The 288358-nt window shown below is 41.7% G+C and overlaps 1 pseudogene; it reads right to left on the bottom strand.

Moving 5' to 3' along the window:
* Positions 1–214487: 214487 nt before the first annotated feature.
* On the bottom strand, positions 214488–214605 carry LOC126282617 (5S ribosomal RNA; annotated as a pseudogene).
* Positions 214606–288358: the final 73753 nt, after the last annotated feature.

Raw genomic sequence — 288358 nt, 5'->3', positions numbered from 1 at the left:
TGGTTTCCATCCTCAAACTGATACGCAGGACACAATTCAGTTTTTAAGGTACAATATTTAAGTGAGACAGAGTTAGTTTAGGGTTTTCGCCGCTGATATTCCGTTAACATCAGGAAAACAGTACTTCATGATTATTGTGCTTATTTTAAGTCATTGTTTCCTCTCCTGTGACAACGTCTTCCTCTTCATCTCTGAGCAGCACTTGCAACCTACGTCGTAATTATTTGCTTGACGTATTCCAATCTCTGTCTTCCTCTACAGTTTATGCCCTCAAAAGCTTTCTCTAGCACCATGGAAGCCACTCCCTGATTTCTTAACAGATGTTCTATCATTCTGCCTCTTGTCCTTTGTCAGTGATTTCCACATATTCATCTCCTCTCCGATTCTTCGCCGAACCTCCTCATTCTTACCTAATCATTCTACCTAAATTTTAATATTCGGCTGTAGCACCACATCTCAAATGCTGCGGTTTTATTCTTTTCCTGTTTTCCCACAGTCCCCGTTTCACTACCATACAATCAGTGCAGTGCTCCACACGTATATTCTCCGAAATTCCTTCCTCAAATCAAGGTCTGTGTTCGATAATGGTGGGCTTCTCTTGGCCAGGAATGCCCTTTTTGTCAGTGCTTGTCTGCTTTTGATGTCCTCCTTGCTTCGTCCGTCATTGGTAATTTTGCTGCCTAGGTAGTATAATTCCCTAACTTCATCTACTTTGTGACCATCAATCCTGATGATACGTTTCTCGCTGTTATCGTTTCTGCTACTTCTCATTACTTTCGTCTTTCTTCTATTTACTTCTCTACTCGTTATAGTGTTCACTCCATACAACAGATTATGTAATTGTTCTTCACATTCACATTCACATGTCATCAGCGATTCGTATCATTGATATCCTTTCACCATGAATTTTAATCCCATTCCTGAAACTTTCTTTCATTTCTATCATTGCTTCTTCGATGTACAGGTTGAACAGTTCTTATTATTCTGGATATGGCTTTCTATAAAAGGAACATTGTTTAGTTACTGTAACTCGCTATAAAGTTCAATATATCTTTCTTAATTTACAGTTATTGAAGATGTTACTAAAAATTATTTCGTTATCAACACCGATGTCACAGTACACAATGTTTGTTCAAAATCAAAATTTTCCAGTGGATTTTTGTTAACACTAAAACACCAATAAGTACCACGACTAAGACAAGAACATGAGACTATTGCCAGAGAAAAAATATTTTTACTATAATGTTTGCCAGACTAGAACTATGCAAGATGTCTTTTATGTCATGAAGGTAAATTACCCTTTTGCACTGTTAATAATATAACATTATAAAATCTGCTGCTGTGCCCTGAAATCCCGAAAGCTGAAAGAAATACAAATCAATACCTAATGGCATCCTTCTCTCAATCATTACAAAAGAATGCTACACAAGCACATAATATAGCGTCACAGGCTGTTACTACTCACGGAACTCCAAAAAGACAACAGAGAAATTAATGCTCGGTCACTACTATTTATACTCGGTTTAACGCATTTACATCTTTGTTTGATATTTAATAAGGATCGTCTGTGTCAGTTTCAGTACTCGTCGACGCCGATATCATCTTTAAAAAACCTATATATAGTTATATACAAGTATAAAGCATGACACATAATGGTTTCTCTTTATTACATCAAGTTCACACAGTCATTGTCCATGCAGAAATAAAAGTATAATAATCCAGTTCAATTATTTTTTTCCTTTTTTTCTTTTACCACATATAATATGTGTTTTGCCAGGAGACGTTACAAACAGCCACGTAGTGCTCTGTATGAAAAACACTGGCTGTGCTGTGTGCAGTCTGTGGCTGGTTGGCATTGTTGTAATATTCGCTATTGTAGTGATGGGCAGTTGGATGTGAACAGCATGTAGCGTTACACAGTTGGTGGTGAGCCGCCAGCAGTGGTGGTTGTGAGGAGAGAGATGGCAGAGTTTTGAGAGTGGACGCTCTGGACATGTGTCCATCAGAGAGAGTAATTTTGTAAGACTAGATGTCATGAACTGATGTATATATACTATGACTTTTGACACTATTAAGGTAAATACATTGTTAGTTCTCTATCAAACTCTTTATATTTGCTAACTATGCCTATCAGTAGTTAGTGACTTCAGTAGTTAGAATCTTTTATTTAGCTGGCAGTATTGGCGCTCACTGTATTGCAGTAGGTCGAGTAGTGAAGATTTTTGTGAGGTAAGTGATTCACGAAAGTGGTAGGTTATTTTTAGTCAGGGCCATTATTTTGTAGGGATTATTGAAAGTCAGATTGCGTTGCGCAAAAAATATAATGTGTCAGTTTAGTGATGATCACAATAAGTAAAGAGTGAAATGTCTGGGTATGTTCAGTTTTACTCAGCTGTTTGAAAATCAAATAACGTAAGGTGTTTATCAGCACAATCATTCACAGATTATTTGAAGGGGAGGTCTCATATTGCGACCCTGCCAGGATACCTCACTGGAATCTTTTGATTTTTTCTTGTAGTTTGTGTAATTAGTGTAGCTATTGTTTATTGCTAGAGTGTAATACTAGAGAAAATTTCCTTTATAGTTGTAGTTTTTAATTGTTGTACAGTCAAACAGTTGTGGCATGCATGTAGATTTGCACCAAATATTTCGCAGCTGCACTTGCATTTAACTAGATATTATTTTCAGTCCTGTGTTAATGAGTTTTCTTAACTTTGCTCTTCAAATTGTGCTTTTCTTGTTATTGAGTGAAATATGTGATAATTATGACATGTGAATAAGGTAACACTAGGCTACAAAGTAAAATGAAAAATGGTAGTGACGATGAGCATAGCTTGTCAGCACCACCGTGTAATCAATTAACAGACATTCACAGCGGTAGTTTGGTAATTGTGGATAGGGAAATGGAGCAGGCGGCAAATAATGGTGTAGACAGTGATACAATTAGTGAACAGGGAAGCATTATCGATCGATCATTCGGCAGCAGCTCGCCTCAGGATTCCGAAATGACAGGACACGATCTTGCAAATAGTGTAGATTCAAATTTTGCCTCCTCATCGTTTTCTCAAATAAGTCAAGACACATTTTCTGCTTTTCAAAATACGAATATTGCCGGTTCAAAAACAGTGCCGAATAGCACTGAGGAACATGTTTCAGACACCAATGCATTGTTATTACAGTTAATGCTACAAATGGGACAAAGGCTACAAAAGTTAGACACAACGCTTGAACAAATTCAGAAAAACAAATGGGACAAAAGCTTCAAAAGTTAGACACAATGGAACAAAATCCTCGAAAGTTAGACTCAATGGAACAAAACCAGAGACGAACACAGCAACAATTTCAAATGTTAGACACCAGGCTTGAACAAACACGTGAAGGTTTAACTACTGAGTTTTTTAAAATCGAATCTAAATGTCATAAAGTCTGTAATAGCGTAAAAACACAATTTTTTTAGCATTTCCAACCTATTTTTTCGCGTCATGAAAATGCGTTACAGAACACGAAGCAGCCATAAAGGAACTGTAAACTATTGTTCATGAAAATCACACCTTGCAAGCAAAAGTTGACTCAGTTGCATTTACCGATTCCGTTACGCAACTTGCAAAAACTCAGGAAAACTTAAAGGACACAGTAGATACGCTTTCAACACAAATGGACACTCTGAAACTTGGTTCAGAAAAACACACTGAGGAAATCAGTTCATTATCGCAGATAGTAGCCAAACTTTCGGATCAGTTCACTAACTTATCTACAAAGGTAAATGATGAACTGAATGACACAAGACCCGTAGCCTTCACTGACACAGAGAAGTATGAACAAGTTAAGAAATTCAAACAAAATCAGAATCAAATTAATACGCAACACAAAAGAGAAATCCGGGAAGTACAAGGTCAGTTGGCACAAGTAAATCAAGAATTACATATTTCAGATTAAACTCGCGTTCCAACACCGGAATAGGGACTTAGAACCACGGAAAAGCCACGAAATAATAACACAGGACTTTTCGGAAATTATGAAAGGAATGAGCAAGGTGCACCGAATTTTGAGATGGAAACGTCGACACGACGTAACAATGACATGTATGCGATTCACCAACACGATGACATCGACTATAAGGTTTCATTACTACACGTAAATTCAAAACATTTAAGAATTCTGGCAACGACATTCATCCACAAGTGTGGCTTCATCAATTCTCTCATTGTTTCCCTCCCAAATGGTCATTGAGCACAGATTAGAATTTATGTTTGGCTACTTAGAGAATGAACCAGCTGTAAGAATGTGATCGCTCATTCACGATAGTCACAGTGAAGAAGAATTTTATCATGCCTTCCTCTCAGCATATTGGTCTCAAGCTACACAAGACCGAGTAAAACTTAGCATGGTAATAATGAAACATTTCGAACAATCTGAATTTTCCAGTTTTGTGAAATATTTTGAAGACATGTTGCACAAGAATCAGTATCTTTCAAACCCATACACACCCTCAGAACTCATCCGCATTTGCTTAATCAAATTGCCTGAACATTTACGACATATTGTACTGGCAGGACGTTTGCAAAGACCACATTGAAGCTTTTCAGGGACTGTTACGAGAATTGGAAACTGACACTGACAATGGCGGGACGCGAAAACAGCAACACAGCAATTACAGGTCACATGCGTCACAATTCCGTGACGAGAGAAATAATAACTGGACACGACAAGGCTATTCTTACAACGCAAATCGTGACCAAAACAGACACCACACGTATGGCAACCGTTGGCAGAGTATAAATAGTTACAGAGAAAGATCGAATTTCCGTAGTAATGAATATGACAGAGATAACCACAGAATCCGGCCAGAGTGGCCGAGCGGTTTTAGGCGCTACAGTCTGGAACCGCTCACCATTACGGTCGCAGGTTTGAATCCTGCCTCGGGCATGGATGTGTGTGCTATCCTTAGGTTAGTTAGGTTTCAGTAGTTCTAAGCTCTAGGGGACTGATGGTCGCAGCAGTTAAGTCCCATAGTGCTCAGAGCTATTTTTTAACCATAGAAACAGACAATATGGGAACCAAACCAATTTGTAAAATTATTTGTGGGGAGCATGGGGACTATGTAAGTAGGATGTTTAGGTTTTTATGTTGGTAACGACACGTAGCGCTCTGTATGAAAATCACTGGCTGTGCTGTGTGCAGTCTGTGGCTGGTTGGCATTGTTGTAATGTTCGCTATTGTAGTATTGAGCAGTTGGATGTGTACAGGGCGTAGCGTTGCACAGTTGGTGGTGAGCCGCTAGCAGTGGTGGCTGTGGGGAGAGAGATGGCAGAGTTTTGAGAGCGGATGATCTGGACATGTGTCCTTCAGAGACCTGAAATTTGTAAGACTGGATGTCATGCACTGATATATATATATATATATATATATATATATATATATATATATATATATATATATATATATATTATGACTTTTGAAACACTATTAAGGTAAATACATTGTTTGTTCTCTATCAAAATCTTTCATTTTGCTAACTATGCCTATCAGTAGTTAGGGACTTCAGTAGTTAGAATTTTTTATTTAGCTGGCAGTATTGGCGCTCGCTGTACTGCAGTAGTTCGAGTAACGAAGATTTTTGTAAGTGATTCATGAAAGTTATGGGTTATTGTTAGTCAGGGCCATTCTTTTGTAGGGATTATTGAAATGTCAGATTGCGTTGCGCTAAAAATATGTGTGTCAGTTTAGTGATGATCAGAATAAGTAAAGAGAGAAATGTCTGATTACGTTCACTTTTGCTCAGCTGTTTGAAAATCAAATAACGTAAGGTGTTTATCAGCACAATCATTCATAAATTTTTCTAAGGGGAGGTCTCAGTAATAATTCCTTCTCTGGTGCCTTTACCTTTCCTAAAGCCGAACTGATCGTCATCTAACATATCGTAAATCATTTTTTCCATTCTTCTGTATATTATGCTTCTCAGCATCTTGGATGTGTAAACCTTTAAGCGGATTGTGGGATAATTCTCGCCTTTGTCAATCGTTGAACTCTTCGGAATTGTGTGGATGACATTTTTCCGAAAAAAAAGACTTATACATCATACACACCAACGTGATTAGCTTTTTATTGCCACTTCGCCCAGTGATTTCAGAAATTCTGATAGAACATTACCTATCCCTTCTGCCATATTTTATATTAAGCCCTCTAAAGCACTCTTAAATTGCGATACTGGATCACCTATCTTTTCAAAACCGACTCCTGTTTTTTCTTCTATCACACTAGAGAGATCTGCTCCTTCCTAGAGACCTTCAATGTATTCTTTCCATCTCTCTGGAATTCCTGTTGCACTCTTACAGTTACTACCGTCGCTTTTAACTTCACACAGGGTTGTTTCGACTATCCTGCACTCTCAGTTAGTCCTTCACCTAAAACGATATTCTTACGCTGCTAGTACTTTCATTAATAGGATCAGAAATTAGCCAAGAACTTCATCTGAAATATACAGTGGTGTCGCTGAATCTTACACAGCAGCTGAGAAGCCCTTGGAGTCGACGGAGTTGTGGCACTGCAGAGATTAGCTGCCTTCAGCAGGACGCATGAGAAGTCTAACAGATAAGTTTTGAAAGCACAGAAGGAGGAGGCAGAAACAAAGCAATTGGGCCATTAATTGATATACAACAATTCTTTATGCCAAGTGTCTGGAGGTACAACTGTTATTTCACAGTTGTAAGACATTACAGATAATGGTTCATTCTGAGGTACGGGTAGCAAAAAGAAACTATGTAGGGAAAAAAGACTACAACGACGACAGATCCCGTTAAAAGCCGATGACATCGACGGCGATTACAATGATAACGACGACGAAGATGATGATGACTCTGTAGTTACATTGATGGTCTCGACTCCTAGTGTGGGTAGTGTAGTGTCAGAAACTCAGTTGTGACACTGGTTTTTCCGCAGCATCCGACAAAATGTATTTAAAAAAGATTTATTATGCTGAGAAGTACACGTAACCACAAAAAATTGTGTTCTGCCCATTTGTTTCCGTGTATCTGGTGACCACCGGCGGAATACCTGACGCCTCTGAAGAGCGAGAGGTGTCGAGGGCCTGGTCACAAACAGCAAATGCATTCGAGATTTTTCAAGTCAGGAAAGCTCTTACGTATTTTACTCAGAAAATCTGTTCGTTGTTGAAGCTTGGGAACCATTATTTTCTGAAAATTAACCGTTGTGTTTTCTTGTTTGCGGATGAATGTTTTTTGTTTATCCATTGATGTGATATCGTGGAGTCATGAGGTGAATTAATAGTAAAGGGTTCGTTTCAAATCGGCGACTGGTGTTGCTAAACATTATCTGAGATAACACGTCAGGTTCATGAATATTAGAACGAATCATTTCAGAAGTTGATTTTCTTACATTTTACTGATATCGTTGAATAAGCGATACGCTTACAGCTTACTTTAACTGGAAGTGATGTTTGATTTGGTGAAGAATTGGATCATATTTGAGCTCAGGCAACAGCTTTATTACTGTGAATCATGCATGTCTTTACGTATACATACTCACGTGTTGTTAAAAGGCAGATACTTGAGTTAATCTGCGGCAGTATATGTATAAGAAGTTAATCACTGTCGATACCCCTGATATTTCTAACAGCTTTTCTCTCATGTGTTCGACATCTAGTTTCTCTTAAAGTAACGAACCTGGAACAGTATTTAAAATCATTTTATAAACCAACGAAGCGATAGGAGCTTGAATAGAAACGGAGACTATGAATACGGTTTAGGTACTGCACCTTCTTGACGACGGAGATAATCTCTCTGTACAGTAGAAAATATAATCTCAACTATCGAATTTATATTCGGCAATTAAATCGAAACACCATAACAGACGTAGCGAAATGCACCCTTGACGAGTCTTATCGAGCTCTCCGGGAGACGACGCTTCCTGCGGTCTCTGACTCATAAAAAAGGATAACTCGATACTCTCTTTGGCAGCGTCTCAGACAAGCACAGTGTATTGTTCGTCGATTTGTTCTGTCACGTCCTTGCAGTACGCATCCAACTGGTTAGTCTGGCTGCAACTGGTCTGTGGAGGATTTTATCTGTTACATTTACAAATCACTGCCGTGCTTCCTTCAATTTGCCCGTGTCAGCAATGCAAATAGTCTACGTTATCGGAAAAATAAATGAGGTCGGAAGTAAGGGTACTTAATCTGTACCACTGACGATCGAAGATATCTATTTATTTATACGCCTGTCCCACAGCTAGGTTGTTTGCTGGAGAACTTAAACTTGTTCTGAGTCGACAGGATCTCGACCTTGCATCGTCTACGTCACCACCCACGCACCTTCGATGGGACTCTTGTGACGCTCAAGATGGCGAAATAGGATTCAGACCGGAAGCCTCTCTACAGTGAAAACGTTCTGTTGCTGCTACATTACTCATCCAATCTCGCTAAGAAGAAACAGTTTCCCTAAGCGCTCATACGCAGCTTTAACTTATGGTATGTTTGGGAATACTACTCCGTTACGTTGATATACTTTATGAAACAGGGCTGACGTGACTGCCAAGCAACTTCGATGGAAAGTGGAAGATTAAGTTACAGGGATATTCAGACCATCACTAGTGCTGCGATAGTTGGGAAATTTTTTGTACGTGTTCTGTGCGAAAAATTGTACCTATTGTCAGGAAGTACACTTACATCGGCTGCCAACTGCAAAATATGCTTTCATCTTCCAGTGTTTTTCTTCACCGATAGAGGTACTGAAGGTACCCTCCGCCACACACCGCGAAGTATGGATGTAGATGTAGATGTAGATGTAGAAGACATCCAACAAGCTTGGCTTGTTAGCAAACCGCCGAAAGTAACATGAAACGAACCGATCTCTCGGTCATACCTAACATTTTGACTGAAACTGATACCAGAAGTACCCCTGCCACACACAAGTCAGGTCACTTCCGGAGTACAGATGTAGCAAGAAGACGTAATACGGGATGAATGGATAATACCAACACATTCATGGCTAAATTACATAGGCCTCGGCTTATATTACTCGTAGTATGTCTGATTGGAAAGTACCCGATTCTCTGACGTGGAGGGCGGGGGGTGAGATGTCATCACTATTTTGAATAGTTTGATGTGGTCCGCCACAGTAAATCATCTCGTTTGTCACTCTTTTTACATCATTGAAGAATCCGGACCCATCGCCCTAAATTACTTGTTGAATATGAACTTCAGTTTCTCCAGGCGTCCGAAATATTCAAGCAACTTACAAGGACGCAGCTGGAGGTGACATCTTCGACCACCGTTGATATTTTGGTAGGTGAACACCCCGTAATTTTCAGGGCACAGATGCGATGGAGCGCTGTTCAAGGAATTTTCCATCCCCGGTAAGTGGTGCTACGCCGATCAAGAACCATAGTACGGTATATACGGAAGCAACACACACACGCGACACAAGCATGATTACCAAAGTCAGAGGTTATCGATAATGAATATTAATTAACAACGGGAGGGAATTAGTATTAGTTTGGTGCATACGTTCGTACGGTTTTTGTTTTGCATGACGGTATTCCGGTTATTATGGGTTAGTTGGTTGGCTGGTTTGTGGATTAAAGAGACTGGACCACGTGGTTATAAGTCAAAAGTAAACGGATTAACCAAAACTAAATGGCACGTGCTGGCTGATCGCAAGAATAAAAAAAAAAACGATGAGCCAGCCACTCTGCAACTCACTAAAAGCACAATGAAAGAGAAACACAGAAGGGGAAAAGGACGAACACGAAGTTGAACAGACAGCAGATTGTTATGCGTTTCTTTACAGATTTTGAATTTTTATTTCTAATTCACTGCTGCTCTTTGAGTTTACGTATTGTCAGTTCGTCGTTTGGAGATAGTGTGTGGGGCCTGGACGCCAGAAAATGGAGTGTCGAGTGGAGAACGCGCAACATTTCCAACAAATTCTTCGCTATGAGTTCAATAAAGGGGTGACAGCAGCTTAGGCAGACAGAAACCATGGCGGCATGTATGAGGATAATGCTACTGGGCAGAGTACGGTCGTAAAATGGTTTTCTTCTTTTAAGGAAGACGTTTTTGACATTAGTGACTCCCCACATTCAAGAAGGCCTTTGATGTTAATGAAGGTCGTTTGAACCCATTAATCCCTCGCCACTGTACTCGAAACCTGACAAATGTGATGAACTGTGAACATCCCACCATCGTGCAACATTTGCATGCAACGGAGAAGATTCGAAATCGGGTGTGTGAGTACACAAGTTAAATTCCAAATATCAGCGGGTGGCCAGAGGTGCATCACTGCTTGCTCATCATTGGCTCGTGACCACTCATCATTCCTAAATTGTATCGATATTAATGACAGGAAATGGTGGCTGTATGCTGACGTAAGTCGAACAAAGGAATGGTTGGGCCCAAACAAAGCAGAAACGCCAGTACAAAAAATTGCACTCACACACAAAAGATAATGTTATGCTTGCAGTGGAACAGCGGCGTTGTGGTGTACCAAGAATTGCTTCCGAGAGGTATAACCGTGACTACTGACGCTCACTGTCAACAAGCGAGACGTGTCGCACACGTAATCCTAGAACAACGACCAGGAACAGTGTGAAATGATAATATTCCACGATACCGCCCGTGTGCATTCTGCTAGATTGACAAAAAACACTATACAGGACTAGGGTCGAAAACTCATTCCGCACACACCTTATGCACCTAATCTTATGCCATCAGATTTTCACCTTTCTGTATAGAATAACCTTCAACGAACTTACCTTCCGGGTGAAAATGCGATCCGAACATGGCTCGACGAGTTCTTCGCCACAGAATCACGTGATGTCTACAGTCGCGGGATCGAAAACTTAGCACATTGCTGGTAGACTGTCGTAAATAGTGAAGGAGAATATATTATTTGTGACTGAAGTCTCTTGTTATGTAGATCTGCTGTGCTTGTTAAACATATGGAAAAGGTGGTACGGGATGCAGAAATACATCCATGTTAGAGGCAAGCGACCATTCAGATTTGGCACAACTTCGAAATAAACAAATGTCTCGAACGCATATTCTTTACTAAGCGTCACGCTTAATGATAGAAAATATGTACTTAAGTATGCATCTAAGTATTCCAATATACAGAAATTTCAGTTGCTATCGTACTCACATAAAAATCAAACCTCAGGACAAAGCTCATGAAAATGAGCACGCAGACAGAACACATATCATCTCATGTAGACATATCTGACAGTGCCGTAGTCTATTCGAATAAAGCCAGGGCCAAACTGAGTGCTAGGATTAAACTATCAAAGGGGTAAACGGAGGCCAGTAACTGGCACTAGCATTAACCATAGAAAGACAGTCAAAGACTACCTTTACAAATTTCTATGCCCTGCGATTAACTACATGGCAGCATCTCGTGAACAGCTTGACAAAATACAATTGCGCAACTTTTATCCAGGAGGAATTCATACCTAGAGCATGTGAAGCGTTTCGTTAGGTGACATAGTGAACAACTTTACAGAGATAATATTTAGTCAATAATCAAAACAGACAACAGTTGCAACCTATAACTGGTGTGGTACAATTTAAACATAAAAGCGATGTAGGTAATAAGTGAATTATAATCATGCAGGAATAAGTTTACAATCATCACTAATTAAAATGTTACATGAGCATCACTAAATGTGGTCAGATTACAGTAGATGAACATGTAATAAATGACATAACAGAGTTATTTAGGTGAACCCAGATTGTTTTCAACAATTTAAAATGAAATAATACAATAAAAGTCGATTTAATTCCTCAGCTTCAGTCTGAGGAGGAAATTTTGAAATGCGTAACGCTTAATAAAGAATTTTGCGACCAAGACCTTTGTATATTTAAAAGTTGTGCCAAATCTGAAAGGTCGCCTGCCTCTACACTGGATGTATTTCTCCATCAGGTAATGGAAATTGTGCCACCGTCGGACTATGACTGATGTGAAGCGGTGCTACGTCTTCAGATAGAACGCAGTGAAGGCTTTCATGAAAGTGCGATTTAATTGGAAATGTTTTTCTTACTGTATTACATCTAACTACTCACAAATTAAGTGTAAAAAGCGCTCAGTAAATTTTCGTAAACTGATATATATGCCTCAAGTGGCTCTTGTTAAAAGTGAGATTGGTGATGGATACAGGATCAAAGTAATTATGGCTCAGAAAGCATTCGAGCTTCAGTGTTATTTACAGCAGTTGATTTCTCTGGCAGACGTTTCTAAGGTCATTAACTTGTTATGTGATGCCATTGAGTATGAAACGGATGAAGTGTTTCGTAGACAGGACAGCAAACTGTCCAGATTGTGTAATTCCTACAAATATGATGGTTGCCGTAGAACGAACGTTATAAATATGCAGATCATGTAGTCAATCTTTCTAACGTTAGATACTCCTCAAATGAATTAAATATTTTGATAAAGGTCTCAAGCATAAACTCGCTCTCCTATAAATAAACAGTAAAATTTACCATGCCTGAGGTTAAAGCAGTGTGTGAGTATGCTAAGCTTTCTAAATGACAACAAGCCGAGTTGCGGTAGCAAAAAATAGGGTACTCAGAGGTTCGACAATGTAAAATGGTGCAAGATGCTCGACATTCTGAGAAAAATAGGGGTAAGCTATAGGGAGTGAGGAGTAATATACTACATGTGCAAGAACCAAGAGGGAATAATCAGAGTGGACGTCCAAGAACGATGTGCTCGGATTAAAAAGTGTGTAAGACCGTTATGTAGTCTGTTGTCCCTATTGATCAATCAGTACATCGAAGAAGCAATTATGGAAATAAAGGAAAGGTTCAGAAGTGGGCTTGAAATTCAAGATTAAAGAATATCAGTCATACCATTCGTTGCTGACATTGCCATCTTGTGTGAAAGTGATGAAGAATTACATGCTCTGCTGAAGAGACTGAACTGTCTAATGAGTATAGAATATGGATTAAGAGTAAATCAAAGAAAGACGAAAGTAATGACAAGTAGCAGAAACGAGAACAGTTAGAAACTTAACATCAGGATTGACGGTCACAAAGTAGATGAAGAAATTCTGCTACCTAGGCAGTAAAATAACCAGTGACGGCCCGAGCAAGGAAGACATCAAAACCAGACTATCACTGGCAAAAAGGGCATTCGTGGCCTAGCGAAGTCTAGTAGTACCAAACATAGGCCTCAATTTGAGGAAAAGATTGTGATAATGTACGTTTGTAACACTGCACTGACTGTATGGTAGTGAAATATGGACTGTAGCAAAACTGGAACAGAAGAGAACCGAAACATTTGAGATGTGGTGGTTATTTATTTTATTTAATCGTGTCCAAGCCATAGACAACCCACATATTACATATACACACAAATACAAATACAATTACTCATATGTATAAGTAAAACAAACCCAAAATGGGGAGTCACATTACAATATAAAGGCAAACATAGTATATATATCATATCATGTCCCGCCAAAATTCAGCGCATTTAACTGTCAATGCCGTAGCGTTTGCCAGATCGTCTTTCCTGCACACTTCCCCCATGTTGCTGCATTCCAGGAGGTGGTCCATTGTTTGGGTCTGTTCCACGTTATGTTTAGGGTATGTTTGGCGTCTCGGTTTCGAAGATGGAATAGGCAGGATAATGTTTTTGCTGCGTTCGGGGGTAGGCAGTTGGCTTCGTAGTATGGCGTTAGACCGTTGAGTGCATTCGTAAGGCTAATTTCTATGTCGTTAAATTTCCGACCATGTACGGATACTGCAAGATCATCCGCGTAAGCAAAGCTCCTAGTCCTTGGTGCAACTGGTTGATCATTCACATATATGTTGAAATGAGTGGGTGCGAGGACACTGCCTTGGGGTAGTCCATTATTCTGAGTTGATATAATTTTTATCAGCCCGAAATCATTAGTCATAGGGTACATTTTAATGAGCAGCAGTTTGCGATTTACAGTGTCGAATACGGATGAGAGGTTGACAAGTACGGCTCCAGTAATTAAACGGTTCTCGTACCCATGCTCTATAAACTGGGTAAGATTCAAGACCTGTCCAGTGCAAGTTCTCCCAGGGCGAAACCCCGCCTGTTCTGGAATTATCTGATGATCAATATTAGGCACAAGTCGATTCAGCAACATACGCTCGAACACCTTGTACAAGCAGCAAAGTAATGTTACCGGTCTGAAATTTTTTGGCTCGTCCAATGGTTTGCCGGGTTTTGAAATGGCTATGAGCTTGCCCTTTCTCCAGATTTTCGGGATGTTGTTTAGCCGGATACAGGTATTGAAAAGTAGGAGCAGCCAGTTTTTCGTGTACTCGCCAAATTTAAGGATCTGTTCATTCCTAAGGTCGTCTAGCCCTGCTGCTTTGCCAGGTTTCAGAGATTTAAGTGCGGACTCTAGCTCATCGATGGTAAATGGACGGCTGTAGCAGTTCGTGTCACTTTCGCCACTTATTGGGATGGTTTTTGCTGGAGTCTTCGTTTTCCCATTAAGAACGAGTTGGTGCGCTATTTGGTTGGCTGTTACTCTTGGTGCTTCCGTTTGCTGCTTAGGGTCATTATTTACCTTCTTAATTGTCTTCCAGGCAATCTGGCTAGAATGTTTCATGTCTACACTTTCAATTAGAGGTTGCCATTCTTCTCGGCGCTTCTCGATTAGCTGGTCGGTAAGTGCATTTGCAAGCTCAAGAGTTTTTTCAGAGAATCGGTTCTCTTCATACTTTCCCTTATATGCATCTTATAGTTGCCGGCTGTCTTTCGTTAGGCCCGGTACAAACTCTGTTCTGCAGCCCCTAGGGGTAGACTTTCTTGATACATTCTGGACGATTTATATGAACTTATCGTAGTTGCTCGGTGTTGGTTCTAGAGTTTGCAGCTTTTCGTCGATTCCAACTGCGAAACCTTCCCAGTTTGCCCTCTTGAAATTAAATCTTCGTCGAAATGGAATCCACACTGGCACCACTGCTGAAGTAACTGAGTTTGATGGGTCTATGTTGGGAGTGGAATAGGACCCAGGACGTCTTTCACGCACTCAGTTACCAAGTTCTGGCTGACGCAGACGAGGTCAGGGTTGTATCCCCTTTGCCACCTGCCGCTGTTAAAAGATGGGGAGAGTTTGGCGTCGTGTATGAGACAGAGTGATTCAGCATCTGCCCCTGTCTCCACCTTGAGTCCGTCTTCATTAGATTCATTGTACCCCCAGCGTGTATGATGACTATTGAAGTCACCCATTACAATACTGCCCGTGGGCAGGGGAATATTGCGCGGCACGTCATATTCGAATGGTGTATTTGGAGGTTTATATATAGATGTTATTGTCATATGATTAGTCACAACTCTGAGAAGTTCAATGTTGTTTTTGTCTGAAAGTTGAAATCCCTCGTAGGCTGCTCCCTGTCGTATGAAAATTGCACTTCCGTATTGATCGTCAGGCCGTTCGATTGCCAGTTTCATGCCCGCAATTTTAGGTCTATTGCTGTTTGGGCCTCGGTGCGTTTCCTGTAGGCACAGGATGTGTGACATTCGTTCGATCTGCACAAATCAGCCAGTATATCCTGTTTGGCAGGTGATAATCCCTCCACATTTATGTAGATGATAGTGAAACGTGGTCTTAAGAAGGACCGATTATGAGAGTCGTCATGCATTTTGTTCTTTCTTGTAGTGGCTTGGTGGCAGCAGAATCAGCAGGACTGCAAGTATTCCTCCCAGGGCCGCGACGTGGACGCTTCTGCTGTGGCCCCGATGTGGTGGTACAGGCAAATGATGAAAATTGGGTGGACTGATAAGGTAAAGAATGAGGAGGTTCCGCGAAGAACCGGACAGGAATATATGTAAAACACTGACAAGGAGACAGGGCAGAATAAGAGGATATGTGTTAAGAAACCAGGGAATGACTTCCATGGTACTAGAGGGAGCTGTAGAGGGCAAAAACTGTACAGGAAGACAGAGATTGGAATACATCCAGCAAACAGCTGTGGACGTGGGTTGCAAGTGCTGCTCTGAGATGAAGAGGTTGGCACAGGAGAGGAATTCGTGGCGGGCCGCATCAGACCGGTCAGGAGACTGATGACTGTAAAAAATAGTTCAGGAGACAAGGTATATGGAGTTACAGAAGATTGTTCAAGTGAATGAAGCAAATGGATATATAGCTAAAAGTATTCGTCAGTTGTTTTATTCTATACAGAAGAAGAAATTCAAGGTTGGCAAAAAATAGGATAAAAAATGTCGCTTTGTTTGTCTAACCTACGATGACTCCCTCTGTGACAAAATTACGAAAATTTTGAAGAGGCTAATATCTATGTCTCATTTAAAACGAAAGGTAATTTTAACATACGAATAAGGCACGGCGTAGTACAGTATTGTTAGTAAACCATTTACCGGTATATATAACGTGGAGATTGCGATAACAATCTATTTTTCTGTGTTAAAAGTATGGTTAAGCTTACAGTCAATATCCTCGCTAAATATCTCATTTTATGTAATTTAATCTTAAAAATCATTAAATCTCAATATTTGGTGAGGTGATCGAAAACGTTCTGTTGCTCGCTGAAGCTCTGGTGACGTGAAAGATTAGGAGTAAGACGTGTCATCACTCGTGTTACAGGGACGTTAACAGAGGTTATTAGATTTTTACGCAGTTTTTTTGCGAATACTTTGTCTATGTATCGGAAAACGGATTTGCAACTTTTAAGAGACAACAGAGAGGAATTTTGTGAGCACTCATGGAGGAAACATTAATTGTAGAACTTTTGCAAATGGGTCCGTGTCCTATATCTACATTGTCATGAAGTGCGACCCAAACCACAGTAAAATTGTTCTTGGCAAACCTTAGTGCCGATTTCCGTTATACAAGATAGTCGGCAGATATAGTGCCAAGCAGACACGCTCTGTGCTGTAACGGAGACAGCTACTTTATAGGGATGGAAAGAAGACAGGTTCGAACTCTGATAGGGTCCTATATTTTTAGAAGTTATAGACGAAATACGAAAATAGCGTTATTGAAAATTCATTGTAGCAGTTGTTTTGATGGTGGGCTTCATTATATAGCCTCACATTTAATCTGACAAATGGACAACCTGGGATAAATGCATTTACTTTGCGTACAAACAATTCCCTTTTTTGGAAAAACATTGCTAGTGGTAAAGATATCAGCGTACGCCCATAGTACAATCAGGGGTACGTCGACGTGATTTTCTATGCGGAGAGATATAAAGCATGTACAACTCGCAGGTCACACCAACGTGAGTGGAAACTAACGTCAGCGTTTGAGGCAGATTTGACTTCATCATATGTAAGATGACGAGACTTAAAAGTTTACGCAGTAAGGATCCTAGCTGGACAGCATTAAGATAAAAAAGCACTGTTTCTAATAAATTAAAATGTGTAAGATCACATTAACTATAAAATATCTTTTTGAAAGTGACGTGTGTTAACAGCTATTGCAAATGTAAGCGCATGTAAAAGGCACGGAAAACACAATAATAAGTTTTGTAACTGTGATTTGGTTTTCACACGAAAGGACTGTTTATTCATTTTACAAATACGTTCAAGTATTTCGATAGGCTGGATTGGAACCAGCGACTTACCGATACATTGTCCCGGTATTCTACAGTCGACTGCTCTAGCAACGGAGCTACTTATTTATATGGAAGGAAGCGGGTATAGCGACAACTTTTACTGAGAGTTTAATGTGGTCGAATAGCGCTGTAGTTCTTTCTAACAGTTGAAAAGCGTATATCGGAGGTAAATTAATGTAAACTTTAGAGTGAAAGGCATTTTTAATTAAGTAAGGAACCTAGGGCAGTCGACATGGTGGCATTTTGCCGGTACCGTGCAACAACTTTTTAAGCGTCTTCTCATTCTTTGGAACACTCGAAAATAATTTTCAAGAACTGTTATGGGTGTATTTGTAGAGTGTGGTACTACACATCACTTGGAATCCATTTTTCGAAACGTACGTTCCAAAACAAGGCATCACTGTGACTTAGCTTTATGGCAGTAGGAACAGCGGGCTAGTCCGCAACATCACAGGCTCCATATGACTCGAATGCAGTGGTTTAGCGCGCTTGCAAATTATTTTAATTTCATTACAGGTTTTATAAAAGAATACTGAATTCGAGAAGGAAAAAACCATGTAATCGGTATCAAATGACATAACTAACCATGTAAGACGATTTTCAGAAAACAGTAAAATACCTTATTTCTACTTTGGTAATACGGGGAGACATTTTCGTACTCGATACCGAGAGCATTCATGTCCTTGTAATTAGAGTGCTATGGGACAGCATTTAAAACCGAAGAAGCATGGCAAGTTCCAAAGTTATGGGAAAGCGCTACGACTTTATGCACCAATCCAATATCAACTCTGTCCCTCTGTTGTTTTTACAGTGGGAGAGAAGTACTTCAAATATCTAACTTTAGTAAAGACCAACGTTTTCATTCTCAAATGCTTCTTTAATATCATTTGATATTTAACATTAGTTATCGATAGCTTCCTACGCTGGTCATATTTCATTATGTGTTGCGCTAGTTGTATACGGTGTGTTGTGTGTGTACGTGTGTGTGTGTGTGTGTGTGTGTGTGTGTGTGTGTGTGTGTGTGTGTTGTTTTACTGTATATGCCGCATTTGATTGGCGTAGCTCCTCATGCCGAGGTTTTGAATTTCTCGCACAGCGCTCTCTCATTGCATTTATGCCTTGGTAGTTACGGAGTGTTCATCTGTCCAAATTTCTGCGGATGTTGAAGACGTCGTAAGGGTGCTTTTCCGTAAGGTGTTTATACATTTCTTGTATATATTAAAGTATCTGTCTTCCTCTACAGCTGTCAGTAGTGCCATGGAAGTTAGTGGCAGTTGTCTTATTAACACATGTCCCAATGTCGTGTCTTTTCATCTACTTGTCACTGCTTTTCCACATGCACCTCTCCTCGCCGGTTTTGCAGAGGACTTGCTGACTTTACATCTTATCAGCCCACCCTCTGATCAGCATCAGAACCACCACATCTCAAACGCTTCGTTTCTCTTCTTTCCCAAGCGTTCCACTGTCCATGTTTCACTTACATCCAGGGCTCTGTCACGAAGGAATACTACCGTAAATTTATTCAATTGAGGCCAATCTTACTAGTAAACTCCGGCCGGAGTGGCCGAGTGGTTCTATGCGCTTCAGTCTGGAACCGCGCGACCGATACAGTCGCAGGTTCTAATCCTGCCTCGGGCATGGATGTGTGTGGTGTCCTTAGGTTAGTTAGGTTTAAGTAGTTCTAAGTTCTAGGGGACTGATGACCACAGCAGTTGAGTCCCATAGTGCTCAGAGCCATTTGTACCATTTTTTGAACATATTTTTCCTACTACATACAGCCCGTCTATTACTGCAGATTGCAGCAACGTTGTTCATTTCTAAGCTCTTGCACTATTTTACGTGGTAGAACGGTATTTCTACGGCAACAAGTCATGTGAAAGTGTGTGGATTTTTCTTCTGTCTTGCTTCTATTAAGAAGCGTAAAGTCATATCTTCTTCTCTGGAACCTTTACCTTTTCTTAAGCCGAACTGATCGTCTTGTAACATCTTCTCAATTTTCCGTTCACACTTCATTATATTATTTTTGACACCATATTCGGTACATTTGCCTGTCACTCTGGGTGTGCGATAATTCCCGTACATAACATTCTTTCCTATTTTCGGGATTGTGTGGATGATATGTTTCCGACAGCCAAATGGCATGGATCCAGTCTCAAGGATTTTACAAACTAATTTTTATAATCCTTTGGTTGCCCAATCTGGTATTGATTGTAGTAATTCTCGTATTTTATGCGTTATTTGATTGCAAGTCTTCTAAAACTCTGACTCTAATGTTGCACCTCCTGTATCCTCCAAATCGATTCTCATTTCTTCTTCTATCTCTTCATCAGACATTTCCTCTGTCCTGTACGGGCCTTACATACAAACTACGCTTTCCACTTTTCGGCTGTCTCATCTGCATTTGGAAGTGGAATTCCTCTTGCACTCGAAGCCTTTGCTTTTAATTTTCGCAAGTTACTTCGAATATGTGCTGAAACCAATTTTCCGACGCCCTTTTATTTTTCTGTAGCTTAACATATTTCCTGAAACCTGTTCGCTTTAGCGACCCTGCTCTTCTTATTGACTTCATTCTAAAATGACACATATTAGTATATTTCTGCCTTTTTCTGGTTTATGTGCTTCCTCTGCCCCACTTCTATTTCCGTTCCATTTTTCATATGTCGCTTCCTCTCCGGCTGCACTTCCTACTGTGTTATTCATTATCGTAGTATTTACAGCCTTAGAAAACATCAAATGCTCATAGTTATTTCTCAGTAGTTCAGCATCCCATTTTTTCAACATTGACTCTACCGAACCATTCTCTGAAGCTTCAGCTTGATCTTTATCAAATGTGATCCTGGTTACGCCTAACTATTCAACGTGTGGTTTCGGGACCTACATCTCAGCGTAAAGGATTACGGCTTGAATATTTCCGAATCCTCATGCCCTCTCGTAGTATATTTATTCCTCTTGTAATTTTTGATTGCTGTATTCGTTATAGTTCGCTGAAATTTATTTCAGAACGCAATTGGCCTTCCTCGTCCCTCATTCCGACTATCGAACACTATTCTCCCTGTTGTCTATACTCTGTTCCTTTCCGTACTACTAAATTCCAGTCCCCCATGGTTATTACACTGTTATTCTCTCTTACATGCTGTTTTACGTATTCTGTGTCTTCACAAATTTTCTCTTTGTTTTCAATCTTCCGCTTATGATGTAGGTAGTATACTTGAATTGATGCTGTTGTAGTTGGTTTACTGTCAGTTCTGATGAGAATAATTCTACCACCGAAATGATCACAACAACTCACTCTCTTCCCTACCTTTCTATTCATCACGATATTACTCTTTGTTCGTCTCTTCAGAAATCCTTATCGTCTTCTCATTTAATTTCACTGGCCTCTATTATATCGTAGTTGAATCTTTACACTCCCCTTTTCAGATGTTTCAGTTTCGCTACTACGTTCACACTTCTGACATTCCACGCTCAGACTCGTAGAACGGTACCCTTATGTTGGTTATTCAGTCTTTCTCTCAGTTACTTCACCGTCAGCAGTCCCAGCCCTGCCCGCATCTCGTGGTCGTGCGGTAGCGTTCTCGCTTCCCACGCCCAGGTTCCCGGGTTCGATTCCTGATGGGGTCAGGAATTTTCTCTGCCTCGTAATGGCTGGGTGTTGTGTGATGTCCTTAGGTTAGTTAGGTTTAAGTAGTTCCATAGTGCTCAGAGCCATTTGAACCATTTTAGTCCCAGCCCAGAGATCGGCGTGCGGGACTATCGCGGGAATTTTTTACCAATGCACTTTTTTCAATTATAGACCACATGTCCAGTGAATACACACATGTCATTAATGACTCGCCCTGCCGTTTACAGTGAAGCGATGAAATTCGTGGGTGTCACTTAATATGGTGTTTAACAAGTAATGTTACACATTTTTTCTCACAGCAGTTTGGTTTTATTCAAGATTACAGTACGCCATATTATTCCCCATTATTCTGGCTACCAAACACTATTTTTCAATGTAATCTCCTTCAAATGCGACGGCCTTACACCACCTTACTGAAGGGGCCTGTATGCCCGCATGGTACCACTCTCCGATGTCAGAGCCAATGTCTTGCTGTACCAGTAACCTCCCCATCATCTGCGACGATCTGCCTAGTAACGCACAAGCTATTTCGCACTTATGGTCTTTTCGTTGATCTTTATGGTCTTCTATTAGGTGGCGAGAAATCCAGCGGTCACTCACATTTCAGTACACCACGTGGTGGACGAGTGTGTCAGCACTACCAGCAAAGATGGCCAGCTGAGCATCGAGGTGTTTGATCGTGATCAGTCGAATACCACGAATGAGAGTGTCCAGACGTTTCAACATTGAAGGAGTCACAGCTGTGCCGAGCCGGCCACAACATGGAAGAACAGACAGGTTTGCGATGATGATAGAAGCCTCCCCGACGACTCACCGTACTTTTGTTCACTGCCAGGTTTCTGGAGACGTTCTGCAAGCAAGCGCCTATGAATATCTCTGGTGCTTTTTTCAGCCAAAGAAAACTCAAGCCGAGATCTCTGCTTCGAACGCTCCTCCGTTACAGATGTCGTTTTGAAGCCTTCGTATAACGCCGAAACCTATCGAAACTGTAGAGGGGTAAGCGGAAATATCCCTTGATCTCCCACAAAAAATTACTCATTTTTTGACAGTGGGCGACGAAAGAGTTGTATAGAGTTATTTATTGATCGCCCCTCGTGATTGTTCAGAATTTATGAACTAAAAACAGATAACCTTTTTGTCATTGGCTTATAAGCTACAGAATGGTCTCCAAGCACATTACTACGTTACGTTTTTTTTTTTAATTTTTAGATTTCTAAACGACATATGTAGATGTCACCAAGGAGCCTTCTCTTCAGACAGATCTAATATTTTTTCACTAATAGCACACCAATTTACTACACAGTATTTAAACGACTCTCATGCAGAGTTTTTATTCACAAGTCATGTCGAACGACAGCGTTACTTAAGTAGGTTGCTACCAGATTGCTTCAAGAGACTCTGTTGCCCCAGATTATGGCCAGCAAAGCTTGTAACATTTGTTTACTGAAGAAACCAGTATAACCAGTAACGATACCTATAGCCAACTGCACATTCCATTTATCCGGAGCACAGCATACATTGCTGACTCTAACCCTTGTAATGGACGTGTTGCGTAATTTACGCTCTCTTTTATAACGGAACTACATTATAAAACCTGTCCCCATGAACCATGGACCTTGCCGTTGGTGGGGAGGCTTGCGTGCCTCAACGATACAGATGGCCGTACCGTAGGTGCAACCACAACGGAGGGGTAACTGTTGAGAGTCCAGACAAACGTGTGGTTCCTGAAGAGGGGCAGCAGCCTTTTCAGTAGTTGCAGGGGCCACAGTCTGGATGATTGACTGATCTGGCCTTGCAACACTAACCAAAACAGCCTTGCTGTACTGGTACTGCGAACGGCTGAAAGCAAGAGGAAACTACAGTCGTATTTTTTCCCGAGGGCATGCAGCTTTACTGTATGATTAAATGATGATGGCGTCCTCTTGGGTAAAATATTCCGGAGGTAAAATAGTCCCCCATTTGGATCTCCGGGTGGGGACTACTCAAGAGGATGTCGTTGTCAGGAGAAAGAAAACTGGCGTTCTACGGATCGGAGTGTGGAATGTCAGATCCCTTAATCGGGCAGGTAGGTTAAAAAATTTTGAAAGGGAAATGGTAGGTTAAAGTTAGATATAGTAGGAACAAGACTTCTAGTCAGGTGAATATAAGGTTATAAATACAAAATCAAAGAGGGGTAATGCAGGAGTAGGTTTAATAATGAATAAAAAAATAGGAATGGCGGGTAAGCTACTACCAACAGCATAGTGAACGCATTATTGTGGCCAAGACAGACACGAAGCCTATGCCTACTACAGTAGTACAAGTTTATATACCAACTAACTCTGCAGATGATGAAGAAATTGATGAAATGTATGATGAGATAAAAGAAATTATTCAAGTAGTGAAGGGAGACGGAAATTTAATAGTCATGGGTGACTGGAATTCGAGAGTAGAAAAAGGGAGAGAAAGAAATATACTGGGTGAATATGGATTGGGGGAGAGAAATGAAAGAGAAAACCGTGTGGTAGAATTTTTGCACAGAGCATAACTTAATCATAGATAACACTTGGTTCAAGTATCATAAAAGAAGGTTGTACACATGGAAGAATCCTGGAGATACTAGCAGGTATCAGATAGATTATATAATGGTAAGACAGAGATTTAGGAACCAGGTTTTAAACTGTAAGACATTTCCAGGGGCAGATGTGGACTCTGACCACAATATATTGGTTATGAACTGTAGATAAAAACTGAAGAAACTGCAAAAAGGTGGGAGTTCAAGGAGATGGGACCTGGATAAACTGACAACAACCACAGGTTGTACGGAGTTGTAAAGAGTTTCAGGAAGAGCATAAGGGAACAATTGACAGGAAAGGGGGAAAGAAATACAGTAGAAGAAGAATGGGTAGCTTTGAGAGATGAAGTAGCGAAGGCAGTGGAGGATCAAGTAGGTAAAAAGACGACGGCTAGTAGAAATCCTTGGGTAACAGAAGAAATATTGAATTTAATTAATGAAAGGAGAAAACATAGAAACGCAGTAAATGAAGCAGGCAAAAGGGAATACAAACGTCTCAAAAATGAGATCGACAGGAAGTGCAAAATGGCTAAGCAGGGATGGCTAGAGGACAAATATAAGGATGTAGAGGCTTATCTCACTAGGGGTAAGATAGATACTGCCTACAGGAAAATTAAAGAGACATTTGGAGAAAAGAGAACCACTTGCATGAATATCAAGAGCTCAGATGGAAACCCAGTTCTAAGCAAAGAAGGGAAAGCTGAAAGGTGGAAGGAGTATATAGAGGGTCTATACAAGGGCGGTGTGCTTGAGGACAATATAATGGAAATGGAAGAGGATGTAGATGAAGATGAAATGGGAGATACGATACTGCGTGAAGAGTTTGACAGAGCACTGAAAGACCTGAATCGAAACAAGGCCACGGGAGTAGACAACATTCCATTGGAACTACTGACGGCCTTGGGAAAGCCAGTCTTGACAAAACTCTTCCATCTGGTGAGCAAAATGTATGAGACAGGTGAAATACCCTCAGACTACAAGAAGAATATAATAATTCCAATCCCAAAGAAAGCAGGTGTTGACAGATGTGAAAATTACCGAACTATCAGTTTAATAAGTCACAGCTGCAAAATACTAACGCGAATTCTTTACAGACGAATGGAAAAACTAGTAGGAGCCGATCTCGGCGAAGATCAGTTTGGATTTCGAAGAAATGTTGGAACACGTGAAGCAATACTGACCCTACGACTTATCTCAGAAAATAGATTAAGAAAAGGCAAACCTACATTTGTAGCATTTGTAGACTTAGATAAAGCTTTTGACAATGTTGACTGGAATACTCTCTTTCAAATTCTAAAGGTGGCAGGGGTAAAATACAGGGAGCGAAAGGCTATTTTCAATTTGTACAGAAACCAGATGGCAGTTATAAGAGTCGAAGGGCATGAAAGGGAGGTAGTGGCTGGGAAGGGAGTGAGACAGGGTTGTATTCTCTCCCTGATGTAATTCAATCTGCATATCGGCACAGACCCCTGGTGTAGGGGTAGCGTCTTTGATTCATAATCGAAACGTCTTCGGTCCCGGGTTCGGTTCCTGCCACCGCCCAAATTTTGATAAATAATCAGCATTGGCGGCCGAAGACTTCCGGCATAAGAAGTCAGCCTCATTCTGGCAACGGCCTTCTCAAAGACGGCGGAGGAGCGAATAGACGTTCTGGGCACTCTTTTGTCCTAGGAGTGGGAAACTGCCCCTAAAAAGCGGAAGAATCAGCAATGATCAACGACATGAGGATGCAGAAGGCAATGGAAACCACTGCATTAAAGACACGTAACGTGTATCCACAGTACATGTGGCCTGTAGTTGAAGAAGTGTCATCATGATCTCTCCATTGGCAAAAGATTCCGGAATAGTCCCCCATTCGGATCTCCGGGAGGGGACTGCTAAGGGGGAGGTTACCATGAGAAAAAGATTGAATAATCAGCGAAAGGATAACATTCTACGAGTCGGGGCGTGGAATGTCAGAAGCTTGAACGTGGTAGGGAAATGCAAAGGCTCAATCTAGATATAGTAGGGGTCAGTTAAGTCAAGTGAAAGGAAGACAAGGATTTCTGGTCAGATGAGTATCGGGTAATATCAACAGCAGCAGAAAATGGTATAACAGGTGTAGGATTCGTTATGAATAGGAAGGTAGGGCAGAGGGTGTGTTACTGTGAACAGTTGTTCTAATCAGAATCGACAGCAGGCCAACACCGACAACGACAGTTCAGGTATACATGCAGACGTCGCAAGCTGAAGATGAACAGATAGAGAAAGTGTATGAGGATATTGAAAGGGTAATGCAGTATGTAAATGGGGACGAAAATCTAATAGTCATGGGCGACTGGAATGCAGTTGTAGGGGAAGGAGTAGAAGAAAAGGTTACAGGAGAATATGGGCTTGGGACAAGGAATGAAAGAGGAGAAAGACTAATTGAGTTTTTTAACAAGTTTCAGCTAGTAATAGCGAATACCCTGTTCAAGAATCACAAGAGGAGGAGGTATACTTGGAAAAGGCCGGGAGATACGGGAAGATTTCAATTAGATTACATCATGGTCAGACAGAGATTCCGAAATCACATACTGGATTGTAAGGTGTACCCAGGAGCAGATATAGACTCAGATCACAATATAGTAGTGATGAAGTGTAGGCTGAAGTTCAAGACATTAGTCAGGAAGAATCAATACGCAAAGAAGTGGGATACTGAAGTTCTAAGGAATAACGAGATACGTTTGAAGTTGTCTAACTCTATAGATACAGCAATAAGAAATAGCACAGTAGGCAGTACAGTTGAAGAAGAAAGGACATCTCTAAAAAGGGCCATCACAGAAATTGGGAAGGAAAACATAGGTACAAAGAAGGTAGCTGCGAAGAAACCATGGGTAACAGAAGAAATATGTGAGTTGATTGATGAAAGGAGGAAGTACAAACATGTTCCGGGAAAATCAGAAATACAGAAATACAAAACGCTGAGAAATGAAATAAATAGGAAGTCCAGGGAAGCTAAAACGAAATGGCTGCAGGAAAAATGTGAAGACATCGAAAAGGATATGATTGTCGGAAGGACAGACTCAGCATACAGGAAAGTCAAAACAACCTTTGGTGACATTAAAAGCAACGGTGGTAACATTAAGAGTGCAACGGGAATTCTACTGTTACATGCAGAGGAGACAGCAGATAGGTGGAAAGAAAACATTGAAAGCCTCTATGAGGATGAAGACTTGTTTGATGTGATAGAAGAAGAAACAGGAGTCGATTTAGAAGAGATAGGGGATCCAGTATTAGAATCGGAATTTAAAAGAGCTTTGGAGGACACGGTGAAATAAGGCAGAAGGGATAGATAACTTTCCATCAGAATTTCTAAAATCATTAGGGGATGTGGCAACAAAACGACTATTCACGTTGGTGTGTAGAATATATGAGTCTGGCGGCATACCATCTGACTTTCGGAAAAGCATCATCCACACAATTCTGAAGACGGCAAGAGCTGACAAGTGCGAGAATTATCGCACAATCAGCTTAACAGCTCATGCATCGAAGCTGCTTACAAGAATATTATACAGAAGAATGGAAAAGAAAATTGAAAATGCGCTAGGTGATGATCAGTTTGGCTTTAGGAAAAGTACAGGCACGAGAGAGGCAATTCTGACATTACCGCTAATAATGGAAGCAAGGCTAAAGAAAAATCAAGACACGTTCATAGGATTTGTCGACCTGGAAAAAGCGTTCGACAATATAAAATGGTGCAAGCTGTTCGAGATACTGAAAAAAGTAGGGGTAAGCTATAGGGAGAGACAGGTCATATACAATATGTACAACAACCAAGAGGGAATAATAAGAGTGGACGATCAAGAACGAAGTGCTCGTATTAAGAAATGAGTAAGACAAGGCTGTAGCCTTTCGCCCCTACTCTTCAATCTGTACATCGAGGAAGCAATGATGGAAATAAAAGAAAGGTTCAGGAGTGGAATTAAAATACAAGGTGAAAGGATATCAATGATATGATTCGCTGATGACATTGCTATCCTGAGTGAAAGTGAAGAATAATTAAATGATCTGCTGAACGGAATGAACAGTCTAATGAGTACACAGTATGGTTCAAGAGTAAATCGGAGAAAGACAAAGGTAATGAGGTCGAAATGAGAACATCGAGAAACTTAACATCAGGATTGATGGTCACGAAGTCAATGAAGTTAAGGAATTATGCTACCTAGGCAGTAAAATAACCAATGACAGACGGAGCAACGAAGACATCAAAAGCAGACTCGCTATGGCAAAAAAGGCATTTCTGGCCAAGCGAAGTCTACTAATATCAAATACCGGCCTTAATTTGAGGAAGAAATTTCTGAGGATGTACGTCTGGAGTACAGCACTGTATGGTATTGAAACATGGACTGTGGGAAAACCGGAACAGAAGAGAATCGAAGCATTCGAGATGTGGTGCTATAGACTAATGTTGAAAATTAGGTGTACTAATAAGGTAAGGAATGAGGAGGGTCTACGCAGAATCGGAGAGGAAAAGAGTATGTGGTAAACACTGATAAGGATTAGGGACAGGATTATAGGACATCTGCTAAGACATGAGGGAATGACTTCCATGGTACTAGAGGGAACTGTAGAGGGCAAAAACTGTACAAGAAAACAGATTGGAATACGTCAAGAAAATAATTGAGGATGTAGGTTGCAAGTGCTATTCTGAGATGAAGAGGTTAGCACAGGAAAGGAATTCGTGGCGGGCCGCATCAAACCAGTCAGTAGACTGTAACGAGGATAATGGAATGTAGTCGAATTAAGTCTGGTGATGCTAAGGGAATTAGATTAGGAAATGAGACACTTAAAGTAGTAAAGGAGTTTTGCTATTTGGGGAGCAAAATAACTGATGATGGTCGAAGTAGAGAGGATATAAAATGTAGACTGGCAATGGAAAGGAAAGCGTTTCTGAAGAAGAGAAATTTGTTAACATCGAGTATAGATTTAAGTGTCAGGAAGCCGTTTCTGAAAGTATTTGTATGGAGTGTAGCCATGTAAGGAAGTGAAACGTGGACGATAAATAGTTTAGACAAGAACAGAATAGAAGCTTTCGAAATGTGGTGCTACAGAAGAATGTTGAAGATTAGATGGGTAGAACACATAACTAATGAGGAGGTATTGAATAGAACTGGGGTGAAGAGGAGTTTGTGGCACAACTTGACAAGGAGAAGTGACCGGTTGGTAGGACATGTTCTGAGGCATCAAGGGATCAAAATTTAGCATTGGTTGACAGCGTGAAGGGTAAAAATCGTAGAGGGAGACCAAGAGATGAATACATTAAGAAGATTCATAAGGATGTAGATTGCAGTAAGTACTGGCAGATGAAGAAGCTTGCACCAGATAAGAGTAGCATGGAGAGCTGCATCAAACCAGTCTCAGGACTGAAGACAACAATAACAACAACATTATAAAAGCTGATTTGTATCTATTGTCTAACTTATAGCGGTGTATTCGTGATGGTGGCAGAAAGTCTCTCGGATTGTGGAGAAAAGGAAAAGAAACAAACTGCAGGTAGGAACACATTATCGAGACGCTGACTGAAACATATACAAGTTTTCCAGCCTGGCAGAAGAAACAGTTTTTTGGTGGTGTCGACGAGGCGGGAGGGGGGGGGGGTAGGCGAAATGCACTTATACGTTAGTAACACCTTCGGGACGTTTACAGACACGTACAGATAGCGCAAATGGCAATTCGTCGCAGAAACAATAGAACGAAATGTATGCCCGCTCTCTATCAAAATTATTTCACACGGGTGTTTTAAAACAATATTCCCACTGACAGTTTGCCATAAACCAAAAAAGAATATACATTCAGCAACTGGGTAACTGTCTTGAAAAATAGGTATCGCAAGCAATTGGTCACGCAAAACAAATTGTATTTATAAGACATGAGTTCTTTTGTAGACATTAATCTTTTGATGTTCCTGTTGTTTGTAATCGCAATTTTATGGTGTCTTTCAGGTGAATCCTTTTCGGGGAAGAATAAGCAAACTTTGAACTGAGCTGCCCCTTTCGTAACTCTTGAAAAAAGGAAACAACTCCGTACAAGACGCAGCCAGTGTTTGGTGAATTTCCTTTGCCAATAAATGTTTCACTGAAAATTTGTTTTCCTACATCGCAGTATTCCATTTTACAGGTTTGAATGAAATATATTGTTTCAAAAGTGTAAAATAATATTCTATGGATCAGATCAACGCTAGATACTGTGAGTAACATTGATATTTATTTTATGTTTGATTTAACTTAACGCTACGCGTTTCTAACAAGCTGTGCTCTGCAGTCATCGAAGTTATTAAATTTTTACGCTTCTCGTTACTAAGTCCCTACAGCTTCTAAGGACCAACAGGCAGGTCATGTTCAAGCCCTCCGAAGTATCATCAAGAGCCAGTCTCTAAGCATAAACATCTCGACAAGGTTAGTCGGTTGCCAACAGTGCGACATCAGTGTCTGTTTATGAGTGTGAGCGAGCTCAGCGAAAACGGGTAAGATAAGGGCAGACCAACCTGCGCCGTTACCCTCGTAATGTAATAAGTGCTAGGTAGGGAGCAATATTACCAATCAGGTGTTTGGCGAAACAGTTATGATACTGAAACAAGCTGATCAAACCAATACGGGCAATATGAAGACCTCTAGTCATGATGAACGAGACCTTTTCAGTCATTAAAAATGACGCTGTACACCGAAGTCGCTCCTTGAAGTAATAAATGATCCACCTGCTAGCCTAGAGGAAGCCGAATTATAGGATCGATTACCTTTGTGCCGTTTGCACTCTATTCTCTGTTTATTATGTTGCAATACCTTGAGAACCAGCATCCAGTACCGATGCCGCCTTTGATGTCTATCAACGCCGTTCAAGTCCAGGGCACCAACTGTTCCGAAACGTCATCATCGTTCGGGTCAGATGGTCTCCCGATCCACCGCACCAGCATCAACATTCAACACGATATCACAGCATCCGACTTCCCGGTCCATCTGATAGGACAATACGCACAGTGCTTGACCTGAGAGGGATAGTGGACTTCTAGGAAGACGTGTGAGCCAAATACACACGTACAGCAGTCACAGCCTCACCGCAGAAGACCAGCTGACGGGAAGCGCCTTCTAGACCAAGGAGCGAGCAAATCACCAGGCCTGCGCTCGGTGTTCTTCGGCAGCTCTGAGCCCTCCTGTGGATCCAGCAGATTTCACTCCACCGGCCGCCGCAGAATACACGGCGACCAGATGTATTCAGAGGAATAAAAGAAGTAATACATAATCTTGTTTTATTTCAGCAGACGACGCCCTACATCTTCCTCGCAGGTTCCTCGACCACCATTGTGACGAAACTGTTGGGGCTTCCAGCACGGAAGTGGATGACCCCTACTATCTGATATAGTGGCTTAACTAATTTCAGTTGAGGAATAAGTACTAGATATACAATTTTGTGCACTGTTGCGCTGTGCACATTCGGTTAGTGAAAACATTTTATCAGATAAAATGACATGTATTTCTGTATTTACACAAACGTGAAATTGAGCAGAACAGCTTCAAATGGCTTACAAGTGTGTTACGGTCAATGGGATATAATAGCAGTTGTGACTGGTAGTATTTTAGCCCAAGTAATTATTTAACAGAGTCATAGTCTCTGTACTTAACCGCTATAGACACGGCTATTTATGTGCAACACTGATGTTTGCACTGATACTCACACGATCTCCGTACCTTAATATGGCTGACGGTAATACTTATCATCTAATTACCAACAACGTACATTAGCAATATTTTGGTTTTCCCCATCTCACAGGATGCTGCATTCAGTGCTTTAGGTACCGCATCAAATGCTGCTACATGTTGCTTATGGATTATTAAAGTCCCGAAAATGATAAGTCTCTATCATTCAGAATGTTGACAGCGCAATGTGACAATATTGTGTACAACAATAGTATCACGGGATCAAATATATTTTTGCCTGAAAGCCAGAAAAAAATGAAATCATGTTCTTTTTCACATGATATTAAGAAAAAATAAATCCGTGTATCAATAATACGATAAAATAGCGAGAAGGCTATTACATGTGAAATGTAACAGTAAATTTAAATATGAAATTTGTTATAAAAAGTGAAAGATGGGATCTTATTTGGAAAACAAATAGACCATTTCTGATCAAATTGCTATTTCAAATATTTTAAGCTTTTATCTTATTACTTCACATTATACTGAAGTGAATTCCGAATACGTCTGCTTAATTCGGGATATTCTGTTACATTCATTTTATCGTTTGCTTTCAACTCTCGCCTTTTCTTTAATCAGTATTTCAAAACATTTCAAATTTTCTTCTCAATTCTTTTCTTCACACCTGCAGCATCAGTTGCTCTTAGTCTAAGTTTCTGTATCAAGTAATAGCCACCTTTCATTTATCTATGTATATTTATGTATCTGGGAAACGTGTTAAATTGTCAATTATGCGTCCTATATTTCAAAAAAAGCAAACAAATTCTTTTAATCTTAATTTGTGAATTCCTCCCTGGTGGGTTGGTTATTTACATGCTTTGTGTGTAACTTTACTCTGCATCTTAATGTGCTATGAATACCTGTAAGTCTGAAACTGTTTATTTCCGTCAGTTTCTTTGTCTCCCTTGTTGAAGACACAAATATCGTATTAAGTACACGAAGTTGCCTTAAACCGTACTTGTACAGCAGCGAAATCCTAATTCAGATTTGAGTGCAGAAGGTATTCCATTTATCTTGACCACACCCAATGACATGTTTTTCACACACAAAAAGAAGTATCATAGAGATGTTTCATAGGCACCAGGGGGACATTGACCAGAATGGCTACCTTGCTTGTAGCTTTCTTCGTTACAAATACATGAACAGTATTATCTCTATTCATATAGTACCATCTATTTTTTTTATTCGGCAATAAACTTCCTCTTTTGCATACCTATTCAAAAACCAGTCTCGTAAACGTGACATTATCAAAAATGTAACACAAAATAGACTATTACTTTCTTGCAGTAACATGCAATGGAGATGCCCGAAGTAACGTGACTGTCCACTTCAATTGATGGTAAACAAATGGAAACACAAAGACACTGCACACTGGTCATTCAGTCAACCATATACAGCTGAGGGTTTGCATGAGTACAGTGTACACCATTTAAGAGAAGGTAGAAATGCTACTCATCTGCGTTGAATGTGACAGAGCAGAACAGTAATTGCAATAATGTGTTCTTATTCACCATACATGTACACGTGGTGCAGTGTCGTAGTACTTTACCCGATTTGTTGTATACAATAATGGCAGTCCTTCACTAAAAATGGCATCATTTTTCTCATTTATTATGGTTCAAGATAGCTGCTGAGGCAGAGGAACTCTATACAGAGCGACACCTTGAAAACAAACCATTTTCCCGACTGATGTTTCCTCATTTTCTTGTGACGCTTCAGGAAACGGGAAGTTTTAACTCAAGACAAGTCAGTCGGTATAGAACTCCTAGAACGGGCCGCCGAAGTTATTTTTCTCTCTTCTGATGCAATGATTCCACACGTGAGCACACAACAGTTAGAACAGGAAACTGGTATTCCTGAAGCCACTGTACATCACATTAATACCCTTCACCAATTCCATCGTTATCATGTATAGTCGGCGACAGAATTCGTGCGCATTTCGCATCACCGTTATGCCAAACTGGCCAAACTGCACAATTGTACTGTCTGTTAACAAAACATAGCAGCAAGTGCTACCATCACACTATGTACAGTTGTGAAGTTGACGTGCAACCCGAACATTGTCAGACTGTTTCAGATAATGTTGGAGACTATATTGCTGATGATAAACTTCTATCGTTTATCTACTATAAACTAACGAAAAATGATGTTTAGAGGGCAGTGTATTAACACGAATGGATTACAACTTTTCATGATAACGTTACAAAAAAAATATAGTTTATGAAAGTAAGTATCCCAAAGTGTCACGAATTTGCAGGATAATAGGCGTCTTTGGCTTCTAAACGACCTGTGTCTGCATTCAGTTCACAGTCATACTAAATTAGTATCGTAGGAGTGCAACTAAAGTGTGCAAATATAGCAGTGTGGGTAGATACATAACAAAAGCCAGTTAACAAATCATTCACGTTGCTACTAAGTCCATACAATTCACAGAAGTAGAAAAATCAGACATTAACAAGTCTGCAGTTTAGCAAGTTTTTTATCTTTAAATCTACACGTCAATGACTGACGAAAGCGACACACCTTATGGGGGACACGTGGTCTTAGGATCTTTTTACTGATGGTCGATCCACCTGCCAGCGTCTGTTTCGCAGAAAAGTAGTAATAGTAGTAGTAGTAGTAGTAGTAGTAGTAGCTTTATTTATCCATAGATCTCTTTTTACAAGGATATAGGACATGTCAAAGTATTTACAATTTGAGATCAATTTAAAAGAAACTAATTCGTATACACATATGTTTACAGACTTCTAGTTAGAGAAAATCATTAGATTTATTCCTGTTATAGTATACTATTTTTACAAATAAGTTATTAAATAACGTAATGCCACACCGTTCACTCATATCTCACTATCAGTCACTGCACACACTATTCACACATTCATCCATAACACTTCACTCACTACACACACACACACACACACACACACACTGGTGATCTCTGGGCTATTTTCCACACACACACACTGGTGATCTCTGGGCTATTTTCTGTATTGCAGCTTCCCATTTGCTGTCCTCAAAAACTGAGTTAGCATTCCTTCACAAAGAGTGAGATGTTGAGCTCAGAAAGAGGAAGATGTGTTAGTATTGTGTTATGCATAGCTTAGGGGTAAGTATTTCTAGAAAGGAAAAAAGAAGGGAAAAAACATAAAGTGAAGGTGTTATGTAGAATATTCTATAATCATTATTATTAATATTGTTATTTATTTGTATAACATTTTTTATCAAACTCCTACTCTGTTTTATCTAAGTAATCTTTCAATGTATAAAATGTATTACATAACAGATACTTTTTAGTTGCCTTTTTAAATAAGTGTATTTTTTTATATTTCTTTAATCTCGTTTGGTAATTTATTGTACAGTTTTATTCCTTGGTAGAAAATGCTATTTTGAGTTTTATGTTTATCGTTTCTTGGAAAACGTAAGTTGTATCTATCTCTTATTGCATGGTCATGGACAGAGCAGTTTGTGCAGTAATTATCAATGTTATTTTTGATGTGTACAACTGACTGGTAAATGTATTCACATGGAGCAGTTAAAATCCCCAGTGTTTTGAACAGATCCTTACAAAGAGCTCCACTAGTTTTTGGTTATTGTTCGTATGGCACTTTTCTGGAGTTTGAAAATTGTGTTCATATTTTGTGCGTTTGTTCCCCAAAAAAGAATGCCATAGCTGAGAATTGAGTGTACATATGAATAACATGTATCTAAAAGACACTGCATATTATACGCTGGTGATAGGACTGTAAGAGTATAACATGTTGATGACATTCTGTTTGCAAGTACCTTTGTGTGTTCACATCACTTCAACTGAGAATCAATACTCATTCCTAGAAATTTTGCATTCGTTACACAGTCTATAGAGGTGCTGTCTACATTTAATTTAACACTGTCATTTTTCCTCTTCAAACTGAAATTCATGGCATTAGTTTTCTTTATATTCAATGTCACTTTATTGCTTATTGACCAATTATAAACTTCTTTGAGAGTTACATTTGCTTTCTGAGCAAGGAGTTCTCTCGTTTCTCAGTGACTATAATACTGCTGTCATCAGTGAAGAAGATTTTTTCACCATGAGTAACACTACTGGCGGTCCTAATATGCTACCTTGCGGAACCCCTATATTAATGTATTTTTATTCTGATAAGTGTTTTACTAAATGTTTGTATCTATTTGAAATATGTGTTATCTCTACTCTTTGTACCCTGTTCGTTAGGTATGATCGAAACCAGTCATTAGCTACTCCTCTTATTCCTAATGCTTCTAATTTATTTAATAGAACCTTGTGGTCGACTGTATCAAACACCTCAGACAGATCCAAAAATATGCCTGTGGCATACCCATCGTTATCAAGAGCATCAAGTACTACTTTTGTGAATTCTACTATGGCTGACTCAGTATTTTTGCCACTTCAGAAACCAAACTGTGATTCGCTTAAAATATTATATTTTTTCAGGCAATTCTTTAACCTGTCTTTCATACTTGCTTCTATTATTTTTGAGAATGCAGACAGCAGGGAAATGGGCAAGTAATTTTGTATGTCTTCAGCATTACCTTTCTTAAGCAAACGTACAACTCTTGCCTGTTTTAACTGCCCCACAAATGTCCCTGATGTGAAGGATTCATTTATTATATTTGTTATGGAGCCTTATATAATCCCTATGCATTGCTTCTGTACACGTATTGGTACTTCATCTAAGCTTACTGACTTTTTATTTTTTAGTTTTTGAATAGTTTTATTGACTTCATTCTCTGTGGTTGGAAGTAACATCATTGTACTCAGTGCAATGTTATTTACAGGTGTTATATTAGTTTTGGGGGAATTTTTGCTGTAACGTCTATGCAATACTTGAAAAATGCTCGTTTACATAGTTTTCTAAGTGTTGTGGATCATTTATTACCTTTTCCCCCTCCTTTAGCAGTATGTTATTCTGCGTTTGTTTGTCTCTCCCCGTTTCCTTTTTTATAACATCCCAAACTGCTTTGCTTTTATTCTCTGCATTATATGTTATTTGGTCGCTAAATAACTTTTTTGCAGCAATCAGCACCTTCCTATAAATCTTTTTGTATCTACGATAGAAATTTAAGAATTCTGGATCATTGCGAATCTTTTTCAAGAAACTGAGGTGTTTAAGCGTTTGGGAGGACTTCTTAGTACCTGCTGATATCCATCTGTTTTTGTGAGATGTTGATACAGACATGCATACCGTTGGAAATGCCTTTTCAAATTTCTATTCTAACAATGTGGAGAATTTAGAGAATGTCATATTCAAATTGGTTTCCTGGTACACTTCATCCCTTCTTTGTTTTTTTAGCTCTTTTGAAAAATCTTTTATTTTGAATTCTGATAGAAGTAGTTTGTAGGCTTGTAGCTTAGGTAATGATTCAATGTCCGATTTTACTGCTGTTATTTGACAGAGATGGTCTGATAGTCCGAAATCTTTTACAGATACATCACATTTTTCCCTGTCCATATTTGTGGACATATGGTGTATTACTGATGCAGTCTTTGTAGTAACCCTTGTTGTCCTATTGACGAATTGGTATATGCCAAAACTTTGAAGGATGTTTCCAGTCTCCAGAGAGATAAGAACAGAAAACTAACGCACGCTTCCCCTTGAAAGATGGGCACTTTACCTGCAGTTTAGTACACAACAGCGTGAAGCAGTACTCCTCTGTTGTACCAATGATGGCTGCGACAGATAATTCGCAAATTAAATTGCGAAGTAAGCTGCAGATTCTATTGGAAGGAACCTCCTGGAATCAAAATCATTTTTGTTTTGCATCTAAGTCATCCCTTAACTGGGAAAATTCTGAATATTTGATCGAAGTGACAAGAAATGTCGAGGGAATTTACCACGACAATTCTAAACTATTTCAAGAAGTACGTATCGACAGTCACATACAGTTGCCAAACACATTTTGCAATGTTGCCTGTTCTCAATTATACTAGTGACAAGCAGAATTCGATTCATTAGCCCAGTGTATTTCTTGAGCTGGTTGACACTGGGATAGTTCGCTCTTTGAAGATACAGAGTCGCAGGCTGCCACTGCATTACCTAGGAGCAGAAATACCTAGTATAGACCAGTTAGCATTATTCGCTTTTCTGTAACTATGATTTCAGTCTAAATTGTAATTACAAATGATAATCACATCGAATGACAGCAAACTTGAAGCACATAAGTAAAGAATAGTGGAATTATTTCGGCACTTCTTCTTTTTGTTTATCTGCCTTAAGTGAACTGTGAACTACGAAACACATTCACAGGAAGCGATTGGACGTTTCATCATTTCCAGCCGCTATTAACACTGCTATTAAATAATTTCTGCTTAATATTATATGCTTCGAAACAATTTTTCAGATGAATCCTTGAATAAATAATAACACAAATGTAAAGACAACATTAAACTGTTTGTGGATATTCGCATGTTTGGTAACCAAATTTCATACCCTATGAATAACATTTCGTTTCAAATCACAAAAGCAAACAGTGCGGAAAATTTCATTAATGACCAAAAAGTGGATACATAAAATTGATTTGGTTTCCGTATTTATCCCCTGCTGATTTCCAAGTGTAGAGCCTCCTCTTGTGGTTGTAGAACCATGTGTTTATCACTATCAGCTGCCTTTCCCTGCAGAAATCAATCAGCCATTCACCTCTATCATTTCTCTTTCTAAGACTGTGACTGCCTACTATGCTTCCCTCTTTCCCTTTTCCCACAATGGCGTTCCAGTCTCCCATTACTATTTTGCAGCATTTTTTTTATTTTCGTTTACATTAGTTAACTACAAATACAAGAACGTCCCATCCGTACTGTATCTCACAAAATGTGCTGAAACCAACGCACCCTGACCAGATTCTGACACACCCTTATAAACATCCTTGTGTGCTTCGAATCACATCTCACGCAGCTACAGTTCTGGCAGCTAACTCCATCTTCGTATGCACTGGGGTCTCGTACGTAAATGTCTTTAGATATCCCCATAGGCAATTATCAACGGCATTCACATCCGCTGACCTCGCAGATCTTGGAATAGGACCTCCTCTTCCAATCCAGCGACCAGGAAATAATGTTCTTGTACTGATCTATCGTATTGTGCTGTACGTCTCCGAATAGCCAGAGTAATGAATGGGTCTGTCACTGATTCATAGCACATTCTGTTATCGGAAAAAGGAAATACGATACAACAGAGCCACCTTATGGACTAATAAAGTAAACAAAACCTGCAACATGACCTCCCAGTAATCAGTTTCGTCCTTCTTGTTCCCTAGCAGGAAATAAAGCATGTACATGTAAATAAACAGCATAGTACGTGTAAAATTGTACACATGTTAAATGTAAATAAACTAGAAAACCGTAATGCTAGACAAAGCGGTAGATAAGTTAACTTCCATATCTCCTTAAGCTTGCTTCTCCGACTTCAGGTTCCCTATCTAAAATTGTTCTGCGGAGCATTCCCTATGTCACGTTTGTGCACTCTCTTACGGAAAAACCCTGTAAATGCCAAGACGTAGACGACAGAGCGTCCGTTATCGTACTACAAATATACTACTAGCCATTAAAATTGCTACACCAAGAATAAATGCAGATGATAAACGGCTATTCATTGGACAAATATATTATACTTGAACTGACATGTTATTACATTTTCACGCAATTTGGGTGCGTAGATCCTGAGAAATCAGTACCCAGAAGAACCACCTCTGACCGTAATAATGGCCTTGATACGCCTGGACATTGAGTCAAACAGAGCTTGGATGGCGTGTACAGGTGCAGCTACCCATGCAGCTTCCACACGATACCACAGTTCATCAAGACTAGTGACTGGCGTATTGTGACGAGCCAGTTGCTCGGCCACCATTGACCAGACGTTTTCAATTGGTTAGAGATCTGGAGAACGTGCTGTCCAGGGCAGCACTCCAACATTTTCTGTATCCAGAAAGGCCCGTACAGAACCTGCAACATGCGGTCGTGCACTATCCTGCTGAAATGTAGAGTCTCGCAGGGATCGAATGAAGGGTAGAGCCACGGGTCGTAAAACATCTAAAATGTAACGTCTACTGTTCAAAGTGCCGTCAATGCGAACAAGAGGTGACCGAGACGTGTAACCAATGGCACCCCATACCATCATGCCGGGTGATAAGCCAGTATGGCGATGACGAATATACGCTTCCAATGTGCGTTCACCGCGATGTCACCAAACACGGATGCGACTATCATGATGCTGTAAACAGGATCTGGATTCATCCGAAAAACTGACGTTTTACCATTCGTGCACCCAGGTTCGTCGTTGACTACACCATCGCAAGCGCTCCTGTCTGTGATGCAGCCTCAAGGGAAACCGCAGCCATCGTCACCGAGCTGACAGTCCATGCTGCTGCAAACGTCGTCGAACTGTTCGTGCAGAATGGTTGTTGTCTTGCAAACGTCCCCATCTGTTGACTAAGTGATCGAGACGTAGCTGCACGATTAGTTACAGCCATGCGAATAAGATGCCTGTCATCTCGACTGCTAGTGATACGACGCCGTTGAGATCCAGCACGGCTTTCCGGATTACTCTCCTGAACCCGCCGATTCCATATTCTGCTAACAGTCATTGGATCTCGACCAACGACAGGAGCAATGTAGCGATACGATCATCCGCAATCGCCATAGGCTACAATCCGACCTTCATCAAAGTCGAAAACGTGATGGTACGCATTTCTCCTCGTTACACGAGGCATCACAACAACGTTTCACCAGGCAACGCCGGTCAACTGTTGTTTGCGTATGAGAAATCGGTTGGAAACTTTCCTCATGTCAGCACGTTGTAGGGGTCGCCACCGGCGCCAACCTTGTGTGAATGCTCTGAAAAGCTAATTATTTGTATATCACAGCATCTTCTTCTTGTCGGTTAAGTTTCGCGTCTGTAGCACGTCATCTTCGTGGTGTAGCAATTTTAATGGCCAGTAGTGTACATATAGCGCTTGTTGCATGAAATGGCATGGTGTCATTATGCAAACAAACGAGACAAACCCTGAAGGCCCAGCGGTACCGACTGGCTGCCGTGTCGCCCTCACCCTTACGCGTCACCAGATGCGGATACGGAGGCCCCTGTGGTCAGCACACCACTCTTCCGTGTCGCTCAGCCTAGTAGCTGCTCAGTTTGCCTCACAAGGGCGGAATGCACCCCACTTGCCAACACCTCTCGGCAGACCCGGACGGTAACCAATCCAAGCGCTAGTCAAGTCCGACTGCGCCTAATTTTGGTGACGTCATGGGAACCTGTGCTACCACTGCGGCAAGGCGGCTAGAAGTGGTGTATAATAACTACGTAAAAGAATTAATATCTATTTAACACGCATTCAAAATCCAACATATACATGTAACTCATTTACAATACCTAGTATTCATGATCATTAAGGAAGTCAAATTTGGTTGTGGAAACAGTTGCTTGTACGAAATTTTGAACCAAAATAAAAATAGACATGATCTTAAATAGAGGAACATCATATACATATAGGATAGGAAAGGGTCTCAAGTTCGAGACTCGCTTCGGCACACGTTTTAATCTGACAGTAAGTTTAATATCGGCGCATACTCAAAAGAAATGGCTCTGAGCACTATGGGATTCAACTTCTGAGGTCATTAGTCCCATAGAACTTAGAACTACTTAAACCTAACTAAGCTAAGGACATCACACACATCCATGCCCGAGGCAGGATTCGAACCTGCGACCGTAGCAGTCACACGGTTCCGGACTGCGCGCCTAGAACCGCGAGACCACCGCGGCCGGCAATGAACACAACCTAATTGTGTTAAGCCCATGAGCTCTATATCTGAGTACTGCACAACTGACTCGTCTCACAGTTGGCCAAAGCCTCGTTCCGCTAACGTTGTTATGCAGCGAGTCGCTGACGTGCACATTCGGTCAATATCTGTGCCTGACTCTCTAACAAGCTTCACAAACAATTTGTCAGTTGAACCCTGAGCAGCGCTGACGCGTCCTGGAGAAGGATTACATTCTATGGCTCAGGCATACTACTACTCATGATAAGAAGTACGAATGAAGTATGCAGGTACTTATTACGTATAAAATGAAAAAAAATCCGCAAGGGGACTTACTTGTGAGTCAAAGATGAAATAAACTTTTACAAAGTTGACATATGAGGGGATGGACTGCCTACGTGACCGGGCCAAATATCTCACGACATAAGAGTCAAACGAAAAAACGACGAAGAACGAAACTTGTCTAGCTTCAAGGGGGAAAGCAGATGGCGCTATGGTTGGCCCACTAGATGGCACTGCCATAGGTCAAACAGATGTCAACTGCGTTTTTTTTAAAATAGAAACCCCTATTTTTATGGCATATTCGTTTAGTACGTAAAGAAATATGAATGTATGAGTGGGAGCACTGTTTTCGCTTTGTGATAGATGGCGCTGTAATAGTCACAAACATATGGCTCACGATTATACACGAACAGTTGGTAACAGATAGCTTAATGTACGTACGTTTGAACATTTTATTTCGGTTGTTCCAATCTAATACATGTACCTTTGTGAACTTATCATTTCTGAGAACGCATGCTGTTACAGCGTGATTACCTGTAAATACCACATTAATGCAGTAAATGCTCAAAATGACGACCTTCAACCTCAATGGATTTGGCAATAGGTGTAACGACATTCCTCTCAGCAGCGATTAGTTCGTCTTCCGTAATATTCGCACATGCATTGACAATGCGTTGACGCATGTTGTGAGGCGTTGTCGGTGGATCACGATAGCAAATATCATTCAACTTTGCCCACAGAAAGAAATCCAGGAACGTCAGATCCGGTGAACTTGCGGGCCATGGTATGGTGCTTCGACCGCCAATCCACCGGTCATGAAATATGCTATTCAATACCCCTTCAACCGCACCCGAGCTATGCGCCGGACACCCGTCATGTTGGAAGTACATCGCCATTCTGTCATGCAGTGAAACATCTTGTGGTAACATCGGTAGAACATTATGTAGGAAATCAGCATACATTGTAACGTTTAGATTGCCATCGATAAAATGGGATCCAATTATTCTTCTCATAATGCCGCACCATAAATTAACTCGCCAAGGTCTTTGATGTTCCGCATGTCGAAGCCATCGTGGATTTTCCGTTGCCCAATAGTGGATATTATGCCGGTTTACGTTACCGCTGTTGGTAAATGACGCTTCGTCGCTAAATGGAACCCGTGCAAAAAATCTGTCATCGTCCCGTAATTTCTGTTGTGGCCAGTGGCAGAACTGTACACGACGTTCAAAGTCGTCGCCATGCAATTCCTAGTGCACAGAAATATGATACGGGTGATGTAGCATTCTCAACAGCGCCGTTTTTAAGGTACCTGATACTCGCGCAATTTGTCTGCTACTGATGTGCGGATTAGCCGTGACAACAGCTAAAACACCTGCTGGGGCATCAGCATTTGTTGCAGGTCGTCGTTGACGTTTCACATGTGGCTGAACACTTCCTGTTTCCTTAAATAACGAAACTATCCGGCGAACGGTCCGGACACTTGTAAGATTCGTCCAGGACACTAAGCAGCATACATAGCACACGTCCGTTGGGCATTTTGATCACAATATCCATACATCAACACGGTATCGACATTTTCCGCAATTGGTAAACGGTCCATTTTAACACGGGTAATGTATCACGGAGCAAATACCGTCCGCACTGGCTGAATGTTACATGATACCATGTACTTAACGTTTGTGACTATCACAGCGCCATCTATCACAAAGCGAAAAAAGTGGTCCAACTAAAAAATTCATGTTTCTTTACGTACTACACGAATGTGTAATAAAAAATGGGGGTTCCTATTTCAAAAAACGCAGTTGATATCCGTCTGACCTATGGCAGTGCCATCTAGCGGGCCAACCATAGCGCCATCTGGTCTCCCCCTTGAAGCTAGACAAGTTTCGTTCTTTGTAGTTTTTTCGTTTGATGCTTATTTCGTGAGATATTTGGGCCGGTCACTATCAGTGGACCCCCCTGTAGTTGCTGCGACACGACAGGACACTGAAGATATTTTTTTTTCCAGGCGAGAAGTAACAGATTCGGGGGGATAGTACTGCAAATGCTTGTCAGTTTCTTGCCGCATTAACCAGTGACGATGAAACAAATTATTTTCGCGATGTGGCAGTCTACTAACGAGGCATTGCAGCCTTGCGCGTTTTTAAGGTACTGTCACACTCAATGACATACGGTTTATAACAGAAATACGTGAAAGATGTTTAAGCACCTAAGGACCGATCGAAACTTTCTAATTAAAACACAATACATGATTTAGAGGACAGTCATTTGCCAACACAAAGAAGTTCTGTGATCAAAGACCAGACCCTCCTGGTAGTGTGAATGTCGCTGTATGTGCCAGACCATTTCCTTACAACGAACACAGATATTATTTATGTCAAAGATTTTGAGACTTTTGACAGTTCGTTGTACTATAGCGTTACGGTGTAATTTTACATTACTATGCGCCAGGGATGATGTATTTGTCTTGAGATTGAGAATTCCGATACTTCAATGTCGAATTAAAATGGGCCACAATTTATAATGTTGCAGTTTTCACAATATCGAGTATACCTTGGACGCGTGGTAGTCTCGGTTTAAGACCACCTTCTACGTGGAAGCTGGGCTGTGACGCTACGAGAGGCTGTCTCACAGAGCGGTAGCTAGTGGTGTGCAGTCGACGCCGCTGTCAACCGGCCGAGGCGGTTGAGCTGCGACCGAGGCGGGGCAGCTGGCCGGACCAGCAAGGCCGTCGCCTTGTTCAATTATGCAGGCGACCAGAGGCCGTAAGCGGGCGGTCGGAAGCAATCCCAGGCGGCAGGGAGCTATCTCGTTCTCCTGCAGGACCAACCGGACAATGGCGTCTTCTTGAATTCTCTGTTCATTATCTCAACGTAAACCCAACAGGTGCATTCAGTCGTTTGCTTACCGCTTTAAACAGCTGGTCAGCATTACTAACGAGTTATTTCAACTATACCTCAGAGACATAGATCATGAGGGCTAATTGCCGGCAGAAAGCTGGATACATATTCTGGTTTGTTCTTTCCTCGTCGTGGTACCTTTCTTTTGTGAATATACGAGTATTACATGCGCCGGCGATATCTGCTGACAAGAATACCTCAAATTGCTGCGCTCTTGCTTTTGCAATTTTAAACTAGCGAACCACTCTGACCTTACACATTGTAAGTAGGCTGTTTAGGATTTTATCTTGGTAACGGCACGTAGCGCTCTGTATGAAAATCACTGACTGTGCTCGTAGAGTAAATATCTCTGGAGTGAGCATTCACATGCGCAGAACAGATTTTGTGTTGTCAACATACATTGCCGGCCTGGTCGCGTGTTCTCGGGACGTCGTGTGTTTGTCCGAGTAGCGCCCTGCATATTTCGAATGTCACTACATCCCTAGTACAGACGGATTCTTTTCGTACGTGTCGTGGATTATTTATATATGTTGTGCAGACATTTTAACAGTATCCATTTGATACCGGGAATAAACCAGCTACGTAACTTCTAAGGGCAAGTGATATTGCATTCTGCTTCTTTGCGATAGGTGTCACAGTTAAGATGCACTCGACTTTTGGTAGTTTTCGGTATGATGCGGAACTTTATAGTATTACAGAGCCTGACGTACATTTTTGCACTGATAGTCTTGCGAAAAGACTTGACAGTACGTTAGTACTTTTGCAAGTGTCCGAAAAACACCGAATTTGACAAACATTAGCGATTGTTGTTGTTGTTGTGGTCTTCAGTCCTGACACTGGTTTGATGCAGCTCTCCATGCTACTCTATCCTGTGCAAGCTTCTTCATCTCCCGGTACCTACTGCAACCTACATCCTTCTGAATCTGCTTAGTGTACTCATCTCTCGGTCTCCCTCTACGATTTTTACCCTCCACACTGCCCTCAAATGCTAAATTTGTGATCCCTTGATGCCTCAAAACATGTCCTACCAACCGATCCCTTCTTCTAGTCAAGTTGTGCCACAAACTTCTCTTCTCCCCAATCCTATTCAATACCTCCTCATTAGTTACGTGATCTATCCACCTTATCTTCAGTATTCTTCTGTAGCACCACATTTCGAAAGCTTCTATTCTCTTCTTGTCCAAACTAGTTATCGTCCATGTTTCACTTCCATACATGGCTACACTCCAAACAAATATTTTCAGAAATGACTTCCTGATACTTAAATCTATATTTGATGTTAACAAATTTCTCTTCTTCAGAAACGCTTTCCTTGCCATTGCCAGTCTACATTTTATATCCTCTCTACTTCGGCCATCATCAGTTATTTTACTTCCTAAATAGCAAAACTCCTTTACTACTTTAAGTGTCTCATTTCCTAATCTAATTCCCTCAGCATCACCCGATTTAATTGGACTACATTACATTATCATTGCCTTGTTTTGCTTTTGTTGATGTTCATCTTATATCCTCCTTTCAAGACACTGTCCATTCCGTTCAACTGCTCTTCCAAGTCCTTTGCCGTCTCTGACAGAATTACAATGTCATCGGCGAACCTCAAAGTTTTTACTTCGTCTCCATGAATTTTAATACCTACTCCAAATTTTTCTTTTGTTTCCTTTACTGCTTGCTCAATATACAGATTGAATAACATCGGGGAGAGGCTACAACCCTGTCTCACTCCTTTCCCAACCACTGCTTCCCTTTCATGCCCCTCGACTCTTATGACTGCCATCTGGTTTCTGTACAAATTGTAAATAGCCTTTCGCTCCCTGTATTTTACCCCTGCCACCTTTAGAATTTGAAAAAGAGTATTCCAGTCAACATTGTCAAAAGCTTTCTCTAAGTCTACAAATGCTAGAAACGTAGGTTTGCCTTTTCTTAATCTTTCTTCTAAGATAAGTCGTAAGGTCAGTATTGCCTCACGTGTTCCAACATTTCGACGGAATCCAAACTGATCCTCCCCGAGGTCCGCATCTACCAGTTTTTCCATTCGTCTGTAAAGAATTCGCGTTAGTATTTTGCAGCTGTGACTTATTAAACTGATAGTTCGGTAATTTTCACATCTGTCAGCACCTGCTTTCTTTGGGATTGGAATTATTATATTCTTCTTGAAGTCTGAGGGTATTTGGCCTGTCTCATACATCTTGCTCACCAGCTGGTAGAGTTTTGTCATGACTGGCTCTCCCAAGGCCGTCAGTAGTTCTAATGGAATGTTGTCTACTCCGGGGGCCTTGTTCCGACTCAGGTCTTTCAGTGCTCTGTCAAACTCTTCACGCAATATCGTATCACCCATTTCGTCTTCATCTACATCCTCTTCCATTTCCATAATATTGTCCTCAAGTACATCACCCTTGTATAAACCTTCTATATACTCCTTCCACCTTTCTGCCTTCCCTTCTTTGCTTAGAACTGGGTTGCCATCTGAGCTCTTGATATTCATACACGTGGTTCGCTTCTCTCCAAAGGTCTCTTTAATTTTCCTGTAGGCAGTATCTATCTTACCCCTAGTGAGATAAGCCTCCACATCCTTACATTTATCCTCTAGCCATCCCTGTTTAGCCATTTTGCACTTCTTGTCGATCTCATTTTTGAGACGTTTGTATTCCTTTTTGCCTGCTTCATTTACTGCATTTTTATATTTTCTCCTTTCATCAATTAAATTCAATATTTCTTCTGTTACCCAAGGATTTCTAGCAGCCCTCGTCTTTTTACCTACTTTATCCTCTGCTGCCTTCACTACTTCATCCCTCAGAGCTACCCATTCTTCTTCTACTGTATTTCTTTCCCCTATTCCTGTCAATTGTTTCCTTATGCTCTCCCTGAAACTCTGTACAACCTCTGGTTCTTTCAGTTTATCCAGGTCCCATCTCCTTAATTTCCCACATTAGCGATTATATCCCTGCAAATTCGTTCTTTTTTTCTGCTATTTCAACGTATTTATTTTCTCGTTTTTGCGACCTAAAGCACAATTTTTCTTACTGGCGACACTTTGAAGTGTTTATTTAACGCGTTTTATGTACTTGCTCCCAGTTTATTAAAAAAACAGTAGACTGAGTAAGAGGGGGGGGGGGGAGGAAAGGAGATCGGAGAATAAATGTACTGTAAAGTAAATACAGTTGGTCATCTTAACGGTCAAATCGTATAACTCCATTAAGGGAAATGGAACGCGACACAAATGAAAGAGTTTGGGGACATTCTAAACATTCACGGTGGTGTCTGATTGTACTGAAACTTCCCCTTAAAAAAATTATACACGACTGTGCTTAAACTGACACACAATATTTTTAGCGCAACCCAATCTGACTTCCAAAAATCCCTACGAAAGAATGGCCCTGACTAGCATTAACCTATACGTTTCACAAATCACTTACCTCACAAAAATCTTCGTTACTCAAGCTACTCCAATACAGCGAGCGCCACTACTGCCAGCTAAATAAAAGATTCAAACTACTGAAGGCACTAACTACTGATAGGTATAGTTAGCAAATGAAAGATTTTAATAGAGAACAAACGATGTATTTACCTTAGTAGTCATAATATATATATCACTTCATGACACCAATTCTTACAAATTTCAAAACTCCGCCATCTCTCTCCCCACGTCCACCACTGCTGGCGGCTCACCTCCAACTGCGCAACGCTACGCGCTGTTAGCATCCAGCTGCCGCTGCCCGACACTACAATGGCGAGTATTACAACAATGCCAACCAGCCACAGACTGCACACGGCACAGCCAGTGATTTTCATACAGAGCGCTACGTGGCGGCGGCGTTACCAATAAAAAAACCTAAACAGCCTACTTACATAGCCCCCATGCTCCCCACAAAAAATTTTTACAAATTGTTTTGGGCAGTGGCCAATAATGATTTGATAAAATTTTTCATAATTACTATAACAAAGATATCAAATGCACACACTTATTGATACAATGTTGGTCAGAAGCTAAAATTCTCTCACAGTCCATAAAGACAGTCCTGATCGTTCATCATAGTAAAATTGCAGTGTTTTTTTTTCAAAGTCTGAGCAATAAAAGAAATTGCACTTGGAAGTAGTGGATTTCTAAGCAGTCTTGAAGAAGTAGTGTTGTCCTTCCAACGAAAGACAGTGCTGACTCTTGACATGCAGACAGGTAATGGGCCACAGCAGAGTCAGTCGACGTTGAAGACTATCGGTAGGTAGGTCATCACAGAGCAGACCCACTGTAGTCCTGGTAGAGATTACTATTGGTGGGCCACCAGAGGTGCAGACCCACTGCAGTCCTTGTAGAAATAATGGTACCGGTGGGTCGTCAAAGGTGTAGACCCACTGTAGTCCTTGTAGAGATGGCCAGCAGCCATCTGTTTGACTGTGCAGGCGCACAATCACCATTGATGAGTCTTGCGGATAACATAGCAAGTCCATAACCCACCACTTGTCCACTCACAAAGTTTTTGGAATTGTCATTAGAACCAGCAATGCTGTTAACCAGTCCCTTACTGAACTATTAACACACGTGCAAACACTATCAGTCCCTACTTCTCACATATTGTCCATATACTATGACCAACAGAAACGTGTGCCGTGAAATGTAATTTACAAGTTACTTAATTTGATGAACTGGTGTCAATTACAATTTTATAACATAAGAATGCAATAACAAAGGTACAAAATACATCTTTAAAGAACATAACAATACAGATAACATTTGCAGTAGTATAGGATTTACAAAAGAATCGAAATAGCAAATACATCAGTGTTACAAAAATTACGACATAAGTACATACATAAAAGATCAGAATAAGTTTTGAAACATCAACTTCACACATGAGCATTAAAACAGAACAGAATAAATAATGTGTCAACATCTTTACAAAGTAAATAACATGTTATTAATGCAAATTATATTTGAGGATAACAGTATTCCTCATCATAGTGAATGTAGCTTAGTATTAGAAAAATTCTGCAACATAAGTCTTATCAGATAAACATATAAAGACAGGAAGAACATAAATACACAAGGGTACACAAACACATAGTGGGATAACACAAGGAAAGGGCAGGGTTTGTTTTACTGCAGTATTTTGCAAACAAAACTTTCTTTACTTCTCGGAGATCTCCCTTCGTTCTTCATTATTTCCAAAAAGTCCTATCTATACCTGCTTTCTGTACTTTTCTCATCCTCTTTCAAAAATAGTTTTTCTCCACTATACACTACTTTTTTTGGCCAAATCATTTTCATATAGCTTCTCAATGCTTCTCTTCCAATTCATCATAGTTAGTTTCTTATATAGTCTACCCCCTCTTAAGCTAACTTAAATCTACTGAGCTCAGATACTAAACTAACGGACGAGGCAATGCAGCAGCACAAAACAATTAACACAAACAGCAATGAATAAAAAATGCAAGTAAGCATAGCAAGCAGCAATAAATGTAATAACTTATACCTAAACATGATAAACCCACAAGCAGAAAAAATAGTACACTAAAGACAACAATGCAGATAAGGGAAAGTTATAATCACATCTTAATGACTATGTAATTAAAGTGGTGCACCACAACTTATTCTATTAAATAAATTACCAAGTACTTGAAAAGAAAATTATGTATGCAGTTCCTGTTACTAGTCCCTTCTTATTGTTCTTTCCTTTCCAAGTGCTCCTTTTTTTTAAGAATTTGGATCATAAAATTATTATTTAACAGATCTGTTGACAGAAATTTTTCACATTAGCAAATGCATTTACTTTTATTTTATAAAATCAATGATGCAACACAGCTGGAAAACAGATATCAAATGAAATAAGCAACTATGGACAAAGCATAAAAATATCATTCAATAGTCATGTGACATTTCATAAGTTAGTAGAATTCTCTCAACTCTCGTAGAAAGACGTTTGTTATAATCAGGTGTCAGATGTAAGTATCTTTCTCAGTAATGAGCGTGTCGTATTTGCGGTGCTTTCTACAAAGGAATGTCAACAGAGAGGATAATGGCCTTTTTTTGTTTTACCTGTGCCTCTGAAAGGCACACACTAATGGCTTTCTTTTGTCAGGTGGTTGTCGCGCAGCTGGGTGCACACGACGCATTACGTGCAGGTGGTCACTTAACTGTCTTAACGAAATATTTACGACACCAGTTTCCGCTACAGTGGCAGTCTCATGTAAAAAATTTCACAGGTCAAGAATTTGCGTTACACATCTGTAGAAACAAAATTCTATTAATATAACAGTGTCCAAAAATTTTTGGCGGCCTTGTGATACATTCACGCGTATACACACATTTCATAACTCTTAAAGTACGATTCTTGGTTTCCAACATCCTTTTTCACAAACCAGAGTCCCTAACCACTACTCATTATTCCTTACCTTATTACACATATCTATATTCGTCGACACTTCTTCAATATGTCATCATAACAGATACGTAGCATAACCAAATAACTCATATAGCATCAGCTTAAACATACCTCAGCAGCATAATTCACATCGTCGTCGTCATAATAACATCATAACACCACAGTCAAATTCTCAAAATCTCCGTAGCTTCCTCCAATAATTTCAAAACCTAAAAAAATTCTCTGCTCATGTCAAAAGTGTCATCTGCCTCAAACGTACTTTAAAAATCGTGATCCCATACCAAATATGTCAGTCAAAGCTCTCATAGTATCACAATGGTTCCGAAAAAATATGAACAGTTCACAAAGTACAGACAAAATACAACTTTGTAAGTGTGAAGTTATCCAACTGTGTAATTACGTAAACATCTGTTACTGATGTAGTAAAATAAATGTTTGTCTCTCCCAGTTAAATGATCAGATAGCTGTGTAATTAATGAGTTAGAGAAATATGGTACCGATGTGTAAAGTTGTATAAGCAAATACCATATTAGCTAGGGCTCCTTGTGCTTGCCATACACATGGTACACAAAGTGAGCGTGTACCCCCCTGAGGATTAATGTAATTATATCCTCAGGTGTTACAGATTACAGCAATGGAATGAAATGTATCACGGAAAACTTTCTCTGTAATTCAAATATGTTGAAAAATAAATAGTTTAATGCGTGTCCTGTAGCGCTAAATGTGCTTCTTGCTGTAAGACAATCTCTGTGGAAGTGTCGTAGTTATTGTCCTCCGAAAGCTAAGTTCTGCAGAAGTCAATGTACTTACCTCATGATAAGCGAAATTGAAAAGCTTTACATATAGATATCTTAGTTATTACGCTTATTGCCGTGATGAAGTAAGTACTGTACTGTACGTATTGTTGTGCTACAGAAAAGGCTGTCTCATTGTAGCTATACCACAAACGTTACTACTAAAACATGTTTTACTTTCCAGAAAAATTCAGAAAAACTGTGCAGATATAAAACAGATAAACTGCAAAAGCAACATTGTAAATTGTCACTCATTAGTAGCGTCGTGATAAAATCCTGTAGCTGTCACATAAACTAACCACTGTGTCATCTGGTATCTCACAGAAAGTACTTTAAATTCAGAATGTATTTTCAAGTAAACCAAACTGTTGCATTAAAATCTCATTAGAAATACTGGTAAATGTTCTAAGTATGTGAGCCTTATAGTCGTTACATAATCGTGCAACTAACAAGCAAGAATGTACACACAAAATAACACAGTGATGTCTGTTCACTATAACAATGCACTTGTAAATACTGTCTACATAAGTTCTCTAAGTTCTAGACTGGATAGTTAACTTCAAAACATTGTTGCATGTTAACAGATTCTTAGTCTGACAAAGTATACTAGTGACGTGATGTGAACAGCTTTATGGCAAAGACAAAGTTAAGAAGCAGATTATCTTTCAGTAAACGGTTTTACATGTGAAATGTGGTGTAAACCTTTACTCTTCCTAGTACGCAGAATTTCAACCTCAACGCAATTATCATGTGGTATACATCGGTTAAGAATACTGGAGTTTTTCTCAAGGTTAGGGCCTATGTTATTTTTCTCTGAGCCAGCCGGCGTACGCGGCTGCCTGCGGTGCGAGTCATTGTCTGTCTCTTTGTTGGCGCGCGCCGTTATTGGGATTAGGAGACCTAACTTCTACAAATTCACCTTGTCGAGAGGGCCCTGCTCTGTTTGATTCCCGCCAGTTCTGCTGCAATTCAGGTCTGTCGTTACGATCATATCGTGTGTCGTCATGTCGGTAGATTCCATAGTTTGTTTCTTGTCGGTCACGTGGTGGAGAATTTCTCCCTGAATCGTAGCTGCGCGCTGTACCATTGCGTATTAAGTTATTCCGTCTCCCTTGATAATAATTATTTTGGTTTCCATATTGTCTGTTTCTCTGATTGTCTCTGTGATAGTCATTACCGCGGAGAGGTGATCTTTCCCTGTAATAATTACTACTCTGCCAACGGTTGTCATACGGGTGGTGTCCGTTTTGGTCACGATTTACGTTGTACGAATAGCCTTGTCGTGTATTATTTCTGTCATCGCGGAATTGTGACAGGTGTGACCTGTAATTGTTGTGTTCCTGTTTTCGCGTTCGATTGTCAGTGTCAATTTCCAGTTCTTGTAACAGTCCCTGAAAAGCTTCAATGTCGTCTTTGCATCGTCCTGCTAAAATAATCTGTCTTAAATGTTCAGGTAATTTGATTAAGCAAATGCGGATGAGTTCTGAGGGGCTGTATGGGTTTGAAAGATACTGATTCTTATGTAACATGTCTTCAAAATATTTGACAAGACTGGAAAATTCAGATTGTTCGAAATGTTTCATCATTATGATGCTATGTTTTACTCGGTCTTGAGTGGCTTGGGACCAATATGCTGAGAGGAAGGCATGGTAAAATTCCCTTCACTGTGGCAATCGTGAATGACCGATCGCATTCTTACAGCTGGTTCATTCTCTAAATAGCCACACATAAATTCTAATCTGTGCTCTAGTGACCAGTTGTGAGGAAAACAATGAGAGAATTGATGGAGCCACGCTTGTGGATGAATGTCGTTGCCAGAATTCTTAAATGTTTTGAATTTACGTGCAGTAATGAACAGCTTATAGTCAAAATCATCGTGTCGGCGGGTCGCATATCGGTCATTATTACGTCGTTTCGGCGGTTCCATCTCAAAATTCGGTGTACTTTGCCAATTACTTTCATGATTTCCGAAATGCCCTGTGTTATTATTTTGCGGTTGTTCTGTATTGCTATGTCCCTCTTCCCATACTGGGGCGCGAGTGTCCTCTGAAATATGTAATTCTTGTATTACTTGAGCCAACTGATCTTGTACTTCCCGCATTTCTCTTTTGTACTGTGTGTTGATTTGATTTTGATTTCCTAATTTGTTCATACTCTTCAGTGTCAGTGAAGGCTACAGGTTTTGTGTCATTCAGATCATCATCTACCTTTGTAGATAAGTTAGTGAACTGACCTGAAAGTTCGGCTACTTTCTCCGATAGTGAACACATTTCCTCAGTGTGTTTTTCTGAACCAAGTTTCAGAGTGTCCATTTGTGTTGAAATCGAATCTACTGTGACCTTTAAGTTTTCCTGAGTTCTTGCAAGTTGCGTAACCGAATCGTTGGATGCAACTGAGTCAATTTTAGCTTGCAAGGTCTCATGATTTTCATGAACAATTGTTTTAAGTTCTTTTATGGCTGCTTCGTGATTCTGTAATGCATTTTCATGCCGCGAAAAAATAGGTTGGAAATGCTCACAAATTTGTGTTTTTACGTCATTACAGATTTTTTGACATTTCGATTCCATTTTATGTAATTCAGTAGTTAAATCTTCACGTGTTTGTTAAAGCATATGTTCCACTGTGTCTAACTTTTGAAGCTTTTGCTGTGTTTGTCTCTGATTTTGTTCCATTGTGTCCAACTTTTGCTGTGTTTGTCTCTGATTTTGTTCCATTGTGTCTAACTTCCGTAGATTTTGTTCCATTGTGTCTAACTTTTGAAGATTATGTTCCATTGTGTCTAACTTTTGAAGCTTTTGCTGTGTTTGTCTCTGATTTTGTTCCATTGTGTCTAACTTTTGAAGCTTTTGTCCCATTTGTTGCATTAATTGTAATAACAATGCACTGGTGTCTGAAACATGTTCCTCAGTGCTTTTCGGCAGTGCATTTGAACCGGCAATATTTCGCATTTTGAAAAACAGAAAATGTGTCTTGACTTATTTGAGAAAACGGTGAGGACGCAAAACCTGAATTTACAGTATTTGCAATATTGTGTCCTGTCATTTCGGAATCCTGAGGCGAACTGTTGCCGACCGATCGATCGATAACGCTTTCCTGTTCACTAATTGTTTCACTGCCTACACCATTATTTGCAACCCGCTCCATTTCCCTATGCACAGTTACCAAATTACTACTTTGAACATTAGTTAATTCATTACATGGTGGCGCTAACACACTGCTTTCGTCTTCACTGTCATTTCTCAGTTTACTTTGTAGCCTAGTATTACGTTTTTCACATGCCATTATTGTCACAATATTTCATACGACAACACAAAAAAACCACAATTTGAAAAGCAAAAATAAGAGAACACATTAACATATCACTGAAAATAATATCTAGTTAATTGCAAGCGCAGCTGCGAAATACTTTGTGCAAAACTACATGCATGCCACAACTGTTTTACTGTACAACAATGAAAGACTGCAACTACAAAGGAAATTCTATGATTGCGCACTAGCAATAAACAAAAGCTACACTAATCACACAAACTACAAGAAAAAAATCAGAAGCTTCCAGTGAGGTATCCTGGCAGGGTCGCCATATGAAACTTCCCCTTACAAAAATTATACACGACTGTGCTTAAACTGACACACAATATTTTTAGCGCAACGCAATCTGACTTCCAAAAATCCCTACGAAAGAATGGCCCTGACTAGCATTAACCTATATGTTTCACAAATCACTTACCTCACAAAAATCTTCGTTACTCAAGCTACTCCAATACAGCGAGCGCCACTACTGCCAGCTAAATAAAAGATTCAAACTACTGAAGGCACTAACTACTGATAGGTATAGTTAGCAAATGAAAGATTTTAATAGAGAACAAACGATGTATTTACCTTAGTAGTCATAATATATATATCACTTCATGACACCAATTCTTACAAATTTCAAAACTCCGCCATCTCTCTCCCCACGTCCACCACTGCAGGCGGCTCACCTCCAACTGCGCAACGCTACGCGCTGTTAGCATCCAGCTGCCGCTGCCCGACACTACAATGGCGAGTATTACAACAATGCCAACCAGCCACAGACTGCACACGGCACAGCCAGTGATTTTCATACAGAGCGCTACGTGGCGGCGGCGTTACCAATAAAAAAACCTAAACAGCCTACTTACAGTACTATATCGTATCACCCTACCACTTTCGCGCAACGACGCTCTGAGCGTGTTTTTTTTAGGGAATTAACTAGTTTGAACCTGGGACCTGTTGCTGGTAAGGAGACGCCAGACTACACATGACATGTAGAATTCAGAAGAGATCAGTGAGACTAGTGATGATATAACCAAATACTAAATGATCTCAGCGTCAGCTCCACTGCACTCCCTGTAAAAGAATTTTAATACTAACTAAATTTAGTGGAAAGGGTTCAAGGCTTTCCTATTTTTAGTTAGCTGGTAAAATAACGTCGAAAAGCAGTTAAAATTTACCATTGGAAGTTTTATTCTACTCACAAAACATCGTTTATAAATTTCACTATTGATAAAAGGAAATGTTTTAAAACAGGATGGTAAAAACCAACTGCGTTCAACAAAAATGTGAACGAATATTCCCTGAATGGGTTTCCAAGTTCTACAATGGAGCGAAGGATGACCTATGCCATATCACATCTATAATCTAGGTTTAAATTAAGATTCACAAAAGAGCAAACTATCAAAATGGTCTATAGTGACCCTCAATTATCTTTAATTACTTATCTAACTTGTCGTAAATTACAGTGGCTGATGTGGCTTCTCAATAACTATAAAAAAGAAAAAAAATCGCGTTTCAGATCTGTTCTTCAAGTGGCAAATGTGAACACCATGAGTTTTAAATAACGATCGACACTAGTATTACGCAAAAACAAGGGGTGTAACAGATGAGTCTTCTGCAGTTCTGAGTTAAGCCTTATGCGCTCAAAAAATGCGGCATCGCGTGCGTTCATTACCTTGTCGGTGTTTAGGCAGCGTCAGGGCGACAGCGGCCGGCGCACCAGCCATCCAGCTCGCCGTCTCGGAACCAACTCTTTCCTAACTTCTCCTTACTACAATTTACCGAAGTTGGTTTTAAAAAAAACTATCTGGCTGTGTTTTCATCTGACCAATCAGGGTCTCAATATTAACCTTAAGCTCCGCCTACAAAAATTCTGTCTATCCAATGAGAAACGTTATACTTTTCGTGGTGGGGCGACGTTTTTAAAGTTTGCAACGTAACAGAGACGCTAAAAAGTCTCACGCTATAACCTGCAGCTGGTGTGGTCCTTTTAGCGTTATCGTAAGATCTATACTGTTCTTCTGGGGGGCTCTATCTTTTAACATGGGCTGGGGGGTGGTCCTTGACGTACCTGAGACGCGAAAAAGTCTCACGCCAAAACGTGCAGGTGGTAGTGGCCCTTTTTGTGTTATCGTAAGATCTATACTGTTTTTCTGGAGGGCTCTAGCTTTTAACATGGGCTGGGGGGTGGTCCTTGACGTACCTGAGACGCAAAAAAGTCTCACGCTAAAACGTGCGGGTGGTGAGCCCTAGTGGTTAGCTGGAAGCGTGGGTGTCCGTCCCTTATCGCAGGGCCTTCTAGCTTAACACGGTTATGCTCTCGGCTTCTGTCCTCGTTTCTCCCCTCAGAACTGCATCTGCCTCACGGTGGGAAGGTACGACGTGCATTTAGGCATTCTTGTGTTAGTCTGTGGTATTCCATTTGCTCACTCGTTATTCGTATTACTTTGGTTAATTTAATTTCACGATTTATTCGGAGCTATGTGACATACTAGTAGATTTGCTTATTATGCCTGGGTTTTCATTTAAGATGTTGGATTTGCCTGACTCCTTACAACATGTTTACTAATACCTTACGCTTCTCAACCAAATGGTTAAGAAAATAAATTGAAGGCAAAATACACCAAAGAAGATGTATGTGTACTTTGAATAGCTACACTATTGTGTTTTTTATTTGGTTTGTGCAGAAAATGTATTTAAGCTGAACGCAGGTAGTAGGTGCTGTAGGAACTTAAAAATAGTTGGTGTAGCATCTATCTTCAGCCACACACGTCCAAATTTTTCTCTGTCTAAACATTCGTCTTCAAAGTGTTTTTAATATACTTTGGAATGTTTTGTGGGGACAGAATTACTCATCCTTATTTTCTGCTGCCACATCTTTACTCGTTGTTCATCCTTCGGCAAACTAAAATATAAATCACACTTAACATCGTTTCCTACTGTAACTTCATAGTAAACGAAAAGGTTTGGACACACATATTATACGAAGACAATTACAGAGCTCCACTCTATTGAATTTATCTGTCTCCCATTTTTCAAATCTATATACATAATGGACAAGTCACTGATAAATGCATGGAGGATAGTATTTGCTGAAACAACTAACCATTCCCTTTCCCGTTCCACTAGCAAATTTACGAGAGGAAGCGATTGTTTGTAAGCTTTTGTACGAGCCGTAATATCTGTCACACAGTAAAAAATCGTAGAAAAAAAGGTCTACAGAATCAAGCCTCGAAATTTTTAAACATAGTACCCATGAAAGGTTACTATCCCTCCTTTCACATATTTTTCTTTGTATCAACAACAACAGTAATTCACCATCGCCATTACACTATCAACAAACGGCGAAGACACAACAACATTATAAACTTCAAACTCTTCGGAAAGCACACGCACAGCGAAGTCCCAAAAACACGTGACAGTCCTGGTTTAATGTTGACAATATGCGCAGAACGCAATGCTCACTCCAGAGATATTTACTCTGTGCTGTGTGCAGTCTGTGGCTGGTTGGACTCATTGTTGGAATATTCGCTTGTATAAGTGTTGGGCAGTTGGATGTGAACAGTGCGTAGCGTTGCGCAGTTGGAGGTGAGCCGCCAGCAGTGGTGGATGTGGGAATAGATATGCCAGAGTTTTGTGAGCGGACGATATGGACGTGTGTGTCAGAAAGAGGAAATCTGTAAGACTGGATATCATGAACTGATACCGGTATATATACGATGACTTTTGAACATTATTAAGGTAAATGCATTCTTTGTTCTCAATCAAAATCTTTCATTTGCTAACTATGCCTATCAGTAGTTACTGCCTTCCGTTGTTAGAATCTTTTATTTAGCTGGCAGTATTGGCGCTCGCTGTATTGCAGTAGTTCGAATAACGAAGATTTTTGTGAGGTGAGTGATTCATGAAATGTATAGGTTATTGTTAATCAGGGCCATTCTTTTGTACGGATTATTGAAAACCAAATTGCGTTGCGCTAAAAATATTGTCAGTTTATTGATGATCAGAATAAGTAAAGAGAGAAATGTCTGACTACGTTCAGTTTTACTCAGCTGTCTCGCCGGCCGGAATGGCCGAGCGGTTCTAGGCGCTACAGTCTGGAACCGCGCGACCGCTACGGTCGCAGGTTCGAATCCTGCCTTGGGCATGGATGTGTGTGCTGTCCTTAGGTCAGTTAGTTTTATGTAGATCTAAGTTCTAGGGGACTGATGACCTCAGAAGTGCTCAGAGCCATTTGAATTCGCTGTCTCTGTATCAAATAACGTAGAAGAATAACAGCACAGTAATTCATGATTTATCTAAGGGGACGTTTCAGTATCTGCACGCAACGAAATTAAAATACGAACAAATCCACTCAACCCCTGACTTATGCAACTGACTATTATTTTCGTAAATTAATTACGTATTTTTTTAAAACCTGATTTTTCCGCAAGGGTGTGTGGTATTACTTTTTAATTAATAGTATATATTTTGCCTTTAAAATTATTTCCGACATTTACAGAGTCAAAGATTACATATTACATCCTGTCTTATAGTTCCATCTCTGCGTATTTATCGATGTATCTGCTTGCGTGCAGCCTCTGTTTAATTTCGCTAGTCATTTTGATGTCTAACTCTTTTGTCTAGTGTCGGCTGGTTTTTGTTTTGTTCTGTTTCCACTGTCATAAGGTACGGACGCATTGTCATGACTCTCTATACGAATCTATGTTAAAATGTACGTCAAGTGCTTTTCATTTCTAAATTTCAACCCTCCATATCACTTTGTTATTAATATTTTATGATTTATGTTTTTAAGATGATCACAGCTAGAGAAGAGGCGCCGACGACCCATTGTTAGTGGACGTATATGGCCGAATACTCCTCGTGTTCAGTCATTAATTTCAAACCCTATCGCTCCACGTCCCTGAGATCGGTGCGGCGTTCATTTCGTTTGCATTTTGCCGCAAAGAATGATTCGGCCCACCGTCCACTAACAGTGACGTAGTTGTGCGACCTACACCAGTTGGACACAGGCCCCGCTTCGTTGAAATTATTTATGGTGGTCCATGTTTTAATTTTTAGTTTATACTAGTCGCTTCACGCCGAACTCGGCACGGAGCGTTGCACTTTCATCGCGCTGCGTCATACGTATTACGGGCAACAATACGCGCGCGCGACCACCATCTAATGGCACTTTCCTCCATTTTCATTAATTTGGAATGCTAGTTTACATTTTTGCTTCCTCTTCAAGGAATAATGTTAGCTTGTGCACCAAAGCCCATTTTGATCATCAGCAGCTCACTGACATTTAATTAATAATACTCTTGCTTTTAAATCCACTAATATTATCACTACTCACATCTAGTTTTCTTTTTCTTTTCAGTCGAACTAAAACTCAGAGAGCCACGTAATGCCTTTTCAATAATAACTTCTGCTATGCTCGCTCCAGATGATAATAGCGTAAACATTACTAATTTTATCTTCAGTGGACTATTTGTATGAGCTAAAAATAAAAATTAACCTGTTTTAAAAAGCAATGATATACCCTTCAAAACGTAGAGTTACAGACTGTAGACAGTTAAAAGATAAGATGAATGTAATATTTCTATGAAAAATATTTAAGTTACCATACAAACATGTTTTAGAAAGACTAAAGATGCCACAGAATTCACGATGATGAGACGAGCTCATATCAATTTTAAGCATATTTATGTGACCTAATAATTAAAAAGTGGTAATCATTTTTAATTAAATAACTTATAAAATTTAAAATAAATGAAGCAATATCTACACATGTCCGCCCCCCGGAGCTGAGTGGTCAGGGCGACAGAATCTGAATCCTAAGGGTTCGGGTTCGATTCCCATCTGGGTCGGAGACTTTCTTCGCTCGGGGACTGAGTGTTATGGTGTCTTAATCATCATCATTTCATCCCCATTGACGAGAGGTCCTAATTACAAGACATTCATTCATGCATATCTGCATATGATCCATCATGTGAAAGCGAGCAATATCAGTAATCGCCATGATTGACAAATATTTTTTTTAAATCGTGCATGTATTAAGCAATTATTATAGAGAGCTTTACTAAACTGATCTGCAAGTAGTGCACTGATACACGAAGCAATAAAAGATCGTTACCTAACACTCTTTGCGGTTGAGCAACTATAATTTTGTTATTTAAGAAGTGTTTATAATTTTGAGTTTGAACACTTTGTATGGCGGGATGTATGTATACGTTCATGAACTTTATTCCTCACTTATACAATTTTATGTCGACATTTTAATACGACGTCGCGAAGTGACTGTATGAATTTTCTTTTTGTTCTAGTGTGACTTTCTTCAAGACTAAATGGAAATTGTTTTAAACAGCTTGACTTGTATTCTGTAGTTGTGACGTCACAAAGTGCTTAAATGAGAAAGCAAATTTGGACATATGCGGTTTCGTTTGGTCTTTAGTCAGTTGATGAGTCAAATGTGCAGCCGAGGTGCCACATGGTTCAGATTTACGTTTGTTACATTCAAAATTTCTAGTGTGTACAAGTGAATACTTAGTAGATTCACGGGTCTTGAAATAATTTCGTGAACGCGAGTGACAGACTCGGAATTCTTGGAATTATTTGCGTAGTTTTTGACGATTTGTGTCAGTAGGGAAAACTGGGAGACGGCTGGAGATTAGATTTGATGAGCATGTGGCATTACAGAGGAGAGATCATTCTGGAGAGATATGTAGTTGAAAAATCAAATTTTGTCACTCATGTTATTGATACTGGTCGTGGTGCTCCTTATCTGACTTCGCTACTGGAGCTGCTGTGTAGAGGGAATAACGGCAGATTTTTGGGTCTCATTTATCTGAGACCTCCCCATGCCACCTTGCCAAATGAATGGGTGTCAATAAGTGGCACCCAGTCCTAGGATGTTTTCAAAAGTCACGTAATTCATAAAAATAAGGGGCCTTCAGAGATCCAAAGTAGACCACTATGTACTGCTGTACGATGGTTCAATAAGTGTGAACAGAATACGTAGGTCCCGAACCAAACAATTTTTCCACTAGCCGCTGACAGTGCATGAATCAATCTAACAGTTAATAGCAAACCAAGTTTCATATGTGTTTGTAATAAAGAGCGATAAGTTATATGAGTCAATTTGTAACTTGCATGCTCTTGACATCGTAACACTGGTTCATATTTCATCATATAATTTACGTTTCGTAATGTAAGCCAGCTTGGAAGAGATAACTATGGACTTGTGTGGGATATATATACATTACGTATAAGATGGTTTTTACTACTGATTTTAGTTTTTATACAAAAACAGATGTTATTAGTATTTTAATTTCTGCCGCCTATGTGTGAAAACTTCGTTCTGACTTTAACATAGTTACTGAATTATTTTAGTACTTAGGAATGCACAGTAACTTTACGTACGTCTATTTCATTTCACATTATTTCGTAAATAATTCAAACCAAAATATAGAATACTAATACGAATAAAAAAGCACTAGTTACTAATGACGACACATTCGAAGGTTTGCTCCATTAAAATGTAAGCATCAAGCACAGTTCAACGTGTGATGGGCAAACATCTCTTAGGCGCACTACGAATGTAGTGGTGTGGACATGTTTGGAATGTGGGTCTCACGGGGAACGTGCAAGGGATAAGTCCCTGCAGTCGCGATATCCTCTGTGCCCTCGGTGGCACAGATAGATAGAGCGTCTGCCATGTAAGCAGGAGATCCCGGGTTCGAGTTCCGGTCGGGGCACACGTTTTCAACATGTCCCTAATGAAGTACATCAACGCCTGTTTGCAGCTAGGGTGTCCATTTAATTATCATTTCATTTCTAGCAAAGCTGCATGGTCATCTACGGTAACTGTTCTTTCGGGAACAGATACTATCGTCATGTACAGTTCAACGGCTCATTACGCGTAATGTCAAGTAGTAGCACTTGCGATTTTACGTACCATGAGTTATCATGATTTGGATATGTAATTTTGATGTAAAGTTAAGGTTTACAAGCTCATGTACCTGTGTTCTCGTTTTAATTCATATTTACTATCTGATTCTCATGATGCTCTTTTATTCCTGTACAGTGAAGACAAGTAGACAGTAGCTAAAATTGATACGTAGTAAACAGATTAAAATTTACGATCGATTACGGCCCTCCTCCCATATTGGATTTCATTAATACTGTCGTGAAGCAAGCTGTCTCCGACAGAAAAAAATTGGAAAGTAATTAATTATTGTTTCTCAATTTTTAATTTCATCCGAATCCACAGACCTATGTGAGACCAGCATTTCTATACGGCTGCAAACTTTATTCAATAAAAGTTCTTTGGTTTGATTTATTGCTATCTACTTTAGATTAAATGAGTATCCTCAGGAATTTTATTGAGTTATTTCGTACATTTTCAGTCTTTCACTTATCTATATAGTATAGTTATTTGGTTTTGCTATCGTGTCTATCTAATATGCCTCTAATTTGCCTCCCTTCGATTTAAAGCCTATCTAATATGCCTCTAATTTGCCTCTTTTTGATTTAAAGTTTGAAGAAACCTCCTGTAGTAAATAATTGGACTTAAAATCGACAGTGTGCTACCTACGCTCCTGACAAGGAAAGCCAAGCTAACAAAATTTTGGTCGTGCACTGTCCTTGCCAAATGCGCCACGGTAAAACCGCTCGTGCGGTGGTAAACCTTAGCGTTGTTGACGCTACGCCGACAAGACCACATTGTTTAAATTTAATGGGAAAAATGAAAACAAATTCATTTGCGTAAGTCTCGTCTGCAGCGGGATATAGTTTTGATAACAATGTACAGACCGGTAAGAGATGTTTTGAGTTGTGAAACATCATTAATGGTCAGAACAGGCATATTTTCCATGATATGCATTGGAGACTGTGCATAACACTACTTCTTCATGCTGCTACGAAACTCTGCTCTTTTACTGTGAAGCGTCCTGCGACAGTCCTATAGAAGCGTTAGTCGAATACTGTGCGGAAAATCTGTTGAATTCGGGAGTAGGTTGTGAAATATCCATAGCTATGATCAGAATGTTCACAGCTACAGACACTGGAGACACGTAGCATCAGTAGGCTCTCTTGTTGTCGCAGACTAAATGGCCCTATCTTAAAATTTATTTCTTTTAGATCGAGTTTCATAGCGAAAACGATTAGAAAGTAAAAATGAAAAACGCTCTAACAACCGGGATACTATTAGCAGACCGTGACACTAGCGCAGGTCTGCATCGAGAGGCACAACTGTTTAGTCAGTGTGGAAAAACGCAAATAAAAGTGGGTCACATGGAAAATGTGAGGCTAATATTATAGCTCTCTTCACATAATAGAGTGTCCATAATTATTTTAGGATTGACAGTTCTGCAGGAGCACGTGGAGGCACCGAACAGAGGTGCCACATCCCGTATGTAACACATGCATAATCTCAAAATTCATTCAACTCCCGCTAAGAGGCAAATTACCCACTTTACAGGTATGGGCATTGCATCAATGTGTTCTGAAATAGTGATGCTGCATTTTGATTATAGTTTTACTCCGGCAATAAATTATTAAGGCGATATAATGACAGTGTATTTTGTCACCACCTTACCCAAATATCGACACGGGTGAAACGTTTTCGTTATTAAAGTTAGGTGATTACATTATGGGAAGGGAATATATCACATTTTCATATGACAGAAAACGGAACTCAGTCGCAGGTCTCCAATGCGAGGTAATTTGAGTTAAATTTGATGCACAATGGTCCGCTCGCGCGTCATTTACTAATTGGGTACCCGTACGGTTTCGACTAGAGAAACAGATCGCTATAGATTTGTAATAAAACTTATAATTTTTTCTGATTCGCCAGCTTAACTCTGACACAACAACAAATAAGATTAAGCGTTTTCATCATGGTGGGAAAACGTAATTTAACTAGGCCTCCCTCTATTGCTTAGACTCTAGAAAGATAAAAAGTGATAAAAATAACGGGACCTCTGTATTACAGCAGTTATATTGTAAGCAGTAATGTTTATTTTGTATGACACATAGGAAATTCCTGAGATGGAGTTGCATTGGAATTAATTGCTATTAAGGAGTTATTTCAAAACTTGCGACGATATAATTTGTTATGTAAAGACGCACGCAAAAAATGTAGTTGGACAAGCCTGTGCTCCATTTGTACGTAGATAATGGAAAAACACTGCTAATATCACACGTTGCTATGACGGATTCCTGAAGTATCACTGTCAGTGTTACTATCACTGTCACTGTTACCATTTAAAGAAATTATCATCTCCTCCAATGAATTTTCAACCATAGTTTTATTCCGTCAGCCCTTTCCATGATGCTCCACGCATATTTGACGGCTTTCTTCCAAACTTCAGCGGTGACGTTGTTAGGTATCAGGCAAATCCAACACCTTACATGAAAACCCTGACATGATAAGCAAATCCAGTAGTATGTCACATAGCTCCGAATAAATCGTGACATTAAATTAACCAAAGTAATACGAGTAACGAGTGAGCAAATGGAATGCCACAGACTAACACAAGAATGCCTAAATGCATGTTGTACCTTCCCACCGCGAGGCAGACGCAGTTCCGAGGGGAGAAACGAGGACAGAAGCAGAGAGCAGAACCGTGTTAAGCTAGATAAGGGAGGGGCTGGGCATCCACGCCGTGAGCCTACCTGTACGACTACACAACCCGCACGTTTTAGCGTGAGACTGTTTCGCGTCTCAGGTACGTCAAGGACAACCCCCAGCCCATGTTAAAAGCTAGAGCCCTCCAGAAAAGCAGTATAGATCTTACGATAACACAAAAAGGGCCACTACCACCCGCAAGTTTTAGCGTAAGACTTTTTCGCGTGTCTGTTACATTAGGACAATCCTCCAGCACATGTTAAAAGATAGAGCCCCCCAGAAGAACAGTATAGATCTCACGATAACGCTCAAAGGACCACACCAGCTGCAGGTTTTAGCGTGAGACTTTTTAGCGTCTCTGTTACGTTGCAAACTTTTAAAAACATTGCCCCACCACGAAAAGTATAACGTTTCTCATTGGATAGACAGAATTTTTGTAGGTGGAGCTTAAGGTTAACATTGAGACCCTGATTGGTCAGATGAAAACATAGCCAGATAGTTTTTTTAAACTAACTTCGGTAAATTGTAGTAAGGAGAAGTTAGAAGAGAGTTAGTTCCGAGACGGCGGGCTGGATGGCTGCTGCGCCGGCCGCTGCCGCCCTGACGCTGCTTAAACATCGACAAGGTAATGAACGCACGCGATGCCGCATTTTTGAGCGCATAAGGCTTAACTCAGGACTGCAGAAGTCTCATCTGCTACAACCACTTTTTGCGTAATACTAGTGTCGATCGTTAATTAAAACTCATGGTGTTCACATTTGCCACTTGAAGAACAGATCTGAAACGTGATAATTTTTCTTTTATATAGTTATTGAGAAGCCACATCAGCCACTGTAATTTACGACAAGTTAGTTAAGTAATTAAAGATAATTGAGGGTCACTATAGACCATTTTGATAGTTTGCTCTTTTGTGAATCTTAATTTAAACCTAGATTATAGATGTGATATGGCATAGGTCATCCTTCGCTCCATTGTAGAACTTGGAAACCCATTCAGGGAATATTCGTTCACATTTTTGTTGAACGCACTTTTATCAATAGTGCAATTTACAAATGATGTTTTGTGAGTAGAATAAAATTTCCAATGGTAAACTTAACTGCTTTTTCGACGTTATTTTACCAGCTAACTAAAAATAGGAAAGCCTTGAACCCTTTCCACTAAATTTAGTTAGTATTAAGATTCTTTTACAGGGAGTGCAGTGGAGCTGACCCTGAGATAATTTCGTATTTGGTTATATTATCGCTCGCTCACTGAACTCTTCTGAATTCTACATGTCATGTGTGGTCTGGCGTCTCCTTACCAGCAACAGGTCCCAGGTTCAAACTAGTCAATTCCCTAAAAAACACGCTCAGAGCGTCGTTGCGCGAAAGTGGTAGGGAGACACGATATAGAACAATTAGACACCGCCATGAATGATTAGAACGTTCCTGACAGTTTCTCTTGCGAGTACTTCGATTGCACAGAACATAAATTTATCAACCTTCTTCGCAACGTAACCTTTAATGTTGGCTCATATTAAGTGTATTGGGTTGAAGTGGCAGTGTTAACGTGGTGGGTTAACGGCTGTATGCCCATGTTGTTTTGCCTTTTCGTCGATTTCGTATAGAGGGAATTGTTGCTTATGCAGAGAGATTTTTTCCATGAGTTTCATTTTTTTACGGTCATCATGTGAGATCCCTGTTTAAGCCATATATGTGCCAGGGTGATAAAATACGAAACAGTGTCGCGTCGTGAAATAATAGTGAAGTGTGAAATGAAAGCCAATAGAGTGCGTCCACATCAAATAAAACGTATAAAGAATAGTAGATGACAAATTTCGCTTACGATAAACTCATCAATCTCTCTGACGTAATAAATACATACAGCGCAGGTAGAGAAAAAACTAACTCTTTTTTGTCTCTCTGTAGAAGAAGGAAGTTGTGTAATAGCACCTCTGACACTTACTGCTTGTTAAACGAAAACGTATTTATTGTGAATGTATTAGTTTGTGCTTAATTTAAGAATAGAATTGTAACCTACTTTGTTCTTTTCTGAAAAGCTTCTCTCCTTCAATTATTAAGTAAATACGTAACAGTTTTCTAATGGCCATAAGCCATTGCAGAGCTTTGCTGGATCGCAGCCATAAATTTCTAGTTGTTTTATCTTTATGTAATGATTAGCAGGTTCATCTGTCTTCTTGAATATCATTACAGGAATAAAAATCAGCACAATATTTAGTCTTTTAATGATAACATAAAACATGAGTGCTCACGAATATTTTTTTTTTGCTTACGTAATAAAATGGTCTTACTTGATCTATTTTGCTTCAAGCAATCTGATACCAGAAAATGTTTTATTAAATAATTACTTTGAAGACAAATTCTGAACAGATAACCGAAGTGGAATGTTTTTCCTTCTGGATGCTTAAATAATAAGGATTACTTCATTAAAATTATTTTTCGTTAGGTGACTGTTTGTATTGGGAAATCTCTCCCGGTAATGGATGCCGGGCAGACCTACACAATTTTTTCATACTTTTAACGTCGTATACGCGAAGCTTTATCAGACATATTAGTTCGGAAGATTAATTTTAACAACGTTTCAAAATCTTTTGGTCAAATCATTAACAGCGACAAACGCAAGACAATTTTCTGCGCTTTGTCCCTGTATTCATTTCATTTTTTTTTTCAAACACTGAGCAGCTGCGGCGCGCGTGTGTGTAATAAATCATTATAGGCAAATCCATTCGCTCGACCACCGACCAAGTAAGATCAATACGATCATTCATTCTTAAACACTATATATAAAATCAATAAAAATAAAAATATACGGTAACGATTGAAGGTTACTGGAACTGGGGCCCAACGAGGGGCCAGACAACTTTCAAAAGGAAGCTTGGTTTGAATAGAACAGTCTTTCCCTTTGTAGGTCATGTTTGCATGTTGTGATTTATCTTACACTCCTGGAAATTGAAATAAGAACACCGTGAATTCATTGTCCCAGGAAGGGGAAACTTTATTGACACATTCCTGGGGTCAGATACATCACATGATCACACTGACAGAACCACAGCCACATAGACACAGGCAACAGAGTATGCACAATGTCGGCACTAGTACAGTGTATATCCACCTTTCGCAGCAATGCAGGCTGCTATTCTCCCATGGAGACGATCGTAGAGATGCTGGATGTAGTCCTGTGGAACGGCTTGCCATGCCATTTCCACCTGGCGCCTCAGTTGGACCAGCGTTCGTGCTGGACGTGCAGACCGCGTGAGACGACGCTTCATCCAGTCCCAAACATGCTCAGTGGGGGACAGATCCGGAGATCTTGCTGGCCAGGGTAGTTGACTTACACCTTCTAGAGCACGTTGGGTGGCACGGGATACATGCGGACGTGCATTGTCCTGTTGGAACAGCAAGTTCCCTTGCCGGTCTAGGAATGGTAAAACGATGGGTTCGATGACGGTTTGGATGTACCGTGCACTGTTCAGTGTCCCCTCGACGATCACCAGAGGTGTACGGCCAGTGTAGGAGATCGCTCCCCACACCATGATGCCGGGTGTTGGCCCTGTTTGCCTCGGTCGTATGCAGTCCTGATTGTGGCGCTCACCTGCACGGCGCCAAACACGCATACGACCATCATTGGCACCAAGGCAGAAGCGACTCTCATCGCTGAAGACGACACGTCTCCATTCGTCCCTCCATTCACGCTTGTCGCGACACCACTGGAGGCGGGCTGCACGATGTTGGGGCGTGAGCGGAAGACGGCCTAACGGTGTGTGGGACCGTAGCCCAGCTTCATGGAGACGGTTGCGAATGGTCCTCGCCGATACCCCAGGAGCAACAGTGTCCCTAATTTGCTGGGAAGTGGCGGTGCAGTCCCCTACGGCAATGCGTAGGATCCTACGGTCTCGGCGTGCATCCGTGCGTCGCTGCGGTCCGGTCCCAAGTCGACGGGCACGTGCACCTTCCGCCGACCACTGGCGACAACATCGATGTACTGTGGAGACCTCACGCCCCACGTGTTGAGCAATTCGGAGGTACGTCCACCCGACCTCCCGCATGCCCACTATACGCCCTCGCTCAAAGTCCGTCAATTGCACATACGGTTCACGTCCACGCTGTCGCGGCATGCTACCAGTGTTAAAGACTGCGATGGAGCTCCGTATGCCACGGCAAACTGGCTGACACTGACGGCGGCGGTGCATAAATGCTGCGCAGCTAGCGCCATTCGACGGCCAACACCGCGGTTCCTGGTGTGTCCGCTGTGTCGTGCGTGTGATCATTGCTTGTACAGCCCTCTCGCAGTGTCCGGAGCAAGTATGGTGGGTCTGACACACCGGTGTCAATGTGTTCTTTTTTCCATTTCCAGGAGTGTATATACAGGAGTACAAGTTGGTTGGTTGGTTGGTTGGTTGGGGAAGGAGGCCAGACAGCGTGGTCATCGGTCTCATCGGAGTAGGGAAGGATGGGGAAGGACGTCGGCCGTGCCCTTTCAGAGGAACCATTCCGGCATTTGCCTGGAGTGATTTAGGGAAATCACGAAAGACCTAAATCAGGATGGCCGGACGCGGCATTGTACCGTCGTCCTCCCGAATGCGATTCCAGTGTCTAACCACAGCGGCACCTCGCTCGGTAGGAGTACAAGTATTAATACTAAATGCGAATAATTTTCTTTTTCATGTGCAAATACTTACCATGTACAATGACTAGTAAATTTGGAATTGCAATATCTGGAAAGAAACCTTCTGAGAAATTACAAGATAACTGAAACTGCAGATTAAACCTGTGTGCCGGTCCGAGACTCGAACTCGGGACCTGTGCTTTTCGCGGGCAAGTGCTCTATCATCTGAGCTACCCAAGCACGACTCGCACCTACTTCTCACAGCTTTACTTCTGCCAGTATCTCGTCTTCTACCTTCCAAACATCTCACAAGATCAGCGCTGCAAAATGAAAATCTCATTCTGGAAACATCCCCCAGCCTGTGGCTAAGCCATGTCTCCCCAATATCCTTTCTTCCAGGAGTGCTAGTTCTTCTAGGTTCGCAGGAGAGCTTCTGTGAGGCAGGGCACACTCCGCTGCAGAGTGAAAATCTCATTCTGATTACAAGAAAGCTGTTGCCACTCCCTGTAACTGAGGCTACCTGTGACAGTTCTGTTTAACAAGGTAAGGACATCAATGTATCGTTTTGCGCTTTTCTTATAGGTAGTCGAGACGGGATAGTGCTGCAGGAGACCGGGATGCATTTCTTTGAATTTCGTGATTTGGCTCTGAGCACTATGGTCATCAGTCCCCTAGAACTTAGACCTAATTAAACCTAACTAACCTAAGGACAGAACACACATCCATTCCCGAGGCAGGATTCGAACCTGCGACGTAGCGGTCGCGTGGCTCCAGACTGTAGCGCCTAGAACCGCTAGACCACTCCGGCCGGCGAATTTCGTCATTTAATAAATTTTAGTGTTTCAGTGATTATGAAAGTATAGTTAGTTAAAGTATTCAGGATCATCACTATAATCTGTAAATATTTTACTGGTTTTAGTTTAGTTAACTGGTTTTACATACTCCAACAAAATGAGTATGATTCAGGTCAGCCGCGCTCAGAAGCTGGCATTCTGTCAGATGCTGAGGCAGCTGATCATGTGCATGAAATGGACAATGAAGTGGAGCATGACTCGCTTCCTTCATTGATTGTGGTAGACAATTCTCAGAATGATGAACCTGAGTCGGATGTTACTGAGGCAGGTGTGGCTGTGACTCAGTCCACTCACACTGTTCCTGCTACCACAAGTTCAGTAACAGTAAGTCCTGTAACCAGTGGAGATTGGTTAATTTAATTATTTAGAAGACTTGAATTACACGAGCAGGAACAAAAAGGGAAAGGGAAAACGCGAGCAGGAAAAAGAAAAGGGGAAGAGAAAATTGCGCTCAGAAAAAATAAAGGGAAAGAGAAAAATGCGAGCAGGAAAAAGAAAGGGAAAGAGTAGAATGAGAGAAAGAACGTTATACAAAGCAAAACAGGTGGGATAATCTAACGTCAGAACTGAATACGATTTTAGAAAACAGAGACCAGACTTTTGGTCATAAGATATACGAAGGTCTGAAGTCAGCCTGGAGGAGGCATATAAGGGACTACCAAGAAGTTCAACAATTAACATACGAGGTTAAAAAATGCCAAACCTCCACGAATTTTTTTAAATCAAGAAATGGAACAAGTAACCAGTAGATTAAGTTAAGGCAAAAGCAGCAGATAAACGAACATATGAAGGTGCACACTGACAAACTTGACAAAAATGAGAAACAGTGGCTGCATCAGAAGTATGAAGAAATAACAGCTCTCGTTAATACAGAAGTACAGTCTGCAGTGTCCAGAGTGACTATGGAAGCTGCTTTGGAAATGGTGAGTCGGCCGGCGAGCTTACAACCGAATTATGAAGCATTACACAAACTTTCAGGTAGACTTACCGGAGTGGAGGCGAGAAATGTCATGTCGCAAAGTCTGCATTGAACGAACAAGTGTTTGTGAATAGCAGCGAAGCTTACGTCACGCCACAGCATGCGCAATACGGAAATAAAGCCAGGCATAATTTACGCCTGTATCTGACTTTGAGGATTCATAAAACCATGGTTCGGGAAATGAGCCTCCTGTAGTGAAGGATCTATCAGCAGACGGGCTTGCTCGAGCATTAAATTGCAGGAAAGTTTAATAAAACATAGGCAGTTCACGAACTTCTACCACAAGAAGTGAACAATTCATCCAGTGATATTTATTGTAAGTTTTAAGTTGTTTTGCAGTAAGTATGGTCAGAGAATGAGAAATACAGTTTGTAGCCACTCACATAACAGGTGACTCCGCTCTCTGGGCCATGGAAACTGCTCGAACGTGCAGTATATGACAACAGTTTGATATTGCATTCCTTGCGAAGTTCTCGAGCCCTTGTATGAAAGAAAGGCTTCGTAAGGAAGTGTAGGATCCAGATTTAAACAACCAGAAAAGGGAACTACCCGATATTTCATAGAGAAATATGTAAATAAGACTCGGTACTGGGATCAGCCCATGTCTTTAAGAAATGTACTTAGGATTTTGAAGACATGGTTTTCCAGGTCCCTACGGGAACGGTTGGTTCATGTACCGGATACATCCTTAGAAAGATTTCTAGCAAAGCTACATTCTATCGACATGATATACGAAGGTGTAACAAAGAGAAAATGACAATAAAGGCAGCCATTCACCTGCTAAAACTAATAACAAAGGTCACTCCAATGACAACAGAAGGAGAAACGGTTATCACAATCGTGATAATCAAAGTAGTTACGAACACTAATTTGTTATTAAATGACAGAACCAAACTAATAATAATGATAATAATAACAGTGAAGAAGGTGACACGAACAACAATAATCGCAAGTGCTGAAGTGATGAACAACCCGAGGCAGGGTGAAGGTGATACAACACAACTCGCGCAGTTGGCCAGGCTGCGATTCCTGTTAGCATGGCTAGTTGCCCAGTAACAGTGATTGTGGAAACAGGTGTGACGGTGAGTACTCTGGATCTCAATTTACATAAACAGTTGTACAAGGGAAATGCAGCACAATCCTACCTGTCCAAGGATGCAAAGTCATTGGCGCTTCAGGCGCTAAGGCACAAACTGTGGAATACCAGACAGGTTGTATTAACCATATGAAATGATTTAATGAAATGCACGTTCCTGATTATCAAAGGTTTATCAGTCCCCTACGTGCTGGAGAGACAGACAATAATTGACCTCACTTCAGGTATGTACTTTTTTGACAATGAAGAACACAAGGTAGAAGTCGAACTGGTAAGAGAGGATGCCTTGTATGGCAAATACTGTCGGAGTATTAATGGAAAATAACTTGGCGCAAATATATTAAGTGTAATGGAGGCAATAACTGATAAAAATTGTTGTAAAGTAGCACACAGGGCAGCAAGCAGCGAGAGGCACAGTAAAGAGGAACAGATCCACAACAAACTGCTGGAATCTGAGTGTTTAAAAGGTTGAGCATCAAAAACAGCTGCCAGATTTACTATTAAGAGTCAAGAACGTCGTTTCAGAGAAAACTGGATCGATTAGTGGGTATTCTTACCGAATGGAACTCTATCCATATCAAACGTAATGTAATGTAACGTGCTCAGTTCTCTGGGCAAAAAGAAGCAATAACTAAGGAAATACGTAGAATGTTGGAATGAGGAATAATTGAAGTGTCTGATTTGCCCTGTACTAGTCGTCTACTAGCCATAGGCAAAGCAGATGGGAGAATTCGCTTAGTGCTAGATGCTCGAGATATCAAAAAGATAATTATACCAATAAGAACTAACCAAGAGCCTCTACAAGAACAAATACAGAACTTCCATAATGTTAAATATTTGACAAGCGTAGATACGACTTCTTCATATTGGCAAATTGCCTTGGGCAAGGAGTCTAGAAAATATACGGCTTTCTTATTTGCGGAAGGTAGTTATCAGTTCAAAGTACTTCACTGCCACCTTAACATAAGTTCCAGAATGTTTATAACTGCCTTAGACACAGTGTTAGGTTATAACCTATTAGATAGAGTTACTTTATACGTTGATGATCTTGTCATTTCTGCAAATACCCAGGAAGATCATCTTGAAATACTGACAGAAGTATTAACCAAATTTGACAATGCACGAGCTACTCCAAATATAGTGAAATCCAAGTTTGAAAGGATGAGGTTTAAATTCCTCGGACTCATATCGATTGAAGGGATAGACACAGATACAAAGAAACTAATTCCATCAAAGAGCTTACTGCTCCTAGAACAAAAAAGCAATCTCGTGTTAGCATAATTGTTTCGGCAGTTTGTGCCAGATCCTGTGTCACCCTAACATGGCTCGTGATTTTTGTATTGCAATTGTCACCTCCTCATTCGGTCTTGGGACACGTTTGTTCTAGCAGTACCAAACTGGTGGGGAAAACAGAATAAAAATAATAAGCTTGGAAAGTCCAGTACTATCTCATTGCGAAAGGGTATATATATCACAAAGGAAATAGAAGCTTTAGTCATGGCTTGGTCCTTCGCAAGTTCCACTACTATGTGTGTGGACATTGGGTGCAGGCATACTGTTACCATCAATCTGTCAGTTTCCTGCTGTCGTGTAGGTTACTCCATGCGAGATTAGAGAGATTGGCACTCGCTTTGCAGGAGTACCATCTGGATATCATGTACGTTAAAGGAAGTGGCAATGTCATGGCGGATGCATTGTCGCATTTGCCATGAGGACTACCACAGTTTGCAGAACTGATAGAACAGGTCTCCCAGTACAGAGTTCTACTAATAAAAGACCCCACACACAACTGTAAACACGTAGATATGTACAGAATCATGAAACACTTGCAACAACGCGATGGAAAAAGGCACAGTATTATGCAAAATTACCGCAAAATTAATATCAGAACAAGTTATCTGATCATTCTAAAGTGGAAAATTGAATTTTATTCCTCAGAAAAGACGGTCATAGTGACATCTAGTGTATCTATATACCAAAGGCATTTCTAGATATTATGAATAATGCATGGTCGCATTTCTGAATACAAAAATGTACCCAGAAAATCTCAATGTATTATTACTATCCGAATGTTAAAAGGAAGGTACACAATCTTAGAGGGACGTGTACACCATGTCAGAAGGCAAAACACACCAATGTCTATCTGAAAACCGAACTCCATGTTGCCAACAGAATCACTCGATCTCATATCTGCTGATGTCTGTGGGCCACTACCAACTGCCTGTGGGAGGGGGTGGGGAGAGGGTGAGGAGGCTGTCAAGAGTTTTCGAAGTATATAAAGCTGTACACTAGTAAAACAGCAACTTTCACGCCCATCATTAGCAGAATTCTAAATGAATGTGGGCAAACCTAAGCATCAAATGGGAACTGTTCTTGGAGGGCGAGACATAACCCACGTTCTGATTTCACACTTTCATCCTGGAAGTAGCCCTGTTAGGAGAAGTTTCAAAGAATTCAACAGATTTATTCGGACATATTCACCAAGACAACAGGTGCTGGGCTGATAATGCCACACATTTTGAAAAAGTTTTCAATAGGTTACCCCACTCCTCAACACGATACACTCCTAGTGAATTCATGGGGAAGGGCAGGGAAAATAATCAGTGGATAAATTCGATCCCCTGAAGTACCCTGTCTAAACCAAACAAGGACACAAAAATAACTACAGCCTTATCTAATCTCACAAATGATGCTGAGGCTACGACAGTCAAATATGATAAAAAAAACTGTACAAAGTCCAAATCTATGATGTAGGAGAACTGATGTTGTAGAAAAGTATCCAGAATACTCCACATAAAGCGACAAAACCGCATGTGGTACTTGCTTTACACTGGGCCCTTCGAAATTGCTGACATTACGATTTACGTCAGACAAATGTCAATGTCGTGCGACTAGGGCCTCCCGTTGGACAGATAGTTCGCCGGGTGCAAGTCTTTCAATTTGACGCCACTTCAGCGACTTGCGCGTCGATGGGGATGAAATGATGATGATTAGGACAACACAGCACTCAGTAACTGAGCGGAGAAAATCTCCGACCCAGCCGGGAAACGAATCCGGTTCCTGAGGATTGACATTCTGACGCGCTGACCACTCAGCTACCAGGGGCGGACGATAGACGGCAGTTACCATGTAGGTTATCCTAACACAAGGCATGTGGCGGGTTCTACCTTACTGAGCGTTTAAAACGATTTGTACAGTAATAGAAACTTAATCTTCCATGTTCTTTGTGCTCGTAACTACTACCATTAGAGTTACATTATGATATGATTTGTATTTGTTGCTATTGTACATAAGTTGCAGAATGTAGAGCATACGCTTCGTTTGCCACAGTGGTGACATGATTTAAGTGATGTGAGAAATACTGGGTAGTAATTTAACAAAAGTATTTTAATTCCATAGGGTGGCATTAAATTCAAAACAGAACGTAGACCCAAGTGATCATTCTTTTAAGTGACTTTCAGGTCACATGTTGGCCAGTGAGAAATTTGATGTGTTTCATGCAAAACCTCATGTCATAGCAAAAGTAAACTTTATTGGTGTTCTATTAGAAGCTAAGTTCATTTTAAGATCTGAGATTCTAATAGTGTACAGTTTTATGATTTCTTTTTTATGTGAACACTAATATTAAGATTTTTTTGTCAATTTGATACAAAACAACTCTATAAGACGTGAACATTCCATGTAATTTGATAAAGCAGTACACTGTACATTTGTCCACATTTGTGAAAAAACGTACAGAAGTGCATTACAGAGTGTTGGACGCACAAATTATTGAACGAAGCACAATTCAAAAGCGCGAGTATCACTTTTTATGAACGCACTGGGTCATTTGTCGTTCGTAGAAGTAGATGCCAGTGATTGTGGCATTAATAAGTCTAGAATACACAGTGGTGCCCTCAATAGCTTCTTTAACTTACTTGCAAATGAACTTGGTTCAGAGAAATTGTCTCTTTGTGAATTAAGCAAAAGCTTTACGAAAATATACGTTCAAGGAGTGGAGCGTAAAAGGAAAAGAAATAAAGAAGACGAATGAGCTAGGCTTGTAGCGACTAGTAACGTTCCTGAATTAAGAACAATTTCAGTGCCCATAAATGTAATTGTGGTACTGCATTACTGGTCAGCGTGAGAAAGCAAAGACATAAAGTAAACTCGGTGAGACCATGATAAATGCAAGTATGTAGTGACGATGTGAGCTAGGATGCACAAACAACACTGACGAACATAAGTATGTAAGTGTTGTTTCTCAAACCTCGTAGTGTGATGCATCCACAGACAAGAATCAGCCGATGCAGCTCTACTTATGGGACAGAATGTGTTAATAAACACACGCTTCAACAATGTAGACTACATACGCTGTGTGATGCAGAGCCTAGCGGGTCTTGTGTATTCACAAAATAACTGGCAGTGATCGTAGAACTGTGTTACATGACGGACAAGATGTTTGTTGTTTAGTATATTCTGCGGCCAGGCTGTGAATGCACCCAGTTGTGCGTCAATTGCGGTGAAAAACATTCATTCACCTGATGACCTGGAGAGAGAATGGACTGGCAAGAGAAACAAGAGACTGCTAAATATAACATGATAAACAATAGAACACAGTGAAACACCCGTAGTGTGTCAAACGCAATGACTTACTAACTTCTTTTGAGTGAAAACCACCTTGTTACAATTGAATGTTGATGCTGCTTGTGTTATTTTCATATACTAGATTCGATTCCGGGGCTAGGTGACCAGGTAGCTGCTCCGGTCAAGGGATCCTGCCATCGGACGAATGCGAAGTCAACAATCCGGTGCGACGAAGATAACGCCTTAAACGACGCCGGCACTTCTAAATTGATTTCTGAACGAATCATAAACTTTTTTTTGAATGTGTGCATAGTGTATGTGATGTCTCTGCCAGGGGAATCCTCGAGTCATCATGAAATAAAAAACTTCCCTCTGACAAAAGGGGACGGAACTATACGAACAGAGATTAATAAATCCGAACAGGTGAATACCAATCCCTGTTTGTTCATGTGGTTGACTGGGTCTGCATCATACTGCGCAAGCCACCTAACGGTGTGTGGCGGAGGATATTTTCGGTACCACCACCTGATCCCTCCAACCCTGTTCCCCTCGCGAATAGTGAGTGGGAAGAATGATTGTCGGTAAGCCTCTGTATTGTCTAAAATTTCTCGAATTTTCTCCTCGTCATTAACATAATGTATGTGGAAGGAAGTAATATGTTGTCCGACTCCTCCTGAAAAGGGCTTCTTCGAAATTACAATAGCAAATCTCTCCGTGATGCAGAACGCCTCTGTTGTAACATCAGTCAGTGGAATTTGGTTAGCATCTCCGTAACGCCAGCTAAACGATCCCGTGACAAACTCGCCGCTCTTCGTTGGATCTTCTCTATCTCATCAGTCCTAGCTGATAGGGAGCCCAGACAGATGACCAATACTCAATAATGGGCCGAAAAAGTGCCTTATAAGCTACCTGTTTCGTGGCTGAGTTATATTTCCTTAAGATTGTTCCGATGAATCTAGGTCTGGCGTCTCCTTTTCCGACTGTCTGTTTTATATGGTCATTCCACATAAGGTCTCTATGGATAGTTACGCCTAGATACTTTACGGCAGACGCTGTCTCCAGCTGTTTGTCATCAATAGTGTAGCTGTACAGTAGTGGATTTCTTTTCCTATGGATGCGCAATATGTTACATTTATTTACGTTCAGGGTCAACTGCCACAGCCTGCACCATTCATCAGTTCTCTGCAGGTCGTTCTGCAAATTCTTACTATCTTCTGGCGTTGCTACTTTGTACAGACAACTGCATCATCCGCGAATAACCTTAAAGAGCATCAGACGCTTTCTACTAGGTGCTCCGGATATTACCTTTACATCTGTCGATTTTGTTCCGTTAAGAGCAACGTGTTGAGCTCTATCTTGCAAGAAAGTCTTGAATCCGATCGCATGTCTACTCCTATACTTCATATATTTGTATTTTTTTCCTTAACGGCAGTGAGAGACGGTATCAAATGCCTTACTGAATGGCATCAAACTGAGCGCCGTTGTTCACTGCGCTGTGGATCTCATGGAGGAACAGAACGAGCTGTTTTGCAGGATCTCTGTTTGCAGTATCCATGTTGATTTTCATAGAGGAGATGCACGAATGATAAGCGTTGTTGTGATTGTTAGAGAAATTCATAGATACAGACTACCAGACTGGAAATAAACGACTAACAGGAATACGAGCTAAGAGAGGATACATATTAATCTTCTCTGTGTATCAAATGGAAATGAAATTTTACAGAAGTTTTTGCCAACACGCTACACTATTTAGGGTCACTTGTACAGTCGCCGGTTAGCAGTAGTTTAAGTTCTGTTCTTGGAATAGCGTGGAAAACGCGTACGAACACGTAGTAACGTCTAACCGTAGAATATGTGCTGGATAACTAAACCGATAATTCTGGTAGGGTCAGTGAAGTCAGACGGAGAATAAATTTTGACAATGGCACGGACAGTTGCAGAATTAGGATGACGAGACTGTTTATTAGAACGAGGACTTCACACAAATGAAACTGAAGAATATGACAATCCCAAATTTATGTAAGAATTTCGTACTACTACTACTTTTCGATCTACAGTTGATGTGCTCACCACAACTGGTTTCGCTGGTGGTGGATTGTCTGTAGAACACCGAGTGGGTTTATGTCGTATTGCACAGCAATTATTATTTATGGCCTCGGTTATTTCTTTTAATCGATGCCCAGTTTTTGGAAATCCATGCTCCCTGAAGCGAGGATCCAATAGTGTTGCTTCACAAGCAACTGCTTTATCTGCAAACTTTTGAAGACAGCTTTTGACAGGATTACATTTCTTTTGCTGCTGATTTCTGATGTGACTTCCTCAAAAGTAGATAGTATTTCACAAGATTTTTCAATAACTGACCAGTATTTATTGGACAGTTTTATTTGTGAACCCACACTGCAGATGGAGAGGGTGCTTTGCAAAGTCTCTTTGATTTTCAAAAGCCTGTCGGACATTTCATACGTGGAATTCCATCTTGTAGGGCAATCTCGTCTCGGTGTTAAAATAGGGAAGCCCATTTGCTTCTGAATATAATTCCTCAAGTGCTTGATCACTTCTTTTGAAAAATTCCACTACTGACTTCACTTTTGCCCTTGTGTCTGTAATTGGTTCTAGGCTTACTTCCACAATTAAATTCAGTGTATATGCAAAACAAAATACATGCCACCATCTGTACATCATCACTGCCTTCACCATATTAGGTGCATTATCTACAGTGCAAGCTACAATTTTATTGGAAATACCCCAGGTTGAAGTCACATTTTGTAATTCACTGGAAATATTTTCATCTGTATTCTTGTCATGGAATTTACAACAAGATAACAAATATGACGTCAGATTGCAGTTTTCATCAATGAAGTGAGCAGTCACTGCAATATAATTCTCATTTTTCACAGATGTCCATCCATTAGTCCTAATGCAGATGTAGGACGCAGCTTGCATTGCAGATCTAGCTTGTTATCGAACGCTTGAGAGAGTAAACTACTGGAGAGTGTTTTTCTACTGGGGGGTATATAGTGTTCATTTAATAAATACGTCATTTTTATAAACTCTACACTCTCAACTATATTAAATGGAAGATATTCTTTGACAACAAGTCTTAAGATCTGTTCGTCTATTTTGGCTCGTTAGAATGAAAGCACTGTTCTTGATGCAAATCCAGTAATCTTTGTTTGTCTACCACACCTACCCAGAACTGAACCTGTTGAGTTGCAGGGTATTTCTTGCACAGATTGTTCATCATGACACACAGACATTGAAATGGCAGACTCCTGCAGTTGGTGTGGAAACTCAACTGGCTTCGTCACTGCCCAGATTCATAAAAACTGTTTTCGAAAGAGTTTCACTTAAGTTACCTGTTGGATGCTTATGTCGCAAATGTCTGTTTCAGCGAGAAGTCGAACAACTTTTAAACGACAACACTGCCGAGCACAAATTACATATAATTTTCTCAGGGTTCATCTTCATAAAGTAAACCCACACCGGGCGTCGTATCGCCGTAGCTGAAGACAGAAGAACCAACACGAACAGAAATGGGGGTTGGACCATACTTTAGAAACAACTGATACGCTACTGGGATTCCCACATTCCGTTAGTATGAGTAATATACCCGCCCTGCTAATTTCCAGGCACACAGAAGGAATCATTATGGATAATAGGCACATTGACTATAGACTCGCAAATAACGCGACGTTTTCGAATAAATAACAAAATATAAGAGAAATACCTTCTCTTCCCCATGCTTCCCAGCCCTTCCTGTTCATCATTACACCATCAATAATCCGTCAGTCAGATTGCTTGCAAGTATACATACATCCAATTTATGTATATGCTTAAACACTGCCACTCTACGCCTTTTTTTTATTCAAACTGTTGTAGGTTTACTTGCATTTTTAATGTGATTACTGTACATGAACAAAGAAGCGTATGTTATAATAGATGTGTAATTTAACTGAATGTTTCTCTCACTTTTATTATCTTGTGTGCGTGTAGTGTGCGTTGTTCTATTGTTTGTTAGTGTTTATAAAGCAGATATTACACCAATTCGGAACAGGGCGGTCAATTAGAAATAAAGCTTTATTTTCCGAACTGTGTTGTGTGTCAATAAGATTTCGACACTCTTGAGGGTGTTTTGTGAAGTGATAAGTTAAACGTGTTTTCAGTATCTGTGCCGTGCTCGAATCTCGGCCTAGCGGAATAAAACATCACTATTTCGATACAGTTAAACCGTTCCGAGCACAAGTGGACTGAAACAGCTTTATTTTGAAACAACGATACAGTTTCTGCGCCTAGCTCGAGATCGAATTGGGTCCCGATATCCGAGACAGTGAAACATAGCCGTTTCGAAACACTGAAACAGTTCCACGCATCGATACACTGTATCGAAACATACGAACAGTGGCCAACTCTAGCCGGAAGGCATTGCCACTGCTCGTCTCTCCAAGCCTGCTTGACAACGTGACCAGAACGACCCACGAAAGTCAAGCCACGCCGCTTGACTGTATTTATGCTACGGATCTCCCTTGAAACTCGGCATCGCCATTCAGTTCTCCATGAACAGCTTACGGCCACAGAAACGTCCATAGCGAAAAACAAGTTTCTGTAAAACTGTAGGCAATGATGTTCGACTGCTTTCAAAAAGCCCTGATTCTTCAAGTGTGGTCAGTAACTTTATGAGTGTTGCATATTGTTCCCGCGATAGTAAGGACGAATCGCATCTACTGCAAACGAATCAATATTTGGTACCCGTTTATCCTACGACGCTTTTTTCCAGGGGCGTTAAGTTTACAAGGTTCTCCAGTATCCATCTTTATCGATTATTTCCTTTACAAATTCGACAACAGTGTTTTAGTTTACATTCAATGCAGCAGCAGCTATGCTACGCTATTTTGATAAGGGAGAGCAGCGGGCCACTATTAAGATTTTAATTCTCAAATTCACACAACGCGAAAACCATGTCTTGTGACTGACCTCGTTTGATGGCAATCCCCTGGCCAAGATAATGATATCGCAACTTTTCCATTTACACCGTTCTACGAACATCTCGCTGACATCGGTCAATATCACTCAACGAATAAGAGCAACAACTAATAACGATAACAGCAAATAAAATAATACACTCCTGGAAATGGAAAAAAGAACACATTGACACCGGTGTGTCAGACCCACCATACTTGCTCCGGACACTGCGAGAGGGCTGTACAAGCAATGACCACACGCACGGCACAGCGGACACACCAGGAACCGCGGTGTTGGCCGTCGAATGGCGCTAGCTGCGCAGCATTTGTGCACCGCCGCCGTCAGTGTCAGCCAGTTTGCCGTGGCATACGGAGATCCATCGCCGTCTTTAACACTGGTAGCATGCCTCGACAGCGTGGACGTGAAGCGTATGTGCAGTTGACGGACTTTGAGCGAGGGCGTATAGTGTTCATGCGGGAGGCCGGGTGGACGTTCCGCCGAATTGCTCAACACGTGGGGCGTGAGGTCTCCACAGTACATCGATGTTGTCGCCAGTGATCGGCGGAAGGTGCACGTGCCCGTCGACATGGGACGGGACCGCAGCGACACACGGATGCACGCCAAGACAGTAGGATCCTACGCAGTGCCGTAGGGGACCGCACCGCCACTTCCCAGCAAATTAGGGACACTGTTGCTCCTGGGGTATCGGCGAGGACCATTCGCAACCGTCTCCATGAAGCTGGGCTACGGTCCCGCACACCGTTAGGACGTCTTCCGCTCACGCCCCAACATCGTGCAGCCCGCCTCCAGTGGTGTCGCGACAGTCGTGAATGGAGGGACGAATGGAGACGTGTCGTCTTCAGCGATGAGAGTCGCTTCTGCCTTGGTGCCAATGATGGTCGTATGCGTGTTTGGCGCCGTGCAGGTGAGCGCCACAATCAGGACTGCATACGACCGAGGCACACAGGGCCAACACCCAGCATCATGGTGTGGGGAGCGATCTCCTACACTAGCCGTACACCTCTGGTGATCGTCGAGGGGACACTGAATAGTGCACGGTACATCCAAACCGTCATCGAACCCATCGTTCTACCATTCCTAGACCGGCAAGGGAACTTGCTGTTCCAACAGGACAATGCACGTCCGCATGTATCCCGTGCCACCCAACGTGCTCTAGAAGGTGTAAGTCAACTACCGAGGCCAGCAAGATCTCCGGATCTGACCCCCATTGAGCATGTTTGGGACTGGATGAAGCGTCGTCTCACGCGGTCTGCACGTCCAGCACGAACGCTGGTCCAACTGAGGCGCCAGGTGGAAATGGCATGGCAAGCCGTTCCACAGGACTACATCCAGCGTCTCTACGATCGTCTCCATGGGAGAATAGCACCCTGCATTGCTGCGAAAGGTGGATATACACTGTACTAGTGCCGACATTGTGCATGCTCTGCTGCCTGTGTCTATGTGCCTGTGGTTCTGTCAGTGTGATCATGTGATGTATCTGACCCCAGGAATGTGTCAATAAAGTTTCCCTTTCCTAGGACAATGAATTCACGGTGTTCTTATTTCAATTTCCAGGAGTGTAGTATAACAAACGCAAAAACTAACACACAGGCAGTCAAAGGGTGCAATGATCACAAGGAGAGAAGTCTACGTACCTGCAACCGAAGCCCACTGCGAGCAGGAAGTGTTGTGAAGTGGCGTAAAGGTTTGGCAGTTTCGGAGATTTGCTACAGCTGCAGGTAGCGTGGTATCGGTAGAGAGCGGCCTGCTCCTGCCGCGTGGGCTTGTCCCCCTGCAATTTTAGTCCTCTCTACCAATCTTAAAGTAATTTTGGACAGAATATAGCAAAAATATTTGTAGGTTCACTAGATGCTAGTCACGAGGGTGTGCAAATTTTTAGGCAAAACATTTCATCCACTTATAATTGAAACTATTATGCATACGTGGCTGTAAAATATGAACGACCCCGAAGGGCAAGAAAGAACACATATTAGTTTGTTTTAGTGACTGAAAATCTGTTAAATTCCTTCTACTAGGACACAGCACTCTAATTTAGTAATTGATGGGTAACGGTACGCATTTAATCACCCAGTGTAAACAATACTTAGAAACGATTTCATCTAGACACCTTATTAACTGTCAAAAAGCACTAGGACTCAAATTGTGGTCAATGTACAAATGTTGCGCGATAATCTATTCACTGCTGCCAAACCTAAAAGAAAAATAGCAACCATCAGAATTCGGTATGCTGTCGAGTTGTGTTAAACCAATATCTTCGTTAAATAATCGTCTTATCACAGTGCCAGTACGAGTGTGCACGTTTTTCTGCGATTTTGTTTGAGATTTCATCAACAAGTTGTTCATTCATGAGATTTCTGGTATGAGCTGCGTTGTACCCACATAGTGATCACCGTTGTTGTCTGCTACAATGTCTGCCGTCGTTAGACACATGTGGATAATGTATTTTTATTATTGGAAACAATTTTCTCCGAAACTTAATTTTGGACTCAGGAGTAGAATTTACGGAAGTTTAAGCGGCATGTGAAACAAGAATCCTACTTCTCCAGGAGAAATGATTCACCCTTAGCCTGTATATAACCATAAGGTTTCGTGGTGCTGCTCTCCCGGTTAAAAATTTGTAATACGGAATGTAAAGCTGGCGATTTATGTACGCCCAAAATGCTACTAGCAGCACTAAACTCAGTCTCCTATATTGATAATCTGAAATGTGGCGTAACGCAGTAACTAAAACCATGCCGCGCTAGCATCACTCATTGTTGTGTAGACATACACTGAAGAGCCAGAGAAACTGGAACAGCTGCCTAATATCGTGTAGGTCCTACGCGAGCACATAGAAATGCGAAACATGACATTGTATGCACTCGACTAATGTCTGAAGTAGTGCTGGAGGGAACTGACACCATGAATCCTGCAGGTCTGACCATAAGAGAACTAGGGCTGGAGATCTGTTCAGAACGGCACGTGGCAAGGCATTCCGGACATGCTCAATAATGTTCATGTCTGGGGAGTCTGGTGGCCACCGGAAGTGTTTAAACTCAGAAGATTGTTCCTGGAACCACTCTGTAGAAATTCTGGTTGCACAAGTCCGTCGGAATGCACAAGGATGGGATAGATGCAAGTGACCAGACAAGATGCTTACGTAGGTACCGCCTATCAGAGTCGTATCTTAACTTATCAGGGGTTCCATATAGATCCAACTGCATACGCCCCACACAATTACAGAGCCTCCGCCAGGTTGAACAGTCCACTGTTGACATGGAGGGTACATGAATTCATGACGTTGCCTCCATACTCGTACAAGTCTATACGCTGGATACAATTTGAAACGAGACTCGCCCGACCAGACAAAGTATCTCCAGCCATCAACAGTCCAATGTCGGTGTTGAAGTGCCCACGCGAGGTGTAAAGCTTTATGTCGTGCAGTCATCAAGGGTACACGCATGGACCTACGGCTCCGAAAGCCCATATCGATGATGTTTCGTTGAATGGTTCATACGCTGAGACTTGTTGATGGGCCAGTATTGAAATCTTCAGCAGTTTGCGGAAGGGGTGCACTTCCGTCACGTTGAAGGATTCTCTTTAGTCCTCGTTGGCACATTCTTGCAGGATCTTTCTCCGACAGCACCGATATCGGAGATTCGATGTTTTTCCAAATTCCTGATATTCACGGTACAGTCGTGAAATGGTCGTAAGCGAAAATTTCCACTTCATCGCTACCTCGGAGATGCTGTGTCCCATCGCTCGTGCTCTGACTATAACACCACATTCAAAGTCACTTAAATCTTGATAATCTGCCGTTGTAGAAGCAGTAACCCATGTAACAACTGCACCAGCCACTTTGTCTTATATAGGCGCTGCCTACCGCAGCGCCATATTCTGCATGTTTACATATCTCTGTATTTGAATACGCATGCCTATACCAGTTTCTTTGGTGCTTCGTTGTAGTTACGCTCTTATCTTTCACTGAAGTCCCGTCGAACCCAATTAGCTCGTAATAGCACGCTCCCGAATGTCTAATCCTTTTCAGAGGTCTCAAATCAAAGTTGCAGATTTATAACGAGAGAGAACGTTTGGTATATAGGCTTTTCCACACCGTTACATTTCAACCCCTAGAAAGCACGCTACTTTGACAGAAAGACCCCTGTGCAGCTTTGGATAAATGAATGGCGCCGGAGTACGAAAAGCGATTCCACAACTAATGGATTCTTCGACCTCGCGAAGAATATCCATACTGGGCTCAGCAGTTCTGCCCGCAGTATTGGTTAACACTGAATCACTGCATCTGGGGCGGATCTCTCTGCGTCACCGGTTCGACATCTTCTGCTCCTTGCTGGACTGGCGCTACGTATACTAACGAGGGACTTATACTGACCAAGAAGAAATTCTGTGGTTAAGAAGGAGTTTCACTTTAAGCAATCTCAAAACGGTAACTGCAAAATGTTATAGATACGTGCCGTATTCTGAAAGTAAGTTTCGTTTGCATATATTGTGGATCACAATGAACTTGTACGGTGCCGTACTATTTCTTGATTCTTTTGGAGCCACTGAAGTCATTGTTTCCGTTTTATGGTTCCCATGGTTTCCATTTTTTTTTTCGCTTGACTGTGGATGATAGCTAAACATTATGGATTCAAGCGGCGTTACTCATGACAGTTGCGAAGTGCATGCTATATCGTGACTCGAATGTTTTTATGCAACAGGATTTATTGCTGCTAATATTTGTACGGAATTCTGCCTAGTTTACGGGCTTGTGGTAATGAGTAAAGAAAGGTGGGACAGTGGTATCGAGGCACTAAAAGTCGACGTACAAATATCAATCATAATGAGGTCCAATGTCTAGGCCGGTGAAATCCTGCAACACGGAAACAAAAACTGCGGGCAGGTCGACGAACTAAGACTGGTGCTTTCGTTGATGAAAGTGTCGGGTCAGGCACACAATTACTTATGCGATCGCCAAGAAAGAGCTCTGACACGGTAAAGCGCACTGAAGACGGTTACTAACACACTTACTCACCTACATAAACAGCGAAAAATATCAAGTGGAAGAGAATTTTCGCACCGCTATTTACCACATGGAAGTAATTTGTTTTCTCACGTCGCATGGGGCGACGGGACGGTGATATCGTCCATAACCGAGATCGAAAAATAATCACTACAGGGGCAACATGCAGTTACGCCAAAACTGAAAAAATTCAAACAGTCTAATTATTCAATACGAAAGATGGTGGTTACCGTGCTCTCGGCCGAGCACTGCAGTTCTTTCCTTTGTTTTTTATGAACGTGGGTCCGCATCTACGGTGACCTGTAGTGTCAAAACCTCATGAGACGGAGAAGTAACATCAAAAATCGTCACCATGGATAGTCATTCTTCGCAACATCGCTTCCACCCTAACTGCGCCTACAGAGAAGTGGATTCAACACTTCCGTTCGGTATTTTTGGGCCACCACCTACAGTCCGACTTCGCAAACAGCCGATATCTTCCACTAGAGACTATCACTTGGTAGACAACGGTTTCAAGATAATGAGGAACTAAGAACCACCGTTCAGACTTGGTTCAACTCCTAGGCGCAGAACGTCTGTGGAGAGGTGGTGAAAGAGACTCAATGAAACTAAAACTAAGTATTTTCCTAATGGTCCGGCATTGTGCGCAGCATAGGGCCGAAAGCCAAGAGAGGATTTTCGGCGCCGTGAGATACAACATGCTGTCTATTCTCACAATTCAGAAACAAGAAAACCAGACAGACAGACGTCTCATGAAGCATTTCTAAGAATAAGAAGTGTCTATAATTAGGAAACTTTAAGTACAGAGATCCGCAAAATTATATTATTTTGAGTACAAATGAAAATTGTGTGAGGGTTACTTCCATTATAAAGACAGCAACACTGTTCACGTACTTGCTCAGAGACGATATTGTCTTTGTCAAATGTTTCAGCGGAGCGAAAAGGAAGACCTCGTTTAAGATACGCAATGGATTTTCGTCTCACCTCTCACAGCCAAACGAATTGTCCAACATGGGATACCAAACCGACCAGATTGAAGTATAGTTCCCAACAGTGGATTATTTGTGGGAAGGTAATCAGGGTAATGAAGATATATTTAATTATTTATTTCAAGGAAAATTACACAATGGATTCTTTTTCACATTTTCGTAGACAAACCAAAGTTCAGAAGTAGATAAACAAGGAATCCAATTGACCAGCGCGAAGCCTAATCGTACAAAATAAGGTTTAATTGCTTGGAAGTAAACTGCGTAATTAATTAGTGTTTATTTACGGAACTGAAGAGACATTTTTGTTCGAGCTTTCTTATCCAAACAAAGAATGGGAAATGGACAAATCGATTATCAATTTTACCAGCTTGAGGTCTAGTTTTGCTAAAAAAAAAAAATCCATGGAAACTCATTCGAAGCTTAAAGGTCTGTGCCAGACCGGGACTAGAAACTGAAACTACCATTCGTGAGCAAGTGCTCCACCGACTGAGGTAGCTAAGCGGATTATGGCGGAGATGGCCATCTAAGGGTCGAGAGTTTTACTCCAATTGACAAGTGTTTATTCCGCCGAAATCCTTTAGCAATCTTTAAAATTCCAAGTTAAAAGCTTATCCTTCAATTCTCAATTGACACTACATTTGTTTTCTCTTGATCCATACACTCTTATTAATAACAGATTACCCAACGACATTTTAAATATATTGTATGCCATTCTTTATGAACAAACGATGTAAATAAAAAATAAATAAGTGTCTAGTACTTCGTGAAATGATCTGTCTGAAAGCAAGAACTAAAATAAACAAAAGAAACATTTGCTGCGCCTTAAATTGTGCTCTTAATGATGTACAGCAAATTCAGTGATTGACTTAGACTCAAAGAATCTTGTAGATTAGTAGAGGACGTTCGTCAGATAGATTACGTAGACCGTGCAGTCTGCTGTTGTACTGTCTCGACACGTTTCTGTTATCTGTGCCCGAAGGTGTTAAAATTTGCAACAAATTTTTAGTATCAAATGTTTTTCGGTATATCTGGAAGGAGAATGCGTTTGGCGCAAAAAATAATATCTCTACTACAAGAGCTGCTGACATTATTATTCTGGCTCTCTCACACTTCCCGATTAGAAAAGAGGAATAAAAGTGGAACGATAAAACAGGAAGTTGTTCCAATCGAAATGCGGGTTCTACTTACTGATGATTTTTCTACCTAACTCCCTATGGGCGCTCTAACTACTAGGGGTTTTGTTTATAATTTTAAATATTTAAATACTTACATTTTTAGGCCGATGTTCGAAGTGCTGTGTATGATATCCGAGTATCATTCAAAGGCGCTCTAAATGTTTCCCTAATCTATTTTATTTCTCATTTTCACACAAATAATGTCACACTAACCATTTGACAGATATTTTTCTGACTCTTCTTTATACTTTTTAACTACAATAGAAAATACGTCGTTATTACTCATTTATTTGACTTTCTGCCTGGCAATCGAGTATAGCTTTCCTGGTCTCCATGTTTAACTTCATTCGTAGTAGAAAGACCATCGCACTCTCATCTTCCAGATTTATCCCAAGGTACAACAAATTCCATTTGTTTGCTACTACGCAATAAGCCAATTTTAGAACACAATTCACTGTTTTGAATTTGGATGTTCCGTTTCGGTTTGCTGAAAATATAACTCTAAGTTTTAATTACAATTCTCTTTCTCTGCGTTATCTGTCTCTCTAAAGTAACCTGGTAATAGTAAGGAGTTTAGTGGCAAAGTTAATGACTAACGTATGACGGAAATGAAAGGCAGACAGTTCGATCACCTTGTTTGAAGATTTGGCTATTTCTCCAGAATGAGATTTTCACTCTGCAGCGGAGTGTGCGCTGATATGAAACGTCCTGGCAGATTAAAACTGTGTGCCCGACCGAGACTCGAACTCGGGACCTTTGCCTTTCGCTCCCACTTGCCCGCGAAAGGCAAAGGTCCCGAGTTCGAGTCTCGGTCGGGCACACAGTTTTAATCTGCCAGGACGTTTCGGCTATTTCTGTTTAAACAAAAGAAGTCGGAGTCTATCGGAATGGGGCCAGACACCCGCCCCCAGGAAATTGTTTTCTACTGCCTAAAACAATACATGGCTCGAAGCCAGTGGAGGCTGATAACCACACATTTGCAGTTATCTCGTAAAATTGCATGTTTGTGGACCCGTGTTTACTGGAACTGTTTTGCTTCTATTATCGAATCCCTTCACTCGTAACAGTTTTCGTTATAAATTATGATACACGCTGTATATTTCTTCTTTTTCTTCTTCTTCTTATTCCTCTTTTTATTATCATTATTGTTATTATCGAATGCCTTCACGCGCGACAATTTTCATTATCAGTTATGATATACACTGAATTTTTCTAATTATTTGCTTTTTTCTTCAGTGAAATGCGAAGGTCAGATTTTAACCTGTAAAGACGTTTCTCTGCTGTGGCAATTCGCTGCACAGCTATAGACATTGTGACTACGTCCTGTACTAAAGTAGCGAACATAAATGATAGCTAAAGGATCTATCTGTACGCACAGAGAAGTGGTAGTTCGTATCGCAGCCTTTAGTGGTGAACTGGATAGCCTCTAGCATGCAAACCAGTTGTAAGGCCAACGACGTCAAAGAAAAAAAGGGAAAGGTGGTTACAATCACTCAAAGCTACTGACAGCTCAAGAAAGTAATATCTTGCAAAGCAGTTGCGTTACCTGGTACATAACCTCAATTAAACTTAACTTTCATGTAGTGATCTGTTTTCCAACCGGTCAGTCAGGATCTGTACGCTGAGAAGGAAGTAAAGGAAACCAACGAATTGTGTGGAAAGTCAAATAAACTCCAGGGAGAAAAAAACAGACACTTCCAGGCGGCTGATATCATTGTTATACTGTCAGAGACAGCAACGGACTTGTAACAGTGGCTGAACAGAATGAATAGCATCTTGAAAGGAGATTATTACATGAATATTAACAAAAATAAAACAAGATAATGGAATGTAGTCGAATTAATATTAGTAAATGAGACACAGAACGACAATCGGTATGCCCGCATCTCCTGGCCGTGCGGTAGCGTTCTGCTTAGCCATTTTGCATTTCCTGTCGATCTCATTTTTGAGACTTTTTTACCCCTTTTCGCCTGCTTCATTTAATGCATTTGTATATTTTCTACTGTTATCAATTGGTTCAATATCTCTTCTGTTACCCAAGGATTTCTACTAGCCCTCGCCTTTTAATCTAGTTGATCCTCTGCTGCCTTCACTATTACAGCTCTCAAAGCTACTGAATTTTTCATCTATTCTTTTCAGTCATTCCCTAAATCTCTATCTTAAACTTTCCAGATTTCATATCCTTACATACGCACCTTTTTGCAGTTTCTTCGGTTTTAATCTACAGTTCATAACCAACAGATTGTGGTTAGAGTCCACATCTGCCCATGGAAATGTCTTACAATTTAAAACCTGATTCCTAAATTTTTGTCTTACCATTACATATTCTATCTGAAACCTTCCATGATTCTTAAACCAAGTTTTAGCTGTGATTACGTTATGACCTGTGCAAAATTCTACCAGGTGGCTTCCTCTTTCATTCCTTACCCCCATTCCATATTCATCTACTACTTCTCCTTCTCTTCCTTTTCTTACTATCGAATTCTAGTCCCCCATGACTGTTAAATTTTCGTCTCCCTTCAGTGTCTCAATGATTTATTTATCTCATCATACATTTCTTCCATCTCTTCGTTGTCTGCGGAGCTAGTTGGCATATAATCCTGTGCTACTGTGTAGGCGTGGGCTTCGTGTCTATCCTGGTTACAGTAATGCGTTCACTAGCTTCCCCGCGCTCCTATGTTTTTATTTATTATTAAACCTACTCCTGCCCTACACTTATCTGATTTGTATTATTAGCCCTGTATTCACCTGACCAGTCATCATTTAACCGTGCAGTAAGCTTCATGCCCTCGGGAATATTTACTTCTATAGTTTCCCCTTGTTTTCAGCCGTTCGCAATACCATCACGTCAAGGTCGTTTTGAAGTTACAAGGCCAGATCAGTCAATCATCCAGAATGTTGCCCCTGCAACTACTGATAAGGCTGCTGCCCCTCTTCAGGAACCACACGTTTGTCTGGACTCTCAACAGATACCCCTCCATTGTGGTTGCACGTACGGTACGGCTATCTGTGTCGCTTCAGCAAGCATGCCTCCCCACCAACAGCGAGGTCCATGGTTCGTGGGGGGGTATGTACATGATTTTTTTAAATAATAGTGATCATATCATCAGCGGTATGTTGTGTGCAGTCAATGCTCGTGATGGTGTCATATTTACCTTATCTCATGTTTACAAATCGTACCTCATTAGCGTAATTATACTCTCACATATACACATAAAGGAAAATGTATCCTTCCCAGTTCACACTAATTCCCATCCATAAGTATTCTCTCTTTACACACATAACTTAGGCTCGTTTTCAGAGTGCAGATGATGTGAGAGACTTCCTTCAGCAGCTCGAAATCAATTCATTCTTGTAAAACATACAATAATTAATTCAGTTCTAATCAAAGTTTCGTCGAAATTGGGTAGTGGTGTAGGTACGTCGTTGAAGTTTCTATGCAACATAACATGTGCTTGTGTAAGCATGATCTAGTACGGTGCCTTAAGGAGTCTTAATTTCTTACGTAACTTGCCCAGATCTTTATTATCCTCATGTACAAGTGGTGAAAAAAAATTGCAACAACTTTATTTTAATACCAGGTCTGTGCTAATTGTTCACTCCAGGTACCTGTATTCACAAACTTAAAACTAAAACAATCGTGATGAAAAAAATCATTCAATCAAAACCTTACATGTATATTCTGCGCGTATTTCACTAGTCACTAAGTCTGGTCTGTGTGTCCTAGTGATTACGTAATGTGTCCACATTCACTTGCGGTGAAATCAAAATTGGCATTACCCTGACAGTTTGCTTTGCTGCCTTGTGAAAACATGCCTTACCTTGGCCAGACTTACTTTGTCTTCTCACAGAATACGTAATGTATTTGTGTGCATAAGCAAGTGAAACGTTTGATTCTGAACATGGTAAAGCTTTCTTTAAGTCTCGGTGTGCGTGAAGTCCTTTGACTTTGCCATTGTGAGGGTATGCAATTATGTAACACCCGTCGTGTGAATATATACAATGGTGTAAGTGCCGGTATACTTAATTTGCCTCTTAGTGTTTCTCTTAGCTAATAGAGATGATTTAACATGAGTTTTGAGCAAGATTTTGTCTCCAATAACCAATCTGATTTTTCACTTAATTTCCTGTCAAAATGTCCCTTCCTACGGTTGGTATCATCTGTAACGGAAACTAGCACTTGTCTCACCTTATCATCTAAACTTACTTGTTTCTTGGAACAAATGTGATAAGATTTAGCCGTTCGTTGTCCTCCTTGTTATGAATTAGATACTACGGTGTGACTGTTGTGTCGTAAATTGGTAGATTGTTCACCATCTGTTCTAAGACGTTTAAGTATTCGATCCATTCTGATTGCTTACTGGCTACATACGTTCTCATGAATCTATTTAGCTCACGGAACATTCTTTCAGTGGGATGAGATTGCGTGCTATATTTTGATATCAAAATTTGCGGGACCTGCTGCTCCCTTAAAAATTGTTTCCAAGCCTGGTAAGTAAAATTAGTTGCGTTGTGAGATAAAATGTCTTGAGGTTTCCCAACAGAAGGAATGTAATCATTTAGCATATGTATGATGATAGGCTTAGCTGCCGTAGATTTTGTGGCATATGGTTCACATATTTGAAATATACATCATATACGCCTATTATGTAGTTAGCACCACCTCAGGCAGGGGGATTCTTTGGCAGTATAGATTGTAGTACTGTTTCACAGTTATGGTTGGAAGGCTTAGCCTTCTGGCAAGTAATACAAGTTTTTAAAACTTGCTGGGCGTTGTAGTGGTACTTGAATTACGTAACCATTACGGTACCTCAACTCAACCTCTCGATACCAGCGATATTCTTCTGTGTTTCTGTTAACTACTTAACATATTTCTGAGACAAAAAAAAAAAAAAAAAATGGTTCAAATGGCTCTGAGCACTATGGGACTCAACATCTTAGGTCATAAGTCCCCTAGAACTTAGAACTACTTAAACCTAACTAACTTAAGGACATCACACACACCCATGTCCGAGGCAGGATTCGAACCTGCGACCGTAGCAGCCCCGCGGTTCCGGACTGCAGTGCCAGAACCGCACGGCCACCGCGGCCGGCCTCTGAGACAACATTCAGATTTGGTTTCATTTGTTGATACATCTATATGTTTATATTGCAATGATATTATTCTTATGTGTATTCTTTCTTTTGTCACTATGATCTTTGACGTACTTGTAACTCTGATTTTTGGGCGAATAAGCAATTATTAATTAGTTGTTAGAGAGTCGGACCTTGGAAAACTCTAGTCTTGGACGTCATGTTGGAAAGACGCATATTGTAGTCAGCTTATAAGATGTGAACTTTAACAGTGACTGTGAGGAAGATGTTTTCAAGTATGTTTTGCATTGTGAAGTCATGTTTTGTGTGTTACGTAATATTGCAACAAAAGGAATAAAAAGGAAGTGTAACTTAAATTCAGAGTGCTGATTATTTTTTTACATCACCATTGTGCTAACTTTGAAAGGTTTAATTTTCAAGAATGATTTGTGAAGCGCATCTACAAAACATTTGAATATAGCAGAATAAAACCTAGGCCTTTTTGCATCCGAGCTTGGAATCATCACCACCTAGATTTTCGACGATAGAGCCATGATTTCACAACGAGACCAGCGTAGGAAACACGAAAATATGAGTGCCTAGTTTATCCATTAGTACATGAAACAACTTTATTAACTGTGCTCTAATGACACCTGCCACACAATAACTTTGTTGTTGCCCGAAAATGCAGTATTTAGCAGCGTGAGCAACACCAAAATCATTATTAAATTTTGACCTTTGTTGTGGTAGGGTTGTTAGAGCATGTCTGGCCATATTACGAAAATATCAGTAAACATTAAACTTTTTACAGCACTCAGAGGCACCGTAGTTTCACCAATTGAAAAAGAGTGTGCCAAATTAAAATTCCTTTGCATGTTTTGGCAATACAAACAGAATGAGCCGTGTGCGGCTTGCGGTCATGCCATTTATTGCGCCGGCCGGTGTGGCTTCAGTCTGGAACCGCGTGACCGCTACGGTCGCAGGTTCGAATCCTGCCTCGGGCATGAATGTGTGTGATGTCCTTAGGTTAGTTAGGTTTAAGTAGTTCTAGGGGACTGGTGACCACAGATGTTAAGTCCCATAGTGCTCAGAGCCATTCGAACCATTTTTGAACCATTTATTGCTTGTCATCTTGTTTTGGTGGTTCTGTCGCCTCGTTTCTCTTTTAATTCGATTTACTGGCGTCACTAGATTGCTGATCTGCTTGCCCGTGAGCGGCAGTAGCAGCGCTTATCGATAAGTGCACTGTCGTGCTATCTTTGGAGCGACCGCTAGTATTTCCGGGCCGGTTAGTCGTCTCATTGGACGACGTGTATTTGGTCTTTTGACCGTTTCTGGGCCTCGTCAGTTGGTCATCTTGCCGGACGTGGGTCGGTTCCTTCCTTGTGCAGAGATGTCGGGTTCCTAATGGGCAAGTGCTCTCTTTGCATGGTTGGATCCGAGCCAGTGAGTCCGGGTTGCTGTGCCTCCGAGTTCCGAACGGACATCGAGTTGAGTCGGATTGGAGCTGCAGTGAGCTCCGGACGGCCAAGACTCGCCCAACCGTTGCCGATATAACTTGAGTGGGGACGGCCTTGGTTGGTCGTTCGGTCGGTCGTCTCATCGGGCGATGTGTATTTGGTCGCCGACCGCTTATGGGAACTCTGTGTGTGTCGACTTGTGATCGTCCTTGTTGTTCCACAGTGGTTGGTTTTAGGATTGTCGGAGTTCTTGGTGCAAGAGTTCACGTGGGGGTAGCTTGTGTGATTTCTACTGAGCAGTTATTAAAACTGTCTGCGTACTGGAATAGGCAGTCGGTCGGTTGGGACAGAGCAGCGAGTGTGTGTTTCTCCGCCGGGTTGATGCTGACCAGCAGGGCGTGTATTTCGACAGCCTTTGGTGTTTGTTTATATTTTTGAGTGGTTATTGTGCCTTGACTGTATTTAGACGCCAATTGTCAAGATGTAGTGCTGCTTGTATCTTCGTCCTCGCTTACATTTCCCGTTGTGCCGGTGGTCGGTTAAAAGGGAATTGATTAGGTTGTTGGTCGGTCCTTCAGCCGTCTCTGGGTCGGGTTGCCATCCGATTATTTAATCTTTCCTCCCCAGGGCGACCCCTAGGAACACTTCTGAGCGCAACTGTTGTGTCGTTTTTGATTGTGATTTTCCTTTGTTGCAAGTACTGTGCCTGGCCTTCAGCCGTGTATTAATTTTGTCTGTTCTATGTTCAGTATATGGCCTTCAGCCGAACCTTATGTGAAGTATTTTAAGATTAGGCATTCAGCCGTGTTTTATTTAAAATTCTTGTTTGCTCTGTATTACGCCTTCAGCTGCGTTTGTTTTAAATCTGTCGCTTTCAATCGTAGTGTGTAAATTCCCATCTGTAAAGTCTCATTTTACTTATCTTGAATTATTAAAATGGCCTTCAGCTGTAATGTGTAAATGGTTAAGGTTTGTCTTTTATTATTTTGAAAAATTGTGTGGGCCTTCAGCCGTCAAGTTATTTTAAGTTTTCTTAAGATGGTTTTTGTTTGTCTTTAAAGTTTGCCTTTTATTATGTTGAAATATTATTGGGCTTTCAGCCGAGGCATTAATTTAAATTTTCCTTTCTATTTCTTTTAGCTGAGATTTGTAAATACTTGCCTGTTAAAGAATTTTTTTTGCTGATCTGAAATATTTTAATATTTTAATTTTACTACAGTAAGGCCTTCAGCCGTTTGTCTACATCCTTGTATTTTAAAAGGAATTATTTAAACCTTATTATTAAGAAGTTACTTGAGCCCTCAGCCGTGAATTGATCAGTGTTGTTTTTAAGAAAAGACTGTGCATTGTGTTTTTGAGGAATAAAGTTGAGTGTTCTTGTGTAACTAATAATAACTAATCTTGACCCCTTTCCACAACCTTAATCTGATCCGCTCTGTCCTGCGAAAAAACAAGATTTCACACACCACAAATCGCTGTCTGAGTTCCTCCTATAAAATAACAAATCGTGATACACTTGGTAGTGTTGCCGCACAGGTACCTGAGGATTGTTGCTTAACTGAAACCTTACTTCTTTCCACCGCCGATCCTCCTCTTGCAGTTTAACCACGTCATTACAAATATTGTCCTAAACTCAGTCTCTTGTTTACCATTTCCTCGAATTCTGGTAAACCTTGAGGCAAGTCTGGCGTGGGACCTGTCGTCTCGCGGTGCGTTTTTTGGCGTGGGCCAGTCCGCGCCGGCGCACAGTAAGGCACAGAGGTTCGCACTGGGGCGTATCGCTTCCAGTCGGACGTGCCCACAGGGGAAGTGATGCGTCATATATAGCCTCTCCTTCTCAAGTGGCTCTTTCCGCCTTCAAGTGGTACCGGACGTTAAGCTCGGCATTTCTCGGGCTTGCCCGGGTGTGCCTTGCGACAAAAGGAAGAGCTGCGACCCAACCCGATGCGAAAGCGAAGGGTGCGTGGCACAGGGGGAGCTGTGTCGAGGGACGAACATCTGTCCCTTTCTGTTCGCAGGGCCCAGACCAGCAGGAGCCCTGCATGCCGGCGACTTCGTTCGTCGGCGTGGGATCGCGGCGCGAGTCGGCAAGGGCGCTTCGCCGCGCCCCTGGGTAACCGGGGCGTGTTCTGCCAAACCCAGGAGGTGGTGACATCGCCTGGGCCAGGTTAACTGGGTCCAGACCGCCGAACGTCTGGGGGACCGGCCCGCCACCTGAGTAGGAGTGGGTCCTCGGCCGAAAGGTGGAAACTCGGGCTAGTAGGCGGCGAAGGGCGAGAGGTGCATCCGCCTCTCCGGAGTGCGGGGTGCAGTTGCCGAGGAGCGTCGCGTGAAATCGCCGATGACGGAGCCATCGATGGGGACCAGTGCGCTGGCAACGGCGCGCTGAACCCGGCAGTTCGAGAGGGCCCTTGACCTTGGGGCGAGGTCGGTGGGCGAGCTGCAAGAAGTCCCCCCCCCCCCCCCCCCCCCCCATGCCAGAGGAGCCGGTCCGGGGTAAGAGACGGGCTCCCACCATTTTAATATCACTCGTAAATCATGGCGACGACAGATACGAGTGATTAGAGTGCGCCTCAACGTGCGTCTACTGCGCCTGATCCCTCTCCTCAGGACGAGCTGGGACAGGTCGAGAATGAGACATTATGCAAAGGCTTGCCAGAATAACTACGCTCATGGAGCAATCCGTAAAAAATGGCAAGATCAGCCAAGCCGGAATGTCAGCCATTAAAAATGAATTGGCAGCTTGGGCCATCGTCCATGCAAAACTAGAAGGAAGGCTAGAAGAACTAGAAAAAGAAAACAACAGACTAAGAAAGCAGCCAGTGAAAACTTGGGCGGCAGTGGCAGCGCAAGCTCCCACCAAGCCCAACACCACTAGAGAGACAATAGACAAGGTAACTAAGAGGCCAGATACGGCAGTCTTTTTGAGAACACTTCCTGGACAAGACACAAGCATAAAGAAAATACAGGAGTTATTCACGAAAACCGTGGACCCTGTGAAGGAAAAAATAAAGATAAAGAGAATCAAACCGAGTAGGAATTCAGTCATCGTAGAAGTTGCCTCGGAAGAGGATAAAGAAAAGCTGTTGAAGAACCAAAAGCTGAACTCAGTGGTGAAATGCGAGCCACCAAGAAAAAGAAATCCTCTCGTCATACTTTATGACGTGCCATCTATTATGACGAACGAAGAGCTGTCAGAGACAATCAGGGCACAAAATTTTGAGCACTTAAGCGTTGATGAATTTAATAATTGTTTCAAACTTAGATTTAAAACGAGTCCACGAGGTCGTGATGTTGTACATCATGTCGCTGAAGTGACAGCACAGATGTGGAAGGATATCACAACAATGGGCAGGATCTATGTTGGCTTCCATGCCATCAACACCAGAGACTATGTCGTGGTACCTCGTTGCCACAACTGTGGTGACCTGGACCACATTCTCAGGCTGTGCACCAGGGAGTTGGCGTGCACCAAGTGCGGAGAAAGTGGCCATAATCGCAAGGACTGTAAAGGTACACAAATCTGCATACCATGCAAAAGCAGAGGGAAGAAGTCTTGTGGAGCCGTAGGTCGGAATTGCCCAACATACAGAATGTTGGAACAAAGATTAATCTCCAGAACTGATTATGGCTGAACTCGGCATACCGAACAGGATGCCGAAGCATAAGTCCCCGAGCAAGAGGAGGAGGGACGCTATGAGGGCAAGTAAATTCAAGTTATTTCTGAGATCGCTTACGGGCGCCGGAAAAACGGAAACAACAGATATAGCCATTCAAACTGAGCCCCAAAGGGTGAACATAGCTATACAAACAGATCTCCCTATAGCAGCAGCTCCCTCCTCTGAAAGCCGGGGAGCAGAGCCGATAAAACATCAGAAACGGCAAGGGCATCCTGCGGCCATAACAGTCTCTGGAGAGAAACAGAACAAGCATGAGAAACCGATTCAAGAAAATGAAGTAACTAGCTCCAGCATAAATTCTACCGAACAGAGTACTCCAGTGGTCAGATTGCCACCTGTGGATCCTGTGAGGGTCTACCTTAATTTAGAATATACTATGCAGCTAGCAAGACTTGAACAGCCGGCTACCCTGACCACAGCCCTGAGACATGTGGTTCGTGTAGGACATGAAGAAGGAAGAAGGGTAACCTTCTCGGTGATGGAGGCTGTTGACAGAATCCAACTAAAATCAGTGAATCTCCCCACCGACTTCGGAGCCCTGCGGGACCTGCTACGAAAAGTCTTCGAAAGGAGAGGTGAGAAATTCGACTTAGACGACATTTACGAGCAGGCAGTTCTATCCAATGGAAGAATTGCATTTGACTGGTCTAAAACCTGGCCAAATGACCGTATACATACATACTTCCCTTGATGACAAAGTTTACCATAGGACAACTAAATACACATAACAGCCGACTCGTAATGCAGGAACTCCGAAGGGAGGTGGAGGAGAGGAGATTGGATGTGCTCTGTCTACAGGAGCCGTACTCCCAAGCTGGAAAGGTCGCTTTTGCTGCCGCAACATGGCAGATAATTAGTAAAGGAGAAGTCCCGAAAGCGGCGATAATAATAGCAAATAAGCTCCTGAGAGTCACCACGCTCTCTCAATTCACAACTACCCACTGCAACGTCGTGGAGTTGCAATCCCCAACTGGAATCGTCTTCATAAAAACATGTACTTTCAGTACAGTGATAATATTGAAACACACTTAGATCACCTAACGAGAGTGACCACGGAGTTGCGGGGGAGAAAGTTGATAATTACAGCTGACATAAATGCCAAATCCCCCCTGTGGTACAGTGGCACACGAGATGCAAATGGTGAGAAGGTAGAAGAATATATTATGGCAACACAACTTGTGGTGGCTAATAGGCCGGGCAATCCTCCTACCTACACGGCGGGAGGAAGACAAGGGACAAATATTGACGTAACTCTAACAACACCGAATGTTACAAACATACTCCAAAATTGGAAGGTAATAGGGAATGCCACCACAAGCGACCATAATTTAATAAATTTCACCATAGGGGATAGAGAGTGCCGCTGGGCCATGGGGTGGGAATTGCAATATAACTTTAATAGAGCAGATTGGGAGCGGCTAGCGAGGGAGTGCGACATTCCTCCTTTACCGGAAGGGGACGCACAACAAAATATAGACGTAAACGACAGAACTGACGACATAGTGACCGCCGTAACTAGAGCGGTGAGGGCTGCTGTACCAACCAGGAGGAGGGCCATGGCGGCCTCTCCGTCACCATGGACGCCTGAACTAGAGGAATTGCGTCAGTCTGTCAGAAGGCTAAGGAGGTACTACCAGCGCAGTGTCGTCTGGCAGGAGAAACAAAGATGGCAGTTGCGGTATAGGGAGGCCAAGCAACAGTTCCAAAAGGAACTACGCGAGGTCAGGATGCGGAGCTGGGAACGCTACGTGCTCAGTCAACTTGTGCTGGATCCATGGGGACTTCCCTACAAGTTAGTGAGGGAAAAGATCCGCTCTCCTATGGAGCTATCAACTGTCAGGCACGGGGGCGGGATGACGGAGTCCTGGCAGGAAACTGCTGGGGTCCTCCTCCAGTCCCTGTTGCCTGATGACTATGCAGACGGGGAAACTGAAGCACAGCGGCAACTGCGAGAGGAGGATCAAGTGCAATATAACAACGATGCAGCGGTCTACCCCTTCTCGGAAGAGGAGGTGGCGGCCCACATAAAATCTCTCAAAAGAGGGAAAGCTCCTGGGCCAGACGGCATTGTGGCGGAGGTGGTGCAATTCCTGGCCCCCCAGCTGGTTGCGCCATTAACGCATTTATATAATGAATGCCTAAGGCAACAACAGTTCCCAAGGAGATGGAAAAAGGCAAATGTTGTCATTATAAAGAAAGGACAAGATAAAGATCCAGCGGAAGTGAAGTCATACAGGCCAATTTGCCTGTTGGACTTGCTTGGTAAAATATTAGAGAAGTTGCTGGCTGACAGACTGGCGGCACACAGAGTTTTGTGCGGGATGAGCAGCAGGCAATTCGGTTTCAGGCCGGGGCGATCGGCATCTGATGCAATCGCCCTAGCAGCCGAGGTCTGCGGCTCAACCCCGCATAAATACGTGGTGGGCATCGTGGTGGACATCAGTGGCGCCTTTGACAACCTGTGGTGGCCTTCGCTCTTCTCCTGCTTGCGGGAGAAAGAGTGTCCAGGGCCGCTATATGGTTGCCTGAGGAGCTATTGCGAGGAACGAGAGGTCTGGCTATCATCCTCTAGCGAGAGAGTTAGTAAAGTGATCACGAAAGGATGTCCCCAGGGATCGGTCCTTGGACCGCTTTTTTGGGACATCCATATGGAGCCTTTATTGGACAACCTACAACAATGCGAGGATGTGCTAGAGGTGATAGCCTACACAGATAACCTCCTCCTGTTGGTCGGTGGCTGGAGCCGAGAAGACATTGAACCTAAGATAGAAATGGCCATAGACAAACTTCAACAGTGGTGCCACACCACCAAAATGACAGTCTCACCAAGTAAGTCAACTTACTTACTGCTGAAAGGACAACTAACCAGGAACCCGACAGTTAGAATCGACGGTTCACCAGTATTACGAAGACGTGACACACGATACTTAGGAGTCATCATTGATGAGAAATGGAACTTCGGGAGGCACATTGAAACCGTAACCCAAAAGGCCCTACAAATTCTAAATAATCTCATTTCCATAGGACATAAAAGATTTCACCTCCCTTCATACCTCATTAAACTATATCATAATAGTATCTTAACCTCAGTGGTGGGTTACGGCTCGGGAGTCTGGGCGCACAGACTCACGAGGGTTGTGCCCGCCATGGCAGTGAGAAGGGTGCAAAGAAGTATGATATTACGATCTGTGGGGGCTTATAGAACGTCTCCAGGGGGGGCCCTGTTAGTCATAATGGGGCTCTGCCCACTAGATATAAAGATAAGGGAGCAAGCAGCCTGGTATTGGGCAAAAAAGGGGAATCAAGGCAAAATTGAAGACATTATGGGGGTGAGGGTGGCAAATAAGAGGGAAATTATGAGAAGGGGAGAAGAATTATGGCAGGGGACTTGGGAAACGGAGGAAACCGGACGTAGAACTTTTCAGTTCATTCCGGACGTGAGGGAACGCTTGCAAATGAAGTATTTTGAGCCAACAAGGGGATTGATCCACTTTCTCACTGGACATGGACCCTACCCGACATACCTATGTCGGTTTGGGAAGAAGGCAACGCCCGCGTGCGACTGTGGCGTTCCGGAAGGTACTCCTGAACATGTGATCTACGAGTGTCCTCTCTTCAATGATGTTGCAACCACACTCCGAGACAGACTACCAAACCAAGACACATACCAACTTCTAAGACGCGAAGATACCTTTCAACTGCTTAACACTCTGGCAAATGAGGTATCACGTAAGGTGTTGATGGAATATCTGAGGGACATGAATTAAAATAAACTCAGAAATACACACCGATTTCGTCTGGATCCCTGTTCCCATACCGCCTGTGCGCGGACTGGCCGACTATCCACCATAGTTGGGATCCGACGCGTGCAGGAATAGGGGGAGGAGGGGTCAACTCTACCAAAATGGAAAGCACCGGATTTGACTTAGGATAAGCTTAGTTTGTAGGAATTAGACTAGGATATTTACGTTTAGGAAACTGCAGCGAAATAACATCTTGGCCTGCCCAGTGCCAGGGGCATGCTCTTCGGGTTTAGCTCGAAGAGCAAGGCAATTATCAGTAGGTTTATACTCTCTGCTGGCACATATGTGACGCTGCAGATGTTAGAACTTAGTAATAAGAAGTAGTATTTAATTGTAGGTATAGACAATAATATTAGTAGTGCCCATTATTGTGAAACACCTGTAGCTCACTTACAATTTAGAATTAAGAGCTGCATATTTGTAATAATCATTGTATAATAATACAGGCCCACTAATCAACTAAGGGAGTGGGTTATTATGTATAACTATCATTGTTGTGAAATAAGGATTTTTTTTATAAAAAAAACCTTGAGGCAATCATGATAAGGGAATAGCAGTTAATTTGTCTTTACCGTTCACATGAATAATTTCAAAATCGTAGACTTACAAGAACAGTGTCCACCTTGCAAGCCGATTGTGTAACAACTTACAAGTGAGTAGAGAACTTAGTGCTTTATGATCGCTGTATACCCGCAGATGCTTACACAGATAATAATGGAATTCTGATGCCCACACAATAGAGAGCCTCCAACTCTGTTGTTGAGTGCTTGCGTTCACATTCAGTAAGCGTCTTGCTAGCGAAACTGGTCACTTTCGAATCTTCGGTTCCCCCACCTTTAGTCGTCTGGAAGAGGTAGGCACCTAAACCTGAAAATTATGCATCGGTAGCGATACAAAAGATTTCGTTCACGTCTCGGTGGCCAAGAGTGTTAGAGTTTACCAAAGCATGTTTTATGTCCTCGAAGTCGGCTTGACACTGTTGTGTTCAAATCCACTGCCTGTCCTGCTTTAACAATCCTAACAAGGCGCCACTATTTAGCAATTGATTAGGTACAAAACGGCGGAAGGAAGAACACAAACGCATGAACGCTTTTAGCTGTCGTTTTGTGCAAGATGCTGGAATATTGTTCATCGCCAGTAATTTTTCTGTTGTTGTTGTTGTTGTTGTGGTCTTCAGTCCTGAGACTGGTTTGATGCAGCTCTCCATGCTACTCTATCCTGTGCAAGCTTCTTCATCTCCCAGAACCCAGTGCAACCCACATCCTTCTGAATCTGCTTAGTGTAGTCATCTCTTGGTCTCCCTCTACGATTTCTACCCTCTACGCTGCCCTCCAATACTAAATTGGTGATCCCTTGATGCCTCAGAACATGTCCTACCAGCCGATCCCGTCTTCTGGTCAAGTTGTGCCACAAACTTCTCTTCTCCCCAATCCTATTCAATACTTCCTCGTTAGTTATGTGATCTACCCATCTAATCTTCAGCATTCTTCTGCAGCACCACATTTCTAAAGCTTCTATTCTCTTCTTGTCCAAACTAGTTATCGTCCATGTTTCACTTCCATACATGGCTACACTCCATACAAATACTTTCAGAAATGACTTCCTGAGACTTAAATCTATACTCGATGTTAACAAATTTCTCTTCTTCAGAAACGCTTTCCTTGCCATTGCCAGTCTACATATTATATCCTCTCTACTTCGACCATCATCCGTTATTTTGCTCCCCAAATAGCAAAACCCCTTTACTACTTTAAGTGTCTCATTTTCTAATCTAATTCCCTCAGCATCAACCGACCTAATTCGACTACATTCCATTATCCTCGTTTTGCTTTTGTTGATGTTCATCTTATATCCTCCTTTCAAGACACTATCCATTCCGTTCTACTGCTCTTCCAAGTCCTTTGCTGTGTCTGACAGAATTACGATGTCATCGGCGAACCTCAACGTTTTTATTTCTTCTCCATGGATTTTAATACCTACTCCAAATTTTTCTTTTGTTTCCTTTACTGCTTGTTCAATATACAGATTGAATAACAACCGGGATAGACTACGACCCTGTCTCACCCCCTTCCCAACCACTGGTTCCCTTTCATGTCCCTCGATTCTTATAACTGCCATCTGGTTTCTGTACAAATTGTAAATAGCCTTTCGCTCCCTATATTTTACCCCTGCCACCTTCAGAAAGAGAGTATTCCAGTCTACATTGTCAAAAGCTTTCTCTAAGTCTACAAATGCTAGAAACGTAGGTTTGCCTTCCCTTAATCTAGCTTCTAAGATAAGTCTTAGGGTCAATATTGCCTCACGTGTTCCCACATTTCTACGGAATCCAAACTGATCTTCCCCGAGGTCGGCTTCTACTAGTTTTTTCATTTGTCTGTAAAGAATTCGTGTTAGTATTTTTCAGTATCAGGCTTTATTCCAGCAGGTGAAGTAACATGAGCAAAAATTTTATGTTTTTCCTTACAGGCTTTGATTTCTTCAAATTCGGCGCTACTCCAACTGCTGAAAAGCATTATCTTTCAGGACTGCTAGTTCTGCAAAGTTCGCAGGACAGCTTCTGTAAAGTTTGGAAGGTAGGAGACGAGATACTGGCAGAAGTAAAGCTGTGAATACCGGGCGTGAGTCGTGCTTCGGTAGCTCAGATGGTAGAGCACTTGCCCGCGAAAGGCAAAGGTCCCGGGTTCGAGTCTCGGTCGGGCACACAGTTTTAATCTGCCAGGAAGTTTCATTTTCTCTAATAGTTCTAAATACTCATCCCAGGTAGACGTTGCTATTAATATATCATCGATGTACACAGTGAGCTGGTCTACATCAAACCCTCACACTATGTCAAGTGCACTTATAAAGACTCCAGCACTGACGTTGAGCTCAAAGGGTAAAAGGCAGTACTGGTCGGACCTGCCAACAAAAATAAAGGCTTCCAGAACGAGATTTTCACTCTGCAGCGGAGTGTGCGCTGATATGAAACTTCCTGGCAGATTAAAACTGTGTGCCCGACCGAGATTCGAACTCGGGACCTTTGCCTTCCGCGGGCAAGTACTCTACCATGGTAGAGGCTTTACAAGACTTGCCTGTCCTACCATGGTAGAGCACTTGCCCGCGAAAGGCGAAGGTCCCGAGTTCGAGTCTCGGTCGGGCACACAGTTTTAATCTGCCAGGAAGTTTCAAAAATAAAGGCTGTTTGCTTTCTGCTTTCAGGTAACAGTGCGATCTGCCAGTAAGAACTTCGGAGGTCAACACTAGACAGATACTGCACACCATGAAACCGTTGTACTTACTCCTTTAAATTTTCAGGCTGGGTGGTTACTGGGACCATAATTTTGTTAATTTCCCGGGCGTTGAGAACGAGCCTCACTGTGTTATCTCCCTTTTCTAACGCGAGTAGCGGGCTGCAGTATGGTGATAACGAGGTCTCAATAAAATTCCAAGACAACATTCTTTTTATTTCTTGAGCTACCCTCTCTTTGCGGCAATGGTATGGAATATGTGTTTTTGCAAAACGTGTCATGGGGCCGAATACCCATGTTCTACTGATACGTTCTAACATCTCCGGATCTTTTATCGAACACTTGTGCATATTTGAACAATAAACTTCTAAGTTCTTCTTTCTGTTGCAGAGAAATCTCTGTACACTCTTCTACCTTATTTTCGATTTCATCATGCTTCACTTGTTGACACCACTCTTCTGTCGAACCATGTAGTGAAACGCGTTGAATTGGAATGTGTGTTCTTTTACAAGGCTTGCGTATCCTACCTGTAACCTTTATTAAATATATCACACAGTTTTGATCATTGATAAACAGATGAGATTCCCTAGATTCTAAATCAATTTTAGCAGTTTTCCCTCAGGAAATCGAGTTCGAAAATACATTATTCTGTCACCACTTCGACAACCAGGAAAATCGACTGGAATATGATCTCCTCAATCTCTACTTCGATAATGGTTTGCACTTCAATCAGCTTGGATTTGCCACCTATGGAATCTAGTGTCCTACAATTTTGTACTGGGTTGGTTGGTACGGCCTTGTGACTGTCGGTCTCTTTGAATAGAGCTTTAGTATCACACTAATCTAGAAACCAGTAAAATACTGGTTGGTATTTTTCCTACTACTGCCTGTATTCTTGTTTGAACTAAGCCATCCTCTTCGTACAAACAGAGTATTTCATTACTTGTTAACACATGGCGTATGTCGGCTTCATCTAGGTATATCAGTAAAGTGTCATACTGGTTTCTACCATCCTGCCAATTCCAGTTTCGATTTCAGTTGCCAGAATAGTCAGAATACTTCCTACCACTTTTCTTCCTCTTTCTTTTAAAGCCTTGGTTGTAGTCAGAAGGGTAATAGGAATTAAAATTGCCTCCCGAATTCGGGTTTTGCATTTGCACTGTTGAGCTCAGCCGCATTCTCGGCTTTGTTGACGCCGTATTGCGCTTGCTGCGGTGGAGACCGATTTACGCCACCGTTCCGCTACGGCCGTAGGTTCGAATCCTGCCTCGGGCATGAATGGGTGTGATGTCCTTAGGTTAGTTAGGTTTAATTAGTTCTAAGTTCTAGGCGACTGATGACCTCAGAAGTTAAGTCGCATAGTGCTCAGAGCCATTTGAACCATTTTTTACGCCACCGCTACTATACCTATTTTGGCTGTCACCGCTGTACCTCGCATCTTCATAAATCAAATATGTGGGATCTAAGATAGATAAGAAGCACTTCAAATTGCTCCCAGGTACCTGTAAAAGTTTTTCACTGATGTTAATGGGAAATTCGGCTTTCAAAATCCGTACAACATCAGTATGTGTAACTGGTTCATCCCAGAAACGTGTTTCGTTTAGATACTTTTCGAAGTATTTTCGTAAAGATCCAAAATTTGGATTGTATTGTTCAGGAGCGAACACCGATTTCCCTGTACTCAATGCGACCAGTACTCGGAAAGAAAAGCATTTTCGAATTTCTCTACTGTTTGGAAAGTTTCAGACATTTTGGTCACCCAAAGCGCACCATCGCCTTGAATGTATCCTGTAAGATATTGAATCTTTTGCTGTTCGGGCCATGCCTTGGGCAACACATTCCTGAATAGGATGTACTGACTTGCGTTCAGGGATAAACACCTGAAACTGCCAATATATTACAAGACCCTCTTCGAGCAATACAATCGCGAATGTTGGTTCTACTATTGTCTGTTGCCTGTTCACATTCTGGCGTCGTTGATTGCCATACCCCTCGCAGTTACTCGAATACATATTAACATTGGTGCTGATATAGACACTATGTGCACTGTCGTCCTTACCTGCACACGTGTTTTCAGTTTCTTCCTCTCCTTCTGGGTCTTTATATTGATCCTTAATGTCATGAAGTAGCCTGATAATTTATTTTATGTCCGACTGTGATTTTGTAACGGATGTGTTCTGTTTAGTATAAAATTGTTCCATTTTTTTATTTGCAGCTTTCTGTAATTCTGTTTCTAAAGTGCGGTTGGTATGAATATGTTTCTCCTGTAAAAATTCATCAAGCTGTCGCTCCTGTTTTTCAGTTACCTCGTCAACTTGAATGACAGCCAAAAGCTTAGTAGTGCTGTTGCTCTTACCTTACGTATTTTCTTTTGCCGGTAGGTTTCCATGGTAGTAGACATAATGTTCCAAAACTTCTTTCTTTTCCATATTTTTAGGATACATATTTATTAATTTTATTGACTGATTTCAAAAAAATGGTCCAAATGGCTCTGAGCTCTATGGGACTTAACATCTGAGGTCATCAGTCCCCTAGAACTTAGAACTGCTTAAACCTTACTAACCTAAGGACATCACACACATCCGTGCCCGAGGCAGGAGTCGAATCCGCGATCGTAGCGGTCGCGCGGTTCCAGACTGAAGCGCCTAGAACCACTCGGCCACACGGCCTGCGACTGATTTCTGTAATAATGAACAAGGTGGAAACAACGAGAAGGTAAATAAAGTACTGAATAGGAAAGGGAAATAGGCAAATAGGCAGCTATACTTCATTATTTAGAATAAAAATACGTAAAAAAAGTTAGGAAAATAGATTACATTAAACTGTAGATGAGACCATTGCTCAGTTACATGCTGTACTGTGAGATGTATCGTAACCGCCCTGTTAAATTGTTAAAAACTTATTCAGCCGATGTCGTAATTTTGAAATGAGAGTTAGTATGAATGTCGCGTAATAAATATTTCGCGTGAAGCGCCATTGCGACAGAGGCAAAAGGTCAATTGTGGAAACTAAGCCACTGATTATTAAAAGTAAGGCATACACACGACTGACTAAGAAGGCACGTCCATTCCAGAGTGAGTGGTTCAAAATAAGGATTAATACTGTAAGGGAAATGGGTCATAAATGTAGTTACGTCGGTACACAGTTGCATGCGAACGTACGATCGGAATAGAGGCATCTACGTTTTATCATACCCCGAGGTCTGGGTAAAAAGAATTGTTGTTAAAATGAATTTATTCATCTCAGAAAGAAAATTGTCGGACTTTCTAATTAAATGAAAAGGAAGATTGCAAGTTCTGAAAGTCGCGGCAGATATGACTTAAATATTGAAATTAACGTTGGTGGCCATGAAGAGAAAGAGATGAACACATTCGCATACCTGTATTGATGAGCAGTGCCGTCGTGAAGATCGTCGCCTCGATCTAAATTCTCCATATAAAATTAAAATAATAATAATGTTCCAAAGTTACAGGAGCTGGGATCCATGATATCATAAATGAGAAAATCGTATTGTTTCAGAAGTTGCTTTCAATATTTAGCACAATTTCACTTGAAATTACAGAGCACTTCGTTTATACATCTTATCACCAGTACATGAGAACAACGAAAGGTAACTATTAATAAAACAAATAAACGAGGAGCGTAAATCTTCTTTTGTCCATTAATGTTAAATACTTTTCAAATGAATCTTTGGTATGAGAGTCGAATATTTATCTATACATTTATCAACAAGAAAAATTATTTATTTTCTTTACAGTCTCCATGGTGAATGAAAATAATAGTAACGGAAATTGAGTTTCGAAGACAAAGTTGTGAAGTAACAAGTAGAGAGAAAAGAAGAAATAAAATTTTGCTATAAGATATGGGAGTTTTCAAGCATATCATAGACAGAATTTAAAACAAAAGCCCGAGATTGTATGCTCATCTTAAAAGAATGCCGAAGGAAAGACGGTATTCCAAACTAAAGCACTGGAAAGAAAGAAAGGAAGTCCCTCGCTACATTGGAATGATGGAGTGAGGCGTGTGACGCAGAGCAGAGATATGCAAGAAGTGGGCTGGCAAGATGGAATGAAACTCCGCATTCTGTAGAAAGCTCGTAGAAAGAAAATAAGGAAATTTGTGGCGCAATTTTACTAGAAGAAGAGATCAATTCTTGGGACACGTCCTCAAACGTGAAGGAATCGTCAAATTGCTAATGGGAACAAGCGTATGGAGTACAGAGACACCAAGACTTGAGCAGAGTAAGCAATACCAAATGGATGCAGGCCGCAGTAATCATGCAGAGATGAAGAAGCTTGCACTTTGAAGAGCTGCATCAAACCAGTCTGCAGACTGAAGACCATATGCAAGTCATGATATATGCAAGACTGTGACTTCATACGGAGCTGAATTTAAAAGAAATATTTCACGGGAAACAGTTCACAAAGTTGCATCCGATAACTTAATTGTTCATCCATGCGTCAGTCGTATTATCACGAACGAAGCACTCTCTATGGACAGTAGTCGACTTTGGCAGCGCAAAGAGCTATCCCATGTTCCCGGTGCCACTTTGATTAAGATGTCGCTAAGTCGCTCTATTTCTACTTACTCGACGACAACTTTCAGTTTTGTGTTTCAAGGTAAGGGTTAAGTGGAGTTTGCTCTTACGACCAGTGTTTCGTTACTAGAGTACCTTAATTCTGACATTCCACCAGTCTGCTATGATTTCACATTTCAAGAGCTTTTTATCGTTTTGTAATGGCCTCTTTTTAATGTTCTGTATTCTACTACAAGTACCTAGTTGTTACTTCGGCGATAGTTTACCTTAGAACAACGAAATTATAAATGTAAGAAGACATCTCACATAAATTTTTCTCGTTCCGCGGAATATTGATTTCTTTAAATTTCTGTTACAGATCAGACCATAGAAGTTTAAAGGTTGCCGATTTAGCTGCAATACTGCTGCGCAGTATGGGTTCCTAGTCAGCGTCACCTGATTTAATTCGACTACTTTCCATTACCCTCGTTTTGCTTTTGATGATGTTCATCTTATATCCTCCTTTCAAGACATTGTCAATTCCATTCGGCTGCTCTTCCAGGTCCTTTGCAGCCTCTGATCTATGACAGAATCACAACGTCATCGGCAAACCTCAAAGTTTTTATTTCTTCTCCATGTATTTTATTTTCTTCTTCGAATTTTTCTTTTCTTTCCCTTAGTAATTGCTCTATATAAAGGTTGAATAACATAAGGGACAGGCTACAACCGTGTCTCACTCCTTCCATACCATCGCTTCCCTTTCATTCCTTCGAATCTTATGCCAGCCATCTGGTTCCTGTACAAATTGTAAATAGCCTTTCGCTCCCTGTATTTAATCCCCGCCACCTTTAGAATTTGAAAGAGAGTATTCCAGTCAATATTATCAAAAGCTTTCTCTAAGTCTACAATTGCTAGAAACGTAGATTTGCCCTTCCTTAATCTAGCTTCTAAGATAAGTCGTAGGGTCAGTATTGCCTCACGCGTTCCAACATTTCTGTGGAATCCAAACCGATCTTCCCTGAGCTCGGCTTCTACCAGTTTTTCCCGTTTGTCTGTTAATAATTCGTGTTACTATTTTGCAGCTGTGACTTATTAAACTGATAGTTCGGTAATTTTCACATCTGTCAACACCTGCTTTCTTTGGGATTGGAATTATTGTATTCTTCTTGTAGTCTGAGGATATTTCGCCTGTCTCATACATCTTGCTCTCCAGATGGTAGAGTTTTGTCAGGGCTGGCTCTCCCAAGGCCATCAGTAGTTCTAATGGAATGTTGTCAACTCCCGGGGCCTTGTTTCGACTTAGGTCTTTCAGTGTTCTATAAAACTCTTCATGCAGTATCGTACCTCCCATTTCATCTTCATCTATGTCCTCTTCCATTTCCATAATATTGCCCTCGAGTAGATTGCCCTTGTATAGATCCTCTATATACTCCGTCCACCTTTCTGCTTTCCCTTCTTTGCTTAGGACTGGTTTCCCATCTGAGCTCTTGATATTCATACAAGTGGCTCTCTTTTCACCAAAGGCACCTTTAATTATCAGTATCTATCTTACCCCTAATGATGTACGCCTCTACATCCTTACATTTGTCCTCTAGCCATACCTGCTGAGCCTTTTTTCACTTCCTGTCGATCTCATTTTTGAGACGTTTGTATTCCTTTTTGCCTGCTTCATTTACCGCATTTGTATCTTCTCTCCTTTCGTCAATCAAATTCGGTATCTCTTCGTTACCCAAGGATTTCTACTTCCCCTCGTCTTTTTACCTCGTTGATCCTCTGCTGCCTTCAGTATTTCATCTCTCAGAGCTACCCATTCTTCTTCTGCTGTATTTCTTTCCCTCATTCCTGTCAATTGTTCCCTTATGCTCTTCCTGAAACTCTTTACAACTCTGGTTTAGTCAGTTTATCCAGGTCCCATCTTCTTAAATTAGCACCTTTTTGCAGTTTCTTCAGTTTTAATCGACACTTCATAACTAAGTCCACATCTGCCCCTGGAAATGTCTTACAATTTAAAACCTGGTACCTAAATCTCTGCCTTACCATTATATAATCTATCTTATACCTTCTAGTATCTCCAGGCTTCTTCCAGGTATACAACCTTCTTTTATGATTCTTGAACCACGTGTTAGCTATGATTAGTTACGCTTTGTGCAAAATTCTACCAGACGGCTTCCTCTTTCATTTCTTACCCCCAGTCCATATTCACCTACTATGTTTCCGTCTCTCCCTTTTCCTACTACCGAATTCCAGTCACCCATGACTATTAAATTTTCGTCTCCCTTCTCTATCTGAATAATTTCTTTTATCTCATCATACGTTTCATCAATTTCTTCATCATCTGCAGAGCTAGTTGGCATATAGACTTTGTGTCTATCTTGGCCACAACAATGCGTTCACTATGCTGTTTGTAGCAGCTTACCCGCACTCCTATTTTTTTTATTCATTATTAAGCCTACTCCTGCGTTACCCCTATTTGATTTTGTATTTATAACCCTATATTCACCTGACTAGAAGTCTTGTTCCTGCTGCCACCGAACTCCACTAATTCTCACTGCATCTAACTTTAACCTATTCATTTTCCTTTTCAAAATTTTCTAACCTACCTGCCCGATTAAGGGATCTGACATTTCACGCTCAGACCCGTAGAACGCCAATTTTCTTTCTCCTGGTAACGACGTCCTCCTGAGTAGTCCCGGAGATCTGAGTGGGGGATTATTTTACCTCCGGAATATTTTACCCAAGAGGACGCCATCATCATTTAACCATACAGTACAGCTGGATGACCACGGAAAAAATTACGGCTGTAGTTTCCCCTTGCTTTCAGCCGTTTGCATTAGCACCGCAGGAAGGCTGTTTTGGTTCATGTTACAAGGCCAGATCACCCAGACTGTTGCCCCTGCAGCTACCGAAAAGGCTACTGCCCCTCTTCAGGAGCCACATGTTTGTCTGGTCTCTCAAGAGATACCCCTCCGTTATGGTTGCACCTTTGGTATGGCTGTTACGCCAAGGCCCGCAAACCTCTCCACCAATGACAAGGTCAACGGCTCATGGAGGTGGATATTCTTCGATATTAAAATAAAAAAGGAATCTTTGATATTAAAATCAAAAAATTAAAAGCAAAAAATAGAAAAACTTGTTACTCGTGATGATAAAAAATATGGAGAATATACAATAAATATTATTGTAAAAGAACTTTATGAAGTTCACGTAAATCATTTTGAAGATCTGAATAAAATTAAGGATAGTGATTCAAAAATATGAGATGAAATATAAGTTAGAACTGTGGAAATTTTACGTGAAATAAATGAACAAATAAATAGTTTTTAACACTTGTTCATCCTTCCCAACCCTTTGACCAGAAGACGGAACCGTGGGACTGCTTCATCGCCTCGCTGCTACAAGGCTTCTCTAGCTATGAGATAACAGGTGAAAAATAGTGCCATGCTCCCCTCCTGGCCACAGGGCCTGCAGGGGTCCAATTAGTGAAACATCTGCACTCTGTAGCAGAGCCCCATGCACTTACATTGATACCCTCAAGGCAACCTGTCAGAATATTTTGATTTCCAGATCCATGTTGCAGGTGTGAGACATTAGTTTCTTAGCTATTAAAAGGTAGCATCTGAGCTGTGCTGTGCGAGGATCGCTGGTTGCATGCTCTTTACTAATGGATAGAGTCTTCAGTGTCGTGCTCACTCACTAGTTAGAGATGAGGTTTTTGCGCATGTTCACAACGAAAATTGTGATACCATCTCGTTAAACTCAAGCACCTGTCACTTTACGCACGTCTCTCAGTGATTTGTGCATATAAATAGTCGCCTCACCTCTGATCACCCAGCAGGATGTTGCTTTTATGTTCATGTCCAATCTAGCCAAGCCTACCTGCGGACCCAAATCGCCATTCCAAAAGTAGGGCGGGATGCTCCCAACAGGCCACCAGCAACAGTCTCTCCCATCACGTATGAAGCGTTTCACACAACATTTTCATACAACATCCCTGTCGTTAATGCCGTATTAGATGCGTAACACGTACGTCTTGCCGTAAAACAGGACAGAGAGTATAGAGGTGTCGCTCCTTCTGACACATAAATGAAGATTATATTCAAGTGGAAAAATATGCACAGTTCCAGGACCAGATAGAGTTCGAGGATCCTGATACAGCATACATCCAGTCCGTCCTCTCCCCCACGGTAAAGTACGTGAAATTGGGCGTTCACATGCACAGGGTGACAGTATCATTATGAAATGACACCTGCTCAGCCACAACAATAATTGAGTGGACCACGTAAGATAATGTGTGGGCATCATACTTGCATCATTTTTGTACCCCACTGAAGAGTTTCAGCAACGATAAACTTTGGTGATAGGGTTTTTTCCATGAACACGTATGACATAACGACAAAGCCGTTATGACGTGCGTCCTGTTTTCCTCTCGGTGCCTGTAATTTGCAGGTTAGGAATCTCTTTCACACCCTGGATCTATAGATGCCACACAAACAGGACAATCAGACTGCCACGGGTGCAACATTTCATTGAACGGTTCTCCACCATTTTTTCACCGACTCACACTTACCATGTCACGGCGAACCATTTAGAAGTTTTCCATAGCCCATCAGGACAGGCCCTATATAGAATTTCAAAGCCTGCAAGACGATCGATAACGGTGTTTTGTACACAGTACTCTACTAAAGATGGGCATTCCCATCGTGTTAGTTGAGAAACCGTATCGGGCATTTCATATCTGTAGGGACTTCAACGGCATCATTTGTGATCACCGACTCATATCCAGTACACAGAGTTGCAGATATGACTCGTCTCACTGGGGATAGAGAGTGTGAAGTCAAAGTATGCTCATCTGCGGCTCCCCTTCGACGCGACTCTAAGAACTTATGATGAACATTCCATTTGGATTTTTCCGACATAATGAATTATCTTTTGGCATTTCCAGTGCACCATCAATATTGCACAGATGTTTAGAAGAGTTATTCAGACAAGCCCCTAGGACTGTCAGCTACCTGGGTGATATTTTGGTGGCGGGAAAAGCTGGTGAGCACCTCACTCGTAATTTGGAAGCATATTTACTATTTTTCAAAAAGGAAATTTATATTGGAACTTTGATAAATGTGAATTCTTTTACAATCAAATGGAGTGTTCGGGGTATACAGTCAGGTGCTTCGGATATGTATCTCAAGCCAACTTATGTAGAGTCAGTCACAAAGCTACTGACTCCCAAGGACACAGCTGAAGTCACTCATGGGTCAAATCAATCACAATTGCTGCTTCGTACCCCAGGGGGCAACTGTAGTGGTACCGTTACATCAGCTCTTATAAGAAATCATACCACGGAAATAGATGGACAAATGTGGTCGAGCGTTTTGTAGTTTGAAGCGGGCTCTTCTCAGACCTACCTGCCTAATAGCATACGATCCAGCAAAGCCAACACATCTGATTATGGACCAGGGGCAGTGGTCTCGCACCTCGTGAATGGTTTGGAATTCCCAATAGATTTTCTTTCAGATCACTGAATTACGCACAGATGAATTGCAGCCAGTTCGAGAAGCAGGCCCTTGCCATCATATTCGGCTTAAACATATTCCATGATTACATCTGTGGCCGACGGACTGCAAGAAACTCCTTCCACTCCTAAATTCCTTGGCAGCTCTTCCCACCCAGACTGCTTGACACATTCAGTGCTCGAAAGTGTATCTACGAACAGGTTGAAGATATAACTTACCAATAAAGTATTTCACTCAAACGGAAAATTTTTCTGTGCGAATCAGGATGTCTCGATTATTGATTACATTATATTATACTGATTTTTTAAAAATTATTTAATTATTTTATAGAGATAATTTTATTTTATTATATTGTCTTAGTATATTTTGTATAACTGATTTTTTATCAAGTTGTGGCATCCAGCTCCAACTGACAAAACAACATGACATATCAGATCCAGCCTTTGACGAAGGCTTCAAGTCTGCTTCTATCTGTACATCGCGCCGAAGGAAACTATCAACAACGTCCATATCGATGAAAATACCTTGAAGCAGCACACAGCATAGGACCCAGTCCTCAGTTAAGTCTTCAGATGAAAGCAGTCTGAGTGGCCAGCCAAAAGGAAGCAGCAGCAGAACCCCAGACCTTCTGGGATCACTGTCATAACCTGTCTATGTCACAGAGTCATACTGTTCCAAGGAAAGTGTCGTAATCCCTGGCTCATTCCAGCAGAGGGACATGGAACTACTCCATCAGGCTTGCATAAGAATGAACATGAACAGCCGCGGGGGATTAGCCGAGCGGTCTAGGGCGCTGCAGTCATGGACTGTGCTGCTGGAGGTTCGAGTCCTCCCTCAGGCATGGGTGTGTGTGTTTGTCCTTAGGATAATTCAGGTTAAGTAGTGTGTAAACTTAGGGACTGATGACCTTAGCAGTTAAGTCCCATTAGATTTGACTCAAATTTGAACATTTTTTTAACATGAACGTCAAAACGCAAGAAACTTTTTTTTTTTAGGTTAACCCGTTCAGATGTATTTTAAACAATCTTCAGACCTCACAGCACGATGATAGACGGTGGATGTGAACGGAGCAGGCGCTACTACTCCACGAACGCTAACTTTTGTTTCAGCACTTAGCGTTTATGGAGCCGCAGCGACTGCTCTATTCACAGTAACCGTCTACAGTCATGGTGTGAAGTCTGACGATGATCTAAAACAGACGGAAACCGGCAACTTCATTAAAAAATAAAGTTCCTTACTGTTGTGACTGTTCATGTTCATTTTTAAGTAATAAACTGCTGTATTCCAAAAGAAATGTTCTCGAAAATTACTATATATTACGATAGACTAGTACCTACTACATCAATGTCTTAGAAACGTATACGTCTTTGGAGCATCTTATTGAAATTAGAATCACTTTGGAATATCATTCCACATGTTTTGCGAGTCTTTGTTCACTTCCTAGGCGAAGGGACAGCTAACAGGGATCGTCTACATCCAGTCTCGGGTTCATGCTGGTTCATGCAACAGAGCAGCCAGTCCAGATCGACTGCGTATGCCGACAAAAAAGAAAAGCGGCCGCCTATGGGCGAGCGTCTGAGTGAACCGAGATGCGAACGTGGACTTCTCAATTACAGCCGCCCGTCCAGCTGGACTGATTGGAGCGACGGCCGGTATCTTTGATGGCGAGCCGTCGGCCGGTGCCCCCGCATCTAAGGCGACGCCACTCGCCGCCGCTGCGGCCGTCCACAGACCCTAGATGGTGTGGCCTGTCGACGGCGGCGCGGCTTGTCGCCTCTGTCGCGGCGCTGACGAGATGATCGCTCCTCTCTGTTCTGCACACCCCAGTAGCCGCCATCCGGTCTGGCACCGCTCTGACGGACGGCGTACGCAGTTGGTATGACGGTGGGTACTGCACCGTCCCCGCCGTGTAACATTTCAAAGGAGCCTGTCCAGTTAACTTCCTACCCTTTTACTGACTGATAACTTGCACGGACAACAGCACTGAATAGGAATGCCCACACATCCACCTGCCATGATCATCACTTGCATATTGAGGGGGGGGGGGGGGGGGGGGGGTAGGACGTCAAACGGGCCGACTTGGAGCAGGAGAGGCACCACAGTACATTTTAATTTCCACAGTCTATACTTTTACAAGTAAATTCATAAAACTTTGTCAGCATGAGCAGGAAAGAGTCGGGATGACACTCATAGCAGTGCAAGTTCTAAAACATAACACAATAATTTTTTTACATGTGGAATTTCATCATTTTTTCGCTTACTATTGCCTGCATTTGTTGCTATAGGTATCATTTTTCTTCACATGTAAGAGAGATTCTTTGATGAATTTTGCACAGCATACAAACCATTTTTACAGGTGTATGAAACTCTAGAATTTTCCAAAATCCAAAAAAAAAACTGTGGTAAAAATTGAGGTAATTAACTACAAAATTTGTTTTTTTTCTAAACATAAAGTTTAAAACGTAACAGCTCATTCATTTTTTCATAAATTAAATAGATTCTAGAGTTTCAGACACCTGTAAGTATGGTTTGTATGCTGTGCAAAATTCATCGAACAGTCTCTCTTACTTATGAAGAAAAGTGTACCTGTAGCAACAAATGCAGCCAATAGTAAGTGAAAAAATGATGAAATTTCACATGTAACAAAAATTATTTTGTTATGTTTTTGAGCTTCTGCTGCTACGAGTGTGAATCCTGAATACTTCCTGGTCATGCTGACAAAGTTTTATGAGTTTACTTGTAAAAGTATAGACAGTGGAAATTAAAATGTCCTGTGGTGCCTCTCCTGCTAAAAGTCGGTCCGTTTGACGGCCTACCCCCCTCAAGAACAGCTTGAGTCAACCTACACGTTTTTCACATAATTGACGTCCGTTTCACATGCGACGTTCATAATTAGTTAGCTAGTTGCGTGTCTCACAGATTTCATTCACTTTAAACATTATGATGTATAACGTATCAATTGAACACATGTAGAATACCTATTCGTTTTGCAAATAAAAAAGAAGTTCTTTTTTCTCCAATCCATATGTGGCATACAGCAAACCAGTGCTTAACAGTATTGGTTAAAAACAGTCTTGGTTGCAATTTTAGTTCTTTTTTATGTTTTAAACTACGCGTTACACATTATTTAGGTATCATCAGGTTGATCTTAATTTGCTATTTCTTAGAACGATCCTTTAGACAGTGTAACCAAAGCATGCATACTACCTGAGCCCCATCTTATTCTGTTACTCGCTCCTGTGAACGGGAACCAGTTATGCAGATCTTTGAGTCACTCGCGTTCATCTAGAAAAGTTTGTACTGAGTTTAACGAAGGCGATGTTAGCCTGATGTATTCAACGATGCCCTTTGGCTACACTGTCTAAACGCTCGTTCTAAGAAATACCAAATTAAGATCAACCTGAAGATACCTAAATAAGGCGAAACGCGTAGTTGAAAAATAAAAAAAAAATTGCAGCCAAGACTATTTTTAACCAATACTAAATGAAGTTTTTTCCTGCAGCAAGAAAACGGGGTTTTTATTTATAAAATGAATATTTAAGCGTTTTCTGTCGATGATGGCAACGCAAACAAACCTGCATACTATTCAGTTTCAAAAACGAAGAAAATATATATATATTGCTATACTCTGGCCACTTACGTGTACTATTTGTATATATAATTAATTACTGCTATGAAACAATTCCTCTGTGCTGTAGACCAGGGACCGGTACAAATGGAAGAGAGTGGTTGGATCTACTCCCCAGGAACTACCACTGAGGACACGTAGGACACTGGTTACCACATTCAGTGTGCTGCCAGGTAAGACACGCGGGAGGACCAAGAAAACTTAGTATCTGCCATCTGGTGTCAACTAAACGACGAGCAATAGGCGCAAGATGTAAAGACAGTGGGAGAAACAAAGTGGGCCATCAGAAATTCATATAAACGGTTTTGTCAGTGGAGAAACGAAAGTTATTGTAATTCTCCATCAGTGAAGACGATCGAGACATCGTTGACTACGCCGCTCAATGAGACAAGGCCATGGAGAACTGCAATAGATGGCAAAATCGTCAATGGAAAGGGGGTTAGAGATGCCCGGCCGGAGACAGTCCATTATAGGGTTAATGGCGATAGCAAAGAAGACGACGTTTAGGATGGAACCTTGAGGATAAAGGTGTCCAACATGGCAGAACCCATACTTACCTTGAAAACTCGGACTTCTAAAAATTAATGAAAGAAATGGGGCCCAGGGCCGTGGACGCATCACGTGTAGACTGTACAGAGGATACCAGTCCTCCAGATGGTGTCGTAGGCTTTATCCAAATCTAAAAACACCGCCACAGCCTGGGATTTCCGAAGAAAACCATTAATGGCACGGGCAGAAAAAATGCTTCAAATGGTTCTGAGCACTATGGGACTTAACAGCTAAGATCATCAGTCCCCTAAAACCTAGAACTACTTAAACCTAACTAACCTAAGGACATCACACAAATCCATGTCCGAGGCAGGATTCGAACCTGCGACCGCAGCGGTCACGCGGTTCCAGACTGAAGCGCCTGGAACCGCTCGGCCACACCGGCTGGCGCCATGGGTAGACTAAGTGACGAGATGGTCAACTGCAACAACGGCGCGTTCGAAATCCACTCTGCGCAGTGGTTAGTAAATTGCCCCTGCTAAGCGCAAGTGAATGGAATAATGCAATTTTATATGGTACTTCTTTCAACATTCATTATTTTAGATTTTCAGTATTCAGTAACACATCCGATACATTGTATTATTACACTCATGGAAATGGAAAAAAGAACACATTGACACCGGTGTGTCAGACCCACCATACTTGCTCCGGACACTGCGAGAGGGCTGTACAAGCAATGATCACACGCACGGCACAGCGGACAAACCAGGAACCGCGGTGTTGGCCGTCGAATGGCGCTAGCTGCGCAGCATTTGTGCACCGCCGCCGTCAGTGTCAGCCAGTTTGCCGTGGCATACGGAGCTCCATCGCAGTCTTTAACACTGGTAGCATGCCGCGACAGTGTGGACGTGAACCGTATGTGCAGTTGACGGACTTTGAGCGAGGGCGTATAGTGTTCATGCGGGAGGCCGGGTGGACGTACCGCCGAATTGCTCAACACGTGGGGCATGAGGTCTCCACAGTACATCGATGTTGTCGCCAGTGGTCGGCGGAAGGTGCACGTGCCCGTCGACCTGGAACCGGACCGCAGCGACGCACGGATGCACGCCAAGACCGTAGGATCCTACGCAGTGCCGTAGGGGACCGCACCGCCACTTCCCAGCAAATTAGGGACACTGTTGCTCCTGGGGTATCGGCGAGGACCATTCGCAACCGTCTCCATGAAACTGGGCTACGGTCCCGCACACCGTTAGGCCGTCTTCCGCTCACGCCCCAACATCGTGCAGCCCGCCTCCAGTGGTGTCGCGGCAGGCGTGAATGGAGGGACGAATGGAGACGGGTCGACTTCAGCGATGAGAGTCGCTTCTGCCTTGGTGCCAATGATGGTCGTATGCGTGTTTGGCGCCGTGCAGGTGAGCGCCACAATCAGGACTGCATACGACCGAGGCACACAGGGCCAACACCCGGCATCATGGTGTGGGGAGCGATCTCCTACACTGGCTGTACACCTCTGGTAATCGTCGAGGGGACACTGAATAGTGCACGGTACATCCAAACCGTCATCGAACCCATCGTTCTACCATTCCTAGACCGGCAAGGGAACTTGCTGTTCCAACAGGACAATGCACGTCCACATGTATCCCGTGCCACCCAACGTGCTCTAGAAGGTGTAAGTCAACTACCCTGGCCAGCAAGATCTCCGGATCTGTCCCCCATTGAGCATGTTTGGGACTGGATGGAGCGTCGTCTCACGCGGTCTGCACGTCCAGCACGAACGCTGGTCCAACTGAGGCGCCAGGTGGAAATGCATGGCAAGCCGTTCCACAGGACTACATCCAGCATCTCTACGATCGTCTCCATTGGAGAATAGCAGCCTGCATTTCTGCGAAAGGTGGATATACACTGTACTAGTGCCGACATTGTGCATGCTCTGTTGCCTGTGTTTATGTGCCTGTGGTTCTGTCAGTGTGATCATGTGATGTATCTAACCCCAGGTCTTGCAGTGTACCGTAAACCAACACACACGGACTTACACTTACAGGCCACTAGTTGTCACCATCCTTCGCAACGAAGTGGCTTACTGAGGACGTTGGTTCACAGAGCACGAGCCATATCAGACTCAGACAGCTTATTCAATGAGCTATTCCATCTGCGTACCACTTTCCCACAAAATGGATACTCCGAACGGGAGATTCGCCGTGCCTTACACCCGAAGCGGGTTACCCAACGTGAGGAAGTGGAAGAAGGCGAAGAACAAAGGGGAATGGTCATCTTGACATACATCGGTGGTGTCTCTTCAAAAATAGGAAGATTATTGAAGATACATAAAGTTAAATGTGTCTTTAGTCCGCCGGAAAAACTCAGAGCTCTCTTGGGCTCATCTAAGGACAGCCTTGGCCTAAGAAGACCCGATGTTTACGAGATTCCTTGTAGCTGCGGCATGTCGTACATCGGACAAACTTGTCGCACTGTAGAAGAGAGATGTACTGAACACCGACGCTACACTCGTCTAGAGCAACCAGAAAAGTCTGCAGTGGTCAAGAATTGCCTCAGTACAGGTCATTCTATGAATTATCAACATACCAAAATTCTCGCATCGACAAGTTCGTACTGGGACAGTGTTATTAAGGAAGCAACGGAAATACGTAGCTCGACGAATCTTGTAAACAGAGACACTGGCTTTCAGCTCAGTACAGCTTGGCATCCAGCACTGACCATATTGAAGTCGCTTCGAGCTGGTCATACGACGGATGACAATTCGCCAGCAACATAAATATTCTGTTGACAACGGGAGGATAATCAAGGCGCCTACGCGGACGCGTATTTTTGCTTGCGGCTTCCGACAGAGGTCGCTGGGGCGGCCGATGGCAGCGCAGAGCAGCCGCGGCAGCCTCCGCGCATGCGCCGAAGTCTTTGGTTCTTCATCCTGTAGGTGGCGTTGCTGTCCTTCCAGCTATCGGTTGATATCGTCACTATTGGCCATCGAATTTGGCGCCTCGACACATGCGCACTTCCTGCCTAAGACTGGCATAAATAGGGGGCTCTGGTCTTGCCTTAGCAGTGTGTTCGTCGCACCTGAAGATGTCGGCCAGTTGCGCTGATGAAATATTGTGGAGTTTTCACTATGACATCCGGCGTCCCGCCTCATGTCCATCAGTAAAGTGACTGTAAGGGTGACTGTGTTGATATCCCTGTGGATCTTTTTAAGTTGGTGGTGATCTAATATGTATTGTTCCTTTGTTGAGTTTGGAAAACTTAGGCGCGTCGTGGAGCCCTTCATTCAGGGGACGTTCAGGACTGGAAAGGAAGATAATGTGCACTCGGTACATCTCAAGCGAGATGTGGAAGTGGCGTTGCCTGTGGTTATCAGCGTGCAGGGTGCAGTCCTCTGCAAGTTGTGACTCACGTCGGCACAAACGACGCCTGTTGCATGGTTTCTGAGGCGATCCTCGTTTCGTACGGGCGGCTGGCGGAGTTGGTTAAGACTGCTGGCCTCGCGCGCGACTTGCAAGCAGAGCTCAGTTTGCAGCATTGATCGGGGTCCTTTGGTTTGGAGATGAGTATAGGGTCTCAACCAAAGGCTTCGTCGATCCTGTGTCCACCTTGGCATTAGACCTGTGTTATCGTGTGGCGTTTGTGGGACTTCCTTTGATAGGTCAGGGGCGCACTTCACAAAGGTAGCAGCTACTTGGGTACCATACTGCTTGAGGAGCACATGTGCGGGCCGTTTATTGTAGGTGCTCTGGTGAACGCTCACCAGTCGATATGCAGTAAGGGAAGTCAGATGTAGTCAGAATAAAGACATTTCAACTATTATAATTATAATATAATAATATCAGCAAACTGTCGAAGTATTCTTAATAAAGTTCCCCATGTTACTACCCTCCAGGAAAGTGCTCGCGTTGAAATTATTCTTAGGACCGAGAACAGGAAAAACCCGAAGCGGAAAGTTCTGAAATATTTAGCAAGTCGTGGAATGTGATAGATTGAAGGCCATAGAAGAAATAGTGCTCGTTGCTGTTGACAAAGATATACTCTCTATTGACGTCGAAGTTGAGTGTGACAGTGCAGTTACCCGTTGATATAAGAGGCGTAGGTCAAACAAGCAAATTGTTCAATGTTTTAGCCGACCACCCTATTCTGCTATGACAGCTATAGAGTCATTCAAAGAAAGTCTGTGGTCAATAGCTCGTAAATACCCAGATCATGCAATACTAGTAGGAGGCGACTTTAGCCTACCGACTGTAGACTGGGATGTCTATGGATTCACTGCGGGATGGTACACACAGAAAATCATGATCAATCATTCTCAATACGTTTTCTGAAAACTGTCTTGAGCATCTAGCTCGGCGGCCCACGCGCAATAAAAATATCTTGGACCTTGTAGCTACAAGAACGGTGCACCTTATCGACGATGTCAGCACAGAAACGATGACTAGCGATCATGATGCCATTATAGCAACTATGATGTTCATAAATCAGCTAAGAAAGCTTAGAGAATGTTTTTTAGAGCAGATGAGCAGTTATTAGCATCTCGCTTAGATTGTGAACTGCAGTCACTTAGTTCCAGTAGGATGTAGAGGAATTATCGTTAAATCAGATTGTCAGTGGTGAACTGAAGGGGTATGTGCCTAGTAAGTGGATAAAGGATGGAAAAGATCCACCATGGCTTAATAACGAAATTCGAAGGATGTTTCTATGGTCGAAGCACGTAGCCACTACTACCGTCACGCCGTAGCAAAGGATCTGCTAGAAAGCTGCAGTAAGTTTTAATCTTATGCACATTCGCTAAAATGGTCTACGGCTTTCATTGAGTTCCTTATTGACCAGTCTGGTGTGGCAGTTAAAGATAGCAAAACGAAAACCAAAGTTTTAAATTTCACGTTCAAGAAATCGTTCACACAGGAGTATCTCACAAAGACACCGACATTTGACTATCGGACGGAGTTCCGTATGGATGATGTAGTAATAAACATCCCTGCCATAGAGAAACTACTGAAACATTTGAAAGTAAGTAAATCACCGGGCTCGGGTGTAATTCCAGTTAGATTTTACAACGAATACTCTACGGCATTGGCTCCTTACCTTGCCTGCATTTATCGTGAATCTGTAGCCCAGCACAATGTCCCAACCAACTGGAAGAAAGCGCAGGTGACTCCAGTGTATAGGAAGGGTAAAGGAACGGACCCTCAGAATTTCAGACCAATATCCTAACTTCTGTTTGTTGCAGAATCCTTGAACATTTTCTCAGTTAGAATATAATAAACTTTCTTGAGACTGAGAAGATTATGTCCACGAATAAGCATGGTTTTAGCAAGAACCGCTCGTATGAAACTCAGCTTGCCCTTTTCTCACATCATCTACTGCAAACACCTGATGAAGGTCAACCTTCAGGTTCCATATTTCCAGGTTTCCGGAAAGCTTTTGAGACGGTGCCCCATTGCAGTCTGTTAACGAAGATAGGAGCATATGAAATAAGTTCACAGATACTTGAGTCACTCGAAGACTTCTCAAGTAATAGAAACCCATATGTTGTCCTCGACGGCGAGTGATCATCAGAGACAAGAGTAGCGTCAGCTGTGTCCCAGGTGAGCATCGCTGTTGTTCTCTATGAACATAATGATTTGACCGACAGTTGGGCAACAGTCTCCTGTTGTTTGCTGATGGTGTTCTGTAAGGTGTCGAAGTTAAGAGACTGTAGGAAGGTAAAACAAGACTTACACAAAATTTCCAGTTGGTGTGATGAATGTCAGCTAGCTCTAAATGTGGAAAAATGTAAGTTAATGAGGATGAGTAGGAAGGTCCAATATGTGACGTTCGTATGTAATGACCTGCTTGATGCAGTCAGGTCGTTTAAATATCATGGCGTAACGTTGCAAACCGATATGAAATGGAACGAGAATATGACAACTGTGGTAGGTAAGTTAAATGGTCGACTTTGGTTTATTGGGTGGATTTTAGGGATTTTAGGGAAAAGTGATTTACGTATAAACAAGACCGCAAAAAAATGGTTCAAATGGCTACTGGGTGTTGTGTGGTGTCCTTAGGTTAGTTAGGTTTCAGTAGTTCTAAGTTCTAGAGGACTGATGCCCAGAGATGTTAAGTCCCATAGTTCTCAGAGCCATTCAAATGGCTCTCAGCACTATGCGACTTAACTTCTGAGGTCATCAGTCGCCTAGAACTTAGAACTAATTAAACCTAACTATGGACATCACACACATCCATGCCAGAGGCAGGATTCGAACCTGCGACCGTAGCGGTCGCTCGGTACCAGACTCTAGCGCCTAGAACCGCTCGGCACTCCGGCCGGCAACAAGACAGCATATAGGACACTGTTGAACCGATTTTGAGTAGCGGTCGAGTGTTTGGGATCCGTACCCGGTTGGACTGAAGGAAGACATCGAAGCAGTTCAGACGATGGCTGCAAAATTTGTTACCGGTACATTCGAACAATACGTAAGTGTCACGAAGATACTTCGAGAACTCGAATGGGAATCCTTGGATCGAAGATGACGTTCTTTTCCGAAAACACTATTCAGAAAATTTTAAGAACCGGCATCTGAAACTGAATGCCCAACGATTCCACTGCCACCAACATACGTTGCACGTAAGGACCACGAAGGTATGAAACGAGAAATTAGGGCTCATACGTAGACACGAAGACAGTTTTCTCTCGCTCTATTCGCGAGTGGGACAGGAGAAGGGATGACTAGTTGTGATACAGGATGCCCTCCGTCAAGCACTGTATGGCGTCAGCGGAGTTCCTTCATAGTTGTAGAATGCACCCTACGTTTACACCTCCCTTTAGACTACTTAATTCCTTCGTAGCAGACAGACAACTCATTTTGCCGGTGATAAACAAGAGTAACAGGCTATCGTACCAACATACACCTCAACATCTCCACTACTCCGCACACTCCCAAACTTCATAGTGGGTTTCTCGTACACTACTATTCCACACGCAGAAACATAACAAAGTATTGTTGAATATCCGGATTGGAAATAAATTTGCCAATACCCTAAGGACCTCTAATTTCTGTCTAATGAAAGCGATATACTACCGTAAATAATGTACCATGTCGCGCGTACCTCTGAGGACTGGACCTCTGGCCTACCCTCGACATCGTTAACCAACAATTCTTTGATTCCACGAGTTCAAGATGGCCCCTGACTTCGATTATGATCTATTCATTTTCACCAGTAAGCGCTGTATGTTAAATTTTTTTGGCATTTTGTATCACCCATGCGCTTTTGCGCGTAAAACCAAAGCCCTATAGACCTGGAGTCATTCCCCCACGGGATACCGTCACGTAAAACAAAGTATAAACGACAAATGATGCAGCATCTTATCATTAATGGCTGTATACAAATGGATGCATGCATCATGCGTACTCTCCGCTCCTAGCTAGTTTAATTTATTGAAGCTCTCGCAGTTCGACCCACTGTTAAGCTAAATCGCTTATAGACTACGAATAATAAACAGTACGGGAAAAACGTTTTCTCCACCAGTTTGTTCCAGTAGACTTGTAAATGAAATTTTACGATGTAGCTCGGAATTGCCAAACTAGTCAGCCATGGCTATTCACACAACAGTCTGAATCATAGTTGCCAGGAGTCGTATCAGTTGTTTTCAATATCGTATGACTAACTGTTTGTGGATAACTCTCGTATTTTGAACCAAAGAAGGACTCAGTATTTCAGCCTTTTCGTATTGGTGTAAATGCACCAGAATCCCAGGTCGTGACACATGTTTTGCTATTTTCAGTTAATCCAGTGTTGCCAACATATGAAACAACAGAAAACCATTCTTGGCTAATCAGGAGCACGCATTCGTCGCTTTGTGGTAGTTTCAGCACATTTATTTATTACATAGTAGGGAAACATGCTCTGACGTGAAATATATTATAGTTGTAGTGATAAATCACCATAAATATTTGTAGACTTATACCCAGAATACCTGTTTATTGATATCTGTTTTTATGGCTGGATGTTCTCCTTTTATTCTGAAAATTAAGGAAAGGTAAAGGAGAACATAACACGCGGCGAAAACCCAGCGCTTTCATTTTTCCAACTCATCTTCCAAAAAATAGCGAAATTAAGTCATATATCAGTTTATAATGGTATACACATAACAACAGCAGTATAATAACATAGTAATAATTAGTGAAATTTGGCGAATTCCGTCGTCATTATAATTTTCAAAGATGAAAGCTACTGTGTAAAATTTTTGAAATGAGCCATTCCCATGGTAAGGATACTTTAGCCATGCTTCTAGGTTATACGTCTCGGCTTTCGGCAGTTTTTGCTGAGAAGCGCATCATGCGAGGTACAGCAAGTGCTTCACATGTGAGCCGTAGATGGAAATGGATATGGAAAAATTCGATTGTACCATTGGTAAAGTTACTAGAATATGAATTAACAGAAAAAAGTTAGCACCAACATGTTGGTTACTGTAGACACGTTGGTAGACATCAATTGCTGAATAGACATACCCGCTTGCATTTAATTGGTGCAAATAAGAGTTCCTCATTTCAGGAGAAGTACAGAGAAATGTAATCCGCCAAATGCCACGATTTCTTCGCTTTTCGAGGCAATGCAGTCATAATGTCTAAGTTGCCTCACATTAGCAAAGGCAGGTAGAACTGTAATCCACAATGCGGCCTAATTTGTTTGTCCCTTAAGACAATACAAGTGATTTGCTAACATTGGTTTTCTCGTCTGTGTAATAGGAAAGTAACTTCATCCTACCTTCAATTATTGTTTTGTGGTGGTGTTACCCCACGTAAAAATGAAAATGAATCTAAGTGCAGGAACTATTCACTCAAACTATTGGTCAGTAAGATACAAAACAGTGAAACAAATATTGCAATATTGAGGTAAAATTCAGAATAACGAAAGAAATAGTCCAATAAACGTTTCATTAAATTTAACATAACACATAGTTCCTGAATAGTAGCTCTCATTTGACAGCAGACGATACGCTTTGTTTCATAAAATTCTACAGGTTTAACATATTAGGATCCTGACACTGTCAGTGTTGTAGGGGACGAGGTTCAAGCATAGTGCTGTAGGCTACTTTATGAAAACCTTTTATTTGCCGGGATCATAGGAAAGGATACATACACTACTAGTTTCTAGCAGTCAAACAGGCATCTTCGGATCACAGATTATATAGCAATGCCTACATCGACTACTGAAACAAGACGCTTTGTCACAATCATGGATACAATTATTAATTACAGTTTTTTAGTTTGAAGAAAAGGTTCACATTGCATTTCCAAGCGTTATTCCAAGTCTTTACAGTTACAGTGTTGATTTCTTGTTTCGCGATAACTCTTTTGGGACAGATCTTGCGCTTGTTTGCCGTACTTGAGCTTGTTACTGATAGTGTTATGAACTACACTAACACCTAATGGGACTGTTTTTGCTAAATGTTCAACTGTAGTATGTCGGTCTTCATGAATAATGCATTCAATGCGCATTTCAAGTCAAAAAGTTGATATTTCAACTAGCCCCACACGTTGATTCTTGTCGGTCAATGAGTTTTGACCGTTTTTAAATTGTGCTACTCACTTACAGTGAAATGCAATATTGATTTTATAAACAAAACAATTTTTATGCATCAGCTCTTCGCAGCTCGTTCCAGTGTTGCCAATCGAAAGGCATGAACGTACAAAACTCCTCCTACAGAAAATCCGACTTCGACGTCAATTTATATGATCAATTATTCTCTGTTCGGCTGCTGCCATCATCAAATTAAAGGCGACGTATTAAGTCCTTTTAGGTCATGCTGTGACGATAGGCTACGCCCGAAACCCTTAAACAACAAATTTTTAGCACTAATTAGACCATTATTAATAATTAGTTAATAAAGCACTAAAGAAAGACGTGCCCACTGTAATATCGGACTGCGGTGAATCTATGCCATTCACTCACTGCTCAGAAAGTTTGAGTAATAATTTGGTTGTTAACGAATCGTTGTAATTTAATATAAAATTATTGTCGCAGAAGAAGCTGAGTAGCGTAGTCGTCGTAGTATAGTGGTTATGATACTACGCTGTTGCATGGAGGGTCGTGAGTTCATAGTTTACCTGAACTGTGAAATTTTAATTTCTATATTCGGTTCCAGTACGTTCTAGAACTATCGACAAATGACAAGAATTATTGTACTGGAATGTCCTGTAGCTAAATATATACAATACGCGTTCAGGCTGGAGACAGTTGGCTCCGCGCTCTTGTATGTGCAAGTGCTGAATAAACCATCGTTAAGTGAAGTTAGTGTTCGTCATTCATCTACTCGCACCTTCTTCTACGTGACAATTTCTGGTTAGCCTCTTCATGTTTCATCACTGGCCATTTACACTGTCACAATTGTATGGCTAGGTGTTGCTGTGGGTCAGTGTGCGTAAACGTCGCCCAGGCTACCTTCTTTAACTTACTTTCGTGTGTGTACTTGCTTACAACGAGCACCTCATTAGAATTAGCTCTACCTTATTTTCTTCCTAACGCTGAATATAGCAGTCTATTCTATTGCTCCTGCATAATTCCTGTTTGAATATTCTGATAACGTAGAGACTACAACATAAGAGGAAGGCAATCCACTTAATTTCCTTTGCTATTAATTTATGGTGTCTCTGTTGAGTTATACACAGTTATACGTGTCGTAACTGCGGTATCCGTCTACTGGCGGGCTGCCTCTGCAGCGCCTTTGAAGTGCAAGCAGGATGAAAACTTAAAACTTTGGTTAGAGACATATGATATTTCAGACGATTCTGCTACAAAACTACACCCACTGCTATTAGTTACATGTCCAAGGTTAGTTTCAACTTGGCATAGCCTATTTCTATGCTCATCCAACTTATTTTCGAACTCTTCCACCTGATTAGTTAGCTGAAGAACATTTTATTAAGGCACACCCATTCGGTCAGACTTCATTCATACATTTGACATAGTCAAAACCGAGTTTACTGTCTAACAATTTGTGTCTGCCTCCGTTTCCACCTCTACTTTTCTGCACACTTTCTGTTATCATATCTACCCTATGTTTCCAACAGCAGCTTTTTTTCACGGAATCTGTCAAGTCACTTTTTACAGTTTCAATAGATTATTGGCAGTTATTGGAAAATTTTGCCATCCACTTTACTTTCTAACGACCTCAAATCATTTTTCCTCATTTATTTTAAAACCGCAGTATGCTTTTCAAGTTCTTCATTAAAATCATTTGCTTGCTTTAAATTTTTTTCATTAAAATCAGTAGTTTGCTTTTCAATATTCTGATCAACTGTTTCAGCTGTATTAGCATGTTGTTTGTTTCCATCTTTCACAGTACCCACCATTGCTGCCAGCATTTCTTGCATGCTTCCAGGTTCTATTTTCTACATTACTGTTTCCTGTTTACCTCGTTCCACCTGTACTATGCCAAATTTCGTATCCACATTTGACACATTTGATTCAGTAACAATCACCACCAACATTGCATCACAAAATCGATTGTTACCGATTTCACGCTAAATATCAGTTTCATGATCTATATTATCTCCACTAGTTACCTTGATTGACATACTTCAAGTAGATTCTAGTCCACTGTCCATAAATACCAAAGAAATATCGTCAAAAACCTACTCTTTTACTAAACATCTACTCCTCTTTTTTTTCTTTATTGTATTTCAATTCCCCATTGGGGCGGGCTGGCAGCAGCATATGCGCTGCTCTTCAACTGAAGGACATTGATCATACAATAGAAGACATTAAAAATAACATAAAGGAGAAAATACGGTGTACAGAGATATAAAAAGGGGGTGCATTACGAAAACAAAAGACAAAAAGGGGGCGACTGTAATACGGAGATAAAAACCATAAAAAAGTAGCAAAAAACAACACATTGGGACAATTAAAAGAACACACAAGATGAAGCATGATCGGAGCATAAAAGTATCGTTCAGAGGGCACAGCACATAACAGTCACTGACAGTAACACTATGTACAAGTCCAGCACACAATTAAAATCACAGCTCTTGACACACAGGAGAACAGCACGAAACACAACACTGACATAGCACACTGATGATGAACAAACAGAGGATCTCTTGTAAGTCTCTCCGGCGACTCGAAATGGGTTTCGTTCAAAATTACGCGTGTACCGATTCACTAGGTTTTTCATTATCTTTCACTGTAACGTCTTTCACAAAATTTCTCTCAACCACCGATTCACTGCACTATGGCTTATTAACTGTTTTCCCGGCACAGATGCACCATGTCCGGCGACGAGGTTCCAATCTGTGATTAAACCAGCGCCTACCTGGCTGGGCAGAAACCTACCGGTACTGCTATTCACACCAGGCTGCATAAAACGTAACTATTCTAAGAAGCGGGAAAAGGTTTTAATTTTGAATGAAATGTGAAAATACTGGCAAATCTTCGGTATATTCTGAAGTCAAGAATCAGACGTTCACTGCCAAGCTCGTGCTAATTCTAACACAGTCATGCACAAATCATTTCATCCACGTTAGTAAGTTTATGGTAACGCATTTCCCGAAATCCCAACAGCACGAATTGTTCTTCAATGAAAATGCTCAGTGTCTAATGCACTCAAGTTTTTGATCACCGATCTGCTCAATATGCCAAGCGGAAATATTGTCTTTTCTCGTACACAAAATTACTTACAAAATCCATACTTTCTAAAAAAAAAACACACCTGAATAAATAAGCCTTTACGTTAAGGTACTTTTGAGGCATGTGGCACCACTAAAACTGGCAAATTATAAGTTACTTCGGAACTCATATTACACACGACAGTACCATTGAAAGGCTGCTCCCTGTCTACTTAAGACTGCTGTAAGAATTCTCTATCTCCTAGAGAAAAGACGCGCGAAGAATACTCCTCTCTGATTGGTCAGTTTTCTTTAAGGCCAATAGAAAAATATTATTCTCCCGCGTCAGTTCGCTCTTTTCATGAGTAACAAATCAACAAATAACACAATTTCAACCTGTACTTTTTTCTTAAATATATATTTAAAATTCTGATATTTTATTAAAACTTTTCATTTGTATACAAATTAGCTTTCCTTTTAACAAAAACATGCTTTACATACACACATATAAAAAAGTTTTTCATCACCCCAGTTCCCAAAACTCCTGAAGATAGACGTTGACTGTGAATATTATATCACAGACACAGTCCGTTTGATTGATCAGAGATGTCACTAAACCCTCCCAAAGATGTAGACAACCATGCATGAGCAGTGTCTTTTAGACGGAGGGGTCCGACAGCCGATCAGTTCCAGTCATTCCACCAGAAGGAGGTACACGGCTCGCGTTGAACCATGCCTAGACGATCAATACCGCGGTTCGATGGCGTCCGCATTGTTACTTTGTGCCAGTCAGGGCTCTCAACAAGGAAGTGTCCAGGCGTCTCGGAGTGAACCAAAGCGCCGTTGGTGGGACACGGAGGAGATACAGAGAGACAGGTACAGTTGATGATATGCCTCAGGCCGCCCACTGCAGTGGATGACCGCTACCTATGAATTATTGCTCGGAGAAACACTGACAGCAACTTCACCATGTTGAATAACGCCTTTCGTGCAACCACAGGAAGTCGTGTTACGACTCAAGCTGTGCGGGGTAGGCTGCATGATGCATAACTTCACTCTCGAAGTCTAAGCCGAGGTCCATCTTTGCAACCACGACAATATACACCGCGGTGCAGATGAGCCCAACAACATGCCGAATGGACCGCTCAGGATTGGTATCACGTCCTCTTCACCGATGAGTGTGGCATATGCCTTCAACCAGACTATCGTCAGAGACGTTTGGACGCAATCACGTCAGGCTGAATGCCTTAGACACACTGTCCAGCGAGTGCAGCAAGGTGGAGGTTCCGTGCTGTTTTGGGGTGGCATTATTTGGAGATGACGTTCGCCACTGGTGGTCATGGAAGGCGCCGCAACGGCTGTACGATACGTAAACGTCATCATCTGCCCGATAGTGCAATCATGTCGGTAGCATATTGGCAAGGCATTCGTCTTCATGGAGGACAATTCGCGCCTCCATCGTGACCATCTTGTGAATGACATCCTACAGTATAACGACATCGCCCGACTAGAGGGGCCAGCATGTTCTCCAGACATGAAACCTATCCAACATGCCTGGGATAGATTAAAAAGGGCTGTTTATGGACGACGTGACCCACCAACCACTCTGAGGGATCTACGCCGAATCGCAATTGTGGAGTGGGACAATCTGGACCAACAGTGCATTGATGAACTTGTGGATAGTATTCCACGACGAATACAGACATGCATCAGTGCAAGAGAACGTGCTAGGGGTGTTAGAAGTACCGGTGTGTACAGCAATCTAGACCACCACCTCAAGATCTCGCTGCATGGTGGTACAAGATGCAATGTGTGGTTTTTATGAGCAATAAAAAGGTCGGAAATGGTGCTTATGTTGATCTCTATTCCAAATTTCTGTACAGGTTCTGGAACTCTCGGAAATGAAATGATGCAAAACTTTTTTTGAAGTATGTATTATGACAGAAAATTTCTCGTCATCTGCATTCAAACTATCTTAAACATTTCTCGCTGTAGTTCGGACAGCGTTTGTCAGTATAACAATGATCTACATATTCACTTTAGACCACATTCACGCATCATTCACACTACTAAAACCATGTACAAATCTATACAAACATAAATACACCAAAAAGCCTTCAAGAAATAAACAGAACAATTCACAAAAAATTCTCTTGAGCTGTTTCTTGAATGTCTCTGTTCGCTGCTGTACTCTTGTGGATGAAAATCAGAGCTACGCACTCGACTGAACCCGCTTCAGACCATTTGTCACTGCACACGCATGAGTCATTCTCTCGATAAAAAGGTTCCAGACAGGAGCGATATAAGGGCGCCACGCCTCAGTGGTATGCCAGATTTTTGTTTACTGACCGAGCAGATTGGCTCACATGTAGTACGCTCCGTGTTAACGACATTTCTGTACTGGAGCTGGATACATATTCGCAGTCTTTAACTTCTAAACACTAGATCACCTACTCTTCAGCTGTCCTTGTCTGTTCAGCCAAATGCTGTTCAACACTCTTCCTCGTTTCGAGTTCTAGGTCTTCTAAATCTTTCCGTTATTTTCTGTACATCTTCTGTCTCCTTTCACTACATTATGCTCTGTGTGGCAAGACTGCAGTTGGCTTGTTAACGTATTGACTAATTCAGGTAAGCCTTTACATGCTTGACTAAGCTGAGTAAATTCAATTTTTATTTCTTTTAGACTCTGTTCTAATTGTTTGTCATGTTCATTCCGTTTTCTCTAACATTCATTCAACTTTATCCCAAAGTGTGCTTGCAACTTAGTGACCAAAGCTTTGTCACGTCCAGCTTGTTCCAAATTACGTTCGCTATCGCCCTTTTCTAACTTTCTTAACAATTCTAGAAACGTATCTGGAATCGGAGAAAAAACTGGTGCCCTTTCAGGCTTGTCTGTTTCCAGAGTACTGTTCCGTTTTGTAGGTACAACTACGTTTTGTTCCTCTGTCATATGACTATCAGCGAACGATGTAGCATCTGCTGAAGTAGAGCTTTCCGTTTCCAGTGTTATATTGGCTGTAGTGGGTGCTAACTACCTATGTTCTTCTAAATTATAAACAGTGCTTTATTCAGACATGCCTTGGATAGTTCGTGGTTCTACTTGTTTGCCAACTTGACCACACCTAACAGTGTATAATTATATGTTTGATCAGTAATTGGACACAATATTCTTCACTCGCTAAGATACAGTAACACAATACACACATAAATAAATAACTTTTCCTTTGGGTCAAGTGAAAGCTTTCTGTCTTATAGCAGACAACACGTAATCTCCTGTACAGACACTACTAAAACCACATGAATGTAGGAGTACAAGCTCTTCCATCCATATCTTACATGTGAAATTCAGATTTTTCTCTTCCTTTCCAACAGTGAGATCTTTTTCTTTTCATTTTCGTGCGTACCTTGTACCATTTTCTGCTTTGCATATTTATCCTCACGTGATTTGCATTTAAAAAAAGTGTACAACATAATTAATATTCAGTACATATAAATACAAGTGCGATACTGAAATTTATGTACATAATTTATTCGAGCCCTCGATTATTAGGCACCAAATTTTATTGTGCCTGTACCTCGACTGAATTATGTTTTATATATTCCTTGAAAATTTTATTCTTACGGTAACTGAATATTTCTATTATTATTTGAATGAAATTGTCTCCAGGTGGCATAATATTGCAACAATTGTTAAAACAATAAAGACAATTTAGCAACGCTGCGCAAATTCTAAGCCACATACGATCGATAGCTGACGAACACATTAAAACACAGCCAAATACACCTCGTTAATTATTCATGTAAATTATTGTGCTGTAAGCTGTCACCTTGCTTTCCAACTTCCTAGATCAAATATAATGTTCAGTCTTTGTAATGAAAACCGTCCTCTTTTAGATGTAGTACAGGTCAAGGCCAGTTCGACTCAATAGCTTAAAATGACTGACAAATTCGCCATTAAGCAGCTTGCTAAGATTCAGCAGCTTTGCTAGAAGAAAAATTATTAAATTGTCTGCGCTGAGAGTAATGCTCCTCTGAAACAATAATGCGAATTTCAAATGTGCCCCGTAATTGGGAGCGGACTGCAATCCCCTAGCGACGCTGTTTTCGCTCAGCTGCCGACAATGCTATAATTCTGAAAACCGGAATTATTTGACATAGTTTTAACACTTCTATAAATAAGAATAGTATCCACTTGGCAAGGCTTCGGAAGAGAACCAGAGAGAGAGAGAGAGAGAGAGAGAGAGAGAGAGAGAGAGAAAAGGCCTTTACGTGTATAAATCGCTTGAAGGCCGCAGATAAACACTTATCGTTAAAATGATATTCGTTTTTTCTCAATACATCATTGTTTCTTTATTTTTAAAGTAATAATTTTCGCAAATGTTCGCATGAAGCTCCATCTTTACGCATTTCGTAGCAGTTTGAGGAATCGTATGATTATTCGAAAACGAAGTACTGAAAATGATGTTAGGCATAATGAGTTTGAGTACTAATCCGTAGCGACGTCCGTTAATGTAGTAAAACTGCAATTCCTGGTAAGTGCATTTGAAGTGAAAACACATTTCCGAAGTTTTAAGGAATTGCATGCATCAACTTTTTCAGATACACAAATTTAAAAGTTATTGCATTGAGATATTTTCGACGAAAAATAAGTCTGTGGCATAATAGTCTTGGGTACACTGTGGTTTGGACATAAGTTTTACATTACCCGAAAGAACGTTGTAGGAACAGCGCAGGGTACTTATCCCGACCATTATACAGGTAGGTCATCAAAGATCTCAAAATGTAAACTACCTGTTCAGAATGAATTATCATCATCATAAAAATAACGATTTTGATAAATGCACTATGCTTTTTCTAGTGTCATCAACCCACTGTTCGACAAGCCGAGGCCTCGATCTGTTCCTGTTCCTAAGAATAGTGCAAAGTACTTAAATGGGCCTCTTGCAATCCACCCTTCGGGAAACATAGACCACTTAAATCATTTCAGTTTTAATTACAGTCGTCATTACATATTTTACCCCACCCTTTTCCCTGATCCATTTGTTTGTTTTTTCTCTCACTCACAGTTGAAACTGGATATACCGTGTGGTGGTTCACGATTAGAAGGCTACAGAGGAAGTTTAATTTTCCCTAGACTTAGAGGTAACGTAAAAATAACGGATCCTCTTCATTTCAGTGGCGTATTAAAGTTTAACTTCAGCTGAAAAAGAAGCAAGCTATGTCGTGACAAACATTGTATCTCCTACGAAATAGCGCCTTTTCTAGTAAAATGAAAATGTTTCCATTCGACAACTGCAGGTTTCTTGGGTATTCACTGAAATTTAAATTAGTAGCATTTTGTCAGTATTGCATAGTATTGCATGCGTAGATACGAGTTACTTTCAGTAACTCAAGTTCTACGGTAAAGAAATTCTGTAGGAGAGACTTGCCCACGTTGGAGTATTGTGCACGCCGTGCTTTTTTTTTTTTTTTTTTTTTTTTTTTTTTTTTTTTTTTTTTTTTTTAGGAAAAGGGCACTGTAACGGTAGCAGCTGAAACACTTATCTGACGCTTAGCAATTTAGTTTAGTTGCTGTTTTTTTAATTATTCTGCAAATAAATGGACAGCAGCTGAGTGTTTTACTGTGTAGCTTCTGTTCACCAACGTATTATAAGTTTTTGTTTCTACATAAATCGTAGTGCGAATCCGTGCGCGAGGCGGCTTCCTCGTGTAATTTTGCGCCCCCTCAATCGCTACGTGATTCGTCATGTGACTACGTCTAAGTCTCATTAGTGCACAACGTATAATTTAGACCAGTGCTTTAGAGTTTACATATTTATTTCCTGCAGTAGCTTTTATGTAAGCAGAGTTTCTAGTAAAAAGTTGTTGCAGATACATCTACTTTCAGCGGTGACATTTATCATCATTAAGAGTTTTCTGATCTTGTGGTCTCAGACTAAGGTGAAAAATTTACAGAGCAGGTTTTAACGTTGTCTTACTCTCCTCGCTATATTTTGCATACACAGTCGGGCAATTTTCTCTTGGGAGCGGTCTGTCAGCACATCTCGTTCACTTTTTTTGTTTTACACACACACACACACACACACACACACACACACACACACACACACACAGTACGATGTAGCTGGCTGCGGCGAGACATCGGGGTGTTGGTGTCGAGACCTGTGGTGTCTTCGATGCCGCTGGGATCTCCTGGTGAGTTGTTGCTGCGTCTTTCGGTACGCAACATCAGAACGTTCCGTCCTCATTAGAGAGCGTGGTAAACAGTGGTGGATGCGCGTGTCACTGGGCATAAGGTGAAAGACGGAACGAGCCGCACGGCTGGCCACCAATGCCTAAGCAACAGGTACAGTGTGCTACCAAGTGGTGGTAATATGTGTGAACCAGCAGGGTCCAGCCACCAAATTTCCTTCCAATTTATGACAAATGCCGTCTACCACTTGGGTTCTGAGGCCGTCTTCGGTTCCTTCCGGCGCATCACTGTTTTAGTGCAAGCAACTGGTATCGCACGCTGGGTGCAGGCTAAGCTGACTTGTAGCACTCTAACCAGAGTCGATAGCGGTCCTCTAGTTCTGAACAGAGTGGAAGGCCTAAACCAGAAACCCAGGCCACCCTGCCTTGGTATCGAATGCGCATTTTCCTCAACCTCTGCTATCGGATGGAGAATTGAAGCGTCCTTCTTAATAGGTCAGGCGAGCACTACAAGCAGGAAATGGCTGCTAGGGTCAGCGGAGTGCGGGTGTTGTGCACATGTGTTTTATTTACCTTAGAAGAACCCTGCCCTTGGAATCAGAGACGAATTTCCTGCCAAAATCGAAGTTCCATTTGCCACAGTGTTCCTAGAAAATGGTCGTCCTCGAGGACTGTGTATAAAAAAAGATTCATATAATACTAGTAGACTGCAGGAGCACCGAAGGAAATGTCCCATAACTCTTATTGGCTGTTGAAGGTTATAATGCCCAGATGGTACCAGAAAAAGAAAGTTGGTTGAAACTGATAGTGAATGGCAACAAAAACCTATGTTCACATTGGAATATTTTTCGGAAGGATAGGTTCGTCAAAATCGTGTCAGACTATTTGGTGCAGTTAGGAACTCGATAATACCTAGAGAGGTTATCAAGGATTTCGAATACGAATTAATCGGGGTGAAGTTAAGCACCAACAAAAATACTGATCCGATGCTTTTATGGACTGCCTGGGTCATGAGGTGGTTTCTTGATTCAAAGAGAACTTGCAGAACGTCAGTAACAATTTTCCTGATCATGGGGCGTTGTAATAGGAGTGGACTCCAACTTGCCATCGACAGATTGGGGAAGTCATGCTCTCAAAACTGGTGCCAGTCCGAATTGTGCTTCGAGAAAATAATTAAAGGACCAACTCGTGAAAGTAACGTCTCAGACCTAGCAACAAACAGACCTCTCTTTTTCCAAAGGCTGCGATACCAGCTATGGCTAAGGGTTTTCCAAAGAATGTTAAGAATGGGGGTAAATAATTTTGCTTAGCAGGAGTGACAGGATAGAATTTCCAGAGTATCTGACTAATCAGCATCAAATAGTCAGCGCTACGAACGAAGATGTGGACCAAAAAATTCTTTCTGGATACTTTATCCAGAAACCTATTTCCAAATATAATATGAATTTAACATGGAATACATTACATTCTTCGTCAGCATTTGTCCCACTACTACGAATTTCATCCCAGGTCCCCTCTTTAAATTGTTCTGAGTAACATTACTTCTGGTGCCTTTAATTTCTATACGTGATATCCGCTGAGGAGTATCAATGCCGCAAGGCTCTATCTCATTTATCCTCATTGTATATCATAGTCAGAGAGAGCGTTTGTTACTGGGTATACAATTATTTTCTTGCTTTGAGCCTCTTAAAAGAAAAGATCGAATATCAAAAATAGTTCAAAAGACTCTAGGCACTATGGGACTTAACACCTGAGGTCATCAGTCCCTTAGACTTAGAACTACTTAAACTTAACAAACCTAAGGACATCACACACATCCATGCACGAGGCTTCATTCGAACCTGCGACCGTAGCAGCAGCGCAGTTCCGGGCTGAAGCGCCTAGAACCTGCTCGGCTACTGAGGCCGGCTAACCAATGTCAGATAGAGTCCTAGTGTCTCATTTTTTCCAAACGGGCAAGAAGCTCTTCTACCTTATTATTCAGTCCTCTAACATTCTGTTGAAGGAAGGTAACTTTGCGTTTCTGTGCATTCTTGAGCATTGCGTTTTGTGTTCTTCTATTATCTGATCTCCTTTCGCAACAGGGAGCTTGAATTCTGGTTTAACCTGAAAAGGTACATCTCTGATATCAGTAGCCATAGAGAACTTGCTTTGTGTGGTGGTACATCCCATGCCCTCCCTACAACCTTTCTGCAAGAAGCCCAATTATCCTATCTTTCCCTCTCTAATTCAGGTGTAGACCATGTTTATTACAACTCCCAGTTGTAAAAAGTGGCAATTCACTCATATGAGCTTTCATTTTAGTGAGTATCAGCCTTCCTAACACCGTGATCGAATGGCTCATAGCAGTGTTACGCCAAGTCAGGTCATGGCAGTGTAGGACCTCCAGACACCTGCTGCTCCTGTTTCATCGAGGTCAACCCTAATGCTGCAAATATCTTTCTTTAGTCAGGATGTTCCCTGCGCCACCAACTATGATAACCTCATCATATTTTTCACAACTTTTATACAAATTCACAGCATCCTCGGTCACCTGCCTAAGGCTAGCTCTTGCCTGCACAATACTTGTGACCTGGTATCCTGTTCCTAATTTGTTCTGTACCTTGCGGCCTACGCTCCGGTCGTGGCTGCTACGTAGCAGCCAGAATATTTCTTCTTACCTCTTTGTGGTGACCCATAAGCTCTTCCACTACTACTTGAAGGTAAGAAGTAAGACTGACTAGCTACTATATGTTCAAATATAGATGAAGAAATTAGAGACCTGTATATCTTTTGCCCAAACCTTGTTTCCATTACCTAGTTTCCCAAACCTTTTCCTCTGTTCAACCTACCGAACTCAAATTTCACGTTATCTGATTCAGCCTGAAGGAAACAGATCACTGCTTCACTGTTCAGCGATTCTCTTGTCTTTTTTGCAGAGCCTACAGTTCCACAGGGAACCTAACTAATTACAACATTCAGTTCCTCCCTACAGACTGACTAATGGAGCTACAATCTAAACAATACACGTACCACTCACTCTCGTAGTATTCTACGGCATTATCTACTCTAATTGCAACACAGATTAAGTGCCTGAAACACTTAACAGCCTTAACAACACACGAATTTTCCTCATTTACGAGCCACAAAAACAAGGCCTCCAGATGTGCGCTTTAGGTGTATGATACAACGTACAAATCACTTTGTTGCAGTATCTGTTGATTAACTTTTTCACGAAGCAATATAATCTTTAATCACTACTTATCTCGTGTATTACCCGATATTAGGCAACATTTACTGTCAGCAGAATACGCTCTACTACGCGTGATATGACTTTACGTGATAAATTACTCGTAAAACCTCAGATCACGAAATCTGCGGTTGCCCAGATGAAGGAGATATGAGGAACGGACATACTCACAAAATGTGCCGCACATAATCACTTTACACTATCAAAATTGTCGGTTTTTATTAATAACAGAAACGGAAGTACAGACGGGCATGAATGTCTGCGAGAGCCGACTGACAAAAATGCAGACTTGGAATATCTGTAAAATGACCGTAGTATTGCTGCGCATGTAGCCAAATGCAAATAGTCATGTGACGTTTGTATGACGCTATGTTTATATTTTGCAGTAAGATCAAAACTTTTATATTTACCTGTTTTCAGACATTTATTTACTAGTAACAGAAATGCAGCTACGTTGTGCTGCTGTGGTTGCAAATCAGAGTTCGTCAAAACAGAAAAAGTTTCATTTCGTGTCAAAAAAGCTCCATTTCTATTTATCATACTAATACGAATGCTTGCGCTGATTAACATCGTGACACTAGTGAAGATATGACGTCATTGTGCACATTCATGTGATTGTATGGCTGTATAAGGACGGCTGAGAAACATATTGGTGTGAAGTCAGTGTTTTGCATTTCTGAGATATCCAGCTGTCCGGCACCGTACATAATCGCTCTGTTACGGCGCACAGTGGAGAAACTTTTCAAACTTTGGAAGTTGCTGTCCTAGGTTCACTGATTTTTCTATAGTGTCAAATGCAAGACCTTCATTGTTGAAGAGGTAGGACTTACCCAACTATGTTTTTCAGCTGTCCGTATTTACGAGATAAGTGAAACGTAAACATCGCTCACGGTTCGGCCTCAGGGCTGTTCCACTGGCCGACAACTGTCCACAAGACAGCAGAAGAGCGGTCTACGATCGTGGGACATGTGATCAGCTTGTCGCCAATTCCTGCAGCCGTTATTGCTAGCAAATTATTCCTGATGATGGCGTTGCTTTATTATTCAAGTAGCTCAACATTTGGCATCGCAAGGGCTGAGTCGACTACGCAGCAGGTCTCTGCAATTAATATAAAAACATATGGGGAGCTACCGGGAATCGAACACGGGTTCTTTCCCATCAACCAGTTTTCAATTCCTTTCTTCGCCGTTTTTCCTTTTTCCTCAATAATTCTGTGCAGAAGTCGCATTAGCCTTCCAGCTCCAAGCAGTTCTTTTTTTTATGCAGAGGGTTGTAAGTCCCTTGACTCAATTCTGTTACCTACTGTGTCGGCTACGAAGACGGTCAGGTACGAGACAAGTACTAGACAAATTTGGTAGTGTGCACGTGTACTTCCACCCATCTGTTGAATGTGTATACAGGGTGAGTCACTAACTATTTCCACCTAGCACCAAAAGTATGATAGTAACTGAAACGTTCGTGGGAAAAATGTTGCATGGGATAATGGAGGCCATAATATGACGTTGTTTCTTGTTGCTACGTGGGGTCGCGTCAGAGATATGAAGATCAACTTTGTTTTTTAAATGGGTGCTATAGTTTTGTACTTATTTTCTGATAACGGCTATAGAGACGAATCCATTAATGTCTAACAGTTAGCTCTTTGAAGATCAACGAAAGTCAAAATGGTGGCATGAACGTCCATTTACAGAAGGTGTTCAAAGTGATGACCATTGATATCAACGCAGTGCTGCAATCTTCTTATTATGGATTGAGTGGTAATCCTTATCACTGACTTTTCGGAGCATACGCTCTGACAATTCTCAAATCAAATGGTTCAAATGGCTCTAAGCATTATGGGACTTAACTTCTGAGGCCATCAGTCCCCTGGAACTTAGAACTACTTAAACCTAACTAACCTAAGGACATCACACACATCCATGCCAGAGGCAGGATTCGAACCTGCGACCGTAGCGGTCTCCCGGCTCCAGACTGTAGCGCCTAGAATCGCTCGTCCAACAAGGCCGGCTGACAATTCTCCCTCATTTATCGTGCAAATACTAAATATTCGCCTAATGCGGCGTATCCATCTAACTTGCGACGAGATGTAAACACCATTCGACGGTTTTGCAATACAACACTAATTGGAACGGTAAGACTAGTATCGTCGAATCAAGCTAATGTGAATTATGTATCCCTTCGAAAAACAAGTCGATATGCTTCTCATTTGCGGAGAATGCCAACGAAATTCAGTGAGAGCTAGAGACTTACACGCTGATAGATAATCTTCAGCGTACTCACCCTGAATGTCGTACATTTAAATATGTGTTTGATAAATTGAGAACAACTGGATCCTTAGCTCATCGGAAACATATCCGTCGAAGGAAAGTTACTAACGAAGAAACGGAAATTGGTACTCTTGCCACTAGAGTTCGAGATACTTGTGTTAGTTCGCGTGAAGTCTGGCATGGGTCGGAGTAGTAGTAGCAGTCTCCACCAAGAACTCACTGGTACGGGTTGTATGCGTCGCATTGAATCCTGCCGATGGGCTCAACTTCAGATTCAGAGGGATGACACATTTATAAATTTGATTTTATCTACTGACGAGGCTACGTTCACGAACCATGGAAATGTTAGTAAAGTAAGATGCGTTACTGGGCAACTGAAAATCGATGTTGGCTTCGGCAAGTGGCACACCAAAACCGTGGTCGGTTAATGTATGGTCTGCGATCCTGGAGGGCAGAATTATAGGCCCCTATTTCATAGAAGGAAATCTTAATGGTGGGAAATACACCAAATTCCTCCAAGAAACACTAGGTCTGTTACTGAAAGAAATACCTTTAGGAACAATGAACAGAATGTGGCATCAACGCGATGGCTGTCTGGCACATTTTTTGCTGATGGTTAGAAATGAGTTGCAGAGACAATGCTCATATCGTTGGATTGAAAGCGGAGGAGATGTGTCGCAGTAGGCTCGTTCGCTAGATTTGACATCTCTGGGTTTTTTCTTGTGGGGATTCGTAAAAGACGTTGTTTATAAAGACTTTCCAACTACACTTGAAGATACGAGAGAGAGAGTTGTCAGAGCATGTGCTTCGATAATTGCCGATGTTTTAAGGAATACCACTCAATCCATGATAAGAAGATTGAAGCACTGCATTGATATCAATGGTGATCACTTCGAACATCTTCTGTAAATGGACATTCATTCCACCTTTGAGATCTTCGTTGACCTTCAAAGGCCTCACTGTTACACATCATTGGATTCGTCTCGATAGCTACTATCAGAAAATAAGTACCAAACAATAGCGTCTCATTAAAAAGAACAAAGTTGACCTTCATATCTCTGAAACGACCTCAGCTAGCAACAGAACTCCAACGTCATATTATGGTCCCCATTGTCCCTTGCAACTTTTGTCCCATAATTTTTCCAGACCCTATCATACTTTCGGAGTTATTCTTGGTGGCAATAGTTACTGACTCACCCTGTATATTACTAATCGATGACAGTATATGTTCATCTGAAAACGACGGCCTGAAAATATAGATAAAACGGGAAGTCTATAATGCCAGTTTGAAGGAAGTGGCTCAAAGAACTAGCAAGAAACAGGTAGATCTAAATCAAAGAATTCCACAGCAGCTGAATGCTACGGAAAAAATACACTTCACATTATCACAGCCTTACCTGGAAAACGGTCACAGTCATAAAATAGTCCTAGAAATGAAGCACTACGGCCGCAACAGAAACTGTGAACATCTACTGAGTGAACAAACATGCTACAGTTACTCTGCACTTCTTAATGCTCCCAAAACACCTAGAAAAAACCTGCCTTTCCACCTATTCCCTGTTTGTTAAGTTGTGCCCCCTTCTAAACAGATTTTCTCGATACTTATTTTAGCATTCTTCGATCTTGTGTGTTTTAGTCTTAGGAGCTAATTGCTTAGATGGTTGTATGTCCTTCGCTTTTTTTAAATTTTTGAACCAGTATTCTCAATAAAGTCTCAGTCTGTAATGCTAGACAATTGACTAACAACCAGAGTACCTGGTCGCATAAATTATAAATTCTCAATGAAACATCTCTTAACTATTATGTTGCAGCAAGTACCAATAGAGAGAAATTATCGTAAACAGCTTGCGGACCGATTTGTGTCATTGGTGTTTTGTGTGAGATGTAAATCATCTGTGAAAGTATAGCAGACACACTAACAACGTACTTCTTGCATATACTGTCCATTACAAGAATATCCGTTTAGCTAATACGCTGAGGAGTACTTCTCAATACGTGAGCAATCATTCTCCTTCGCCCCGACATTCAATAAATATAAAAATATAGAAATCAATGTCTTGATCACGATTCACAGGTTCATGCTGCCTTCTCTGGCGCATTCAATAGATGTCGTTCTGAATATAGTCGTTATTATTCGGATTTAGAGTGGAAACATTTGATAATTAGTATGCAGAACAGTTCATAGAGAGTGTACGGACACGGCTGCTCGTTATGTGCTCCCGGTACGAGTCGGCCGGCTCCTCGAAATGAATATCTCGACAGTGGTGCCGGCTGCAATGTTGTCGACGCAATCTGGTACCGAATATGGCGGAGCTAGAGAGAGCCCCAGCAGATATTCAGGGCACGGTCCAGCGGCTCTGTCACGATTCTGATTATGGTCTACTCCATGATTTTCAATTGGCTGGACGATCGGGTCACTAGGCGCCTTACAGGCATCCGTTTCTATCTGTAATAGGCGCATCAAATAGATTGCCTGACACATCCAAACGGCTTCTCATGTAATTCACATTCAGCGATGTACACATTCCATTATGTGTGAAGGAATACGTCGTAGCAATATAAGTACTTCCTCTGGTTCTTGCAGCATACTAAATGACTCATTACAATAATGTTTATAGCTACTGGGAGCGGATAGGACAGGAAAACAGTGTGCATAGCTGGATGGGAGACATATGCTACGTATTTTTGGTCGAAGCATTATAGACGTACTGCGTACGTAGGACGTGTTTATTTAAAGATATACCCCTTTGGTCAAATGAGGGGAGGACCTCGACCGGCTGAAAGGAATGATGAAAATATTTAGCACATGCTGCTTCTTATGAATAAAATAAGTGGCTAAGAGTAATAGAAAAGAGAAAAACCATTTTCTTAGGACCAGGATCTACAGCAACACAGTAATGGAATAAGTGAGAGATTCTTTTTCATCTGGAAAGGAAGAATACTCAGCATGGGTGAAGCAAGGACGACATTAGAGCTTTATTTTTTTTAGTGATAGTGGTCGTGAAATGAGGAAAAAATCATGAAAGTGTACACACAGAGCATAGCATTGTATTGGCAGGAATTTTTATCTTCGGAAATCCGGGGTGTGCTCCTATCGAATGTCGTCAAAAACTAAGCAGACAGCAAAAGTACGAAATTGACGTTCACAGATGTAGGTACATCTGTTTCGGGACCCAGGTATAGTTTAAAAAAACATTGGTAACATTTTTAGCATTTTTTGCTCGTTATGCGACATTTTCATTGTACGCATATGAAAATCATGTCCGCTGAAATAATCAAAAACTAACTATTTTATAATTTACACTCTATACCAAATACGTAACTTTCCCAAAGTGCTAAGATTTTTGCTTAGGCTTTACTTCGACTGTAACAGTCGAAATAGCGGCTCGGTAGGTAAATGTCCAGAATAGTAGAAGTTTTTAATCCAATACATGTCTAACAGATTGTTGCACATGGCTCCATTTGTAACACTTTGTCAAACTTTGCTGTAGATCCGGTAGATTTTTTTCTGAATTTTCTAGCAGCTAGCGAAAACTGTAATTTACCGCTCCATTTTCAATTAAAATTTGTGAATCTGGGTAGCTCAGCAATTGGTGATGATAGGTATTTATTGTTGCAGCTTCTATATTACACAAAACTATAATCACATGTGTACTGTGGCCTCAGAGTACAACACAAACATAGGTCCTATATCAAGTATCCGTAACATGTGCATGGTTAATTACGAAGTCCGAATGCTCCCTAACTTCCAGAAAATTGACAATCCTTTCATGAGTCGTGGGAAGCATGCTTCCCACTACAATGAACAAGCTCCTAGTCCCGTGGGATTCACAATTCCCACCTCTGTTCGGTACTACCACCTAGTGAACAGTATAGGGTACTACTTCCAATCGGAAGTTACCGCCGTTTTTGCTGTACCTTCGCGCAGAGACATTATATACCTGAGTGTTGCTCTGTAGAGGAGCCTTTCAGTGCTGTTTGCGTGACATTTTCTGATTTTTCCCTCAAAGCTATAGTATAAGGTAAATACTTTTGATTTACCCAAATTTATGAAGGAAAAAAAGTAAAATTGGAACGAGGAGAATTCCAGTTTGAAACAAAAGGAGCCATTTCTGCAGTAAAATGGATGAATAACCGTCCAGTCACTTTCCTGTCCTCAATTCATGATCTAAGAGAAACAGTCACGGTGAAAAGGAAAAACAAGCGTGATACTAGTACAGAGATTTCTTGTCCTGAAGTTGTGGCAGAATACAACAAAATAATGGGTGGTGTCGATAAGTTTGATCAATTACGAGAAAGGTATGCTATTGGCAGACGTTCTGTAAAATGGTGGCACAGAATATTTTATTTGCTGGCGGACGTTACTGCAGTGAACAGTTTTATCCTGTGGAAAATAAGTAAAAGAGAATGTGGACAGCAATATCAGCTCACATACAGAATCCATCTAGCCAGCAGATTCCATCTAGCCAGATAATTGATCGCTGGCTTCTCATCCCAAAAAAAGAGTGGAGAAAAATCTGTCTTTCTGGCAAAACGGGATAAAATACCTGAAGATTTTCGTCATGTGGCTGTAGGGGAGCATCAACCCATTTTAGGAGAAACCTACTGGACGTGCCGTCATTGTAGTACCAAAGCTGCGGAAAAGAGCACTTGCTGTGTTTGTACATATTGTCAAATACCACTTTGCATATACCCATGTTTCAGAAAACTTCATGGCAAGTAATTGTGAACAATCACTGTTACAAGTGAAGTAAATTTATCAAATAAATATGACATATATTGAAAAAGTTGTTTTTTGTCATTTAACTCCAAGGAAGGGCAGTGGGAAGAATACTTCCCACCTTGTTGTGTGACCTCACTTTCACAGTTGGAGCAACTTTGGTATTCTGTATGATAAATATACCTATCTGTTGACTACTATCTGCTCTCCATTCATTAAAAAAAACTGCTCAATAATTTTGCCCACGAAAGGGTTAAAGCTAGTAGGTAATTAGGTAGTCACTGAAAAGCGGTAATAGCAGTATTAAATAATATTTATTTCAGACATGTCGCAGACGTCAGTGACTGCAGACAATATTTATTTTCACTATTGTAGTTTTGGTCTTATCAAGTGTAAGTGGCATACTGGAATAGACTGATTCAGCTCATGTTATACTTTAAAAATCTTCTGTTATGTATGTATGACATCGTCGTATCTGAGGCTTTTAACAATCTTAACATAAATCTCAGTAAACCACTTTTCTTGTGCACTGTTTTCATTTCTGAAGTTTGACATGTGGTGAAGCACAGACTCTTTCTGTACTCCACTCGATAATCGTTGTACGTGACCGTGAACCACAACGATTCAAATTTAATCAATTTGTATTTAGTTTCTGATCAGCACTTCGAGCTCCTGAGAAATTAATCTAAGCATAGGTTGGTTCGGTGCACGAACGTTTCACCTTACTTACCTGTGTGACACCCAACGACTGCTTAAGTTCTCACAATCTGCTAACGGATACCACAAGTTAACCCTTTCGTTGATATGTGCGTATATACATGTCCTGCCACGCCGTTTCCCAGTTCCTATGGGAAGTGTATACGCCTGCCGTTTGGATTTCCGTACATAGCTAACCATGTCTGAAAGCGCACTGAGCCGCCAACCTCTCAATACTGCAGACGAGTTACTTTCAAATGTCGGTGAATAAAGAAGTATTATTTATCATACCGCATATGCAGCTTCTTACGTGCTACCAGCTGCAGAAAAACCTTGTTTCATTATCTCAATCGTTAATGATATATGACGATTGTTATGACCAGATGGTACGCGATGCTTAAGGATGTGATTGGGTGCGACACGCTCGACCGCCCTTCGGATGTAAAAACCAATAACTGGAGATCGAAGGGAGATATCGTTCTACTCACAATTTTAAATAAAATTTCGATTTCTTATCTACAGTCAGCGCAATACATGGCCTAAAGGCAGCCTTTGTACCAAGTTTACGCAGTGCGTTTTACCTCTATGAACTCTTTAAAATATAGAGAAATGTATTACGGCCGCACCGCAGTGATGAGATCAGTTTCCTTGAGATCACCTAAGTTAAGCGCTGTCGGTCTGGGCTGCACTTGGATGGGTGACAGTCTGGTCTGTCCAGCGCTGTTGGTAAGCTGGGTGCACTCAGCCCTTGTGAAGCAAACCGAGAGCTACTTGATTGAGAAGTAGCGGCTCCGGTCTCATAAACGGACATACGGCAGGGACAGCGGTGTGCTCACCACATGGCCTTCCATACCCGCATCCAGTGAAGCCGGTGGCCTGAGGATGACACGACTGCCGGTCGGTCCCGTTGGGCCTTCGTGGCATGTTCGGGCGGAGTTATTATGTTTTATTCCGTTTGATGCAGCGCGCTATGTATGAAACGGAATTCAGTTACCGAATAAAAATGACTGGAAAATGAGCAAAAATAAGTTTTTTCAATTAATATATTTCGAAAAAGCTGATGATAAATATTTCATATCGGCACAGGAACCAAAATGTGGCGAGCAGTACAGCAGTAACAAAACCAATTTCAGCACGAAATGAAAAGCGCTCGTCTGTAGTAGCGAATTACGATAATACTTCAGCACACTGTCTAATATTCCAACCCTGCCTACTCCGACATGGTCGCCGGCGGACCGCTATTGCGTCTGAAGCACAAATGCCCCGCGACACTGACGGACCTTGCTTGATGTGATAGTGTATGTGATTTATTCCGACACGCACTGGAGACAGTGCCACAGATTACTCCAAAGTCCTAAGTAACATAACCCGCACGTATTAATCCACGCCAATCCACCTGGTATTGGTGGTTTAATGTGGAAATAAAAAACAGTGACTGGTAGTAGCAGATGTGTTGTTTTCATTCGATGGATAAATTTCGGTTGTATCACTACTTTTGTTTTCATAGGAATGCAAGAAAAATCACGTCGTATTGAGTAAAACAGGCTCGAAAGGCGTGGTAATGTGTTAAATTAAATAAAGAGTAAACAATACGACTGGTACCAGAAAAAAATACCAAACAATTGATTCATAACAGTTGCGGTGCCAGCAGTTATTATGGCCCAGTGATGAGGAGCAGTTAATGTGGCATTGGCGGGACCAATTGAGGGGATAAATGGTTGCGGAACTTGACTAGAATATACGAAACCGTTTGTTTAGGTTGGTGCATGTAATAATTACGTAGACAAGAAAAACCTTGTTTATGATAGTGAAAGATGAATGACAACACCGAATCAGCCGAAAGACAGACAAAAAAAATGAAATTTCTTCAGCGTACATTGTTCGTAACACATAGGCATTTGCATCTGAAGAGAATTGGTAAGGTAACATTGAACCAAGTACAGGTTACGCTGATGCTAGTTCCCCGTTGATAACGTGTCGAAAATATTCTCTCGGGACGAAACTTGCATGTCGCGAAATCGTTTCGCAATCTTGGTGAAGTCTAGATATCTGGGAAGCGTTTACGCAGTTCTCATGTTCACTGGTGATATTTCCCTCACGATAGTAACACATAAATGAAACCTTCATCAAAAAGAGTCACAACACACCAAAAATTTTTTTTACAAATTAATAACGAATCAAGAAGTAAATTACAATGCAAACAACATGTCTGCCAAGCAAAAGCATGAGAAAATCCGTATTTTAATTGGATTTCGACTACGAGATACCTTGTTAGAACTAAAAAAGAGAATGCTAAGTAAGAAGCCACGAAAAGAGCATTCACGATACTTAAAGCAATTTGTATTTTTATTAATCTACAGGTGATATTTCATTATCGTCTCACCAAAATAAAATTCTGCCAGTGAGGCTGTCGACAACTATCGTAAAGTTTGAACCACATCAGGTACATTGAACGAAAGTACAAGCTGAAAAAAGCAATGAAGACGGTATCGTTTAGTAAGTTGTTAGTCACAGCTAGGTATGAATCGTATATTTTTGATCATGTTTTAAAATACAGAACTTTTTATGTAATAATTGGCTTGCTTTCGTAACCTAGTCCTGGACGAAGCGAGAACTCGCTTGTTCAGGAGGTTACGTGCATCCACATTCCAATTCAGACTAGTCGCTGTTGCTGCCTTGCAGCGCAATCGTGAGAAGTCTCGGGGAAGTTCCTTGGCGATCAGTTACGATGGCTTGCTATTAAGGACATTAAATTTAGAAGCAGGCTCTTGGCGCAAGGCTGAAAGTAAATACGTAAGCTATAATATAACCAACAAATTTAAATATGTAACTAAATGCGACCAGCCTGTACTCGTTTCTGTTCTTGGAATAAAATTTGTTGTCTGTGAAAATGACAGGAATTTTTTATTGTTCCGAGAGCATCTTATTCACCTAGAAAAATTTGCAAATAGCATAACAAATTGTTCTGCTGCTCGCCTCGATCCACAGAAGCTTATTCTTGGTTTTAGTAATGGATCTGCTAATAATTGGCCCCATTATTAATCTGGTGACTGACATCATATGAGTATCACAGCAATTACACCGTTTGATCTTTCATGTGAGTTTGTGGAGATTTGTATGATATGCGTCGAAAATAAAAGTATCGCATAGTGCAACGCTAGTGTGTCAGGAAATCGAATAGCGTCGCATAATGTCTGTGGCAGTTAACTTCTTTTAAAATTAATGTGTATAAGTTATGTACACTACTGGCCTTTAAAATTGCTACACCACGAAGATGACGTGCTACAGACGCGAAATTCCACCGACAGGAAGAAGATGCTGTGATATGCAAACGATTAGCTTTTCAGAAAATTCACACAAGGTTGGCGCCCGTGGCGACACCTACAACGTGCCGACATCAGGAAAGTTCCCAATCGATTTCTCATACACAAACAGCAGTTGACGGGCATTGCCTGGTGACACGGTGTTGTGGTGCCTCGTGTAAGGAGCAGAAATGCGTACCATCACGTTTCCGACTTTGATAAAAGTCGGATTGTAGCCTATCACGATTGCGGTTTATTGCATGGCGACATTGCTGCTCGCGTTGGTCGAGATCCAATGACTGTTACCAGAATATGGAATCGGTGTGTTCAGGCGGGTAATACGGAACGCCGTGCTGGATCCCAACGGCCTCGTATCACTAGCAGTCGAGATGACAGGCATCTTATCCGCATGGCTGTAGCGGATCGTGCAGCCACGTCTCGATCCGTGAGTCTACAGATGGGGACGTTTGTAAGACAACAACCATCTGCACGAACAGTTCGACGACGTTTGCAGCAGCATGGACTATCAACTCGGAGACCATGGCTCGTTTATCCTTGACGCTGCATCACAGACAGGAGCGCCTGCGATGGTGTACTCAACGACGAACCTGGGTGCACGAATGGCAAAACGTCATTTTTTCGGACGAATCCAGGTTCTGTTTACAGCATCGTGATGGTCGCATCCGTGTTAGGCGACATCGCGGTGAACGCACATTGGAAGTGTGTATTCGTCATCGCCATACTGGCGTATCACCCGGCGTGACGGTATGGGGTGCCACTGATTACACGTCTCGGTCACCTCTTTTCGCATTGGCGGCACTTTGAACAGTGGACGTTACATTTCAGATGTGTTACGACCCGTGGCTCTACCCTTCATTCGATTCCTGCGAAACCCTACATATCAGCAGGATAATGCACGACCGCATGTTGCAGGTCCTGTACAGGCCTTTCTGGATACAGAAAATGTTCGACTGTTGACCTGACCAGCACATTCTCCAGATCTCTCACCAATTGAAAACGTCTGGTCAATGGTGGCCGAGCAACTGGCTCGTCACAATACGCCAGTCACTACTCTTAATGAACTGTGGTATCGTGTTGAAGCTGCATGGGCAGCTGTACCTGTACACTGCATTTAAGTTCTGACTCATGCCAAGGCGTACGAAGCCCGTTATTACGGCCAGAGGTGGTTGTTCTGGTTACTGATTTCTCAGGATCTATGCACCCAAATTGCATGAAAATGTAATGGTACGTCAGTTGTGTTATAATATATTTGTCCAACGAATACCCGTTTATCATCTGCATTTCTTCTTGGTGTAGCAATTTTAATGGCCAGTAGTGTATATGTCACTGAGATCATTAGAAAGAGCGTGTTTCGTTTATTGTGCTCTGTGTGTATGTCGACTTATCTGGTGTAATTCAGTAATTTAGGGTTATTTCAAATATCCTAATTATACTTACCAAGATTAAAAGCACTCGTAATGCAATGTTATAACCATTTTTAACACTGATACATATATTTATGGGTTTATATTGAGAAGTAGCAGGATAAAAAGTTTTGAGGGTCAATGCTGATTGCTTGCTGTCTTGGTTTTTATTTTACTCATTTTCGGAAAAGACACGAATATAATTATACCTCCAGGCTATATGAGGTAGTATTATATTACGCATGATAGTTTTACATTTTATTCCAGTATGTCTGTTTAATTCATATGAAGGTGCACAGTACTTCTGTTTTCATAAGTTGTTAGTCATGAGATTTCATGTTTTTCTGTTGATGTAGAGGATAACTGATCTTTTTTAATTTAAATTTATAAATTTTCACAGTCTATGCGGCAGCTTGCAGTGTGTTTTTCACTTGAGAAATCCCTCAATCAGCCATTAGACATTTTTTTTTGTATTACTAGGAACTATCAGTCCTGGGGAACTTAGACACCACATAGTGATCTTGGAAGTCAGCAGTGAAGGTCACCGACAACTAATTTATCTATAAGGCTCAGTCTTAAATTCAATTGTTTGAATCAAGAGATAAGGAATAGTTGCAAATGGGACATTAAATTTTTATTTAAAAAATCCAAGCAGTGGAATTTAAACATCCGGTGATTTATTTATTAGAAACGTAGATTCACAGACGTTGCAGCGTGACTAAATGCTGCCGATATGATTCTAAGCGAGCAGTATTATGACACAAATTTTCTGATCAACGTTTGGATGACACAAAAAGTTTAGTGTGCGACAGGTCTCCACTTGGAAAATTACCTGCGCGTTCATTGTTGCTACCTCCGACTCTCTTTTTTTCTGGCGTGAACACAATGATGCTATCGCCTAGCTGGGTCCACAGTAGGCTTGCCGAAAGAATGTTGACGCTGCCGAGCGAAGTTGCGCAGTGGTAAGATATTGGATGCCCAATTCGTATTGACCTGCGCCTGATTTACTCTTCCGTTCACAAGATGTATGTGTTCTGTGTCGTCTGAAGTTGAATGAGGCAAATGTTTCCATTTAAGAGGACGCTGCTCCTTCATCGTTCTTCGTGTGTGAGCTGGAGCGTAAAAACTAATCTTCCTTATTTGCTTCTGTGTAGCATGAATGCTTAACTCTTAACAGAAAATCTTACAGGCTGATCGCGGAAGATGTTATTCATCTTGAAATATTTTGTGCGATGAAAAATTTCTTTCTCCAAAGTGCTTTGGTGTAACTAGTGTTCATACTTTGGTCGATCACTTTCTGAATATGACAGAGCAGCAGACAGCCGTTGGAGACTTCCTGCATTTGTTTCTTTCAGATTATTCGCCTCTGCAAAAGCCATTGTTGTAGATTCCCCGTGATACTGATTAATTGATCCAGAACGGACAGTAGCAAATGTCTCTGTTATTGATTCGTAATGAACATGCTTCGTTCATTTCCCTGATGCATTTCCACCATTGTTTCATTGTAAATGCCTTCAGGTAGCAAAGAGCTCCCAGAGTGAAAAACGTTTTTGGTTTAGAATGAATATTTTCGAAGAACTGATTCTTGAAAAGGACCATTGTCCAGGCAAACCGTTATTTATATTATTAAATGTGATTTTAGTTCTTTGGCGTATAAAGACTGTAACTTTTAACTTAAATCTTTCAATACCTTCTCGATTACGAAGTCTGGACGTGTCATTTGAGATCTGCACCACTGACAGAATATATCTAAATAATTTGCAATTGCTTATAATTCTTACTGGTGCGGATGGTTAGTATGCAGTTACTGATTGTTATTCACAGCCAAGTTTCAACTCACCCGGTAGTCTCGTCAAATCAACAGCTATTTTGCATTTCAAAACACCAGGACAAACTTTAAGCAAGGATACCGCTAAACACTGGGAGTAAGGCCTTTGATAATGCTGTTTTACTGAGTCTGAGTTTGATGTCGAATCTCTCCTACAGTGATGACCTTTACATAAAACATTCCACATTCATCTACATGGGACTGAATAATTTTTCTGATTTTTATTATAGTTCTGTACTCATTACACATATATTACCAAGAAATAATGATTAAAAATAAAGAAATAACCAAAGATAGCCATAATCTAGCAACATGAATTGGATTGACAATGCCTTTGGCAGGAGCAAACGAAATGCTGCCTTATTGAAGCAGAAATGCTTATTGTCTTCTTGTTTTGTACCACTTTCTGATGATAACATTTCCGCATATTTCAGTTAGTTTTCCAAAGCATTTAAGCAGATTACTGAACTATTGTCCCTTCCTATTTCATATTCTTCCTTCCACTTTTACCTACTTTTTTTTATTGAGGTACATATATTGTGTTTTGTATTTAATATACTGGCAGACGCTGAACGTCGGTATTATGGCCGTTTTGTTTCTGCCATACATTTTAAGGGTCTTGTAAATTTATCAGATAAGTTTCTTCATTCATAGGGTTTGTATTTTTAGAGGAAGATACAAACCTCCACACTGTACTCAGTTTTGTGAGATTTTTCTTTTACAATATTTCGTCAGTTGAGTGTTACACTGGAATTCTGCCATCTGCGCTACAAATTTACTCTCTCCTCCAATGCTTTCTTACAGACAAACTCACTATTATCTCTCAAAATTTGCCCATTGGAGACCTGCCAAAAAGGTACTGTTGTGTCTTGTCTCTGCACTGCATTCCTTCTATCCTCCTCAAAGTCGTACTGGCGGTACAACCACACATACATCATGATTTTCTTCTCTTTCTGCACTACAATCTTTCATGGCTGCCATATTGTGTCTGTGGCTATTAAGTTCCCAACAGTCAAACGAGCCAATGTGAACAAACCTGCAGCTTTCCTATTCGATTCATCGTTGTCGAGGCAGTGAACAGTCGTTGATGGAGGGAAGTGTTGACCGTCTTTGTTTCATGTAACTTCTAGCACTTCTGTAATGAGGAAAACATCCCAGCGGCAGACATTACAGTTATCTGAGTAACAAGGTGGCAAATGATTCGGTCTTCTTGAAAGAGTCTCAACCCATACCTATACGTGAGGAGTCCTAAAACACTATATTTTGGTTTCAGAAAAAAATTCCGTTGTGAAGTTGTTATCATTCGTTTTTACTTTATGAATATTGTAAAAGTAAACCGAAAATAGCTGACTGACACGAGAAGAGTAGTCTATAGCTCAAAAGTGCGTCGGCCATCAAACATACGTTAAAAATGTAGTGACCAGAGACAGATTGTTGTTACCATTTTTATTTATTTATTTATTTATTTATTGTTACGGAGATACTGCTTTCCTTCCAATACATGTGTTTTCGCGTCCCAAGACGGCGCCGCCTCTAAGTCGCTCAATCACAACATTTTATTTCCCTCACTTTGCACGACAGAAACCTGCTCGCCAGTGACCGGCTTCATAGACCTCACGGTTCCCGCCCACCGCAGAGTTACCGGCCAATCAGCGACTGGCTAATCACGTACTAGAAGCGAAAGTAGCTTCCGGAAAGACTGCGAAAGGACATCAGAAAAGAAGGTGGAAAATAAAGAACCTGCGTTCGACTTGGACAGCCAATGGCGGATTGCCCATTACCAGAGCACCCTGAGTGTCATGTTGTGTTATTTTGTGTGTGGCGCAAGACTAATGAGTGCTGGTGGGGAACATGTCAGTAACAAGTTTCGCGAGTGAGAGCGCCAGTTAGAGAATTGATTGGACGAGCAGTGGAGTTAATATTCAACAGTCGACAGCATGAAGTTTTTGAAGTTATAATTCCGTAATTTTAGTAAAAAACAAGTGTTGGGCATACCAGTATGCAGATCTATCGGAGGAGGGCCAGAGCTGACCTTATTAGTGACGAGAGGTGTGGATCAAATCATCTACAACTTCATCAGTACTCTGAGAGCGGTTCAGTTCCTCCTTTATATACGCCAACAATTAAAAACTTATCCAATGTACAACGAAAAGGTACATGTTGCGCTTAACAAGAGGAACAGAAAAACAAAACAAAAATGTGTAAGAAGAAAAAACGCTGCAGTTAAGGCTATAATAGTGAGTTTTACGAAACTTAAGTAGAGACTTAAACGAAAATTAATTGAAACCCTCAGCTGCCGACAGGTGTTATTGATATACCTCGATGGGGACAGCTGAAAATGTGTGCCCTGACCGGGACTCGAACCGGGATCTCCTGCTTAGATGGCAGACGTTTTATCCATCTGTGCTATCCAGCACACAGATTAATAGGGCGACTGCACGGACTTCTCTTGCACGCTTCCCGTGAGACCCACATTCCGAACTGTGCACAATCATTTATTCTAGAGAAACAGCACGGTCATCCATGGTATCTGTTCTTTCGGGAGCAGTTACTATCTTCATATATAGCTAAAGGCTACCATGTCATTGACCTTCGTCTGTGCGAATGCGCACAGGTTGCCCGAACCCTTACGGGAATCGTCAGCTTAGTTGGCGCAAGTAATGAGTGGATGGGCAAATATCTATTAGGTACATTACGTATGTAGATTGTGGACAGTTGGGAATGTGGGTCTCAGGGGAAGCGTGCAAGGGATACGTTCCTGCAGTCGCGTTGTTCATCTATGTCCTCGGTGGCTCAGATGGATAGAACGTCTTCCCTGTAAGCAGGAGACCCCGGGTTCGAGTCCCGGTCGGGGGCACACATTTTCAGCTGTCCACGTCGAGGTATATCAACAACACCTGTCAGCAGCTCCGGGTTTCAATTAATTATCATTTATTCTAGAGATGTTGCACGGTCACCAGTGGTATCTGTTCTTTCGAGAGCAGTTACTATCTTCATATACCTTAAATGGAGATTGTTCCGCTTGCACTGATCTAAAATGATGGGTGATAAATTACGAAAGATCTGGATTGAATTTATCGTGGTAAGAAGTCTTGGAAGTCTCTTCGGGTTTGCTGCCGGGTCCTAAAATCAACTTGACTCGATATTTCGGCGATCCAGTTGGTCGCCATCTTTAGGAGAATGCTGCTTCTGCTGATGAGTTCCGCTGATAACTGACTCCAGGCTGCAAATCGACGTCCTATATAGGCCACTGTTCAGTGCACGGTGCATGCGCCGCCCATCACGGTTGCTGCCCTCCAAGATAGGGAGGTGGCGCCGCCCTCAGAGGAACACTGCTGGCAACGATATATTGCACTCAGGACTGCACCGAGGAACGTTCAATTTTGATGAGATACAATACAGGTTGTCTCTGTTGATTAAATTATCCACCAGCCTAATTTCAATCGCCTCTTTATACAGGGTGTTACAAAAAGGTACGGCCAAACTTTCACGAAACATTCCTCACACACAAAGAAAGAAAATATGTTATGTGGACATGTGTCCGGAAACGCTTACTTTCCATGTTAGAGCTCATTTTATTACTTCTCTTCAAATCACATAAATCATGGAATGGAAACACACGGCAACAGAACGTACCAGCGTGACTTCAAACACTTTGTTACATGAAATGTTCAAAATGTCCTCCGTTAGCGAGGATACACGCATCCACCCTCCGTCGCATGGAATCCCTGATGCGCTGATGCTGCCCTGGAGAATGGCGTATTGGATCACAGCCGTCCAGAATACGAGCACGGCGTAGACAAGAGCTTTCAAATACCCCCATAAATGAAAGTCAAGAGGGTTGAGGTCAGGAGAGCGTGGAGACCATGGAGTTGGTTCGCCTCTACCAATCCATCGGTCACCGAATCTGTTGTTGAGATGCGTACGAACACTTCGACTGAAATGTGCAGGAGCTCCATCGTGCATGAACGACATGCTGTGTCGTACTTGTAAAGGCACATGTTCTAACAGTACAGGTAGAGTATCCCGTATGAAATCATGATAACGTGCTCCATTGAGAGTATTCCGTATGAAATCATGATAACGTGCTCCATTGAGCGTAGGTGGAAGAACATGGGGCCCAATCAAGACATCACCAACAATGCCTCCTCAAACGTTTACAGATGTCACCACAAGCACCGAAGTTAACATTACCTTCCATCAATTGGGCCAACTGGCGGTGAATTGAGGAAGTACAGTACATACTGACCAAAGTAAAATGAGCTCTAACATGGAAATTAAGCGTTTCCGGACACATGTCCACATAACATCTTTTCTTCATTTGTGTGTGAGGAATGTTACCTGTAAGTTTGGCCGTACCTTTTTGCAACACCCTGTAGACACTGTTCAAAAAACCGGAAATGTTGGCAACTACCACAGTTTCATCAAATTTCAGCAAACACGAAGAGACTTTCAAGTGACATAGAGAACTACCTAACGAAAGATCGATTGACGACGTAAAGAAAATGTAAGGCTATAGTGGAAGGAAGAAGCTGAATTTCGTAATGTGCGGAAATTGGTAGCAGACTTATCTCCAGCGGACGACGATAAACCGCTGATGATGACGATGGATGACGCTGACAACGATGGTGATTCTTCCAAGCACGCATGAAGCGCTGTTCGAATGTCTGTTTTCTGCAGTTGCTTTTGTTAGTCCAATTTTGTCTTTGCTATTTCTACAGGAGCCATGTGTAGTGGGCCGTAAAATATTTATAAATTCTACTCTAAAAACTGATCCTTGGGATTTATAAGAAGGTTTTTGTAAGATATGGAGCGTTTTAAAACAATAGCCTGTGAATTAGGATTTTGCACCATTTCTGTTTCATTCTTCCATCAACTGTAAAGCTGGAAGTACTTGCGCCAGCTTCCTTTGTATAACCTTGCCGTTTACTGTTTTTCCGCCGTAGCATCTATCCCGCCTATGTAAACAGTATTTCAGTCCAGACCAAGTAGGTGCTTCGTAAGTTATTTCCTTAGCAACCACCAGCAGTTTTATACTACACTACCCATAATTAAAATCTTTTCATTTATTTAAACTCAAACTGAACCGATGTGATCACTATATCTCATATTTCCACACAGCGTCGCTATCAGCTATTTGTACGAAGTGACTGACTCCAGACTGTAAGCGGCAAGGGCGCTTGCATGTTTTAATGTTAGTGGGGACAAAAAATTTCCCCATAACAAGCACGTTATTTTCTCCTATAAGTCTTTACAGTGCACTTTCGTACCTTGTCAGTGTTATAAACATATAAATATAACAGTTTATTTATCATTTGGACTTGCTGCTCTTACATTTGTGAGGTTTGCAGTTACCATTATTGGATATATTCTCCACCTATAATCCATAACACGTGAGCCAACCATGTTTCAGCACTTCTGTATAACCTCTACGTATTGGATTATAATCCCCTGGGAATAATCCATCCTTCGGAAGAAACACCACCCATCCCCCTCCCCCTCCTCTCCTCACCCCTGCCGGCCGGGGTGACCGAGCGGTTCTAGGTGCTACAGTCTGGAACCGCGCGACCGCTACGGTCGCAGGTTCGTATACTGCCTCGGGCGTGGGTGTGTGTAATGTCCTTAGGTTAGTTAGGTTTAAGTAGTTCTAAGTTCTAGGGGACTGATGATCTCAGAAGTTAAGTCCCATAGTGCTCAGAGCCTTTTTTAGTTCCTCACCCATCTAGAAACTCTCCTCGCTGATACAAACACACTTTTGATAACAAATTAATTGACTAATAAATTATATAGATCAATTAATTAAACCCTCCCCCTCTAGGAAATCCTCCCTCCAGCCCTCTCCATCCCCTTCCCCACTTGCAAATTGGTGGAAAAAAGAATAGTTGATTGGTTTTTTGGCGATAAATCGATTGCAGTGTAGGGAATATTGTTTAAACAATTTCTGGTATATAAGGTAACGTGTGGAATGTTGTTTTTTTAAACAATTTATGGGATACAAGGCAGTGTTTGGACTATAGTTTGCTTATTTATTTAAAGAATTTGTTAGGAAATTTTGTGCAGTGTATGAAATAATATTTACTTAAACACTTTGAGGGTGACAAAGCAGTATGAATACTTGAACTACAGCGGCGCATTTTTTTTTTTCGATCGCGCAAAGAATATCATCAATATAACTCACCGCACATAATTACACGGTTAAAAGTGTTTCGATATTGAAGCACGCGCCATCCACCCGCCCGCACATAGCGCCATCTCTCGCACCGCAGCAGGAGTTTGTGACAATTGCACGGAAAGGGAAGGTGTTGACATCTGCATGGAGCCGAGGAAACTGTAGGTAGTGGACGGGGTATTCCAGAAGTAGGATACAGCGGCCTGTTGCCGCTACCTGTGACGTATTCTGGGTAAGGCCAAAGCCTATTTCCTGCATTAAGTTCCCAGTCCCCGCACAAGTTGTAACGTCCCCCTAGAAAAATTATAAATGACTGTGCTGATAAGCCTCTTACGTTATTTGACTTTCAAGCAGCTGAGCAAAACTGAGCGTACTCACACATTTCTCTCTTTACTTATTCTGATCATCACTGAACTGCCACACAATCTTTTTAGCGCAACGCAATCTGACTTTCAATAATCCCTACAAAAGAATGGCCCTGACTGACAATAACCTATACCTTTCATGAATCACTTACCTCACAAAAATCTTCGTTACTCGAACTACTGCCAGCTAAATAAAGGATTCTAACTACTGAAGGCACTAACTACTGATAGACATCGTTAGCAAATGGAAGATTTTGATAGAGAACTAACAATGTATTTACCTTAATAGTGTTCATAAGTCATTATATAGTGCTGGCGGCTCATCTCCAGCTGCGCAACGCTACGCGCTGTTCACATCCAACTGCCCAACACTACAATAGCGAATATTCCAACAATGCCAACCAGCCACAGACTGCACACAGCACAGCCAGTGATTTTCATACAGAGCTCTACGTGGCGTTGCCAACATAAAAACCTAAACAGCCTACTTACAAAGTTCGTAGTGTGCGTGGCTTTATCGCAGAGTTCAGTGATGCAGCAGACCCTTGACTGGCAAGTGGTGTTCCGTGTTTTAGTGCTGAGATAATGGTGTTCACCAATACCACCAAAGGGAAACTTTTATTCATTTACAACGGTCGTTGTTGTGTAGTGGGCTATAATAACAAACAACAAGTGACTTACTGGCGTGAAAAAATTTTGTCAGTGCAAAGAATTGGTTAACAGTAGAAGGCACTAGACTTTCATCACTTACCATTGAAGAAGTAGGGCAGCTCTTCACTCGGGGCTACGACGTAGTAACATTATTATCATCACAGAAGTGCGAAGCAGTCATTACAGCTCATTAGGCGAAAATATATGGGAACTAGAAAAGATCGCACCCTTTCTGGATGAATATTCTTGGAAGAATATCATTTACTGAGGAATGACGGTAGCAATTTTTTACTTGCTGTTATTACCAAGAGACCGAATGACAGAATACTGGTGTTGCCAGCGAAAAGGGAAAAGCATGTTTCTTCTTCTTCTTTCGTTTCACCCTCTTTGGGGTAGGCTGGATCAATCATTTCTTTGTGCGTTGTTCTTTTCTTAGGGCTCAGTATTTTTTCATTCTTTCTGATATTTTCCTCTCTTCTTTCTAGGGGAAGGGTTTGGACTTTCGTGTAGATTTGTCATGGAACCTTATGTTTTCATCTTCAGTAATCAATTTTGCTGTTTGATCGATAAGCGAATTTTCTGAAATCTTTAATTCTACTAGGTCTTTCTCAGTTTCTTTAAACAAGATGGGTTTCGTTTTGCGGTTACGGAAGAAGTCAAAGATTTGTTTGGTTAATCTGTTGGAATTCATTCTGAGAAGATGACAAAACATGTATCCTCATTTTCGCATTGTATCTGAAAGTTTTTCAGTTTTCTTGTAGAGAGTTTCATTTTTGATGTATATAATCTTATTGTCTTGAAATTTTGGTCCTACGATTTTTTAAAAATTTTTCGTTCCTTTAGCTCAAGTTTCTCCATTTGGCCTTTGGAATTCATGTTTAGTGTCTCTGCTGCATACAGTGCTCCTGGCTTCATCAATGTCTTGTAATGTGTAATTTTGGACCCCCATGAAAGGGATTTATTGTTTTATGTGTTTTTTGTTAGTTGGAAGGCCAAAAGTTTATTTTTTCTGGATTCCATTGCTTTGCCTTTCTCGGAATCCCAACTAAACCGAGATATTTGAATTCTTTTACTATTTAAGTATTTTGTTCTTGAACTTTGAGATATGTACATGAGTGCTTGATGTTTGTCAGTACCTTAGTTTTTTCAAAGGAGATGTGAAGATCTACTTTAGCTGCTTGTTTCTTTAGTTTAAGGATTTGCTCCGGTGCTTCTTCCATTGTTTCAGCACACAGGGCCATATCATCTGCAAAAGCAATGCAATTTACTTTAAGGTTCTTCTTTTTGCAACCCAGTCTTATACCACTCTTAATATTTGTGTTCCATTCTCTGACTACTTTCTCAAACAGCAAATCATTTTTTGTGGGTGGAACGTTCAAGAGTTTGAGCAAGCAATTTGCATGGTTGTTTGTGCTCCACGTCAACCTTTATAGTTATTGGGAAGAAACAAAAACCATTATTTTTGTTTACGCTTTGTCGCCGAATAAAAAGTGAGAGACATATGAACGCTGTTTTTAGAGCTATTAAAACAATATCCCTGGACGCAACCCTGTATCCCTGATGATGGCTTTCGACACTACCATCGTACAAGCTGGTAACAGTTTGTTTCCTGGAACAGATGTTACTATTTTCTTCTTGTTGTTGTTGTTGTCTTCAGTCCTGAGACTGGTTTGATGCAGTTGTCCATGCTACTCTATCCTGTGCAAGCTTCTTCATCTCCCAGAACCTACTGCAACCTACATCCTTCAGAATCTGCTTAGTGTACTCATCTTTCGGTCTCCCTCTACGATTTTTACCCTCCACGCTGCCCTCCAATGCTAAATTTCTGATCCCTTGATGCCTCAAAACGTGTCCTACCAACCGATCCCTTCTTCTAGTCAAGTTGTGCCACAAACTTCTCTTCTCCCCAATCCTATTCAATACCTCCTCATTAGTTACGTGATCTATCCACCTTATCTTCAGTATTCTTCTGTAGCACCACATTTCGAAAGCTTCTATTCTCTTCTTGTCCAAACTAGTTATCGTCCATGTTTCACTTCCATACATGGCTACACTCCATACAAATACTTTCAGAAAAAACTTCCTGACACTTAAATCTATACTCGATGTTAACAAATTTCTCTTCTTCAGAAACGCTTTCCTTGCCATTGCCAGTCTACATTTCATATCCTCTCTACTTCGACCATCATCAGTTATTTTACTTCCTAAATAGCAAAACTCCTTTACTACTTTAAGTGTCTCATTTCCTAATCTAATTCCCTCAGCATCAACCGATTTAATTTGACTACATTCCATTATCCTCGTTTTGCTTTTGTTGATGTTCATCTTATATCCTCCTTTCAAGACACCGTCCATTCCGTTCAACTGCTCTTCCAAGTCCTTTGCCGTCTCTGACAGAATTACAATGTTATCGGCGAACCTCAAAGTTTTTACTTCTTCTCCATGAATTTTTATACCTACTCCGAATTTTTCTTTTGTTTCCTTTACTGCTTGCTCAAAATACAGATTGAATAACATCGGAGAGAGGCTACAACCCTGTCTCACTCCTTTCCCAACCACTGCTTCCCTTTCATGCCCCTCGACTCTAATAACTGCCATCTGGTTTCTGTACAAATTGTAAATAGCCTTTCGCTCCCTGTATTTTACCCCTGCCACATTCAGAATTTGAAAGAGAGTATTCCTGTCAACATTGTCAAAAGCTTTCTCTAAGTCTACAAATGCTAGAAACGTAGGTTTGCCTTTTCTTAATCTTTCTTCTAAGATAAGTCGTAAGGTCAGTATTGCCTCACGTGTTCCAACATTTCTACGGAATCCAAACTGATCCTCCCCGAGGTCCGCATCTACCAGTTTTTCCATTCGTCTGTAAAGAATTCTGCGTTAGTATTTTGCAGCTGTGACTTATGAAACTGATAGTTCGGTAATTTTCACATCTGTCAGCACCTGCTTTCTTTGGGATTGGAGTTATTATATTCTTCTTGAAGTCTGGGGGTATTTCGCCTGTCTCATACATCTTGCTCAGCAGCTGGTAGAGTTTTGTCATGACTGGCTCTCCCAAGGCCGTCAGTAGTTCCAATGGAATGTTGTCTACTTCCGGGGCCTTGTTTCGACTCAGGTCTTTCAGTGCTCTGTCAAACTCTTCACACAGTATCGTATCTCCCATTTCATCTAAATCTTCATCTACATCCTCTTCCATTTCCATAATATTGTCCTCAAGTGCATCGCCCTTGTATAAACCTTCTATATACTCCTTCCACCTTTCTGCCTTCCCTTCTTTGCTTAGAACTGGGTTGCCATCTGAGCTCTTGATATTCATACACGTGGTTCTCTTCTCTCCAAAGGTCTCTTTAATTTTCCTGTAGGCAGTATCTATCTTACCCCTAGTGAGATAAACTTCTACATCCTTACATTTGTCCTCTAGCCATCCCTGCTTAGCCATTTTGCACTTCCTGTCGATCTCATTTTTGAGACGTTTGTATTCCTTTTTGCCTGCTTCATTTACTGCATTTTTATATTTTCTCCTTTCATCAATTAAATTCAATATTTCTTATGTTACCCAAGGATTTCTAGCAGCCCTCGTCTTTTTACCTACTTTATCCTCTGTTGCCTTCACTACTTCTCCCTCAGAGCTACCCATTCTTCTTCTAATGTATTTCTTTCCCCTATTCCTGTCAATTGTTCCCTTTATGCTCTCCCTGAAACTCTGTACAACATCTGGTTCTTTCAGTTTATTCAGGTCCCATCTCCTTAATTTCCCACATTTTTGCAGTTTCTTCAGTTTTAATCTACAGGTCATAACCAATAGATTGTGGTCAGAGTCCACATCTGCCCCTGGAAATGTCTTACAACTTAAAACCTGGTTCCTAAATCTCTGTCTTACCATTATATAATCTATCTGATACCTTTTAGTATCTCCAGGGTTCTTCCATGTATACAACCTTCTTTCATGATCCTTAAACCAAGTGTTAGCTATGATTAAGTTGTGCTCTGTGCAAAATTCTACTAGGCGGTTTCCTCTTTCATTTCTTAGCCCCAATCCATATTCACCTACTATGTTTCCTTCTCTCCCTTTTCCTACACTCGAATTCCAGTCACCCATTACTATTAAATTTTCGTCTTCCTTTACTATCTGAATAATTTCTTTTATTTCATCGTACATTTCTTCAATTTCTTCGTCATCTGCAGAGCTAGTTGGCATATAAACTTGTACTACTGTAGTAGGTGTGGGCTTCGTATCTATCTTGGCCACATTAATGCGTTCACTATGCTGTTTGTAGTAGCTTACCCGCATTCCTATTTTCCTATTCATTATTAAACCTACTCCTGCATTACCCCTATTTGATTTTGTATTTATAACCCTGTAGTCACCTGACCAGAAGTCTTGTTCCTCCTGCCATCGAACTTCACTAATTCCCACTATATCTAACTTAAACCTATCCATTTCCCTTTTCAAATTTTCTAATTTACCTACCCGATTAAAGGATCTGACATTCCACGCTCCGATCCGTAGAACGCCAGTTTTCTTTCTCCTGATAACGACATCCTCTTGAGTAGTCCCCGCCCGGAGATCCGAATGGGGGACTATTTTACCTCCGGAATATTTTACTCAAGAGGACGTCATCATCATTTAATCATACAGTAAAGCTGCATGTCGTCGGGAAAAACTACGGCTGTAGTTTCCCCTTGCTTTCAGCCGTTCGCAGTACCAGCACAGCAAGGCCGTTTTGGTTAATGTTGCAAGGCCAGATCAGTCAATCATCCAGACTGTTGCCCCTGCAACTACTGAAAAGGCTGCTGCCCCTCTTCAGGAACCACACGTTTGTCTGGCCTCTCAACAGATACCCCTCCGTTGTGGTTGCACGTACGGTACGGCCATCTGTATCGCTGAGGCACGCAAGCCTCCCCACCAACGGCAAGGTCCATGGTTCATGGGGGGTACTATTTGCTATTATCTTTTTAATCAGTGTTTGTGGAAGAAACTTCACTGTTGCGGTTTCTTTCCAGTCGGTAAGGAAAACGAGGAAATACGCTGTCACATAAGAATGTGTTCTGCTCTAGCACATCTTCCCTTGGAAATGTTGGTTGATGATCGGCTGTGTAATCAGGAGAGAAAGCTGTAGTTAAGAGAGCACGCCTGAGAACCAAAAGCTTCAGTACTTTATGAGTATTTAGATAACTATTGGTTCGATAACGAATACACGCCAAGACAGATGTGGAATTGCAGTCGAAGGTGGCACGGAATTAATAAGGTCTCTAAAGGATGGAACCGAAGAATAAATATGTTAATATCAATAGTTCATCCGAATGTTTGCTCACTAGTGAAAAGACTTCGAGAAGATGTAGAGTATCATGGACACTAATTTAACAGACTGATTTTGAACTCTTACGGGAAAAGAGGTAAAATGTCAGCGATGAAGACTGATGAAACGGTTGAACAAGCTTTAAAAAAACTTCGAACTGATGGGATTTTAAAATCATTTCTGACTAGTGAGGCCTATGCATTGTTACAATGACGACTGAAACGTCAGAATCATTGAGAAATAGGTGAATATTGGAAACCAGTTTAATGTAATAATGGGCAAACTTGTAAATATTGTAAATAAACTTAACGGGGGCGGGCAGGGGTGTTTCCTGGAAACGTGACAGAGTGGGCTAAATGTCTTTTGAAATTTGTAGAATATTCCCTAATGAAGACGGATCTCAAAGACTAAGCCTTTACTAGGAAATAATCGGTGCATTCCCCATGAGAGGCTCTTAGAATCAACATCTGTCTGGACAGACACCAAACAAAAAATTTTTGCAGCGGAAATCCGGGCAAATGAAAAGCAGCTACATCAACACATTCTCCCTCGGTTAGAAGACGTGCAAACCAGCATGGAACTGTTAAATACAAAATAAATTATCGTAAAAAGTGACTAGTCGCAGTTTTCCAACCTTTCAACATATGTTAAAACTGTAGTAACACATGACTACAGCAGGCCTGTTGAGGATGCGATTAGGCGAGAAAAACCGTCACGCTCGTTCGTCGCCTGGGTTGTGAGCGGTCGCGGTAAAATGGAACATTCGGCCGTCGTTACGCACCGCATCACGACTGACTGGTAGCGGAGGAGAAGTGCAAACAGAATGCTGTCTTCAGGGGAATGACCGTAATTATGTTCGGCGTAGCCTTAGGTACGAACACACAGTTTCTACCGCGCCATGCTTAAGATAAGACTCCACCCAAAAATTTAACTTTTCTCATACTTTTCTGATAGCAACCAAATTTTAATATCATGTTTATTATGTAACGGTGTAGCAATACCCATGTTTTGAACTTCATAGCTTCATTGGTTATCGATGTTTGAATTGTTAATATGATTTAATTGTATTATTGAAAACCAATTTTTTGTACTCACAAACACAATTTTCACATGCAGTATTTATAGTATACTTACAAAACACAATTTCAATGATTCTGTGCATTCATTTTATGAGAAATATTAATAATTTGTTTTCTATGCTTATTTCCAATTTCAGCCTTAAATTTTCTTTAAGTTTTGATAAATACATGTAATGATAGAATAAAAGAATTACATATTCGATTATATTGGTTCATAGAAGTATGTGAACTTATTAAGACTACTTCCTGGAAAAATTTCATTCTCGTTGTTTAATATTTATGATAAAAACAAACTTATGATAAAATGGATTTTAACATTTTATCAAAAAATTAGTGTTGCTGCAAGAAAAATACCCATTAAAATTTATGAGCACCACAAGTTTTCCCTTCCTGCTTATATGAGGCTCCTTGTTGTAGTTTCAAGATCAGGGTAGCTTCTTTCTTGAATTTTTTGAATAAAAATTTACTCACAGACTTTTTGAGGAGGTGCAGTGATAGAGTTATCTTATTGTAAGCCACTGCCTATTTCTTGAAGATTGTTGGCTGTACGGCACATGACCTCAGTGTATTCCACCAATTTAGATTTACACAGTCAATAGGCAAAGTAATTGATTTCTATCGACAGGGTGCCAATTGTTTTGCTTCAGTTTTCCTGGTAATCTTTAAACTTGTTTTTAGTAGTTTGAACTTATGCCAAGGTGGTAGTATAGATGGTTCTGTCTGATGGTGACACAGAAGTTTATGTCTGGAACCTTTGGTGTATCACAGCCCCTTACGCAGTGAGTATTTCAAATATTTCTTAGATGTACGTTTAATTCGAATAAAACCAAGCCGCTTTGGGTTCTAACAATAAAAACTCTAACGATTTGAAATAGCCATTAACTCTTTTTGAAAAAAACTGAAGTCTTCGGTATAAGTCTCCCCTTAAAATGGAGACTAGTTGTTTTTAAAGGGATGAAAAGTAGCTTGACGGTCGGGTTAGGAACTTCAAAGTGCGGCAACGCATACGTCTCAGTGCTGGCTCCCTAGTCTATATGTTTATTGCATGCGATGGTGTCTTAATACGCTTAGTTTTCTATTAATGTCCTTCAAAACTTTGAACATGACGAAAACATTCAGTTTAAATCAACATTACAATATCTACATCTACATTCATACTCCGCAAGCCACCTGACGGTGTATGGCGTAGGGTACCATGAGTACCTCTATCGGTTTCTATAGATTTCCATCCAAAAGGTTACGGACACTTAGAAGACAAACAGCGAGAAGCTGAAACGCAGAAGTACACAAGAAAACTCCACTTTTAAGTAATATGACTGAAGGAAAAATTCATCATAAACGAGCAGAGAAACAAACGTCTCAATAATATTCCCAACGTTTTCACTATGGAAATACATTTTTGTTTTCAGAAGGAACACTCAACGAATAAATCTACAGTTAGATCAGTTTACCGTACTACTTTTCTGGTTGCAAAGGATTACGCAGGTTCACTGATTTTCGGGTTATTTTGACAGTGTGGAATGTCTGCTAGGGCTCAAAGTTACACACCTACAGCGGGACATTTGCGTGATTAGTTTCATAGCAATATTAGTCTTGTAGATTTCTGTTTTCCCAAAGTAAATTTTCACGACTTTACAAATTTGTAGCTGCGATTATTTCGATGTTTAGACTTATACGCACATACTGCTTTTCTACGAAATCCACCCACAGAAAGATCACTCTAAGACGTCAACTTAAGAGATACCAAAAGCAGTAGCAGACATTGATCCTATGGCGAAAAGGAAAATAAGTAATTCAAATAAAGATGCAACGAAATGTAAGTCTGTCAATTTAAATTTTGTCCTAATGTGACAGTCATCATAAGGCTGCGACAATCGTAAGAAATATCATCTTTCTTACTTAGCTGCCTCCCAGTTCTTTTCATCATCAAGATATTAAAAAGAGACGTTGAATTTCAATGTCAGCTCTCATCAATGTAACAGCCTTAAAAATTCACCACGAAACTCGTTAATGAGCCACCCTCAGGCGATACGTGGTTGCTCATTGCAGTGGTGTGAGATTTCACGAAAAGCTGTGGTGAACTGCTTGACTTCTTAGCATGGCTGTACCGGTAAAAAGCCAGTTAGCGCGGCAAGAGTCCCAGGCTCCGTGTAAGCGTCACTTCATGCAAATGTCGCGCCATGCAAGCGAACCAACTCCCCACAGCAGCAGCAGCTGGACGGCGCTAATCCCACAAAAATACTACGTCAGGTGGTGGCAACCCTATGAGAGTGATACCTAGGGAACCACCTCCGCTCTCTCTCATGTGACCACGTCGCATAGCGTGCAATTGCCAGGCCTGTGCGTGGCGTCAGTTGCGGTCAGACCGAACTTCAAACAAAGCAGCGTTTACCAGGTGAACCCACAGCTGTGGATGTCTTGGAAATGTTCCCACACTCTATCAGATTTATCGACTAATTAAATCAATACCCTGTGTGTGCGAGAACCTTTCTTTGCATCTTATTGATGGATACTAGGATTGGAATATTTGATGGAATTTGATCCTACAATCACCCGGTTTCCAACCTGTATTGGACGTTTTCCCCTAGCCTTCTATCAGTGTATAGTGGCACAGTTAGGTCATTTGATAGGAAGCCCATTACACTGGAGGTAGCTCAAATTTTCAAATTTCAGCTACTATGTCCTACTGTTTGCTGCGTTCTTAAACAATCTGTGGAGGGGCTGCACTGGTGTGTGTCCTCGCAGTACCACGGCCGGAAACAATAAAGTGATCTCTCGAGAATTTGATGTCGCGATGGGTTTTTTAAAGCACTATAGAATCCGTAAGTTGATACTCTCGGCTCACCAGGGTGGAGAACGAACAGGTGGAAAAGGAAGACTGAAGGACCTACAGCGTGATAAGACAGAGACAACTACAACAAATACCTCTGCAAGTCAGAGTCGACTGCAATGAATTGAGAAGCACTGAACACGACACACATATACCACGATCCAAACCGTAGTAGTAGTAGCTGCAGTGGCTAATTGTCGAAGATCACTATCAGCTGAAAATCTGACGTCGATATTGGGTTTTTGAAAGCTCCGTAGATTTCCTAAATTGGTTCTCTTCAGTATATTCGGAAGAGGAGGCGGAGGAGGAATGGTCTACTGCATGACAGAATAGAGACAACAGAAAATACCGCTGCAAGACAGAGTGGTCTGAGATGTATTGAGAAGCACTAAACATGGCACACTCAAACCACGATCCAGTCAATAACAGTGGGTGTCGTGGCTAGATGTCAGAAATAGCTAAAACATTCGTATGCCCTGTACTCTCGTGTCCCGGTGTCCACAGGCAACAAACCCATCCAGAAAGTCACGAAGCACTAGTTGCCACGGTGTATGCATGTGTATGCCAGAATGTAGCACCCACCGCCATGGAGGTCATCTGGGGATGATTAGAGTGGTAATAATTCGAATGTTATCAATAGGTCTAGCGCCAACACTTGGCCATGATTGATACTGAATCACTGAATAAATGCAACACATGCTATCGCAGAGACAGTCCAATGCATACTAAGTATTAGTTCACCAGTCACCTATCGAGAGAGCACCGCAAGCAGTACTTGCCCCTACAGCACTGGTTAAAACCGACTAGCCAGCCGCCTGCAACCTTTTATTTTACCTATAGCTCACGAGAGCTTTGAGCTGGAAATGCCCATTTCTTCCAGCCATCTTCGCCACATGTCCTGCATGGCAAATGGTATCGTTCTAGGAAACCAGCCACATGTTTATCACTATAATTACTACTAAATATTCAGATTGCAGTCCCCCTCATGAACTGAACACAGTTATTTTCTTTGTCCATGTTGGAACAATGACCACAGTAACTTTACAACTCAACATAAACTTTATACGCTGCTGGTCACAGCGAATATATCACATATCTCCTACTGAGTATACTGCTACGCTAATAGCTGAATACTGGGGATACCAAACAATACTGAGCGACAATCCACGATGGATGCAGATGCTCACTTGTTTCTCTCGCGAGTGATACCAGCGTGGCAGCATGGAGAGACGTACCAGTCTTATAATCGACCAGCTGTTAAAAACACAATCACAACAATTATGTTAGTACACCACACACAAAAGGAATGCTTGGGTCTGCAGGAACACACAAGTGCCACTAATGATATCCTTGTTAAAAACTATACATCTTTCATAGATCGAGGTCTGCTATTGCTTTCGAATGAGGTTTTCTTCCCGACAAATACCATGACAATGAATACAGACGATGATCGCACTCTGTGTATTATCAGAGCGAAAGTGTGAGTGCACATCGCCAGTGGTGCAAGCTCATAATAAAATAACCCTGATCACCGAATTTAGAAAGTGCTTCTCCTAAGGAATGAGGGATTAAACCATTTTTTGCAACTCCCTCTTGCCGCTGCTAGATATTTCCCGTGCTGACAAACAGTATTTCTAATTCATTCTATCTTGATACCATGTAGACATACCAAGGAGCTGCAGATGAGGAGCAATGATGGTTGATTGAGAATGATCGCATACAGTAAATGGTGTGCTATGTGTGGAATCACTTAAAAAATGCAACTTTAGATTGTGTCATAAGAAATGAACATAATCCTATATCGAGTACACTCACTTTTCAGATATATAGTGTCACACTTTCTTGAAGAAATGCTGTCTGTAACTTGGAATCAAGTCTCTCCGTTCAACCTCATACTTCCATTGAATCCTATGGATGTGTTGTTTTATCTTTACAGCTACTGGTGAGTCATCTTAGTGGCACTCTCATACTTCGAAGTGAGTCATCTTTTTCGAACCTGTCCTTGTAGATGTTCCTCAGTCTCTTCCCTGTACTTTTGTCCATTGATCGATAGAATTTAAATCGCAATTCAGTGGAAGTCAGAGAGCGCTGTATCAAAGACATTCTGCATCCTGTAGAGAAACGGGTGAGCTAAGGCGACAGAACCGTGCTTTGACCACTTCATGGAAATGAAAACGTTTTGTTATACCTCTGCCAACTGTGTATATCGTGTAAGACTAGCGCCAAACGAAGTTTTGTCCTGCAACAGGAGGTAGTAGAAAAGACAATATAAGTAGTTATGGTGGTGTTTCTTATGGGGAAAAATTAGAAAGCCTCCACATCACATGGGAACTGGTTGAAAATGAGGATTTTGTTATTGCATTGCTGTATTTCGCCAAACTACATACAGATACTGCAGTCTGAAAGGACATCGGCATCCCTCAGGGTACATACACGTCTGTCAGCAGTAGATTTTCTCTGTTCCCGTTATTTTGTGCTATCCAAAAGGCAACAACTTCGAACTACGAAAAGTTTGTTAACATCACCCTGTAGGGAACTCGATTAGAGCTTACTGCATCCCTCTCTTCTAATATATCAGAAACAAGAACCATCTGCATGCTGGCATCAGGCATGTGTTGTGGTCGTATTAAATATACAGGTGTTGATCCATTGGAGTAGGTGGCCAGTGTCCAAAGTCGCTTCCACTGAACAGTGTAAAGTTTCTTCACCTGTACTATAGGATGTCCATATCCCACAGGCTATCAATAATGAGATAGGATCAATGTGTAGCTCTTTCTTTTTCTGCTGCAACACATCCGAGCAGTATATCACTACAACTTTGTACACTGCCATATACTTTGATTGTCCACCACGACTTCGAGGTATGCATCATGAGCTAAACCTACATTAACGCGTTTTCATCCACTGGCTCTCATAGAAAAGTGGATATTGCATGGTGTATACTATGCTCCTCCCAAAACACAGTGGATATTGCATGGTGTATAATATGCTGCTCCCAAAACACACAGGATGATTTAAACAAAAAACACTGGATGATGTCGAAATGTATGGAAATTGGAATGGTTTGCTGAATTTTGGGGCGTTTCCAAACAGCTGCCTGAAGTTGATGACCTCTACAGTGACGGGATAGCAGATGTGTAGGTGTTTCGTTTTGAAGAGACTAAGACTATTGATTCTTTAAATTGCGTGCCTGTACACGATGACTGTTTCAGTACTGGGCATCCCCAGAATGTGTTTCTCCCATTAAGATTCTCTCCATCTCAGACAAATGGTGCCAGTCGATCATTAAGTGTACTAGTGGATGGATGGATTTAAAAAGACACTGTCATTTTATTGTAATTAGTATCACAGTTGCTAGTGTGATCAGATTTTCAAGAATTTCCATGCTGACCAATGACATGCCAATGTGCTTCCTAATTTCATCACTAAATCATCACTCCACTTCTTTGCGTATACATGTACTAGACTGTGAATGTAGATAGATGACCATGCAGCATGTCCACACATTGTTAATTCTCGAACATTTTCACCAAAGTATAGGAGACAGCGTCCTATACTGATGTAGTTAGGTTATCTACATATTTCTAGCACTTAAATCATAGTGCACAATTAACAGTTAAGATTGCCTGTCTTTCCTTATGTGGATGGGAGTCACAGGGTATTCTTGCATTCTTAGGATAAAGTTTGAATGATCTCCCCGCATTGTCTTTAACCAGCTCTCCCTACAACACTTGCCGATTTTATTAGCAGTTGGCCAGGAGTAGGACGATACTATACCCACAACGTTCCAAGTCTCATTAAGGAACAGAGAGAGCTGAGTCCTTAACTGCTGTTCAGCGTACGGCACCCATCCATACACAAACAATCTCTGCAGATGCACCCTTGTCGGGGATGTTAGCACCCCTTATCGATGTACAGTAGATATGAGAGTTTTGTGATGATATAAGAGACAGTGAAGAAGAAACATGTGGTTCATGCATGATGGAGCTCCTGACGGATGAAGTTTGAAACATTTTACGTAATTCAGCCGTCTTATCAATTCTGAAGTTTTGCTCCAGTGTTTGGTGTCCAACCAAGAAGATACTGGAAAGAGAGAAAGTTAGTGGAACACAAAAACATTCCAAAGGCTACTCGTTTCTGCACATAAACGTCCTATCATCTTAGAATGATGCGCTTAGAGATCTATTAGTCTCGTTTAATGCAACGCTGTTAATACTCCAATGCAAGAAATATGTCCAGCGCAAGATATACATTCTCCCTGCAGGTTTCTCTATAATAAACTATGGTGCCAAACTTTAGCCGACTGGTGTGGCCGAGCGGTTCTAGGCGCTTCAGACCGCTACGGTCGCAGGTTCGAATCTTGCCTCGGGCATGGATGGGTGTGATGTCCTTATGTTAGTTAGGTTTAAGTAGTTCTACGTTCTAGGGGACTGATGACCTCAGACGTTAAGTCCCATAGTGCTCAGAGCCATTTGAACCATTTGAACTAACTGTAAGGCGATAAAATAACTACCTTTCACAAAAAGGAAATATCGATTCTTTGTAACACAAATACTACGAATATTTACAGATGTGCACAACGCCTGCTGAATTCCAAGCGCGATTATTGTTCAGAAATTATGATACGTTCACAACTACCCTATAAAACAATCGTCGGCAGCCGAAAATGAATACGAAGAAACAGTGACATCTTACGAGGAAATAAACACCATGATCAGTAGCCACAGGAGATATAGCAGTCTTATTGCAGTATACCACCGCCCCTGGTAACGTTCCTCAGGCGCCCAGAAGTCATGGTGCGTTGCTAGGTATTGCTCATGTGTGGGATAATATTTCCGTTTCGCCACGTCTCTAGAATACCTCCTCTTTCCGCTATTATGGTGTGTGTATACAGCATCAGTCTACTCTCCTCCTCCAGAACAAGCAGTTTTATTGATTTTGCTCAGTATTCATTTCATGGTATTTTTCACTGGTTGTACGTATTCTTAATCAGTTGCTGTAATTTTACTAGGTTTCCGCCATGTTACACATTTCACCACACTTCCCCCAATTTTTACGTATTTCACATCAATTTTTCGCGATTATACCGGATTTTCGTTGAATTTTAACGATTTAATGTCATTTGTCAAATGTTTCGACAATTTTCCATATGTATATATGGTAATGTTACTGATATACCCATGTTTTATTTGATTTTCTACGAGAAAGTTTGCGCATCTTATGCACATCGTGATGATTTTTCCATTGCAAAGGAAGCGGAGGCGAGATGATGCCGAAAGCATAAGATCATAGAGACAGTATCATACAAGCACGGCCATCAGCCCGCTTGGTACAGAGGAATGCACAAGAAATAACTGCCACTGGTGCGAGCTGACAGTCGCAGAAGTTCTCACACCTGACACCAAGGGATATTCCTGCCGAAAGGCACCGAAACATATCTAGCTGTCTGAGGTGTAGGTGGAGGAATCCCACAATTAGTTCTGAAGTTTTCACCAAGCTGAGCATGGGCTGAAGGCTCGTAATGTGGGAACAACGAGATTTCATGCTAAGAAGGTGAGATTTCCTCTAAATAGAGCACTGTATGGTGAGTGAACTTGATGGCGGGTGTCGATAGGACACATTCATCTGGGTGGTGTCTTCAGATAGTTTTGGCCAGCTGTCATTGAACAATCTCACCATTAGATTCGAAAGTGCGATTTCGCCACTAGGAAATGTATCATTCGTTTATCTGTGAGCACAGAAACGAACCGAGGCTTCTTTGGGGGTGATTGTGGCATTACGAAGTGCTTCTTTACAACTGCACACTTGAGTCATGTCTCTGCTCCTGGCGTATAGGGAAGCAGAACTCGAATTTGGTGTCCGGCATTGTACGGAAGTAGCTTCAGCTGCAGAAGTTTACGAACTAAGTTCTGTGCTCCGTGAATTCAGGACTTTCAGCTACGCAGCACACTTAGTCAGCGCGAGCACGGACAGCACCAATCAGATTGGCACAAAAGAAGTACTGTTTCCAGTACTGAATTCGGTGATACACGCACCATGACTCAAATATAGGGAATATTTAACAACGTGTGAAGTTTCATTTGTTTGACAGCAGAGCTCTTTACTCTCAATGTCAATCTGGGTGGAGGCTTTCTTAACTTCAGTGGTAATCAGTGTCAATTACTTAGCTTCTCCATAATATAAAATGGGGTGGGACTTTGATTCAGCTCATAGATGTTTTGACAGTCTCGAATTGGAGTAATAAGTTCTACACTACTGGCCATTAAAACTGCTACACCAAGAAGAAATGCAGATGATAATCGGGTATTCATTGGACAAATATATTATACTAGAACTGATACGTAATTAAGTTTTAACACAATTCGGGTCCATAGATCCTGAGAAATCAGTCCCCAGAACAACGACCTCTGACCGTAATAACGGCCTTGATACGCCTGGGCATTGAGTCAAACAGAGCTTGGATGGCGTGTACAGGTCAAGCTGCCCATGCAGCTTCAGCACGATACCACAGTTCATCAAGAGTAGTGACTGGCGTATTGTGACGAGCCAGTTGCTCGGCCACCATTGACCAGACGTTTTCAATTGGTGACAGATCTATAAAATGTGATGGTCAGGGCAGCAGTCGAACATTTTCTGTATCCAGAAAGGCCCGTACAGGACCTGCAACATGCGGTCGTGCATTATCCTTCTGAACTGTAGGGTTTCGTAGGGATCGAATGAAGGGTAGAGGCACGGGTCGCAACACATCTGAAACATAACGTCCACTGTTCAAAGAGTCGTCAATGCGAACAAGAGGTGACCGAGACGTGTAACCAATGGCACCCCATATCGTCACGCCAGGTGATACACCAGTATGGCGATGACGAATACACGCTTTAATGTGCGTTCACCGCGATGTCGCCAAACACGGATGCGACCATCATGATACTGTAAACAGAACCTGGATTCACCCGAAAAAATGACGTTTTGCCATTCGTGCACACATGTTCGTCGTTGAGTATACCATCGCAGGCGCTCCTGTCTGTGATGCAGCGTCAAGGGTAACCGCAGCCATGGTCTCCGAGCTGATAGTCCCTGCTACTGCAAACGTCGTCGAACTGTTCGTGCAGGTGGTTGTTGTCTTGCAAACGTCCCCATCCGTTGACTCAGATCTCGAGACGTGGCTGCAAGATCCGTTACAGCCATGCGGATAAGATGCCTGTAATCTCTACTGCTAGTGATACGAGGCCGTTGGGATCCAGCACGGCGTTCCTTATTACCCTCCTGAACACACCGATTCCGTATTCTGCTAACAGTCATTGGATCTCGACCAACGCGAGCAGCAATGTTGTGATGCGATAAACCGCAATCGCGATAGGCTAGAATCCGACCTTTATCAAAGTTGGAAACGTGATGGTACGCGTTTCTCCTCCTTACACGAGGCATCACGACAATGTTTCACCAGGCAACGCCGGTCAGCTGCTGTTTGTGTATGAGAAGTCGGTTAGAAACTTTCCTGATGTTAGCACGTTGTAGGTGTCGCCAGCGGCGCCAACCTTGTGTGAATACTCTGAAAAGCTGATCATTTGCAAATCACAGCATCTTCTTCCTGTCGGTTAAATTTCGCGTCTGTAGCATATCATCATCGTGGTTAGCTATTTTAATGACCAGTAGTGTATGTCTGTATTTGTCCAGTTCCCATATGTTTTTAAACGGCGCTTTTATAACAATTATCTTATCAAGACCCAGTTCTTATATTTTTCTAGGATTAGACGCTAAGTATTGGTCCTAATTAAACTATAGTGGAGTATTATCAGAACTTGGGGGACGTAAGTACATCTTATTCCTAGTTGCAGACTGTCAGTAGCAGAGTTGATTTAAATCACTTTTTTAGGTCGGACCACACCATTAGATTAGATTAGATTAGATTAGATTAATACTTGTTCCATAGATCATGAATACGACACTTCGTAATGATGTGCAACGTGTCAGGTTAATGAAAGATGTCTGTACAAGATATTACATTACACAAAATATTGCATGACACTACTGCTTAAGTTAGTTTTTTTCCCTCCCTTAATTTATATCTAAAAATTCAGCCAATGAGTAGAAGGAGTTGTCATCTTGAAATTCTTTTAATTTATTTTTAAATGTTGGTTGACTATCTGTCAGGCTTTTGATGCTGTTTGGTGGGTGACCAAAGACTTTTGTGGCAGGATAATTTACCCCCTTCTGTGCCAAAGTCAGATTTAACCCTGGATAGTGAAGATCATCCTTTCTCCTGGTATTATAGCTATGCACACTGCTATTACTTTTGAACTGGGCTGGATTATTAACAACAAATTTCATAAGTGAATATATATACTGTGAGGTTACTGTGAGGATCCCTAGATCCTTAAATAGATGTCTGCAAGATGACCGTGGGTGGGCTCCAGCAATTATTCTGATTGCAAGCATTGCGTTTGAAAATTCTGTAAGGGCCTCAATGAAAAATGAAATGAAGAACCAGATAAAAGACCCAGATCTTCTTAGAATTAAAACTAAATGGAAAGACAAGATCAAAGCACAAACTGGTGTGCACTGTCTTTTGAAAGAAGGTGTGCACCCTGTAGGTATTTTGTGTACTTCATGACCTAATAAATAAAGTAATTTGGTACACACATCTCAGCTGTGAAAATTGTGTGCCCAGAAGTATTTCCTGAAACTGAAATGTCTGTACCACTTCAAGAATATGGATAGGCGGGTACAAAAGGTTCTGTCAATCTACAGAGACTGGCAGATAACTGAAACAACCACAATGTGAACGCAGGTGCCGTTGTATCTGATTGTGCCAACGAAATTAATGAAAACAGCTCCATCCCAACTGATGGGCACCCTGCCATACACGTCACGTGGATTTATTTATATTATGGTAGTCAGCGAGTTAACTGCGAAATATGTGACAGACAAGTAAAGCGACAAGGCAGTCTATAAACAGAGCATTGTACAAAGACTTTATTGTGCAAGTTGGATGCATCAGTAGTGGGAAAAGGCCGGCGTCACCGCACTCTGCATTGTTGCCAAATTTGTTCAATATGGTGGACCCAAGATGGCGGTTATAGATGTGCAATGTCGCAATGATGTCATGGTGGGCAGCTCAAATTTTGGCAGGAAGATAGGTCAGTTGGACTAGCCCCACTAACCTCCCCTTCCACCTCCTTCCCCTCCCCCTTCCCAAATAAAATGGTGGTAAGTTCAAATTTGGGCAGGAAAAAAAGGGCACTAACCTAAGAAAATGGGTTACCTTTACTAACCTAAGTCATCCGACCGCCACCTGTTCCTTGAATTGGTGGGAAAAGGACTCAGCCAGTGATGGGCTGCTGGAGAGGAAAGCGTGTACCTTATTTATTTCGGAACAATTTATTCAAGGATGGATGTCACGTAGTTTTTTTATTACAGTGATACAAAACACTCGCTCTGACATGCTTGGGGTCACAATACTCAACCTACACACATGCAAGATATTCGTAAATAATCGAAATAATGCAGTACACTGATGTACAGACATGAAAATAACTCGTAAATTGTCAAAATAACGCTTATAAAACTCTATGCAAACACACTTACTTACTATAAACTGTCAAAATAATGGATTCAGACAATATTGCAACAGACACGTCCACTACTCTGGAAACTGTTAAAAATAATGCATATATAATGCTCTGGCAACACGCTCACAACGCTTAAACAGCCGAAAATAATGCAGTGCACAAACACTCAGTGCACGTAAAAAACACTTTCGAACTAGTGTTAAGAAATTCGATCATGATGTATCTGCAAATTGCTCCCTAGATAGGTTCCAACTCGCGCACAGGCCAATGCCACCGACTCCAGATGCGAGCGACTACCGGAGAGACAAACGCAGGGGTGTGGGCCATTGCTCTCAGGCCACTGCCACCTGCAGACAGCAGGCGAAAGTCGCATCTGTTTTTGGGCACACAGTTAGAATTCTTTGAGTGTTATACTGATGTCACATGTCTATGTAAATAAGAGGCAAGTCTCCTTCTGGACGTGCACGTGTTCACTTAACCACAATGACTGAGGCATAGCTGTTTGCATAGTGGCTCACCCTCACAGACACAGCTAACAGGTTCTCAGTGTTATACTGACACCACATGTCTATTTAAATAACAGCCAAGTTTCTCTCTGGACACGGTATAGAAATCTGTTGCAATGCTCCCAAATATTACAGGGCGCATTCTCTCTAGCAATCCTAACAGAACAGCCGTCCCCCTTTATGAGACACCTCTGGCCGGGTATGTGTTTACCAATCGACCATACGTACCTGCCAGTCCCGTGTAAAGTGGGAGATGTTTGTGTAGCGACTCACCCATGCAGATGCAGCTAAAAGGTTCTCAGTCTTATACTGACATCACTTGTCAATGTAAATATGAGCCAAGTATATCTCTCAGAAAGAGTAAAGTGCCATAGAAATAGTTAAAGATCGCTATTCTAGGAGCTTCCATGATGTCCCAGCTTGTCTGCATGTAAATTCTGGTTCTAAAAAGACCTGTTCACGAAAATAGCCCAGAATAACACTGACTGGATTCTTCTCATGGTCCTAACAGGACAGACTGTCCATTACTTATCACTCTCTTCTCAGAGTTCGTATAGTGTTATAGAAATACTAGGACCTTTCGTGCTGTCTCAGCTTGTATGCAAGGAAATTCTTATCCTGTTCATGAAAATAGCCTTGCATTCTTCATGATGGTCATAACGAGGCATCACATGTTACCCTTCCTGGGTATCGTAATGTCCTGCTTTCAACATACGTCTCGGAAATGGTAAACTTCCCACCACTAAAAGCCTTCATGATGTATGTGCACACTTGCAGAAACACTGTTCATCATAAAATCATTCTTGTTATTTGGAGAGAGAGAGATGATTGTCGCATCCTTCCAGAAATTATGACATTCCATAAAAGCTTCTTATTGGCTGTGCATTCAAATGAAGCTCTCTCATTAGTCGCCTTGGTCTATATATAAACGAACAAATAACCTCCATTGTAATCAGTTGGCTGCTATCCGCCTTGCTGTGCATACCATCATCTCTCCATGTACGTGTTTTTTCTCCCCAAGATGAAGAGAGGTAGCAGCAGCAACGATTCAGAGTGAAGTGGCAAGAGGCGTAGAATTCTGGAGACAGGATTACTAAGTGAGTAAATAATTTGTATCTTGAGTGTAATTTTCATATGTTAAATTTGCCTCATTAATTCCGTCTCCTTGTTATAGTATAGCTCCAGGATTTTATCTTGGAGTGTGAGGAGAGACAGGAGAGGGCTGGACTGTGGCAGACTCTCAAAGTCCAGCCTCCTGTGGTGGGTTCAGAGTCAGGATTGCCATCTGAGTATAATTTTCATTGTAATTTGTTCTTGTATTGTAGTGATTTAAATTTTATTTCATACTAGTTTTTCTGTTTATATAATTTATTTTCTGTTAATCATCTTGACCGCTACGAATCTTATGTTGGGAATAATCCTACAGTCTGGCTGCTCACTGAGTTTGAAAAATTTTCACAGGAGGTTGACCAAATCGAAGGTGAAGGAATATATGTATAACAAAGCAGTTGACTGTCCTATCTGTGGGCTGCCGTTAGACAGAAAAGCGGAAACTCCTCTTAGGGACCACTGTCATCTTACGGGGAAGTTCCGTGGTGCAGCTCACAATGTGTACAATTTGATGTACCAGCTAAAAAGGCACATACCCGTTTTCTTTCATAATTTATGCGGGTATGATGCTCACTTTCTAATTGAGCACTTGGCTGATTTCAGCTTGGAGAAAGATGATCAGTGTGCAACTTGAGAGCATCGACAAATACATTTCATTCTCCAAACGAATAACACCAATAATTACGCTACGCTTCCTTAATACACTACGTTTGATGCAGGCGCCACTCAAGAAACTCGTTAAACTCTGCCTCGGGAGGATATGCATATCACTTGAGCTGCATTTCGCGACGAGTAAAAGCTTCAACTTGTAAGGTGATTTTCCCATATGAGTATGTGGATAGTATGGCGAAACAAAGAAACCAGGCTACCTGACATAACTGCATTCTCCTGCAACATTACAGGCGCTGCCGTAATGGATGCAGAGTATGAGCATGCCGTGAACGTCTGGTGGGAATCCAACATATCCACTTTAGGAGAGTATGCGCGGCTTTACATGGACACAGTCCTGCGCTTCCTTGTGGACGTTTTAGAGAAGTTCCGGAATCTATGCATGGCAACATATTCTCTGGATCCCTCCTTTTATTACATGGTTACTGGGTTGTCTTGGGACGCAGAATTATTGACCGATGCTGACATGCTTCTTTTCTTTGAACGAAGTATCTGTGGGGGACTTTGCCAATGTGTCCATAGGTACATGAAGTCAAATAACCCGTGGATGGGTGACAGGTTCAATGCATCACTTGATTCGAGTTACGTAATGTACCTGGACGTATTTAACTTATACGGGCATGCCATGCAGCAATCACTGCCAATTGGTGAGTTTCGATGGGTGCCTGAAAACGAATCCAAGGGATTAGGTGGAAAAATCAAGGGGGGTATGGCAGCTGATTCTCATGTAGGGTATGCGGTGGAGGCAGAACTCTTGTACATTATTAGTGTGCATGGCGATTTGCCACTGTGTCCAGAGCAACTAGTTACGCAAGGCGGCTCCATGCCAAAACTGATGACAACACTGGGGGATAACCGAAGATACATTATTCATTATTTTAGTCTCCAGCAGTGTCTCAGCTTGGGTATGGAGTTTGTTAGAATCACCTGCGCTACCCCCCTTCAAGCATTCCCCCTGGTTGAAAGAGTATATTGATTGTAATACGAGACAGAGAGGATCCGCGACAAGTCACTTTGAGAAACATTTTTAAAAATCAATAAATAATTCAATTTTCGGTAAAACAGTGGAGAATTTGAGGGAACGACATGAAATTTTGATTAGAACCGAATGAGATGGGCGTTATGGCGTAAGAAAAAGCATTGCCAGATCGAATTTTAAGCAGGTCACCGTAATCAATAAGAACTTTTTTGCTATGGACTGCTGTAGAGTTTATGAAACCTATTTATGTAGGGATGTGCATACTAGACCTATCCAAACTTGACGTGTACTGTTTTCATTAGGAGTTTGTTAAAACTCCTTTCGCCGATTCTAAATTACATTATATGGATACAGATAGCTTCATTAATTGGCTGAAGAACTGCAATCCATATGAAGTAATGAGGATCCACAGTAACGAATTTGACAATTCCTCATACATGGCCGATAATCCGTATGGTATTATTGCACAGAACTAGAAGGTTATCTGTCTTATGGAGGACGAAGCGAATAGATTGCTGATTGTGGAGTTTGTAGTTCTACGCTCAAGTATGTATGCGTATCGCACTTTGGATAGAGCCACCCAGATGCGAGCTAAGGGGGTGAGTCGTAAGGCATCGAGAACTCTCCCTACAGAAGATTAATTGCAGTGCCTGTACGGCAGTGTTCACGGGCTGCACCGCAGCTGCCAAATGGTACGGCAGACCAGTATTCGATCGGGAGGGCAAGAGGTGCACACTGTACTGTAGCCTAAAATCGGCCTGTCGCCTCATGACGTTGAAAGGGTCATTTTTGATGACGGGATTGAAACTCACCCATACTGAAACTACTCATTTGTAGCGAGAGAAAGGGTGGGGGACCCTGATTAAGTGAGAGAGAGAGAGAGAGAGAGAGAGAAAGAGAGAGTGTCTGCAGACTACTGGTATGACCCTTTTATCACGTGGACTAAGTAGACACACTCCTTCTTCTTCTTCAGCACTTTTATAGTAAGAAACATGAAACCTTGCACACATGTAATATGCTAGACTCATACATTTGCATTTCACTGCAGGTGTAAACTGTCATATGGGTAGAATTCCGAATTCTGGAAGTCTTTGGCATTAGTTAACTTGCAGTTGTCGAACACGGTGGAATCATTTGCTATATTCCCTCTTCTATCAGTCCGAAACGCAAGTGTGAAGAATCTAATGTCTCTAGCTTCGGTTTTAATAGCCCGTGTTTGTGTACACGCTGTCGGTAACACTGGGTACTCGAAAACCTCCCACAACCGAAATGTCAGTGATAGGAATGTACCGGAGTTCAGGACTTTCAAAAGCTTCAAACGCTCCTCGTCTGGTACACTAATGTGAGGCATTTTCCATATTATCTTGCTGATTGTCATCACTTTCTCCTCTTGAGCTCCTTTAATGTGTGAGTTATTATCCGTCTGTTCTGGTTAAATGTGGTTGAAGGGTAAGGTTTATGTGAGAAGTATTCCTGATGTATAACTCTCTCATCGTACTTTACTGGACTGCTTATATTGAGTGATGACGTCATTGCGAGGTTTCAAGCCAACTGATTTAAGACACTCATAGTTAGCTCGTGTTATCAATTTGTGTTTCGGCAGTGAAGTGACGTGCTGTGGATTGTGTACACTGGTTTTATACCGTACGCCCATCCTGCCTTAGATGTAATCGTACAATGATTTCCTCACCACGAAAGTCTAAAGCTTGATTATTCTGGTCCACAATGAGCAGCGCCAAATAGTCTACTGTCAGAGCTGTCACTGGAAGGTATATTTCATTGGCAGGAGTCTGAACAATCTTACACTCCGTTGCAACTGAGTGGAAGAATCCTTAAATAGTATGAATCAGACTGTTGTTGAGATAGGAATGCGTTGTAATGTTACACGCGACGTGGATTGTGCTGACGGGCAGTGCGTCCACAGTCTGATCTGACTTGTAAAATTTACTACAATCCTTCTTCAAAACTTGTCCTTTTGTGGAACCCAAAAAAAATGTTCAGTTGCGTGTGAATTCCTATGGGACCAAACTGCTGAGGTCATCTTTCCCTAGACTTACAGACTACTTGAACTAATTTACGCTAAAGATAGCACACACACACCCATACCCGAGGGAGGACTCGAACCTTTCACGGGAGTGGCCACCCAATTCATGACATGGCGCCTCTAAACGCTTGGCCACTCCACGCGGCTGTGAAACCGAGTAGGCGCCCTATTCAACCATTCTCGTTAAAGTAAGTCGTTGCATTTACAGTCCTTATTTCAGATTTGAGTGTACTGATGTTTGCACGTAGCTGAATACCTTTTCCAGACTGTTTTAAAACATTGTTTAAATCATGGATATCGTATGCACCTGGTTCAATTCCCATAATGATTTTTTTCCCACCGTTAATATCCAGATGCAGTTTGTAGTTAGTCTCGGTGATATTTGAGATGCTGCTGTACGACTCAAGTCCAATCAATGCAATACTCAATTCACCAATACTCAAATCAATTTGCGGGAAATAATTTGCACGTAATACGGATGATTGTTCTTTTAACGTCAAAGTGTACGACATTTCATCTGAACCACAACGGATGAAGGAATGTTTAAAGTCTGCTTCATATTATTTATAAACGTCAAAAGAAACTTGATGCATAGATGTCCGCAGATGTGTGTATTAAAGTCATGGTAGCACCAAATATTGTAGAACAAACGTCTTCTGTGAGTGAACTATCGTTTGCAGTCATTGACTGTGCAGCTGATCCCGGCGTAGGTTCGAGTCCTCCCTCGGGCATGGGTTTGTGTGTTTGTCTTTAGGATAATTTAGATTAGGTAGTGTGTAAGCTTAGGGACTGATAATTTTAGCAGTTAAGTCCCATTAGATTTCACACACATTTGAACATTTTGAAGTATCGTTGTAATTCTTCTTGCGGTTGCAGGTCACTAAGCGAGTCGAAATAGTAGTCTGTATCAGCATATCTCATAACATGTGACACCCAGTAGGTACCGAGTGGTTCTAGGCGCTTCAGCCTGGAACCAAGCTGCTGCTACAGTCGTAGGTTCGAATACTGCCTCAGGCATGGGTTTGTGTGATGTCCTTAGGTAAGTTAGGTTTAAGTAGTTCTAAGTCAAGGGGACTAATGACCTCAGATGTTAGGTCCCATAGTGCTTAGAGTCATTTGAACCATTTGAACCCAGTAGGTGCTGGGACTTCCAGCAACATCTAAATTCACAATAAGACATTCATCGGTTTTCCACATTATCTTCGGTAATGTATCCCACATAAACGCACCTCGGTATCTTGGAATGTTGAATTTTCTTATACATCGCTGTCAGGACACAGTTCGTAAGACAGCTCTGCTTCCCGCCCTTCTTTTCTTTTTGCTTAGTGCACCATGAGCAGCATTCATAACTACCTTGAAATTCAACACTCCTGGCCTATAGCAACACCTTTTCTTCTCCATATCTCCTTCGCTTTATCAGCTAAAATCCCATCTGCAATGTGACGACTTGAGACATCTTTACTTTCAGCTTATGCAATGTCATTTTCCATATACGCTTCGTCGAGTAGATTAACCCCCTTATCACCTCAAGCCAAGTGTTTCTGACGCTTTGTTCACGTCCGCAGTAGTTATACTCCAGAATGTGTAATTCCACTTGGCAGTTTGTCTAGAATACCACCGCCTCCTCTACTGTGTCTTCTCGCACACATGTTATGTTACTGCGCTGGTTGACGACTGTGCGTTCCCATTATATAGTATCAATTCAACTGTTTTGTGCTGCAGGAAAACCGAGCTATTTGACTTGTGCTCTATTTCCCCGACGTCTTATGACTCTCTCCACGAGAAACTCATCCGGTTCTGCGCTTCTCTGCGTCTCCTCTGTGTAGAAGCAGCCTGCAATTTCTTCGTTTTTTCTACCCCTCATATATAAGTTCTAGGATTCGTTCTTTGCACCTTAGTAAATATCTCTGTTGACCAGTTTGGTAGGTATGATTTCTCAAATGCTGCCTTGTGTTTCGAGGTACGTACCAAATCACCTACATTAAATTTATGTCTGTGTGGATCTAGCATTTTAATGCGATAGTACACCGTATTCACGAGTCCATTATCTCGAACCACGATTGGTCTCATTTTTATTGTGCTATGTTTGGTTCCATTTTACTGAGCAGTTGTTTCTGGGAGGTTATCTCTCCATTTGTATGAGCCGCGAAGATTAAAATGCATCCACATACCAACTCATATTGTTATGTTCAGACGCTCCACGATGTTTGCCTTCAGGTGAATGAATGTCGAGTAGTGATGTATTCCATACCGCTGAATCACGGTCTTGAAATACCTATTGTAAAACTCTCCACAGGGATCGGTTTGGAGATTCGTCCATGTCTGCAGCAAACGCTCAAACACATCCGCGACATTCCTACCCGTTTTGTTTTAGAATTCCGAGGAAAATTTGGATTATATTTGAATCCATTATTATCATGTGAATATTCCCTCATATCTACAAGATCAGCTTGCCGTAAGTCATCCAAACCTTTCATCATAACATGCCTACGAGGGTATGCTTTGCGTGTTGGTTTGTGCAGTTCTCGAACTACTGTCTCCATACTTATTAGATGATACCTCTCTCTCTCTAAGCTCGGAGCTATTGTTGTTGCTTTCACCATAAAGTATTGGTATTATAATGGTTTTATATTTCTTGTTGCTCAGGCTTTTCGTGATCTTATGTACACCAGTCATGTGCAGTATTTCACGGTACATTTCCTTATCATTAACTAAATAATTTATAGATTTTTTGGTAGGTCCTATGAAAATAAGGTTCATTAAGCAAGATGTCCTCTCAAACCGCCTACCACCATTCTCTTTTTTGTGTCATCAGTTACAGTTATAAGATGCATACCTAACATGTACGGTTGCCGCTTTCTAACGAGGAAGTTCTATCTATCTGAGCAGGGGCATGCCGGATAATGAATTCGTCAATGGCAATACCATCGTTATCGCGTGGTTTTGTTTTTGCTGAGAGCTGCCTGAGAGATTCAGTAACCGGTTTAGAGGTCTCTCTTAATGTTTGCTGTGGATCCATCCTCCATAATCTTAGCAACTCTAGTTTCTCTCGAACCACTTTCGACGCTTGAATCACTTTCTGTTTCGTTGACATCTCAGTGTATACTGATCAGACGTCTCCGTAGCGTGAGGCTTTATAATTCTTCCTCTTACTATGTGCCTGCTCCCGCTTCTCAACAAGAAGGGACTCTATATCTATTTTCCCATTAATAGGATCGACCATTTCAGTTACTTCATACCTATTTAATTAATTATCTCATTTAACGCATTGACCATTCTCAGAAGAGTCTAGTAATACGTCTCTAGTTCATTGCGCATACCTCCAACTTTGTGCACCATAGCCCGAATTTTCGCATCCATGTACAGGTGAATGTTCTATCTTTGTATTATTCTTCTCGCGCCTGTAGCACGAATCCTAGGCCTGGACATGAGGGCGAATTTGTTCATGGTACAGCGTATACTGATGTACTAACCTCTCTTACCGGGCTATATATACAGAAACTCTAGAACGTTTCGCCTGTGCCTACAATCATTCTGTCTTCTTGTCTTATCAATAACGAGAAACCCAAATTGTGAATGATTCCAGCAATCAGCTCATACTTCAGCTCATACTTTTACAAAATCAATGAATGACATTTCAGTTCCTTCAAGTGCCTGGTAAGTGGGTTTTAAATTCAGATTGTCTTGTTTGAAGACTATAATGAGTTTTTCATTATCCATAACCTACTGTATGGAGATTCTGAAATACGTGTGTCTTTGATAAAATACATCAGCACCCGTTGACGACCGAAACAGAAATATTTTCGAATTTGGTCTTGGTTCCCCCAGAAACATCGTCAAATATGAAGACGGTGTTAGGCTTTGCTTTTTCAGGTGGTGGGATATCACCACTTTCATGAATGTTGTGCATATAACACTTTTTACACTGCGCATTACCTCCTATAACAGCTGATACTTGGACTGAAACAGTGTTTCTCAGAATACACAAACATGTTCAAATAGGACTCCATCTACACGTGTCAGCAGCGTCATGAGGACATTAGTATTCAACTGGAAGGACCTGCAATAATTGCTCGTATATTATCAGGAAGGAGAATTCCATTCTTCTTCCTCTTCAGGTCTTCTTTTGCCTCTTCACAGGACCAGTCACCGACAACAAAGTCTTTGTAATGGGGATGTTTCATCGATCCTGCCATGATACTAACTACGCCAGGTATTGACGAGTAGTTGGTATATGTGGAATATACAGTTGAAGGGACAGTAATAGTATGTGTAGCCACTGTAGCTCCATTACTTAACCGACTGAGCTATGTTGTTGTTGTTGTCTTCAGTCCTGAGACTGGTTTGATGCAGCTCTCCATGCTACTCTATCCTGTGCAAGCTGCTTCATCTCCCAGTACCTACTGCAACCTACATCCTTCTGAATCTGCTTAGTGTACTCATCTCTCGGTCTCCCTCTACGATTTTTACCCTCCACGCTGCCCTCCAATGCTAAATTTGTGATCCCTTGATGCCTCAAAACATGTCCTACCAACCGATCCCTTCTTCTAGTCAAGTTCTGCCACAAACTTCTCTTCTCCCCAATCCTATTCAATACCTCCTCATTAGTTACGTGATCTATCCACCTTATCTTCAGTATTCTTCTGTAGCACCACATTTCGAAAGCTTCTATTCTCTTCTTGTCCAAACTAGTTATCGTCCATGTTTCACTTCCATACATGGCTACACTCCAAACAAATACTTTCAGAAACGACTTCCTGATACATAAATCTATATTCGATGTTAACAAATTTCTCTTCTTCAGAAACGCTTTCCTTGCCATTGCCAGTCTACATTTTATATCCTCTCTACTTCGACCATCATCAGTTATTTTACTTCCTAAATAGCAAAACTCCTTTACTACTTTAAGTGTCTCATTTCCTAATCTAATTCCCTCAGCATCACCCGATTTAATTTGACTACATTCCATTATCCTCGTTTTGCTTTTGTTAATGTTCATCTTATATCCTCCTTTCAAGACACTGTCCATTCCGTTCAACTGCTCTTCCAAGTCCTTTGCCGTCTCTGACAGAATTACAATGTCATCGGCGAACCTCAAACTTTTTACTTCGTCTCCATGAATTTTAATACCTACTCCAAATTTTTCTTTTGTTTCCTTTACTGCTTGCTCAATATACAGATTGAATAACAACGGGGAGAGGCTACAACCCTGTCTCACTCCTTTCCCAACCACTGCTTCCCTTTCATGCCCCTCGACTCTTATTACTGCCATCTGGTTTCTGTACAAATTATAAATAGCCTTTCGCTCCCTGTATTTTACCCCTGCCACCTTCAGAATTTGAAAAAGAGTATTCCAGTCAACATTGTCAAAAGCTTTCTCTAAGTCTACAAATGCTAGAAACGTAGGTTTGCCTTTTCTTAATCTTTCTTCTAAGATAAGTCGTAAGGTCAGTATTGCCTCACGTGTTCCAACATTTCTACGGAATCCAAACTGATCTTCCCCGAGGTCTGCATCTACCAGTTTTTCCATTCGTCTGTATAAATTCGCGTTAGTATTTTGCAGCCGTGGCTTATTAAACTGATAGTTCGGTAATTTTCACATCTGTCAGCACCTGCTTTCTTTGGGATTGGAATTATTATATTCTTCTTGAAGTCTGAGGGTATTTCGCCTGTCTCATACATCTTGCTCACCAGCTGGTAGAGTTTTGTCATGACTGGCTCTCCCAAGGCCGTCAGTAGTTCTAATGGAATGTTGTCTACTCCGGGGGCCTTGTTTCGACTCAGGTCTTTCAGTGCTCTGTCAAACTCTTCACGCAGTATCGTATCTCCCATTTCGTCTTCATCTACATCCTCTTCTATTTCCATAATATTGTCCTCAAGCACATCGCTCTTGTATAAACCTTCTATATACTCCTTCCACCTTTCTGCCTTCCCTTCTTTGCTTAGAACTGGGCTGCCATCTGAGCTCTTGATATTCATACACGTGGTTCTCTTCTCTCCAAAGGTCTCTTTAATTTTCCTGTAGGCAGTATCTATCTTACCCCTAGTGAGATAAGCTTCTACATCCTTACATTTGTCCTCTAGCCATCCCTGTTTAGCCATTTTGCACTTCCTGTCGATCTCATTTTTGAGACGTTTGTATTCCTTTTTGCCTGCTTCATTTACTGCATTTTTATATTTTCTCCTTTCATCAATTAAATTCAATATTTCTTCTGTTACCCAAGGATTTCTAGCAGCCCTCGTCTTTGTACCTACTTTATCCTCTGCTGCCTTCACTACTACATCCCTCAGAGCTACCCATTCTTCTTCTACTGTATTTCTTTCCCCTATTCCTGTCAATTGTTCCCTTATGCTCTCTCTGAAACTCTGTACAACCTCTGGTTCTTTCAGTTTATCCATGTCCCATCTCCTTAATTTCCCACATTTTTGCAGTTTCTTCAGTTTTAATCTACAGGTCATAACCAATAGATTGTGGTCAGAGTCCACATCTGCCCCTGGAAATGTCTTACAACTTAAAACCTGGTTCCTAAATCTCTGTCTTACCATTATATAATCTATCTGATACCTTTTAGTATCTCCAGGGTTCTTCCACGTATACAACCTTCTTTCATGATTCTTAAACCAAGTGTTAGCTGAGCTATATGGGTAATATATTATCCATAAAGATGTTTGAGGTAATCGTCTGCTGCTGCTGTTGCATCACTGTCGGTGTAGCATTGAAGATAAATGATATTAATAAGCATAATACATGGACTATAATGAGAGAGGTATGAAATAAAACTCAAATACATTTTGAGATTTTATATACATACATTATTTATTTAAATATCATACACAGGTGGAGTATTTCAAAAAAAGTCATCAGACTCTTTCTTTATCTTCTTCTTGGCACCTCTACAAAATTTCCCAAACAGTTCTTGATATGCAGTATATTCCGCGTGTATCTCCGTCAAGCCAATGGGCAGCTGACAGTACTCGGGTTTTCACGAGTGTACCTAATCTGTGTCTCTTTTGGTTCAGCGTTCATGCACTAACAAAGGAACTGCTCCAAATCATCAACATGTACACTGTGGACACGTAGCAAGTTTACAAAAAAATTGTATACAGGGTCTGTGCTCTGCAACCAACGATTCACTCTCTAGAAGGAACGCGTTACACTTCAGTTACACGATAAACCAGTCCAATCTAAAGGCCGTAAATTCGACCAAATACCTAGGAATTACTGTTACGAACAACCTAAATTGGAAAGAAAACGTAAAAATTGTTGCGGGGAAGACAATCCGAATGCTGTGTTTTATTGGCAGAACACTTAGAAAATGTAACAGATCTACTAAAGAGACTGCCTCCTCTACGCTTGTCCGTCCTCGCTACGACAAATCTGTGTTCACTAATCCCTGTATCCATTTTGGTGCCCGTTATGAACTCAGAACCATTTGTTACTAAGAGAGCAAGTGTGTTTTCAAAATCTTTTACTATTCGTGTAGACTCATGTACTTACTGATCAAAATATAATGGCGAGATGGTTCCCTGGCGCCTGACCAGCAGTGTTTCAAAACGCTATCCAGCGAAGAGTGTCCTGTCGACACCCACGAACAAGCCAGTCGCCTCACCGTGCAGTGCTCAGTTTCGAGCAAAGCCTGCCCTGTTATGGTCAATTTTCGTTGTAGCCAATCAACGAGCCTATTAGGAGTCACGAAGCTATTAACCAACCACCTTGAGCTCATGTTCACTTCGGCAGAAACTTCTAGAATCAATTGTGACCCCTCCTTTGTCTAAAATTCAGCAAATCAGATACATTTCTGTGTAACTCCGCATGAATATGCTTCGGCGTCTGGCGTAAGAACTTCTGTTACCGTTAGCTCGCATCTGTTGGATGCAACTCTCGTCCAATCCTCTGTGCTTGTATGACGCTATCTTTACGACCGTAAACTCATCTCTGCCTCCTTAACAATAACAGAGCCACTGCGATAAGCCCCTTTCTAGCTTTTTCTCGACGAGCAGCAGAGCGACGGCCATAATCCCTCCTGCCTGCAGCCCTTTTTCCCTGTCACCCTCAGAGACTGCGAATGCACACGTCTGTCTTGTTGTCAGAGCCTGTGCGGATATTTCAGTCAAAGCTTGTACCTCTTCAGAAATGTTACTTCGTGGCTCCCCAGTATCAACCTATAAATCGTTAACGACTTGATAACTCCACATAAAATTCGATCCCGTACTATATAAATTAAATAAAACGTATCAAAATTTATTTTTCTATTTTGGCAAAACCTTGCTGCCTTACATAACCTATCCGTTACTGATTAATTTTCTGCTACGATCATACAAAAGCTGTGATGCTGCAGGTTCAAACAGAAAAATGACTTCACTGGACATAATTTCATGAGCGTCGACGTATCATAAGTTGTGCCAATCCCTTTTCATACCTGTTTGCTTTGAGACTGTGTAGTCTAACAAATTAGCGTCTGGTCATTTATTTATTCACTTGTCAGTACGTCTTTCAGGAGAATCCTCGGATCTGTATGTTGTGGGGCAGTCAGTGCCTGTCTGTCGTCTGGAGTGCTAGTATGTGTTAGGCCGCCAGTCTGCTCGAGTTGCTCAGGCGGTTGGATAGATCAGTTGGTCGGTCGCGCACTGGGACACGAGATGACTTGTCCGCCTTGAGCGTCGGCGCATGTGAGGTCTCCACGTGAGTCCAGTGAGACGCGCCGTATAGCGAGGGAGATCGGCGCGCCTTCCTGCATCCGTTGAAGCGGCTGGCAGCGGACGGTTCGGGAGAGCGTTTTGGGGGTGCTGCCCCAGGTCTTTGCCAGACATCGCAGTTTATTAGAAGTTAAGTGATACGCGATATGTTGCTTCATTTACTTGTTTAATTCTACTTGTTTTCTTGGACAGTCTCTCGTCCCCAGCTTGGTCGTCTGTCTCTCGTCCGCATTTGTTAGGCAGATATGTCTGTCTGTCTGTCTGTCGGTCTGCCGTACGTTAATAGCTGCCTCTGTCATGTTTGTCGGATTCGATGTTAACGAATTTATTGCTTGAACTTTAACGGCCGAATTCCTGAGATATGTTTTTATCTTGCCTATCATCTTGAGAGGCGGTATGTGTGCAAGGTAGAGTGTGTTTGTGTATTTTATGTAAGACTACAATTCATGGGTTTTTATTTAAATGGTCATTTTAGTGTATATAGTTGCCACCCTTCCACCGTAAGAGATCTTTTTCTTTTTTTTTTAATCAAGTTGCACCTTTAGTGGCAAGTTAATTTTTTTAATGTTAGTGTTTTGTACCATTTCCATCCCTCCTACGGCGTGCATAGTTCATGTGCTAGAGTGAGTTGTTAAAATTTGTAGTTTAAAGTAATCTGGTGTGTTGCAGATTTGCACCAGTGTAGTCTTTCAGAGGTTGTTGCGAGCGGTCGTGACTGCGGCCGTGTCAAAAGGCAGCGGCAAGGTTCTCAGCCCGAAAGCTCATACTGTCAATATTTGTTCTTTCTGCCTCTGAATAAAATTGTAACTTGATATTTTGAGGGTGCGTTCTGATTATAATTTTAAATCTGTTTTTAAAAAAAGGGTTTGAAGGAATAATATTTCCATTTGTTGAAAAACAATTTAATTTGTTTTCATCAGTTACCCACTGGCAACTACTTCCACGCTCACATAGTGTGATTAAATGTGTTAATGTTCTTGATGAATCGTTAGTACATAAAGTAAGTTCTTAAGAAAAGGTTTGAAAGTAAATTCACAGTTCAGTAGTACTACACAGTTTACCAAAAAAAAAAAATGGATCTGAGCACTATGGGACTCAACTGCTGTGGTCATCAGTCCCCTAGAACTTAGAACTACTTAAACCTAACTAACGTAAGGACATCACACACATCCATGCCCGAGGCAGGATTCGAACCTGCGACCGTAGCAGTAGTGCGTCTCCGGTCTGGAGCGCCTAGAACCGCACGACCACCGCGGCCGGCACAGTTTACCAGTTTTACTACACTACCTCTAAGGTTAGTTAAAATGTTTTATAACATAATCGTAAATTTGTTAAAGTCCGCTACCCATCTCACAGACGCAGCTGAATTTGATCATTCAGACAGGCTGACACAAACGTCTAAGGGCATACCACAATGTACGGATCCACGTAGAAATGTTTAGGACATTGATAAAACTTAATCTAATTATACTTAAATATCCAAGTTATTAATTAATGATGCAAACGAGTTACGTACCTTTTTTCATTGTGTTAGCTTACCATGTTGGTGAATACAACTTTTTTCTTACTTTCGTGGTTATTTTCCATTATGACTAGCTTGTTGCTTTGTACATGTCATTAATTACCTGTTGAACATTGAATAATATGAAATTGTAGGAAGCTCCTTAAATCCAACAATTACAACAGTCCCTTCATTCTTTTCTCACTACACACTTGCTACTGTTTCATCCCGGGTTGCAACATCATGAAAATAAGCTATTTCGTTTGACTATCGTCCTGTGTTTTTGTGTATAACTCCACTCGTGTACACTGTGTCAAACCCTTTCTCAGCCAGTTAATCAAAGTTCACATACATGTGAGAATTCCACTAAACCTCCCAGTCAATGTCCTCCTATGTCGCTCTGACAGGGAGGAACTACCGCAGTATTCAAGTCATCCTGACTTGACCAGGAAACACCACTTGCCTTTTCATCAACCTTTAATGAAAAATTGTCATCTTATGTTGCGCAAGAAAATACATTGGATCACTGTACATCTTGACTCTTGATGAAGATGTTGTCACATCCAAGATCTCGGTTTTCTGCCTTCGACGTGCAGTGTTCCTTTGCATGTCCCTACCTAAAATTCACCGTTCAAACGATCAGCATTTCGAACCAATAACTTTGTTGGCAGGGTAATTTCTGATTTTTCTAAATTACGAAATTATCAAATAAAACGCAATCTTCTGCCAATGTTTGGGTTATGTATTTGTGGCGTTTCGCCATGTTTTCACAGAACTTGTGGTGGTTTAGATTAATACCTTGTTCAAAAATTTTGCTAATAACCGTTCCCTTACTTCGAGCTGGTTACTACATTACAAATATACTTAATGCCTTCATTCTAACTTATCTTACTTTTATTTATCTTTGATTACAAATCCTGCATGCTACGCTTTCTATTCAATAAATTCCTTTAAATGGTGGGCACCAATCGCCTTCCCGAATACGAGGCCTTCGACTTCGACTGCATTAGTGTAGGCAACGTGGCACTCTTTCTGCGGTCTGTAGTAGGTTGTAAACATTTTGTGGCTACCCCTCTTTTGGCTGTTTGACAAATGATGTGTTTGTATGAGGACTTTCTGCCTCACATGGAACCCTTTGACTTACGATGTCTTATCAGCTCCCTCTCGGTCCGCTACTCAGGTGCCGTGGATCACTTGTTTCACTATTTCCTGATGTTTCAGTTGTCCTTGATGTGGGAAGAACACTTATTCTTCAAAAGCCTTATCGATGGAAGTCGAGTTGCGCTATGACGTACCTTATTTATTACATCCTGAAACACTTTCAAAGACAAGGCCCAACTTGTGTACTTCTCTGTGCAATATAACCTGATTAATTCCATAAATCTTTAAGTATTCGCTCACAAGCGTCCAAGCTTGGATAATACCTACTGATTTAAACTGGGTCAATTTTATGGTTGTATCCTGCCATGTTTGTGACAGGTATCCCAATCACGTCTTTGTCTGTGGTTAGCGTTATCATCATTATTAGCTGTTTTTGCATCTTGGGCCATATATAACGCTTCCTACTCTTTGTTCAGCAGTAGCACTCGACATGTCTGCATGGTTCATTAACGTGTCCTGCCATGTTGAGACAGAACTCAGTCGACATGTCCAAGCCTGCAGAGTCGAGCGTCAACATGTCGACCTCTGCTGCTGCCGGACCTGCAGCAACCTCGCCTGCCATCTTGTCAAGACCTTTGCCTCATGTGGGACCCTTTGACTTATGACGTCGGAGGACTGGTCACCAACATACAACCCATCCCAGCAGAACATCCCTATGCTAGAGCACGCACAGAGTGCAGATGCAGTGGATAATAAGACATCAAGTGTATCCCTGCTTCTCAGTTCTACATACAATTTAACTTTCAGTGGAACGAAACGTGTAAACATTGGTACAGAAGCACATCATGACTGGGGCTTGCATGTGAGAATAGGTATTGAAAATGCATCGAATTTCTCAGTTCGATTGGGACGAAACATGTAATGCAGAGCGCTACATCAATCATCAGATGACTGCAGAGTATTATCCGACTCGTACCACTTCCCTCCAGACATTCGCCTTACTGGTGTGGCACTATCTATTACAACAGTGAATGATTGTGCACTATGAGTGAAATCATGTGGCAAGTGTGTTTATCTACGGAACGCCTGAGTAATGATCTTATACGATCCGGAAATTGTGCTACGCCTTGCATTGGAGAGAGTGAATCTTTGGTTGCAGAGCACACCCCCTGCATACAATGATGTAAGCTTGCTACGAGTTCTTGTGTACATTTTGATAATTTGCAGTAGTTCCTTTGTTTTTGCATGAACGCTGAACCACAAGAGACACAGATTAGGTACATTTGTGAAACCCGTGTACTGTGAGCTGTCCATTGGCTTGAGGAAGATACATGCGGAATTTCTTGCATATCAAGAAGTTATGCTTGCGAAATTCTGTAGAGGTGCAAAGAAGAAGATAAAGAAAGAGTCTGATGACTTTATTTGACATACTGCATCCTGTGTATGATACTTAAATAAATAATGTATGTATATAAAATCTCAAAATGTGTTTGTGTTTTATTTCATACCTCACTCATTATAGTCCATGTATTATGCTTATTAATATCATTTTTTTGTCAATGCTACCCCGACAGTGATGCAGCAGCAGCAGACAATTACCTCTAACATTTCATGGGTTATATATATATATATATATATATATATATATATATATATATATATATATATATATATATATATATATATCTGGGTAGCCAACATAGCTCAGTTGGTTAAGTAATGGAGCTATAGTGGCTACACATACTATTACTGTCCCTTCAAGTGTATATTCTATATATGCCAACTACTCGTCAATACCTGGCGTAGTTAGTATCATGGCACCGTCAGTGAAACACCCTCATCACGAAAACTTTGTCGTCGGTGACTAATCCTGTGAAGAGGCAAAAGAAAACCTGAAGAGGAAGAAGAATGGAATTCTCCTTCCTGATCATATACGAGCCATTGATGCAATTCCATCCAACTGTGGTAATAACAATGTCCTCATGACGTTGATAACACGTGTAGGTGGAGTCCGATTTGAACATGTTTGTGTTTTCTCAAAAACACGGTTTCATCCCAAGTATCAGCTATTATAAGATATATTGCGCGGTGCAAAAGGTGTTATATGCACAACATTCATGAAAGTGGTGATATCCCTCTACCTGAAAAGCAAAGCCAAATACCGTCTTCATATTTAACGATGTTGCTGTGGGAAACCAAGATCAAATTCGAAAATATTTCTGTTTCGATCGTTAATGGGTGCTGATGTGTTTTATCTAAGACAGACATATTCCAGAATCCCCATACAACAGGTTAGGGATAATGCAAAACTCATTATAGTCTTCAAACAAGACAATATGAATTTAAAACCCATTTACCAGGCACTTGTAGGAACTGACATGTCGTTCATTGATTTTGTAAAGGTATGAGCTAATTGCTGAAATCATTCACAGCATGGGTTTCTCGTTATTGATGAGACAAGAAGACTGAATGATTCTAGGCACAGGCGAAACTTTCCAGAGTTTCTGCAAATATAGCCCGGTAAGAGAGGTTACTACATCAGTATACGCTGTACCATGAACAAATTCGCCCTCATGTCCAGCCCTCAACCTGAGAGACGGGTGTACACAGACAGAACATTCGCCTGTACATGGATGCGAAAAGTAGGGATATCGTGCATAAAGGTGGAGGTATGCGCAATGAACTAGAGACGTATTACCACACTCTTCTGAGACTGGTCAATGTGTTAAATGAGTTATTTAATGAAATATGTATAAAGTAAGATCAAGAAACATAGATCCACAGCAAACACTAAGAGAGACTTCTAAATCGGTTACTCAATCTCTCAAGCAGCTCTCAGCCAAAACAAAACCGCACGATAACGATGATGTTGCAATTGGCGAATTAATTATCCAGCATCCACCTGCTCAGAAAGATAGAACTTCGTCGTTAGGAGGCGGAAACCGTACATGTTAGGTATGCATCTTATAACTGTAACTGATGATACAATACAGATTGGTGATAGGAGGTTTGAGAGAACACCGGGAATAATGAATCTTATTTTCCAAAGGCCTATCAAAAAATCTATAAATTATTTAGTTAATGATAGGGAAATGTACCGTGAAATACTGCATTTGACAGATGTACATAAGATAGCTAAAAGCCTGAGCAAAACAAATATAAAACCATTACAAAACCAATACTTGATGGTGAAAACAAGAACAACAGCAGCAGCAGCGGTGATGGTGTTGACATTTAGCATAAAACAGTGAACAATCGAATCCGCAGTATATATACTAAGACCGCGCCAAAGAGCTAATTGATCGATTACGGCTACTCATGGCATCAGCTGCTGCAGGTGATGCAGCTCATTCGAATTAGGCTGTTTCAGTAATCTCCGAGCTTACAGAGAGAGAGAGAGAGAGAGAGAGAGAGGTATCATCTAATAAGTATGGAGACAGTAGTTCGAGAACCGCACAAACCAACACGCAAAGCATACCCTCGTAGGCATGTTATGATGAAAGGTTTCTATGACTTACGGCAAGCTGATCTTGTAGATATGAGGGGATATTCACATGATAATAATGGATTCAAATATAATCCAAATTTTCCTCGGAATTTTAAAACAAAACGGGTAGGAATGTTGCGGATGTGTTTGAGCGTTTGCTGCAGACATGAACGAATCTCCAAACCGATCCCTGTGGAGAGTTTTTCAAGACCGTGATTCAGCGGTATGGAATACATCACTACTCGACATTCATTCGCCTGAAGGCAAACATCGTGGAGCGTCTGGACATAACAATATGAGGTGGTATGTGGATGCATTTTAATCTTCGCGGCTGATACAAATGGAGAGATATCCTTCCAGAAACAACAGCTCAGTAAAATGGAATCAAACATAGCACAATAAAAATGAGACCAATCGTGGTTCGAGATAATGGACTCGTAGATACAATGTACTATCGCATTAAAATGCTAGGTCCACACTGACAGAAATTTAATGTAGGTGGTTTGATACGTATGTCGAAACACAAGACAGCATTTGAGAAATCATACCTACCGAACTGGTCAACGGAGATATTTTCAGTTTCAAAGATGCAAGTAACAAATCCTAGAACTTATATATTGAGGGATAGTAAAGGCGGAGAAACTGCATGCTGCTTCTACACAGAGGAGTTGCACAAAAGCTCAAAACCAGATGAGTTTCTCGTGGAGAGAAATAGAGCATAAGTCAAATGGCTTGGATTTCCTGCAACATAAAACTGTTGGATTAATGCTAACGATTTGCTATGTAATGGGAACGCACACTCCTCAACCAGGGCAGTAGCATACCATGCGTGCGAGGAGAAACATTAGAGGAGGTGGTGGTATTCTAGACAAACAGCCAGTGGAATTGCACATGCCGGGGTATAACTACTGTAGATCTGGAACAAAGCTTCAGAAACGCTTGGCAGAGGTCACAAGGGGGTGAATCTGCTCGACGAAGCATGTATGGAAAATGACATTGCATATGCTGCAAATAAAGATGTCTCAAGTCGTCACATTGCAGATGGGATTTTAGCTGATAAGGCTAAGGAGATATGGAGAAGAAAGGATATTGGTATAGGTGAGCGCATCGCAGCATTTACAGTTGATAAAACCAAGCTTGGAAAAATTAAGTTGGGTTTAGGAGTGATGAATTTCAAGCAAGTGCGTGATGGCAGCCGCAGCCATCGGAAAAGGACTATGCTTGAAACCATACAGGAAAGGACTTTGTTTATCCATAAATAAAAAAAAAGCCCATTAGCGGTCCTAACAGATCGACCACTCACAAATACTGATCTTCTTACGTTTGTTACAAGAAATTCAACATTCCAAGATTCCGAGGTGTGTTTATGTGGGATACATTACCGAAGATAATGTGGAAAACTGATGAATGTCGTATTGTGAATGTAGATGTTGCTGGAGGCCCCAGCACGTACTAAGTTCAAATGGTTCACATGGCTCTAACCACTATGGGACTTAACATCTGAGGTCATCCGTCCCCTAGACTTAGAACTACTTAAACCTAACTTACCTAAGGACATCACACAAACCCATGCCTGAGGCAGGATTCGAACCTGCGACCGTGGCAGCAGCTAGGTTCCGGACTGAGGATCCTAAAACCGCTCAGCCACAGGGGCTGGCACCTATTGGGAATCATATGTTATGAAAAATGCTGATACCATCTACTATTTCAACTCATTTGTTGACCTGCAACCACCAGAAGAATTACCACGATACTTCACTCACAGAAGACGTTTGTTCTACAATTTTCGGCGCTATCAGGGCTTTAATACACACCTCTGCGGACATCCATCCATCATGTTTCTGTTAACGTTTACAAAGAAGCAGACTATATAAGGAGGAACGTTAAACATTCCTTCATCTGTTGAGGTTCAGATGCAATGTCGTACACTTTGACGTTAAAAGAACGATCATCTGTAGTGCGTGCAGATTACTTCCCGCCAATTGATTTGAGTTTCGGTGAATGGAGTATTGCATTAATTGGACTGGAGTCATACAAGAGCATCTCAAATATCATCGAGACTAACAACAAACTGCATATGGATATTAATGGTGAAAAAGACATTGTGGAAATTGAACCGTGTGCATGATTTAAACGATGTCTTAAAACAGTCTGGAAAACGTATTCAGCTACATGCAAACATCAATACCCTAACATCTGAATTAAGGTCTGTAAATGCAATGATCCCTTGGGTATAGGTGTTTGTGTTGTCCTTAGCGTAAGTTAGTTTTTTTTTAGAGTGTAAGTCTAGGGTCCGATTACCTCAGCAGTTTGGTCCCATAGGAATTCACACACATTTGAACATTTTTTGGGTTTCACAAAAGGACAAGTTTTGAAGAAGGATTCTAGTAAATTTTACAAGTCAGATCAGACTGTGGAGATACTGCCCGTCAGCACAATCCGAGTCGAGTGTAACATTACAACGCATTCCTATCTCAACAACAGTCTGATTCATACTATTTAAGGATTCTTCCACTCAGTTGCAACGGAGTGTAAGATTGTTCAGACTCCTGCAATGAAATATACCTTCCAGAGACAGCTCTGACAGTAGACTATTTGGAGCTGTGCATTGTGGACCAGAATAATCAGTCTTTTGATTTTCGTGGTGAGGAAATCTTTGAACGATTACACCAAAGGCAGAATTGGCATACGGTATATAACCAGTGTTCGCAATCCACAGTACGTCACTTCCCTACCGAACCGCAAAGTGATAACATGTGTGAACTACGAGTTTCTTAAATCAGTTGGCCTGAAACGTCGCAATGACGTCCTCACTCAATTCAAGCAGTCCAGTAAAGTATGATGAGAGAGTTATACATCAGGAATACTTCTCACATAAACCTTACGCTTCAACCACATTTAACCAGAACAATTGGATAAAAACTCATACATTCAATGGGCTCAAGAGGAGAATGTGATCACAATCAGCAAGATAATATAGAAAATTCCACATATTGTTGCATCAGACGAGGAGCGTTTGAAGCTTTAGAAAGTCATGAATTCTGGTACATTTCTGTCACTGACATTTCCGTTGTGGGAGGTTTTCGAGTACCCAGTGTTACCGACTGCGAGCACACAAACATGGGCTATTAAAACCTTTTCAATTCATCACAATTGCGTTTCAGATTGATAGAAGATGGAATATAGCAAATGATTCCACTATGTTTGACAACTGCAAGTTAATTATGCTAAAGACATCCAGAATTCAGAATCCTACCCAAAATGACAAATTACTCCTACAGTGGAATGCTAATGTATGAGTCTAGGATATGATATGAATGCAGGGTATCATGCTTCTTACTGTGAATGTGCCCAAGAAGAAGGCGGAGAATGTCTACTCAGTCCACGGAAGTTCAAGGAGCTATTACCGATCATTGTAATCGACTGCTTGAAACTGAATGAGATAATTAAGTCTGAACCTACAGATGTGCGAACTGACTTTCAATCTTTGACAAATTTCCCAGAACATACTGCTGCATATGCTTTAGTTCTACCTGATCGTGTGATCAACTACTGGCCACTCACCGGTGTTGTGCAATGAGCTGTATAGATGAACAGATGCTGCACCATGCCTAGAACATTCCACAATGACATCTAAAGTTGTGAACATCATTGCAGACGCTCAAAGTTTCTATGATGGTGAGTGTAAACAGTTCATATCTAAAGTTGCTGCTTCGTAGCGTACATAAAAAAATGTAGTAATAATACAGACATTCGCAGCAAACTATGCGTTACTGAAGTCTTTCAAGTGTGTGACGTGTGCTAAGACACAGAAGTGTGCAAAGTGGTTAACACATTTCTACCACGGGATTCACTGGCATGATCCTGGTATACCCTATAAAGATATGGTGATGTCACTTCAATTATTCAGCCTCACAGTTTACTGCTATTCAAGACCTGGTATTCTATGTTTGTCCTTCTTTCCATCGACTCAAGAAGAAGAAGAGGAAGAAGAAGAAGATGTGTGAAAATAGTGTTGTTGTGTCTGCTTATGAAAATGTAAAATTACGTTTAAGTTGGATGATAAATAAATGAATTTTTACCTCACAACCTCTGTGTTCTTTTTTTTTTTTTCAACCTGTTTCCCGCTTACACATTGTGGTTTTCTTCAAGGACAGGAAACACAATTTTAGAATGTGTGCTATATATAATTGTAAGTGGACCCAGCCACATGCCTCCTGCTCCCATAACCCAATTATTACTGCACGATATACATGATTCCCTGCAACCATTCTATATATTTTGTTATCTTCCAACTTAAACTTTACCTCCTTAATAGCACATATCTTCAGCAAAACTAATGTCATTTATGACCTGCACAGCCTTTCTATACATATACATACACAATGCCACACAGGACAGGTTTATTGTAAATAACCACAACAAAGACATATGGTGACGAATTTTTTTTCTTCGTTTATTCAGTTCATACAAATTAAAAAAAAAAATTATGTACAATATAATTCTTGAGGTACAATGTAGTTTTGACGTAAAATACAATATTCTTGAGGTATAAATTGATTCTGCTGTTCCAACGCAGAAATACTTTTAACTTACACGCTACAACAGTAACACTCGTAGCAATATTTTTTTAAAATCTAAGCTAAAAACTAATGTGGAGATACTTTAGTTACTACAACTAAATTCCACAGCCCCAGTAGTATACCTTTTACAATAATTCTCGTGGACTGTGCACACCTAGAATTAATTTCAACAGTCCCAATAGCAAAAGGTTTTCAATAACAATTCTGATGGACTGTGAGCCATACAGGTGTATACACATACAGTTCAAAACTATTCTGACTTGGATGGCTAGCGGCAGGTGAAAAACTTAAAAGCTATTCGATTTACAAGACGCACATGGTGCGTAGATGTATATATTTATAAGCTACTAATACGTTTTGTATGAACAAATAAATAAAGATACATGTATTTTTTTGTATATGCTTTTTAACATTTTTTGTTTTTGCTTTTCTTATATTTTATTTGTTTTTATCCTTGCAGACAATCCCTCTTTCTCTCTCTCTCCCTGTCTCATTCTCTCTCCCTCTCACTTAGAGTCCCCCACCCCTTCTCTCGCAACAAGTGAGTAGTGTGAGTACGGTTGAGTTTCAATCTCATCATCACAAATGACCCTTTTATCATCATGAGGCGACAGGTCGATTTTAGGCTGCATCACAGTGTAAACCTCGAGCCGTTTCGATCCAGTAGTGGTTTGTCGTACCATTTGCGGTGGCTGCGGTGCAGCACCGTGCACACCGCCATACAGGCACTGTAAATACTCTTCCATAGGGCGAGTTCTCGATGCCATACGACTCACACCCTTAGCTCATCTCTGCGTGGCTCCTTCCGAAGTGCGATACGCATACATATTTGAGCGTAGACCTACAAACTCCACAATTGGCAATCTATTCGCTTCGTCCTTCATAAGACCGATAACCTTCTAGTTCTGTGAAATAATACCATAAGGACTATCGTGCATGTATGAGGACCTGTCGAATTCATTACTGTGGTACCTCATTACTTCATATGGACCACAGTTTTTCACCTAATAGATGAAGCTATATGTAAGCACATAAAATAATTTAGGAACTGCGAAAGAAGTTTTCGCAAACTCATAATGAAAGTGGTACATGTGGAGTTTGGATAGGTCTAGTATGCACGTCACCACATAAATAGGTTTCATAAACTCTATTGCAGTCTTCGCCATCTCCACAGCAAGAAAGTTGTTGTTGAATATGGTGACGTACTTAAAATTCGGTTTGGAAATGCAATTTCTTACGCCGTAATGCCCATCCCATTCGGTTCTAATCAAAATTTTACGTTGTTCCCTCAAATTCTCCATTGTGTTATTGAAAATTGAATTATTTCATTAATTTTTAAAAATCTTTCTCAAAGGCACATGTCGTGGAAGCTCTCTCTCTCGTATTCAAATCAATATACTCCTTCAACCAGGGGGAATGGTTGAAGGCGATAGGCCAGGTGATTCTAACCAGCTCCATACCCAAGCTGAGACACTGCTGGAGACTACAATAATGGATAATGTACCGCCGATTATCCCCCAGCGTTGTCATCAGTGTTGGCATGGAGCCGCCTTGTGGAACTAGTTGCTCTGAACACAGTGGCGAATCGCCATTCACTTCGTGCACACTAATAGGGTACGAGAGTTCTGCCTCCACCACATACCCTACATCAGAATCAGCTGCCATTACCCCCCATCATTTTTCCATCTAACCCCTTGAATCCCTTTTCAGGCACCCATCTAAACTCACCAATCGGCAGTGATTGCTACATCGCATAAGTTATTTACGTCCAGGTACATTATGTAACTCGAACGAAGGGATACGTTGAATCTGTCACCCCTATGTGGATTATCTGCCTTCTCGTGCCTATGCACACATTGGCAAAGTCCCCCACAGATCAATCACCCAAATAAAGGAAGCATGTCTGCATCGGTCAATAATTCAATGCTGCACTTCATTTTCTTGAGCACTGCGTCCCAAGACAACCCAGTAGCTGTGTAATAAAAGGTGGGATCCAGAGAAAATGTGGCCATGAATAGACTTCGGAACGTCTCTAAAACATCAGTAAGGAAGGGCACGTCAGTGTCCATGTAAAGCTGTGCATACTCTCCTAAAGTGGATCTGTTGGATTCCATCCAGACGTTCACGGCATGCTCATACTCTGCATCCATTATGGCAGCGCCTGTAATGTTGCTGGAGAATACAGTTACGTCGGGTAGCCTGGTTTCTTTGAGTTTCGCCATACTATCCACAAACTCATATGGGAAAATCCTCTTGCAAGTTGAAGCTTTTCCTCGTCAGGAAATGCTGATCGAGTGATATGCATATCCTCCTAAGGCACAGTTTCAAAGAGTTTCTTGAGTGCACCTGCATAAAACATAATGTATCAAGGAAGTGGAGCGTAATTCTTGGTGTTATTCGTTTGGAGAGTGAAATGTATTGCTCGATGCTCTCAGGTAGAACACTGATCTGATCTTTCTCCAAGCCGAAATCAGCCAAGTGCTCAACTAGAAAGTGAGCATCTTTATTAAATTATGAAAGAAAACGGATATTTGCCTTGGTAGGTCGTACTTCGAATTTCACGCTTTGTGATCTGCACCACGAACTTCCCCCTAAGATGACAGTGGTCCCTAAGAGGAGTTTCCGCTTTTCTGTCTAACGGCAACCCACAGATAAGACAGTCAACGACGTTATTGTACAGATCTTCATCCTCCTTCGATTCGGTCAGGGAACGTAATCGCTGTAAAGCTTATCAACCTCCTGTGAAAATTTTGCGAGCTCAGTGAGCAGCCAAACAGCAGGATTATCCTTGACATAAGGTTTGTAGCAGTCAAGACTGGAAACATAGGATGATACAATTTGGTACGCTGCCACATATGGCACATGTTTCTCTGTAAAGGTGCTGTGTGAGGCTGTTGGGTCACCTTCACGGCAGGTCACAGAAGCTAGATGGCATTCAAAGTCGGCGTATACTACAAACGGGCATCACTTCTGGTAGTGAGCATTCTTTAATCAGTAGATAATGAACGACAGGGAAAAATATAAGGTCCAAATGCTGGATTCTGCGGACGTTAAACCAGCACAATTTTTCATGGCAGCTTCTTCGTTCCACATACGAGACGTTGACTTCTTTTTTCTCAGGCTGCTATAGAACAACTTGAGTACAGTGATGCATGAATTAAGATATCCAAACGAACTGTTTCAGACGCCTTGATTAAATGAAACACTGATGGTCAATGAACATCTGCATTTCGGGTCCCTACATAATTATCATTGTAGATGTTGTAAGTTTGATAGCTGAGTAGGAAAATCGTACGGTAAAACGTTTGGTGCTATGGGTAATGACATGTCTGCATTCTTGAATATATGTCTAATTAATATTCTAATTAATATTTGTCAGCGCCGATGATGAGATTAAAAATTGTTTATTATAGTGCTAGATATATACAAATAAGATATGAATGCTTGTAATCTCTACTAAAGAAATCCAGAAATCCTCCAATACCATTCATATCTAGTGAAAATGCCATAACTAGAAGCAAGGCTAACGAAGGAGGCGGTGTGGATGAGATATAGACCGGAAAAATTAAGGTTCCAGTCCTAAATCCAAAGACTGACTTCTACATACTAACATATAAATTAAGGGGCAAGGTAACCCTTGTGTCACGAAAGTTGGTTGATTCATTTTGGGGAGGAGACCAAACAGCGAGGTCATTGTTCCCATCGTATTAGGAAAGGATCGGAAAGGAAATCGACAGTGTCCTTTCAGAGAAAACTCCCGGCACTTGTTTGAAGCGATTTAGGTAAATCATGGAAAACATAAATCAGAATGGCTGGACGCAGGTTTGAACCATCGTCCTCCCGAATGCGAGCCCAGTGTGCTAACCACGGCGCCACCTCGCTCGGTTGCCATGTAAGGACGTGTTTAGAACAAAAATTTATTTGTATTAAGACCAGTCGAATTTGTCCAATAGCACCTTACGTCTGATGTGTAGCTGAAAATGAACTGTAAAATATTTTTGCCCTTAACCTCTCGAACCTTTCCTCCACCTATCAACCATGGATCTTCCCACTGATGGAGTGGATTGCATTCCTCAGCTGTACAGATAGCCGCACCGCAGTTGCAACCACAACAGAGGGACATCTGTTGAGAGGCTGGAAAGACGTGTAGTTTTTGAAGAGGGTAAGCAGCCTTTTCAGTAGTTCCATGGAAGCAGCCTGGACGACTGACTGTTCTGGCCTTGAAATATCAACCAAAATACCTTGCTGTTCAGATACTGCAAATAGCTGAAAACAAGGGGAGAATCAGGCTGTAATTTTTCCCGAGAGCGTGCCGCTCTACTGTATGATTAAACGATGGTGACATCGCCTTGGGTAAAACATTCTGGAGCTGAGGTAGTTCCTCATTGCGATCTTCGGGTGGGGACTAATCAGGAGGATGTGGCCATCAGGACAAATGAAACCAGATTTCTACTTAAGGCAGCGGGGAATATTAGATTCCTTAATCGCGCAGGTAGGAAAGGAAAACGGAAAGAGATTGGTTGAATTTAGATATAATGGAAATTAGTGCAGTCCAAAGGCAGGAGGAACGTGACTTCTGGTCAAGTAAATACAGAGTTATAAATAGAAAAGCAAATAGCGGTAATGCGGGAGGAGACTCCATAATAAATAACAAAACAGGAATGCGATTAAGCTACGATGAGCAACGTAGTGAACGCGTCATCACAGCCAAAATAGACAAAACGCCAACACCCACCAACGTCGTACTAGTTTGTATGCCAGCTAGCACCGCAGATAGCGAAGGGTCTGAGGAAATGTATGACGAGATAAAAGAAATTATTCACATAGTTAAGGGAATGTAGATGAATATGCAATGGGGGAAAGGAATGGAACAGGAAGCCGTCTTGCAGAATTATGCAGAGCATAATTTAATCATCGCTAACACTTGCTTTAAGAATAATGAAAGAAGATTTTACACATGGAGGAGACCTGGAGACAACGAAAGCTTTCAGACTAATTATAAAATGATATGGCAGATATTTCATAAACAAATTTTAAACTGTAAGACATTCACAGTGAATGATGTAAACTCTGACCAAAATTTATTGGTTTACCACTAAGGAAACTGCAAAACGGTAGGGAGATGGGACCTGGATAATTAGAAAGAAACAGAATTTGTGGATAGCATTAGGCAACGACTGTCTAGAGCAGGAAAAGAAAGACAGTAGAAGACGAATTGGAAGCTTAGAGAGATGAAATAGTGAAGGAGGCAGGGGATCAGGCAGGTAAAACGACAAGGCCCAGAAGAAATCTTTGGATAACATAAGAAATTTTGAATTTACCTGATGAAAGGTAGAAGTATAAAAATGCATTAAATGAATGAGAATACAAACATCTAAGAAATGAGATTGAGAGAAGTTCAAAATGGCTAAGCAAGCAGGAATTGCTAGAAGGGAAATGTAAGGATTTAGAAGCATATTTCATTAGCTGAAAGATAAACAACGCGTAAAGGAAAATTAAAGAGGCCTTTGAATGGAAGAGAAGCAGCTCTGTGATTACCAGCAGCTCAGATGGAAAACCAGTCCTAAGCAAAGAAGGAGCATGTAAAGGGTATATACAAGGGAGATAAAGGCAATGTTATAGAAATGGAACAGGATACAGTTGAAGATGCGATGGGATACGGGAGTATGATACTTGACGGAAGACTGAAAAGCAATTGTCGACTTAGGTCCCCAGCGGTAGACGACTTTCCATCAAAGCTACTGATAGCCTTGGGAGAGCCAGTTATGATAAAAATCTTCCATATAGTATTCAAGATGTATTAGACAAACGAAATACCCCCACACTTCAAGAAGAATGTAATATTTACAATTCCAACAGGTCTGAATATTACCGAACATAAATTCAACAACGCATTTTTTTGCAAAATACTTACATAAATTCATTACAGGAGGATGGATTAGCTGTTAGAAATCGACATTGGGGAAGATGAATTTGATTCCAGAGAAGTGTACTAACACTATAGGCAACGCTGACCCTGCGATTTATCTCAGAAGATTAAGGAAAGGCCAACTTACCTTCATAGCTTTTGTAGATTTAGAGACAGCATTTGACCTCGTTGACAACCGTCTCTTTGAAAATCTGGAGGTAGCAGTAGTAAAATACTGTGGGCGAAATACTGTTTACAACTTGTACAGAAACCCGACCATAGACATAAAAATCGAACAACATAAAAGGGAAGCAGTGGATGATAAGGGGATCAGACGCGATTGTAGCCTATGCGTTTAGTTATTCAATCTGTACCGTAACCACTCCGGCTACAGGCCACAAGTGGCCCATCAGGACCATCCGACCACCATGTCATCCTTAGACGAGGATACGGATAGGAGGGGCGTGGGGTCAGCACACCACTCTCTCGGCCGGTATTATGGTATTCCTGTCCGAAGTCGCTACTATTCGGTCGAGTAGCTCCTCAATTGGCGTCACGAGGCTGAGTGCAACCCGAAAAATGGCAACAGCGCATGGCGGCCTGGATGGTCACCCATACAAGTGCCGACCACGCCCGACAGCACTTAACGTCGGTGATCTAACGGGAACCGGTGTATCCACTGCGGCAAGGCCGTTGCCAATCTGTACAGTAAGCAAGCAGCAAAAGGGACCGAGTGGGAATTAAAGTTCAGGAATAAGAAATAAAAACCTCGAGCTTCGCCGGTGGCATTGTAATTCTGTTAGAGAAAGCAAATGATTTGAAAGAGCTTTTGAGTGGATTGGAAAGTGTCTTGAAAGTTGGATATAAGATGAACGCCAGCGAAAGCTAAAAGAGTGTAATGGATGTAGTCGAATTAAATCAGGTAATGCTGAGGGAATTTGGTTAGGAAACAAGACACTTTAAGTAATCGATTAGTCCTGTTATTTGGGCAGCAAAGTAACTGATGATGAAAGAAGTAGAGTGGATATAAAATGTAGGGTGTCAATGGCAAGAAAAGTATTTCTGAGGGACAGAATTTTTTTTTAACATCGAATATAGATTTAAGTGTCAGTAACTCTTTCCTGAAAGCATTCGTATGAAGCGTAGACATGGATGGATGTCAAACATTGAAGATAAACATTGACAGAAAGAGAATAAAAGGTTTTGAAATTTGGAGCTGCAGAAGAATGCTGACGATTAGGTTGGCAGATCACGTAGTGAATTAGGAGGTACTCAACAGAATTGGGGGGAAGAGAAATTTGAGAGACTACCTTCCTAGGAGAAGTATTGCACCAAATAAGCCTTCAGACTGAAGACCACCACAACAATAAACCTGTTTATTCTAGCAAAATGCTACACTGCCACATAATTGCTTGCTGGAAGCTGTGAAAATTGGAGAGCTTAAGATCAACTGTATGGGACATGTGTTGTAACAATTAATACAACTGAACTTTTGTTTATCGGTGAAAAAAGCACAATCTTCCTAGGACAAGTATTGAACCAAATCAGTCTTCAGACTTAAGACCACTACAACAAGAAAGGTGTCTGATATGACTATTCTTCTGTGATCCTGGTCTGTCCTAAGTGTTTTTACTAACGGCAAGATATTCTCTTTCCTGCATTTTAAACACATGCACAGTAAAACAACTACAAAAACCAGTATAAACAAAACTATTCCGCAGTTCACGTTGACATTTTACGCACGTAACTGCGCTATGTGTACATGTCCAACTGAGAGGTAGAAAAATTAACATTAACACAACTGGGAATAGTAACGTTTTAAGTTGCCATGTACAATAATAAGCTGTCGGAGGTTCGTTTGGACTTCGCCTGTTTTATTTCATTCAGAAGAGCACCTGTCACTTAAAAATCAAAGTTAACCTTTACATTCCCTAAACTAAATAATGTTTCACTGGATATTGTGCTTGGAAACTACAGAAAGCTAAAGGAATAATTTGAAACAATTCACAATAAATTTTTATAGATTAAGGAAAACAGAAAACTAAATATTTAAATGCCTAAGGACGCCGTGCTGACATCAACCCTTCACATCTCATACTGCCACAAGCTTTTAGCATTTTTGTTCACACTGCTGATCTTGCATTTCGCACTTGAAAATTAGCATTACTGTTCTTCATCAAGAGAGTTACCAAACAGTGAATAAGGCAATATTATCACTGTGTGTACTGTGCAACAAACGGCCCATTGTTCTCCTTACATAAACAAACCGGCTACTAGAGTTGTAACGCTTATGTAAACAACCCATACACCTGTGTTCTTATATAACGTTTATATAATTTATCAAACCAGACGCCTACCGTCCCCCTCACGTTTCTCCTCCAGCTCCTTTAATAGTGTAGTTCATTTGGGTCATTGCTGGGCAGAATGTATTATCTAAATTACAATTAAGGTCCAAAATTGTTCTGTGTAGGTATTTAGCTAGCATAAATTATTACCAACTACAACCTCATTACTGCGATAGGTTTCTTCCTGTACTTCAAGAAATATGCACGGACGTTTGATAGACTCACTGCTGCGCTGCACTAAAAGGAATTTACCAGGTTACGTCGCCATTATCTTAAACAATATAACTTATGACGCACTATTGCGTCATTATGGTTCAAATGGTTCAAATGGCTCTGAGCGCTATGGGACTTAACATCTGTGGTCATCAGTCCCCTAGAACGTAGAACTACTTAAACCTAACTAACCTAAGGACATCACACGCATCCATGCCCGAGGCAGGATTCGAACCTGCGACTGTAGCAGTCACGCGGTTCCGGACTGAGTGCCTAGAACCGCTAGACCACGCGTCATTATGTTGGCCTTAGAAGAGACTGTAATACTCCATACTAAATAAAATTATTTTCCGTATGTGTGTATCAATATTTGTACCAACATAAATGCCAACGACTTTTTACGTAAATGCTTCAGTAATAAAAGAAAGCGCAACCTTCAAATATTTTAGTGTGCAGCTGGGAGAGGTCTAGCTGTGCGGATTTCTACTTTCAGCTGTCGCAATGAAAGCATCGTGGGCTATATCTGTATCTGATTTCGTAATACATAAGCTTATTCTGAGTTATGTAAATGTTTATTTCTTAGTAACCCGCGAGATGTTTATTGGAATATTTGGTGTATTATGTGTTCCAGTTTACAGTATTTCTGATCAGCAAAAGTGTAATTGTGTATATTAGTGCCTATTTTTCCCAATAAATGTTCCTTGTACCTCACACCGAAAGACGTTACAGTTTGTCTTATATAATAAACGGGACACGTATTAGAAGTGATTTTATACACTCTTGAATTTTGTATAGGAGGAACTGTGGACTTGAGATTGTGAATAAAATATTTTTGCATGTTATTGTTCGTGGAAAAGGTAGCCCATTAGTTCAGTGTTGAAACCAGTATATCGTTTTTTTGAGTAAGAAACATGTTTAAAATTGTAAGATCTCTACCGGCCAAGGTGTCTAAGGCTGTGCCAAAGTACAAAGACGTAAGAAGAAATTGTTAAACACGGGTATGGCTATTAATTGTAACAATCATCGCAAAGAAAACGGATTTTTGCCAAGTTACTTTAACTCGTATTTTAACATCAGATTGTGCATGAAAAGTCCTAAGATTTTTCAGTGCCTCGATCAAAAATTATTTCCTACAGAATCAGTGCTTTGTACAAGAAAAAGACATTAAACAAAGAGGACTATATTTTGTGTCTTGAGCTTACTAAAATTTTTGGCTTACGTTTTAATTTTCAAATTGATACATTTTGGAAGTTTATTAATGACGGGTTGGATAACTATAGCAAAATAACAGCAGAAAAGACTGATCTTAAGAGAAATTTACCTGTAGTAAATGCCTGTTAGTAGTTTTTAAAGTTCTGAGTATATATTTTCCAACAGAATTCTGAATAATACTGAAGTAGATTTTACAGCAGAAGAAAGTGCCAGATTGGAAAAAGGTCTTAAATACAATGTAATGCCTAACCTGACAGATAAAAATGTTGTGTAAAATACGATTGTGAATCTTAAAACTGGCTTTTGTAGCGTCAAAGTAGACGCTTCTCGTCAAACGATGGTAGCTCGTGATGTATGTAGTACTTTTGAAAAACATGCAGCTAAAAACTCCTGTCAATAAGATTGCGATAAGAGATTGACTAAAAATATTAATGTCAATTTAAAAGAAAACAATGACTTTATAACGAAGCCTGACAAAGGGAATACTGTAATCATTGCTACTAAAAACGAATTTTTTGAGGAGATAATATTTCGGAGCTAGGTGAGGATTTAGTCCTGCCATTAACAGCGCTACGCATTTGCTGAAGCCGTTTCATACAAAACAGCTTATTGATATGAATCGACAGGACCCAGAACTGCGTTCCCACTTGGGGCACATGAAAGTCATCACCCAATACATCCAATTGTGAACGGTATGAACAGTGCGTATCATGAGTTAGGAAAGTATCTTCACGAAAAAATAAAAAACTTTTTATTTTTGGAAATAATTGTTCTGACGTCAATAGTCTAAGTCTAGTCAGTAAAATCAAAGATCTGCAGTATGACCAACATACTAAACGGGGTTCATTAGAAATTACGAATCTATACGCTACCGTACCTGTTCAAACAACCACTGGCATCGTAGGAAAAACCTACGTACTTTTAAAAAAAGATATTTCCGATGAGCGAATCACTGACCTAATTCGTTTGCTAAGAATAGTAGTAAAATACAACTATTTTGTTTTGAATGGCAAGCTATACCATCAGCCTCACGGCCAGGCAATGGGTAACTCAACTGGCAGGCACCTTAACCTATATTTTCATTAATTCGCTGGAAGAGAATTCTTCAACAATTCTTCAGCTGCTGATCTGGGTATTTTGTCTCATTCTCGGTACGTAGATGACATTTTGATCATATACAATGTTTCCCGGTAGGAATTCTGCATTCGTTTGAAATTTTTAATAGTCTTCATGAGAAAATCAGATTATCTTGCAAATTAGAAAACAACGACCGTCAGCTTAATTACATGGGCCTCATTATTGCTTTTGACAACGACAGACTTTCTTTCGGTATTTTTTGAAAAGCCACTAATACAGATCAAATTGAACCCACTATTTTTGTGCACCCCCATTTCCATACAAAAGCCTTTTTCTATTCAGTCATTCATCGTGCAGTTTCTGTGCCTTTCAATCCTGACAAGTTTAATGAAGAGATGAATATAATAAAATATATTTCAGTTATCCTCGTTGGTTGACAAGATCTTCAAAGTTATAACTGAGGCTAAAGTGACCACTTTAGGCAGCAGTGGTGTGCCTGGCAGTAACGAGTAGAAAAATGTTTTCTCGAGTCCTTTTTTAGACCAAATTTCGTATGATATTGGTCTTCAAGTTAAAAAAAATATATATTCAAAGTTACCTTTTCCACGCACCATTACTTGCAAAGAAATCTCATTCGCAATGTCAAGTCCACAGTTGCTCCTGTGCACAATAAAAATTACTTGTGATATGTGTCCCGTTTATTATATAGGACAAACTGGAACGTCTTTTAGTGTCAGATACACGGAACAGTCATTGAGAAAAAGAGGCAGTAATGTACACAATTCCACTTTTGCTGATGATCTGCTAATATCCGGACACAAATCGAAGGAATTGCCATTCCACATGGAGGAAAGAAAGGTCATAGGCTTGGAGTGCTCGAAGAGCTGCAGATTTTCAAGCACATTTCTAAGAACTATGACCTCATCCGCAATGAATAGTTACCTCTACGCAACAAAAACTTTTTCAATGGTTTCAATCTACGGCTAGTGGAATTTTGATTCCTTTGTTTTTATTATATTTTCCCACCTCTGGTTCCGAAACATCATTTTCTTCGAATCTGATCGATATGTGCTATCAAAGATACCTTCATGCAAATATTTTCGGGATTATGAGGCTCTTTGTACAATTTTTCTAGACCATTTGTCCCTTAAGTGAGAGTAACTTCTGATAAGTCTAATAGATAACTCGTAGTTATATGTAATCTGCTTGACTATGTGTATTTTCAAAATACATTAAGTTCCCTTCTTTTACATTTTTTTCTTTAAATTAACCATGGGTTTTTCAATTATTTCTGTTATAATATTTAAAATGAGACCATGTCAGTGTTCGTGTCCGATAGGTGGTGCAACTTTATTGTTTTCGAGGTAGCAATGTGAGCCACTGGGCCTTTCAGGCTGATGTTCCCAGCTAGGCACAAGTGGTAAAGGCTGTACCGTTTTGTTTTATTTTTAATTTCAACACAGCGGCTCTAATTTCTGACCATTGCTTTTTTGCTATGCAATTTTACGTAAGTAACTTTTGTACGTTACGACAACCGTCATATTGGTTAATTTATTTTTTGTCATGCTTGATTTTCTACATATTATTTCACAGCGTTTATCAGAAGATTCATTCTGATAAAGACACCATTAGTAGGTATCGAAACCTAGGTCGATGGATCTAACAGTTATTATCTACCGGTTTTCTGTATAATCCTATATTGAAACTAGTATACGGTTGCTTAGGAACAGCCATGTTTAGTACTAAAATTTTCGTAATATGTGTGTCGTTCGAACGTACCAGTAACAAATCTAGCAGTCTGTCTCTGAATTGCTTCGAAGTTTTCCTTTAATGCTCATGGTGCAGATCACAAACACGCGCCCTATCATCCTACATGCGGTCTCCTTTACAAAAGAAACCACACCTACCCTAAAGTCTCCAAACACAACAAACGACCACTAGCCATCCGTGTTACATTTCTCAAATTCATTTCTTGGACTCCATGTCGCTTTGTGACGTTAAGCCAGGTAATAAAACGATGTGACTGCTAATGCTGTATTCGAACATTATGAGTTAGATCTGCCTACTCATCTGCACTAACTTATACTTTTATACATTTCAAGCTAGCTGCCATTCAGCACACCAACTAAAAATTTTGTCTAAGTCATATTACATGCCACTGTCACCCACTATGAAATCTTCCGATACACCACATCATCAGTAAACAACTGCCGATAACTGTCAACCATCTCCGCCGGTTCATATGTGTCCATACGAAATAATAGCGATTCTACACTCCTGGAAATGGAAAAAAGAACACATTGACACCGGTGTGTCAGACCCACCATACTTGCTCCGCACACTGCGAGAGGGCTGTACAAGCAATGATCGCACGCACGGCACAGCGGACACACCAGGAACCGCGGTGTTGGCCGTCGAATGGCGCTAGCTGCGCAGCATTTGTGCACCGCCGTCGTCAGTGTCAGCCAGTTTGCCGTGGCATACGGAGCTCCATCGCAGTCTTTAACACTGGTAGCATGCCGCGACAGTGTGGAGGTGAACCGTATGTGCAGTTGACAGTCTTTGAGCGAGGGCGTATAGTGGGCATGCGGGAGGCCGGAGGGACGTACCGTCGAATTGCTCAACACGTGGGGCGTGAGGTCTCCACAGTACATCGATGTTGTCGCCAGTGGTCGGCGGAAGGTGCAGGTGCCCGTCGACCTGGGACCGGACCGCAGCGACGCACGGATGCACGCCAAGACCGTAGGATCCTACGCAGTGCCGTAGGGGATCGCACCGCCACTTCCCAGCAAATTAGGGACACTGTTGCTCCTGGGGTATCGGCGAGGACCATTCGCAACCGTCTCCACGAAGCTGGGCTACGGTCCCGCACACCGTTAGGCCGTCTTCCGCTCACGCCCCAACATCGTGCAGCCCGCCTCCAGTGGTGTCGCGACAGGCGTGAATGGAGGGACGAATGGAGACGTGTCGTCTTCAGCGATGAGAGTCGCTTCTGCCTTGGTGCCAATGATGGTCGTATGCGTGTTTGGCGCCGTGCAGGTGAGCGCCACAATCAGGACTGCATACGACCGAGGCACACAGGGCCAACACCCGGCATCATGGTGTGGGAAGCGATCTCCTACACTGGCCGTACACCTCTGGTGATCGTCGAGGGGACACTGAATAGTGCACGCTACATCCAAACCGTCATCGAACCCATCGTTCTACCATTCCTAGACCGGCAAGGGAACTTGCTGTTCCAACAGGACAATGCTCGTCCGCATGTATCCCGTGCCACCCAACGTGCTCTAGAAGGTGTAAGTCAACTACCCTGGCCAGCAAGATCTCCCGATCTGTCCCCCATTGAGCATATTTGGGACTGGATGAAGCGTCGTCTCACGCGGTCTGCACGTCCAGCACGAACGCTGGTCCAACTGAGGCGCCAGGTGGAAATGGCATGGCAAGCCATTCCACAGGACTACATGCAGCATCTCTACGATCGTCTCCATGGGAGAATAGCAGCCTGCATTGTTGCGAAAGGTGGATATACACTGTACTAGTGCCGACATTGTGCATGCTCTGTTGCCTGTGTCTATGTGCCTGTGGTTCTGTCAGTGTGATCATGTGATGTATCTGACCCCAGGAATGTGTCAATAAAGTTTCCCCTTCCTGGGACAATGAATTCGCGGTCTTCTTATTTCAATTTCCAGGAGTGTACAACGGCTCCTGGAGCACTTCGGACGAAACCTTCTGTCTGATGTCCAGCCGCCGTCAAGGGCAATGGATTGGGTTCTATTACTTAAGAAGTCATCGAGTCACCCATATACCTGAGAACTTAGTCCATATGCTCGTATAAAATGGTTTTCGGAAATCTAGGGATATGGACTCTGCCTGTTGCCCTTTATCGATAGTTCGCAGTATTGCACTTGGGAAAACGGCAGTCTGAGGTTCGCACCAGCGATATCTTCTAAGACCATGCTGATTCATGGGCATAAGCATTTCGTATTTAAGGAAATTTATTTTAATCGCTCTTGTTATGTACAGGAGTCACCTGCGCTTTCTTCCAGTAGCTTATGACTTAGCGCTAGGAGAGATATTCGTCTTATAAGTGTAGTACGGTGCCAATACTGAGCGAATTGGCGCAATGATTTGTACACTGGACTTGTATTCGGGAGGACAACGGTTCAAACCCGCATCCGACGATCCTCATGTAGATTTTTTGTGATTTCCTTAAATCGCTTCAGCAAATGTCGTGGTACCTTTTGAGCGTACGGGTGATTTCCTCGTCCATCCTTCCCTAATCCGAACTTGTATTCCGTCTCCAGTGACCTCGCTGTCGACGGGCCGCTGAACACTAATCAGCTCCCCTTCCTCTAAGGAGCCACTGCAGTAGAGCACTCTTTGCAAACCCGAACTGGGATTCCATCGGGACCTGTTTTCAACTCTTTCCGTCGTTTCTCTCCACAGGGATACCTCTTACCAGATAATAGAACCCAATGCGTTGTCCTTGACGGTGGCTGGACTTCAGACAGAAGGTTTCGTTGGTTGGTTGGTTGGTTGTTTTTGGGAAGGAGACCAACAGCGAGGTCATCGGTCTCATCGGATGAGGGAAGGACGGAGAAGGAAGTCGGCCGTACCCTTTGAAAGGAATCATCCCGGCATTTGCCTGGAGCGTTTTAGGGAAATCACGGAAAACCTAAATCAGGATGGCCGGACGCTGGGTGAAGGTTTTGTCAGAAGTGCTCCAGGAGGTTCGTGCAATGCCAAACGACGTAATGTCTGTACTATTGTCCTCACTGAACCATTTCTTACACGCGAAATTTAAAATCCCGTCTTTCCTTTTGCTATCTTCTATTGCCACACTAGACTGGTCAACGAGAGACTGCATAGGAGCCTTTGGCCTACTTAGCGAATTCGCATGGGACCAGAATTTTATACGGTACTTGGCCAGAGCTTTTGCTAAGGTGTTAGTTGTTCTATACTAAGCGCATAGATATTTTTACAGACGCATTAATCTCCACGAACCTTTGCCTGACGTCATTTGAGTGTTCTTTTTTGAACCGAGAGATCAACAGCCATTGCATCCTCAGCATTTTCCAAATTTCATTGTTAAAACACGTTGGTCTTTTTTGTCCTTAATCCACTTACTAGGTCGATTTCCAATCCGTAAAAGCTCTGCTCATAATTCCTGTAAGTCCATCGTAGTGCAAATAAATTACGTAAATCATTGCCTAAGTGATATGCTACCAACTGCTTATCTACTCTTTCTAGCAGAAATAATCTCCTAGTGTTCTTGATTGCTTAATTAACTTTAGTAATCACAGGCTCAAAGACGCTGTAACGAGGTCTTGGTCACTAATACCCGTCCCTTCACTGACTGTCGATAAAGTCAGAGTTTCAAAAGTACTTCACAAGACTTCCTGTCTCTATCGCCTGCAATGACTCCACAAATGTCCCAGTCTATATACTCCACAGTTCAAGATCGTCTTCAACTAGTATTGCACGATCTGGCTGTTTATGCGCTATTGACCATAGATTTTCTTTGAAAGAGTCTTTCATTAAGGTATCGAGTGGGCGGTAAATACATCCAAGACTTAGCACAATTTCACCTATACATGTTATATGCAACCACATAATCTTACATTCGTACTCAATGTCGACCTCAACAGAGACAATATTTTGTCAACTATAGCGAATACTCCCTGTTCTATGGCGCTTAATATGTCCAACCCACGTTCCATGACTTGTTCAGTATCTGAGACCTTTCCTCTTTGGATTTCTGCCAGTTCTCGATACTAAGAATAATTTAAGCGCAAGAACCCTTCTGGAGTCCAACAAATACTTCGATAATATGTGACAGCCGAAGTTTCTTTACTCTTAGCTCGGTACGATTTCGCTATCTGCGTATCGCATGGCGAGTGTTCATCAGAGTGCTATTGCCTAGCTTTAAAAAAATGTGCATACCACAGGTTCTCTACTGCCCGAGCAAATGTTTTCTTGATGTACTTCAACCCTAACCTATTGCTGGGAGTCCTATAAGACCCATGCCAATAATGCAGGACTAGAAACAGGCAGCCAAGAATGTCATAGAGACAGTGAAGCCTCTAGTTAAGCCTTCACCCGGATCATTACCGGAAAAAGCGAGCTCTTACTTGCAACCCTCGCGCGAGGCCAGCAGTCTGTATGAACTGAGGATCGCGTCGGAAACCTTGCACCAGGTGTGGTTGGTGCCGACGCGAGACACAGCTTGCAGTCGGCTGCACCCTGCAAGCTCGATAGCCACAGGCACTGCTTCAATTAGAACTAAGGTGAGGCTCACCGGCATATGATCTGTGACGTCAAAGGGTTACGTGAAGTTGTTTAGTTGTTAAATAGACACACATTAGTCTACATCCTATCCTACTACAAATGCTGAAACTGCTCTTCCTTTTAGTCGTCCGCAGCTCGTGGTCGTGCGGTAGCGTTTTCGCTTCCCACGCCCGGGTTCGATTCCCGGTGGGGTCAGAGATTTTCTCTGCCTCGTGATGCCTGGGTGTTGTGTTATGTCCTTAGGTTAGTTAGGTTTAATTAGTTCTAAGTTCTAGGGGACTGATGACCATAGATGTTAAGTCCCATAGTGCTCAGAGCCATTTGAACCATTTCTCATTTTAATCTTAGAATAACTGGAGTAGGAGAAATTGTTTAAACACGCAAGCTGTGCATGGTCTGATCTTAGGGTAATTGGATTTTTCCAATTTCTCGGCATTTAACGCATAGGAATGGTTCTCATCTTAGAAAACATGACATCTAAATATCCTGGGATCCGCAATGTTGAATTCTGATGTCATATGGCTCAGGAAAACCCAGGAAATCTGACAGCCATGTAGGCTGCATCAGTATCTCAGAGTATGCCAGCTTAGAATTTCAACCGCCACGACCATTGCATTTCTGGAATTTTTAAATTTGCAACTAATTTCCACTTAGGACAAATGGTCCATATCCACAGGGATCTGGGAGAAATCTTTTAGACAAGTGGAGTAATTTTAATTTCCCACCAATTTTTTTTTCTAGTTTACTGCCTCTTTATACATAGGAAAATTGACCTACGTGACATGGGGGTGAAGGAGATGGACTAAATCTGGCAACTTTCCATGCTGCCATGTTCAATTATGTCTTTGGAAATGTGGCTGCAATGCTGACTCTCATCATTCTGTCACAGCCGCTCTACGGATGGGTGCTGTAAGGTCTGGTTGTGCTTTTCAAGCCTTCGGTTTATGTGTGTCAGACAACGCGCTTGTTACATATGTTACTGGTTGGCGGGGCATTGAAGTTTGGGCCTGTCGAGGTGAGATTCTCTGGGGTGGGGAGATATCTAAGGGTCTCTACAGTTCTCTGTTATGTGGACGTTATATAACAACCATCGCGTGTTTCGTGAAAGAAGTGCTATTTTAACCTAAAAAATATAGGTCTCCCTGTGAGAGCGAGAAGTATTCTCGTTTACCTGATGAAAACTGTAGTGCTATTGTGTTTGATTTCTCCTGTCGCTCTGCGTATGGGTCAGCCATTAGTTGTGTAACTGTTGATCGCATCTGACAGGCCACTGATCGCTGCCCTACTATATAAGGATGGGCTGGAAGCCTCGTATATCGCTGCCGTCTGTTAGAAATGCATGTTTATGGTCTTCACGACCTTCTCCATTTGTTTCACGAACGGACGTCACCTTCCCAGGCAGAGTCTCTCTAGCTGCTTCATCCTTGTTTTGTTTGCGTCCTGTCAACGCCTGTGGAATGCTTCAGTCCCCTCGTCTCTTTCGAACTAGCCATGCGCCCATGCGGACGTACAAGGAAGGCGCCGCCTTCCCTTCCATGCTTCTCCTGTGTGATTACCGTCAGACATTTGCAAAGAAAACAGACGGCTTCAAATTGGCGACAATTTTCACAAGAAACTAGTACTACTTTGTTCATGTAATATGCCTTTTGTCCTATAAACGCTTTCCATTTCAATCACGTAACTCTTATTAAGTAACCGCTCAACTGTTCAACTACTTTCACTGTTTTCTATACGAGAAGGGACATGGTTGCAACGGCTAGTACACTGAATATAAACTCGGAGGTGTCTGAGGAGTCTCCAGACATATAATTGCAGATTCTTTGCGGTTTCTCTCTGTCTCCTCGACTCATGTCATTGATGGTTATTTTTTTAAAAAAAAGAACTGCGTAACAACAGCATAAACCAGTTACAATATAGGTTTCCTAGATTATTACGTTATAATAATTTGTGAATTACCCACAAAATTTCATTCCATAATCAGTGTAGTATACCAATCCAGAGCTAATCTTACCCGGTATTTAGATTCGTGTTAAGCAGTAAAGACTTTCGATATATTTCCAGTGTAGTTGTTAGTATTATTTATGTGGTAGAGTCAGTCACCTACTTTATGTCTAGCGTTGGGAGTAGTTTCAAAAGACCCATTGAAAACAGCATTAACGCTTATGTACGAAATAGTGTGTGGCATTAATATGACTGGATAGTCATAACATTTTTTCCTGAAAATAGCAGTTGCGATGTTACACACTCTGTCCCGATCGAAATATTGTCCTTGTTTAAGCATCGCATTACTGAGAGGTGTATAACAAACGATGTAGTAAGCCTTTCTAGTATCCTTATTCAGCGATTATCAATAATGAATAATGTTACGGAGTTAGTTTCGATACGTAACCCTCAATATATCCTCACTGAATTATGTAAGAACTATTCCTGGTTGAGATCGATACAGCGTCTACGGCTATAGAAGAATTCGTAATAAAATTATTGCAATTGCCTTGTCTACAGATATTACACCACAGTTTTCCTTTTCCAAATATTCAGTAAACCAACGAAATAATGTTTCCAAAGCGATGAACTTCTCCTACGTATATATTCCCTTTCAATAGACAAATAAATAAATTTTACTGGATGAAGTTTCTAAAGTCAAATCGAATGGGACCTGTTTTTGTAATTTTTACGATATTCAAATTTGAACTGATTTTGTTGAAATATGAAAAGCAGCACACGAATAGTATTTTATACTGGAGAACTTACGTGGCTAAGTTGTTGTATCCAGTTTCATCTTTGTCATGCCTTTCAATAGTACGATACAAGAAGCCAAAGTTAAAACTTTATTCGCAGCGCAATTCTTTCGGTTACCTTACGTTAATTTATGCAGCATTGTTAGCCCATGTTGGCAATCAATCCCACAGTTCTAGGGGCGCATAAGACACGTCGTTTCAAATGAGTCTGGTGCTGAAGCTTTAATAGAAAATAGCATTTAAAAAAGAAGTGACGGATATAACCTATTTTGATCTCTTAACAAAAATCACCGTCTTTTCGAGGAATTTATAGATTATTGGAAAATAGCAGGTGCTTGAAATTTTGTATTTCACATTGTTTTGCTACCGAAACATGCGTATCATGGTCAGCATATATTTACTCTACGAGATATAAGACTCCAAAACTTAGATTTCTTATGTGACGCCACTGGATTCGCATTCGGACGGACGACCGTTCAATACTGCTTCCGGCCACCTGATTTAGGTTTTCCGTGATTTCCCTAAATCGCTCCAGGCAAATGCCGTGATGGTTCCTTTCAAAGGGCACGGCCGACTTCCATCCCTAATCCGATGAGACCGATGACCTCGCTGTCGGGTCTCCTTCCCCAAACAACCCAACTATTACGTGGCGCGATCCTCCACCATAATTACGTGGTGGATGATCAAACACTCTTTGTTTTCCAATTCAAATCGTGCTACTTCTAATGAGCCTAGTTTGCAGAGTTTTATAGAAACCAGCTTTGTTGCAAATTCAGGTACTGTATTTTTTACCTTTTTACTAAACCTTCAACTTGCTTAATTTAGTATTGGAAAGTGGTACTTGAATGGAACTTTATATCTGCTAACCTTGTGTTGTTAGGTTACTGCTTGCCAAGTTTCACGCGCGTAATAACTTTAGTACCAGAAATATAAGAAATCGTAGTTAGAAATTTTTTCGGGTACCGATATTTTCGGATGGTTTTACCCCCAGTTTTCCTGGATGAATATGAGTTGCGAAGTAATTTTCATTATTACTCGTAAGAGAATGTATGAAGTAGTACATAACGGCCAAATTTCATTTCTTTTAACAAAATATTGCCCGAGACAGAATAATTCGAAGTCGCTCGCTCTGCCCAAAATCGCATATGGAATCTCCACCAGTATCGCTTCGATGAACTTTAAACTTTACCAATGTTCATTGTGGAAATGTGTGAATGGTCCCATAAAAATTCAACGAAATCCGAGATAGTCGAGCAAAGAGAGTTGGCATGGAATGACGCAGTAGGCTATACAGGTTGGTCAGTAAGAATCCAAATAACTTGTAAGGATGTAGCAGGGGAGGTTGTGGATGAAAAATATTAATTAAGTAAAGAATTCAATTCGTGGCGCTGTTTGCGAGTTAACTGCCATTGAAGCTAGTGAGTCAGGCCACTGTATGCGAAAATTCAACCGGGCTGTTATATACAAGTAGTTTTAGTTCCTGTCATAGCGCACGAGACTGCTCAACCTTCGAGTTTGATCCTTACTACCGTCCCATGTCCAGTTTTTGTATCGCTCGCTTTCCCAGTTTTAGGAACAGAAACGAAGTACACGTATGGGGACACCGCATCCGGCGGGCAGCTTGAAATTTCTCGCGCAACGCCCTGATGTGCCAACTTCAGTGCTATTTAAGTCGTAAACGGCACAACGTGTAGAATTTTTATCTTAACAATTGTTTATCAACAGAAACTACACTGCAACACCTTTGCAAGCTTCTTAGACTGTTTCTGACAACCCTGCAAGTAGCTTAAAGATTGGCATAAATCTTTCACCAAGGCCAACGTTCGGTGGATTGTACTCGTAGTTTGGAAATGTCTCTGCGATGACGGGTATGTAAAATGGAAAGAGTAAATCCCAGTGCCGAATCATGGCCTGTTCTAGCTGAAGAGGCTTAAGTAGGTCGGTGCCATTCGACGTACAGATCATATGACTACATGACACTGCAGGAAGTCTCCATATTTAATCCAGTACTATAGTGCCCTTCTCTTTGCTGTAGAAGTTCAGTTCAGTGAATGAACATTTCTTCTTACTTCTAATGGGTTTTGGAGGAGGGTGGCATTGAAAAATGAAATGTCGTGTGGCTAAGGCCTCCCGTCGGGTAGACTGTTCGCCTGGTGCAAGTCTTTCCATCTGATGCCACTTCGGCGACCTGCGCGTCGATGGGGATGAAATAATGATGACTAGGACAAAACAACACTCAGTCCCTGAGCGGAGAAATTCTCCGACCCAGCCGGAATCGAACGCATTGAAAAGTAGCGATATAAAGTTAGAGCAGTATCGTCCTTCTTGTGTTTCAAACAGATGAAGTGAATAGCCTGTAATAGCTGTAGAAAATACTCTGTTAATTCTACCAATCGTATGACACAAATGTTACGAGGCGTGTTCTATAAGTACCCTTTCGCCACACCGCGGCCGCAGCGCTGTCGGCGTTCTGCGCATGCGCACTGGGTACCTACATCTGTTGTCTACGCACTGACGCCATTACAATCTGATTCTTCCTTGTTTACGTTGTGTACTGAGTGTTTAAGATGCCTCCGATAATCGTGAGTCCCGCCGACTGTGAAGTACGGGCTGTTTTAAGATTTCTTAGTGCTAAAGGCCTAAAAGCGATCGATATTCATCATGAGATCTGTGCAGTTTATGGATAAAACGTTACGAGTGATGGAATGGTAAAAAAGGGGGTGAGAGCATTTAAAGATGGCCGCCCAAATGTGCATGATGAACAACGGAGTGGGCGTCCTTCAGTTTGTTTGGTGCAAGAACTGGACAATAAGGTGAGAGAAAACAGATGCTTTACGATTTCCTCCTTGCGGGATGACTTTCCTAATGTTTGTCCTAGTGTTTTGTATGGAATTGTGCCCGAGCACTCGAATTAGCGAAAATTGTGCGCACGTTGGGTACCGAAAATGTTGACGGATGTGCACAAAACCAAATGTTTAGACAGTACTACAACGACGGTGATCATTTCTTAAGCCAAATTGCTACATGCGATGAAACATGGGTGGCCTACATCATACCAGAATCAAAGCAACAGTCCATGGAATGGCGGCATTCAGATTGACCCAGAAAAGTAAAGTTTAAACAAATAATATCTGCCCAGAAAATCATGTGCACAGTTTTTTGGGACAGAAAAGGAGTATCGCTTGTGGAATTTCTGCCTTATAATGAGACAATCAATGCAGCTGCTTACTGTAAGACATTGCTCAATCTGCGCCGTTCAGTTCAGAACAAAAGACGTGGCAAGTTGAGCAAGGGCATCGTTTTGCTGCAAGACAATGCCCGTCCGCATATGGCGAATCAGACCAAAGATCTCATCACACCTTTGCGATGGGAAACTCTAGAGCAACCTCTGTACAATCCAGACTACCATCTGATCCTGCACTTGAAGAAACACCTGGGCAGTCAGCGTCTTCAAGACGATGACGAAGTCAAAACAGTGGCGATGCAGTGGTTAACAAGTCAGGCAGCAGACTTCTTTGAGGAGGGTATTCAAAAACTGGTAGAACGTTATGACAAGTGCCTCAATATTGACAGAAATTACGTAGAAAAGTAGATTTAGGTACAGGCTTTCATGTAAAAATAAAATTACTGAGATATCTTAGCACATCTTTTTTTTTAATTTTAAAACGTTACTTACTTAAAAAAACACTCATCGTACAAACATATTTAGATGGCACCCTATATGAAATACAAAATCTTTAATTGAAAATTGTTTGATAATTTTTACAGTGGTCTGCAAATGCAAATCCATGCTGCTAAAATGTGTTTCATCTGGTTGTTACGGGGTAGCTTCAGAGGCGGCAATATTTTTAAGGAAGTTCAAATAGACCACCAGAAAGACACTTACAGGTGTTAATTTATGACTTTATTTCAGTTTTTACTTTCACCACCAACAAATAGATACATCTATCGACTTGTAATGCGGTGAAGATCCTTTACTACCAGTAGCACGCATTTACTGCGAGTTATTCCAATAATTACTAGCTTTTCTTGTCCCTTTAAGTTGCTGTTGATCATTTCATCATATAATTTATTGTAACCTAGAGTGTCGGATGAAAAAAAATATCCGGCCCCAAGTGATGGGTAACTGATCAGCAGATGTCACGAGAAGTGATCACTGGAGCATAAAAACGATGCGGAGTACTTTGCTGTCACTAGAGAAGTGATACTACCAGAATTTGTCGGTCGGTGGAGTTCATAGACTAGTTATTGGTTGTCATCTGCGTAATAATCCATCAGGTACGATGTAATTGTGAAATGGAGATGCTAGGGAACAACTGCAATTAACCCAACACCAAGAAGACCCCATACAGTGACGGACAGGGACCGGCGAGCAATTCGGTGGGCGGCTGTGAAATCAGTGAAAGAAATAACTCGTGAATTGCAGACTGCAACCTTCGGTCCTGCTAACACAATGATTGTTGAGTCGTCAGTTAAAAGAAAAGGGGTGCGTTGGTCGAGCAACCACTTAAAACAGCCATTGGTAAACGACGCTTGAGGCGGTGTAAATAGCGACACCACTGGGTAACGGATTACTGGAACGAGAGACTAGTAGTAATGAATCTTGTTACACTCTGTCGCAGTCAGGTGGAAGCGTACGCGTTTGCTGTATGCCTTGAGATCGTTACCTGCCATCATGTGTAGTTCCAAAAATGAAGCAGAGAAGATGTGGTTTTACAATATGTGGGGATTGCCAATGTTAGGTTTTGGTCCCATTGTTGCGATTAAGAAAATGCTAATGAGAAAGGTTGGTTCAAATGGCTCCGAGCACTATGGGACTTAACATGTGAGGTCATCAGTCCCCTAGAACTTAGAACTACTTAAACTTAAGGACATCACACACATCCATGCCCGAGGCAGGATTCGAACCTGCGACTGTAGCGGTCGCGCGGTTCCAGACTGAAGCGCCTAGATCCTCTCGGCCACACCGGCCGGCAAATGAGAAAGGAAATGAATTCATTTTACAGCATTTTGAACTGAGTACAGACGATGAACAGTTCGGAGGCGATGGTTGTTTGCATGAGCAAGACAATGCAATCTGTCGTAAGGTAGCATCTGCCAATCAGTAGTTTGAGGTCAATAACATTCCTCCGCAGAGTCCCGACTGGAACTGAATGGATCACCGTTCGGACGAGTTACAAATTCGATTTCACTCCAGACCCAAGCATCCCAAATCACTACTTTTCTGTTTTCGGCTCTTGAGGAGGAATGAATTGTCATTCCTCAGCATACACTTAGATACCTTATTGAAAGTAACCATAGCAGAGTTCAATCCGCTTTATGGCGAAGGGTAAACACTTTCGGTTTTAATGTCCATCTGCGAGTGTGCCAATACTTTTGAGTACATTGTGTGTTTTCTCCTGGTGGTCATTTCAGCAGTGCCGTCGACATTAAATATCCGGCTTGTTTTAAGGTACAAATTGCTGAGACTACTGCTTACAAAAACCAATGAGTGGGAAGCCAATTTCGTTTGACTGAGTAATATTCACGATTGTAAGTATCAGGAAAGAATAAGTTGCTGACATTTAAGGATTAAAATGGTAGTGCAGTGGCATCTAAACTGAGGAAGTGTGGATCCGCGTCAAAAGCTCTAATTCCAGTATTGTATTTTTTCAGTTCATATCATGTATCGAATTAAGCCTTTTGTCACATAATAGTTCACTATCTTAACAACATTATACACAGATAGGTAACGATACGGGAGGCATTCGGCCGTGACTTCGTTGAAAGGAGTGAATAAAATTCCTGTAAAAGCAGCTGAAAGTAATCGCGGATAGGCTAAATCAGAACAGCGGGTAGGGATTTAAATTAATCATTTCAGGAGTTTTGATTCCAGTGTCTTACTATCCGCGCCACAGTCTTTTTGTGTAGAGGAATTTTGCCAGAAATATATTATGTTGCCTCGTTCTTGGTTAGAAGAGAGCGGTGTCAATTTCTTAACGTAATATTGGCTTTTGTACATAGTTGTCATTGCTAATGGTAAGTATTCGTCAAACCAACTGTTCCACTGTCATGTATAAATTGTTGTTAGCTACTGTTATAAAAAAAAGAGAAAAGCATATGAGTTTAGTGAATTAGTTCCGCTGCAGGAGGAAACAGTTATCCATCATGAAGGTGAGGGAAGTCCGTTTCTTGGAGCGAAGAAGTTTTTGTACTTCTCACAGTGAGTGTTACTATCGTACAGTCAAATGATGGAGTTCGCGGGTGTGCAGTTGATATGCGACCGCTATATCTTTCTCAGGGTAATGATGCAGACGTACTTGACGGTAACGCTGGTAGATATTTTTGGAAACATATTCACAGCCATGCAGCTTGTGCGCCAGGTTAATGAACCAGAACCTCCACGGAGTTTTCCTACTAAATGAGAGGGGGCGACGTAAATTCAAATGTTTGGCGTGCCCCAGCTACATTCCTCGAAATAGTAATTCCACGAGAATTCGTTGTACTCGTCTTTAACATGGATGACAGATTGGCTTAAGACCTGTTACACGTGTTGCGTTAGCAGCGCCCGTACAAACCGGTGGGACTCGTCTGTAACTACAGGCTCGTTGCAGCTTTCCCCGACAGTGGGACACACACAGCGGCGGATTTCTTCAGAAAGAAGATCCAAGAAGCGTACATTATATTATGACATTGTAGTGTCCTCTCTAAACCAGTGATAATCCGAATGATACTGAAGTAATTATCATATGTTAGTGGTCACAGCTACTATCGCCTTATGGTATGATATCCTACTTAAATCGCCCCTGTTCTCCTAAATCGAAGTTCAGTTGCAATCACTCGACCTAGTCATCATCGTTTCTCTCAGATGAAAACTGCTTTGTGAACTGCTACCTAAAATTGTATGCGTTCTCAGTTAATTCTGACGTAATGTCAGAGACACTTTAGGCCACTACTAGAAACTGCTAGAACTTATTCACCCTTCAGCCTATCGATTTTTTAAATTTAGCTTTCCTCGTGTGTTTACGTTTGCATATTAGCTTTCTCCTCTAGAAATTAACTCCGGATTTACTGACATCCGTTGGAAGCCAGGGCAACCTCTTACTGGCGGTGACGTAGTGTCACCAACTTCCATAAGCTAATCCTACAATTAATGTTGATATGAGACAACTGCTTGTGCTAATTTTGAAACGTTTTTAGAAAAGTTGAAGCAACTGATGTATCTCAGTCGAGGCATGAAATCAAATTATCTCGAATTTGATACCTAGATTTACTTAAAAGACAATGGTTAAATCACTAGTAATCAATTACTAGTTCAATAAACATATACCAGTAAGTCTCATGTTCAAACCGACAAAAAAGATCATAGAATGTCTTAGATCGGTAAAGGATAAAAGGGACCCACTTGCAATGTCGGGAATATACCGCTTACCATGCAAATGCGGAAAAGTTTATGTCGGAATGACTGGACGATCAATCAACACCAGGATCAAAGAAATGACATTGCAGGCTGGGGCAGGTGGAGAAATCGGCCGTAGCAGAGCACGTGCTGAGTGAGACCGACCATGTAATAAAGTTCACCGACACGGAAGTCTGGCTGTAGAGAAGCACTATCACACCCGCTTGTTTAGAGAAGCTTTTAATACACAAACACGGGAACAGCGTCAATAAGAAAGAGGAAAGCCTTAAAGTAAACGGATCCTGGCTTCCCTAACTGCAGCGAACGACCGTCGCAGGTAGCAAGAGGGGAACCGCAACGGAAATGACCGCGGAGAAGCCCTCGGACCTTGGCGCTCCAGGTACATACAGTCTGCAGCCGCGAGCTCGGTTCCAGTTCACCACCGGCAATGGAGGGTGAAGCTTTGACAATACCAGCCACTCGTGCTGGCGAAACGTCAGTAAAATCATCATACGAATGTCGGCCGAAGAACCCGAGACAGAAGCAAAAGGGCAGTTTGCCAACAACTGGCCACGAAAGCCTAAACAATTTTGAGTCTCATAACACTTCAAGTTGACAAAATCCACTTTTAGTTTCCTAGTCCTCTGGTCAAACGCAATCCTTTGCTATGCATCGTTGTACAGTTACGTTTGTCAGGTGGCTTATTAAACTTACGCTACCAGAGAGAACCCCCCTCCTAAAACGAGTGATCATGAGACAATAAAACTTTATGGAAACGTTTTTAAAGACAAGCAGGAGGGAAATACACTACTGGTCATTAAAATTGCTAGACCAAGAAAAAATTCAGATGATAAACGGGTATTCATTGGACAAATATATTATACTAGAACTGACATGTGACTACATTTTCACGCTATTTGGGTGCATAGATCCTGAGAAATCAGTACCCAGAACAACCATCTCTGGCCGTGATAACGGCCTTGATACGCCTGGGCATTGAGTCAAACAGAGCTTGGATGGCGTGTACAGACAGGTACAGCTGCCCATGCAGCTTCAACACGATACCACAGTTCATCAAGAGTTCAATTGGAGAGAGATCTGGAGAATGTGCTGGCCAGGGCAGCAGTCGAACATTTTCTGTATCTATAAAGGCCCGTACAGGACCTGAAACATACGGTCGTGCATTATCCTGCTGAAATGTAGGATTTCGCAGGGATCGAATGAAGGGTAAGGCCACGGGTCGTGCCGTCAATGCGAACAAGAGGTGACCGAGACGTGTAACCAATGGCATCCCATACCATCACGCCGGATGATACGCCAATATGGCAATGACGAATACACTCTTCCAATGTGCGTTCACCACGATGTCGCCAAAAACGGATGCGACCATCATGATACTGTAAACAGAACCTGGATTCATCCGAAAAAATGACGTTTTGCCATTCGTGCACCCAGGTTCGTCGTTGAGTACACCACCGCAGGCGCTCGTGTCTGTGATGCAGCGCCAAGGGAAACTGCAACCATGGTCTCCGAGCTGATAGTCCATGCTGCCGCAAACGTCGTCCAACTGTTCATGCAGATGGTTGTTGTCTTGCAAACCTCCCGACCTGTTGACAGGGATCGAGACGTGGCTGCACGAACCGATACAGCCATACGGATAAGATTCCTGTCATCTCGACTGCTAGTGATACGAGGCCGTTGGGATCCAGCACGGTGTTCCGTATTACCCTCCTGAACCCACCGATTCCCTATTCTGCTAACAGTCATTGGATCTCGACCAACGCGAGCAGCAGTGTCGCGATACGACAACCCGCAAACGCGATAGGCTACAATTCGACCTTTATCAAAGTCGGAAACGTGATGGTACGCATTTCTTCTCCTTACACGAGGCATCACGACAACGTTTCACCAGGCAGCGCCGGTCAACTGCTGTTTGTGTATGAGAAATCGGATGGAATCTTTCCTCATGTCAGCACGTTGTAGGTGTCGCCACCGGCGCCAACCTTGTGTGAATGCTCTGAAAAACTAACCATTTGCATATCACCGCATCTTCTTCCTGTCGGTTAAATTTCGCGTCTGTAGCACGTCATCTTCGTGGTGAAGCAATTTCAATGGCCAGTAGTGTAGCTTTCCTCAGCACTCGCTCAAGTAACGAAAGTTATTATTACAAATATACAAGCCATCAGATCCAGGAGTTTGTGAGGGATGCCAACGTCATCTAGATGCACTGGATTATCCATATAATTGGCTACCACTATAGCTAAAAATGTGTTACGTAATTGGAATCAAATACGCGTCGTTATTATTTCGTAAGGCTTGTTTGACAGCACTCCAATGTGTTCAAAAGCCACCAGAATGAAGCTAATGGCCTGAGCATATCGTCGCCTCTTGGATAGCAATGGGCAGCAGTAACAGTTGTGTGGTCAGTCTTGGCACGCTATCGAGAATTGTACTTCGACAGCTAAATGTATGTGTGTGTACTCAGGATCGTACTCGCTGTATTTTTGCGGCCTAATTTGAAGTTAACAACACTGATGCAATGAGATAGCTGAGTGCATCTCACCAGTATTGTTGGTTTCATTTGACGGTAAATAAACAAATATAACGCATGAACTTCTTTGTTATTTATCACGTTAAAAAAACCTTAATCAAAATATCAAGCCATGGACCGGTAAATCACGGAACGAAACGACCAGGAGATAAAAGTAAGTGGATTTGCGATTCCTAGTAATGGAATAAGGAGAGTGCTGCCAAGGATATTTCTGCAGGCATTAGTTCTTCTAGTTACGAAGATAGGTAAACCTCACCAAAATTACGCAAATTCTGGCAAGTTCAAAGCTATCGGAACATTCTGGGTTTTGTGCCTTGTACAAAACTATATTCGATTTGAATTTTTGGCGCCGTGTTCGAAAATATCCAAATGACCTGAAATCTACACCATGTTTAAATATAATCGAACGATCTGAACATTTTACATCGTGTTTAAATCAATCTGAGTGAAATGAACTTTGTTCAATATTCAGAAGTGTCTGATCAACTTGCATTATTTATCAAAATATTTAAGCTTCACCTGAATTGCCTAAATTGGTGTCACGTTAAAGAGTACCCAAATCATACGATCAGTGCACCATATTCACCTGTAACTAGGCAGCCTGAATTATTCGTCAAAATATGCATTAAGGGATTAAGTTAAGGTATTTTCATTAAATGTCTTCAGTTGCAGTTAAGCAGCACATGTGGACATTCATAGTTCACCCTCTGCACCAAGCTTTGTGTAAGGCATAATAAAATATTTACGCAACAAAATGTCTGTCGAAATACGTAAACTTCATCAGCAAAATCACTTGCATATGCCCACATGCACGCACGGACACACATACACACACACAGACAGACACAGAGAGAGAGAGAGAGAAAGAAAGAGAAAGAGACGCCTGAATCTTGTGACATGTTCAAAACTATCCTAAGGGCCTGAATTATTTGACATACATACATAAAGATACTAGCAGCGCTGCACTATTATCATGTTAATAATACTTCAATTTCAACTTAATTTGGTAACCTGGTATCATGCCTAAAAGTATCTGAACCATCTGAAATGCGTGCAGGATTAAAAAACATCCCAACGATCTGTATTATCTATCCAAAACGCGAAGAATGTGTAAATGTTACCTATCATCTCATACGCAGCTTCAAAAATACGTACTGAGTGTAAGTTACAGTGTTTCCACATCTATATTATCTATCGAAAAATATGCAAGGGTTTTAAAACGTGCTTCATCAGTAATTTTCATCTCTCTCTTACTTTATACACCGGTAAAACACTTATGTTAAATACCGTACAGCGTCATCTCTCTATCTGTTTAATTTCAGTTTATTTTTCCTGGAGGTGACTGATCTGTGACGACCATCAGTCTTTCACTATGGAGCACAGGGTGCAATTGGTGGGTCCACTTGATGTTTGGGCGCTGAGGATGAGTGGTGGGCGAGATAAGCACAGCTCCGAGGGATTTGGAACCTTATTTTGGGCTGCACTCATATTCCCAGGACAGCCATCTTGGATTCTGATGACATCAAACACTGCATGGGATTCTAACATACAACAATGCAGGTCAGTACTTGTATGGCAGGGCCATGTCACAGAAATACTGTTCCCTGTTCAGCGATTTATTGCGTTGGCACGTCAGATGTGATAACGTGCTAGAAATTCGGAACAGATACTTATTCTTCTGATGTAGTCTGAAATATTTCAGTTGAAGTTAAGACTGTGAGTAATTTATATGAATCATGAAATTGATCAGTGGAGACTAGATTATACATCATGCCACGCATGTTACAGAAAAAATACTGTATCAAAATGTCTCCAACTAGTGCCAAAATGTCCTAGAAAATATACTTCAGCTGCATCAAAAAGCTTCCCGAACTGCAGCTTCCATCAGCATCAGTACTCTCAATGGTCTCACCGCCACATGAGCGATCCATACTTAAGAGTGCTAGTTGTCAGTCAGCGAGGGAGTCATATCATATTGGTCCAATTATTCTGTATACTCTTGACGACTACTAGACTTGGACACGGAGCGAGTGGTCGATAGTTTCTGCTGTAAATGTTAGACGTCCATTGTACAACGTAAAACAATTATAATTTGTATGAGGAAAGACTTAAAAATGTAGTGCTGGACCGAACAATAGATAACAGTCTATTTAATGATAGGATGGCTGGCGATTAACGTTGCGTCTACATCGATATCAGAGCTCCACCACTCCAACGTGTACCTACAGATAAAATCGGTATTACTTAAAAAGTAATACTGTCAACCATAAGAAGAGTGTGTGGATCGCTACAGAACCCCCCAGTACCCAGGTCTGCGAAACCTACAGCTAGGTGGAAACCTATTGCAACCCGAATTGGCTATAAGACCTACTGTTTGAGTTTATCGAATCTAGTACTACTACAGTTGCTACTACTACAACAACTGAGCGCGAGTTTATAAACTACTATAGCATATTTTCCTGTATAAGTGCTCTTACGGTTCATCAGATATGATTTAGAAATCTCTTGTGTAGATTTGATGCATATGTCAGTTGTTTATGTATATATAGACGTAGGATAGTCGCAGTCGTAATCAAGGGGCTACTCTGCTATGTGCAGACGCTTGTAAGTACTAGACTTTCAAGATACTTCTGATAAGCTGGAAACTAAAGTATTAAATAAAGCAACTACGATGATCTTGATTCTTTTAGGTTGGATGCGAACAGCTGATAACAAATTTCAATGTAAAATATCTTGTTTCTGTGGCAAAATTGAAAAAAATTGGTTGCACCACTTCTAGTTGATAGAGTCTATGAAGCAATGATGTAGGTGGATTTCAGCATTTCTTTATCACACGTTGACCATCGCGTTGGCTCGTGAAATATGTGTCGATGATTGTAGGTTTTTGCAATTACTACTAACAACGAACTCAGTAAAGCGGGAAGCATACCACAGACAATGGTTTAAACCAAATACTGTTCGAAAAACCATTTAAGTACCATCCCAAACACTCAAGAGATTTGGAGGGTATGTCATTAAGGAGTAGTACTATTTGCAGCATTTGCGTTATGATCATCATGCAGTAGATTCGTTCCTTGGGTTCGTAGCATACAGGATAAGCGAGTGAAGGAATTAGATTTCTTGAAAACATTAACAATCCGTTACACACTAGCACCAGTATTCGTTAAAAAGTTGTGTGTAACTCTGAGTTTCCTAGTTGTTGCGGATCTAGAACTGCAGCAGGTCTGGGGACACCTTAACGTGATAATTCGGTGGTGCTACTGCCGCATGTTATATGACGTACATTCAATGATTTTCTGTATGCATGTCGGCTGTCTTCATTGACAGACGCTATGGAGACGTCTGATGTGGGACACACGATGCGTTGGGAAGCCTTAGGTGTGAAATTCTGTTACATGGTTGCTGTCGTGTATCGTTCACTGTGTAGGTAATTACACTTGATTCTTCGATCTATATGTCCAAGCGTAGACAGAGATAGATTTTGGCGTGGAAATTCTGTGGTTTACGTGGAAAAGTGATACTCCAATGCAGTACTGTGCTATCGGTTATGTTTTATCATCTGGGCCTATGGACTGTTATATGGCGTTAAACCATTATCACGTTTGCATTCTGTGTCCTGCTTTCTGACATTGTGTGCATCCGTCTGAGTCAGTAGGAATGTTTTCACGTGAATTTATTTCACTCAAAAAAGACAATGCGTGGTCTACCAGTTCAAATTTTGCGCGTTTCAGTCACTTAAAACCTATCAAGATATTGCGGAGTCCATGTAACACAGAATCGTGACACTGTATTGGCTGCAAAAAGAGGTGGACTCTGATTGATTGAAAAAACTCTGGGTACACCTTAATGTGATAGGTCATTAGATATTCACTGTTCTCAAGGCAGAATTCAGTCTTGTTGTGGGTCCAGTTTTCGTTTTAAAGGCTCAAGACTAGACTTTTAAAGGGACATCACACTTCCTTAGATAGAAATTTCATCGATTTCAGTCGTTTTCTGGTGATTTTACCTTAAAAATGACATAAGATTTCAATGTCTCGTTGTATATAGATAACTCGTAGCTATTTAGAAATCCTTTGGAGGTGTCTACTGTTAAGTATGCACATTAAAAACAATAGTGAAGACGAAGTGAAGTGAGGTGGGAATTTGTGTTAAGAGGTTGAAATCATGAGTTGTTTGCTGGATGGGTAATTATATTTGATTCTTTAATATACAGGGTGATTATAACTAAAGTTAAACGTTCAAAACGTTGTAGAAATAATACCATTGGTCAGAATGACGTCAAACTGCAACGGAATGTTATCGGAGAAGGGGGATAACGTATGGAAGAAAAAGAAAAATAGGAACCTTTTTTCTGTTGCCTTTCGATAATTTTAAGCATGATAACGTACGCTTTATTTGATAATAAGATTTCGGTTACATTTCAACTGTACGGGACATGTATGCAAATTGGTGTATGATGCAGCCTGAAGATTGGCTTTTAGTGCAAAACAACTAGTGTGTAAATAAACTGACGATGAAGCGAAATTGTTATTGTTATGATCTTTTCCTTTCGGATATGCACTGCTGATTGATGACCCCTGACAATCTTCCAAGCCCCTTCCCCTCCCCTAAACCTATTGTCATGAACTGATTTCAGACTCCTTGGGAATTATCCATCCTTCTGATAAACCCGCATCCCATGACCCTGCCCCTACTCCATTCCCCCTTTTCCTTTTGACAACTGATTAATTGACTAATTAATTAAATCAATAAATTAATTCGCACTTCTCCATTGTGGAGGTCTCCCAACCCTATTCCAATGCTCCCCCACTTTTCCAGCGCCTCCTTCACCAGGAAATTGGCAGGAAAAAGACTCAGTTCGTGTGTGAGAGGAAGAATTTCGCAACATGAAAATCGAATCAATGTCAGTCTCTATTTAAACAGTTTTTGGGAGGCAGGCTCCGCCACTTACATAGAACTCCTATCTGCCCCCAGCTTGCATGATGTAAATACTGTAAGCACCAACAAATGGAAGAAAGTGCCGTATGTTAGCCACTGATTGCAGTTGACTGTTGTCCAGGAACTGGGGACGCATTTCTGCATGCAACAGAGGTCAGGTCGCTACTGAAGTCCTAGTTCCATGTGCTGCCGCCAGGTGGCAGCAAATTTCCAGTTGGATCCCACCCTTAATCTGATCAATCTGTGTTGAAATGTCAGAAATGTCAGCCTTATTGTAAGGAAAAATGTTTGGAAACTTCTTACTGCAGTGTCATAATATTTAGTGTCCTCTTGGGAAAGTACTGTCATAACGTGCTCAATTCAATTGATGTTGGTGTCAGACAGAGAGGAGTTTAATGAATATATCAGATGTAAGAAGACAGCTGGGCTGCATCCATAGCCTCCTACTGGAGGAATGGAAAGAGATGATAATGGCTGAACGTTGGGTGTAAATTTTTGAACTAAAAATGGCTATACTGCAGAGTGGGCTGAGGATGCATTTTGTAACACATAGCGAGTAGTTCCTGTGTTGGATCTGTTTATGTTTTTTGAGATGGCCTGTTCATGCATATTGCAGAAGACAACATTGTCCTATTCCACTATCCAAGACTGAATAACCAGAATAAGCAGAGGTATTCATCTTTGTGTATACACCTTGAGTGAACTGCTTCATAAAACTGTCACAGAGGGCACCTGAAATTGGTTTCATTTTCCCCCACTACTTCCGTCAGGAACCAATAGGAACACAGCGTTCACCCCCTCCACAACTGACAATTGGCAGGAGCTAGTGAGAATGTGGGAACACTATATCCGGTTACATAATTACGATGTTGGGGGACGTGAGATGGATGTGCTTTCAGTTGCAGTCAGTCAGTGAGAGAACCATAAAGTGTCAACAACAGCCGAGATCTTCATCTGCCAAGGCGTTTCAGAAGAAGCATTAAAAGTAAATAGTCATTACATGTCTGTGTTTATCTGTCTAGTTTCATTTCTTTCTTCAACGCCATGTCTTTGTCTGTGGATTCTTCTTGTTTCCTCTTGTTCAGTAGCCGCCAGCGTGTCCAGACAGGTAGCGACCTCCAGCATGTATGTAGCAGAAGCAACCATCATCGCCTTGTCGTGACCTGCAGAGATCTCCGATGTGTTAGAGGCCTGGGCAATGAGCTCTATCATGGAACCCAATCTCTGATTGTCATCTTTTGTCATTGTATTGACGCTGTGTCCTAAATCATCTGTATGCACGCTACAGACATGGAGATCGTTCACAGTGTCTTTACACTAAGCTTAAACATATGGCAGTCCACAGTTCAGTCTTTCCAGCACAGGGGATAGCACTATGCATAGGCTTAACATGTTTGTAATGGTGAAGTGTTGCAGATAAACGGATGGAACGCTAAATCCCAACATGAGTTGTTAAACAATGAAGTTATAAACAATGTCAGGCCAGCACAGTAAACGTCTGAAGACGGAGAAAACTCACAGGTCGTCTGTTGCTTCATGCAGGTTTCTATATTACACAGTTCATACCATTAAAACTCCCTAAGCCGCTCCTTAACTCTTCTCAATGCTTTTTCAATGTCTAACTCAACATGCCAGTCACTGTCCATTGATGCTTGTAGTCGCATACCAGGATTTAAGCGGTTTGAACGACTAACTTTTAAATTGTCAGTTGAAGTGGAAAGCGGTAGAGCACTGGGAGGAATCGGCCGCTTCTCATCCACCGCATCAACACTGTGTCCCTGCAGTAACGTCGAATGTTCTGGGATGGTACGTATGTTGGAGGTCAGGACTGACTCGCGCCATGCTCGACTAGCACAGTCCTTCTGAGAGTCGGGGACTGGATGGATGTCTTCATTATACAATTCAATGATTGTTATCGATGATAGAGCTCATTGCCCAGGTCTAACGTGCTGATCACGTGCACTACAGCATCCCACAGTGTTGCTGCAGCTGCTGCCTCCAACACACCGGAGGTCTCTGCAGGTCACGACAAGGCGATGATGGTTGCTTCTGCTACAGACATGCTGGAGGTCGCTACCTGTGTGGACACGCTGGCGGCCACTGAACAGAGAATAGGAAACAAGAAGAATCCACAGACAAAGAAATTGGGTTGATGAAATAAATGAACCTTGACAGAGAAACACAGACATGTAATAAGTATTTACTTTTTATGCTCCTTCTGAAACGTCTTGGCAGATGAAGATCTTGGCTGTTGTTGACACTTCATGGTTCTTTCGCTGACTGACTGCAACTGAGAGCACATCCATCTTACATCCCCCAACATCTTGATTATGTGACCGGATATAGTGTTCCCACATTCATATTAGCTCCTGCCAATTTTCAGTTGAGGAGGGGATGAATGCTGTGTTTCTGTTGGTTCCTGAGGAAAATAATGGGAGAGAAAGAAACCCATTTCAGGTGCCCTCTGTGACAGTTTTACGAAGCAGTGCAGTCAAGGTGTACACACAAAGATGAATACCTCTGCTTATTCTGGTTATCGGACATAGGATAGTGGAACAGGACATTGTTGTCTTCTGCACTATGTATTAACAGGTCATCTCAAAAAACATGAACAGCTGCAACACGGGCACTACTCGCTATGTGTTACAAAATGCATCCCAGCGTATTCTGCAGTATAGCCTTATAGAGCACTTTTAGAATCTCTTAAGATTATATCGCAATTGATACGTGGATGAAAACGGTGATGTGCTGGCCGCGATGGCCGAGAGGTTCTAGGCGCATCAGTCCGGAACCGCGCGACTGCTACGGTAGCAGGTTCGAATCCTGCCTAGGGCATGAATGTGTGTGATGTCCTTAGGTTAGTTAGGTTTAAGTAGTTCTAAGTTCTAGGTGACTGACGTTTTAACTCCCATAGTGCTCAGAGCCGTTTTTTGAAAAGGGTGGTGTGCCACTAGAAGGCCACCGCCATTCTTCGCTCCGGAGCGCCACTCTTGAACGTTACAATCACCGCCATGGTTCGTCAATGCGCGTTTCTTCACTCCCTGTTACAGGGACTGCTCGAACAGTGACGCGTCTTCTATTGCGCCCGCTGGTTCGCACTACGCCACTTCACTATCATTACCTCTCAAGTCGGAGTTCGATTGAAGAGTGACGTTCGCCAATAGTATGGATATCCGGTATAGACAGTGGTCGCTGAGGCGAGACGTGAAATGTAACAAGACTGGTTCCCAACCGTAGTTGGCCTTTTATTGACTTTCCTTTGTCACTTGGCAGTGAGGTGGACTGAATTTGTATGGTGAAGAACAACACAGACGTCCTCTGGTAGATATGCCCTCTGGATGACGAGCGGACCCACGGAACTACCATCGCATATGTGGTGTACTTTTTCCATAATTACCACACAACCGTCTCAGAAAAATAAAAATGTAAATATACATTCACTATAGGATTAAAGTATTGTGAATTGTTCAGAACCATTACACTTGGCTAGTTTTATAAATGATAAGAGTGCAGCAATCAGTCGTCCTTTTTTTTTTGCAGGTTTTATTACACAAATCCAGATTTTGGCTAGTGACTAGCCATTGTCAATGCACTACTTTTTAAACTCGATGCACGTTAGTTCCCTCTCGTTCGGGCTCCTGGGAACTATTATGCAGCGAATTTAAGAAATTGTGCATTGATAATGGCTAGACACTAGCCAAAATCTGGATTAGCGTAATAAAACCTGCAAATAAAAAAGGGGACGACTGAATGCTGTGCTCTATCATTTATAAATTACATAACAGTCGCTGAGTGCAACCACTTTCCTAATGGAAGGTAACGTGACTTGGCTAGATGTTGTGATTTCAAGTAACATCTACTGCGCCCGCTTGCACTCCTTTAGCTCACATCACAGATCACGTAACTTACCTGTCCTCATCGGAATTTAACCGCGAGGCGTCACTTATGTAGCGCCCTAGCTGTATCCATGCACGAAGCCAAAACTGTCTCAAACTTCTCCTCTGTTGGTGTGTCGGCCTCTGGCACGCGTTATCCTGCACTCTGCGCTCAAATTAGTGCTACGTTGCCTCTAAGAAGAAGCTGATCACCTGTTTCTACCGTTTATATAATCAACCACGGATGTAGACGGTTTTTGCTCTGTCGTACAGTTAAGCAAGCACACTCATCTAGTACTGGGTACTCTTTTCGTTTCTGTTACGCCTCTTTCTTTTCCCCAATTTTTGTTAATTGTGTTTTAACATGTTCCACTTGTCCGCTTCTGCTATCTGCTAAGGCTCATAGTTCAACTACCTTTTTGTAATCTGTATGATTGTTGTACCTAGATGAACGAATTTCAACTGTGTTTTTTCTGCTATACACTATTTTTAAATAGTTATTTCTGTATTAGACATTATTTGTAACATGACGACAGCAATGAATGTCCCTTATTGTTGAGTGCCCAGATAAGATTTCACCTAATAGACTTGATCTTGCCATGTTAAATAAATAAATACCTAGGAAGTAAAGAGTTAAAAAAGTAAGCCAATACCAATTTAAACTGCCCTCTAAAAGACATGAAACTGACCATCCATATTTCCAGTTAAAGGAAATGTAATGAAAAATACTACAGTTGGTCTCGATTTACAGGTAACTCTATTCTTTGTAATTCTTATTTATCCGTAAAAATTTGTCGGTCTCGGCAATATATAATTTAAAAACCTGTTATTAAAAGTTATATATTTGTAATTCATTTTTACATAATTTGCAAATAAACGTAACAAATTCCAGTGAAATAAACTGAGTTTTGCATAACTGTAATGATCATTGTTGTTTAAGAAGAAGCCCCGTAAAACTTTCCATAACTTTGTTGTATGCAAGTAACAAGGAGCGGGCGGCGCCGTGGTGGCAAGGTTCAAAGAAAAGTTTAACCAGAGCTGGCGGCGTGGAAACAAAGACACCCCTGGCACTGTTCTTTTCAATAAGAGAATTTCTTTCGTGGTAACAATCGAGAAGTTAGTAGTTGTGGGCCAACGTTAATTGTTGAACAATAGTTCTATTATTCAGTCGCTTTCGATCAGCCATGGAGAACAGAAAAAGAAAAAGTTACGCACTAGTTCAGAAAATAAAATTCCGACGAGAGATGGATCCTAATCCACACAAAACGCTAACTGAAATTGCTTCAGACATAGGAGTTACATATGCCACACCATGTACAGTCATCAGCAAAGGAAACAACCGTCAGCGAGAAGAGAGATACGTCGATCTTGAAAAGGCACCTTTTACATGATTCCAACAAAAACGGGCTGCGGCTCTACCGATCAATGGCGACATACTGAAAACGAAGACAACAGATTTAGCTAGATTCATGAACATCATTGCTGATTTCGAGGCTTCATCAGGATCGTTACAGGAATTTAAAGGTCGTCATAGAATAACAGGGGAAACAATTCCCGTCGAATCTTAAGCTGTGAACAACGCAACGATGCTGTATTTGTGGCGTTCTGTCGGGTGTCTTAGGGGATTGTCAACCTCAAAACATCTACAGTTGTGACGAAACGGGTCTATTCTACAGTCTGCTTTCTAATAAAATATAAGCCGAAAATGTGACACATGTCGTGGAGAGATGAAAAGTAAGATTTGCATGACTGAACTTCACGTGAAGAATGCAGATCGATCTGACAAAATTCCCCCAACTGTGACAGGAAACTTAAGAATTCGAGGTGTTCCAGACGTGTGAATACAAAACCTATGGAATCCGAATCCAATAAAAATTCTACAATGACCGTAATTTTAATGGAGCATAGGTTAAAAAAACTCGACATTAGGAAAAAGCATAATAACATAAGTATTGGATAGTCATATCGACGTAAAAGTTTCGCAACTATTAATGAGTCATGGTATCCATTGGTAGCCACTAACAGCGTATCGGTAAGACAGTACCACGCTGGAAAGCTATTTAATTGTAGTTTTCATTTCATTTCATTTATTGCATATTGAAGACCTGCTGCCCGAATTTTAAAGATCAGGTCATTCATTTTACCATTTTACGTATAATAGCACATAGTTCTACATAACAAGTAAAATTTATTTTGAGCAATAAAACAAAGTTAGTAACAATGAGGTACATGGGAAATTAAGTCAATTGTAAAAAACAGAGTGTCAAAATACTAAATATTACTAATGTAGAAGAAAATAGTGGAAAGAGTGGAAAGGCATGAGCTGTAAATTTTCTTTTACAGTGATGGTTCGTGTTCTTCCTATTCAAGCGAGAGGGCCTCGGCAGAAATACTGAGCCTGCCCCACATGAAGTAGCACACAAAATTATGTCTTCTTGCATTAATAAATGAAATATATGATGAGTGACTCTGTAAGTGTGCGTTTTCTTCTATTGTCTAAGAACTATTACTACTTATTACATCTTTCAAGTTCTTATGTACGGCATATCGCACTATTGTGTTACTGTATCTAGACGTAGTTCTACACTCTATATGGGTGCTGTTGTGTAGTATGTTAGTGCGCAAGATGATGTTTTCCTTGACCAGTGCCAAAGGCGGAAGGAAAGACTCGGAGCTTAAACTTCGAGCCTCGCCTCCCACTATGGCGTATTCTTTAGAAATAATGATTACGTCGTTACTTACATTAGTCATTTTTCTATACATTATTTAGTTGTTATAATATCATATTCAAAGTGCAGTTTAGTTGCATGAATCAATCACATACTATGTCTTCTTAGATAATTATTAATATATTTTAGGTGTTATACTCCTTTGTATTATGAGTCTGTGTCTACTGTTGTTGTAATGTTTGTGTCATTTCCTGTGTCTGCATCTATATCAGTGTCCTGGTGACAGTGTTGCAACGTAATGCCACGTGTTCATTAGATCCATATGCCGTATATGTGCTCATACCACTCCGACTAAGTGCCACGCGCTTCATATTTGCACCTATCGGTCCTGGATCCGCAAGCTTTAGCCTGAACCGTCCCCTGATACTGAGGAACAGGGAGATAAACTCGGCGGCCTTTGTCGGTCGTCACCCAGTCCCGCTGCCACGTGACAAGGCGCAGTTGTCTAACAGACGCTTGCCTGCTATGCTGTCCCCTATTATTTCTCGGATCTTATCGTATCTGCCCCTCTAGCCAGTATGCCGCGGCTCTGTGGCGGCTACTGATGTCAATGGGGAAAGTCCCGAGAACCACACAAAAAACATCTATTGATATGGTGGAAAGAGCACCCGACATTCTGAGTAACACGCTCCTCTGTCCTCGCCTCACTGTTTTTCTATAGGTCGCTAGACACAGATGGTGCACCCATGCACTTGCTCCAAAGCAGACTATAGCTGCCAAGAGACCTGTATGATATGTTCATAGCATTTTCAAAGGTAGTCTGTATTGTGTGGTATTTAGCCTTGCAAGTTTGTGCATCAGTTTCGTCGCTTTGTCGACTGCCAGTCTTGGGTGCACATTGAAAGTAAGTCGTTCGTCCACATGTATTCCTTAATACTGTGTTATTTGCTTTTTCTTCATGTTGAAGATTATCTACTTTAATAATTTGGTTCCTTTTCAGTACCCCTTGCAGCTATTTTGAGTTTGTTTTTGCAACTCCAGTTATTTATACTTGTGAGTACTTTTGTTGTTTTGTTTTCTATGTGACCTCGTGAGTTTGCTGACGGGTCGTTTACGTAAGATTCGCACATCCATAGTTGAAATGGAGGATAGTGGGACGTCAGCTGGTATAAATTTATATTAAAAATGAAGAAATTCCTCCAGCTGTATTTAAGGTGTCGATTTTATTTTGGCAACTAGTTTCAACGTTTTAACAACGTCATCTGCAGGCCATTACGCTTGTTGACATCAACTGCGTGCAGCTGGTACTAGAAGTCAGTGGTGAGATACGGACGTGCTCCGTGTGAAAGGTAGTTACTAGTTAGCATCTCACCACTGACTTCTGGTATCAGTCTACTGACTGGTTTGATGCGGCCCACCACGAATTCCTTTCCTGTGCTAACCCCTTCATCTCAGAGTAGCACTTGCAACCTACGTCCTCAATTATTTGCTGGACGTATTCCAATCTCTGTCTTCCTCTACAGTTTTTGCCCTCTACAGCTCCCTCTAGTACCATGGAATTCATTCCCTCATGTCTTAGCAGATGTCCTATCATCCTGTCCCTTCTCCTTATCAGTGTTTTCCAAATATTCCTTTCCTCTCCGATTCTGCGTAGAACCTCCTCATTCCTTACCTTATCAGTCCACCTAATTTTCAACATTCGTCTATAGCACCACATCTCAAATGCTTCTATTCTCTTCTGTTCCGGTTTTCCCACAGTACATGTTTCACTACCATACAATGCTGTACTCCAGACGTACATCCTCAGAAATTTCTTCCTCAAATTAAGGCCGGTATTTGGTATTAGTAGACTTCTCTTGGCCAGAAATGCCTTTTTTGCCATAGCGAGTCTGCTTTTGATGTCCTCCTTGCTCCGTCCGTCATTGGTTATTTTACTGCCTAGGTAGCAGAATTCCTTAACTTCATTGGCTTCGTGACCATCAATCCTGATGTTAAGTTTCTCGCTGTTCTCATTTCTACTACTTCTCATTACCTTCATCTTTCTCCGATTTACTCTCAAACCATACTGTGTACTCATTAGACTGTTCATTCCGTTCAGCAGATCATTTAATTCTTCTTCACTGTCACTCAGGATAGCAATGTCATCAGCGAATCGTGTCATTTATATCCTTTCACCTTGTATTTTAATTCCACTCCTGAACCTTTCTTTTATTTCCATCATTGCTTCCTCGATGTACAGATTGAAGAGCAGGGGCGAAAGGCTACAGCCTTGTCTTACTCTCTTCTTAATACGAGCACTTCGTTCTTGATCGTCCACTCTTATTATTCCCTCTTGGTTGTTGTACATATTGTATATGACCCGTCTCTCCCTGTAGCTTACCCCTACTTTTTTCAGTATCTCGAACAGCTTGTACCATTTTATATTGTCGAACGCTTTTTCCAGGTCGACAAATCCTATGAACGTGTCTTGATTTTTCTTTAGCCTTGCTTCCATTATTAGCCGTAACGTCAGAATCGCCTCTCTCGTGCCTTTACTTTTCCTAAAGCCAAACTGATCGTCACCTAGCGCATTTTCAATTTTCTTTTCCATTCTTCTGTATATTATTTTTGTAAGCAGCTTCGAGCTGTTAAGCTGATTGTGCGATAATTCTCGCACTTGTCAGCTCTTGCCGTCTTCGAAATTGTGTGGATGATGCTTTTCCGAAAATCGGATGGTATGTCGCCAGACTGATATATTCTACACACCAACGTGAATAGTCGTTTTGTTGCCACTTCCCCTAATGATTTTAGAAATTCTGATCGAATGTTATCTATCCCTTCTGCCTTATTTGACCGTAAGTCCTCCAAAGCTCTTTTAAATTCCGATTCTAATACTGGATCTCCTATCTCTTCTAAGTCGACTCCTGTTTTTTCTTCTATCACATCAGACAAATCTTCACCCTCATAGAGGCTTTCAATGTATTCTTTCCACCTATCTGCTCTCTCCTCTGCATTTAACAGTGGAATTCCCGTTGCACTCTTAATGTTACCACCGTTGCTTTTAATTTCACCAAAGGTTGTTTTGACTTTCCTGTATGCTGAGTCTGTCCTTCCGACAATCATATCTTTTTCGATGTCTTCACATTTTTCCTGCAACCATTTCGTCTTAGCTTCCCTGCACTTCCTATTTATTTCATTCCATGATGTAATCTAATTGAAATCTTCCCGTATCTCCCGGCCTTTTAAAAGTATACCTCCTCCTCTTGTGATTCTTGAACAGGGTATTCGCTATTACTAGCTGAAACTTGTTTCAGAACTCAATTAGTCTTTCTCCTCTTCCATTCCTTGTCCCAAGCCCATATTCTCCTGTAACCTTTTCTTCTACTCCTTCCTTCCTTCGTTGTTACAATGATGAAACTAGTTGCCAAAAAAAAAAAAAAAAAAAAAAAAAAAAACTTACATACAGCTGGAGGAATTTCTTCATTTTTAATATAAATATGCATAAGCGTCTACTCTGGTTACAGCTATGTCCAAAAATATTGAGCATTGCATGAATCCTTTCGTTATTTTCTTGACTACTTTCTGGTGTCCTGCTACTTGCCCTGTTGCCCTGTTTCTGCTATAACTTAGTGAAGTGTTACACAGGACTGTTGGTACTTGCATCTCTTTCGCACTAGCGAATAATACACCCCCCCCCCCCACCCCCCACCCCCCCGAAGATGATCTAAAGCACCTGCTATTTCGATCAAAGCTAGAACTGCATATTTTTCCGTTTCTCATGTTTCCATCTGGGCCGGGCGCCTTTCTATTTTTCTATCGCTACTATTACCTCTTCATGGGCAAAAGGGATGATAACACCGACATTTTCGTAAATATTGCTGCTTTGGTGGCGTAAGTCCGTATGGTGCTACCGCTCGTGTGTATCGGCGCCATCAGGGAGAAGCTTGCTCAACAGAAATTCGGCCGGTCATCTCCAGCCCTGAGTCGTTGTACCATACGCCCGTTTTAATGATGACAGGACTATTAGGGTCTTAACTCATTCGGTCTGTAACTTAAAGAACTCTCCCCACATGTTCCGTAGTTATTGTTTTACAAATTTGTCCCAGTAGTTGTGTCTTGTTTTGTTAAGTTAATTTTTGTATTTTTGTTTCGCGCCAAGGCATACTTCAAGTGTGAGTTGTCGTTCTGGAGCTGTCTCGGCACTTTTGTAGGATCTTCTTTTGTCAGGTGAGTCTTTCCGGAGTGTGGTCAACTCTGCAGACCATGGCAGTTTATGTTTCCGCCCGGCTTCGGCTCGTGGAATGGCTGCTGACTGAGCGCTTTGGTGTAAGTCTGTTGAAACGTGCGTCCTCGGCACGTGCTACCTTCGATAGCGTGCTACTGAAAATCTCCGAAAATATCTCTAATTTGCTGCCAATTTGCCCTGCTTAGAAGTAATGGCTGAGGCGAGGTCGTGTTGTGTGTATTCATGTATGTCTCTGTGTAAATGATTATGCCACTGTGGTTACTGTGTATTGCTTTGAGTTGTACTTCCCATTTTTAGTGTGAACTAGTGAGTCTTTGTTTGCTAGGAATACGTCTATATTACTGACTCCTCCAGCATTACCACAATATTTTGGTACTTGTCCCACGTGTTTAATACAAAGAGGTTGCATCCATTTACAGGGTGTTTCAAAAATGACCGGTATATTTGAAACGGCAATAAAAGCTAAACGAGCAGGGATAGAAATATACAGTTTGTTGCAATATGCTTGGGACAACAGTACATTTTCAGGCGGACAAACTTTCGAAATTACAGTAGTTACAATTTTCGACAACAGATGGCGCTGGAAGTGATGTGAAAGATATAGAAGACAACGCAGTCTGTGGGTGCGCCATTCTGTACGTCGTCTTTCTGCTGTAAGCGTGTGCTGTTCACAACGTGCAAGTGTGCTGTGGACAACATGGTTTATTCCTTAGAACAGAGGATTTTTCTGGTGTTGGAATTCCACCGCCTAGAACACAGTGTTGTTGCAACAAGACGAAGTTTTCAACGGAGATTTAATGTAACCAAAGGACCGAAAACCGATACAATAAAGGATCTGTTTGAAAAATTTCAACGGACTGGGAACGTGATGGATGAACGTGCTGGAAAGGTAGGGCGATTGCGTACGGCAACCATAGAGGGCAACGCGCACCTAGTATACAAGGTGATCCAACAGCGGCCTCGGGTTTCCGTTCGCCGTGTTGCAGCTGCGGTCCAAATCACGCCAACGTCCACGTATCGTCCCATGCGCCAGAGTTTACACCTCTATCCATACAAAATTCAAACGCGGCAACCCCTCAGCGCCGCTACCATTGCTGCACGAGAGACATTCGCTAACGATATAGTGCACAGGATTGATGACGGCGATATGGATGTGGGCAGCGTTTGGTTAACTGACGAAGCTTATTTTTACCTGGACGGCTTCGTCAATAAACAGAACTGGCGCATATGGGGAACCGAAAAGCCCCATGTTGCAGTCCCATCGTCCATGCATCCTCAAAAATTACTGGTCTGGGCCGCCATTTCTTCCAAAGAAATCATTGGCCCATTTTTCAGATCCGAAACGATTACTGCATCACACTATCTGGACATTCTTCGTGAATTTGTGGCGGTACAAACTGCCTTAGACGACACTGCGAACACCTCGTGGTTTATGCAAGATGGTGCCCGGCCACATCGCATGGCCGACGTCTTTAATTTCCTGAATGAATATTTCGATGATCGTGTGATTGCTTTGGGCTATCCGAAACATACAGGAGGCGGCGTGGATTGGCCTCCCTATTCGACAGACATGAACCCCTGTGACTTCTTTCTGTGGGGACACTTGAAAGACCAGGTGTACCGCCAGAATCCAGAAACAATTGAACAACTCATCTGCATGTGAAGCCATTCCGCCAGACACGTTGTCAAAGGTTTCGGGTAATTTCATTCAGAGACTACGCCATATTATTGCTACGCATGGTGGATATGTGGAAAATATCGTACTATAGAGTTTCCCAGACCGCAGCGCCATCTGTTGTTGACAATTGTAACTACTGTAATTTCGAAAGTTTGTCTGCCTGAAAATGTACTGTTGTCCCAAGCATATTGCTACAAACGGTGTATTTCTATCGCTGCTCGTTTAGTTTGTATTGCCGTTTCAAATATACCGGTCATTTTTGAAGCACGCTGTATGATGACAACTATTATACATCCTCTAATATCAGTTCCATCAGCATACCAGAGCATAGAGCAGGTCCTAATGTCTCTTAGTATAAGTAGTCTACTACCTATGGAAAATTGTGCAATTTCTCTGATTAGATCTGCAAACAGTTCAGTGACTGTCGTGTTTTGAATTTAATATTTACTTCCTCGTGGAATTCGTCCTTGGCGATATGTTCATTAAGGTTTATTTCATGGAGCTCTTCGAGAAAGTCCGGGTTATTCAGTGTAGTAGGCACTTCATACACTGCCAACAATGATCTTAATTTCCAAGGGTCAGGCCGGCTGCCGTAGCCGAGTGGTTCTAGGCACTTCAGTCCAGAACCGCGCTGCTGCTACGGTCGTAGGTTCGAATCCTGCCTTGGACATGGAAGTGTGTGCTTTCCTTAGGTTAGTTAGGCTTAAGTACTTCTAAGTCTAGGGGACAGATGACCTTAGATGTTAAGTCCCATAGTGCTTAGAGCCATTTGAAGCGTTTTTCCAAGTGTCCTCGCATTTGATTTAACTGTGCTGTTTTCTTAACGATTTTCTTTTTGTCTGCTTACGTTCTGCCTCCAGAATTGCTGTATTTGTAGTTGATGGATTTTTCGACCTTACTTGAGATTAATGGTTTTTGTTGTGGTATCGAGCACAGTCTTTGCACCCTGATTGCTTTCTGATTTGAAAAATAAGACATTGGTCTGCTTTGCTTTTGCTTAGACTATCAGTTCCTGCACCTTGTTTCTCGGCTTTCCAGGTGAGCTGGCGGCTGCTACTGATGCAAAAGATAGCGGGATGGAGCTGCTTTCTGATCTTCTAATTCTCCGCCATGAGGTCCAAAACTTATCCTTCGAGGCATAGAATCCTGTCCTGTGTGTTAGGTGCACCGGCAACGGCCAATTCTCTCTACCTAATGGCTCATTTTCTTTCCTTAGCTCTTCGGTTTGTGCTTCTGGCTTTGCCTGGGATATTAGAAGCACCCATATTTTGTTTTACTGAGCCACACTATGGTACAGATGTCTTCGTATCTTTTGGGTCGCTATGGATATCTACCAGAATTTCGCCGTGTAACTTTTCAGCAGCCGATGTATCCATTTTGTCGTCATCCCGGCAGGAATACTACGCGTTATTCTAATGCAAATTCTCACGATGACGTTTGAACAAGTCATGCGCAAAAGAGTGCCAATTTCATTCAACAAAATTAATACATTGTCCAACAGTTGAAGTAATGTAACTCAGATGGCTCAAATGGCTCAAGCACTATGCGACTTAACTTTTGAGGTCATCAGTCACCTAGGACTTAGAACTAATTAAACCTGACTAACCTAAGGACATCACACACATCCATGCCCGAGGCAGGATTCGAAGCTGCGAACGTAGCGGTCTCTCGGTTCCAGACAGTAGCGCCTGGAACCGCACGGCCACTCCGGCCGGCGAAGTAATGTAACTAATGTACGCCATAATTGCTTTTACTTCCACATGAATTATCCAGTTGATGGCTACCTTAATTAAATTGGTTAATATCTTCTTCGGAACCGTTTAAACAGTAGCCTAAATAAACAATGAAAAATTTGGAAATTGTAGGCGTCTCCGACGATTGATTTTATTCGCAATACAACTTCAGTTTTTTCAATTCAAAATTCGTAATAGCATTGTATGATTTTGTCTGTAGGTGGCTTTCATTGACAGGAAAAAAATGTGTTTACACTTCAGTACAGGATCGGTACTTTATTTAATGAATTACATTATTTCATAAATTATATGTTTCTCCCCTGCGCTGAGTCATTGGCGTTAACGTCGCGATAGCCCGCCGCTTAGCCATACAGAGAGCGACGGTCATCCAAAGCGGCCCGCAAACACATAGGGAAAAACAAGCTGAATACGACATAAGGAGGATATTTCCATACGAATGTCATTTGACATTGTCGGATGCTTTGGGTACTGCGTTGCGGGTAATCCCATGGGACATATCATGAAATCAGGTAACACGTTCGACGTTTTCTACACCATGTACTCAACGCAAAGGAGTCTGTTGCAAAGACACTAGTTCTAAAGGGAAATAAACATGAAAAACGCCGCAGAAGATACTTTTTCGTCAGAGGGGAAAGCTTCCATGCAGTCCATGCATATTTTATCAACACGATGAATACAGATGCTGATAATGACTGATGAATAAATGCGTAAGGTTTTATAAGGTCAATTACACATCCCTATTTTGGCAAGAAAGTACTTGTATTTTATATACACTTCAGGAAATTTTTCACTTCTAGAAGAAAATTAGGACACTTGAATGTCACGAAATAACAATTTAATGAGTGATCTAACGGTTGTGCAATAAAATAATGTAACACGTCCTTCTTCATTTCGATGATATCTCCCTGGAAACAGAAACACTCGGCGTTCTGAGCCCTTCAGCATCTAAAGAATGAAATGTGTGTCGTGAAGAAATCATTGGTAGGAACCGCCTGTAATTTCGCAAACAAGCTACACTCATGGTCCTTTACATGGTTTTCTTCCGAACCTATGCTCACAGGCGGATGTTAACTTTGTTAGATTTGGTAACAAATAGTGTGCCCACTCTCTTAACGATGACGATATGTGTTATCCGTTACTCTGAGACCACCAGAACATTGGGAGTTAGAATTTTATCAGGCCACGTTAGCATATGTCATTAGCACATGATGCACAAACATTGTTATGAGGTCCAACGACCCATGACACTGCATACTGTGTACACAAGAAAATAGGCAGTACTCATTGTGCGTTGGCTGTGGTCTGACCAGATTTTATTTGGCATGTAATAGCAACGAATACATTAATCTTCTCTTACACTCACGCCCGAAGTCTTGAGCGACTTTTTACCAGAAACTGAATTCTCTCACATCACGAGTACCAGAAAAATGTTTCACGCCAGCTAAGTGTCTTATCTACCCTGCAATAAATTGGGAGTTTTGCGTACCCTCAGTTTTGATTGGGCAGCTCTAGTTCCTCTAGCCACCAAAATAATTATTTGTTAACAGTTTACGCTATTCTTGAGTTACACTTACGTTTCCTGTGCAAAAATACATAAATTTTAAGGTAATATTCATTAATTGATAATGTGGAAATTTCGAACAGAAATCGGAGCAATTGCTGCACAGAATCACCACGTTGTAGCAGGTGAGTCATCGGAGCCTCTTGATCAAACATTTTTCAAAAACAGTTTGATAAACTCAACATCTGTAGCAGGTTTGCAGTACTAGCACCAAAAATTACTCTTGTTAAAACTGTGTCAGCGGTATTCAAAAGAAGTCACCAATGATTCACTGGATGTTGCGATCCGGTGAAACATTTTTCCAAAGAAAAATGTATCTTTCTTTGTTAGAAACTATTCACAATGTAACTGCGTTCAGAAGCGCTTAATTTATCGAACGTAGGGTTTTAGGGTTGAAGCGGATAAGAGACGTTTCCGTGCGACCAGATGATTCTTTCTGGTGGATTCCTCCTGAGGAAGTATCATGGGCTGGTAGACTTTAATGTGGACTCCGTGCACCCAACACTGCTAATGATGTCTATTAGTGAGACAGAATGAATGAAGATGGCGTTGCTAACAGACCTTCCCCATACCTTCAGTGAACACTCGGGAGATTGCATTAAAATACTCTAGCATCTTCCTCGACCATAGCAAGAACGTAGCGTCAGTGTCACTGAATCGCCATCGTCCATTCTAAAGGCTATCAATACACTCCTGGAAATTGAAATAAGAACACCGTGAATTCATTGTCCCAGGAAGGGGAAACTTTATTGACACATTCCTGGGGTCAGATACATCACATGATCACACTGACAGAACCACAGGCACATAGACACAGGCAACAGAGCATGCACAATGTCGGCACTAGTACAGTGTATATTCACCTTTCGCAGCAATGCAGGCTGCTATTCTCCCATGGAGACGATCGTAGAGATGCTGGATGTAGTCCTGTGGAACGGCTTGCCATGCCATTTCCACCTGGCGCCTCAGTTGGACCAGCGTTCGTGCTGGACGTGCAGACCGCGTGAGACGACGCTTCATCCAGTCCCAAACATGCTCAATGGGGGACAGATCCGGAGATCTTGCTGGCCAGGGTAGTTGACTTACACCTTCTAGAGCACGTTGGGTGGCACGGGATACATGCGGACGTGCATTGTCCTGTTGGAACAGCAAGTTCCCTTGCCGGTCTAGGAATGGTAGAACGATGGGTTCGATGACGGTTTGGATGTACGGTGCACTATTCAGTGTCCCCTCGACGATTACCAGAGGTGTACGGCCAGTGTAGGAGATCGCTCCCCACACCATGACGCCGGGTGTTGGCCCTGTGTGCCTCGGTCGTAAGCAGTCCTGATTGTGGCGCTCACCTGCACGGCGCCAAACACGCATACGACCATCATTGGCACCAAGGCAGAAGCGACTCTCATCGCTGAAGACGACACGTCTCCATTCGTCCCTCCATTCACACCTATCGCGACACCACTGGAGGCGGGCTGCACGATGTTGGGGCGTGAGCGGTAGACGGCCTAACGGTGTGCGGGATTGTAGCCCAGCTTCATGGAGACGGTTGCGAATGGTCCTCGCCGATACCCCAGGAGCAACAGTGTCCCTAATTTTCTGGGAAGTGGCGGTGCGGTCCTCTACGGCACTGCATAGGATCCTACGGTCTTGGCGTGCATCCGTGCGTCGCTGCGGTCCGGTCCCAGGTCGACGGGCACGTGCACCTTCCGCCGACCACTGGCGACAACATCGATGTACTGTGGAGACCTCACGCCCCACGTGTTGAGCAATTCGGCGGTACGTCCACCCGGCCTCCCGCATGCCCACTATACGCCCTCGCTCAAAGTCCGTCAACTGCACATACGGTTCACGTCCACGCTGTCGCGGCATGCTACCAGTGTTAAAGACTGCGATGGAGCTCCGTATGCCACGGCAAACTGGCTGACACTGACGGCGGCGGTGCACAAATGCTGCGCAGCTAGCGCCATTCCAGGAGTGTATTATTCATTGCCCCTACTATTCTCCAAGCTACTGGTCTTCTTTTCTTTCCTGTGACAAGTGAGCAAGATAACTTAGGTGCCTTATCTACATCAGTACTACGCGAAAGAAGTGACCGTGAGGGGCGGACGTTAATTCTGGTACAACTGACTCTTCAATTCCCTGTTGCATTGGCGAATGGCGTGTGGGAACAATGATTGTTGGAAAACCTTTGTATTAGCTCTCTGTCGCTCTGGTCATCTCACATGTATGTGGAAGAAGCAATACGTTGTACGTCTCTTCCTGGAAGGTATGCGCCCTGAATTTCAGCAGTAAACCTCTCTTGTAGCGATTACCACTTTCTAACACTCTCGCACCCACTAAGCTATCGACTGAAGAAGCTGCTCTTACTTGGACGTTATCAACACTTACCCGTCGTTGTTCCAGTGAGGTATCCCACAGACTCCTCCCCAAATCTCTCTTGTACCTTAGTCACTTAATCTTGTTAACTACACTACTGGCCATTAAAATTGCTACACCAAGGAGAAATGCAGCTGATAAACGGGTAGCATAGGACAAATATATTATACTAGAACTGGTATGTGATTACATTTTTACGCGATTTGGATGCATAGATCCTGAGAAGTCAGTACCCAAACAACCACCTCTGGCCGTAATAACGGCCTTGATACGCCTGGGCATTGAGTCAAACATAGCTTGGCTGGCGTCTACAGGTACAGCTGCCGATGCTGCTTCAACACGATACCACTCTTCATCAAGAGTAGTGACTGGCGTATTGTGACCAGCCATTTGCTCGGCCATAATTGGCCAGACGTTTTCAGTTGGTGAGAGATCTGGAGAATGTGCTGGCCAGGGCAGCAGTCGAACATTTTCTGTATCCTGGAAGGCCCGTACAGGACCTGCAACATGTGGTCGTGCATTATCCTGCTGAGATGTAGGGTATCGAATGAAGGGTGGAACCACGTGTCGTAACACATTTGAAATCTAACGTCCACTGTTCAAAGAGCCGTAAATGTGAACAAGAGGTGACCGAGACGTGTAACCAGTGGCACTCCATAGCATCGCAACGGATGATACGCCAGTATGGCGATGACGAATACACGCTTCCAATGTGCGTTCACCGCGATGCCGCCAAACATGGATGCGACCATCATGATGCTGTAAACAGAACCTGGATTCATCCGAAAAATGACGTTTTGCCATTCGTGCACCCAGGTTCGTCGTTGAGTACACCATCGCAGGCGCTCCTGCCTGTGATGCAGCGTCAAGGGTAACCGCAGCCATGGTCTCCGAGCTGATAGTCCATGCTCTTACAAACGTCGTCGAACTGCTCGTACAGATGCAAACGTCCCCATCTGTTGACTCAGGGATCGAGACGTGGCCGCACGATCCGTTACAGCCATGCGGATAAGATGCCTGTTTTTATGACTGCTAGTGATACGAGGCCGTTGGGATCCATCCAGCACGGCGTTCCGTATTACCCTCCTGAACCCACCGATTCCAAAGTCTACTAACTGTCGTTGGATCTCGACCAACGCAAGCAGCAATGTCCCGATATGATTAACCGCAATCGCGATATGCTACAATCCGACCTTTATCAAAGTCGGGAACGTGATGGTACGCATTTCTCCTCCTTACTCGAGGCATCACAACAGCGTTTCACCAGGCAACGCCGGTCAACTGCTGTTTGTGTATGAGAAATCGGTTGGAAACTTTCGTCATATCAGCAGGTTGTAGGCGTCGCCACCGGCGCCAACCTTGTGTGAATGCTCTGAAAAAGCTAATCATTTGCATATCACCGCATGTTCTTGCTGTCGGTTAAACTTCGCGTCTGTATCACGTCATCTTCGTGGTGTAGCAATTTTAATGGCCAGTAGTGTACATTGCGGTGTTAACTACATTTCGGTTTCCGAGGTTCTTATTCTACTTTTTTATGGTCCATGAAACATGTCCAGTTATTTCTGTGTTCGAGACGTGCATTTTCGGGAATTCTCCCCCAGTCCCTTGCCTCTATAGCACTAATACATTTTCGTGCCAAGTGAATTTTATTATTATGCCTCCTTTGCATCGACCGTCTTTTACCTTCATGACGATGGAATTGTCACTGTACATGAGTTAATACTCTTCGTTAGTTTCGTGATACCTGTTCAGGCTCTCCACTACTATCAATAGTTTTCTCCGTGTGTGCCTTTGCCAGAAGACCTATAGTCATGCTGTGAACCTGTATTAAAATTCATTTATGATTGTATAAAGAGTACATTGATCTCTCCTGAGAGGAATAGAAGCTGTAATGAATACAAAAAGCGGCACGCTGTCTAATTAGTTCTGAAATACTGAATAAGTAATTTTCAATTGTCTCTGTAATTTTGTCCAGTCAGCGTGTCTTTTCGCAGTTGCTTGTCACAGTATGTAGATCTCGTGAAAATCAAATGCTTACAACTAGCAAGCCTTGGACGTGATTAATTACGTCGAATAATCAGTGTAACATCTTCGCGTTTAGTAACAATTAGCACGTTCATTTATCGATTCTGAAAGTAGCCGCAGTCCACAGATCGATCTAAAAGTTGTGACGTAGCAGGAAGTGGTCGGGTTTGAAACAGCTCAGCCGATGTTCACAGAATAAGCAGTCAGCGAATATAGACAGCCGAATTCTTTATTCTACGGCCTGAAGTTGTCCACTAATTGGCTTCCAGTGTCGCACATTTCTCTATGCCAAATTGTGGACCCCATTCCGCAGGTGTGGCTCCATTCGCTACGGTCTTCACCTTGCGTGCTGCAACATAAAACATGGAGAAGATGTGAACACGTACGTAGCCCACGAGAGGCCGGCCTCAAATCGCCCCACCCATTTCCGCTGTTGGGCCGGTGCCCAATCAGTGGTTCTGCAGTTGCGGGGTTTCAGGAGACGGCGATGAGATACCAGATTAGTTCCAGACACCTGCTGCTCCCATATTTGTTTCTGCCTTATATAATTACCTGGCGTACACGTGTTTTCTCTGGTTCCCGCCCACTACTGTTCCAATATCTGTTCCTGACTTACATAAGCACTCAGCGTACAGGATTTCCTCTCACCCCAACACGTAGGAATGCTGGATTGCGAACGTACACAAGGCATCTGGATCTTTACGGGATGGCTGCTGCACGACGGTAGCAGGTTGAAATGATATCGAATGTTAAGAACTTTCGTGGAGTTTTAAAGTCATTTTTGCTCTGTTTACCTAACTAACCACTGTCGTGTCATTGCATCCCGCCACTCCAGTAATTTGCGTTATTCGTGCTTTAAGCATCTGAGGTCTCCAGTGATAGCATTTGATTCACACTGTAAGCTGATAATGTATACTCTGTAACGTCTCCTGGCAAAACACGTATTATATGTGGTAAAAAGAAAAGGAAAAAAATAATTGACCTGGATGATTATAATTTTTTTCTGCATGGACAATGATTGTGTGAACTTTATGTAATAAAGAGAAACCATTATGTGTCAGGTTTTGTACTTGTACAGCCGGCCGGGTTGGCCGAGAGGTTCTAGGCGCTACACTCTGGAACCGCGCGACCGCTACGGTCGCAGGTTCGAATCCTGCCTCGGGCATGGATGTGTGTGATGTTCTTAGGTTAGTTAGGTTTAAGTAGTTCTAGGGGACTGATGACCTTAGAAGTTAAGTCCCATAGTGCTCAGAGCCATTTAAACAATTTTATACGTATATAGAATTATGTATCGATTTTTTTTTTAGATAATATCTGTGTTGGCGAGTACTGGAACCGCCACGGACGGTCCTTATTAAATACCAAAGAAAGATGTAAATGTATTAAACCGAGTATAAATAGCAGTGACCGACCATTAATTTCTCTGTCGCCTTTCTGAAATTACGTGAGTAGGAAGAGCCTGAGGCGCTATATTGTATGCTTGTGTAGCATTCTTTTGTCAAGATTGAGATAAGGACGCCATTAGGTTCAAACGGTGCAAATGGCTCTGAGCACTATGGGACTTAACATCTATGGTCATCAGTCCCCTAGAACTTAGGCATTGATTTGTAAAGGGTTGTAAGAATTCAATCTGTCTAAATGTTTTAAATAGTTAGTTAGTGAAAACATGCATTATTATTTGCAATAAGCTTGCCTGGTATTTCATCCCATGCTTTTAAAACATTTTCAGCTATTTAAATATTATTCGTGGTACAGAGCTGCGCTACGAACTAAAGAGCCGCTGCTGCGGCGCATTCAGACTGCATGAAATGAAACCAATCATACAGTAAAAAAGCGGACAGGTAATAGTGAACTAAAAGTATTTATTTCAGATTTCGGGAGTTCAGGGCAGAACAGCAGATTTTATGATGTGTTTTACAGGTGGACGCGGGCTGCGGATGATGTTGTATTATTAACAGTGCAAAAACATAATGTACCTTCATGACATAAAAAAATTCTTGCTGTGCGTAGTTCTGGTCTGGCAAACTTTATAGTAAAAACATTTTTTCTCTGATAATAGTCTGATGTTCTCGTGTTGGTCGTGGTACGTATTGTTGTTTTAAGGTTAACAAAAATCCACTGCAAAATTTTGATGTTGAACAATCATTGCGTACTGTAACATCGGTATGGATAACGAAATAATTTTCAGTAACCTCTTCAATAACTGTAAAGTAAAAAAGATATGCTGAACTTTATAGCGAGTTACAGTAACGGAACAATGTTCCTTTTATAGAAAGCCAGATCCAGAATTATAACATAATATATTTTGTTTTGTTGAAAATTAATGATCCAAAGAAAGTCACAGCACAGCATCCTTAAAAAGTATTTCAGGGCTCTTTTCGTAGCAACATATTTTATCTCATCCATTTATCAATATATTAGCTGAAACTTCCTGGCAGATTAAAACTGTGTGCCCGACAGAGACTCGAACTCGGGACCTTTGCCTTTCGCGGGCAAGTGCTCTACCAACTGAGCTATCGAAGCACGACTCACGGCCGGTACTCACAGCTTTACTTCTGTCAGTATCCGTCTCCTACCTTCCAAACTTTACAGAAGCTCTTCTGCGAAACATGCAGAACTAGCACTCCTGAAAGAAAGGATACTGTGGAGACATGGCTTAGCCACAGCCTGGGGGATGTTTCCAGAATGAGATTTTCAATCTGCAGCGGATTGTGCGCTGATATGAAACTTCCTGGCAGATTAAAACTGTGTGCCCGACAGAGACTCGAACTCGGGACCTTTGCCTTTCGCGGGCAAGTGCTCTACCAACTGAGCTATCGAAGCACGACTCACGGCCGGTACTCACAGCTTTACTTCTGCCAGTATCCGTCTCCTACCTTCCAAACTTTACAGAAGCTCTTCTGCGAAACATGCAGAACTAGCACTCCTGAAAGAAAGGATACTGTGGAGACATGGCTTAGCCACAGCCTGGGGGATGTTTCCAGAATGAGATTTTCAATCTGCAGCGGATTGTGCGCTGATATGAAACTTCCTGGCAGATTAAAACTGTGTGCCCGACAGAGACTCGAACTCGGGACCTTTGCCTTTCGCGGGCAAGTGCTCTACCAACTGAGCTATCGAAGCACGACTCACGGCCGGTAGGAAGGTAGGAGACGGATACTGGCAGAAGTAAAGCTGTGAGTACCGGCCGTGAGTCGTGCTTCGATAGCTCAGTTGGTAGAGCACTTGCCCGCGAAAGGCAAAGGTCCCGAGTTCGAGTCTCTGTTGGGCACACAGTTTTAATCTGCCAGGAAGTTTCATATCAGCGCACAATCCGCTGCAGATTGAAAATCTCATTCGGGAATATATTAGCTGCTACGTGAGCAATAACAGAGAGCGAAATCTCTTTGACTTACCAGACACAGTATTTCTTCATCAGTACAATCTCTAGGCTGTTTATGTTGTTGCTTCATGTTTGAACACCATCTAAAGATGAAAACGTCTATTTACGATGAACTTCAGTGTTGTTTCTTCAAAACCATATTTCAGTAGTATTATTGCTGTTATGATTCTAGTGTCATTTTAATTAACACTTGATAGTTTGCTAAGTATACCTTATCTGAAACGAAATGAAAATCAAAACAGTCTACTGGCTACATCCAGCATACAAAAATGCCGTGTAATCCATTGATCCACCTGAAGATGAGGGTGTAGGCCGTCGAAAAGCCTTATGAAATAAAGTTAAAAATGATAATTACTTTAATCTACCTTTTATATCATGAAGGTAGAATGAAGTGCGTTACATGCTTGGATATGCAAAAGATTAGATTTTCAATGGAGCCACACAGAGTACTTAGGAATAACGCCATCTATTTTCTGTACATATACACTGGCATTCTCACTACGAGATGATAGTTGTTTATGCGCAGAGACAGCAGGGAGTAGGGAGATAAGTCCACCAGGACGCGTCGAAATTCGAGGGCGCCAAGAATGTGGCCTATCGAGGTTGCGATTTGTCTTTCCACGTAGTTGCTCAGAATCCCTCGAAAGGAGTGTCGTATGAATATGGAATCGATATGCTCAGGGGGAGGGGAAGGGGCATATACAACACCATGCAGCATCTTAACGGCCCCACGACATACGCTGAAGGAACAGACATATTGCCCACAGGGCCATGCAGCGACGTTCGATGCGCATCACGCACCTTGAGTAAGAAATTGGCTTGTTTCCAGCGAGACAAGTATGTAAACTTGAGTTAAACTCAATTTATTGCTACGAATCTTAGACCAGTTATATGAATGCTGTAAACATGTCATAGATAGTCGTTAATAATGGTGACATAAAATGTTTTGTATTATGTGTGCAGTAGTAAACCATGCTAACACCAACCATTGGTAATAATAATGTAGAAATAAAAAAGAAAATTTGAAAACATAAGAATCAGTTTAAAAATAACATAAAATAAAGGGAAATAACTTCAGTTCCAAGTGAATATTTCCGTCTTACATTATTGGATAAGTTACCGGCCGCCTCAGAAGGACTCGACGTTTGGCAACTAAATTAAACTACACCAACTTGTAAGCCTTTGTTGACACTGTTCTACAACGCCCACACTGGTATATATAAAAGAACAGGGACTCGACCCAAAAACATTAAGATTAATCTGACACACATTAGCTGGCACAACATCGAAAGTTATATTCATGGATGAAATCTCTGATCCCTTCATGATTAAAACTGAAGTGCACAAGGCGACGGATTATCCCCACTATTTTTCAACCTAGTCCTGGACAAAAGTGGCACGAACCTCGATTACCACTAGAGGTCTCTGCAGCCATCACGACATAAGCCATGGCTGCTCACGTTCCTGGCCCGTGTGTAGCGTGAGGGCACCATGGTGGAGCAAGTGGTCCCAGTAGCCAATAGTGGCTTACTGTATCCTGCATTTAAGCGCCTGCTTCTCACTCAGCTTCGAACACGCCACCTCCATCGACTGTCTCCTGAAGGAGGGTGCCCTCCTCTTTCACCGCCGCTACCAAGTTGACCTTTCCCGTTCCCCTCCTCAATCCCTTCGCTGCCAGAGGTGCTTGCAGTATAATGCGCACCCTACATCAAAGTGCCACGAGGCCCCCACCTGCCCACACTGTAGGCAAGCCCGCTTTCTCAGGCAGTGCCCCAATCTCCAGTCCCCACCTCCTGTAATACCTGTAACCTCCCCCACCCCACTTACTCCAAGAAATGTAAAGCCCGACACCCTCCTTCCACTCCTGAGCTCACCATTCCTGTCCGCCCTCTGGACGCCCCCACCCCTCCTGGCAATTCCCTTCATCCACCCCCTACCGCTGAGGACATCATCAGATTCCTCACCATCGTCCTTCAGAATGTTCATCCTTTTCAGCGCCCCCACACCCTCCAACAGGTATCCCTCGCCGCCTGTTCAGTTTTCCACCTGAAAATGTACGCCACCTACTCCAAAATCAGGCCCATTTCACCTTTTCCCGTCTTGACACCCTTGTCTAAATCCCTGTCATGGCGCGACAGCACTGTATCCTTTTCAACAACATCCGCTCTCTTCCTGCCAACAAGAACCTCTACCTGCACACCCTTGCTACCCATCACGTGGACGCCTTCCTCCTCAATGAAACCTTCCTCCAACCTCACCACACCATCCACACTTCGCCATACCTCCTTCACGGTTCTGATAATCCCCTCCCGATTGCGCATGGCGGAGTTACCATTGGTCACCACCGCCAGATCCCTGTTCGGCTCCAGCCTCTCCTTCCTGACCCCACCGAACACCCGATCCTTAGTCTCTTCTTCTCCAGCCTTACAGTTACCTGCGCACCATCTATGTCCGCCCTAACGCCCCTATTCCCTTCGACTTCCTCTCCCACGTTGACCGTACCTTCTCCTCCTACGTGATCGCCGCCGAACTCAACATCCACAGTCGTTCCGCCGCCCAGTTATGGCGGTGGCATTGGTTCCTCTCCTCCCTTCAAGGCGACTTCATCCCCATCCCACAGCACACCCGTCCCGAATCCAACTCCACTCTTGATGTTGTCCTTTCCTCTGCCAACCTCTTTGGCTGGATGTCCGGGAGCCTATTGGTAGCGATCATCTCCCTGTCCCCTCACCGTTTCAGACAGTCGTCGCCCCTGCCCCGACCCTCGTAATGACCCTCCCCCTAAGTACGTCCATGACTATTCCCGTGCCAACTGGAATGCCTACCGGGATACCCTCTCCACCCAGGTCGATAGCCACCCCTTCACCTACCGCCACCCTGACGTTGTAACCCATGCCGCCTCCTTTCTCCAGCAGACCTTGTCTGAGGCCGTGGAGGCCCTACTGTCGCTATCCACCCCCACCGTCTTACCTTACCCCCACAGGCCGTCCTCTTCCTCTGTGAATCCCGCCGTCTCTATCATGCCTTCCTCCACACGCGTGACCCGGACACACTTCGACGCCACCGGCAACTCCAGCGACACATTCGTAATTTGCTCACGGCCAAGAAACGCCGAGACTGGCGACAGACATGCACCCGTTTAAATGCTACCCTACCTATAAACTCATCCAAGTTCTGGTCAGCCTTCCGTGGCCTTAGGCCTTACCGGAACTAAACCCTCCCCCTACTATCCTCTGCTCCATGATTATCACCCCTTACCTGACACCCTTAGTAAGGCCAATCACTTTGCATCCTACCAGTCCGATGTCTTTTCCATCCACGATGATCCCCAGTTCGATTACTCCCTCTTCCCGGATGTCCGCGATTGAACTGACACCTCTGTCCCTCCCCTCGCACCTGGTTTCCAGTACTTAGACAACATTGCACACACGGAACTCAATGCCCCAATCACTACACAGGATCTCATTGCTACACTCCGATCAAAACGTAACACCGCTCCTGGTCACAATAGTGTCACCTACCGTCACCTTCGTGAAGCTCCTGTCTCTTTCCTCTCCACCTTGGTCAGGCTCTGCAATGTAGTCCTGTCCACCTGTTACTACCCCGACCTGTAGAAAACCTCCCGTATCCTGATGTTCCTTAAACCTGGCAAAACCGCCGTCCGCTGTCTCTTCCTACCGTCCCATCAGCCTTACCTCGGTCTTTAGCAAGGTCCTGGAATCTATCCTCACCCAACGCATCCACCAGCATCTCCACAGCACCGCCTCCTTTCCGCTACCCAGTGTGGCTTTCTGCCGTCCTTCTCTTCCAACGACTTGCTCCTTCACCTCACTCATCTCCTTTTCGACCAGCTTAATTCCTGTCACTCCGCTCTTCCTCTCCCTGGACCTCAAACGAGCTTATGACCGCATATGGCATTCCGGTCTCCTCTTCAAGCTCCAAACCTTTGCCCTCCCCATTAACTATGTCCGTCTGATCGGCTCCTTTCTCTCCCACCGTCCTTGCTAGGTCATCATCCACAACACGGACTCCTACACCTTTTTTCCCTCCGCCGGTGTGCCCCAAGGCTCCGTCCCCCCTTCTGTACCTTTGGTATATGGCGGACATGCCGCCGCCGTCACCCCACATTCTACAGTTTGCCGATGACACCGCCTTCCTTGTCCTTGCCCTCACCCTGCAGCACTCCCAACACCTTTCCCAATCCCATCTTGACCGGTTCACCACTTCGTGCAACCAGTGGTTGCTCAAGGTCAATGCCTCCAAAACCCAGGCGATCATTGTAGGCAAAACCATCCCTTCCTTCCGCCTCCTTGATTTTTATCTCACCGTCTATGTCTGTCCTATCGCCTCACTCCCACCCTCAAGTACCTTGGCGTCACCCTCGACCGTCGCCTCTCCTGGACCCCCCGTCTCCGGACAATCCAACCCAAGGCACACTCACGACTCCGTCTCCTCAAGCTCCTTTTGAGCCGTACATGGGGTCTGGATCCCTCTACCATCCTCCACACCTATAAATCCCTCATACGCCTTATCCTTTGCTATGCCCATCTGGCCTGGATCTCTGCCACCCCTATCTTTTATAAATCCCTTCAAATCCTTGAACGCCATGCTCTCCGCCTCACCTATCACATCCGTCTCCCCTCCCCCATGCAAATCCTGTACGATCTCATTCCTTTCCCCCGCCTCCTCCTTTTCCTTGAAAGGACAAGGATCCACTACACCTCCCGCAAACTCGACCCTCCTCACCCCCTTTTCTCGCCCATCCTCTCCCACTCTCTCCCACTGCCACGCCTGTATTCCCATGTCCCACCTGGTCTCCATCTCTCCACCCTCCTTACCCTCTCCCTTTTTTTTGCATGTTCTATTACACAAATCCAGATTTTGGCTAATGACTAGCCATTGTCAATGCACTACTTTTTAAACTCGATGCATGTTAGTTCTCTCTCGTTCGGGCTCCTGGGAACTATTATGCAGCGAATTTAAGAAATTGTGCATTGATAATGGCTAGACACTACCCAAAATGTGGATTAGCATAATAAAACCTGCAAATAAAAAAGGGGACGACTGAATGCTGTGCTCTATCATTTATAAATTACATAACAGTCGCTGAGTGCACCCACTTTCCTAATGGAAGGTAACGTGACTTGGCTAGATGTTGTGATTCCAAGTAACATCTACTACGCCCGTTTGCACTCCTTTAGCTCACATCACAGATCACGTAACTTACCTGTCCTCATCGGAATTTAACCGCGAGGCGTCACTTATGTAGCGCCCTAGCTGTATCCATGCACGAAGCCAAAACTGTCTCAAACTTCTCCTCTCTTGGTGTGTCGGCCTCTGGCACGCGTTATCCTGCACTCTGCGCTCAAATTAGTGCTCCGTTGCCTCTAAGAAGAAGCTGATCACCTATTTCTACCGTTTATGTAATCAACCACGGATGTAGACGGTTTTTGCTCTGTCGTACAGTTAAGCAAGTACACTCATCTAGTACTGGGTACGCTTCATTCTCTTTTCGTTTCTGTTACGCCTCTTTCTTTTCCCCAATTTTTATTAATTGTGTTTTAACATGTTCCACTTGTCCGCTTCTGCTATCTGCTAAGGCTCATAGTTCAACTACCTATTTGTAATCTGTATGATTGTTGTACCTAGATGAACGAATTTCAACTGTGTTCTTTCTGCTATACACTATTTTTAAATAGTTATTTCTGTATTAGACGTTATTTGTAACATGACGACAGCAATGAATGTCCCTTATTGTTGAGTGCCCAGATAAGATTTCACAGAGAGCCTAATAGACTTGATCTTGCCAAGTTAAATAAATAAATACCTAGGAAGTAAAGAGTTAAAAAAGTAAGCCAATACCAATTTAAACTGCTCTCTAAAAGACATGAAACTGACCATCCATATTTCCAGTTAAAGGAAATGTAATGAAAAATACTACAGTTGGTCTCGATTTACAGGTAACTCTATTCTTTGTAATTCTTATTTATCCGCAAAAATTTGTCGGCCTTGGCAATATATGATTTAAAAACTTGTTATTCAAAGTTATATATTTGTAATGCATTTTTACATAATTTGCAAATATACGTAACAAATTCCAGTGAAATAAACTGAGTTTTCCATAACTGTAATGATCATTGTTGTTTAAGAAGAAGCCCCTTAATACTTTCCATAACTTTGTTGTATGCAAGTAACAAGGAGCGGGCGGCGCCGTGGTGGCAAGGTTCAAAGAAAAGTTTAACCAGAGCTGGCGGCGTGGAAACAAAGACACCCTGGCACTGTTGTTTTCAATAAGAGAATTTCTTTCGTGGTAACAATCGAGAAGTTAGTAGTTGTGGGCCGACGTTAATTGTTGAACAATGGTTCTATCATTCAGTCGCTTTCGATCAGCCATGGAGAACAGAAAAAGAAAAAGTTACCCACTAGTTCAGAAAATAAAATTCCGACGAGAGATGGATCCTAATCCACACAAAACGCAAACTGAAATTGCTTCAGACATAGGAGTTACATATGCCACACCATGTACAGTCATCAGCAAAGGAAACAACCGTCAGCGAGAAGAGAGATACGTCGATCTTGAAAAGGCACCTTTTACATGATTCCAATAAAAACGGGCTGCGGCTCTACCGATCAATGGCGACATACTGAAATAGAATAGCTATAATCATGAACATCATTGCTGATTTCGAGGCTTCATCAGGATCGTTACAGGAATTTAAAGGTCGTCATAGAATAACAGGGCAAACAATTCCCGTCGAATCTTAAGCTGTGAACAACGCCACGATGCTCTATTTGTGGCGTTCTGTCGGGTATCTTAGGGGATTGTCAACCTCAAAACATCTACAGTTGTGACGAAACGGGTCTATTCTTCAGTCTGCTTTCTAATAAAGTATAAGCCGAAAATGTGACACATGTCGTGGAGAGATGAAAAGTAAGATTCGCATGACTGAACTTCACGTGAAGAATGCAGATCGATCTGATAAAATTCCCCCAACTGTGACAGGAAACTTAAGAATTCGAGGTGTTCCAAACGTGTGAAGCCAAAACCTATGTAATACGAATCCAATAAAAATTCTACGATGACCGTAATTTTAATGGAGCAGTGGTTAAAAAAACTCGACATTAGAAAAAAAAAAGGAAAAAGGAGAATCCTTGTTATGTACCGATGTGCAGCACATCCACCCAAAGTAGTTACGGAATGTATCCGAATGGAATTTTTCGCTCCATACTAAACGAGTGATGTGTAGCCGCTGGGTTTTTGCGTTATTGCAAATTTCAAAGGACTTCGTAGAAAAATCTGGTTCAACATTTTATAGCACATATCGTATACAGGAAACGAGAATCTATCCATTAATTTACTACAAGTTATGTAATTTGTTTCGGCTGCCTGGCAGCTGGTATCATCCTCCACAATCAACAATTGGTTCCGTAGAGCTGGTGCCTTAATGGAGAGACTGCCGCTGATGACAGTTTTGTACATTTTGATGATAATCTCGCCGTGTTTGCCCAACTACAAGATGAGGAAGTTATTGCTGATGTGTGCCGACAATGCTCTGATGATCAGGAAGGTGGCGCAGCTTCAAATGAGAGTGGTGGGCGTGGAGATGAGGATTTTAATCTTGCAACACCTAAACTGAATTAAGAGTTCAGCGCAGGCGTGACATCAGTGCGAAAATTAATAGTAAAAAAACTCTGACTTCATTAATAAGATTTCAAAATGTTGTGTACACACCTAATGGACGAAAGGTTGAACAAGACAAATTACTTGATCTCTTTGAAGCAGGGTCAAGTTCTAAATAATGCGTTTTCTCTTTCGTACTGTATCTCTGTTGTTTACACAGTGCAAAGTACTAAATAACAATATATCTCTAAAGTACGGTGGAATAATATTCGTTTCTTTCAGTACTGTATTTTATCCCCGTCGTTTGCAAAGTTTACACATGTATCCCGATTGCATGTTTTTCTCTTTCTTTCAGTAAATATATGATATATTACTGTATCTATATCTGATTTCTAAGTAATTCTGAACAATTCCTCCTCTTCCCTTTGAGATGTGTATAAATCAAGTTCAACTGTATATAATACAAAAGGTTATCAATATATTGTGGACGATTGTAGGTTTTGACTAAGACGCCATTATTTTTGTCATGGTTAATTTTGAAACACCGAGATATTCTTCAAGAGTGATTTAAATTGGAACATCCAAATAAAGCCAGCTGTAGATAGGACGGACGGTTTCATTGGAAGAAATCTCAAGACCAGAAACTGTACATTTAATCAGTAGTCTACATAATCTTCGTTCGACTGCCTATGGAGTGTTTATCGTCAGTTTGAGAAACTTATTTAATACAATTATTAGAGGAAATACAGAAGATCCGAAAATGAGTGAGCGAGGGGTATTTCATCAGACTCCAATGGCGGGGCAATACAAGAGGTTTTGTGCGATGCTTACTGTCTAAACAGTTAGAGAACACGTTCCAAGTAGAATTTGCCTCACGTTTGTCAGGATATGACCAGCAGGACAATGTTTGAGCAGCCAGCGGCCATATCACACATTCTGTTCACTAGAGAAGCCAACGTAGACGTGCTCCTCTGCCCATTCCTCCTCACGGGACACTGTGTTATACATGAGCATAATAACATAAGTATTGGATAGTCATATCGACGTAAAAGTTTCGCAACTATTAATGAGTCATGGTATCCATTGGTAGCCACTAACAGCGTATCGGTAAGACAGTACCACGCTGGAAAGCTATTTAATTGTAGTTTTCATTTCATTTCATTTATTGCATATTGAAGACCTGCTGCCCGAATTTTAAAGATCAGGTCATTCATTTTACCATTTTACGTATAATAGCACATAGTTCTACATAACAAGTAAAATTTATTTTGAGCAATAAAACAAAGTTAGTAACAATGAGGTACATGGGAAATTAAGTCAATTGTAAAAAACAGAGTGTCAAAATACTAAATATTACTAATGTAGAAGAAAATAGTAGAAAGAGTGGAAAGGCATGAACTGTAAATTTTCTTTTACAGTGATGGTTCGTGTTCTTCCTATTCAAGCGAGAGGGCCTCGGCAGAAATACTGAGCCTGCCCCACATGAAGTAGCACACAAAATTATGTCTTCTTGCATTAATAAATGAAAGATATGATGAGTGACTCTGTATTTGTGCGTTTTTTTCTATTGTCTAAGAACTATTACTACTTATTACTTCTTTCAAGTTCTTATGTACGGCATATCGCACTATTGTGTTACTGTATCTAGACGTAGTTCTACACTCTATAGGGTGCTGTTATGTAGTATGTTAGTGCGCAAGATGATGTTTTCCTTGACCAGTGCCAAAGGCGGAAGGAAAGACTCGGAGCTTAAACTTCGAGCCTCGCCTCCCACTATGGCGTATTCTTTAGAAATAATGATTACGTCGTTACTTACATTAGTCATTTTTCTATACATTATTTAGTTGTTATAATATCATATTCAAAGTGCAGTTTAGTTGCATGAATCAATCACATACTATACCTTCTTAGATAATTATTAATCTATTTTAGGTGTTATACTCCTTTGTATTATTAGTTTGTGTCTACTGTTGTTGTCATTTTTGTGTCATTTCCTGTGTCTGCATCTACATCAGTGTCCTGGTGACAGTGTTGCAACGTAATGCCACGTGTTCATTAGATCCATATGCCGTACGTGTGCTCATAGCGCTCCGACTAAGTGCCACGCGCTTCATATTTGCACCTATCGGTCCTGGATCCGCAAGCTTCAGCCTGAACCGTCCCCTGATACTGAGGAACAGGGAGATAAACTCGGCGGCCTTTGTCGGTCGTCACCCAGTCCCGCTGCCACGTGACAAGGCGCAGTTGTCTAACAGACGCTTGCCTGCTATGCTGTCCCCTATTATTTCTCGGATCTTATCGTATCTGCCCCTCTAGCCAGTATGCCGCGGCTCTGTGGCGGCTACTGATGTCAATGGGGAAAGTCCCGAGAACCACACAAAAAACATCTATTGATATGGTGGAAAGAGCACCCGACATTCTGAGTAACACGCTCCTCTGTCCTCGCCTCACTGTTTTTCTATAGGTCGCTAGACACAGATGGTGCACCCATGCACTTGCTCCAAAGCAGACTATAGCTTCCAAGAGACCTGTATGATATGTTCATAGCATTTTCAAAGGTAGTCTGTATTGTGTGGTATTTAGCCTTGCAAGTTTGTGCATCAGTTTCGTCGCTCTGTCGACTGCCAGTCTTGGGTGCACATTGAAAGTAAGTCGTTCGTCCACATGTATACCTTAATACTGTGTTACTTGCTTTTTCTTCATGTTGAAGATTATCCACTTTACTAATTTGGTTCCTTTTCAGTGCCCCTTGCTGCTATTTCGAGTTTGTTTTGGCAACTCCAGTTATTTATACTTATGAGTACTTTTGTTGTTTTGTTTTCTATGTGACCTCGTGCGTTTGCTGACGGGTCATTTACGTAAGCTTCGCACATCCATAGTTGAAATGGAGGATAGTGGGACGTCAGCTGGTATAAATTTATATTAAAAATGAAGAAATTCCTCCAGCTGTATTTAAGGTGTCGACTTTATTTTGGCAACTAGTTTCAACGTTGTAACAACGTCATCTGCAGGCCTTTACGCTTGTTGACATCAACTGCGTGCGGCTCGTACTAGAAAAGTCAGTGGTGAGATACGGACGTGCTCCGTGTGGAAGGTGGTTACTAGTTAGTATCTCACCACTGACTTCTGGTATCAGCCGCACGTAGTTGACGACAAGTGTATGGGCCGCAAGATGACGTTTTTTTTTTTTTTTCATCTCAGAGTAGCACTTGTAACCTACGTCCTCAATTATTTGCTGGACGTATTCCAATCTCTGTGTTCCTCTACAATTTTTGCCCTCTACAGCTCCCTCTAGTACCATGGAAGTCATTCCCTCATGTCTTAGCAGATGTCCTATCATCCTGTCCCTTCTCCTTATCAGTGTTTTTCACATATTCCTTTCCTCTCCGATTCTGCGTAGAACCTCCTCATTCCTTACCTTATCAGTCCACCTAATTTTCAACATTCGTCTATAGCACCACATCTCAAATGCTTCGATTCTCTTCTGTTCCGGTTTTCCCACAGTCCATGTTTCACTACCATACAATGCTGTACTCCAGACGCACATCCTCAGAAATTTCTTCCTCAAATTAACGCCGGTATTTGATGTTAGTAGACTTCTCTTGGCCAGAAATGCCTTTTTTGCCGTAGCGAGTCTGCTTTTGATGTCCTCCTTGCTCCGTCCGTCATCGGTTATTTTACTGCCTAGGTAGCAGAATTCCTTAACTTCATTGACTTCGTGACCATCAATCCTGATGTTAAGTTTCTCGCTGTTCTCATTTCTACTACTTCTCATTACCTTCGTCTTTCTCCGATTTACTCTCAAACCATACTGTGTACTCATTAGACTGTTCATTCCGTTCAGCAGATCATTTAATTCTTCTTCACTTTCACTCAGGATAGCAATGTCATCAGCGAATCGTATCATTGATATCCTTTCACCTTGTATTTTAATTCCACTCCTGAACCATCCTTTTATTTCCATCATTGCTTCCTCGATGTACAGATTGAAGAGTAGGGGCGAAAGGCTACAGCCTTGTCTTATACCCTTCTTAATACGAGCACTTCGTTCTTGATCGTCCACTCTTATTATTCCATCTTGGTTGTTGTACATATTGTATATGACCCGTCTCTCCCTATAGCTTACGCCTACTTTTTTCAGAATCTCGAACAGCTTGCACCATTTTGTCGAACGCTTTTTCCAGGTCGACAAATCCTATGAACGTGTCTTGATTTTTCTTTAGCCTTGCTTCCTTTATTGCCCGCATCTCGTGGTAGTGCGGTAGCGTTCTCGTTTCCCACGCCCGGATTCCCGGGTTCGATTCCCGGCGGGGTCAGGGATTTTCTCTGCCTCGTTATGGCTGGGTGTTGTGTGATGTCCATAGGTTAGTTAGGTTTAAGTAGTTCTAAGTTCTAGGGGACTGATGACCATAGTTGTTAAGTCCCATAGTGGTCAGAGCCATTTGAACAATTTTTTTGCTTCCATTCTTCCATTATTAGCCGTAACGTCAGAATTGCCTCTCTCGTGCCTTTACTTTTCCTAAAGCCAAACTGATCGTCACCTAGTGCATTTTCAATTTTCTTTTCCATTCTTCTGTATATTATTCTTGTAAGCAGCTTCGATGCATGAGCTGTTAAGCTGATTGTGCGATAATTCTAGCACTTGTCAGCTCTTGCAGTCTTCGGAATTGTGTGGATGATGCTTTTCCGAAAGTCGGATGGTATGTCGCCAGACTCATATATTCTACACACCAACGTGAATAGTCGTTTTGTTGCCACTTCCCCTAATGATTTTAGAAATTCTGATGGAATGTTATCTATCCCTTCTGACTTATTTGACCGTAAGTCCTCCAAAGCTCTTTTAAATTCCGATTCTAATACTGGATCCCCTATCTCTTCTAAATCGACTCGTTTCTTCTTCTATCACATCAGACAAATCTTCACCCTCATAGAGGCTTTCAATGTATTCTTTCCACCTATCTGCTCTCTTCTCTGCATTTAACAGTGGAATTCCCGTTGCACTCTTAGTGTTACCAGCGTTGCTTTTAATGTCACCAAAGGTTGTTTTGACTTTCCTGTATGCTGAGTCTGTCCTTCCGACAATCATATCTTTTTCGATGTCTTCACATTTTTCCTGCAGCCCTTTCGTCTTAGCTTCCCTGCACTTCCTATTTATTTCTTTCCTCAGCGACTTGTATTTCTGTATTCCTGATTTTCCCGGAACATGTTTGTACTTCCTCCTTTCATCAATCAACTGGAGTATTTCGTCTGTTACCCATGGTTTCTTCGCAGCTACCTTCTTTGTACCTATGTTTTCCTTCCTAACTTCTGTGATGCCCCTTTTTAGAGATGTCCATTCCTCTTCAACTGTGCTGCCTACTGCGCTATTCCTCATTGCTGTATCTATAGCGTTAGAGAACTTCAAACGTATCTCGTCATTCCTTAGAACTTCCGTATCCCACTTCTTTGCGTATTGATTCTTCCTGACTAATGTCTTGAACTTCAGCCTACTCTTCATCACTACTTTATTGTGATCTGAGTCTATATCTGCTCCTGGGTACGCCTTACTATCCAGTATCTGATTTCGGAATCTCTGTCTGACCATGATGTAATCTAATTGAAATCTTCCCGTATCTCCCGGCCTTTTCCAAGTATACCTCCTCCTCTTGTGGTTCTTGAACAGGGTATTCGCTATTACTAGCTGAAACTTGTTACAGAACTCAATTAGTCTTTCTCCCCTTTCATTCCTTGTCCCAAGCCCATATTCTCCTGTAACCTTTTCTTCTACTCCTTCCTTCCTTCGTTGTTACAACGTTGAAACTAGGTGCCAAAAAGAAAAAAAGAACACCTTAAATACAGCTGGAGGAATTTCTTCATTTTTAATATAAATATGCATAAGCGTCTACTCCGGTTACTCCGTCATAAATTATTGTGGAGTGGATCAACAGCTATGTCCAAAAATATTGGTCCACAGATTGAGCATTGCAGGAATCCTTTCGTTATTTTCTTGAATACTTTCTGGTGTCCTGCTACTTGCCCTGCTGTCCTGTTTCTGCTATAACTTAGTAAAGTGTTACAGAGGACTGTTGGTACTTGCATCTCGCTCGCACTAGCGAATAATGCACCCCCCGAAGATGATCAAAAGCACCTGATATTTCTATCAAAGCTAAAACTGCATATTTTTCCGTTTCTCATGTTTCCATCTGGGCCGGGCGCCTTTCTGTCGCTACTATTACCTCTTCATGGGAAAAAGGGATGATAACACCGCCATTTTCGTAAATATTGCTGGTTTGGTGGCGTAAGTCCGTATGGTGCTACCGCTCGTGTGTATCGGCGCCATCACGGAGAAGCTTGCTCAACAGAAATTCGGCCGAGCATCTCCAGCCCTGAGTCGTTGTACCATACGCCCGTTTTAATGATGACAGGACTATTAGGGTCTTAACTCGTTCGGTCTGTAACTTAAAGAACTCTCCCCACATGTTCCGTAGTTGTTGTTTTACAAATTTGTCCCAATAGTTGTGTCTTGTTTTGTTAAGTTAATTTTTGTTTCGCGCCACGGCATACTTCAAGTGTGAGTTGTCGTTCTAGAGCTGTCTTGGCACTTTTGTAGGATCTTCTTTTGTCAGGTGAGTCTTTCCGGAGTGTGGTCAACTCTGCAGACCATGGCAGTTTATGCTTCCGCCCGGCTTCGGCTCGTGGAATGGCTGCTGACTGAGCGCTTTGGTGTAAGTCTGTTGAAACGTGCGTCCTCAGTATGTGCTACCTTCGACAGCGTGCTACTGAAAATCTCCTAAAATATCTCTAATTTGCTGCCAATTTGCTCTGCTTAGAAGTAATCGCTGAGGCGAGGTCGTGTTGTGTGTATTCATGTATGTCTCTGTGTAAATGATTATGCCACTGTGGTTACTGTGTGTTGCTTTGAGTTTAACTTCCCATTTTTAGTGTGTACTAGTGAGTCTTTGTTTGCTAGGAATACGTCTATATTACTGACTCCTCCAGCATTACCACAATATTTTGGTACTTGTCCCACGTGTTTAATACAAAGAGGTTGCATCCATTTACAGGGTGTTTCAAAAATGACCGGTATATTTGAAACGGCAATAAAAACTAAACGAGCAGTGATGGAAATATATAGTTTGTTGCAATATGCTTGGGACAACAGTACATTTTCAGGCGGACAAACTTTCGAAATTACAGTAGTTACAGTTTTCAACAACAGATGGCGGTGCAAGTGATGTGAAAGATATAGAAGACAACGCAATCTGTGGGTGCGCCATTCTGTACGTCGTCTTTCTGCTGTAAGCGTGTGCTGTTCACAACGTGCAAGTGTGCTGTGGACAACATGGTTTATTCCTTAGAACAGAGGATTTTTCTGGTGTTGGAATTACACCGCCTAGAACACAGTGTTGTTGCAACAAGACGAAGTTTTCAACGGAGATTTAATGTAACCAAAGGACCGAAAACCGATACAATAAAGGATCTGTTTGAAAAATTTCAACGGACTGGGAACGTGACGGATGAACGTGCTGGAAAGGTAGGGCGACCGCGTACGGCAACCACAGAGGGCAACGCGCACCTAGTGCAGCAGGTGATCAAACAGCGGCCTCGGGTTTCCGTCCGCCGTGTTGCAGCTGCGGTCTAAATGACGCCAACGTCCACGTATCGTCTCATGCGCCAGAGTTTACACCTCTATCCATACAAAATTCAAACGCGGCAACCCCTCAGCGCCGCTACCATTGCTGCACGAGAGACATTCGCTAACGATATAGTGCACAGGATTGATGACGGCGATATGCATGTGGGCAGCATTTGGCTTACTGACGAAGCTTATTTTTACCTGGACGGCTTCGTCAATAAACAGAACTGGCGCATATGGGGAACCGAAAAGCCCCATGTTGCAGTCCCATCGTCCCTGCACCCTCAAAAAGTACTGGTCTGGGCCGCCATTTCTTCCAAAGGAATCATTGGCCCATTTTTCAGATCCGAAACGATTACTGCATCACACTATCTGGACATTCTTCGTGAATTTGTGGCGGTACAAACTGCCTTAGACGACACTGCGAACCCCTCGTGGTTTATGCAAGATGGTGCCCGGCTACATCGCACGGCCGACATCTTTAATTTCCTGAATGAATATTTCGATGATCGTGTGATTGCCTCCCTATTCGCCAGCCATGAACCCCTGTGACTTCTTTCTGTGGGGACACTTTGTGGCGATACCTGTAAGACACCGCTAGCCCACGCCTCTCGCGGTGTGCGTTTAACCCCATTTAAATGACGCGCCAAGCGCGCGCCCAGCGGCTGTACGATTAATTAAATAATCGCCGTGCTAATCACGGTTAAAATCTCTGGTCCAGAGGGACGTGAAGAGGCTGTGGTCCAGAGAGAGAGTAGAGTCAGTCGAGTCTTGTGCAGTCTTAAGAGTCAGTCGAGTCTAGTTCAGTCTTAAGAGTCAGTCAAGCTAGAAAGTGTCTTGTGAAACTATCATTCTGTGGATAATATGTCTTCTTTATTATTCTTGTTCTATATTCTTTTATATGTGTCGTGTTGTCTTCTTCGATGAGTAAAAAAAAAAAAAAATATAGGTAAAATAAATTTTTGTGATGTCCATCAATAAGTTCATTCCAGTAAAAATAGAACCACTTCCCTTCACCTTTATTCACCCTTTTCCTTTCTTTCCTCCCAACAAAAACAAAAACAAAAAATTACCACCCTCCCCTTTTTTTTAAATTCCGGACATCACACTGGCGACCGTTTACAGGACGCCAATCTTCGGATTTTACTGGAATGAACTTAACAAGGGCAAATTAAAGTAAAATCATACGTGTAGTAATATTTATTGTCTTGTACATTGGCTAAAAAACTGTAATTTTCTCTTTCATGCCCAATATGAAAACGAGAGCTAACGTTGTTTCAAGATTAACAAGATTTCTGCAAGCTTCAACGCTGCTATGCCATTGTCCAGCGTGCGCCTCCCGCCTATGCTAACTTTTATACCCATTTCCCATGCCTTTCCCTAAACAAGAATCATACCCTTTGTCAATGGAGTTTCTATTATTGTAACATTGAAATTCAACAGTAAGATATGCAGGAGTCATTGTTATGAGTCAATCCTGTTTGTTACGTCATGTCACCACTTTCAGATTAGCTACGCGAATACGGTTACAACCACAATAATAATTCAGACATTTTTGGAAATTCTATCAAGTAATAGTTATTACCGTCTAACTATTTAAATTTTATTTATCTTTTGTACTTTGCAAGCCATCGCCATTCTGGGTGTACTATTTGCATATTTCACGTTTCTTAATTATTGGCAAAAATGGAACAACAGCAACAGCAAACTGATAACGATGATGCTACTGTATCATCAGCATCCCCTTTCCTAGGCTTTTCCAGCCCAGAATCTATGGAATTTACTGCAGGTGTATCACATCAAATAATACTAAGTAACGAAAGTAATTCATCAGGTGACACACCCAATAATCCTGACCCTATGGAAAACGATAGTAGACGTGTCCAGCTAGGGATTTCCCACTCCGATCCTAATTTGCACAACTATAGTGAAAGGAACAATGATCCAAACATTGATCCGAATCAGTACGGAATTTTAATACAACTTCTTACGCGAAGTATGGATAGCATCCTTAATGAAAGGTTTGATAAACTAGACACTAGATTTGATAAACAGGAGCAGAGTACAAAAGAATTAAACAGCAAAATCGATCAATTGTCTTGTGAGGTAACATCAACTCTGGAAAAACAGGCTAACCAAATCTCAGAACTTAATTCAAAAACGACACAATTGACCGAAAGTTCCAACGAATTGTCATGTAGTGTAAACACTCACGAAAATTCCTTTGTTAAATATCAAACAGTGACAAATTCCGAAATGCAGTCATGTAAAACTAAGTTGGATCAGGTCACGAACGCTCAGGCTCAGGTCAATGATCTAGTTCAGAATTTCGTGCAAAATCAAACCACCTCACAAAATAAAATTTCGATGGATATCGAAGGTATTACTCAACAAGTTAGCGTAGTATGCTTACAACAATTAGAAATGAAAGAAAAAATTTCCCATTTGGAGGAAAAAACAGAATCGCTTTCTTTAGAGTGTAACGCAAACATTGCAGAAAAATTAGTGCACGAATGTGGTATTTGCAACAAGCTCATTGAGCAAAGGGTAGAAACCGCTACAAAAGAGATTTTACACCAGGCCATGTCGCAGGTGCAAACCGAGACCAACACTTTAAAAAACCAAATTTCTCAGTTATTAACTCCCGATTCTAACGTAGTTACTGTTCCGCCTACAACCCCACTCACAACGAGTTCACCGCCTAATTTCACTGTGCAGTTTGTTCCACAGTCTAACAGCGAATCACTTGCGAGTGAAAAACATCAAACAGAGCCGCTCTCAGTGATCGCACAAAACAGTAATTCTCAACCACCCTTGTGCCATGAAGTTTCACCAGGGAACAATAGTTCAGGCCCTATAGTGCCTGCCGGTATTGTTGACGGTAACATGATTAAACATGCCTATTTTCCAACGTTCCGTTCCGATCCTCAGGGGATTCGCTACATTAAGTGAATATGTGCCGTAGCGTGCACAGGGCCCCGAGCTGTGGTGGTGCTATTTCCCTTTTAGTTTTCTGCACCGCTGCCTACTCTTTTACTATTCTTTGTATCTATCAAAACAACTCTTCAACTAACAATCTATCTAGAGAGTCGGTAAAGAATAACCGGATATGACTATTTTACCCAAAAGTGATTTCGGAAATTACCATTTGGACTTACTGTATCTTCAGCAGCTTTCATTCGTAGCTTAAACGAAATTTTACCTGTTTATCTTCGTGACAATATTACTTCATATGTTGACGATATTCTTATTGCTAAACGTTCTTGGAGTGAGCATGACAAAATTTTGGATTCATTATTACGTGTTTTTGCTAGAGTTGGCATTACAATGAACTTGGAAAAATCTGAATTTGGTCGTTCTCAGGTGAAATTTCTTGGTCATATTATTTCTACAGAAGGTATTCTTCCAGATCAAGAGAAACTAGACACTATTCGTAATTATGCTGTTCCTACTACAAAACGTGATGTTCGTAGTTTCCTTGGTCTCTGTAATTTTCTTAGACGCTTTGTTAGATTGGATAATTTGGCCACACCCCGTTTGTGTGAACTATCTGGAAGGAATTCTAATTGGTGTTGGGATGAGGAAGCTCAATCAAAATTTGAACAACTTCGTGAATGATACCCAAGCGGTGCACCCGATTGTTTTTATTAGGTCTTTTGACGGAATGTTTCCGCACAACTGGTCAACTTCGTGAATGATACCCAAGCGGTGCATCCGATTGTTTTTATTAGGTCTTTTGACGGAATGTTTCCGCACAACTGGTCAGATGCGGAAAAGATTTTTTTTGTAAGTAATCTGTTGAGGGGGCGAGCATCCAGATGGGGAGCTGAAATAAAAAGGCAAAATTTAACTTTCAAGCAATTTGAAGAGGCTTTTCTGCAGGAATTCTGGTCAGAACATGAGCAAAAACAACTTCGACGTGAAGTTCACAATCCCGAACCATACAACCCTCGTAAAGAAACTTTGCGTCAATATTTTGAAAGATACCTGGACAAAACACTTTATTGGTCAAAACCGGCCGATCTTGCCGATGTGATTAACACCTTAAAAAGTCATTTACCCCTGCATTACCGGACACAATTAATTGGTGTTCCGGAAACTAACATCAAGAAATTTCTAGATTATTTGAATGAAGTAGACCTTGTGTTTAGAGGAGATTCAGGGAACACTCCACATATTTATAATGCTAATTCCAACTCTCGCCAAAACAATTGCCATAATTTCAATCAAAATAACAACAGCGGTAACATGTGGAATGCAAACCCGCTTCCTCAAAATCAGGGGCAAAAATCACAACAGCCCAACTTCACACAATATTCGCAGCAATCTTGCGATCCCCGATTCCAAAATTCCAACAATTACAACAGTTTTGGTAATGGTCAATTTTACCGAAAAAGTAATAGTAATGGCAACAGACGCAATGGTAGTTTCAACAACAATCAGTACTCCAGAGGCAACAACAACCGTAACCGAAACAACAACAATAAAAACAGACGTCGGGATGGAAGATACAACCCTGGTTATTTTGAGAGAAATTCGCCATATCAGCAGAATAATTCAAATTGTCAAAATTCTAGAGTCAGTTATCCACCCCCGCAGTGGGGAAACCCGAACTTTTTACACCACACAACTACAATTATATGTTTCCGAATGCACGACACTTTGTACCAACAAACAATGCTAATAATCAGGACTGCGGTAATCAAACTCCACCGAATACCAAACATGTCCATGAACAAAGGATAAATATTATTGAGGTAAGTGATGACCAAAATGCGTCGCCTAATAACGCGGCGGAAAACATGAGCAGACCGGCGTAAGCGCCCAACCCCCGGTCGAGAACGTGAGCACGGGCGCAAATACTCTTGCAAATTGTTTTTTGAGATTCCAAGACGGACACACTATGGAACATGACCTTCTTGCTGAGAATAATAAGTCTAGTAATAACGACAAAGTAAAGGTAACGGTTCAGGCAACTGCTGTTTTCTCGTTAGAGAAATCCATTGTAGAAGTGTTATTCGACACTGGAGCGTCAGCAAGCGTGATTTCTAGTTCCCTGTACTTGGATCTAGATAAAGGTTCTAAACTTCCGACGTTTCCAGTGCAGAACTGCCGAATCATCGGTGCCACTGGAAACAAATCAAAAAATGTCAAATTACAAGCTCTTCTAACTTTTGTTGTTTCCAACGTGCATGTTCGTTATCATTTCCTTGTTGTGGATAATTTAACAGTTCCATGTCTTTTCGGCATCGATTTCTTAAATCAGTATCGAGCAGTGATTGACTTAGGGAATGGTATCTGTCAATTGACGGTTGAAAAGCAAAGAATTTTGATACCTTTATCTAAAACAATTAATAACAACAATTCTTATCGGGACGTACGTCACTTGAAAGTACAATCTGTGCCTATCACTAATTTGTAACCCCGTTGAGCGAATTTTTAAAGAATTTAATCAATTTATGCGCATCCATTCTTCTACAAAACATTCCAAATGGATAGAATACCTCGCTCCGTTCGAGTACATTGTAAACAATTTGCCACATAGTTCAACCGGATTCTCACCTGCCGAGTTATTATCAGACGAACCAGAAAAAAACTCATGGTCAAGTCCCCTGCCTAAGTTGTCTTCGAACGATATTTCTTTGCAGGAAAAGGTAAGGCAAGCTGCCATTACCCTGGCACACACTGCGGAGCTCCGGAAGAAAAAATTTGATAAACGGGTCAGACCGACACGTGTGTTCGAAATTGATGATTTGGTATTGCTCACAACCCATCCCAAATCTACGAGGCTAAAACGTTTGCTTAAGAAATGGCAATTAGTTTACTCAGGTCCATACCGGATCGTCGATATTCCTCACCCTGGATGTTATTTATTAGCATACCCTACAACACAGAAAGTTAAAGGACTTTACGCCCACCACCACTTAAAGCAGTATGTAAAGTATGAGAAAGAGAAAGGATGTGCTAGTTACAGCTAAAATGTTAGTGTTAATTGTTAGTCAATGCAAAGAATCATAACGCATTAAACTATAGCAAATCTACGTTAAACATTACATGCAATCCAAGAACTATTTAATCTACGTTATATTTACTATGCTACGAATAATTTGACTACTAGCCAAGGACAACGAAGTTAGCGACCAAACTTACTCCTTAAACAGGCATTTTCTAGAACAGAAAACTATGTACAAGAAAAAAGATTTTATTATGTTAATAACTGTGATGAATTTGAGAGCCACCAGAATGCTATACTATACGCCAGCATGAGTGAATGATTGTGTTGAAATGAGTGTGAAAGAATGAATGTGAATTTTAGTTTATAAGATAGTTTTTATGATGATGATGAGGATTTCGTTGTGTGTGAGCCAATGATGCCACCACGTAGTATTATTTGATGATTTGCGATTTATATTGAAGCTGTTCTATGAGAAGAAAGGTGAATATTAATTATATGAAGCTGTATGAATGAAAACGATACGTGTGTATGAATACTGATAGATGTTAATGAGAAATGATTCGCCGTGTAGGCAATAAAAAAGGAGAAAGAAAAACTTATTTGGTATGTGCCCTATTTAAAAAACCATTATCTCACTCTTGGCATAAAGAGTTTGTGTGCTCTCCATCCTAACAAACGTAAATTTTGTACATAGGTCATTGTGGAGGAAAAATGTTTATCAGCCACAGCGAAATAAATAATCTGCTTACGTAGCGAATAAAAATTGCTGTCGTTATAGAATCTCATTCTTTACACAGGCTAATTGTGTAGTACCATGCATGCAGGCTGCCTTCGTAAGATTCGTATTCTACATTTACGAAGGTCGTGTTTAATGGTTACGAACTTATGAACTCACTAACATTAACACTATTTTTAAAAAAATGTTTTTATCCTGTGAAGTAATTTAGGTGAAATCTAGCACTCATTACTTGATACTG

Source organism: Schistocerca gregaria, chromosome 7 (assembly GCF_023897955.1).
Source record: "Schistocerca gregaria isolate iqSchGreg1 chromosome 7, iqSchGreg1.2, whole genome shotgun sequence".
NCBI classification, from domain to species: domain Eukaryota; kingdom Metazoa; phylum Arthropoda; class Insecta; order Orthoptera; family Acrididae; genus Schistocerca; species Schistocerca gregaria.
Note: the sequence above shows the minus strand (reverse complement) of the source record. Positions and strands in the feature narration are given on the sequence as shown.